We start from the raw sequence: 251,333 nt of genomic DNA on the forward strand, positions 1-251,333 counted from the left end.
CCTCTGACTCTGCTTAGCTTTTTCAAAGGCAGAGGATTTAAATATCGGACCACTGTTGTTGGTGGCATCAAGGGCATATCTCCCTGTTTGTTTTCTTGGCAACATAGGGCTGTTTTCTTTGCATTCTGTAATGATTTTCAGTCTTGATTAAGGCTTCCTCTTAAAATGCTAATGAAGGCCAAACCCTGCTTAGCTTTTTAAGATCATCCAAGTCTGGATGATGTTAAATGAATAATCCTGATAGTGATGGTTAAGTAGGGAAATCAGAGGAGAAACCAAATTGGGAAAATAAATAAAGAAATTAAACCCACAATATACTTAAACATATAATGATTTATGATTTAAACAAAAATTAAAAGTTGGCTTACATTGAATGTTAATTTAAATTTGGATACATTTTAATAACTTATGGACATACCCTCCCTTCCTCAATTTGATTTGAGTAAAGTTATTTTAATGAAATTGTTTTTAACATTAATTCCACTAATGCATTTTTGCCTAATGCCCAACATATAAAGTACACATGGAAATACTGATGATAAGCTTTAAATATATTTTATATTTTAGAATTGTGTAGATTTGATAAATTGTGAATTGAATTAGTTTCTTCCCTGTCCTTAGACAGAAATTAATATGAGGCATTCACATTTAATCCTATAGCTGCTTTTTTAGGATTGTCCTAATGTAACACACAAATACTCATAATCGGCTACCTAATTTTAGGTAGCCTGATCCTAGTTTCAGGTAAAATATGATGACAGATTAACATCACTACACTTTCCTGGCCCTTGTATTGAGGGTAGTACAGGGCCTGAAACCTGGTTGGGCAAATTACTGTGAGGGGAACTTTCCTCCAATTGGGTTTCTGTGACACACCTCAAACAGATGGACATAGTCTTATTATAGACAGATAGGCAGACAGGCATTAACCAGCATTAATTGAGTGCTGGCACCCCAGTGATCTGGACTGGGTCAGAAAAATGAGTCATAACCTATTGGAATCTTCTCTTCCCCTTAGAATAGCCTACTTCCTTGGCTCAATAAAAACAGGATATTACAACCGTGTTCCCCTCCAATCCACTCCTGGACCTAACACCATCTAACATGGGCAGTGGAGACCCAAGTGCCTGCCCCAAGCTTCTGCCTCTAGTCAGCCATGTAGGGGTCACTCATACTCACTCATAGAGTAAAGAAATGTCCACCTCCCTCAAACCAAATCCACCAAAACCAAGCTATTTAAATTACCATATCATGCAGGATGGTATACATTCTCACTACTGGCCAGGCCACTGATGAGATTCAATTTGGTGTGGTGTGGCTTGGTGGGCGTGGCTTGGTGGGCGTGGCAGGAGGATACTGTAAAATCTCCATTCCCGCCCCACTCCAGGGGAAGGATACTACAGAATCTCCATTCCCTTCCCACCCAACTCCAGGGGAAGAATACTATAAAATATCTATTTCCACCCCACTCCAGGGCAAGGTCACTGTAAAATCCCCATTCCCTCCTCACCCCACTAACCTGCTTTCCAGCTCCGTTCTCCTGTGGAGGGCAACAGAAAAAGACCCAGACAATCAGCTGGGATCAACTGGGACTCAGGAGGCAGCAAATAGTTGGGAGGGGAGCCAGCCAGAGGTGGTATTTGCGTGTTCTTTGAACTGCCTAAAATTTCTGCTACCGGTTCACCAGCGTTTCTTCAGCGTTTATGTGGGTTCATCTTCCATAGCTATGTATTATAACTAGATTAATTACAGGATTTACAATACATACCTTTGTTATCAGCATAATATCTCTACATACTAAGATTTTGCCTGGCTTTGTCATAGTATTTAGTCCAAGAAGCATATATTTCTCTATTTCACAGTTTTACTCACATGTCTGGCTTTTTGAGCCCAGGAAGATAAATATCTATTATTACTTCCATTATTTTTTCATCTACTTGTAGCAGGTTGATACAATTGACATAATTTTAGCTTCTTTTAAATATTAAACAACAGACCAATCATCAAGAGGTTCTTTAATGTTCCTTACTTCATTATGGTTTCATTAGCCAATCTGAGATTCATATTTTCCCTGGATTTTTATATTCTGATTTCTGTTTATTTTAGTCCAGCATTTCTCAAGATACGTTCTGCATGTAGACTAAACAGAAAGGGTGACCATATATAACTTTGGCATTCTTCCTATTTTTGGACCAATGAGTTATTCCATATGCTATTCTGACACTTGCTTCCTAGTTATTATGGATTTCTTAGGATGCAGATGAGGGGCCCACAATTTGATTTATTTCTCTCTCACCAATATCCTTAGTATGATCAATAATGCAACAACAAATTTATTTCTGAAATCAGCTTGAACTTGTGCTAGGTTCTCATTGCATTTATTCTTGAAGTCTGGATTGGAAAATCTTAACCACGTTTTTAAGATATGAGGTAAGCATAACCGTTCAGTACTTTGAGCAATGTTTAGTACTGTGATGTATTTTCTATAGCTGCTTACAAACTGAGTAGCATGTCAACAGCATCATGTAGTATGGTTTTCAACAGGTCTGCTGGCATGCTATCAATGCCCACAGCATTGTTATTAGCAAAAATTTAGGGCGCTTTAAATTTCATTTTCCAAGATGCCACGTTCCAGCTTGCTGATTCTATCTCTACATGTAGAAATGATGTGAGGCTCATTTTTGTATAGTTCTCACAGTCATCCATCTCATCTTTATATCTCCTTTATTGACTGGGTCTTGGTCTTTGTCCCATTCGTGGCACGACATAACCGCGAACGTCAAAAGCGCGCCGACAAAACCGCGGCGCTAAAACCGTGATGTCAAAAGCGCGCCGACAGAAGCGCGATTTAAGTTAAGGTAAGGTTTAGGGTTAGGTTTAGAGTTAGGTTTAGGGTTAGGTTTAGGGTTATTTTTAGGGTTATGTTACAGCGCGCTTCTGTCGGCGCGCTGTTGTCGGCGCGCTTCAGCGCTCATTCGTCTCCGCAGTTTTGATGGCGCGGTTTTGTCACCGCGGTTTAGTCACGCGCTTTTGTCATACGCACATTTGTGGTGGAACCTGTCCCATTATCTACAATAAGAAATGCATCCTATCAACATGTATTACATGTCTTACATTTCTAAGACTCACTAAATTAAGTAAATAAAGGTTGTACACACGTTTCAAAGACCACTGCAAAATTTGAAAAAAAGAAATGTTAAAGGAAAACTTGTTTTGGCTCAAATACAGCTTTGAGATATGCAAATGATATTTTTTCTAATTTATTCTAGCAATAAATAAATTCAAGTATTATTTGTCTTTTAACCACTTATTTGAATGACATATGACCTGATAGTTGGAGTAAATATTTGATTAATTGATTGTTTCATTTTAGCACAATTTTTCACTTAAGGTAATGGAAGTTTGTAGCTTGGCTGAGGAGTTTCTGGACCTTTGCTAAAAATATTTGTTTCCACTCTATTTTGCAGCAGTTCTCTTTTCTTCAAAAGTTGCTTTGCTTTTTCCACTGGTAGCTCCTTTGGTAATCGTGTTTATTTGTTTTTGTTGCTATCCTGCAAAAACTTTTCATTTAATTTTAAATTACTTTTTTATCTAGTTCCTAGCTTATCAGCGTGCCTTATCACTTTAGCAACTCATGTAATCCCACTAGGCGGCGCCAAAAGGTTTCAGAAAAATCAGACTACAGCATAAAGATAAAGCCATATGATGAATATAAAGGTAATCCTCAATTTATGATCACAGTTGAGCCCCATAATTCCATTGGGAATAAGACAATTGTTAAATAATTTTGCCCCATTTTATGACCTTTCTTGTCACAGTTGTTAAGAAAACCACTGCAGTTGTTAAGTTAAAAGGTAAAGGTTCCCCTCTCACATATGTGCTAATCGTTCCCAACTCTAGGGGGCGGTGCTCATCTCCGTTTCAAAGTTGAAGAGCCAATGCTGTCTAAAGACGTTCCTGTGGTCATGTGGCCGGCATGACTAAATGCTGAAGGTGCACGGAACGCTGTTACTTTCCCACCAAAGATGGTCCCTAGTTTTCTATTTGCATTTTTATGTGCTTTCAAACTGCTGGGTTGTCAGAAGCTGGAACAAGTAACGGGAGCTCACTCCATTATGCGGCACTAGGGATTTGAACTGCTGAACTGCTAACCTTTCTGATTGACAAGCTCAGACACAGAGCCACCCTGTCCCCTGTTGTTAAGTTAGTAAATGGTTATTAAATGAATCTGGCTTCTCTAGTGACTTCACTTGTCAGAAGATTGCAAAATGTAATCACATGACCTCAGGACACTGCAACCGACATAAATACATGCCAGTTGCCAAGCACCTGAATTTGGCTCAGGTGACGATATTCTGCAATGGTGTGTGAAAAATGCAGTGTGAAAAACATTCATAAGCCACTTTTTTTCAGTACTGTTATAATTTCAAATCATCACTAAACAAATGTTTGTAAGTCAAGGATTATCTGCAATAGTATCTACTGTGACATTATACTGTATTGGAAACAGAATCAGCAACCAAGGGGAAATGATATTGTTGCTCATGAAGTTAATAAATTATGTGATTTCAAATCAAAACTAGCTTAGGGAGACAGGTAAACATGGAAGACTTGATTATGTAGGATGAAATTAAACTTTCTCGCAAAGTTTATGAAGTTTCTGTTTTATTTATATTGTACATTGCCTGTTTAAGAGGTTAGAGGCAGCTCTATTCCCAGCAATAAAAACCATAAAAATATATTAGAATACTGAATATACATGACGTGATCATCTAATCTTTAATTCTCCTTAATTAAATAGTTCAATTAAGATAACAAAATAAGCTAGCAAACAGAAATTTAAGAAATCAGATACAATAGTTTGGTTATAGAAACATTGCTACAATACAGTTTTTGAACAATATAATTAACTTTGACTACAGGAATCATATTGTCCAGTCCTTTTTAACACTGTTCAAGAACCTTCAAAGGCTGAGAGTTGGCACATTTTAAAGCCAATGTTTGGCATCTAGTATGCTAGCCTTTTCCCATGAACTCATGATGACTTTTTGGGAATAGTCTAAGCATATTAAACAGAAAGTTCATAGACAAATTCCAAATTTGTGGAATATAATTTAGCAACATATCAACATCTTTAAATCAGAACTTCCTACCAAGAACCTAATTTACAATAGTAGGAACATTCACTGAAAAGTAACTCTCAAAGGCATATGGAAGTATGCATATTAATGCAAAAATCTGTTGCATCTCCAGCATAAGAGAGTGGACAAACAATGTTTTAACAAACAGTTGAATTCCTTAGAACTGAACATTTTTGATGAATTAAGTTCATTTTAGTGTGATCAGATGTATTTATCATTTTTTGAATCATCAGATCATTGCATTTGTAAAATAAATAATTGCAGTTCAGTGTGCAATTTTTGTTGCATGCAGTATTATTCATATATATTTAATAACATTTTGCAATTGTCTATAAAACAATTATTTAACTGAATGCAGCAATTCCTGGCAAATTATATTCTTTGTGTATCCTTTTGAAAGCACACTCGTGCGCTATCCAGAAGTGCACCACAGGGGGCGAACTAGTTCCACACTCAGAATGGCTAATGGCATTCTGCAGCGTCATCCGGAGCTTTTTTTTCATCCACCAATGTCGTTTTGTGTTTAGGAGTCGCATTCAGGCAGGTCCAACATCGACTAAGTTCATATTTCTGCATGAAGCACCATTATTTTTTCCATCACAGTGGTACCTATTTATCTACTTGCATGCTGCTAAGTTAGCAGAAGTGAAGGCATGTGATGGGAGCTCATCTCATCATGTGGTGCTAGCATTCAAATTGCTGGAGTATAGACCTTCTCCAGTGTCTTTAGGTTACTGAGCCACCACGCCTCTTTTAGCGTTGTTGGAAGAAAGTTTCAAGGGATAACATTCTCCACTCTCTCCTCAAGTTTTGGCTCTGGCTTAAACTTCAACAGAGTATACAGAAATATCCTAAACCCCTCTGAATATTTTTTGTTCAAGGCATAACAAATTCTGAGATGGTAGTGAAGCAATAAGTATATTGACGATGTAGATCAGGGCCAAAGAGAACATTGACCCATGGGCCAAAACCATCCTGCCTTGATTTTGTATATCCTGAAAGCAATGGCAGGCAGATGGCAAATCACAGGCCTGAACCTCATTCAAACAGGGTCAGAAGCAGGGGTGGTAGTGGGGACAAGCAGCTGTGACCGATGATCAACTTTCTTGCTACTGGGGTGATGCTGTCCAATGATTACTCTGCTCTTTGGCCGGCCAGTTGCACCATAGGAAAAGAAAGAGAGCTTTTTGTAGAAAATATTTGCCGACCCCCTGTCTAGATAGGGAGAAAAAAAGGAAATACAGCATTAAGAGAAATTGAAAAAGAAGATAATGGGGCAAATGAAAATTTTGTTTATCGCTCAAGACTAAACAAGATAGGAAGAGCTGATGTCTGCCAAGGTGCTCTGGACCAAATCCAAGTCATGTATGTGAGAGACGAGAAATCACCTTGCCAATTTCCTTTTTTGGAATATAAAGAAGCTTTAACAGATGTCATAGAAAAATGCTGTCAGGGATTGTTTCAATTAAACTGTATACACTAGTCTATGAGATGCTTCAAGATAGAAATCTTTATATAGTTTTCCAAATCTCTTGTTTAATTTTTTTGCAAGTCTGAACATTACACAGCATTGCAAGCAAAGAGGAATGCAATTTTTTTTTTTTTTTGGAGGATGATGTAAAGCACAACCGATTTCCAGATTTGTCGTCAAGGTTATAAAAAGTGCAAAAGTTTCACCAAGCATGCCTCATAACTAGGCAAAATTGAATAGCAATTGTACTTAGACTTATATACTGCTTCACAGTGCTTTACAGCGCTCTCTAAGCGGTTTACAGAGTCAGCGTATTGCCCCCAACAATCTGGGTCCTCATTTTACCGATCTTGGAGGGATAGAAAGCTGAATCAACCTTGAGCCGGTGAGATTCGAATTGCCAAACTGCTGGCAGTCAGCAGAAGTAGCTTGCAGTACTGCAGTCTAACCATTGCGCCACCATGGTGCAGTGTTTAGAATGAAGTATATATATATATAAATATACTGCAGAATAAAAACTTTTGTGATACAACTTGCAATCTTTAGCTTGTCACACCACAGGGCTGGCTCTAGGCTAGGGCCACCAAAATTGCAAAGACTTCAAGTTCAAAAAACAAAATTAAAAAGAGCTAAAAGCAGTAATGGTGCACTCTGTGACCCAGCACTTTTGCTCAAGAGTTAAATATAATTCTGCAAAATTGCTGCCATACAACGAGTGGTGACTTAATTTAAAAAAAATCTGCTATTCACTGATGTCTGAATCTTGGAGATTCCCTGTACAAGTCCCTGCAGTTTTCTTTGCAAGATTTCAGAAATGGTTTGATATTGCCTTCTTCCTAGGGCTGAAAGAAATTGACAGGCCCAAGGTCACCCAAATGGATTTGTGCCTAAGTGAAAGAGGGGAGGAGGGGTGACACAGTATCCTGGTTTTTAGTTAGTTGCCTTAACCACTACACTAAACTGACTGTAATAATTAAAATTACTTACAGGTAAATAGGATGAAAATAGTGCATATCATTGTTTTGGAGTCTACATTCAAAGTCAATTTGATCAAATTTCTGAATCAAATTAACCTGAATCAATTTGGAAGACTATTTACTTTTCTGAATTGAGATAAGGGGTTAAATAGTACTGAATTGATTGCTGATATGGAAGTAATTCTTTGAAATGATATTTTTAAAAATCCCCTACTGTATTTGAATAGGATTGGATCTGATTTCCTTATGATAAACATGTTTTTCTCTGGATGGTTTGAACCGATGTTTCACTGTTCATAAAGTTTGCATTTTTAACAAAGGTAATAATAGATGCGAGGTGAGCTTTGCCAAAAAGGAACATTAAAATTTCAGATCAAGAAATAATTTTGTATTTATAGAATGGTTTTTTGTGATTTCTTTAACTTATACAAATCTTCTTTTAATTTATTTAATGAAATGTGGATTTTATTTATGCCCAAAGCAGTTGAAGAAATTTAACAAGCCACTTCAAAAGTATATTTCTGTGCCGCATTACATCAGATGGCAACTGTGATGTTTCTGATCTAGAAGGACTCAGGACAATTACTCATGTTTGGTTATCTTGTGGATGGACTATTGCAATGCAATCTACTTAGGGCTGTCCTTGAAAACTACATGGAAGCTGCAGCTACTTTGAAATAAACAGCCCACGCAGTTATGGGCAAACCATCATAATATTTGTGTTCTGTTGCTTCTGAATGCAAATCAGAGTGCTGATTATCACTCTAAGATACCTGGTTTCTGAAATACCATGAGGCACTATGAAGAAGGGGATTATAATAAATTTGGTAAATAAATATATATCATGCAGTGACATGGTAATATAACATAATCTCAGTTCTGTTCATAAACAATATTAGTAGATTTTCGCACATCTCTTATATCTCTGTACCTTAACAGATTACAAACTTGTCACATGTAGTATTTATACTTTGATATGTTCTTTTAAAATATTTAAAATATTTTGAGATCAATCCAATACAGTGAGATTTAACAAATTATAGAAATAATCATAATGTATAGCAAATAGAATATAGAAATAAAATATCAGCAAAACATTAGACATAGTGAAATCAGAAGAACAACCTAACTATAAATCATACAATATATTTCTTGTTTTGTCAATAACTACCTTACTATCATTCAGAGTCTTAGAAGCTGGACATGTTTGTAAACAAATACATCATTTAATTACAAAAGCATTGCTGACTATGTAGCAGTTTTGCCCTTGGCAAAATTCAGAAATACAACCCTTATTTCTAAACATAAATTCTGCATATTTTTTCCAATAATATTACATATGTTATAATAATTAATATTTATTAGCACATTATACATCTAAGTGTGTCCAAGTAGCCATATATTATTTTTAAAAGCAGATTTAGAAACAAAACATGTAAAGATTATATTAATATAAAGGAGATGAGAAAGAGGAGCAAGAGGAGGAGGAGCCATTTTCCATATTGATTTGGGCTTGTTTTTGTTCAATACAGCAGTGTGATTTCTTTTCTTGTGTGGTATCCTACAGTCTAAATATGCAGCTGTCATCCTAAGTACACATCTAGAATATCATCTGTAAATGTATAAGTGGGGAAGGTATACAAAATGGTTCTTAAGGAAAAGGAAATTCAACTTTCTTTTGGCCAAGCCCAGCCAATGGATACTCATATGGTAAAAGTTATACCTATTGGTTCATCATGTCATTGAAATATAAGCCATGGAACTAAGTGGAAATGGCAGGAGGATTTTAATGAACAATCAGATTGCTGACATTGCTCATTTAAAATAAATTTCCAGTCAGCCTGTATCCATACTGATCATCTCTAGGAGAAGGATCTGTGGATTTCAGGGCTCTTAAAAAGTCCCCCCCCCCCTTTTCACTCTCCCAAGAAATTATCTAACAGAAACTATAGCTGGTGTTAACAGAACTCTTCGATCAGAATTTCTAGATCCTTGGTCTTTTGAAAATATTTAAAACATAGAACAAAGTTGCTGTTAATTTATCTTTCTTTCAGAGTCTCCAAATATGCCTCTAATAAAAGCCTGTATTTAGCTTGGATCTTTTTCTGAATTCTTTGACTATACTTAGAATGGCAATCATACTTATCATAATAACTATGCTTGAAAAAAGGCAGTCAGATTTAAACAGCTGTTATCTACCAAAGCAGAATACTCAAGTATTTAAAGAAACATAGACAAAAAAAATCTTTGGCAGAAACAATAATTCTTTGAAGTTAAATTGTTACATGCAATAAATAATAAGTATTTGTCTATATTTGGGACTGTTTAACATTGTTTAGATTGGCAGCCATGTCTCTTCAAGAGTATGAACAGCTTTACAGCAAAACCTATACAGCAGACCATTAAATTAAATTAAATTAATTAAATTGTAACTTTTTCCTTCAGTATAAAGCTTTGAGACCTTAAATGCAGCCTTCCATTTTCATTCTCTTTTGTAGATCTTATATATCATTTTACATCTGCCTTGTTTCCTTTTAAACTTTTTCTATTTTGTCAAAATTATTAAGCATGTCTGACTGTATACATGCAGCTGTAAGGAGAAAAATATTGTCTCTCACGTCACACAAACAAGCTCCTAAAATGGTCCCCCCCTGAACAAACTGAATAAAAATATGTAAAAGCTTGCTTTAACTCCAAATACGCATGCTCAACATCAGAAGGAGGAATATGATTGTCTCACCCGTAACAAAACAGTCAAGAATTTATTTACCGCCAAATGTCTTAGTTTCAATAACCAAAATGCCATCGTGACAGAAGAGAGCACTCAGATCTTTCATTTCAACGCCATCTGGCAGTTTATATTGCCGAGTGAAACTTCTTGCTACAAAGCCCTGTTCATCCATCCTGGGTCCATGCTGAGCTTTGATTAGGAGCCATCCTTCAAAGACTTGTATTATGACATCTTCAGGACGAAACTGCACTACATCTAGTAAGGCTTGAAATCTGGGGGTTGCTTCATCTGTGCTTCCCTGCTCTGTTTCAGCCGCTCTCTTGGATGCACCAATGTTCCTTATCTGCACTGGCCATGCTGGACTTGGCAATGCAAACAAGGAGTGGTTTAATTTGCAGGCTTCCAAATCTTGATCAGGAAAATGCTCCTGATACCGTATTGGAGTTTCCACCCGGTGGCGTAGAACAACTTTTTCCATTGAGGAGATAGTGCTGATAATCTCTTTGAACACAACAGGCTCCTGAGATAATGCCGTCTTTTGAGCTGTTTCTCCTCTTGCCTACTAGTTGATCAGCTCAGGCAGCTTCATATTTTTAGCTCTGTCAGAGCTTATCACTTTTCTGGGTGTGACTAAAAACCCTGCCATACACTACATCTTTGGAAATGTTGACAATTGAGTTCTAATTATAGAAGCTGTAGCTGTTGCAGAGATTTTTATTTTCAGCAGATATCATTCAAGTTGTATTACTGTTGTTGTTTCAGAGATACATAATTATACTTATACATGTAATATCCAAATCACAACAGTTCACTTAGTGACTGTTCAAAGTTGTGACATAACCATCTCCCCAAGTACTTACAACATAGTCCCGAGGTTACAAATGTTGCAGCACCATGGCAGTCGTTCATCCTTACGAACGACTGCAGAGACACTGCAACATTTGCACTGACTATTCCGCCCCTCCACTGGGCCTGCCTGTGGAGACTCACCTTGTGAAGATCTAGCAAGCTGTCTCCTCTCCAGCCTCTCTTTGCTTCCTCCCAGCACTCTAAAAGTGGAGCAGTGAGAACAGAGGGAGAGCAGGACGAGTGTGCCCAGCTCTCTCTGACTCACTGAGACTGTCTGCCACTTCTGGAGTGGCGGACAGCCTTGGTGTGTTTCCTCCAAAAGCTTCCAGTCTTGGCGCAGAAAAACATTTGCACTCTGATGGGAGGCTTTGGGGCAGCAAAATTGCATTGCTTCAAGTGTCCCATTGGCATGCAAATACATTTCGCGCAGACTGGAAGCCTCTGAGGGCCTTGATCTCATGGCAGTTAAGGCACCCATTCTCTGCAAAAGTGGATAGGAGCCTGAAGTCATGTGAGATCCCCAGAAGCTTCCAGTCTCCAGGTGAAAAGTGTTTGTTGTCAGCAAGGAATATGGCTGCAGGCCTGACATTTGTATGCAGATGGGGCTCTTTGAAGCAGCACAATTTTGCCACCCCAAAGCACCCCATTGATGTGCAAACGAAGCTTCTAGTCTCTGGGTGAAAAGTTTCTGAGTGATGATGGGGAACTTTGAGGTGATGAATCTTCATTTGTGTTCCAATGGGGTGGCGAAGCTTCATTTGAGCACTAATAGGATGCTTTGAGACCCTAACCCTAACCCAAGACTCTAGGAAGCTGTTACGTTCCTTAGTAGTGTTCATGGTCAGGAAATTATTCATTTTGACTTTGGATCTCTCTGTAAAGCTTCAATCTATTAATTCTTAGACTACCCCAAAGCATTGTGAATAAATCCATACTCTTCTCTCTGTGACAATTCCTCAGGTATTGGAAGACAACTATGGTGTTTCCCTTTGTCTTGTCATCTTTGCAGTGGTATTCAGCAGGTTCTGACCAGTTCTGGAGAACCGATAGTGGAAATTTTGAGTAGTTCAGAGAACCAGCAAATACTACCTCTGACTGGGCCCACCCTCATCTATTATCTGCCTCCCGACTTCCAGCTGATCTGGAGGGAATGGAGATTTTACAGTATCCTTCCCCTGCCACACCCACCAAGCCATGCCACGCCCACCCAGCCACACCCACAGAACTAGTAATAAAAAAAAAATGATCCCACCACTGCTTCTTTGGCTAAACATACACAACGATCCTTTTAACCATTCTTCATAAAATTTAGCTTCTCATCATCTTTGCTGCTTTCTCTGTTCCTGTCTTCCAATTCCTCATGCATCCTTGTGTTTTGTATTATTCACAAGAAGTACTTCAGGCATTGTGCAAATAAAAATGCAACACTTCTCTGCTACTTGTTTAAGTAGTTTCATTTTTTGCTGGCTTGTATGAAAACCTGAAAGAAATATGCTTAGGCTTCACGGAACCTATGCATTAAAGTTAATGCTACTATTAAAGCAATGGTACCATTCTCCCAGATAATTATAGAAGCTTGACAAAAACTAAGTTAATGTATATCTGAGAACTGATGTGCTTATGTGAAGTATGTAGCTTTTCTAAGTCATTTTTGAAATCTCCACAACCACAACAAAGAATGTTTGGGACATTTATTTGAATTTACAGTGTATACATTAGGATATACTGCATATATCAGGTTTTGCAGGAAGCTCAGCTCTTAATCTCAATTCTTCAAACATAATCCTTTATTCAGAAATTGGTTTATTGAGCAGAAGGCTCTCAGACACAACTGGATAAGATTAACTTCTTTATTGCAGACAAGAATGAAGCCATATAGACCTACCTACTGCAGAACATGGAAATAAAAGTGCACACACACACACACACACACACATATACACAGTAATAAATAAATATATATATATATATATATATATATATATATATATATATATATATATATATATATGCATATGCATATTTTGTGTGTGTGTGTGTGTAACCCAGTGGCTCAGTGGCTAAGATGCTGAGTTTGTCGATCAGAAAGGTCAGCAATTTGATGGTTCAAATCCCTAATGCGTAATGGAGTAAGCTCCCATTACTTGTCCAAGCTTCTGCCAACGTAGTAGTTTGAAAGCACATTTAAAATGCAAGTATAAAAATAGGAACCACCTTTGGTGGGAAGGTAACAGTGTTCCATGCACCTTTGGCATTTAGTCATGCCGGCCACAAGACCACGGAGACGTCTTCGGCCAGCACATTTGTGTTACCTTTACCTTTTTATAGACTTATACTCAAGATTTTACAGTCTTGACTTTTTTCTCCCTTTTTTCTGAACAGATTCTTTGCATTTTCTTGAGAATCGTGAAAGCACCTAGTTTTTGTTGATATAAGAGCATAGTTGTCTCTAGCTCTGAAGAGAATTGCCTTGTCAGCTTCATTACTTATAACAGGACTGCTGAGTTGGGCTCCATTCCATGTCTGTTATCCAGCTCTGTTTATACAACATTCTCTAATGTAGAATAACTAATACTTCTACCTTGTTTTAGAGAAAGGGAATTTTAAAATGGCAATATTTTATTGAAGGAATAATAAATGTTACTTATTTAATTCCATTCATACATTTTTGATGTCAACAATTTTTTTTGTTTGAATATTGTATTCAAGAATCATGCTGGATTTTGCAAGTAAGTAAGTTGAAATTTTCTCCATCCTTAATGAAAATACTTGGTTTATAAATATTCTATTCCTTATAAGAAAGTCACATTTATTCCTTCCTATCACTGGAAATACAACATACTGTCCTTGTGCAAAGCTCAGCACACACTAATTATTGCAGTTGAAGTGGTAAAGCTTTTCTGAATATAGAGCAAAATGGAAATGGAGAAGAAATAGCCTCCTAAATATTCATAAAAATATACACATAATTAGTTTTTACTCTCTATATTATGGTACTAGCACTGGGTATACTCCAGGGAATTTTTCTTTTTGGAATTTCAAGGTTGTCAACATTTTATTTTAGTTTGAAAATGCATATGATGTCTCTAATGATACCACTGAGCCCATTTTTCAGAGACCCTAGAGAGCAGTTGACACAGCAGAAAAATTTAGCATGCATATAATGGGAAGTGAGGTACTAAATCCTGAAAAAAAAAGGTCCAGGTGTTAATTTGCTTTTGCTTTCTTTACAATACGCAGGTCATGTTATATTTAATTGTAATCATTTGTGCAAAAGACTGACAATACTAGATGCGAGATACAGGCTAAGTGAGATAAAATGTAAAAGGTCTGTACAAGACCTTTAGAAAGGCATGATAGCATTTCTTCTTCCAGTTTAAAGAACTGGACTATATATTTGGAAGACTCCTATCACACTTTAGAAGGCTGCCCTCAGCTGTCTCTTTTGTATGTGCATACAGTCCCTTCATTTCATTGATGATCCTGGCAGAAGAGTTGTTTGTGCATGCTCATGTATGCACAGACAGCTGTGAAGCAGCTGAGAAAGCATTCTAGAGAATCAGGCTATTTTAACCCTTGGAGGACAGAAGCTTTGCTCATGCTCACCGGCTTTTCAAATAATCCATCTGGAATGCTTTGCACAAACCTGTAAAATAATTACAGTAGTATCTACTTATAGAATAGAATAGAATAGAATAGAATAACAGAGTTGGGGCCCTGGAGGTCTTCTAGTCCAACCCCCTGCGTAGGCAGGAAACCCTGCACCACTTCAGACAAATGGTTATCCAATATCTTCTTAAAAACTTCCAGTGTTGGGGCATTCACAACTTCTGGAGGCAAGTTGTTCCACTGATTAATTGTTCTAACTGTTAGAAAATTTCTCCTCAGTTCTAAGTTGCTTCTCTCCTTGATTAGTTTCCACCCCATTGCTTTTTGTCCTACCCTCAGGTGCTTTGGAGAATAGCTTGACTATTCCCCTGTATCTTTTTGTAATATCTTAGACCAAAGGTGTCAAACTCATGTCGTCATGGTGGCATCACATGACATATTGGGAGTCCCCCCTACCTTTGGTAAACCTGGCATGGGAATGGCCAGTGTGTGATGCATTCCGGCCCATGGGCCAGGAGTTTGACAGCCATGCCTTAGACTATTTAAATGTATTGCATGCATATTTCAGGAATTCTCACATCAGGTCTAGCTAGCTGGGGAATTCTGGGAGTTGAAGTTTTCCCCTTTTAAAATTGTCTAAGTTGAGAGACGCTGACCTAGAGCCATTTGCTTAAGTACACAGTGGTAAGATAGCAGAGTAGTTAACAATTCTCTTAACAGTTATTCTCGTATATGCAAATCCTTAAGGAAATGTATAAAGGCAGTTCAATAAAATCAATGAAGTAGTTTAGTTAGCGTATATAGAGCAGCATGCTCATATTTCCACAGAAGTTCAGACCAGCCCTGAATTTTAGGTTTTAGATATATCAAAGTGAAATATGCTACAGGTATACATCAACATGTAATACATAAAGCTTTTAAAGATGGTTTCAGACAGGCAAACTGTACTGAAAAAAATGTTGGTTTGATTATAAGACATCCAGCAGTTAATGTTTAACAAATTAACTACTTAAACATATTTTCTGTACAAAGTGTCAACGAAAGGTTAGAACAGAGCACGTGTTTCCATCACCATAGAAATGTGGCTGAAAATATCTTCCCCAGTGGATGTGACATTATGAGTTATGTTGTAAGATCTTTTTGCCCAGGTCAGTGACTTGTGATCCAGAGAAATGAAGGCTTTCATAATGATAGTGGTTCATTCAGGAAAGTTCAGTTACATTTGAGACACGAATCATTTAACAGAAAAATGGCTTAATGCATGTGGCATTTGGGGAGCATGCTTCACACATTATCTAATTATAACATAGAAGCAGTATTTCTGAACCTTGGTAAATTGAAGATGTGTGAACCAGAGGTGGTTTTCAGAAGTTCTGACCAGTTCTGGAGAACCGACCAGTAGCGGAAATTTTGAGTAGTTCGGAAAGATTTTGCAGTATCCTTCCCCTGGAGTGGGGGAATGGAGATTTTACAGTATCCTTCCCCTGCCACACCCACCAAGCCATGCCTACCAAGCCATGCCCAAATAACCGGTAATAAAAAAAATTGAATTCCACCACTGGTGTGAACCTTAGTTCCTAGAAGTCCCATGCTAGGGTGTCAGGGTTCAAAACACTGCAACTACAGTTGATTGTACCTTCCATTGAGGTGAAGGAACTGACATACAGAGAAGAGTAAGCTAGCCAAGATCAAAAGGGGGTAAAACTCTTCTGTTGAAATGCCTTTGTCTCTTGTCCAATCCAGTCTGGTAGTCCAAAGGCAATATATATTATAGCACGTAAGGATAGTGATTATAGTCCAGGTAAATATTGATATATTCAATCAGATTTTTTTTATAGATTTTAAAAGACTTGTGTAGCCTCTCTTGAAAAATGAATGTAAACCTTGATGTAAAAAAATCACGTTAAATCAGTTTCTGTGCCCTTTAAGTAAATTCATGGTGTATACGTAGTCCTTGTTTAGTGCACACTCTTTCAGAGACCACTCAAAGTTATGACAGCACTGAATGAAGGGGACTTAGAGTAGGTTCTCATAGTTGCAGCCACTGTAACATCATTGAGATCAAATGCTTGCACTTTGGGCACTTGGCAACAGCAATTAAGACATCACAGCCCTCCTGCAATCATGTGATCATAATTTGTGAATTACACTGTCAGCTTCTGACAAGCAAAAAAAGGAAGAAGCCAGCAGAACGTTGCAGCTGCATGGGGTTTGCTTAAAGAGAGCAACTGGGACTACTGAGACTACTGTTGTAAGTTGGTGTGGTCAGGTGATGTCATAACTGATGGCTGTTTTTCTTAGCGATGGGAGTTCCTGATCATAATTATCATTGGTGAGCGATGAGTATTTGTACATCAATGAAGCTCCTGGGTTCCTCTATTTTAATGCAGAGTGGGTGGAGACAAACTTGTGTCTTCCTCTCTTTTTTCCATTTCAATAGATTGGGAAAAAGAAAAATATGAACAAAATATGAATAAATAATTAATTTCAATGATTAAAACTCCAGAAACCATCTTCCCAATGGACCATCTTCTTCTTCTTTTAGTTTAGTCCTTAACATATTGTGGGAGTCTGGTGCAACTGGCAAACATTGTTCATCTTTCTCCTAAGGCAGGGGTGTCAAACTAGTATCGTCACATTGTCATCACATGATGTATCGCAACTCCCCCCCCCTTTGCTAAACCAGGAGTGGACGTGGTCAGCGCACTTGACACCTAAGTTATGGCAAATACCCAGCTTCCAAATACAGCAATACAAGTCCTAAGATGCTTATTGGGATCATGGAAAATCTATATAAGGAGGGATCCCACCAAATAAAAGGAGAAATGACCTGAAGACAATCATATGATATTATCTTCTTTTTTTTTAAAGTATCTGTATGCAATCTTCTTCTCATCATCTGGAAAAGGAACGGGCTTACATCCAGTTGTACAAGAATATCACGTTTCCCACTGCTTGCCTTGAACTCCCAATATGAGGACCAATTTGTGTTGCTCAAAAGCTGTGCATAACCACTGGATGTATATAAGTTCTTTTCCTACATGGCTTTATGCATCCCTCAGGGATTTGATTCCATTCTGAAGAAAATGTACTCTACTGACATCTTGTGGTCTGAAAAGAAATAATAGAATATATCAAGCAAGCTTGGCTTGGAAATGCTAACTGCATTTTTGTATGAGAGAAGCCTATTTTCCTGTTGAAAGGATAGTAAAAAAAAAAAAGAGCCTATCAGCTTACCCGGTAGAAAATACAACCAGATAAACTAATTCTTCTTTATTGTAAAGCTACATTAATAGAAACTTGCAAGTCTGAAAGTACTCTTTCTTCCCACTCCCCATTCCCTTTTTAGCCTAACCTCTCAGGCCTAGAAGCCATCTTTTGCATTGGGCCTTCAGGCCTGCCACTTTTAATGCTGTGGGAAATTGTGAGGGGGAATTATATGGAATGTGAGAGATATAGTCAAAATAATATTTCTTTCTATAGTAGTTCAAGGAGAAACCCATTATGAAGTAAAACATATTTTAGACTCTAGGCTGCATAGAGGTTGTTTACAGTATTTACTTCATTTGTCTGAAGCTACCTGGGTAAAAAGTTGGAATGTGAAGGTAGATAAGCTAGTCAAACAATTCCATGAGAAATACCCTGATAAACCAAAGGTTCCCCCTGAGGGAATTGGGGTGGGGAGGAAGGAAGAGGTGGTTAGGCTTTTGATTTTAACACCCTGTGTTATTCTCATTATAGGACATGATCTTCTGATGAGGGGAGGCGGCCTGTCAGGCCTGGAAGCCATCTTTTGCATTGGGCCTTCAAGCCTGCCACATTTAATACTGTGGGAAATTGGGAGGGGGGATTATATGGAGTGTGAGAGATATAGTCAAAATAACATTCCTTTCTCAGAGAGTCAAGGACATCTTGCCCTGCAGCTGCAATGGCCTGATTGCACCATGTGACGGACATGTGTGTGCTGAGCAGGGACTTGAACTTTTGTTTGTGTGGGGAAAACCTGGAAGCTTTCAGATTCGGGTTTTCCCAGATGTGCCAATTTGACATTTCTAATAAAATGGAACTTTGAGGAACCTCAAGCCTCAGAGTCTTCTTTCATTAGAGGTGTTACTTGGAACCCTGAAGGAAGAGATCCTTCAGAACTTTTGCTCTGCCCACTATCCATCTACAATATCCACCTCTCACCTATCTGACAGTTCCCTAAGACCATTTCCTTGATCTTCCTCATGTACCATTATAGAGCATAAGTCACCCATAGAACTACGTACATTTCTACTAAGAAATAAGTTTGAAGGATCATACTTAGAGGGCTTTGAAACTTTAATTTGAAATTTGAAATCAGTTCCCACTAACAGAACACTAGCTGGCTTCCGGTGACATCATTGGCTATGGCGGCAGGCTTGGAGATTGCTCCGAAGCCTTGCTGACAATCAGGGGTCTGGCGGCATAGAGAGCTGCTGTTCGCTGTCTTGGAGGGACTCAGCGAAGAATAGAGGTGCTTCTCTGCAGGCCGGGGGAAGTGCAATCTCCTCGGCTAAACAGAGGCTCTGCATTGATCCCAGACTTCTGGAGAGGGACGCGTGAGCTGTCCCAGCCATGATACAGCACTTTTGTCTGGCGTAGGATTTTTGGAGTGAATCTGGACGCCCTAACTTTTTTTGAAGAGTAAGTTGGATTTACTATTTGGTTACTGCATCTCTGGCAATCTTTTTTTCCCCTCTTTGATGGGACTTTTAGCGGCAATTAAGACAAACAGGAGTAAATGAACTAACAATTGAAGACGGATTTACATTATAAAGAGTCGTTGAAGGCGGCTTAGGTTGGTGGAAACAGAGAAGAGGGAAGCTTTTTTCTATCCAGAGGCATAGCTGACAGTACTCAGCGAATCTGCTTTGCTTGCTATCAAGACCTGTGGAAAACTTTTGTGCTGAGTAACCAGCGAACTTGCTCTGCTTGCTATTAAGACCTTTGGAAAACTTTTGTTGCTGAGGCTCCACGTGAGACAGTCAATATTATATCCACCGTGTGCACTGTTTTCTCTTTTCTCCTTTTGGAACTGGCGTTGGATACTTGAAAGGGGAACACTTCGAGTTGAACCTTTCTTCTTTTTTATTCTCTTCTCTTTGAGGTTTGTCTTTTCCTTTTTTCTTTTTGTGTTGATGTATTTGCCTCCCCCTCTTTCCTTTCTTCCTGATATGAGCCCCTTCCTGTACCTTTTTTAGACCTTTCTATGGGACTATATTTATATATATTTTTCTGTATAGATAGCAGCAAAATAAGTTGGAACATTGCACAATCTTGTAGCAGATAGCTTATGAAGCAGTGGGATATTCTTAACTTAATTGATATGAGCTGGGCAAAGGTGGGGAAAAAAACCTCGACATTACCTACTCAGCCGTCCCCATCTTCAACTCCTCCAATAACACACAGAACTTTAGACAATATGGCTGGGGTAGAGAAGGCACCCACACTGCAAAATATACAGACAACTTTGCTATCGATACAAAATAATATTGCTAGGAATCAAGAGATCACCGAAAAATCCCTGGCCGACATCAAAAATGAAATGGGAGACATGAGGGGTGAACTGAAACAGTTGAATTTACAGCAAAAGGAGATTTGGGCAAAAATGGAGAAACAGGAGGGTCAAATTCAAGAGTTAGGAGTAAAAATGAAGGAAAGTGAAGAGAATATGGCGAGGTGGGAAATGAGGCAGCTACATACTAATAGAAGGTTGGAAGATGAGATTGCTATGTTGGAATTAGAAAAGTCAGCCTTCTTTCTCAGATTTCAAAATATCCCAGAGGAAAGAGGGGAGAAACTGAAAGAAATCATGGTGGAGATGATAGCAGGGATCACCCAGAAAGATAAATTGTTGATACAGAGTGACATCGATGACGTATATAGAGTCTATACTTCTTATATTAGGAGACAGATACTGCCACGTGAAGTGCACGTGAGGTTTACCAAGCGATCCCTGAGGGAAGAAATTTACCGGAAGGCACGTGACCAGAATACCATGTATGCGGGGGAAATGGTCATAGTACTAAAACAGATACCAAGAAGAGTGAGGGAAAGGAGGCAGAAATATCAGGACTTAACAACACAACTGAGGAAACTTCAGGTGATGTATAGGTGGCTTTTCCCAGAAGGGTTATCTTTTCTCTGGCAAGGCCAGAGGTTTCGGATTGAATCATTGCAAGATGCACAAGACTTTATCGAAAGCCAGTTGAAGAAGGGAACTCAGAATAACGAGGGAGAACTGGACAATAAGAGCCAAGGAGAGGAGCGAAAGAATAGTGTCCCGGGAGATGAGAAAGGGGGAAATGAGAAACAAAGCAGAGATGAGAGACCGCAAACGAGGCAGACAACAAAAGCTAAAGCCCTTAACAAATAAACATGGCGGATGAACTTCGCTTAATTTCCTTAAATATAAATGGTTTGAATTCACTAAGAAAGAGAAATAAAATACTGAATGCTTTACGGAAAAAGAATTGTGATTTGACATGCTTGCAAGAAGTACATATAGCGAACCACCAGCAAAATGTGTTGTATTACCCCCGGCTGGGTATAATGTATACAAGCTTAGCAGATGAAAAGAAAAGGGGCATTGTGTTGTATGTTAAAGACCATATCGATTCTAAATTGGTGTATACGGATGGGGAGGGTAGAATCTTAATGGTCGAATTGAAATTTGGTCGATATAAAATATTGCTGGTGGCCATATACGCACCGAATGACAACCAAAGTACCTTCTTTAGAAGGTTGCATTTAAAAATTGCAGAGTTAGGCTATGATCATATTTGTGTGGTGGGTGACTATAACGCGGTGGCAGATAGGACAATGGATTACAACCCAGGAAACATCCAAAAGGGGGGGAAATTAAGAGAAAGGAGGAGAGTTCTCCCCAAAACCTTTGAAGACATGAGGGAGGAATATGAATTAAAGGATGTATGGCGTGAACTCCACCCACAGAAACAACAATTTACTTTCTTTTCACATAGACACCAATCCTGTTCTAGGATCGACATGGCCTGGTTGACACCAGAAATTGGGGACTTGATTAAGGAAGCAGCAATTGAGGTCAACACCTGGGCCGATCACAATCCACTCTTATTGGTGTGGAAGGGAGTAAGGCAGGGGAGGAAGAGAAGGTTGATGATGAATACCGAGATAGTGAAAGAACAAGAATTTCAGCAAATGTTTAAAAGGGAAATGAGGTTTTTTTTTTGAAGAAAATAGGAAAGGAGTAACCCCACAAATACTTTGGGATACGGCCAAGGCTTATATGAGAGGCCTAGCTATTAAACATACAATAGGTACCCACAGGAAAAAATTAGAAGAGAGGGCAAAATGGGTAACTAAATTGGAGGTGGTAGAAAAAGCCTTGCAACAGAACCCACTAGACGATAGGAAAAAAGAAGAAATGGCTAGAATTAAGCATGGGATCTCTCTTTTAGACCAGGAGGATGTCGCTCGAAAACTTAGGGGGATTAAGCAAAACTTTTTTGAGCATGCTAACAAACCGGGTCGCTGGCTCTCTTATAGACTTCGAAAAGAAAGAGAGAGCAGACGTATAGCTCAACTGCAGAATAGTAAAGGGGAATTAGTAGAAACCAAGGGGGAGAAACAGGAAATTATCCAAGGCTTTTTTCAGCAACTATATAGTAGGGAAGAAATTTCTGAGGTCCAAATTAAGGAGTTTTTAGATAATGCAAATCTACCCAAGATCTCAAATGAAGCAAAAGGGGTACTGAACCAAAAGATAACATTAGAGGAACTAGAAAAGGCAGTTAAAAAAATGGGAAACAACAAAATTCCTGGCATGGATGGTTTGCCAGTTGAAATCTATAAATCTTTTTTGGAAATTTTAGGACAAGAGATGATAGCAATATTTAATGCTGTCTTGACGGATTCTATTGCACCGAAATCATGGGCCGAAGCTTATATAACCCTTTTGCCTAAAGTTGGAGCTGACCGTACCCAAATTAAAAACTATAGGCCCATTTCACTTTTGAATGTGGATTATAAAATCTTTGCAGCTATATTGGCAGATAGACTCAAATTTTTCCTTAACAAATTTATACACCCTGATCAGAACGGCTTCCTGCCGTCAAGGCATTTGAAAGACAATGTCAGAATTATTTTGGATGCCTTAGAATATTATGAAGCTCGGCCAGATAAACAAGTGGCCTTTATGTTTCTTGACGCACAAAAGGCTTTTGATCGGGTTAATTGGAATTTTATGTTGTCACAACTAGAAAACATGAAGTTTGGAGAAAGCTTCTTAAATGCAATTCGGGCAATTTATGTACGACAAACCGTGACAATATTGGTAAACGGAGAAGAGGCGGGTGACATTGTGATTGGTAAAGGCACAAGACAAGGATGCCCGCTATCCCCCCTACTGTTTATCCTCACATTAGAACCCCTTCTTAGAATAGTGAGAAGCGATACACAAATTAAAGGGTTACGAGCTAAAGCTCAGGAATTTAAGGTCCAGGCTTTCGCCGATGACCTTGTTTTTATCCTGGAGGACCCTATGGCGTCTGGGATACAACTTTTACGTAAAATAGAGGAGTACGGTAGGATAGCGGGGCTACGTATAAACAAAGAGAAGACAAAACTGTTATTTAAAAATATGACTCTGAACCAGAAAAGGGAAGTACAAAGCCTGTTAGGGATCAACATGGCCCACAAAGTACAATATTTGGGAATTTGGCTGACGGAGAGATGTTCCTCTATCAAGGTAGATAACTATATGAAATTGCTACAACAGGTATCCAAAGATATGACTAATTGGAGTAGCAAACAATTGTCTCTGATGGGCAGGATTGCGACAGTCAAGACATATGTATTACCAAAATTTTTGTTTTTGTTTCAAACGGCACCAACTAAATTGGACAAAAAATTTTTTAAATCCTTGGAGACAATAGTGACACAGTTTATATGGCAAGGCAAGAAAGCACGAATCAAAGCCCAAACTTTGCAAAAACGCAGAGAACTGGGAGGCTTCGGAGTACCCAACTGGGAAGCATACTATAACGCAGCAATCATGACATGGGTGAAAGATTGGGTGATGTTGAATAGAAGGCGCCTATTGGCTATAGAGGGACATGACCTCCCCCAGGGATGGCATGCCTCCCTCTGGCAAGAAAGAGACACCCCCCATAGGTACCTCATGGGACATTATATTCGGAAGATTTTGATGGGGGTCTGGGAAAAAATGAGGAAAAAATATTATCTTAGGGTTCCGTGTTGGTTGGCACCATTAGAGGCCTTAACGCATCCGAGTTTATTTAATTGGACAAGAAACATAACATATAAAGATATCATGACAGAAGATGGCAACATGAAAACAAAAATGGAATTAGAGCAACAGGGCAGAAATTTGGAATGGTGGGAATATTTACAGGTTAGAAACAGGTTTAAAAGTGATAAGGCACGTTTCGGGATCTACCCAAACCCTCAGGGGCTAGATAAGATCTTGTTTGGTGGAGACAAGAAAATGTTATCGAAGATCTACCAATTTTTGACCTGCCAAGATACTAATGAAGAGATGGACAAAAGCCTTCTAATAGTATGGGAGAGAAACCTAGGTTATGAAATTGAAATGGGCAAATGGTGGGATCTATGGAGTAAGACCATTAAACTTACAACATCTACTGCATTCAAAGAAAACATATACAAGATGGTTTATAGGTGGCACTTCCCCCCAACGAGGTTAGCCAAGATGTTTCCTGGGTTATCTCCATTGTGTTGGAAATGTGGAAGAAAGGATGGCACATTCTACCATATTTGGTGGTCCTGTACTGAGGCCACGAAATATTGGAAAAGGATTAAAAAATGGTTAAAAGAGGTTACCGGGGCAAACACTGAATGGAGACCTGAGAACCTGTTACTTAGCATCAAACCAGATAACATAAGCAGTTCAATATGGCATTTGAGCCTGCATATAATTGTGGCCGCAAGAATAACCTATGCACAATTTTGGAAATCCACCACTATACCGTCGGAAGATGCTATAATTAAAAAGATCTACGAATGTGCAGAAATGGACAGAATGACGGGTTGGCTGAGGGACAAAGGAGAAACAGAACATTATCTTAGCTGGAACCTATGGTATATGTGGGCGACTAGGAGAACAGCAGGGACTTAAAATGGGGAAAGTTAACATAGGTACCGTAATAGATCCCTGAATCTTGCAATGAGAAGATGTGGCGTAGAGACCTAATAATGAGGAAAGAAAGAAAAAACTGGGCTGTGAATGACTGTCACCGTGGGGGGGAGGGGGAGTTGTATGTTTAAAACGGCATTTGTATCTGTATGTTTTACTTTATGTACGATTTGTCTTGCTTATGTTGTTGTATTTATGTCGCTGTATTTTTCTTCCTGTTTTTTAAAGGTAATAATGTTTAATAAAAATTATATATATATTTTTAAAAAAAAGAACACTAGCTGACTCCAAAAAGCTGGTGTTAAAAATTAAAAAATGGTTTGATATAAATTGTGTGCAACTGAAAAGGATATATAATAAGGAGTACAGAAAAAGTAAAAACGCCCTTTCTGAGGATCATACTCACTACTTAAAGCAGTTGAAGGCACAATATAACATCCTTCTAAAAGAAAAATGCAACTCTGAAGGAGTCTTGGCACAAGATTAATTGCATCAGTGAAGACAAAAAATACATCCCTTTTTTGGTACCTCACCAGAGAATTAGGGAAATCCCCCCTACCACAAACTAATCAGGTACCAATTCATACCTGGGAAGAATATTTTAGAGAACTATATACAGACCCCGACTATGTAACTAAGGAGAGCCAAATTAGTTTGGACCAAACGCCTTACTGGCCAGTGGTGGGTTGCCAATTTTTTTACTACTGGATTGGGCATGCTTGCAACACTTCTGCACATGCACAGAAGAACCTGGGCAGATGCCTCCTGCCGCTGCTACAACCAGTTTGCCCAATCCACTCTGAACTGGGAGGAACCCACCTCTGATGCTGGCCCTGTTACACCAGAAGAGATATCCCAATTGATCGGAGCCCTCAAGGCTAATAAGTTACCAAGTGCTGATAATGTCCTGCCAGAAATAATAAAAAAGAATGCCAGTTGGTGGGCTCCACTTTTAGCCTCTGTGTTTACATTTATAGATAAAACAGGCTGTATGCTAAGAGATTGGGGATTAGCAATTATTATACTGATTTATAAAAGGGGTAATAGAAATGACCCAGGCAATTATAGACCCATTAGTCTTCAGAGTGTTATTAGTAAATTGTATACCAAACACCTAAACTATAAACTTCATAATTGGCTAATTTTAGGGGGGGATAATCAAAGACAAACAATCTGGTTTTAGAGAAGGAAGTCAACAATGGATCATATCTTAGTACTTCATCATCTGGTTCAAAAATATTCATATAAAAATAATCCTCTTTTTGTGGCCTTCCTTGATTTTAAGCAGGCCTTTGATTCAATATCCAGGAACACCCTCTGGGAGAAATTAAAAAGCACTACTATGGATAAACGCCTCCTTTTCCTCATACAAAAATTAAACGCTAATTCTACCTTGAAAGTGAGTGTAATCCTCAATGGACTTTAACCAGCCTAGTAGGGTATAAAAAGGGATACAGCAGGGTTGCATCCTGTCCCCCCTCCCTTTTTAACTTCTATATTAACCCCCTGACTGATCTCTTATAGAATCCAGATCTACATGCTCCTAACCTAGCACAACGCAAAATTCCAATTCTCCTATATGCTGACGATGCTGCTATTATTTCACAAAATCCCATAGGAAGAGACTTGGATATTGTAGACAGAATAAGTTGGTTCTTAACTTTGATAAATCAAAAATTTTAGTTTTTGCTAAAAGACCTAGGCAATACTTCTGGAAAATAGAAGGACATAGTTTAGAATAGGTTAGGACAATTAGATACCTTGGGGTGGTTTTCAACTAACAAGGGACATGGAAGGCATACCTGAATCATATATTGCAAGCAGCCTATAGGTCCTCAAATGCAATTAAGCATTTCTTTTACACAGGCGGAGGTCAATTAGTATCTGCTGCCTTAAAACGTTTCGAGGCCAAAGCATTGGTGCAAATTCTATTTGGGGTACAAACAGGAATCCTTGCAAAGAAAGACTTGCTAGAAACCATACAAACCAAATTTCTGCGAGTCATCTTAGCTGCACCCAAAGGAACTCCAAATGCCCAGTTAAGAATTGCGACAGGCATGCCTCAAATTTAGGTAAGAGCCTGGAAGATGATGATCATTCACTGGCTAAAAATGCATTTCTTTCCAGACGGACTGTCCCCTGGAAACAGGCGATCAGCCATGGGTTCTTACCAGTTTGGACCGGTTTGGTCAAACCAGTAGTTGCTTGGTGGCTTGGGCCGCTGGAACCTGCAGTGACCAAGGACTGCCACGCTCTGAAACCAATTCTCTTGGCGGTGCCATAGGCGCTGCCATCTTGTTTTTTGCTTCTGCGCATGCGCAGAGCAATTTTAGTTGTACTGGACATGCGGGGCTTGTCCTGAGTGAATTGGCAGTAGTGTTTGCCGGAACCCACCACTGCAGGCGATAGACTACAAGCTGAGCTCTTATGTGCTCCACCGATATTCTTAATTTACCTAGGCTTTGACCAAGCAAAGCAAGTAGTAATCAACAGAATGAAGGACATGGAGTCCCAAGAAGAACTAAATAGGTTGTGTCTTCACAGCAGGGACAGAATCAAACAGGTTGTGTGGGAATCGGCAAATGATCTGATCTTCCCAAAACAAAGAACAGCTTTCTTCAGAGCCAGATTTAACACTCTCCCCTCAGCACTCCTCCAGGGCAGATATAAGAGAACACCAATAGCAGCACAGGTATGTATATGTGATAAAGGAGAAGTTGAAGATCATCTCACATGTTTTATTGTACTGTTATACAGAGTTTATAGGTCAGTGTATATTCTCCCCTTATTAGAGAGATTACCAGGGAGGGCAGACAATTTTTATGTAGGCTTTCTCCTCCAGGACTCAAACCCGGCTACCACGTGTGCAGTGGCAAAATTCTGTGTTGCTGCAATATCTACAAGAAAAAATTGGTTACAGAATTATAGGTGTCAACGTGTGCCAATTTTTTGGAGATACGTATTGGTTCTCCACTCACATAAAAGAGGGAGTGCCCTAACTGTTTGAGAACACATATTTTCTTAACAGGGAAGTTATTATCCACTATTAATGTCAGTACTATTTTTTAATATATTGTAAACAGTGATATCTATCGCTTGTCTAGGACTGTACTAAAATTCTATTCTATTCTGTTCTGTTCTACTGTACTCTACTCTACTCCACTCCACTCCACTCCACTGTACTCTACTCTACTGTACTCTACTCTACTTTGCAGTTAGTTTGGCCAGTGGGGAGAAATGATTGCAGACATATATATTACTGTACCAGTAAAATTATCTTCACCATCAGAGGAATATATATAATTTTTCAAGCAGGCAAACTCTGAGATTAAAAATGGAAGACTATAAAACTGGCAGGAATAGTTTATTTCCCTGAAGTTTAATTTGGGTATTCTAATTACTCTCTTTGACAGCAGTGATTTTTATAAAATGGAGATCATTTTGTGCCTGTAGTTGTTTTTATTTAGTTGCTGAGTTTAGTCTTATTTAAAGTCTCTTTTGGAGGAAGATTTAGTTTTAGGTATTGTTCACTTGAGTAGTGTCAATTACTTATTGATTGCTGTAGCTGTTTTTGAAAAATAGTGTATTTTGACAGCTGGCTTAAATCTTTTAACAGAATATGAAACTGTAATCATGAAGGCATGATTTCCATTTTTCTCCATTATATATTCTGGAAAAAAAACGTTGTGAACCTCTCTGTCTTCATTTTTGGGGTATTATCCATTCCCAGTATATCTTTTTCATTTCAGTGTCTCCACCATTGTTTTCGTTTGCTTTTGTGTAGTCAGTTTTAGCTGTCACTGTACAGCTGACTGTAGAGAGATTTTGGGATCTCATCCCTTTTTCTGCTGTGTAAACTACTAAAGAATTCCACTGTCAGCATTTGGTAACAATGTGTGGCTATATTACTTTTAAAAGAAAGTCAGTCCTATCTTTAGAATTAGATCATCTGGTTTATTTTTGTAAATGAAGGAAAAGTAGAGTAAAATTGAAAGCAAAATTGTGAATGTGATAATGATGCACATGTTTGCACTGGGTGAATAGATCAAAACTATGGTCCACTATGAAAGTAGAAAGCTTGTTCAGATGGAATCCAAAGGATCATTGCCATTCTGGGAAATTTGCATTTGTAGCAATTTTAATTTATTCCTATTGCTTGAAATGAACTTCCAGGAATGTATTACTGTATGAACATATTAGGATAACGATATGGAAATAAATCCTTTAACTTATTGAAGACTTTGTGGAAACATTTATCTGCCCCCTCCCCCCACCATCACATATTTAGACTGAAATGTTTGTGCATCTCATTTCTGCCATCGTTTCCCACACTAGCTAGATCTCTATTTTGCTTTACACCATTCTTTCTGATGAAACGGACAAAAGTGGTTTTAAAAGATGTAAGTTAGTTAAAATAAAATACTAAAATAAATTTATATACAAAAATTGTAAACAACGGAAAAATAGAAAAGGGTTTTATTCTCAAAATTCCTTTTTTTTAAAAAAAAAGTGCCTTAGTGTTTGTTTCCCTTTTTTATTTTTACAAATGACTTTAAGGCAGCAAGATGAAGAGAGATTCAGCTACTGAAGATAATTGGCTTATTACAGAATCCAGCTGCCCTGTTCATTAGAGATTTTATTCAGACTCAGTTGGGAAGAAAAGTGTTGGGCCAAACTTCATCAGAATTATAGGCCAAGAGCCATTTGAAAGCAGCAAAATCAGCAACAGAGTAAGAATAATGGTTGTGCCGAAACATCACTTTAGGCTTAAAGTTATGATTGGCAATAGGTAGTTCAATCTATTTAATTCCAAAAGACTCCAAAACTTAAAATCTTAAAAAGCAATAAATATAATGTAGCACTAAAACATAAAAGTATGATGATTAATGGCTTGTTGTCTTGAAAATGCAAGGAAGAAGGGCACTGCACTGCATGTATCCCTGGGGAAAGAATATAATTGTGGGCTTGGATCAGACGGGGATTCCTACCGGTTCGGCCGAGTAGGTAATAACTCGGCTGCCCACGCCCCCGAACCAGTTCTATCGGCAGTGGCGTAGGCACCACCATCTTGTTTTTTGCTTCTGCGCATGCACAGAAGCAATTTTTACTATTGCACATGTGTGTGTAGCGCGCAAGAAGTGCATGCACGTCCAAATCATGTCCATGAGTGAACTTGCAATAATAGAACCCCAGAACCCACGCTTGGCTTGGATCTTGCAAGTAGGATGACTCAGAAAGCCCTCTGTAGATGACTAGATTAGGGGAAGAACAGAATCTATTCTGGCAGGACATTGCTTGATGTAATCCATTATTGCATTGTATAAGCGTCAAACACAGTAAGCATAATTTGGATTGGCTCGAGAAGCCTCCTGGTAACCAATGCAATCAATTTTAAAAAGCTGTTATTCTAGACTGGTGCAATGTTCATGCAGTAACCTTGCTGCTCCATTTTTAAAATCTCTTTTGAAGTATTTTATTATGGGTTTGCAAAGCCAGGTGAAGCACACATGAACATGTTCAGCGACATTCCACAGGCAAGACAGCGATACATGAAAACAGGGTGTATTTATAGGCAAGCAACAAGAAGCTACAGGACTATGTAATTTTATTAAACATTGCAATTAAAAAGAAAAACTAATACAAGCTAAAAAAATTAAAAGAAAAAATAGAAAGTGGATAAAAAATAGACAAATAGAAAAGAATAAAATAAGAACATAGTAACAAAAAGAAAACAAAATCCTGTATATAAAGTAATGACTTATACCTTCATCACCAAGAAGTATAAATAATTGTAGTAAGTAACCACCTTTTTAAAAATTATGACAAATGATCTGTTCTTATGTCCCATTTCTTAGCTACACAAAATTTCTTAACCCCTCATTGTTCAGTCTTGATCAGCAAAATATCTATTTTAATCAAATAAACCCACTTTTATTCCTTCCTTTTACTTTTAATGATCTTGACCTTTAATCCGTTCAAATAAGAATCTAGAACTTGATTTCACTGTTTATTTCTTCTCACAAAATTCTGTAAAACTTTAACATGTCTCTCTTATAAAGCCAATATAATTATCAAGATCCCTTTTTTGTTTTATTATTAATATACTATTCATTATAGGGTATTAAGACATCAGCCAATTTCATTTGCACAACCAGTATAGCATCTTTTTCCATGTCATTCTTGTATTTTTAAATTAATTTTCAGATCAGTCTCATATATGGGAGAATTATTTATGAAAGATGGCATTAAAACACATGAAAGTAAAGACAAAATGATAAATCAGAGTGAGATTCAGAGCATCTTAGAAATGCTAAATTATGTCTCAGAATTCATTCCCAACTTTGCTGTCTGAACTACAACTCTGAAGAAATTTCTGGACTATAGCATATGACAAGGACCTAAATTACATAAATAATACTCTAAACATAGCATATGTTTTTTTAGTTTCAAAATCTTAAAAGAAACAGTTTCTACAAATACTACTGTGCAAATTACCTGGAACAGATGTGTAATCAAGAAGTGAAACAGAACATTCAACACTGTTAGGTATTATATAATTACATTAGTTTATTTAAAAACTAAAATGCAAGCAAATTGATATTTACCAAAGATTGACTCTACCCATGTTATGGAAGTAATGGTAGGTTCCTTATAATATATTAACCTCCTTTCAGTTCCAGGTCAGAGATTAATGTAAACTGACCTAATGAACTGAGTTCACCCATTGTGTTGTTGCATCCTTTTAAATGAACAGCATAAAAACAAAGTTAAATTATGTAAGATCCTTTGGACTTAGTTTTTGCTTAGTTGATTGAAAGATGTCACTTAAACAGAAGATAGAAAATGAAACCATTGTGCTGTTATTACAGTTTTCTTCGAGTAATTTAAGAAAGTCTGAAATAAATCTTTCTTGAGCCCTTCAGCAATTTGATTAATCTGTCCTTGTCTTTTGACCTAAAAAGTCACTTGCTTGTGAAATGGGTGGCTATATAAATATGATTTATATACAAAATAAACAACCTTCACTGGATTACAACAAGAATAAAATGGAATTGTATGCATATGTGAAGAAAACAATACATGTCCTTTTAAAACAAGGAAAGAAGGAAAAATAGAAATGTACAAAATATGTTACTAAATATATTCAAAAATGTTTTAAATCTCTGAAAACAAAAATGTAAACAGACATGTTAAACATTAATAGATAGCTTTCTATTATGAACTGTGAACAAACCTTTGGAAATCTTTTGAAATGGACATATGTGTCTCAAGTCAGGCATACAAAATTCAGAACAGCATATGGATTCAAATATAACTCATGCAACATTAGAAATAAGTATTGAAAATGCACATGACTGTTGGTATGATGAACATGTTATAATTCAGTAATGCTTTAGAGTGCACTTCACATTGTTCTTGAAATTTTTTTTGGAAAATGCTACTACTATATGTAGTTCAAGTTATATTCTAAGCAGGGGAACAAATACTCTCAGTATCCAATTTAAGATACAAAAAAAGTGAACAGTTATTTCTTTGTCAAGTTAAAATCAAAGATAAGATCACGTGAAATATTATTTTTAAAAGTAAGGCATTAAGGAATAACTGCTGATAATCTTGCAGTACTTCTGTAGCATGCACTATGCATTCTAAATTAAAGCACTATTTCTTGGTGCATTCTTTTTTAAAAAAAATATATTACTAAGGCACAAACTAAAATGCAAAGTTGAACAACCTGACTGACAACATTCTTTTCCTCAGATGATTAATTTTATTTTGTACAAGGCTTAAAATGTACACCGTATATACTGTTGATATAGAAACACTTCCCAATACTATCTAATTAAGTAATTTGATTTTCAGGTAAATGGAACACGATTATGAAACTTGCAAATTTTACTTTCTGTCTCATGATGTTACTGCTTCCAGAAAAATCTAACTTTCTATTTTAATCTGGAAGCATTAACTTCTCTTCCTGGATCTTTATTTGACTTTTTTCTTCCACACTAAAAATATTTTGAAATAGATTTTTTTCTGAAATGATCTGTATAGTTGTTTTGTAACTTGTAAAATGGGAATCCTGATAGACCATTTGGCGTCATGGATATGTTAGTGAATATATGTAAAAAACATTAGCTGTGATTATAAATTGTGTTAGGCACATTATGTTTGGTTTTGGTTTCTGGCACCTGCTAATCTTCTCTCAGCTCCAAGAAAAATGATGTTCAGAATGCTTCAGACTTAGATGGAAGTCTATAAGGAAACATCAGGATTATAGGCTATTTTGAAAAACTGAAAAAGCATCTTCAGTATGTGGCTATATCCATGAAATCACCAAGAGTGGCACTTATGTTGAAGACAAACCACTAGAATATAAAATAGGAGCAAATCCCACTCCTTACTGGTACTGATGATGTTACCTAGTTTGGGTAATGAAATGTCTGCAAGAAAATAACCGAGGTCAGGGAACACCAAGGACTCCAGCCATACCAATGAGACAGGGACGTGCACTCACTAGAGGCAGGGGAGGCGGGGCCTCACCAGTCTCCTCAGGAAAAGGAAGGAATTTTAAAGATTTTTTCTAAAATAATTAAGGCCAAGCTAGTTGCTACCAGACTTCAACTCACAGTGATTTGAAGTGTACATAGTGTTTAAGTATAGGAGGAGGCCAGAGAACTCGGGGCCTCCTTTGCATAAGGATTTTTTTGCCTTTTAAGGGTTAACCAAGGGTTAAAAGCAAAAAAATTAGTATGCAAATGAGGCCCATAGTTCTCGGGCCTCTTCCTGCAGAGGGCACGTGGTGGCTCTAGGAGCCACTATCCTAGCCTGCCTGGCCCTGGAACCTAGCTAGACCGAATCTGGAATTTTGGCGTAGCTGGAAGGTATGTTGGTCAGAGGGAGGGGGCAGGAATTCAATTTATTTGTAATTTAAGTAATTGTCATTTGTTTTTATTGTCTCTCTCTCTCTCTCTGTGTGTGTGTGTTTCTTAACTTCACTCAAACAAACTCTCTCTCAATTTGAGAGAGAGTTTGCTTGAGAAGAGAGGGAAGGAGCAGATGCAGGGAGGGGAGCCTTGTTTGTTTGAGAAGAGAGGGGCAGCCCTCTCCCCCCCATCCTGCTCCCCTCTTCCTTTCCTCCTCCTCCTCTCCCCTTTCTTCGCCGGCTGCCATCTCACCCCCCTCCACCCCCCCCGCTGTGTCCGCCAGGCATCTCGCGTTTATGGCGGGCATAAACGCGAGATGCCTGGCAGACACAGACTTGGGGATGGAGGAGGTGGGGGGCGAGGAGGAACTGCGGAGGCGAAAGGCGAAGAGGGGTGGGGAGGGTGTTTGCAGCCCTGGTTCCGTCTCCCAGCCAGCAGCCCCAGGAGGAAAGGGCGAAGAGGGGTGGGGTGGGTGTTCCAAGAAGCCCCCTCCCCTTTTTGGCACTCCGCAAGGCCTGCCAGAGCTCTGGGAGAAAGCGGCGGGAGTGGAATGCTGTCATCTATTGCCGGAAAGTCCGGCGAGGGAAGCGGGGCTCGTGGAGACTCGCTCGCAGCCGGCTTCTCTGGAGCGGGGGGGGTGGGGCGATAGAAGCGGAGCAGATCGCAGCGGCAAGAGGATCTGCTCCGCTTCTATCGCCCCCCTCCGCTCCAGAGAAGCCGGCTGCGAGCGAGTCTCCACGAGCCCCGCTTCCCTCGCCGGACTTTCCGGCAATAGATGACAGCATTCCGCTCCCGCCGCTTTGTCCCAGAGCTCCGGCAGGCCTTGCGGAGTGCCAAAAGGGGAGGGGCCTTCTTGGAACACCCCCCATCCCTCTTTGCTGTTTCCTCCTGGGGCTGCTGGCTGGGAGACCGCGGCTCTCGCTCCAGCCTGCTGTGGGGGGGGGGAGCCGTTTTCTTTCTTTTTGCCTTACCAGCCAAAAGCTTCACCGCACGTCACTGCAATGAGATATGGTTGAAAGTTGACCTGTTCAAGGAGCAGGACTTATCTTTCTTAGACTGTTCAGGCTTGTAAATTTCATTCTCTATAGTGCTAAACAAAATTTGGTTGTTGACAAAGTCATAGTCGCTGGTTCATACATAATACTAAGTCATAAACAATGACTTGATACATATTAGTTCTTGTACTTCTTGGATAGTAAATGAATAATGATAAAATTTCCTGTACCTTATAATTTATTTCATTGTTTTATTTTTTTTTTAAATAAACTATTGTTAATGTAAACATTGAAAAAGCCATGTGAAAATTGTGCATTTATTCTCTTACTGTGATATTCTACTATAAGACAAGCCGTATAGTATTTATAGCTCTTTATTGTCTTTGCATATCCATGAATTTAGTCTTATTTTTTCAACTATTCATGAATTATTTATTTCACATTATAATCACACCTTTCCCTTTGACCAAATGCTGCTTCTCAAGATTAAATTGTGATTGAGCAACAACTTTATTAATAATCCAGATAAGACTGGAAGTTATTAATTTATTTTATTTAAAATTTATAGTCTTGGTTTATGAACCAAAATGTTCATAAAATGCTCATCCAAATGGACTTATGTTAAAATAATCCCAAAGTAAGATTTGTAAACTATAATGTAATGTTGAGAGTGCAGAAACTACTATAAATATCCTTAGTTTCATATACGAGAAAAATAATTATTCAACTCAAATTAGAATCTTATGTGATTATGTGAATATCTGATGCCAGATATTCAAGATGACTTACAAATGGCCAAGGAATTTGAGACATTATTTCTGATAGCCATTGGGCAATTGAAAAAAACTAAGGAATACCAAAAAGAAGTCAATGTGACTTTTCATTGATAGGAAAGACTCTGACTACGTTGATTATGTCAACCTGTGGAAAGTTCTTAAAAAAATGAGAATGCCATTTTTCTCATGGGAACTTATCAGAGGTGGTATTCAGCAGGTTCTGACCAGTTCTAGAGAACCAGTAGCATAAGTTTTGAGTAGTTCAGAGAACCGCAAATATCACCTCTGACTGGCTCTGCCCCCATCTATTTCTGCCTCCTAAATCCCAGTTGATTGGGAGGAAATGGGGATTTTGCAGTAACTTTCCCCTGGAGTGGGGAGGGAATGGAGATTTTACAGTATCCTTCCCCTACCATGCCCACCAAGCCACACCCACAAGCCATGCCATGCCAACCAAGCCACACCCACGGAACCAGTAGTAAAAAAATTTGAATCCCACCACTGTAACTTATATACAGTTAAGAAGCCACAGTATGAGCAGGACAGAGAGAAACATGTCAAATTGGCAAGGGAGAATGACAAGGATGTTTATTCTCCCTGTATTTATTCAATCTGTATACCAAATATAAATTAATGGAAGTTGGATTGGAAAAAGATGAGTGTGGTTTTAAAATCAGAGAAATGAACATCGATAATCTGCACTATCTTTTCAGTCTGTAAGCAAAAGTTGAAGCAGGAGGACAGGAAGAGTATTGATATTTATAATGTTAGACCATTATAAACCACCCTTTTGTATATTTTGATTATTGGAAAATAATTCCATAGTTACACTGGCGAATATAGAGTAAGATCGCATTTCCTTTGGAGCCATATGTTCCTCACCAAGGCTAGTTTAGTCAGCAAGATATTCACTTTATGTAATATATCATGATTTGTTTCTACATGAGGGAAAAACAGCTAATCTATATTTACTGGAGCATAAAAATGAGATGATGACTTATAGTACATATTCCATTCTCTAATTTTTATCAAGAAGACCCAATATAAAATAAATGAGGTTAAAAAAAAACTGCACAGCATAAGAAATAATTCTTATTCCAATAAAAAGCTGTGGGGAATTTATTTCTTACACTTAACAAGGATGTGGAAATCAGAGGCAAATCAAATAACCAGCATCTTTGGGAGTCTCCTAACCTTGAATTTGTAATATTTATTCAGAATATTTTAGGAGTGCTTCATCGATTATTGTAGAAACATTCTGCTAAACATTATGGTTTTCTCTCACAATATACAATGAAGGAAAAGATATAGGAATCAACCATTTCCTCTAAGCTGTATGTTTTTGTGCTATGCAGACAAAGAAAAAAGGGCAATCCACTTAAAATACTGTGCAAATAAAAACAGAAATCTGCTACCTTTTTAATGTGTGTGCTGCTCCTTCCTTCACATGCAAACAAAGAAGGCATTTTAGCAGTTTTGACATATTGTGTCTCCTGTAAGCCAGTTTCAAGCTTCATGCTCTAGAAAAACAAATCCGTAGTTCAAGCTGTACATTTTTTGAGTACAATAAACAGATTAGAAATTATAGGACTTTATTATGTGCATATCTCCAGATACTCGAGGTTTAGTTGATTAATTTAAGTATTATATGTAGGGTATGATTTCTGGTCATCATCTTCTAAACAATGTTCATGTTTAGAAGAACAAAGCAGGTGATATAAAATTTTGGATGAATTTTGTACTTATAAAGGGGGCATTTTGTTTCCAGAAGTGCAAAAATGGAGACAATAAAGACTGGAAGCCGACCATACTCTGTCTTAAGACCAAGGTGAAATTAAGATTCTGCTGTGAGATGGTTCTCCCATGGCACAACGGGTTGCATCCGACTTTCTGTTTACTTGAACTGGGCCCTTGTTACATTTTTGTATCTGCTCATTGAACCCTGTTTTGTTTTTATATTTCCTGCTGTTATCCTGTTGGCAAAGGTCAAACAATCACTTCAGGAAATGGGAACAGGGAGGAGAATGGTTGGAAAATAAAATGTTTTCCAGCTTCCCCTTTTCCACTGTTTTCTATACTTCGACACACCCATCCCTCCCTTTCACCAAAGGATGGTGCAGAAACTCAACCAATCTAACTTTTGGAAGGGGGGGACCTTTAAATTGAGGCAGCATCCATGAAGTATATTTCCCAGGTATGCTATTCAGTTGTAATGCTCAGTACCGGAATCTTCAAGGACATGCTGCTTTGAATTTGTACCCACCATTGAGTCCTGTCTATCTGGGTTAAATATTCCCAAAGCAATTAAAACAATTTCTTTCCAGTCATGACACTGAATTTAGAACAAAGAGCTCCTACTGAAGACCAGTGAGAATTGAAATGACTTGTGGGATAATCTGCTCCCAGTACTTTTATATATTAAAAGATCAGTGTTATTTATTTACATGTATTTCTAATAGATTTCAATTCTTTTAAGTAATAGACGTGTTGTCTATCTGTCAAGTTGCTTCCATGGCTACATTGAAGATTTAAGTACGATATAGTAAGTTTTGTTGATAATGAGACTACTACCATATTTTTACATTTTTTTTCCTTCAAACTCTGACATATTTTAATTGAATGCAGCAAGATATTGCAAATCTAGTAATACCCATATATTATTGGGCCACCCAATTATTTTCTATTTTATACTGTCCTTCAATCAAGTTCTCAAGGCTGCTTACAAAAGCAAAGCATTATTAATGACATTTATGTAACATGTTTGCATATAAGTAGAAACTCAATGATAACAGATAAAAACCTCAACAAAACTGTAGATATTCACCCTATCTACAATGGTTTCCACCAAGGTCCTCTGTTCTGGCAGGAACAGAGGTTTAATCCTATTGGTCGAAGGGTGTGACAGCTCCCTATAAAAGGGCTGCTGTCAGACTCAACCTTCGCTGGATTGTTCTCACTTGTTTTTACTCAACAAAGAGCTGTTGTTACTGTTAAGCCTGTGTGTGTCTATCCATTACCCAATCTAACACTGGCGACGAGGATGAGATTGGAAGGCAACTAGATGAACCAAAAAAGAGCGCAGGAATCCAGCAAATACATCCAGCCCGGAGCTCAGCGCGGCATCGAGCAGCCATTTTTGAGCGGCACACTGTACGCAAAATGGCTATGCATGCCCCACCGACTCTGTATGACCCAGTCACCAAGCACTGGGAATCGTACATGCTACGATTTGGCTGCTTCCTCGAGGCAAACAACCTCATGGGCTTTCCCGAAGGGCGCACGAAGAACATGTTCGTCAGATACTGTGGCCAATAAGTGTTCAAGATGGCAAAAAACCTTTCTGAGCTGACACCGCTTCAAGCAGTTCCCTGGTCCGTGCTGCAGCAGACGCTAAAGACCCACTATGCGCCCAAGCCATCTAAGCATGTTTGCTGGCATGAGTTTAACATCAGAAACCAGAAGGAGGGCGAGTCGATTAACGAGTACGTGGCAGCGCTTCGCAAGGGCACAGTTTACTGTGAATTCAGAGACCTGGATGAGCTGATTCAGGACCGCATAATTTGCGCCGTGCGGGACATTACACTGCAGAGCAGGTTACTCGCTAAATCAAACCTCACTCTGCAGATCGCATTGGACAAGGCCAGGGTATCCGAATCAGCCTCCAAATCGACTGAGACTCTGCAGCACCAAAGCATACCACAAGAAGTGCGAAAAAGTACACACATACATCATGAGACTGCAGAGCCTGAGAGCTCAGAAGGCGAGGAAGATGACAGCTGCTGTATGTGCAGTAACCGCACCCAGCCGGCACGCAAATTCAAAACGCGTCTCCCACCTTGCGCTAGCTGCGGAGGAGACCATGCCAGATCGGGTTGCCGTTTCCGCGATGCAACTTGCCAGCACTGCGAGTGAAAGGGGCACATCGCTAAGGTGTGCCGGAGCGAATTCCCTGCAACCACCTGGCAGCCTAGAAGCGCACCAAGCCGCCAACAGAGGCCCAACCCAGGGGCCTGGCAGAAGCCACCACAGCGCTCAGAGGGTGACAATAGAGTCACCTACCATATGTCAATCAGCCAAGTCCACACCAGGCTGCCAAAAAAGCTGAAGGTCACAGTCCTCATTAAGGCCTCTCCATGTGAGATGGAGATCAACACTGGGTCATCACTGACCATCATACTGTGGTCGACCCTCAAGTAGGCTATCCCTACCCTACAGAAGCAGCACCTATGCACCCTTGACATCCGCCTACATGATTATCAGGGAAACCAGGTCCCCATCGTGGGCCAAGGCACCTTCCAGGTGAACTTCAAGCAATTCAGCAGGAAACTCCCAGTGACAATGGTCAGAGGCAACCTGCAGAGCCTCCTAGGGCTAGATTGGTTCTAAGCCCTGGGCCTAGAAATGACCGGTATCAACGCCCTGAAAGAGGACGACGCTGAGGCCATCTTTAAGGAGTTCGAGGACGTCTTCGGAATTGGTCTGGGTAAGTATGTGGGGACTCCAATTTACTTTAGTTTGCAGCCCAACATAGCCCCAATTAGGCTAGAACCCAGGAAAGTACCTTTTGCTCTCCACCCCAAAATTGACAGGGAAACTGACAAGCTTGTGAGCTAGGGAATCCTAGAACTGGTTGATCATGCATGTTGGGAGACCCCTATAGTGACACCTGTCCAATCTGATGACAGCTGCCGTATGTGCAGTCTGTCCGCATCTGTGCAGACTACAAGTGCACAATAAATAAAGTGCTGCAACAAAGCGCCTACCTTGTATCCATTGTACAGCACCTACTTCATTCACTAGGCCCAGGAAAAATCTTCGCAAAATTGGAAATGTCATGGCATACCAACAATTCCCTATAGATGGCGCTACGGCGGAGGCCCAAACCATTGTGACACATAGGTGTGCATTCAAATGTCACGGCCTGCAATTCGGCATTAGTATTGCCCCTGGACTGTTCCAAAGCGTCATGGAATGGCTTTTGCAGGGGATTCTAGGAGTTGTCCCCTATTTTGACGACATCTTGGTACTGGCTGCAAATGAGGCACAACTTTTAAAATGCATACAAACAGTCTTGGCTCGAAATAGAGACATCTGAAAAAAAAAAAGGGAAATGCCAAATTAATGTGCCAAGGGTTGAATTCCTAGGGTACCTGATTGATGGCTCCGGGATTCATCCAACTACATAAATAATTAAAGCTATTCAGGACGCCCCCACACCTCGCAATCAAACCGAGCTGCAGGCGTTCCTCGGACTCCTTTCTACTCCAATACAGCCAGACCCTGCCATTGGTGCTGACCTACAACACGTCCCCTTTCGGCGTCGGCGCTGTCCTAAGCCACTTCATGCCCAATGGAACTGAAGCCCCTATTGCATTTTACTCCAGAACCTTGTCCACCACTGAGCGGAACTACAGCCAGTTGGACCGTGAGGCTTCGGCTGCAGTGGCCAGAGTAAAGAGGTTCCACGAGTACCTTTACGGCCGGGACTTCGAACTGGTTGCTGACCACAAGCCGTTATTGGGCTTACTGGCTGGGGACCAACCTACTCCAGTGTCATTATCACCTCGCATGACCGGGTGGACCATCTTCCTAGCTGCCTACTCCTACTGCTTAATTCACCGACCTGGATCCACTATGGGGAACGCTGATGCTTTGAGCCACTGCAGAATTGCCAGAATTTCTCGCTGACCCTATCCCCAAGACGCCAGTCCTCCTCATTGACTGCCTTGAGACTGGGCCTGTCTCGTCCAGTGATGTTGCCAGTCACTCTGCAAAGGACTCCACCATCAAGCAAATTTTGAACTGGGTGTGGAGGGGGTGGCCCAAGGGACCTGTTGGGGCTGATTTCAAAATCTTTTTTGCCAAATGCGATGAGTTATCGGTTGTTAATGGCTGTTCACTGTGGGGGGACTGGGTAGTTGTTCCACCCAAACTGCACATTGCAGTATTAGAGGCTTTACATGTAGGACATCCTGGAATTGTCAGGATGAAGTCTTTGGCTAGGAGGTACGTGTGGTGGCCTAACATGGACAGGAGATCGAAGAGTGGGTGGTTACCTGCACATGGTGCCAGGAGTCCAGACCAGCTCCCCCAGAGGCACCCGCTAAGGAGTGGGAGCGACCTCAAGCACCATGGTCTAGGGTGCACATTGACTTTGCTGGCCCAAACATTTCTCGTAGTTGGTGCTATGGAGACTTTTCTCCACGCATGGCCTACCCAACGTCTTGGTCTCTGGCAACAGGCCCCAATTCACAGCCATGCAATTCGAGACCTTCCTAGCAGCTCAGGAATAAGGCATGCCCTGGTTGTGCCATTCCATCCAGCCTCCAATGGTCAGGCGGAGAGAATGGTGAGATCTGCAAAAGAGGCCCTCGCTAGGATGGGCCCGGGAGATTGGCAAACATGGGTTGATCACTATTTGCGAATTCAGCACATCACACCCAGTGCCACTACAGGAAGAAGCCCCTCCAAGCTTCTCATGGGTCGCCGGCTGAGGTCCCACTTAGACCGGCTACACCCCAATTATTCTGCCTTGAGGAGTCCCCAAACTCCTCAAGCAATATTCAGACATTTAGCGTAGGGGACTTGGTATACGCCCACAACTACGCTGGGGGAACTCTGTGGATTCCTGCCACGGTGATGGGCATCACCGACCCTTGCTCTTATCTCTTAGAGTTCGAAGACGGCAGGAATTGGAGAAGGCATATTGACCAATTCTGTGGCCGCCTCTCCAACTCCACTCTTAGACAACCAGAGGTAATTCCTGAACGAGTTAGCCAAAGCCCTACCCAAATGGAGCAAACACTCACTCCTTCCACAGCCAGCTCAAACCCGAGGGTACCGGAAAACCTATCTGGTTTTGTTGCAGGCCCACAGCGAGCTCCAAGCGAACCGGCTCTAGAAACTCCAGCCGCGGCCTGTGAAAGTTTCCAGGAGCTTCCACCAAACGGAGCTGCGGAGCAAACAGGTCCGTCTGACCTGTCCAAGGAAACCCTTCCTACTGAACTGTGCAGGTCAGGCAGAGCGACCCAAAAGCACGCCTACCTGCGTGACTACATTACCAGTAGGATTGTTCCATCCAAGAGGGGAGAGGTGTTAGACATTCACGCTATCTACAGTGGTTTCCACCAAGATCCTCTGTTCCAGCAGGAACAGAGGTTTAATCCTATTGGTCGAAGGGTCTGACAGCTCTCTATAAAAGAGCTGCTGTCAGACTCAACCTTTGCTGGATTGTTCTCACTTGTTGTACTCAATAAAGTGCTGTTGTTACTGTTAAGCCTGTGTGTGCCTATCCATTACCCAATCTAACAAAAACATTAAAACATTTAAGCTGCAATTCCATAATTGAATATGCTAAATCAAAAAGCCAAGAGAAATGTGTATTTATATGGAGAGTATTCTATAAGATTGGTACAAAAGAAAAAAAATTTCCTGCATGCATGGCAAATGCCCCCTTTGATTAGACAGATCCTGTAAAATCACCCCTTTCAGGTTTTAACAATTGCTTAGATTAATTATTAGTAATCTGCCAGAGGAGGAAGCCTAAGTGAAGAAAACATTTTCACATCTGGGCTGTAGATGGGAATTGCTGGATTGAACTGTGGATGCCTAAACTGAGCAGGACAGAACTGAAAGGTTCCAACAAGTAAAAAATTCCAACAAGTAAAAATTGAAGAAATAAACTGCTAGAGGGAGTATTTTAGAGAAATGTATGGGAATGATAGTAGTGTGCTGATGATTGGAACTAAAATGAATTCTATATATGTTAATTACACCACCATCTAGAAGAAAAGATGAAAAAGAAATTATAGAGTGAATGTTGAAAAATTGTAAAGCTGGTAAAGGTGCAGATGGTAGAAATAAAAAAATATATATGAGAACATAGCTGTGATTGCCTACTGAGTCACAATGCAGGAACATTTCTACATTGTATGTGTATCTCTCCTTGAGGGCTGAAATAGTGCTGTTATTATTTCCCTACACAAAGGGGAAATGTTACATTGATGAATACCACACTACAGGGAGATAAATTTGTTAAGTGTATCTGAAAAGGTTTTGGGAACAATTATTATTGAAAGGAGAGAAGAAGTAGGGAAAAATAAAGCATGGGAAGTGTAGTATACCTTTATATGATGCAAAGGGTAGGAACCCCAGATTTTTCATTTCAACAAGTCACAGAGAAATATATTAATATAATAGTTTTTTTTAATTTATGTCAAATTTTATCTATCTACCTATCTAGCTATCCGTTGTGGGCTTCCATACCATTTCTAAGGCATATAGAAAAAGAGGAGAAGGTCAAAGAATATGAGGCAGACATAGAAGAAGATGGAGAGACAACATCAATGAAACAATACAACAAAATCAGACACTTGGTTAGTAGTAGAATTAATATGTCATAATTTTAGTAGTATGCAATTTACATTGTCCTATTTGGTTTGATTGTTGAACCCAGTAAGAGTGATATGTGATGGGCATAAAGCAGATGTGAAAAGAAGGGATATGCTCAGGAAATAATTCAATATTGAGCAGAGAGGAGGACAAGGATGTTTAATGTCTCCTTGATTGCTTCATGAATTTATGGATAATATGTATAAGAAATTGTATGGAGATTTAAGAATATTGTTTAGGAAAATAAAAGTATATGTTCATTCGTATGCAATCAATGCAACCCTATTGGCCAAGAATCAAAATCATTTGAGCCAATGTTAGATTCTATTACATGAATTTCAAAATTAATAAAGATCAAGGTATTTGGAAAATGGAACCAATAAGTTTATCATACATGTAAAAAGAAAAAGTTGATGGATCTGCATGCCTAAAAACAGAAAAATAGTTGAAATATTGTTAAGATGTGCAAATGTTGGTATAAAATATGCTCTGTTGCAAGGAGCATTTGTTGAAATATGAAAAAAACTGTTGTGGAAATGTATGCTTGTTAGATGAAAATAAGATTGGTATTATAGAAGAAACATAAAAGTAGATGGAATGGGAATAGGAATGGGAAATTTAAGATATCTATGTAATAAAGCAAGAAGAAATGGGAAAGATAATAATAATTACCATACTGGGTGTGCTACAAATATATTCTTTTTATCAATGAGAGATTCAATCATGAGATGAAAAGTCTTTGGGCTTATTGAAATTTAAGAACTTAAAACTTAATATTTGTAGTTCAGTTATTTCACCATGAACTCTTTCAATTAACCCATGAATAATTATGTCATTGCAAACCAAGTCCCAGAATATAGTAAGCTATTGTTCACAAATGGTAGGATATATCAAATTACAAAATGAGCCCATACAGGAATTTCTGCAATAGCAGATAACATTCACTGTAATTACGAGTCATTTTTTAAAAAATGAAATCATTTATTTAATCAATTTATCTGGACTTGCCATGATATGTTGCTGAGCCATAAACTGATCATACAATGCTGGGTTCACAAGTAAGCTAGGTTAAACATGCCTGTTTCAGGGCGTTGTTGCTATATCCTGCATATTTGTAATATAATTGTTATGAATAAAAGAAAAAGCTGTTTTAGATTGGGTGTCTGTCTGCAACAACATGTTGATCTACCAGTCAAAGCTTTAGTAAAGGAAATGCCATTGTCCAGGATATATATTTTCCATTTTTTTGTATGATATTTTTCCATGGTGCTTGAAAAATTGTGGAGGATGGGGATGCTGGAGAATTGAAAAAGGGCATACACGTTTCCATTATCAAAAATGTGGGAAGGTGGAATGTGGAAAAAACGAAGGAATAAGATTTCTGTTTGAATGTATGATGTACAAGGATAATAATGAACATAAGCATACCTGATAGTTGATTGGTGGATTTATGCATAATTGAAAATAGTGATATACAAATATAAATGGTTGGTAAAAAAAAGTTTTTTCTATTACCTGGGGATTATATAAAGGTATACTGTTATCAAATAGACAATCAAGAATGTAAGGGAATTATGATTTATTGGAAAAAATAATAATACTAATTGTAATTGTACAATTACTACAATTGTACTAATTGTACAATGAAAGTGAGGTACTTAGTTATACTAGATGAAAAATCTGAGATGGTAAATGTTATTTGAGAATATGGATGTTAAAACACCTGTAACCAAATGACATGCTGTATGTGATGATGTTTTTTTTTGTTTTCTTTGTTTTTTTATTGTTGTGTGTATGTGTTGTTTATGTAATAAAAATAAAAAATTATATTAAAAAAATGTGGGAAGGGAAGGAGAACCTGGGTAACTACATTCTGGTAAACCTCATACAGACACCAGTCAAAGTTCTGGAACGGATTTTTTAAGAAGTTGGTTTGTAAGCATGTAGAAATCAATGCATGGCTTGAATATGTCAGATCAAACCGATCTGATCTTTGAATGGTTATTTTAATCTTGACATAGTATAACTTGATTTCAGCAAAACATTCTTTTGCGAAATTCTATCGGTGCTGGACTACATTACCATTAGAGGGATACAGAACTAATTGAACAGCCATACCAAGTAAGTATATACTTATGTTTAGGCTCTTTCTTCATTTGGGCACTAAAGCAATATAGCCAAATAATCCCAATTTGTATTCATGGGTTCATATTTCAGACCAAAGTCATATACCCCTTTCTGGAGATAGTATTGATATCAACTCAGCATCAATGCTGTGTTCTCTTGATGTTATCCTCTTTAAGTATGCAAATTGATTTTCTTCTGCTTTGGCTACGAAACTGAAATTCTACAACAAGCACCTTCTTCTTCTATCTTGTTTTTTGTTTTTTATTTTGGCGCTCTTTAATCAAGTGCATAGGCAGCCTTACTATGGTTATTGCTGTTGGGAAAAAATGTCTGACTTCAAAACGGGGGTGGGTTTGAAATTATTTATATGATTACTTTTTATGGCTGGCAACCCACCATCAGCATAGACAATACAGAAGACGATCTTGACAGAGTGGTATGTTACCAAATCAACAAGGAGACAAAGGTGGTGGAAACCCAACAAGAATGTTAAGTGTAAACCTAATTCACATAAGGGTGAGAGGAGGAGGAGGTAAAGCACTATCAGACGGTAAGATTCTAATACATAGCTCATCTTAATAAAAGTAGTTCTAATAAACATGGAGTTTATTCCTTGCTCTGGTTTACATTATAGGGGTGACACTGAGATCTTTTGCTTAATGAGCAGCTATAAGTGTTTTGGACACAGTTGCTCAATGCCAAAGATGCTGAGCTTGTCGATCAGAAAGATCGACAGTTTGGCGGTTCGAATCCCTAGTGCTGTGTAATGGAGTGAGCCCCTGTTAGTTGTCCCAGGTTTTGCCTAGCAGTTCGAAAGCATGTAAAAATGCAAGTAGAAAAATAGGGACCACCTGTGGTGAGAAGGTAACTCCATTCCATGTGCTTTTGGCATTTAGGCATGCCAGCCACATGACCACGGAGATGTCTTTGGACAGCGCTGGCTCTTCGGCTTTGAATCAGAGATGTGGACCGTCACCTAGAGTTGGGAATGACTAGCACATATGTGAGAAGGGAACCTTTACCTTTATAAGTATTTTAAATAGTTTTTTTTTAAAAAATGCCACCCTGAAAGCTTTACATGAGTGTTTATATTCAGGAAGATGTCATGATGGCCAGAAAATATTCACTTCATAAAGGCAGATCTTGTAAACACTGAGAGAAGGAAAAGGGCCCTACCGCTTTATTGTCCCCCTCCTTGCATGAGGATGAGGGGCACTGCCATCATTCATGGTTCACTCTACCAATTAGTTGGAAGGAGCCACGATTGGTGCCTTTTCTGCCTGCTCCTCACTTTCTGATTAGAAGAGGCTCTTCCCCCAGTCATTTTCCAAACCCCTTGGAGTACCTAGCACTGCAGGGAAGTGTCCGGAAGGCCCTCGCCCGTGCTTCAGGGATGAGCCTGGGAACCAGAGTCAAGCACAGACCCAAAAAGCTGAGAATTGCGCCAGGCCACGGAGGAGCTCCTGCTTATGGATCGCCTTGCAGTTCTGCTGACTGGAAGGCTACGGTTTTTCAAATGTCTGGTTTGGTTCTGCAACCCAACAAGACACAAGAGGATAATCAGAACTGTTGGAAAAACAATTACTACCAACCTGCCTTCCATGGAGGACCTGTACACTGCACGAGTCAAAAAGAGGGTCGGGAAAATATTTACAGACCCCTCACATCCTGGACATAAATTGTTTCAACTCCTACCCTCAAAACGATGCTATAGAGCACTGCAGACCAAGACAACTAGACACAAGAACAGTCCCCCCACCCCATGCCATCACTCTGCTAAACAAATAATTCCCTCACCACTGGCAAACTATTCACTAAGGTTGTATTACTCTTCGTCTTCTCATCGTCCCTATCACCCATCTCCTCCCACTTATAACTGTGGGGCTGTAACTTTGTTGCTTGTATCTTTGAGATTTATATTGATGTTGTTTCCTGATTGCTTATTTGTACCCTATGACTATCATTATTTGTTGTACCTTATGATTCTTGACAATGTATCTTTTCTTTTATGTACCCTAAGAGCATATGCACCAACGACAAATTCTTTGTGTGTCCAATCGCACTTGGCCAATAAAGGATTCTATTTCTATGTCTCTGCTCCGGTCTCCTTCATTCATTTCTTCTCCTCCCACTGCATCTTGCAAACTCCCCGCCTGCTGGCGCTTCCGTCCGGGCCTCGATTCCCTCCTCTCCGGAGGGTTTTCTCCCTTTAACGTAGCATGCGGGGAAGGGAAAGGGCGCCTGGTCCCTTTAAGAGCCTTCGCTCGCCCCTCTCACGTGGCCGATCAGCTGACGGTGACGCTCCCGGGGAAAAGCTGCCTGTTCCTGAAACCTCGGAGGCGCTGCAGCGGGTGGCGAGCGTCTCTGTCCTGCCGCTTAGCCAGCCGCCTCTTCCGTCTGGCTGCGGGAGGGCGCTTGGCGGCGGCGGAGGCAGCGCGAGGAGCTCCGGCGGGCACAGGCGACAAAGCCCGCTAATCCTTGGCGCGTCCAACCGGCGAGGTGGAGAGACCTGACGCCCGAGAACTAGCCAAGCAACCCAGCAGAGAGCGAGCGGCTGCCTCGTTCGGAAGCGCTGGGGTTTTTGCGATTCCTCCCATCCTTGCAGGCAGTGAGACGGAGGGGCTCGCCAGCACCGGGGGGCTGTGGGTCGGTTCTTTAGACCTGTGCAGCCTGCAGGCTGCTCTTGTCAACCCCTCCCCGGCGCCCACATCTAGTTACCCCAGTTCATGGATTATCTGGTAAGTCCCCCGGTGCAAAGTGAATGCAAAAATCTTCCTCCTGCTCCCAATTTAGGGCGAACCTGTTTTCAACCTGCACGTTCCCAATTCCATTGTTTATACCTGTCTATTTTCTGCTTGCTTATGTGTCTGTCTGTCTGTCTGTCCGTCCAGAGGTCCTCAAGCTCCTCTAGTTAGTATATAGGTTCGTTTGCTTGTCCTTTCTGGAACTTGGCTGTTGATTTTTAGAAGACAGAAATCACCTTTCCTCCCCTCTGTGATGCTGACAAAGGTAGTGGAGAAGAAAGTTTTCCAGTGGTGCTTATGTAAACTCCTGGCTAGAAAATGGAATGCTCCAGGCTCTGAATCTGGTGACTTTCAGAACAATTAAAGCCTTAAATGGACTACTATACTCTCACTCATTGGGTTATTAGGCTTCTAAAGTCCTGAGCCAGGTCACCTAGCTTGGGTTCTAAATGCTTAAATTGAAAGGACGCTTGAATGCATTGCAGTGTGAACAATTCAGTACTTAAATAATTGGGTATTTAGCAGAAAACATTTAGCAGCCTTTAATGAGAGTTGGCTTATTTGTTAAAAGAGAGAGATTGTATCACAGTGGTTTACTTCAAGGTTAGAGGAGTTTAGGGTTTGTGAAAGTCCTGGAAGCTATTAATTGCCTTCCTGGATGGAGCGAAATGTTGACGCTAATCTATGCCTTAATTAACATTTTAAATGCATAATGCAATGCACAATCTACCTGACTATTGTTAAGAGAAGCACTGTGTTTCATGTTAGCTTTTTCCCATGCTTTTAAACGTGACTTCCTTTTTGCCTTTCAAAATGTACACGCCAATGATTGGGAGTTGTTTGCATAGTCATAAATTACATACCATAAAACATAAAAAAGTTACTCTTTTAATGCACAGTATGGGAAGAGATACAGACTAAAGATACTTTCAGATGAGCCTTTCATTGTGCAATTAGCTTGTCTCGTTTTAAAGGGCTCTAGATGTACTGCTTCAGCTATAATCTTTCTGAGGTTTTTTCCCCCTACCTTTTTCTTAATACAGAAAATGGTCAAGCCAGATCTAAATTACACATTGATTTGTGGCATTCTCAAGGGCTATCTCTATTTTTTAAATAAAAATATGAACTGTTTAATATATAAAAACATTATCTTCCAATATGACATACACGTGCAGCCTACATGTATGAAACTCAGTATGGTAATTAGTTAATTTCCTAGCTTATCTGAATTGTATATAAAATGATTTAATGTGAATGAATGTGTCAAATTGCATTTTCCTGCAGTTCTGTTGAGGTGAAATATGCCTTTATTAGCAGGAAGAAAGTGTTTTATTGATCCATCAGTAAAAATGCTTTTTAGAATAAACGTGGTATCTACACTGAGAACAATGTTACCTAAAATATTTATTTCTAACTAAATTACTTTAAAAAGCAAGACTATTTTTTCAAAAAAGCACGAGCCTATTAGAAAAGCATAGCTTATCTTTTTTAATTTTGTTTCAAATGTTTGTGGGGCTAAATTGTATTTGGCCTGTGTGTTGATGGGGAAAAATGTTTGCTGTATTGAGACTATGTGACATTTTTTAAAAAATAGCTTAAAGGACTATTAGTAATTAACTTGACTATTCTGAGAACAGGTATTACTATACCTACATGGGAGCTTGGAGGTTTCTGAAGTAATATTTTCGAAATTTGTATCTGGGTGAAGCTAGCTCTTTATTACTTGGAGCAAATATTAAACCTTTTAACTGCTGCATAATGTAATGGAAAAGTATTCTAGTGTGCAGAATGTGTTTAATTGACTTTGAAATATGTTCTTCTACATGACAAACTTACAAAATGTCCTTTGCTAAGTCTAGCTTGACCTCTTGTCCTTATTTCTGCTTTTTGTTGCATGCAACGTGAAGCAAATTGTGTGCGCTTTTGAATTGCTTGTTTCATGAAAAAGTATTACCTTTGTAGCTGCTTTCATATTACCCTCTACCCCCAACTTTCATTCAATTAACTATTTATTACATAAAGGGGAGATTGGAGTATGAAGTTTCTTTTCTTTGAAGTGCCTGGATATTTAGTTTGGGTAGATGTTTGGTTTGCAAGGCTTAGAAGCAAGCCAAATTATAGAAGAATAAAGTCTAGAACTTCATTATGAATTTTTGGTTGTGTTTCCCCTAGCAAATGGCTTTAGGTTAAGAGAAAGCTGAATTTATGTTCTGAACTCTTGTTGATGTTATTGGCAATGTTTTCTTTAACAGGACCTTTCAGAATTCACTGAATACTTTCTACTTGTATTACTGCATAACAGACAACAGCTAGAGGACAATAAAATTGTTAAGGCAGATGCGGGATATATTATTAATATTCAGCCAAAAACAACACTTGGAAAATAATGTAATTGACATTATGATTTTCAGTGTTTGCACCATTAGGGAGTCAAGTACTCAGTGTAATTTACATGATGCATTGATGATTGTAATTATCTCATGCCCATGCAGAGTTCCGTATGTTTGTGCTTATAAGACCAAAGAACAGAAAAGATTAGAAGTGTTATTTGTTTGTATATCGCCCTTCTAATACATACTCAAGGAAGTTGCTTTTTAAAAAACAAAATAAAAAAAAACATCATTAAATTCCAGTAATATTAAAATCCGGGCAAAAGAACATGTTTATTTTTTACACATTGGGAGAGCCAAATGAGATCCAATGCAGATCTCATGAAAGTTCCTTCCATAGGCCAGGGGTCAGCAACCTGTGGCTCTGGAGCCGCATGTGGCTTTCTCATCCCTCTGCTGTGGCTCCCTGTTGCTGGTCGGTGCCACAATTTTGAGAGACGCTTCCAGTTGGGTGGGGGACTTTATGGCAAGGGGTGGGTTTTCCAGTCAGCTCCACAATTGATAGGGCTTTTGGTTAGGACAGGTAGGCAAAAAAAAAGACGCTGCGCTAGGAGGAGACTCTGATGGGGAACAGGACTTCTGGTTGGCTCCAGAATTGAACAGGGGGCTTCCGGTTCGGGTCTTTGAGTATTAAGGTTGCCAACCCTTGTCATAGGCAGAGAGCAATGTATCTGGTGAACCACGAAGAAGGCCTTGGACTGCAGGAGTGAGTTCCTATGGGCTCCTTTTGCAGATCCTAGCAGCTAGACAAGTTCCTAAAAGGACCTGGGCTACAACTCACACAAATACTGCTATGAGAGTTTATTTTTCGCTATTCCAGTTGTCCATCATTCCTCCCTGCTTCTTGGTATATATGTATACTTGTGGGTAACTATTTACTTATTTCTCAAATTTGGATGCTGCCAATTTAATTTGACTAATGATGACTTTCAGTAGCTAAAACACTCATAGCATGAGTAACAATTTAAACAATGAAATCTATGGCAAAATGTAAACATTAATACATCATTGATAAACAATACCTTAAAATGTGCACATTTGTCTGAAATGGTATAGGGCTGTGATGGCGAACCTATGGCACTCTCAATGGGAAAACAAGCCAGGGCCCTAGTATAGCGCATGCGTGCATGCCTCGTGCCAGCCAGCTGATCATCGGGTCTCTGCCATACATGTATGGGGCACGAGGAATGTTTTGGGGGTGCATACATGCATGGGGGGATGGGGCATGTACGGGAGTTGGGACGCATGTGCGGGGCTGCATGTACATTGCATTTGGGGGGGTTACACGCACGCGTGCTTTGGGCACTTGGTCCGGAAAAGGTTAGCCAACACTGGTATAGGGTTTCCTGTCTAAGCAGGGGTTTGGACTTAAAGACCTCCAAGGTCCCTTCCAATTCTTCTCCTCTCCTCTCCTCCCCTCTCTTCTCTCATCCTGTTCCTTTCTTAAAGTAATGATGTCCCTAAATGTAATAATCCCATGACAAATACATGAATGGCACATAATTACTCTAATACAACTAGTTTATTTTTTCCTTTATAAGGCTCTCTAGGCCAGAAAGTGCAACAATAAAATATAGGACTTGCAATTATTAATAAAACAATGTATTTTATGTAATTGTATTGCATTTTTATTACTATTACAGTTATATAATTATGTAATTGTATTGCATTTTTATTATAGTAACTGTAGGACAGATATCAGTGGCAATAACCCAGATGTGTGCTAAACTTCAACCATAGCTTAGATTGTTGGTTAAAACAAATGATAGCACAAAGTCGGACAACTTGGAAATATATGTAATGGTCCTGATTAGGTAGAAGCAGTCAGTGACAGGCAGACTTGTGTTCACTACCAGGGTAATTCTTTAAAATAGGATAAATATACTGTAGATCTTCCTTGCTTCCCTATAGGGAGAGAAACAAAGAACCTTATGGCTTAGGGATTCCACAGAAGCATCTCAACTGCTAAAAATGGGTATTTTTACACCGTCCCCACAGAACTGCAGAGGGCAATGCATCCAAGCTGCCAAGGTGAAAAGCTGTCGAAATATGAGAATTAGAATTTGAGACAGTTAAGATACTGGCACATACCATTGAGAAGAATCCGTAAAATATAAATGTTACGTTAAATATAAACTGCTTAAACTACTTGAAGTTCAATATCCACCGCCAACACCATAAGTATTAGTATAATCCTTATTGTCATTGTACTTAAATACAACAAAATTAGTTTTAACCTCACTGGTGCAAAATTATAACAGAAACAAAAAAAGAAAGAAAAAGAAAAAAACTAGTGTGTGCATGGAGTGATTGTGGTTGTGTTTAAAAGTCTCACAGCCCAAGGATAGAAACCTGTTTGTTCAGCTGACTATACTTTGATGTCTTCTGCCTGATGGTAGACGTGCAAAGAGACACTGAGACATAGGGTGTGAATCATATCTGAGTATCTTCCTTACTCTGCTAAAGCAGCGAGATCTGGCGATGTCATCCAGTGGTGTCAGAGGGCAACCAATGGTTTCTTGTGCCGAATTGATCACTCTCTGTAGTGCCTTCCTGTCCGCAGCTGTTAAACCAGCATACCATATTGTAATACAATATGTGAGGACACTTTCATCAGCCGTTGTTCCACCTGATTTTTTCGCAGGACTCTAAGGAAATCATCTTCCTAGTGTTATTCCCACAGGTGCAGCTCTGCTCTTTGGATTGACAAACACCATCTTGTGTGATTAGACACAACATATGAATCCAACTGGGTCATTTTCATGTCTGCATTTATTGCGTCTTGTCATCTTTGCTTTGGCCTTCCATGTAGGCACTAGCCATCTGTGTTAAAGTGGAGGGCGATGCAGGGAATGATGATTTATGATACTGATCGAAGATCAATATCCCGGATACTTTGTTTAAAGTGACCCCTGGCATTCTCAAGCCCTTTGTAAAAAAAAAAAAATCTCTTGGGAATCTGAGTCTACTGGTTAGACCATTTTAATTCAACCTGGCTAACAAAAACCTAATGCAGTTTGTCCTTGATACAGTATATGACCACAGCTGCGTCCAAAATTTCTGCTGCTAAGCAAGAGAGTTATTAAGAAAGTTTTTGTCCCACATTACGGCCTTTCTTGCCATAGTTGTTAAATGAATCATTGCAGTTAAAATTAGTAATATGGCTGTTTAGTGAATCTGCCTTCCCATTGAATTTCTTTGTCAGAAAGTCACAAACAATGATCGCATAATCCAGGACACTGCAGCTATTATAAATACATGCCAGTTGCCAAGTATTTGAAATTTGATTGTATGATCACTGGAGCAGAGGTGGTATTCAGCCGGGTTTCTTCGGTTCAGGTGAACCAGTAGCAGTGGCGGCTGGAGGCTCCGCCCCCCCGACATAATGCATGAGAGTACTGCACATGCGCAGAAGCACTGTGCGTGTGTGCTCACATTTGCAAACCAGTAGGGAAGTTAAGTGAATCCCACCGCTGCACTGCTGCAACAGTAGAGTGAAAAACAACCATAAGTCCATTTTTTTTCTTGTAAGTTTGAACAGTCACTGAACAAATGGTTATAAGTCAGGTGCTACTATAGCAAACTGTATTCCTCAGGATTTTTTGGGGGAAAGTCTGTCCACTCTAACACAACAGGATTGCAGGTAAAGAAGCGAAAGCTATCCAAAATAGCTCAGTTTTCACTACCTTTGGAAAGTCTGTTCATTGGGGGCTAGGTTAGTAGAACATGTATCCATCTCTGGAATACTTTGGACAAATCAATATGAAGTGAGGTTTTGCCACACACTTCTACTTTTTCAGGCTTTTTACATAATCTTTTAAAACATGTTTACCATGTTTTTTTTCCAATGTCCTTACAGGTAACTTTCCTTGCCCTTTGCAATCAGTGCAAAGTGCAAGGAAATTTTCTTAATTTTCTTAATGGACTCAGTCAGTTCATTTCTTGTAGCATTTTAATTAATTTGTTTTGCATCAGAGTTCCTTTTTCTTCTATTAAAGAAAATATAGTTTTTTATTCCATTCCACCATTAGCGTTGTGACTTCCATCAGCTCCCTCATGGGGATAGAGCGTAATACAAAATACATTTGTTGTTCCATTTTTCAGCTAAAAACTCGAAAGGTACAAAATTAAAGATGTAATCATGGCTGTTGTACAGTCAGCGATTATGCATCCACAAATCGACATGTTCCATTACTTCTTCCGCAGTAGTTTCAAGATAGTCTTAGCAGGTGGCAGTGCCTGATAACTTTGACTTAGCTTGTCAAACTTTGACTCAGCTTGAGTCAAACTCGAATGGGAGACCTCGAGGGAATACTAAGTTTGTAATATAGACTGAGAATAAAAATCAGAAAAAACCTGGAAGAAGGCAGTGGCAAATCACTTCTATGTTGTTGCCTTGAAAACTACATATCCATAATGTCTTGAAAGTTGAACTCAGTTCAACTCAAAACAGCATTGTAATATAGATAATGATTTGACAATAACTTTCCTGTTTTATCGCTGATTTGGAAACAAATACCACCAAGACCTTTATAGATCCTTGAGTTGGTTTTGATTGAGACTGTATTCATGCAATATATTAAATTATACTTTAAATTAACCATAGTTAATTTAGGTTTAATTTGACAGTTGATCTTTAAACTATCAATGCAAGTATTTTGGCAAGAGCCTCTGGGTCTCTATTCCCCAAAACTATTTACTGGTTGATACTTTAGGTTTTTTATTTAGTTTAGGGCCAAAAAGGAGGATTATATTTATTGGTTTATTTTAACAATACAAGTAGGCCTTAACTTACAACCACAACTGAGACCAAAATTTAAGTTAAGTGAGAAATTTGTTAAGTGAGTTTTGCTCCATTTTATGACTTTGCTTGCCACATTTGTTAAATGAATCATTGCAGTTGTTAAATTAGTAACACAGTTGTTAAATGAATCTGGGTTCTCCATTGACTTTGCTTGTCAGAATGTTGCAAAAGGAGATCACATGACCTTGGGACACTGCAAGCATCATAAATGTGAATCAGTTGTCAAGCATCCGAATGTAAATCATGTGACCATGGGGATGCTTCAACAGTCATAAGTGTGATAAATAGTCATAAGTCACTTTTTCAGTGCTATTGTAACTTGAAACGGTCACTAAATGAACTTTGTAAGTTGAGGATTAGGTTTTTATATAGCCACCCATCTCCCATCTTGACAATGCAACATGTTTAAAACCAAGAAAAGAAACAACATCAAATATAGCGGTCATCCAAACCAATCATTTGCCTGATTGAAATCTGAATCTTCAGGTTTTGTAACATTTGAGAGCCGAGGTGGCACAGTGGTTAGAGTGCAGTACTACAGGCTACTTCAGCTGATTGCTAGCTGCAGTTCGGCTGTTCAAATCTCACCGGCTCAAGGTTGACTCAGCTTTTCATCCTTCAGAGATTGTAAAATGCGGACCCAGATTATTTGGGGCAATATGCTGACTCTGTAAACCGCTTAGAGAGGGCTGCAAAAGCACTATGAAGCAGTATATAAGTCTAAGTGCTATTGCTATTTGCTGTTGCCAAAATAATTATTTATTTAGTGCCAAGTCCACTGGCAATCATAGGTTAACTATGGTTAATGCCAAATATAGTTTGATGCTTCTAATATCCGGTTTATTTCTCAAAAGAAGTCTATGTATATGTGAACACGTGTATGTATAAAAAGAGATGCTGTTGCAGGAGCAACTCCTTTTTGGATCACCCTTGTATATTTCCTCATTTTTCGGGGGTGGGTGGGTGGGTAATGAAACCCAAATTAATTGTGAATTTAGGTTCAGACACACCAAACTGTTCTTAAGGTAGGCTAAACTACAATGAGTAAAGTTTGCAGCTTAACCAATATTTGCAATAACGCTCCAGATTCAGATGATGTGATACATCAAAACATTATTTGAATGCATTCTTATAGACCTCTTTTCTTGCAAAATCAGCTTCTCCATTGCACTAAAAACATTACATCCATCATGATCATTAATACGTTGCATGTTAGTGATGTTCTTTTGCTCCTCTTCTAAGTAGTGGATTTAGGAATAGTGGCCACACAGAATTGAGTTCTTCTCATGTTAATAAAACAGCTAGCAATCAAATACAATGTATTTAAGTGTTGGTTGCCTGGGCTGTGCTTAATTGTCCAAAGGCTGTTTCAAAATCTCTTCGTTGTTACTATCGGTGAAGTCTTCTTAATCTGGAACCTCAATAGTTAAAAGAATTTGTATATGTGCGTCAATGATTCACAGTTCTTGCTATAAGTTTGCCTATGAATGCATCTGTAGCTATGTTATGATCAAGGAGACAAAGCCGCAGTTCCAAATTCACATCTTGGGTTTCCTTAGAAACTTATCAGGTATTCCTCAATTAAAACTAAAGGAGGCCATTGCTGGGAGCCAGGTTTCCCTGAGAGATGCCTTTTGTTTGCTGCTAAGTTTCTCTTGAAAAGCCCAGTTGGAAAACCTTGAATATGTTTTTTATTGCAATTTCAGTTTAAGGTTAAACTATAACTAGGGCCAAGAATTTAAAATAGTTACTCATTTTAGGGTGTGGGAGTGGATTGCTAGGAGGAGAATAGTAGGGGACATGGAAGGCATTGGCTTTGTTCTGCAGGCAGTGATGAACCATTCCTACTGTGCTTGTTGGCAGATACTGTATGGAAAAGCATAGCTCCTTTAATCTGACTTCAGTACTTCTCACAAGAGATGTTGCTCTTGTGAGAAGGGAAGCAGATATAGAGATAGGAAGGCCAGGAATTAATAGGGAGGAGAAAGTAAAAAATAAGAATTTGTAGAGCTCCTAAGGAGCTTTTCGGAGGAGAAACCAGTTTTTTCCCCATCTCAATTTGTTTTCTCTTGGTTTTAAATTATATATATATATATATATATATATATATATATATATATATATATATATATATATATATATATATATATATATATAATTTATAATATATATAATGTGTGTGTTTGTGTGTTTGTGTGTGTGTGTGTGGGGGGGGGGGGCACAGGCTAAGAAGTCTGCCTAGTATGTAATATAGCCCAGGTTCAAATCTCAGTAAGGGTATGGCTAGCTGATGAGAGCTAAATAGCTTGAAATAGATCTATACTAGTCTCCCTTTATTTATTTATCAGCACAAATAAAAAAACACAAATATAACAAAGGCAACAGTAAAAAATATTGGGTTTCTGTCGTGATGGACTCTTGTGACGAGCCGATTGACAGATGATGGAAGCAGTTAGCTTCCTCCCATAATTGGGGCTTACCAGGGGTTGTAAAAATCTAATATATATATGTATGTATGTATGTATGTTTGTGTGTGTGTGTGTGTGTGTGTGTATCTAGTTTTTTCATTAGAAATTAAATGCCTTGAAACAAATCCTATTCCTCTTTATTTTTTAAAAAAATGTATACATTGTTCTTTCTTAAACATCAGTTCTTGTGCAGTACTGAATTCATATTCATGCATTTCACAGTTGAATCACAAGGAGAGAGAGAGAACCAAAACACAAAAAATTACTTGAAACACGTAAAAAGTAGGTATTGGATAACTTGTAAGCTATTGTACATATTTTTTTTCAAGATCAGTATCTATCTTGTAAATAGAAGGGAGGGGAGATTTTTGTCTTAATTTTGAAATTCTGCTGTTTTGAATATGTTAACTAAAGGGAGCTGTATGGTATACCATCACTTTTCTCTGAATTACTCAGGACATTAGAATGATATTGACACCTTCTGGATTTGATTTATTTATTTAATTTCTATAGCCACTCAACTCAACCAAGTGATTCTGAGTGGCTTACAATTCTAAAATAAAGAAACAGTAAAAACATCCATAAAATAAATACAAACAGCATTGCTGTTCTGAGATTTCATAAAGAGGCAGTCTGATTACATAGCTCCCCATAGCAATTATTGTTTTGTCCAGTTGATATCTAGTTCCATTCATTCAGCTAGTTTCCCATGGTTGGATGACTTGAATGATTTGGACTTGAACGATTTTCTGGAACTTTGGTGGGTAATTCTGATGAAGCCTTGCTGACCTCTGAAAAACTCTGAGGTCCTGCAGGTCGACACTTTTGACCTTGAATGTGTAATTTGTATTAGATAAGACAGAAGATAACAAACTGCACTATATGCTTCAAGATCCAGAGAGAAACATTTCATTATTTTTAACAGGGATCAGCCATGAAGACAAGACAGCTGCTTGTTCAGTACAAATGCTTAGTACAGTAAAACAAGAGCATATGTGTTTCTAATTGTTATGAAGTACAGTAGCAGTTACATTTGTAGTATGTAGGATCTATGAAGGTTAGGTGAAACAAATTCTTTATTGCATCTTTCTAAAGGGAGGGTTCATAAAGCATGCCTCTGTGTGTTTTTAAACTTAGGAGCAGTTATCTATTAATTTAATCTTTTAAATAAATCTTTAACTCTCATATAGAAAATGTTCTTACCTGGTTTCTGAAGGAAGGGAAAAAACAGGCTCATGCTCATTCCAAAAAAGACAGAATAGCTGTTAATTCAGAAGCCTATTAATTTCATGACAATATCAATTTTGTCCTCCCAAAGGAAGAGCAGGTTCATAATCTTAAATTCTTCTGGACTCATGACTTCTTCTAGAAAAAATAGGTGGAACTTGGGACCAGGACAAGTTTTACTTGACTAGCTTGAGTACCAATGTGGCTTTACCGTGAACAAGATGGATGGACAGCAATCATATCTGTCATCTCACACTTGGGTTACTGCATTGCACTAAAAGTGTCTGTCCTTGAAGACCATCTGGAAACTAAAGCTAGGTTATAAATACAGCAGTCCATGTGCTTGCTGGCAAGTCTTCAGAAGGAAAGATAGTTGGTACTATGATGTGATCTGTAACAAGCAATTAATGTTTATCAAAAGAAGTACAAATATAAATTAGGATATGAGTGTGCTTTTCCTTCCTTCATTAATGGAAAGTTGGGATGTCGGGAGAAACATAAAAGGCAGTTGAAATGCACTGACAAGATGAACCCTTAAGAAGTATGTGCTCAAAAGCAAATGTTGATTGGATTAAAAATGAATAGGGAGAGGTTCTTTGGTCCTAGAGAGAATGGATAAAAATCAAATTGCTAAACAAAATATATTAAAGAAGTATGAATGGGTTGTAAGGAAGAAGACAAGAAAATTGTGATTGGGTGGAGTTGTGAGAATCCAAATCACAAAGGTACAGACCTTTGAAGAATAAAAAATAAAATTGGTAGAGGGACATGATGAAAACAGGTATGCGAGGAGGAAATGCATGGCCAAGACTTGGTGCTGGTGAAAATTAGATTTAGTTGTATTTCCTTTTTCCCCCTTACATCCAACCTCTTTAATTTGACTATTTCTTATTATTTCTTTTTGTAATTTTCCTAATATTGCTTATCCTGAGAGGATATATAGGTAGTCCTTAATTTATGATAATAACTGGGATTGGAATTTCTGTCATACATTAGTGCAGTCATAAGATAAGATATCATTTGACTATAGTGACTTACAATGGCATTCCTGGCACTCCCTGTTGTATTGTTAATTGGGTATTCACCCCAATCCAAGCCATTCTGGGCTTGGTGCCACCCACCCTGAACCTCAGTGAGATAAGAGACTGCCTCCAACTCCTTCGCCCACCTGTCTCTCCTCACACATATGCCCTTTTTGTTGCCCTGCATTGGGGGGTGTCAAAAATCTCAAAACTGCATGGCTGTCTTTCAAACTGTTATCAAACTGGCGCCCCGTGGGCCAAATGCACATGGCGTCATGTGATACAATTGGGTTTGACACCCGTGGTCTAAGCTGTCCATGACAGTGGCTCTGGGGCAGCTTGCTGTGCCTTGGGAAGCCTCAGTTTGCCCCAGCAAGTGCCAGCAAGCATTCATTCATCCAGTTGCATTCTCTCCCAAGTTTTTCATACTAAATCTTTTGTGTTCAGCTGCTTTGGCTGCGGTAGAAGCACTTTGCTGCTTTTGCATTTCCTTTTCGGACTTCTCCCACAAATACTTCCTACATATGGCTAAAGCTGCGCGATCTTTGGAAAGCTTCCCAAAGATAGTGCAGCTTTAGCTATATGGAGCTAATGTTCGCGGAAGATGCTGGGTCCAAAAATGAAGCAGCAAAAGGTGTCTAAAAAGGAGGCAGCAAAAAGGATCCAAAAGGAGACAGCAAAGGCAATGAAAATGTCCAAAAAGGAGCCAGCAAAGACAATGAGGCACATCTGCTTTGGCCAAGATGGCTGGGCATGGGAAACTGGAAGAGAAGCTGGTTGTTGGCTGATTGCCATCTATAAGGCTGGGTGCAAGGCAGAGATGGGACAGATAGGCAGGTGGGGAAGCTTGAAGTGATCCTAAGTGTGGGCAGCCTGCCAAGGGCCTGAATTTTGATCATATGACTGCAGGACCACTGCAATCACCATAATTTTGAGTATGGACGCTAAGTCCATTTTTTCAATTGAATGAATAGTCATAAGTCAAGGACTATCACTGTAGGGAGATGGATATGTACACTGTAACTCAGCATAACTGAGATAGACATCCTGCTTTCTTGTTGAGCACAATGAGATTTGAAACTTTGGTGTCAAGAACTCTGAGCTTCTTGACAATTCACTGGCATGTAAGAAATGCTTAAGTGGTATATAGAAATATCCATTCATGAATGAGAAATGTTGGTTTTAGAAATTTATTATAAAACAGTTTAGCCACAAATCAGTATTCAATGTGATAATGTTGAAAATCTTGTTCTAAAATGTTACAGCTTGTTGAAGTATGGGGATCATGATGGATGAAGATTAATTGAGAATCAAAGAATATAGATTGGTATGGAGCATATGCAGGGGTGCGCTTCAAAAATTGCAACAACGGGTTCTTGGCCCTGTTGTTGGCTGGGCGTGGCCAGGGTGAGCATAGCCTAGTTGGCCCCTGCACCACAGCAGCGGGCGGGGGGGGGGATTTTTACCCTCCCCAGACTCCGGAGGCTTTCTGGAGGCCATAAATAGGCATGTTTCTGGACTTCTGGAACTGCCAGTAGGCCTGTTTTCTCCCCTACCTGAGCCTCTATGCAGGCCATGCACTTATCTGGCATAATGAATGGGCTGCATGGAGACTCTTGGGAGGGGCAGGGTGGGAGGGGCAGGAGGGGCCAGCTAGAAGTGGGATTTTGGGGTTCACTGAACCGCACAGAATCTTCACTAGAGGATCGCCCAAACTCATGCGAACCCCCAGCAGCCCACCCCTGAGTATACACATGGTGATAATTAACACAGAATTTGGTTATATGCTACAAGGACAAATGTCTAATAAAGTTTTACGAGAAAACTCTTAATAGATTCAAATGCTACATATAAAATCTGCAGCAAAAGTCCTTTATATTTTCATTCATTCATTTTTATTGAAAATACTTGAGCCCTGCCAGGAAAATAGTCACACCAATTTTGCAGTGCTAAAGATGGATTAAACAACATAGAAGAGACATTTCCTGCAGAACAGATAATTAATATACAGTAACAATATTAAATGTAAAGTTACTCAAAATATCCATAATCAGTATTAAAATGATATTTAATGAGATATGGAGGGTGTATGTGTTGCCTTGAGTCTGACTGGCTTCTGTTGACTTTTATAAGATCAAAATGCTTTGTTACTGATTCTAAACCAGTTTTAAAAGTGTGTGAAACACTATTCTACACCACCTGAGGATAGGATGAAAGAATAGGTGTTTTAATTTATGTCTTTGTATTGCATTTTTTCTTCTTGTAATGAAAAGTAGAGATTTTACTTTTCTAAAATTAGAATCTAAAATGTTTTTCTGGATTTTAGATTAATCTGTTTTTACTAAATTAAAAAATAGACAAAACCAGTAATTTTTGTAGAAACCCTTTTTTTCCTGAATATGTCAATGAAGATTGTCAGCCAATCAGTATTAAAATAATATTTAATGCGATATGGAGGGTGTATGTGTTGATTGAAAGTTACGTCATGGCAACTGGACGTAGTTTAAGACATTTCACTGCTTATTCAAGCAGCTTTATCAGTCAGAGCAAGTTAAATAAGCAGAGAGCCGTTGGACTGTTCCAACTCTGGCATTAACGTAAGGAATTTCTTCCCCAAAGTTTCTTCTTCTGAGGTTGGTGCAACAGGAGTTGGTACATTCCAACGACTTTCTGCCCAACTAATTTTCTCTGACTGATGAAGCTGCTTAGATGAGCAGTGAAACTCCTCCAACCAAAAGAAAATAAGTCCAATTGCCACGACTCAACTTTCAGACTTGTTTTTTCTAAATTAAAAAAAGTACTTTTATTTATAATCAGGACCGCTGTATTAGGATTATGATTATTATTTTCAAATCCTTTTCTTGTCCGGGAATGTATATAATAGTATCTCCTCCAGTTTTTCCCCAAACAGCTGCTTTGTAAAGTATTCAGAGATAGTAACTGGCTCAAAATCACCTGTGGATTTTGCAAGGGTGGCTGGAAACTGCTCTGCAGTTTCCCATACTTAGATGAAATAGAAATTATGGTCAGATACTTTGACCCCCATCATATTATTGCCTGTGTCAGTTGCAGAAACCCAATTGAAGAAAATGAAAAGCCAAAATGTCTACCACCAGGTAAGACTATGAAAGAGATTTCTGTCATATGTCAATGTGCAGTATTTCTGCAATACCTTGTCCACCCCCTTATTAGAATATGTTGCAGAAATAATTACCTTTGCTTTAGAAGAATTTGATTAAAGTTTTTTTTTCTCCTGATCCTACATGATGTTAGTAGCTAAATAGTGAAGTTTGGCAATCAGTATCCAATAACAGTTATAGTGTTTACTTAGCAGGCAAGTTCATTATGTAGTTGATCATCTAGAACCTTTTTGTTTAAAGCAGTGGCAATAGGAAAATATGGACTGTCCTTTTGGATTTATTCTGATGTCTCCAATATTCCGATTTACCTATGAAGAAGTGTTTCTGCAAATGAATTAATATGGAGCCCTTGGTGCTCTCTGAGCTTGGTTACTTGAATGCAGGCTACAAATATTCATTACCCACTTAGGTAACAACTTTAGTCCTAAGGAGTGTGGATTTGCTCTCTGTTTAAATGCAATAGCTTGCCCTGGGAGTGTGGTTTTCTCCTTGATAGTTCTTGTTTAGGGTGTTGTTTTGCATCAGGGCTGTGGTTAACCTCGGAAGGTCCAGGAGCGTGTAGCTGACTCTGTGGGTGTGGCTGACTGTGTGGGCTGACTGATGCCAGTCATTGGGTGTGGCCGACTGGGTGGGCATGGTCAACTGGGTGGGCATGGCCAGCTTGACGCCTCTCCCCATACTTCTGTCATGTTTCCTCATCATATTGGGTAGACCTCACCAAAGCGACACTGGCCCAATGTTTCCTCTTCACATTGGGTAGACTGGGCTGAAGCGATATGGGCCGGCTCCTTACATTTTCCAGGACAGCCCCATGGGCTGGGTCTGAACACATCATGGGCCAGATCTGGCTCGCGGCCCTTGTGTTTGACACCCCTGATCTAAAAGATTCCTTACAAATCAAGAAATCTATAGAATACCCTATATATGTTGAATGATGAATGAATAATGCAACGAAATGAATTACAAGGCAACTTATGTAATGGAACTCAGGACTGAGAATTCTTAGAATTGAGACCATTTGATCTTTGCAAGAGCCTGGCACGGGCTACAGATAGTCCTAGACTTACAACCACAATTGAGCCCAAAATTTTTGTTGCTAAGTGAATCATTTGTTAAGGGAATTTTGCGCATTTTACAACCTATCTTGACAATTGTTAAGTGAAACATTGCAGTTGTTAAATTAGTAACCCAGTTGTTAAATGAATCTGGCTTTCCCATTGACTTTGCTTGTCAGAAGATTGCAAAACGTGATCACATGACCTCGGGATTCTGCAACGGTCATAAGTGTGAGTCAGTTACTAAGCATCTGAATTTTGATCATGTGATCATTAGGATGCTGCAACGGTCATAAGTTTGAAAAACAAATCACAAGTCACTTTTTTTCAGTGCCGTTGTAACTTTAAACAGTCACTAAATGAATTGTTATAAGTCGAGGGTTACCTGTAATGTGCAATGGCATGTTCTGAGTTTTCTGAGCATTGATTAATGTTAATTCCAATCTATTACTTAATTTTCAAGTTATTTGATGTGATTTTGGAAGCCTGGTTGTATTTGAAATGACATTTAGAAAGAATCTCAGCTTCAGTTGTAGGTATTCAAATTGACTGAACCTTTTTTTGTGGAAGAAGTGTAATGTCTCAGAGAAACAATATTAAACAGAATGATAATTGCACAATAATTTTGCTTTTATAATAAAAGACCCATTTTTTATTCACAAATAGTTTCAGCCAGTTTCACATGGTCCTGATATTGCACTGCGTGAAGTCAGCAAAATAAACTGCAAATGTTTATTTGTTCAATGTTTAAACAAATGTTTAAACAAAATCAGTTTTGGTTGGCATCTTTTGCCTTGAGATTGGTTTGAACAAACCTAGATGGCTCTGTCCATGGCTTTAATAGAGCTAGTCCTCATCTTACAATTCAGTTGGGACTAAAATTACAGTCATACGTCAAGGAAGGCATCCCTGTGATTGGAGCCTATTTTACGCAAATATTTTTAATGGCGGTCATTAGGGAAATCATGCAGTGGTTAGTCCGAATTACATAATCATTAAATGAATCACACAATTGCAAGTCTGAATCCAGAAAAACCTGCAAACAACATTGTAAATCATGATAATGTGACTGCAGGATATTGCAACCAGTTGTAAATATAAGCCGGTTGCCAAATGCCTGAAATGTGACTATATGACTGCAGAGGAGTGGCGTGGCATTTTGCAATAGCTGAAAGTGCTTTACGGATCGTAAAGCATTTCTTTTTTTTTTAAAGTAATTTTTATTAGTTATACATTTTTTTAAGAGTAAAACATACAAATACAAATACAATTTTAAACATACAACCCCCCACTCCCCCCCCCCCGCGGTGACAGTCATTCACAGCCCAACTTTTTTCTTTCCTTCCTCATTGTTAGGTCTCTAAGCCACATCTTCTCATTACAAAGTTCAGGGATCTATTACAATACCCATGTTCACTTTTAACTTTCCCCATTTTAAGTCCCTGCTGTTCTCCTTGTCGCCCACATATACCATAAGTTCCAGCTAAGGTAATGTTCCGTTTCTCCTTTGTCCCTCAGCCAACCCGTCATTCTGTCCATTTCTGCACATTCATAGATCTTTTTAATTATAGCATCTTCCGACGGTATGGTAGTGGATTTCCAAAATTGTGCATAAGTTATTCTTGCGGCCACAATTATATGTAGGCTCAAATGCCATATTGAACTGCTCATGTTTTCTGGTTTAATGCTTAGTAGAAGGTTCTCGGGTCTCCATTCCATGTTTGCCCCGGTAACCTCTTTTAGCCATTTTTTAATCCTTTTCCAGTATTTCGTGGCCTCAGTACAGGACCACCAAATATGGTAGAATGTGCCATCCTTTCTTCCACATTTCCAACACAATGGAGATAACCCAGGGAACATCTTGGCTAACCTCGTTGGGGGGAAGTGCCACCGATAAACCATCTTGTATATGTTTTCTTTGAATGCTGTAGATATTGTAAGTTTAATGGTCTTACTCCATAGATCCCACCATTTGCCCATTTCAATTTCATAGCCAAAGTTTCTCTCCCATGCTATTAGAAGGCTTTTATCCATCTCTTCATTAGCATCTTGGCAGGTCAAAAATTGGTAAATCTTTGATAACATTTTCTTGTCTCCACCAAACAAAATCTTATCTAGCCCCTGAGGGTTTGGGTAGATCCCAAACCGTACCTTATCGCTTTTAAACCTGTTTCTAACCTGTAAATATTCCCACCATTCCAGATTCCTGCCCAGCTGCTCTAATTCCATCTTTGTTTTCATGTTGCCATCTTCTGTCATGATGTCTTTATATGTTATGTTTCTTGTCCAATTAAATACACTGGGATGCGTTAAGGCCTCTAATGGTGCCAACCAGCACGGAACCCTAAGATAGTATTTTTTCCTCATCTTTTCCCAGACCCCCATCAAAATCTTCCGAATATAATGTCCCATGAAGTACCTATGGGGGGTGTCTCTTTCTTGCCAGAGGGAGGCATGCCATCCCTGAGGGAGGTCATGTCCCTCTATAGCCAATAGGCGCCAATGTGACTGCAGGATATTGCAACCAGTTGTAAATATAAGCCGGTTGCCAAATGCCTGAAATGTGACTATATGACTGCAGAGGGGTGGCATGGCATTTTGCAATAGCTGAAAGTGCTTTACGGATCGTAAAGCATTTCTTTTTTGAGGCCGCTGTAACTCTGAACAGTTATTAAACAACCAGTTGGAATTCAAGGACTGCCTGTATATCTAAATCAGAAGGTCTCATACTTCTTTTCTCACCAGCCAACATGCTGAATTACTGTTTATTTTTAATTTATGTCTCCAAATTGATAGAAAAGAACACATTACTATTCACCATGAACTGCAGGTTTTTCATTCCTGGCTGATAGTGATGTTTGAACATGAGCAATCCTCATATGCCTAAAAGATGTATATACTGTATTTCTCAAATGTCACTTTCTGAAGTGCAAAATTGCCTTAAATAAAAAGCAGCAGGAAGATCAGCTCCGTTCAGTTTAGACTCACAAATAAATACAAGTCTGGGAAGAAGAACAGGATATTTATTTTATACGATTCTTTGATGTTTAATTTGTACTTTCCCTTTAGTTAGCCATATGAAAATTGGGAGATAAAGCTCAGCTGAGGGAGTTTGCAGGTTGCCCTAAAGACATACCCAATTCCTACAACCGGTCTTCATGTTTTAGCCTCCAGTTCCCTAATCATCTTTGTTGCTCTTCTATGCACTCTTTCCAGAGTAGATGTACAACTCTGCAAGATTAACCCTTTTTCAGCATGTGGTTTAATAACACTGCTTTGATTCGTCAATTCATTGGTTAATGCATTCCACATGTAGCTTGGGTGCTCAAGCTTAGAAATATTTAGATATTTCAGGAAATGTGGTGTGAGTATGTATATAGTTTGTATGCATGTACATATAACAATTACATCCTTCCAGCTTGTTTCCTTTCTCACTGCTGCAGAAATAGTCTGTGGTTATGATGGCGAACCTATGGCACGCGTGCCAGAGGTGCAGGGACGTGCAGTCAGGGGAGGCAGGGGCGGCAGAGCCTCATCACTGTCATCATGAAAAGAAAAAAAATGTAAAAGGAGAAAGGCAAGAGCTGAGGTCAGGCTGAGCTAGTTGCTGCCAGAGTCACCATGGATGACACTGCTTAGTGCTTAACTGTTTAAAAAAGCCTCTAAAAAAACACCCTCTACAGGAGGTGGCAGGAGAATGACATGCCTCATCTAGTCTGACTTTTTATGATCACTCGAGCAGAATTAAGCAAGGGTTAAAAACCGAAAAATTCCTGACGTAGATGAGGCACGTCGTTCTCCTGCCTCCTCCTGTAGAGGGTGCTTTTTTAAAGGCTTATTTAAACAGAGTTATCCATGATGACTCTGGCAGCAACTAGCCCAGCCTGACATCAGCTCTTGCCTTTTTCCTTTTACATTTTTTTCTTTTCATGATGGCAGGCGAGAGCATAGTTGAAATCCTCTCTGAAACAGCTGGAAAAGGTATGTGTGGGTCGGAGGCAGGGGAAGGAATTCAAACTTCATCTTCCTGATGCAACTTTGTCTGTGTGTGTGTGTGTGTGTTTGAGAGAGGGAAAGGGAGGGAGAGAGGGAGGAAGGAGAGGAAGGGAGAAGAAAAAGAAAAAGAAAGAAGGAAACTTATTTAGCAAAGGAGAAAAACAAATGCTTTCACTTTAAATCGGAACTGAGCATGCCTGGCTATGGAATTCTGGGAGTTGAAGTCCACAAGTCTAAAAAAATTGCTGCCTCACCAGCCATAAACCTCACCGCACGTCACTGCAGAGGTGGTACAAAGAGTCCTCTCTGTGGGCATGCACTCCATCGTCAGCCGCTCTTCTTATCTGGCACGCATATACGCACTGGCCAGCTGCTCTTCATGGGTGCAGGAGTGCTGGAAAACGGCCTGAAAACAGCCCGAAAAATGGTTCTGAAAACGGCCTGAAAATAGTCCAAAAACAGCCAAAAACCAGTCATGCTTGCACTGGTCAGCTGGTCTTTGGGTTTCTGGCACTCCATCATGTGCACATGCACACGCACACATACACGTGCATGCGCACTGTTCCGGTTTTCCGAGTTTTCTTCCTTGTGAGCTGGGCATGATATCCTTTTTCTCTCAGTATTGACTTTCTTGGCTTGTTCTAAATAGTTCTTGTTCACTTATGGGATAGCAGGCCTCCAATTAAAAAAAAATGCCAAAAATGTATAAGCAACTTATCTATGGCAAATTTGATTGATTTGATTGATTGATATTCTTTTAGTAAGAAAGACAGTAGGCTTTCATCTGTATTTTCAAACTCAATGACATTTGAGGCTTTTGGGGGGGGGTATTCTTTTGATGTAAGATCTCATAAGATTTGGATATTATTTGGAGTTGTGGAATTATGGAATTTTACAATTATGGAATTTTACGGAGGCTTTTTTTTTCAAATTTCCTCCTCCATTTGGAACCTCTGAAAACGTTACGATATTTTTAGAAGAATCTCTTCCCATTATTCAGAAGATATTAACAGGAAATGCTAGAAGGCAAGGGAGTTTGCAAACAGAAAACACACAATTGCTTTTCTTCAGGCATATGTTATGGACTCTTATGCTAAAAGACCTGTGTGAGTTGAATGTCCAATTGGAAATCTGTGCCTCTAATACAGGAAAATTGGTTGTAGATCATTTTTTAAAGAGATCAGCATGCAGTAGAAGTCTTGAAAATGGACCTTGGAATAAAAAATGCTACTCGTTTAATATTGTTGCATGTGTTAGATTGGGTTCTGTAAAGTGTTAATTTCAGTTTTGGACTTGCAGAAACAAATAGTCACATGCTAGCTCCCTGTGTTTATTGCTTATTGACTCTTACTTGTAAACTACAGGATTCCAGAACCTGGAGTGCGTAATGACAATAGAGTATGATTCTCTCCATGCTGCTTGTTTGAAAGTTTTGCTATAGGGGCCTGGTAGTCTTCAATGTTTAACTTGAATCAGTTTGTGAATGCAAATATTTTTTTCTCTTTCATGCTTACCATATAAACACCTTGCAGAAAACTGCAGTAAACTGTAAGTAAATGAAACTTGGAAATGATCCAGCGTTGAAAATCTTAGCTAGTTCTTAACCATTTCCTCTTGCAAAATCTTAGCTAAATCTCTATCTGCAAAACCCTATACTTTAGTCTCATGTGTCAGCACTTTTTAAAGTTTGATGTTTATAATACCTAGGTTTGATATTTATCTATTCTGTGCTGCTTGGCTAGCATAAGGTGACCAGACGTCCCGCTTTTGGCGGGACACACCCGCCTTCCAACGCATTTTCCCGCGTCCCGCCCGCCTTTTTAAAAGGCACGCTTTTTTTGGTGCTCGCAGCTCCCGCCCATCAGCTGCTAGCTTGCTGGGCTGGCTCATCGTTTTGTTCTCTATCCTACCGATGAGCCAGCCCAGCAAGCTAGCAGCTGATGGGCGGGAGCTGCGAGCGCCAAAAAAAGTGTGCTTTTACCTACCTACAAATTTAAGCCAGCCCAGCCTGCCCGCTCACTGATTGGATTGGCCTGGACTCCAGCCAATCAGTGAGCTGGCTGGGATTGGAAATTTTCAGCACGTCTGCGCGAGTCTCCATTTCCTTTCACCAAAAGACGAAAGAGGTTGCAGCTGCGCTGACTGGTGAGTATTAAGAGCCGCGAGCGGATGGTGTGAGATCGCCGCCCGGTAGCCGCCAGAAGCCGCTCCCGGCCGCGGGCCCCTGCCCTGCCGCGTCCAGCCTGTCAGCAAGCGGGTTGCCCGCCCGCCTAGCTGCGTTGCCCACATGCACGTGGATTCAAGAAATCCGGCTGGATACTTTGAATCCCCGCGCGTGTGGGCAATACAGTTTGCGGGGGAGGGGAGCTTCGCTTGAGATGACCATGCTATGCCCTCCATAGCCTGGTCCTCCCAAGCAGAGCCTGCCTAGCTGCCTTGCGCACACACGCGGGGGATTCAAGAAATCCGGCTGGATACTTTGAATCCCCGCGCGTGTGGGCAATGCAGTTTGCGGGGGAGGGGAGCTTCGCTTGAGATGACCATGCTATGCCATCCATAGCCTGGTCCTCCCAAGCAGAGCCTGCCTAGCTGCCTTGCGCACACACGCGGGGGATTCAAGAAATCCGGCTGGATACTTTGAATCCCCGCGCGTGTGGGCAATGCAGTTTGCGGGGGAGGGGAGCTTCGCTTGAGATGACCATGCTATGCCCTCCATAGCCTGGTCCTCCCAAGCAGAGCCTGCCTAGCTGCCTTGCGCACACACGCGGGGATTCAAGAAATCCGGCTGGATACTTTGAATCCCCGCGCGTGTGGGCAATGCAGTTTGCGGGGGAGGGGAGCTTCGCTTGAGATGACCATGCTATGCCCTCCATAGCCTGGTCCTCCCAAGCAGAGCCTGCCTAGCTGCCTTGCGCACACACACGGGGATTCAAGAAATCCGGCTGGATACTTTGAATCCCCGCGCGTGTGGGCAATGCAGTTTGCGGGGGAGGGGAGCTTCGCTTGAGATGACCATGCTATGCCCTCCATAGCCTGGTCCTCCCAAGCAGAGCCTGCCTAGCTGCCTTGCGCACACACGCGGGGGATTCAAGAAATCCGGCTGGATACTTTGAATCCCCGCGCGTGTGGGCAATGCAGTTTGCGGGGGAGGGGAGCTTCGCTTGAGATGACCATGCTATGCCCTCCATAGCCTGGTCCTCCCAAGCAGAGCCTGCTTAGCTGCCTTGCGCACACACGCGGGGATTCAAGAAATCCGGCTGGATACTAGTCTCCGTGGAGAGCTTGGCAGGCAGCTGGCTGGACTTCTAAGAGGTGGGGGGGAGGAGCGGCAGCTCCTTGAAATGGAAAAAGGCTTGCTTCCTCCCCCTCCCCCAAATGAGACCGGGCTCCCAGCAGCGATTTGCCATTTGAGAGAGAGAGAGAGAGAGAGGAAGGGGGAGAACACGAGTGTGTGTATCCCTCCTTCCTTCAGCCCAACACTCTAGCCCGGCTTGGCTCTCGCTTCGTCTGTCCTGCCTCTTCGCTTCTCTGTTTGATTGTTGAAAGTGGGAGCCAAACCGGGTCATTCCTTCCAAGAGGCAAGTTTCCCATTGATTGAATGGCTCGCTGCCCTAGACCCTCTGCAGTCCCTCTCGTCTGGCCAGAATGCCAGCAAGAGTGTTGGGCTGAAGGAAGGAGGGATACACACACTCATGTTCTCCCCCTCCCTCCCTCCCTCCCTCCTTCCCCAGCCAGTCCCATGCCTTCTCCCAACCCCCGCCCCGTTCTCTTAGCTGCCCCATTCTCTTAGCTACGTTCTGCCTTGTGATTGCTGTCTCCAGGCTCTCCTCTCCTATTATCGTGGAAGGTATCTCATTTGGGGGAGGGGGGGGCAGGCCTTTCTCCATTCAACAGATCCAATATACAGAGTTTTATTTTTTGGCCCTAAAAATATTGTCACTGAGGATGAGAGAAATTTCTTCATCATTGCTATTGGCCTCAAGTAGCAAATAATTAAACATGGTTTTTAGTGTACTTAGTTAGTGATCTGCTTTTTAACATTACATGGTATCAGTTTCAAGAATGCATGCAATCCTGAAAATTTGTAACAAACTTGTTGAAGGGCCTATGAAATATTTTCTAGTTTAGTGTAGAATAAGTATTCTTAATAAAAGAAAAAGTCATTTTTATTTAATCAATTGCATTCCTGTTTATAATGGCATTAATTAACTAAACTGGAAATAAATCTATGTTTTGCTAGAGTTTTAAAATTAAAAAACCTTACATTTTGTTGCTATTATTTTAATCAGAGTTTTGCCAAGTGAAATTATATAATGGTTCCTCATGTCTCTGTAATTTTCTAAATCTCATCCAGAAGTACCACAGAATCTGGCATTTTCAGCAGAATGATGCTGATGCTAATAAAACATCCTGATTTTTGGTGAAAGGATGGAAAGAGGAAGGAAGGAGGAAGAGAGATCTAAAGTGCATAAAGACAGAAGGCAGATAGGCAACAGGAAGGAAGGAAGGAGAAAGAATGGAAAGGAAGGAAGGCTAGAAGGAAGAAAGAGGGAGGGAGGGAGGGAGGGAAGGAAGGTGAAAGAAGGAAGGAAGGAAGGGTACGTCCACTTGTAGGCCTGGGACTGAATGCAGGAGGAGTCTCTCCATAGGATCAGCTGCTCCTCTGATCATGGTCTATGAAAATGTTACTGCCTGCCTGATGCAAATTTAGACAGATGGTGCTTTGGGCTGCCCCTCAAATCCCCCCTTTACTCCTCCCCCTGTAGAATTCAGCCCCCTGAGTTTTGCCTTTGAGGGGCATGTGTGGTTATGGCGGATGGCAGAGTCAGCTGGAGGTTGAGAGGGGATTGGGGCTTTTGTCCGCCTGTGGAGTTCTCCCCATGGACAGGATGGGATGTTGGCATGAAAGGGATCCGGGCACAATCTCACCTGTTTCAAGTAAAGTTGCCTTTTGCAATTGGCTACCGGTAATCCTCGACTTACGACCAGGATTGATCCCCCAATTTCTGTTGCTAAGGGAGACGTTTGTTAAATGATTTTTGCCTCATTTTGCGACCTTTTATTGCCACGTTAAGTGAATCATGGTGGTTGTTAAGTCAGGAACATGGCTGTTTAGTGACCAAAATTACAATGGCATTGAAAAAAGTGACTGATGACCATTTTTCACACTTAGCGACCATTTTCACACTTAGCGACCGTTGTGGCATCCTCATGGTTACGCGATCAAAATGTTGATGTTTGGCAACAGATTCGTATTTCTGATGATAGTTTGAAATGGTGACAGTATAAATTATTGCTGGTGTAATACTTAACAATGGTTTTTAAGGATTTCTTTTATTTATAGAATACCTTTTTTATTATTTTGGGGGGATTTTTACTTTTAAATTGTTTATAAAATGTATTTACTACAAGAAATGTTCCTTTTTGCAAATGTGATCTTTGCAAATCTTTGTGATGCAATATGTTCAGACCAGGTTTATGTGTCTCAAAGTGGCTGCTATTCTATGGGCAGGCCAGGTTGGTGCAAGGCAGCTTTGCCAGATTTTGTGTGTTTCACCCTCATTGAATTTTATATCGTATAAAGAATGGAAGGAGGAAGGAAGAGAAAAAAGGAGGAAGGGAGTGAGTGAGGAAAGAAGAGGATGGAAGGAGGGAGGAAGGAAGGAAGAGAGGGAAAGAGCAGAAGACAGATAAGGTGAAGGTAGATAAGCAAGAGGAATGAAGGAAGAAGTGAGGAGTCTCGAGGAGGGGGAAAACATTTAGTGACCAAAGTTACAATGGCATTGAAAAAAGTGACTGATGACCATTTTTCACACTTAGCGACCGTTGCGACCATTTTTCACACTTAGCGACCGTTGCAACCATTTTTCACACTTAGCGACCGTTGCAGCATCCTCATGATCACGTGATCAAAATTTTGTTTGGCAACAGATTCGTATTTATGCTGGTTTCAGTGTCCTGGGGTGACCTTTTGACAAAATTTTTTTTTTTAATCAAGCCCCCCCCCCCCCCGGTCAAGGGTGTCCCTCTTTTCCAATCTGAAAATCTGGTCACCTTAGGCTAGCACCGTGTTTGGTGATTATGGGAATTGCAGTTCAACACATTAAGAGGCATCAGGCTTGGGGGAAAAAAGTTTGCTGTGAAGGATTCTGATATGTATAGGTTTAGGAAAAGCTATAAATGTAAATAGAATGCCCCAAATCATAGATCACATAAAGTATAACTCTATTTTACTATTCAGAAAAGTAAATTGGTCCATTATGGTGCAGATAATTTATTGATGATTTCACTCGTTCTAGTTCATTACTCTAGGGCCATGATGGCAAACCTATGGCACGTGGAGCCATATCTACTGGCACGCAAGCCGTTAACTCCAATGCGCATGTGTGTGCCAGCCAACTGATTTTTGGCTTTCCGGAGGGCCGGGGAGGCCATTTTCACCCTCCCCACGCTTCAGGAAAGCCTCCGGAGCCTGGGGAGGGTGAAAAACGGGTCCAATGGGCCAACCAGAAGTTTGTTCTCCCCAGGCTCCAGAGGCTTTCCTGGGACTTGGGGAGAGTGAACCCCCGCCCCGCAGAAATATCAAGCTCAGTTTGGAGGCGAGTAGTGCAGGGTGTATGTGTGGGGAGCGTGCGCGCATGTGCATGTGGGACGGGACAAAGTGTGGGGACACACTTTGTATTGATTATGAGTACCAGTACACACACGTGTGCCCCCTTGCATTTTTGGCACCCAACAACAGAAAAGTTAGCCATCACTGTTCTAGGGACAGAATCTTCATTTTATTCAGAGAAAAAAAAAGAGAGGAGGGAATTGCCCAAGAAAACAAAGTAGCAAAAGTAGAGCCTGGCTAAATTTCTTTTATCAAGCTACCGATGCTCTACATCAGGGGTGATCAACCTTTTTATACCTACTGCCCACTTTTGTATCTCTGTTAGTAGTAAAATTTTCTAACTGCCCACCAGTTCCACAGTAATGGTGATTTTATGAAAACCTAATGAAAATTTTAAAATAATGGTATGAATTTTTTTTAAAAAGTCAATTAAATTTTAAAAAAGGAAAGTGCTTCAGTATCGGACAAAACCCTTACCGCCCACCATGAAAGCTGGAACACCCACAAGTGGGCGGTAGGGACCAGGTTGACTACCACTGCTCTACATAGAAAATCATCTTCCAATCCAATGTTGCATTCTAAAATGGCCACTGATAATAATCAAAACCATAGTGCCTTAAACAGTTACATGGTTTAATGAAGGAAATACCCATTTTACCAACAGAAGATTAAAGCTCTTACTCAAGGCAAGCTCAATCTTAACACCAGGATTTTCATGATGCCGGATCAGATCTTGTGCCATTTCATTCCTCTAGGCAAGAAGAGGCAATAAGCCTTAATTTCTTGCTCAGATAAAAAGTATTTTGTGCTATTTGGGAGTGAGGGGAGATCCAAACTTGAAATAAAAAGGAAATGTTTGATGTAAGCCTTTTGGACATCTTGCTTCCTGGAGTTGTGGACAGCCATTTGTCTGGGTTTAAACTCAGTCATTTAGAAGAGAAGAGCCTTCAACTGCATTATTAGTGAAAGGAGTAACTTTACGAAAGAGAAGTGGTTACAAGAAAGGTAAAGCCAGGTCTGAGGTTTGTACGTGAAATCTGCCTGTTTACTTTTCCAGTTTCTCTTAATTTATTATCTGTTTAGTGTTCAATGGAATTCAAACAAATTGTTTTGGTAACTGTCCTGTTTCTTGGCGGGCTCGGTGATGTCCACATTCCATTCCCACGCTTGTAGCCTTGAGGTCAGCTGGCAAATGTCTCTGCCAGTATTTGGTATTGTTTTGGTTTCTGACTTTTCTCCCTCCAAGAGTTAGCGCCTCCTTCCCCTGGGGCTTATGGCAGTTTGGCATCATGGAGCAGAGATGAAGAAGAGCAGGATGGCAGCATTGACAAAGTTTTTGTATTCTAGGCAAGAAGTAGAAAATTAAAACACAAAGACCTCAAGGTCCTTTCCATTCATATATTTCTAGGATTCACCCCAGGTCCCCACCTTTTCTTCTCCAACAAAGACAAGCTGGCCAATGCAGGATGGAACAGGGAACTGGCATTCCTCATATCACTCTGGTAAAGGGTAGCAGAATTACGGTTGGCATAGCAAGTGCTCCAGCTGGATTGCCTCATCCCTTTTACCTGATGTCTTCCCTATTGCCTTATGCAGGCTGGACAGACCAGTACTGGTAGGTGCTCCAGCCTTACAGCATTGTGGATTTCTAGTTTCTTCTCTTTCAAATACTGTTGGATAATTCAAAGTAAACTGCTTAGAGGTGCTCCAATTAGAATGCCTGAAAGATTGCTCTTGTTATAGAGGAATGGAGAGTGTGAAGAAATAGAGAGACTTACCTTATTACTGGAGTTGAAGTTTGGCACATCAAGAGTTTTCCAGGTAGAGACATCTGATAAATTGTCCCTTTATTTGAATGTTGAATGTTGGCAATGTACCTTTGATTTTTCAAGATCAGGACCACACAGAATTTCCAATTAAACTGATTTATTACTAATCATACCTATAAACAAGAATCTATTCAACTAACTGTTAGCACTTTCTTGGTGTTAGATAAATGTCAGTGGAATTCAAGAGGGGTTGGACTTAGTCACTTTGTGACTACACAGAGGCTCTAGACTTACTCCTGTTTTGATGCTGCCCCTAGGTTTACGCCTTCTCTTACAGCATCTTTATCTAATATAGCAGAAAGAATGTGTATAATAAAAGTTAAAAAATGCTTAGGAAGTTGAATTTAATTCATAAAAGCTTTAATAATCTTATTTGCAGGGGCACAAAACAAAATGTCTACTTATTTATTTTTTTCCCTTAGAAAACTAGGGAAGTTTGTATGCATTATTATCTTTTTAAAAGTTGTTCAGTAAAAATTATTCCATTAATGAAGTTGCCACCCTTTATCCTGTTTTGTTTGCAGTTGGAAAACACAATTCTTTTGCCAACAGGGTGAATTTTCCCAACAGGGTGAATTAACTTGGGTATTGAATAAGAATTGAAAGTAAAGTTATATAATCTTTTTTGGTTGTTGACTTCTCTGTTAAAATAATAAATGAACTTCTTGTGCTGGATTTTGTTGTACTGAACTTATAAAATGTGGGGAATACTTTAGCATTGTATGCATATTTTTTTTAAAAAAATGTTTCCTAGAGGATTTTCAAATGAGATAACTTGCAAACTACAAATCAAGATTGAATTAAGGAAATGCTTTATGCTTATTAGGTTTTTACTTTTCAAAATTCAGTTTTAAAGCATTGCATATAAAATACATGTCTTTAAACATAAAGAACCAGAACATTGCTGCAGAATTGTTCCCTGGTCAATTTTAATTTATTTGACAATATTAATTAATCAAAGTTAGGCTATTGAAATTTCTGGAGAAATATAGGGTGGTGAACTAAGAGTGGTGATCTAAGAAATATGTCCATAACTTTAAAATAACAAATTCCTTATTTAATTTACTGCATGAAGATAATTCAAACTACATTTCCAATTGTTTCTAACAGACACGGCAATATTTACCATGTAGTAGTACTGTTAACCATCTAAAGTACACCATTATGAAATATAATGCAATGTCATGGAATTAATTTTCAGGCTATAAAAAGGAAGTTTACATTATTGTGAAAATTATTTTTCATCTCCTCTTTTTGAAGTGTTTGGAGATTAGTTCATGTTTCTACTTTTTCAGTATCATTTATATATATCAGCAAAAAGAATTATTTGCAATAAATGCCCTTTCTGTGCTTTGTTAAGTACTTAATCTACCATTAAAACCCTTGGTGTATCTGCACAAACAATATCTGGAATTTGTCCATGGTTTGTTTCCTTGCTTTAAATTTTTAGCTCATTTGGAGACAACTAAGCCAAGGATAATGGTCTAGTAAGAGAGATTGAAAAGATGGCACTAATATTGTTCTTCAAATTTAATAAGCCAAATATGTTAAGAATTCTGTCTTGCAGTTTTATAATAAACATGGTAGATAAATCCATGTTCCTCAGAAGCACTTTTGGTCAAGTACATAAGAATTTTGGAAAAGGATCTACAACAGGTATTGAAAGTGAAACTCTCACTTCATTGCATTGTCTTTTTTTTGCTTCGTATGTGATTGAGGGTATTACCGATATTTGTAGGTAGGGAAGATTAATTAAATATGAAATACATTCACATAACTTACTATTTTGGTTAGAGATTGTTGCTACACAAATATGAGAGACTGCCAAATTGAAAGACTGCCACAACATTTTATAGTTCTTTTTTTGGATAAATTTATTGTGTAAAAAATTATATGGATAATATATTTTAATGAAGTTTACCAGGATAAAGCACTCAGAAGTTTCTTGTAAAAAGTAATATTTTCCTGTGTGCTGCTTGGAAAGTCCAAGCAAGGGTTAAATTCTATCCTGCCCAATGGACTGGATTGAAATCTTGACTATGCCTATTGGTTTCCCGGTATTTTCAGTTTTTCAATTCAGTCCATTGCCCATTAGGACATCCTTTTAGTCTCTCCTGAGACTTTTCTTCTTTTTTCTTCTTTTTTATTACCTGTATCCTTTACAAGCGTTCCTTTCCCTTTTCCTCCTTATTTGTTCCTTGCCTAGATCATTTTTTTCCTTCTAGCAGCATTAAAATTCCTTCGCCTCTCTGCTTTGCGACGGAGAGGCTCGGCTCTCCAGGCATCCCAGGGTAATCCGGACACTGGGAGCTGCTAGCCGGCTGGCTCTCTACTGCCGGGGTTTTGTCCGTCAGGCAACCCGCGCGGTGAGACGCTGAAATCTTTAGTGGTGGTGAGTTTTCGGAGCAGAGCGACAACCAGCTTTTCCCTCCACAGTGGAGGCAATGTGTACTTCCCTGGGCACTGCCATCTTGCGTCACCCCTTCCAGCGGCCATTTTCAAGTGGCAAAGTTTCCCGCTGTTAGCGTGATTGCCATGTTTTCTCAGCGGAGGCTGGAGAGAGGCAGGACGGCGATCGGAGCGCTCCCTTGACATGGCGAGAATTCAGGCTATTTCGGAGGTTTCTCTGGCTGAGGCCACCCTCCACATCTAGCCTTTCGATTTCTGGCACACTCCTCAATACTCTTCCCCCAGCAGCGTTAATTTGTGTTCCGTTGGCACATGGTTGCCCTGCTTCCCAGCGAATTGCCAGTCTCTGGCCACCGCAGAAGCCGACTACCATCATGGCGGATGAGATCTCCGTGGACCCCCTTCTGACAGGCCAGTCTCCCATTCCAACGGGGCCCTATCTCAGGAAAGTGAGCAGGGCTAGGGAAGCCATTGGGGGGGGGGGGTTGACCAAGAACAGCAAGCCTTATTCGAGGCAGCCATCTAAGGTGCAGGAGAAGGATGCTTCTAGGCACCAGAAGGCCCTGGAGAAAGAATTTGAAAAGGCCCAAAGGCAGATAGTGGCACAAATCAGCCAGATCAGCCAGCAAGTCCTATTGGGCAGGATCCAGTTGGGCCCCCCTCTCCTCCTCCAGCTATCTCTGAGTCTGTGGGGTTTTTCAGAGAGGTTTCTCTCTCTGGGGGGTCCAGGTCCCCTTCCCTCTCCCTCAAGGTGTGTGTGTTTGTGTGTGTGCAGACCTATTTGAGTGCGACCTACTTTCTGATAGGGAGGCCTCTCCTCCTGTTCCTCTAGCCAGGGATCCCATTCTCAGGCCTACTGTGGTGGGGACCCGCCCAGTAGAAGACCTGGGACCAGGCCTATCAGCAGAAATGAGACAGGTGATTGCTACAGCAATCTCTCAGGGGATAGCTGAGGGCCTCCAAAGGCACGAGACACTACCACAGGTTCCACAGCCAGCTGCTCCCATTGCTGAGGCCCCTCCAGCGCCTCAGGCCCCTCCAGCTCCACAGCCCCCTCAGGGCCTTAGTGAGCGACAGGGCCTCCTCAGACCTTCATCCCCACCCCCTTTAGTGGCCAGTGGTGAATCGGTTTGGGACGATGGGGATGGGGGGGTCATGACCTATCGGATGATGAGAACCCCATTCCAGATAAACCAGCCTTTCCTGAATTGTTTCAACCATCCCTGTTCAAATCTGACCTGTTCAAGGCCAAGGTGTCCACCCACATGGAGATGGCAGTGCCTCTGGATCAGGCAGCTGCGGATCCTACGGATCACAGTAAGGGCCTGTTCAATGAGAAGGTTCCCGCTCAGGAAATCGTCCCTTCTAAACTCTTTAAAGATGTAGTCCAATGCCAGTGGGTCCAACCAGAGAGCCTGTCCAACCCCGGCGATAATGACAAACGCCTTTACTCAATGGATCATTCAATGGAACAGCTTCTTAAACTCCCTTCCGTTGATCCTCCAGTTTAGACTTTTACTTCCTCTTCAGTGTTCCCTCCGGACCTTCTAGAGGGACTTAAGGCAGAGCACAAAACAGCCAAACAGGCTTGTCACAAAACCCATCAAGCCACAGCTTGGGCCATCAAAGTGGCCACCTCCACCTCATTCTTCAATAGGGCCACTATTGCCTGACTTCACCAGTTACTTACTAGGCTCCCGGCAGGAGACGCCAGACTGCGGCATGACGTAAACAAAATTGTAACTGCCGTGGAATACTCTGCAGATGCCACCCTTAATGCAGCGAAGTTTGCTTCGCGCCCCATGGCCTCTAATGTCACCTCTCATAGGCTCTTATGGCTATGCCACTGGAACGTGGATATGCGTTTGAAGTGGAAGATTGCTTCCGCTCCCTTTAAAGGTGGCAAATTATTTGGGGAGGCCCTTGACTCAGTTTTAGTTGAAAACAAGGATAAGTGGAAGGTGATGCCCACGGTTTCTAGGAAACCTGACCGTCATCCTCTTTCTCCCGCAGGCAGACTTCTCACCCAGCTGACCCTCTGAACAACAACCCCTCCTTTCAGCATTCATACGCTCAAGGAATGGATCGCAATCAGGAGCGACAGCCCTTTCGGGACAGGGCCCATCAGCAGCCCTACTCCCAGCATCCCTTTCAGGGAGGGTTTGGAAACAAGCCCTTCTGTGGGAACAAGTGACCACCCTCCCAATCCTCCCATAGGGGCGCGGCTCCTACTCTTTGCCGCCCGGTGGGAGATTACCTCGGATGCGTGGGTGTTCCAAACTATTCGGATAGGCCTCACTCTGGAATTCCTCCCCCCTCCGCGCCACTTCATTCGTTGCCCAACTACAAGATGCCCCACCAAGGGGGGTCTCATGGAGGCCGAGATCCACCACCTCAAAAAGATCAGGGCCATAGAAACGGTTCCCCCGGGGCAAGAGTGCAGGGGGTTCTATTCCATTCTTTTTCTAGTGCCCAAAAGCTCGGGGGGGTGGGGGTGGGGGTGGAGAGCAATACTAGATTTAAAGGAGCTGAATCATTATGTGGCCTACAAAAAGTTCAAAATGCAGTCCCTCCAATCCATCATGGGCTGCATTCGTCAAGGGGACTTCCTGACATCAATAGGCGTACCTCCAAGTCCCCAAGGGCATTTACAAAGATCCTGTCCGCGGTCGCTACCCACCTAAGGTCGCGACTGATCCACTTACAGTGTTACCTAGACGACATCTTGATTCAGTCATCGTCACTGGGGCAGGCAACACGAGATCTATGCATCACCATGCGGACATTGCGGAGTCACGGTTTTACCATCAACCTCGAAAAGAGTCACTTGACTCCAGTCACCAGGATTTGGCACCTGGGAACCGTGATAGACACTTCATCTTGCCAAGTCTTCCTGTCACCGGACCGCGTCAAAAGTCTCCGAGAACTGGTCCAAAAGGTTCGCCTCTCCCCCAGCACTCACATTGTCATACTGTCACAGTTGCTGGGGAAGATGATCTCATGTCTCTCAATCGTTCCTTGGACGAGACTCCATACAAGAGATCTGCAATAGTTTCTCCTACCAATGCAGAGGGCGAAGACCAGCAATTCACCGGTCAGGGTATGTTTATCCACCAAAGTCATTCGTTCTCTCCGATGGTGGCTCTCACCAGCTCTTCTGAAAGGGACTTACTTCAGGCTGACCGTCACAACTGATGCTAGCCTCTTCACTGGGGAGTTCACTTACACACCCTAGTGACTCAAGGACAGTGGTCAGCTCACAATCTCTCGCACAACGTCAATTGGTTAGAGCTGAGGGCAGTCAGGCTAGCGCTTCGCAAGTTCCAGCACTGCATCCAACATCACCATGTCCTTGTCCTCACCGACAATGTGGCAACAAAGGCGCACATAAATCGCCAAGGGGGTACCAGGTCCCAGTCCCTCATGATGGAGGTGGGGGCAATTGGTTGGTGGGCGGAATGTCACCTACTATCCATTCGGGCCGAGCACATCTCCGGAGTGAACAACGTGGACTGGCTGAGCCGCACCAAACTAGACAACTCGGGAGTGGTGCCTCCATCCATGCCTCTTTCACTAATTGTCTCAGAGATTCGGTCATCCCCTGGTCGACCTGTTCTCCACTCTGGGGAACGCTCAGCTCCCTCAATTCTTCACCAGATTCCAATGTCCCCAGGGGAGGGGGTCGACACCCTTCGATTCCCCTGGCCTCCGGGGCTGCTTTACGCCTTCCCTCTATTGGTGCTCATACCCAGACTGATCAGGAAGATTCTGGAGGAGCAGGCAGAGGTTCTTGTAGTGGCTCCATACTGGCCCAGATGGACTTGGTTTGCCGATTTAACATGCCTGTCCATTGCACATCCCTGGAGGATCCCTCAGGAGTCAGTCTCTCTCAGCCAGGGAGCGGTTATGCATCCGGAATGGCTCAAGCTAATCATATGGCATTTGAGAGGGATCTCCTGAGGAGAGCCAACTATTCTACCAAGGTGATCAACACCATCCAAGCCTCCAGACGATCCTCCTCGTGGATCTATGAGGTCACCTGGACCACCTTTGCTAACTGGTGCACGACACGCCAGCTTCAGCCAACAGCCGCCTCCCCGCCTCAAATCCTAGATTTTCTGCAGGAGGGCCTTGATAGGGGTCTAGTTGCTAACACCTTAAGACACCAAGTAGCAGCCTTGTCCTCGGTGCTCTCCTATGGCAACCATCAGCCACTCTGCAGACAACTGGAAATACACAGCTTCCTACGTGGCGCCTCCAACCTGAGTCCCCAGGTTGTCCATCGTTATCTGACCTGGGACCTTGCCACTGTGCTCAAGGCACTCACTGGCCCTCCCTTTGAGCCATTGCGTCATGTGTCCTTACAACACCTGTCCTTTAAAACTGCCTTCCTTGTTGCAATTACTTCAGCCTGCAGGATTTCGGAAATTGCGGCTCTATCGGTCCAGGACGATTTGTGTACCATCCACCCAGACAGAGTTGTCCTCTGTCTCGATCCATCGTTTGTACTAAAAGTTAATTCATATTTTCACCGTGCCCAGGAGCTCGTCCTCCCAGACTTTTGCCCATGTCCAAATCATCCAGTCGCTGGCACTCTCTCGATGTTTGAAGGGCAGTCAAGAAGTACATCAGACGCACGGCTCCCCTTCATCAGTCGGAGGTCTTATTTGTCACCTTTCAACCGACCTTGTTGGGTCAAAAAGTCACCTAGTCCACCATTGGGAGATGGATCAAAGCGTGCATCTCCCTGGCCTACGAACAGCAGGGCAGGCCCATTCCCCCTTGAGTGACGGCACCTTCCACGTGCAGCGTGGCCATAACGGCAGCCTGGGCCACTCAAGCGTCAGTCGAGAAAATCTGCAAAGCAGCGACCTGGGTGTCCCCATCGTCCCCAGACACTACAAACTGGACAAATTTGCATCCGCAGATGCTGCCTTTGGCAGGAGAGTGCTGCAGGCCGTTGCTTCTGAGACGCATTAGGGTTGGGATGTTACACTTTGTGGTTCCCGCCCTTGGACATTTTTTTGCTTGGGTATGTCCCTTGCTTGGACTCTCCAAGCAGCGCACGGGAAAATGACCATTGGCTTACCTGAAGGGTCCTTTTCTGTGTGCTGCGAGAGAGTCTAATTTCGCCCTGAGGTTATCTCCTTTCCATCAAAGTCGTTCTTGCTTTCGGCTGTGGACGTTTGGAAGGATAGAACACTGACGTTGACTTGACATTAACTTGATATTGACTTACCTTTCGGGACCATGCCTTCATTGAAAAACTGAAAATATCGGGAAACCAGTAGGCGTGGTCAAGATTTCAATCCAATTCATTGGGCAGAGGAATTTAACCCTTGCTTGGACTCTCCCCAGCGCATGGAAAAGGACCCTTCAGGTAAGCCAATGGTCATTCTGGTAAGCGTATGCTTCATTGATTTTTTTAAAAAATGGTTCTTGTTACTTATATTGTCCTGAAGATATACTACTGCAGGAGGGAGAACTAGAACCTCTATTCCAGTTCTGCTGGAGGTGGTTGATAGAACACATCACATATATCTGTGAGCTTTTTTTTGAGGAATCCTTTCCTTTTTTTCAACAATAATAATACTTGGTAATGCATATTTCAATTTTTTTAGAAAATGTCCGAATGTATCCAGCTTTCATTTGCTGTTTGTAGAATTGGCATTTACACGGTAAGCATTATGCTGCATTTTTAATGCAAAGTAGTTCTTGCTTGCGATGTAATTATTAGAATGTTAGTTACTGCTATCCTGTGTTTAATAATGAAAGAAATTTAGCATAGGAAAAGATTTGTAATTTTGCAATTATGGTTTAATCATGTCTACTAAAAGCAGTTCTTAAATATTGAACAAGTTTTAGGGATCCATGCTTGGTTCTTAAAGCAAAAGAAATGTTAAAAGAGAGTATTGAAATAAATGGGTTTTAAGATTTATTTTCAATTATATTAATTCATTGTTTTTCAGCCTTTGCAATTTTAAGATTTCTGGCTTCAGCTGCCAAAATTGGGGCATGTAGTAAAGGGAATTTAGTACATTTTTACTTAAGCATTCGCATTCTTTATGAATTTACATCTATTGCTTCAGTTACTTCAATACCATATCTTTGAATAGATCTTCAACCATCCCTTCATGCTTATTTAATTAGTGGAATTTAATTAATCCAAATGATACGCACAGAAATTCTCTAGAATCTTGAGATCAACTTATGGAATCAACTTTTTATCGTTAACCAATATTTTTTTGCCATTGGACAAGTCCACCACATATGGTAACAGGACCCAGGTATCTGTTTACATTTCCAGCATGCTGGCTATAAGTTTTGGAACATCTTTGCTATTCTTGCTAGTAGCAAATGCCATCTGTAGAGCATTTTGTAAAGGTTTTCTTTGTATGATGTTGACATTGTTAGTTTGTAATTTCTTTCCTAAAGTTTTTGCCAATTGTCTAGTTCTATATTCAAAATTTTTGGCCTATATTATCATGGTTTCTTTTACATGTTCTTCTTCCATTTTAAAGTTCAATAAGGTAAAGGTAAAAGTTCCCATCGCACATATGTGCTAGACATTCCTGGCTCTAGGGGGCGGTGCTCATCTCCTTTTCAAAGCCGAAGAGCCAGCGCTGTCAGAAGACTTCTCTGTGGTCATGTGGCCAGCATGGCTAAATGCCGAAGGTGCATGGAATGCTTTTAATAGTAATCAATCTATAAATAAATAGTAATCAATGGGTAATTATAAATTTCCTTTATTAATTTGTCATCTGTCCCTAGAAATATCTGATCTAATTCTAGGGGTTCCTTGTAAAATCCATATATTTCTGCATCTTTCTTGTGTCTTATTTTAATTTGAATATATGTCCACGAAACCAAAGGAGACTCCAGCATTTCATAGCATCCTGATCCCCTGGGAGTCTCTGGCCCAACTCATACATTAGGTTCTTTTATCACACAGAATCTAGCTTATGATCTGAGGATGGAGGATGTAAGAGTAATGATTTAATAGCTGACCAGCTGCTATGGTGATATAATGCTGGGAAGGTTTTTTGACTGATATCACCTTAAGCGCCTCCAATAAGAAGAGGCCCTGTTTGGGTGTATTTCTCTCCCCATGTGTGCTTCCATGCTGTAAATTGCTAATTGCTGTTTGACAGAGGATGCACTCTGACAGAAGATGTTGTTATTCTCTGCCATGATCAGATCACTTCCTATTTCATGTTGCTTTCTGTAAATTTCCAGAAATTTCATCTTGAATGCCTTATGGATTCAGTTATGATTGGGGTTGATAGCATAATTTGTTCCATTTCTTCCTATATAAACAGAAGAGATGATAGCCTAATGCCGGTTGTGTCATGGTGATGCAAGGCTTGGCTTTCTCTTCCCGCTGTTTAACATTTACACAAAACATCTGAAATCATGTATCCATTTGGGATGAAGTATAAATATATGAAGGATAATCCAAGTATATATTTCCATCTTTGGTTAACCCACAGTTGGGAAAGATCTGATCTAATGCCTAGAGACTAGGTGATTTGATGGGAAAGAAAAACCTGAAATCAAGACCTTTGTCTGGCTTTGCTGGTATACTAGTTGTGACCTTGTTTAAAGTGAAAGACCTTGGTAACAGCACCTCATAAGCCATATTTTGTATTGGGCTTTCAGACCGCCACTTTTACTGCTGTGGGAAATTGGGAGGGGGTTTTATATGGAGTGTGACAGATACAGTGAAAATAACATTCCTTTCTCGGAGAGTCAAGAATGTCTTGCCCTGCACCTAGAGGCATCTCCTGTTGGGACAAAGCCTGATTGGACCATGTGATGGACATGTGGTGCTGGGCAGGGACTTGAACTTTCACTTGGGTGTAGAAAACCTGGAAACTTTCAGATTCAGGTTTTCCCAGATGTACCAATATGCCATCTCTAATAAAATGGAGCTTTGAGGAAATGCAAGCCTCGGAGTCCTCTTTCATTAAGGGTGTTACTTGGAACCCTGACAGTAGTACTTACCACTGGACAACAGGTTTTCTGTTATTTATTTTACATGGGTCTCCCTTAGAAACTGCGATTAGATAAAAAAATAGTTGCCCACCTGCTGAAATGTAAGAGCCATTGCAACCATATAATGCAAATCTTATAGGAACTGTGTTGGGTTCCAAGAGGTTTCCAATTACAGTTTAATGTGCTCTTTTAACCTATAAAACTCATTGTGGCTTACTTCCTGGTATCTTATAGCAATAGCAATAGCAGTTAGACTTATATACCACTTCATAGGGCTTTCAGCCCTCTCTAAGCGGTTTACAGAGTCAGCATATTGCCCCCAACAACAATCCAGGTCCTCATTTTACCCACCTCGGAAGGATTGAAGGCTGAGTCAACCCTGAGCCAGTGAGATTTGAACAGCCGAACTGCAGAACTGCAGTCAGCTGAAGTAGCCTGCAGTGCTGCATTTAACCACTGCGCCACCTCGGCTCCACAACGTCTTCAACTGCAACCATTCTGTCTTGTATGCTTATCATGGGAAGGCCTGCTGAAAGTCCTGCCATTTGAGAAGCTGAGCATTGAGATTCCTATTTGCATTCCTTAGTCTTGGAATAGCTTTCCCTTCACCCAGATTCATTGATGTCATTTGGGAAGACCATGCAAATGGTGCAGGTAGTCCTCGACTTACAACAGTGACTGTTCAAAGTTACAACATCACTGAAAAAAATGATCTACGGCTATTTTTCAGCATTGCAGAACCCCCATGGTCACATGTTCAAAATTCAGATGTTTGGCAATGACTCATATTTATGACATTTGCAGTGCCCTGTGCTCCTGTGATCCCTCGTGGTTGGGCGGCGTAAGTGGGGCAAGCAAGGGCGATAAGAGCCGTGACTCCTTTGTCATTGGGGAAATCAATTTCGCCTAACAACTGTGTTATTAATTTACCAACTGCAGTGATTTATTTAACAACTGTGGCAAGAAAAGTGGGGCAAAACTCACTTAACAAATGTTTCACTTAGCAACAGAAACGGTGGGCTCAGTTCAGGACTACCCGTATTGTCCTTTATAAATCTTTCTTATTCACTCAATCTATGTAGCTGCCTGCTCTAAATGTGACTCGGGTCAGCACACATTAAAAAAAGCAAAAATAAAAAAGAATAACACATGAAAAGCATATTGTGCCAGAAGCAATCCAAGGCAAAGTGCCGGGGTTAAAAAAAAGGCATTCAAAACCTTTTGGGAAGTGGCCAGTTGTCTTTCCCTACTTCACATTTCCCAAATTAAGAAAAAGCTTTTTATATGCTTGGTATAATATTTTTCTCTAGTTACAGGGAATTATTCTAAAATATCATATGAGAAATGCAATTTGCTCATTGGAAACTAAGGAATCCAAACAGTCCAGCATGTGTTGTTTTACTGTGGCACCAATGGAGACATTAGTAATACTGTATCTTTATTTTATCCCTGCTTTTGACATTACTCTGGAAAATGGACAATCTTTATATGATTTGACTTTTTCCATATTTCAAATTCTACAACTTGGATTGTACTAAAATATTGTGCAATAAAAGAGAAAGTGAGGCACTAATGGATGCAAAGCCTGCCTTGGTTATAATTTAGTTATTTGCTGACCAGTGTGATGTTATTCAGTGCCTTCTTTTATTTTATTGCCTTTAGTAGTATTTTCTTTTTCTGGCTTTTAGCTGCTATAAGTATATGTTATATATGTATTTATACATACATATTATTATGTATGTATTTATGTATGTGTACCTAAGGGATGTCAAATACTTTGGCCACCTAATGAGAAGGAAGGAATCACTGGAGAAGAGCCTAATGCTGGGAAAGATGGAGGTCAAAAGAAGAAGAGGATGACAGAGAATGAGGTGGCTGGATGGAGTCAGCAAAGCTGTACGTGTGACCTTAAATGGATTCCAGAGGATGGTAGAGGACAAGAAGGCCTGGAGGAATGTTGTCCATGGGGTTGTGATGGGTCGGACACGACTTCACAACTAATAACAACACATAAGGGAGTGATGAAACATGAATGACCATGAATAGGACCATCCAATCCAGGAATGGATATAATTGATGAACAGTGTGGAGTTCTACAAAGGCCCTCTGAGCCATGGTTGCAACATGCTCTTCAGGCAAGTTCCAGCGTCATCCATGACCAAGGATGGAAAATCTTCCCCAAATCGTTCCTGCTAGAGATGAGCTTGAATCCATTTCCAGATACCAAAGCAGAACTTTGCTCGTTGAGCAAAGCACAGTCATTAAGTGCCCATTGACTTTGCTTGTCAGAAGTCAGCTGGGAAGATCACAAATGGCAATCACATGACCCTGGGACACTGCAACTGTTGTAAATAGATGGTTGGTTGCCAAGTGCCCAATTTTGAACATATGGCTGTGGGAATTGCTGCAACACTGGTAAGTCACTTTTTTCAATGCTGTTGTAATTTTGAATGGCTGCTAAACAAATGGTTATAAGTCCAGGACTATCTATTACACTTATCACATCTGGCAAAAGGAATAAACATTTTTAGCAAACCACTGTTTCTTGAAATAAGCATGGAAGAGTTTGGTTGATATATAAAGGATCACCAGGACATCTCTGTAAATTTGACTGGGGGACTGAAATACCTCATGGAAGAAGGTTATGGAGAACCACTTCATAGATATATTCTTGAAATCACCAGTATTCCAATTTAACTCCAGGGAGTCTTTACTTTTATTCCTGTAGGAACAGGTTTGCTTGTATAGAGCTGTCCAAGGTCCTGCAACTCCCGACTGATTCACTTGTGGAGTTACCAGGAGGTGTCCTTCATATTCCCTGGGCCCTCTTTTAATTAAAAAAAATCAAGTCTATACAGCATTTCAAGAGAGATATTTAGAGTTGAATTAGTGTTCCCATTTTTTCTGTTCATGATTATTTCTGTATAGGTTATTAGAATGTGACCCATGCAGCTAGAGTTGTATCAACTCTTATGTGTTCTTTCACATCTAATGGGGAAGAATATTAAGTAAATGTAAGGACTTTTCTGCTTCTCAAATTAAGATGGTATAAAATGAAGTCACAAAGTCTACTCACTTTCCTTCTATGTCATCTATTTTGCCAATAATTACTGGCTTTTGGGATGGTCAAGCCTTGTTCATGTTCAGTTAAGCAAATATGATTTATTTTGCTTATATTGAGATAGTTTTCCATTGTTTTATATCATAGGAAAAGATATTGCATGGCCAATGTGGCAGACCAGGTAACTTCTTTATTTAATTAACGAGAACATTTTAATAACATCTACTTAGGCACTTGTATCACCTTCACATGCAACATCTTTTGCCAATAAAAATGGTAAATTACTGTGAATAACTATGAGAATAGAACATAGGCACCCATATACTATGCAGGGTACCTTGCTTTTTGCTATACTGTCCTGCAGTATATAGACCAGTGATGGCGAACCTATGACACGCGTGTCAGTGCTGACACGCGTAGCCATTTGGGGTGACATGCACAGGATTTCATGCGATTCATCCTCGGCTCCTGCACGGCCGCCGAGGATGAAAGAATCTGTGCTGGAGGAACGGGGGGGCGGGACGTGTGATCTCCCCCGCCCACACTCACTTACTGTATCGCCGCCGCCCCTTTCTGAGCACAGGGGCTGCTGGTAAGGCGTGCGTGCCGTGCGCACACACGTCATCAGCGCGGCGAGGGAGGACCCACAGGAGAGGAGCGCGGGAACAGTGCGCGCCTCTCTCCAGTCAGGCACAGAGAGTCTACTCCTGGGACTGTCGGTTACGACCGCACCACAGCAGGGAACAGCGGAGTGCCAACGGGAACTGTGAGCGCCATTAGCAGCAACTATTGGGGTGCCATGGACTTGTAATTGCCCACAATAACTGAGATAAGTGAGGGGGAGGTTGTGTTAGCTTGTTAGGCTAGTTAACCCCTAATTGGCTATCTATAATTCTATCTGCTGTCACTGGCCCACTGATGGAGCACCCAAAAAAAAAAAAAGGTTAAGTAAAGGGAGTGGTAGTGGCAGTGGCCGACCCTTTCAAGAGACATGGAGCGAGATGTATGGCATTATAGAAAAAAATGGCAGATCATTTTGCATTCTATGTACTGAAACGGTAGTAAGCAGAACGTGGAATATAAATAGACATTTTGAAACTAATCATTCCCAGCTCTTGGAAAAAAGTGAGGATGAAAGAAGTTACTAAGCAGGTATGTTAAATAATTTGTTTTTGGTTTATTAAATACAATTATATATTGCAATTATAAATTTTTGTAGTTTAAACTATAAATTGCGCAAAATTATGTTTTTGTCGAAGTGACACACAACGCGAGTTATGCTCGATTTTTTGCCGATTTTTGACACACCACGGCAAAAAGGTTGCCCATCACTGATATAGACAATAATGTCCCACCACCAGTTTTTAAATAAGATAGAAACCACAGCTCATGTTCTTACTCCTCTTTTATTTAAATTTCCAGGGCACTCTGATAACTTTTGTTTGTACTACTGTGTTTCCCTGCCAATAAACCCAATCGGGCTTTTCAGAGCATGCACCATAATAAGCCCTCTCCCGAAAATAAGCCCTCCCCAACTATTAAAGCACATGCGTAACCGGTCCCTGCCATTACCACTGTACCACCTACCAGTACAGCTTGCGGGGCAAAAAGAGGGCCCCCACCAAAACAGCGGCAGGTGAAGCAAAGTGCTTCCACCCTCTGTCCTTCCCTCCTGTGCAAAGAGAGCCCACCGCAAAAACAGCGGCAGGTGAAGCAAAGTGCTTCCACCCTTCGACATTCCCTCCTGTGAAAAAGAGCCTGCCGCAGAAAAGCGGCAGGCCAGCAATGCGATCACCCCCTTCTGCCTGTTCCTTCTCTTGCAAAAAAACCCCACCCAACCAACCCCAATGGTAAAGGCAGTCTGCCTGGTTCCCTTCCCTGCCGTCCCTTTAACGAGGGGTGGCAGGTGGGGGGAAGAAGCGAGACATGCATCCTAGCACTACCAGAGGCTGACAGCTCTGCTGTGTTCCTTACCCTTTCATTCAGTGAAGCCCCTTGTAAAAAAAAACCTTGCAAGTTGAACTCATGAGGTTTTTTTACAAGGGGATTCACTGGACAAAAGGGCAAGGAACGCAATGGACCTGGAAAGGTAAGAGAGAGACCGCCTCCTGCCAATTACCTCCTCGAGACCTATAAGATCGCACAGATTAGGCCTCCTCCGAGTGCCATCCGCCAGTCAGTGCCGGCTGGCCACTACGCGGAGGAGAGCCTTTTCAGTAGCAGCTCCGACCCTTTGGAACGATCTCCCCGTGGAGATTCGTACCCTCACCACCCTTCAGACCTTCCGCGCAGCCCTCAAGAGCTGGCTATCCCGTCAGGCCTGGGGGTAAAGATTATAATTCGCCCCCACCCGAATGCTGAATGAATGTTGTTTATTCTTTTAATTACGTGTTATGTTATATGTTATTGTATGTATCCCCCCCCCATATAAGTTGTTAGCCGCCCTGAGTCCCCTCAGGGAAAAGGGCGGCCTATAAATAAACTTATTCTAATTCTAATTCTAAGAGGCGTGCCTGGCTTCTCCCCCCCCCCACCTGCCATCCCTTGCTGAAGGGAACCAGGCAGGGGGTCTTTACCATTGGGGCGATGTGGGCCAGTGTTGGGCCGTGAAGTGCACCTCTTACCTTTCCTGGTCTGTCGTGTTCCTCGCCATTGTGTCCAGGGAAGCCCCTGGTAAACCCCCCTTCTCGCGACTTCAAGAAGTTTGATTGAACTCGTGAGAAGGTTTTTTTAAAATCAGCGGCTTCCCTGGACACAATGGCGAGGAACGCGACGGAGCTGGAAAAGTAAAAGGCACACCTCGCTTCTCACCTGCCCCAGAAAATAATAAGCCCTCCCCCTATAATAAGCCTAAGGCCATATTTCATGGAGCAAAAAAATAAGACCCTGTCTTATTTTAAGACAAAGACACGGTATTTGTTAAAGAATCAAGATAAATTAATTTTGCTACATTATGTCTAAGCTTTCACCAACAAGTGATTGCTGATAACCTGTTTCCCTGAAAATAAGACCTCCCTGGATAATAAGCCCAATCGGGCTTTTGAGCGCATGTGCTAAAATTAGCCCTCCCCTGAAAATAAGCCCTCCCTGAAAATATTGCAACATAGCAGCAGCCATGAGTGACCATGCTCGCTGCCCCCTGCACCTCAAAAATAATAAGACCTCCCCCAAAATAAGGCCAAGTGCTTATTTCGGGGGTCAAAAGAAAACAAGACCCTGTCTTATTTTCGGGGAAACACGGTAGTTCTTATTTTTGGAGGATAGTTTTGTTCATTTTATTGAATGTACTTTTATTGGTCAATGACTGACATAAAGTTTCTGACTGCAATGGCTCTCCAGGGCTTCAGGCTATGGGTTTTCCCATTCCAGCTAGAGGTATGTGGAATTTGACAAAGTATTTGCGTATAAAATATTTTACATTTGAACTGTGGACTACTCCCAAATTTTTCACTGTAAAAAAGATGCGACATATATGCTTTAAGAAAATTTGTATATTTGATATTCAAGTCCAGCCTTTTGTGATGCTTTTGCCCAGTCTGAGAAAAACATAAGGACATTATACTGTGAGATCCTTTCCATAAACACATTCATGATGAATGTATTTATGATGACCATGTTCATGATTTATCACTTATATCTTTTATGTACACTGAGATCTTATGCCCCGAAGACAAATTCCTTATGTGTCCAATCACACTTGGGCAATAAAGAATTGTAATCTATTTTATTCTTCTTCTATTTTATTTGAAACCGAAAGGAGTTACCAGAGTCACCTTAAGTGCTGAGATTGATTTTTCATATATCAAGAATTTGTGATTGAGATAGTTCTTTTGGCTATATATAAGCTTATGTAAACTAGGAAACAAAATTAATGTATTTACTTATACCAGTGTCTATGATGCTTGTAAATTAATAATTACGGAACTGCTGGAATACTGATTCTAAATTATAACTTTGGACTGTACTGGGTGAAATGAGAAAGTGAGTAAAACCTTTATCTAAAGAGCGTCTTGTAAAAAAAGATTTTAAATGTTTAAACAAGAGTTTAGACAATTAATTTAGAGTGATGCATCTTTGCTTACTAATCCGTTGGCAAGAAGTATGACTATTCTGACATGCAAATCACAAATAAAGTTAATTTATTTATCTTATTTAACAACTACCCATCTTCTTCCCAGAGGCAATCCGTTTATCCAACTTTGCTACAGTTTATGAACACTCATTTAGAGAACATAGTATTTCATTAGAAATACTACAAACTTTCCTAACATCTTCTAGAAGTATTAGATTTTAGTTCTTTTACTCATTCCGACAATATTGTGTTTCTTTAAAACTAATGAATGTTTCATAAACTTTTCTAATATATTTTCCAGGAGTATTATATTTTAGTTGCTATAAATTTCAATCAGTATAGCTATTTATTATATTTAGAACTGACATTGGAAAATATATGAAAGAGGCATTAAGAAGGGACTTGGAGAACCTGTAATACAGTCCAGAAAATGAAGTGTGGGAAAGAAACTCACCATGATATTGTCTGATATAAAATGGGCAGCTTTTCAGTATTCTGCTGTTATAATCTCAAACAATAAAGGGACATTTCTGGAATATCATGATGTCTATTCCTTTACCTGACTTATCTTGCAAGACTGAAAAGAATGGTTGATTGGACCCATATTTGTACTGTCCAACTCAGGCATCCAGAGTGCATATTGACAGATCTCCCGCCCTATCCTCAAATGCACTTCTTTCTGTTGAGTTCAGCTTTGGTACATGAGAATTGAGTATGGAAGAACATAATGCAAGACATAAAAGTGACAGAGATTTCAGATTTGTGACCCTTGAGCAACTCTTTAATTTACATTCCCAACTTTTAATTCATACCCTCAATTTGTATGGCATGGAGTAGATACTGTTTTAAAGAAGTAGGCTTCTTCTTCTTCTTCTTCTTCTTCTTCTTCTTCTTCTTCTTCTTCTTCTTCTTCTTCTTCTTCTTCTTCTCCTTCTCCTTCTCCTCTTCCTCCTCCTCCTCCTCCTCCTCCTCCTTCCAATTGCAATATAAAAATAACATTGTTATTTGGCATAAAAGGCTCAAAGGACCCCTTAGAGTGTTTAAAAATGCATAATATACAATTGAATTATTTTTGGGGTCGTGGTGTTATGGTAATATGAATGACAGGAAGCAACGGCTGCCTGGAATCTCTCCTTTAGTAAGAGGTAATTCTTGTAAAAAATTATGTCAACAAAGTGTACACATGTTCAATTCATTCCCTAAACAGGATGCAGATATAAATAATTCAATACAAACAAGAGTCTGAAGGAATTTTCTCACATGTTCTTTGTAAGCTGTTCTTTGTCGTTTCCTTGATATCCCGTTTCAATAGCTTCTTGATGTTATGTGATAAAGAGTGCTTATAATGTACTGATGAACAGAATCTTACAATAAATGTTGGCTGAAATCTGGTTCGCAACTTCTTACAAGTTTTCTTCTGTGAAAGGAGATTCCTTTTTTCTACTTTGTTCTTGTGCTCAAAGAATAAAGAATATACCAAAGGTCCTTTTTTCAAGAAGCAACTGGACTTTCTGTTTATTTCTTTGAAGATGTTTTGCTTCTCATCCAAGAAGCTTCTTTAGCTCTGACTAGATGGTGGGGAACGGAAGGATTTATAAAGAGGCAATTTATGTCAAAATTGAACAGCCCTTTCTCAACATCATCTATCTTCAATCTACAACACAGTCCTTGCAACAATTCCAAGAAGGCTCCACACCAATTTGCATCACTCAGGTGACCCTGTTGACACCTTGATGACACAGACAAACCTCAAGGGGACCTGCTAAAAGAATGCAAATGACCAGCTGTCTGCAAAGAATATAAATCCTTCCATTCTCCACCATCTAGTCAGAAAATTGTAATTTCGAGAAAAGCAAAACAACAAAACCAGTGTGGTTTTGTGAAGATTTTGAAACTAAAAAAAGATATATGTAGGAAATATGCATTTTATGAATTTCTGTTCCATCTTGATGAGCTTGATGCTTCTTGTTGTAGAAGTGTAGGAAGAGAGCTGTATTAATTTGTGGTGGCCAAAATCAGATAACACCTTTTCTAAGTAACAGATTTTATTTATTAGGCTAGGCATGTATTTATGTATTTTGTGAAAACATGGACAACAGGTTACATTTGACTAGAGGAGAGTACACAAAAGATTATAGATCAGAATGCAGAGAGAATGATATGTAAGCACTTTGAAAGCAATGCAGTGATTTCAGAAACTTGTAATAGATTTTTCAAGAATGAGTCTTGCCAGAGTAATCTTTTTGAACCACTGAGTTCTATAATACATTGTGGAAAAGCAGATTTATCATTTTATAGCCAGGATATGCTGAGAAAGTCTATTTCCAGCTCCCAAAATAGTTCTATTGGAATCATGTCCTTCCTGCTGAACTAAGGCAGGAAAAAGTTATAGCTGACCGCTCTTTTTCCTCTTCTCCTCTAGAAATTTTGAAAATGGAAGGGGGGTGAATATTACAGCATGGTGACTTCAAGTGTTACATTTATTGAAAGAGAGAGAATAGCACGATAAAGCAGCAATTTTAAAAGGTTATCACATGTTTAAGAAAAATGAATTGTTTCTCATAAATATGCTCAATTTGTTTCTGAATTATACATGAATTATAGAGCATAGCTAAATCTAACAAAAAAATGGGCCTTCTGCTGGAGAATCATCATTGTTCTGATGTATTCATAAGACTCAAGAAATGGTACATTAAGGACACAAAACCTCTATCATTTAAACTGAGTGAAACAGTGAAATATCACTGAGAGCTCCCAAACAATGATTGGGATAACTGTATGCATTCCAATTTCCATCCTCTGTGGCTGTTGTGTATCCCATCCATCCCTTCTGCATTTCTGTGTCATAGAACCTGTTAGGGTTTTTCTTTTAAATGAGAGTCCTGACTGATCAAAAGGCAAAGTTCTAGTGATAGAAATTGGCTGTATGAACTTTTTGTTGTTGTTGCAATAGAACCCCTATCAAATTATTGTGGAAAATTCTATTCTGAAGACTGAATTTTTTTATTCATTCATTCATTAAATGTATTTGCTGACCACCTCATTTTGAAGCAATATATGAAAAAGCTGGAAATGTGAGTGCATGAAATTTATGCTTTATCTTGCTATTCTCTCTGTAACTTCATGAAACAAAGATGTTAGCCAGTGAATCCAGTGATCCTGTATAAAACAAAATACAGAAAAGAACTTTACAAAGAACTAAAAATATCAAACATCTTTTACAACTGGTTTTAAGTTTAAATCAATCAGATAACCTCATGTGTTTTTATTAGAAATTTGTATTGGTTCAGTGCAACTGTTTATGACTGATTATGTTCAAAAACATATGGTACAATTGTATCATTCCATTCCAGTTCAGTTTTACAATTTGACATCATTTCAATTTTGTTCATCAGCAAAAAACGATACAATATACATATTTAAAACTTTTTAAGCTAGCAAATATATAGCATGGTATCATGTAACCATGTCCCTTAGCAACAGCAAATCCAGCAGTCCCCACTGCCATCAGAAGACTTCTTGCTGGCTTCCAATAACTGAACTCACTGGGGAAACTAGCAGGAAGTTTCAAGTCCCAGTGACTTGCAGGCAGGCCAGCAGGCAGGTAAGTGGCTGCTGCCAAGTGAGAGAAGATGCCTGACCTAGCACAGTGGCATGCACAAGAAACTTTGGGCGTAGGACGGCTACAAAAAGCGAACCCTAAAAAACTGGTTGCTAACAACCAGTTGTAATTTGTTAACACCATTTTGATTCTGTCTTCAGGGCATTAAGTATTTAATCTGATTTATGTCATATGCATGTTTTGAGGAGCATTCTCTTTATTTCTTCATGCCATCTCTAAGTCCCATGGCTTTTCCACTTGATAACTCAAATTTGATAAAGACTCTTTGAATATAATTTTTGAAGCAGATGTGTATCAACAAATATTTCTGTCTCCCATTTCATGCTTAATTTGGTAAGTAAAATGTAATGGGCTACTTTCCTGAAATCAAGATACATTCACCTTCTTTTCAAGAGGGGAATGGGGTAGAACTCCTTAGCATCAGAGCATATTAATTACTGTATAAGAAATACTAATGATCTGATGGTCATTTTGAAAAATCCTTTCTTAGCAAGCACCTAGAAGCCAAAAAGAACATATGTGCCAAATTTTAAGTTTGTAGGCTTTACGGTTCTGGAGATTTTGTGATGAGTGAGTGGTATTTGGCTTTTATATAGAGAGATTGGAAGGGCTTGTGAACTTTTTAGAAAATGTCTGAATTAAATGCAGATGTAAGTACTAGAAGGAGAGGAGGCATTATCTGCCTGCCTGCCTGCCTGCTTACCTACAGTATCTATGTACTTGTCAATTTGCCTATCTACCTATTCTTAGACATTACATATGTAATTATTCTCCAGGATATTCTGAAACCAAATTGCTCCCAGCATCACTGTAATCAAGGCCACCCATAATCTTCTCCTTGCTTCCATGTTTCTCAGAATTATGGACTTCTCAAGGAACCTGGCTTTGATTGTAATAAAAATCTAGTTTCATAGTGAGTATAATGCAAACAAAATAAATAAACAAAACATACAGGAAAGCATTGTGATAGAAGAAAATACTGGTGAAATTGTGGCAGTAAAGCTATTGTTTTTACAACAAAGTGATGCCTGAATTTAATATCCTGCATACTCTTGATGAAATGTTGGATCCAGATTTAGGAAGACTTAAAATAAATTCATTTAAATCAATATGTTATTAATATTTAGCCTCACTGTAAATGAAGTACAGTAGTAAAAGACTTTATATTCAAACCTTACTTCCCAAAAAACTGGAGCACCACTTGAATATCTTTGACAAACTCACTGACAGAGTTCCAAGTAACACCCCCAACTAATCAGTCAGTAGCAAATGCAGCAACAGCTTACATTTTGCAAAGATACCTTTAATATTATTGAACTGGCTATGCAGTTGGACTCAATACATGGATAAAAATGCCAGATCCATCCCAAACATCTGCCTGACTGTCTGACCAATAATAACCAATAGATAATTGACTATTTTCTTAGTGAATTAGGAGCAGGTAAGGTTTGGATATTTGTATATTCTCAGTTGAAGTCTGCCTTTAATAATAATACCTGATTTTGTGAACATCCATACCTTGAGCAGATAAGCTAAAACGGTTAAGCTGCTACTCTCATAATTTCATTTTAATAAAAGCATAGCATGAGAAAATATCTTTTGGATATTTGAGGATAGCAGGAAAGAAAGCCCAATCCCCCCCCCCCCCGGCCCAAGGAAACCTTGAAATGTTTAAAATATCCGCTGGATCAGAAACATTTTGAACAATAAAATGTTCAGGATGCTAAATTTAGAATGTCTCTTCCACCCACTATGTGACCTTTCTGATCTTTTGTTTGTCACTCTCACGGTGTTGCACTTTAAAAACCCTTGACTTTTTCATCCAGCAAGGTCTCAGCAGTTGAAAATGGTACTATTTTAAGCAAAGGACCATTTAACATAGCTTACAAACAGCAGCTACACAGCACCATCTATTGGACCACTAGAGGGTGCAATTTGTTTTTAATTGAGCAAGTACCATGAGCTGGAAGATCTCTAGGGGGGATATGAGTTAATATAATGCAGGCAGTTCAAAATGCTTTAAAATGTTGTGATCTGTGAAAATACAGACACAAACTGTTTACACATTATTGAGTTTGAATATTTTTCCTTCATTACTCATTAAAATTGTTAAAGGGAACACGTGGCAGGTTATAAGATGAAGGCTATTTTTTCCCTTCTGTTTTTGTGTGTGTACAGAGCAGAAAGCTTATTGCAAAGAAAAATGTGAAATCTCCATGCATCCATAGTAGTTCTAAAGGTTTAGGACTTCTTAACCATAAACAATAGGTATATTGAAGATGTCACTTAGTCTGGTAACAAAACATTTGCAAGCAAACATCCAAACTCAAAGAACACCAAGGATTCTATAGTTACTTTATAGACCAAATGTATAGGTTCAGTCAGTGAACTGCTTATTAATATGTATACAGGGTCCAATCTGGTTCAATCACCAGAACCAGAAGTTAATCTTCTGAGCTTTCAAACTTATGCTAGAGCCCATCCTCAGAGAATTATAGATTGACATAGAGGGTTATAATGAAGACACGTTGCTAAACATTTTTAGCTCTATTTTTTTTGTTCTCTACTCTTTCCATAGCATGTGTAATTTGAACTCATGATTGTAAGGTGAACTAATGATTGTGAGCTGTCTAGAGTTGCCTCTAGCTGAGTAGGGTAGACATATAAATGTATCTATTTATGTACGTACGTATGTATGTACGTACGTACCGTATTTTTCGGAGTATAAGACGCTTTTTTTCCTCTAAAAAGAGGCTGAAAATCTGGGTGCGTCTTATTCACCAAATACAGCATTTTTTGCCTCCTGAAGCCCCGCCCCTTCACCAAAATAACTGTGTGTAGCCTTATGGAGGCTTTCAGACAACTCCTGGGGGCTGGAGAGGGTAGAAATGAGCAAATAATGGGTTGTTTCCCCCCCCAGCCCCCAGCAACACTCTATAAGCCTCCATAAAGCTATGCATGCCATTTTTTTGACAAAAAGGGCCGTTTTTGTGAAAAATGGGCCATTTTTGCTCCTTTTTGGTTCCACCCACCCACCTAGGAGGACTTTACAAGCCCCCCAAGGCTATTCATGCCTTTTTTTAAAAATTGGGCCCATGTTCACGAAAAACGGGCTGTTTGGGGGAGATTTTCAGAGTGCAAAAACTCCCCCCCCTTTCGGAAAGCTGTTTAGTTAGAGTGGTTGATGAGAATTACATTGATCAAGTGCTGCCCTAGCAGAAACAAAGTTTTAGGTGCTAGAGGTTGTCAGCTAGTTCCTTCTCCACCACATGGATAAATACATCTGGAAACATCTACCTACTTACCTACCTACCTACTCTGTCTCTCTCCCTACCTACCTACTGTATTTCTCTCTCTCTCCCCTTATATCTACCTATATACCTAGCTACCTACCTATCCTCTCTCTATCTCCCCCTACCTATCTACTGTATTTCTCTCTATTTCTCTCTCTATCCCTCTACCTATCTACCTATCTACACACTCTCTCTTCCTACCTACCTACTGTATTTCTCTCTATATATATATTTCTCTCTCTCTCTCCCTCTCTCCCTTTATCTACCTACCTACCTAATTACTCTCTCTCTCTCTCTCCCTCCCTCCCTACCTATTATATTTCTTTCTCTTTCTCTTCCTCTATCCCTCTATCTACCTACCTACTTTTTTTAAAAAAAAAATTGCCTCTTCAAAACCTGGGTGCATCTTATACTCTGAAAATTACGGTATGTATACCGTATAATACAATTGATTATCCAATTGTATGAAAGCAGATATCTGACTAATAACTGCTTTAAGAGGAAAGAATGAATTTTTGGCAACTGTGTTATAATGTACAGTAGTTATTCTTTATGGATGATAATTTGGAGACTCTTTGATGACAGGATCCTAGACTTTGCACTAAACCCAACCCTTACAAGAATCACTGGCTTTATCTCTGAATGTTTTGGTTTCTTAACATCCATGGAGAATTAAATAACAAAAAGGTAGCTCCTGCATCAGGAAACACAATGCATGTTTCATCATTTTGGCATTATTTTAATTAACTACAGATACTTCTGTAGGCAGGAATTAGCAAATTAGAATGGTGTAAAGCAGCATTTCTCAACCTCAGAAACTTTAAGCTGTGTGGATTCCAGGTCCTTGAATTCTCCAGCCAGCATCCTAATGTTGATAAGGTTGAGAAACACTGTTGTGAAGCATTATAAATGGAATTGTACTTAAAAGACTATTTGGAAACTTGTTATTGCACAATTTAATTGGCAGTTTTGAATGGGGCAACTATAGTTCATGTTGCATCTATTCTCATTATTGGCTGCTTCTACTAAACCGACACCAGTTTGTTGAAGTACTTTTGAACAATAAGCAGATTGGAATCCAACTCCTCCATAAAGCACCTCTTGTCATATGATCCTGCAAGATATGTCAGACTCAGATTATATTTTTTCTTAGCACCAGATCAGGACTTCATGGTGCGCCTGCAGTTTATTTATTTATTTTTAAATGCTCTTTTTGTCTTTTTGTGGTTTTTGTTTGTTTAATCAATTACTTTTCTATTATGTTTATTGCTATAATAATATTTTAATGCTGGTATTATATTAAACTTAAAATTAAGTTATATATTATTATATGTAAAACCTAAAATAATAATATTTTAAGTTAATTTTAATAGCTGTGTTCACAGTGATGTAAATCTCCGAGGAAATTTTTAATTAAGAGCAAGTAAGAAAATACTCTAGTTCAATAAATTAGACGTGGCTTATGTCTATTCAGGTTGCCCGGAAGAAAGCAGCACCTGCTAGATATTGTCCTTCTTCAAGGTTTGTCAGTGAGACTGACCTTTTATCCAGAGACTAAACAAGATTTGAACTTTCCCTAAACAAACAAACTGCTAATAAAGGCTTAGTCTGAAACAGGCATTGAGATGAAAAGACTGCTGGCAAGATGTGCCCCATTTTTTAATTTTTTTTTTTTCATATTTCCTTGCTCGGTTAATTTTTTTCCGAGGGTTATTTTAAAAAAATTGTACCCATTGTTTTAGTATATTTTGGTTGTCTGTGTTATTTATCTGAACTTGCAAGCAGATTCTCACATGACCAATGCTTCCCCCCCCCCCCATTTTTGCATGCTTTTTTCACCCTCTCCAGGCTCAAAAGGCTTTATAGGAGCCTGGGGAAAAGGCCCTCTGGAGGCTTCAGGAGCTTCCCTGAAGTCTCCAGAGCACAAAAAAACTGGCCCTACGGGAAAACTGGAAGTTCAGGTTTGCTCATAGAGCTGGTTTAAGCCCTCCGGAGCCTTTAGGGGCCTTCCAGAGGCTTCCCTGAAGGCTCCGGAGGACGAAAAATGACCCTACGAACAAACCAGAAGTCAGTTCCGGTTTGTTTTTAGGGCCAGTTTAAGGCCTCTGAAGCCTTCAGGGACATTCTGGAGGGCCCCTGAAGGCTCTGCATGCACGCTGGCCAGCTGACAGGCACTGCCTCGTGTGCCCTGACAATGGCTCCGCGTGCCACCTATGGCACGCGTGCCATAGTTTCGCCATCCCGGACCTATGTTATTGAAAAGATAGTAAAAAAGAGGGAGATTGCCAAAAGAGAAGTATAATTCCCAGATTATTCCAGTCTGTTCTTCAACTGCAAGTTTTATATATTGAGTTGACATTTACTTACCACATTCGATAAAGGATTCAGATATACTGGAAAGTTTCAGAACTGAGGGATATTGTAGGAATTGATATATTTAAGAGAAATTAAAGGATTCTTCAATTTAATTAATAATTTAAATAATTAATAAATTAATAATTTAAATAATAGCATTCTTAAATTAGTTTAAAAAATCATGTCATGTTCTTTATCATTCAGCAATACCCAAATATTTGACTTTGTGATACTATATTTTCAGATTTTTTTCATAAATAATTTTTTGTGAAAAAGATTTTAGAAGAGAATTGATTACAAACTGCAATGAAGCAGTAATGTGATGTCGCTGCTGAAATGCAAATGTATTTTTAGGTTCTGTGAATAGAAATAGTTTTCAAATCTTGAGTAACAGTTTCACTTTATTCTCATTTATCAGTACTCCTTGGCTGCCCTATTTGTGAATATTGTATTCTAAAAGTGATTCATATTAACAACCAAGATTCAGAGAAGGGCCAGTTTGGTCTGGTGGTTAAGGTACCAGGCTAGAAACCACATGAGTTCAAATCCTGCCTTAGCCATGAAACCAGCTGGCCAGTCACTCACTCTCTCAGTCCAACCGTCCTCACAGAACTGTTGAGAAAATAGGAAGTGGAAGGAATACTGTGCATGTTCACTGCCTTGAGTTATTTAAAAATAAAATAAAAGTGGGATACAAATAAATACATAAATAAAATAAAATGGATGGTCAAGACAGGGAATCCTACAAAGAGAGAATGGAGAAATTGCCATGTTTAGGCCTGGAGGACAAAATTCAAGAAGTCTATGATCGCATTTTTAAAATTTCCAAAAGAATGTCACACAGAAGGAGGTCAAGACCTGTTCTCTGTCATCCTGAGCACAGGACACAAAATAATGGATTTAAGTTACATGAAGGCAAATTCCAACTGAATGTTAGAAAAACTTCCTAACAGTTTGAACAATTTGACAGTGGAACCAGTGACCCAGAGAGGTCATGGACCTCCGTCAGTGGATGTGTTCAAGTGGAAGCTGGACCACCATCTGCCAGGGATGCTTTAATGTGAATTCCTACACTGAGCAAGGAGCCGAGTTCTATGGCCTAAATGGCTTCTTCTTACTATGATTCTAAAACAGTTTTTTTTAGATGTTCAAAATAATGTAGGTCAGTGTTCCAGTAGTGGAAATACTCACCTGGGATGTTATTAAACTTTCTGTCGCTCAATATATTCATGCTGATGCTGGACAACCACTAGTTATAGATCTTCATTTTTTAAATTTACCTTTCCTATCCTTTTGTTTGTTTTAATAGATATTTGAAAGTACCTATGAGGGGGAAAGGTATGATGAATTAAAAGAGGAAATAGTATGGTAGAAAAGAGATTCAAAGTTGTATAAAACTGAATAATAACTTTAGAAGTAGTATTAGAATAGTACTTTCTTATCCTTCTAATATATGTAAGCCATTCAGGGATGCTGAGATGCTCTTTATTAGAATTCTGCACGGAGCAATAGATTGGCTCATTGGATTGAGTGACTTTTCCAATTCTGCTGTTCTGAATCTGCTGGGACCAATTTACTTTCCATTAGAGTGAAATAAGCTAACTTTTCTAAATCTTCTAGTAAATGCATTTACATGGTGTGGGGGATGTGGAGTCTGATCTTTGTGCAGGATATTGGCTAAAATAAAAAGTGAGTGAAATACCTGCAAATTAGATTACACAAATCTCAGGGCAAGCAAAGTCATCAACTTTTAATTCAATACCTCTTGAGAATACAGACAGAATGCAGGTGCAAGACACATGAAACTCTTCTATGGTGCAATATTCTAAATATATTTTCATTTCTTTAACAGACACAGAATAAACAGGAGGTAGCCAATTAATTTTCCAGAGTGACCACATGGGAAACTGGGACTGTTGTGGAGGGCTGAACCAGTAGGGTTGTGGAGGTCCATAGGCAGGCATGCATGCACATATGTTATTTTTTTTAAAGTTACCTTCAAAATAAAATCAGTGCAGTTGTATTGTGTTTGTGGCATATACTTATTTACATTTGATTTTTAATTTTGGATTGACCGTACATGGGGCAGGCAGAGGGCTGAATTGGCCCAGAGATTGTAAAATGCCCAGGTCCTGGAATAAGGGGAGGAGAAAAGATGAACTGGAATGACTAATACTGACACGAAAATGTGATTTATATTTTTCAGAAATTAAGGAAAAATGTTTTTGGCTTTTATTATCTCTCTTCCCCCCTTTTAATTGCAGGATTTTAAAGCTGGGTGTGGAAGACAATCCTTCCAAAAACTCCTCCCACACGTATCAAAGTTCAATTTGTCTCAGGCAATTGTCTTGAAGCTAAAAATCAGGCTGAGGAAAAACATGTGCACCACCTCAAGTAGAGGATAACTAAATGCTATCCCATCAGTTGAGCTAAAGAAATACCATGATGACAAAAAGAATTGCAAATCTTATCATGGCTAACAGTTATTCAACTATGTGTGCGGTGGAAGAAGAATGTATAATAGAGACCTATTTTCTGAATATCAGGTGAAATTCACCTCTTTTTTCTTTTGGATGTTAAAAAAAGTTTTCTGGCTCATTTGTGCATCATTCATTAAAATGGGGAATTAAAATATATTTTTTAAAAGTACCATGTGAAGCTACTGTAGTTTTGTTGAAAAGTAGCTTAATCACTTGGTAACATATCACCACATGTAGATCTTAGTTTTCCAGAAGGGATAGAATATGCGCCTAGGTATTAGTATGAGATGCTTGATTTTGGCAATTTTGTATAGTAGGAAGGAAGACTTAATGTGTTAATTTCTCAACTATCTTTTGTAATTCTTGTTTTGAAGATGAATCCAAGTGAACAAGTGTTTCTATTCTCACAGATATTCAGTACAGTGGTGGGTTGCAGGCGGTACACCCTGGTATGGGCATGCCGGAGCCTGAGTACTGGGTACCGTCCCTGAGTACTGGGTACCGTTCCAGTACGGTGCTCTGGAGGGCCCACCCGCCCGCCTGAGCTCCTTACTTGTTCTTTAAGCCTTTGGCGCTTCCGTGCACAAGCATGGCATGTACGGCACCTGCGCGACACTCCGCCGAACAGCTGGAGTGTCGTGGAGGCTTGCAGAAGCGTCGCAGGCAAGTACGAAGCATGAGAGCGCCACGCGCATCCATGTGAGTGACACTGGGCCCGTTCCAACTGTACCGGGATACAGAACCCACCACTAATGTGTATTGTAATGTGCATCCATTAAGATTACTATTATCTATGAAAGGTGCACTATTTATTTATTTAATTTATATCCTGCCTGTATTATTTTTATAAATATTCAAGGCAGCGGACCTATTTAATATATTTCACATTCAATTCTTTTTTTTATTATGTTTGTTGTGTGTAGTTGAACATGCAATATATAGGGAATAGCTTTAAAGGTCTTGAATAGTTTAACAGTTTTTCACCTATGACACATGACAGCAATATTAAAGAAAAATATATCATATATTCCAGTCTCTTCCTTATATTTACATTGACACATCCTTGAAGTTTTTTTAGTAGCATACAACTAATTTTAGCAGCTTGTTTTTGAGTGATATGAACGACTTGCTCAAAAAAGGTTACAATGATCTTGAATGATGATTGAAATGTATGTTTCCTTTTAGATTGTCAATGTTTCACCAATTTTGTTATTTGTAGAAATTCTCCCTGATTTAACTTATAGATACTCTTTTAATTCCAAAAAAAGTATCATGATACTGAACAGTAGATGGCAATATTGTTCTGCTTGGTCAAAGTGAATTTGTACACATTCTCTCTCCCTCCTTTCCTCCCTCCTCCTCTTTTAAGTAGTACTTGATTTCATTCATATTGAAATTCTAGTTGTAGAACTGCCTTAACATTAGTTTTTGAAATATACTGTGATTTATCTGCATTGGAGATTTTGATACTATATATTAAACTTAACAGTATAATAAAGTCCAGATGGTTTTCCTTCTGTAGCTGGTATTTCCCATGGGAAAATCTTTATGCTTTATATCGCTTGGTAACAGTGAATGGTATATTTAAAAGAACAGGCCCATTTACAAACTGAATAGTGAATAGTGTTATGTATTTGTGTGTGTATGAAAATATTGAACAATATTTTCAGCACATAGATAAAATTATACAATGTAAAGTCAGCTGAAGTGAATCAGATGTATGTCATTGTGATATCTTCACATTATATCAGCTGGTTCTGAATTATTCAAGAGTCTACTCTAAAACAGCTCATAACATTTGCTTTTCAAAACTACCATGGGAAAACATGCCTATATATTAATTGAATATAAAGTTCATAATTGTATGTAAAAATTGTGGAACTTGTAACTGAAATTATTACCTTCATGTTGATAAATGATTAGTCTAATTAGCCTTGAACTATTATTTGAAAATTAATCTGTCACTTGTCTAAATAACAACAACAACAACAACAACAACAACCACAAACGGACAAAATATTGGCGCATAATACACCAGACATCACACTGTTTGAGAAAAACAAGGTTACAATCATAGACATTGCAATACCAGGTGATAGCAGGGTCGATGAGAAGGAATGTGAAAAAAATCGCAAAATACCAGGACTTAAAAATCGAAATTCAACGACTATGGCACAAACCAGCAGTGGTAATTCCAGTGGTAATCGGCACACTGGGTGCTATTCCAAAAGCACTGGAATTACATTTAAAACAGTTAAAAATTGATAAAATCACCATCAGTCAAATGCAAAAAGCCGCACTGCTTGAAACTGCACGCATATTACGAAAATATGTTACAATGTCCTAGGCCCTTGGGTGGGGCCCGACTAGTAATCAATGCCAAATCCGGCGAAACAACTGGCCGCTGTGATACAATTTTGTTGTTGCAAATAATAATAATAATAATTTTACAAGAATTTTACAAGATGCACCAACAAATTGCAGCTTCCTGCAATAACACCAGCATAACTGCAAAAACCTGCGCTACTTGGAACATCTTATATTTTAAGAAGGTACGTGGTTGATACTTAGGATGCTGGCAGCAAACCATATTAATCATTAGCACCAGTCACTGGTATTTGTAATACATTTTTGAATGTTCAGTTGGCTGAGTTTCAGGTTTAATGAATAAAGATAACAACAACAACAATAATAATAACAGTTCCTAGGTCCTTGGTTAGGATTCGAGCTGTTGAGCTACCAACCAGCCCCAAAGGCTGTGAATCTCACCAAAGATTAATCACATAACAACAACAACAACAACAACAACAACAACAACAATAATGGTAGAATTGGTTTGGCTAGAGACTGAACTTGGAACTGGTTAGTATCAGGAGTACTTAAAAAAGAAACAGAAGGCTTTATTTTGACAGCTCAGGAACAAGCCTTAGCCACAAACTGCATGAAGGCAAAAATTCAACATGTTACCACCAACAGCAAATGTCGCCTCTGTAATGAGAAAGATGAGACAGTTGACCACTTGATCAGCGGGTGCAGCAAAATTTCACAAACTGACTACCTATAATGCCATGACCGCATTGCTGAGATCATTCACTGGAAATTGTGCCAAAAGTTTGGATTTGAGTACAGCAAAAACCACTGGGAACATCAAGTTGAGAAGGTTTTAGAGAATGAAAAAGTCAAGATCTTGTGGGACTTCAGAATCCAGACTGACAGGCACTTGGCCCACAACACACCTGACATAACAATAGTTGAAAAGAAAAAAAGTATGGTTCATTGATATTGCAATACCTGGAGATGCACGAATTGAAGATAAACAGCAAGAAAAAATCACAAAGTGCCGGAACTTGCAAATTGAAGTTGAGTGACTGTGGAAAAATAAATCATGTGTTGTCCCGATTGTAATTGGAGCCCTTGGAGCAATACCCAAAGGGCTACCTCGCTATTTGGAAATTTTAAATTTATCAGACTTGAACATTCTGATTTTACAAAAAGCCACCCTACTTGGAACAGCTTATATCCTTCGACGTTACCTTAACAGTTCCTAGGTCCTTGGTTAGGACTCGAGCTGTTGAGCTACCAGCTAGCCCCAAAGGCTGTGAATCTCACCAAAGATTAACCAAACAACAACAACAACAACAACAGTAGAATTGGTTTGGCTAGAGACTGAACTTCTACCTGTAGTCATAGAGATACATTAATCTACAACACAAAGATTGTGGGTTGTAAAATGGAATATAGGTTTGATACTCGTAGTAATCTAAGCCAGAACCCAAGGAGGTGCAAATTACACAGATGAATCCAATTTTACCTAAAAAGCACATATGGCACTTAAGAAATGGAAAGAACTTTGAAAAGCCCCACCTGATCCAATGAGAGAGAAGGGTCAGATATGTCCACAAAAGCCATAAATTATTCTTGATTATTTAAAAGGTCATTTCTTGAGCTCATTTTGCTTGTCAGATCCTGATCTGACTATTTAAAAACAAAACTGTCCATCTGCAACCACAGGGAAATATCAATATTGCCATTTTTACTAGCATTGAAGGAACATCCTTTTTTCCTCCCTAATGTGTACAAGAATCCCAAGTTGTACTTTATACTCTTTTTTTGCAAGAAAAAGAACAAATTCTACGCAATAGACTGCAAATGTCAAAAATTACCCCTGTAAGCTTACTGCTAATGTGAAACGTTTGAGATAGACGCTATCTAATGGTGTTTGGGAAAGGTTTTTGGCAGTGATGGGGAGGGTATCTTGTACACACACACACACAGAGAGAGAGAGAGGGGGGGGGGAGAAATTTTTCAGATTTAAATCCAAGTTCTATTTGGGAGAGGGAACTAAATTTTCTTGGCAGGCAGACTGCTCTTTACATTTGTAATACTTAACGTGATTCAATGGGGGGCCCTTAATGCTTTGATCTAATGCCACAGTACACTTTTTAATGAGGGAGATTTGGAATATTGTTATAATGCAGAACAGGCTAATAGCTTATTGTAATAAACTGAAGCATTATACCTAGGAGACCCTTCTGTTCTTTTGGGGTTGTCTGTTTGAAACAGGTAATTACCAAGGCCTCGGATCAGTTTTGAAAAGGCGGCACCCTGATGGATGTGCAGACTGAAGTGTGACATGAGCCTTTTCCAATACAATAGGTGGCCTAACATTCCTCTGGAGGGCCAAGCTCATTAAATAGTCTGTGCTTTTCTCCACAGCCCCCTCATCCTCTTCATGCCCTTCGCTGGAGTCGAGCAAAGTTGGAGGTTTCTCCACTGAGGACTTAGCAAAATTGCTTAGAGTTCTCAGATTGAATTTTTTATGTGTATGACTTCATGATGGCATTAGCATGCGCTTTGATCCATGTGTGAATGGCTCTGGGTCGGCTCTTATTGCCAGATCCAGATGGTGTTAGGGGAACAAACAGTTGTGTTTTAGGATTTCTCAATAGACTGTCTAGACTGGCTTTGTAGCAGACAGATACAGCCACCCATCAAATTAGCGTTTGTCAGATTTATGGTAATGGTTCAGCAAAGCCTTCCTATCAGTGACATTAAGATTTACGCTGCCAAGTTATTTTGTTTTCTACAAGATATAGGGAGCCTAATTTATTTACAAAGCTCCCAGTCCTTCTCAATCTCAGATTCAATAGAAACAATTTTCAAATAGATGGTTCAGGTTTGAGAGATGATTTAAAATACGTGACTCGCTGCACGATGGATTGCGGAAACCTTTTATTTCCTCTTTCAGATTATAAGACGTTAGGTGTATTCTTCTGGTGAGTGTGCTCCATATGCTGCTTTTAGAAAGAAAAACATGGATTACTGTGGCTAGAGTTTGAACTTTCATGTTACACTAAAGTAACATGAGCTGCTCCCTGCACACAGTGGGAATAACCTTTTGACAGGCACTATGTCCATTCTCAGTGAAAATGTTTTTCCAAGTCTGGCCAAAGTGCCTTTGATCATACTACCTCAAATGGAAGGGTCAGAGCTTCTATGCAAGGAAAGAACGATTAGCTGTTGACCAGAGCAAAAGATAAATGGGAGGGTTGGGAGCTTTTGGTTTGTGAGGGCATTTTAAAAAAATCAACATTTGTTGGACTTTCATTCTGTTCTGCTAGAAAATTAATAGTGTCTAATTATATTGCTATAGTGCTTGGATTGGGACCTGAAAATATGTTCCCTTGAGACTGAAGATCTGTTGATTTGTCTTTTATATGTGTATAAGTATTTTTAATGTTTTTATGTATGCGCATGCACAGGTATAGTAGCATATGGTATTGTATTGCTTATGAGAGCTACAGCTTCAGTAATGTATTCTAAGTAATGGATTTATTTTTACTTGTTTCTCAAGTTTCAATGGAAAGAAATATTTTGGATTTGAGACTGAGAAAAAAGCAGAGCAACACTCCTTATTTTTCAATGTAATACATCTGAATATTCACATGTATTGCTAATTCATATGTTGCTGCAAACACACACATACTAGCATAAACTGCTGTTGATGGCTGATGATACTGTAGAACTATTGTACATTCATTCATTCATTCATTCATTCATTCATTTTTGAGCACAGTCTAATGGGAAAAATCAGTTGTACAAGAGTGGATATTAATATACACATATTTCAGTATCATCATTGGTTTTATCTAAACTCTCTATGTGCAGCACCATGAATTCAGGATAAGGAGTGGAGGATATAGGAGCAGCTAAATAAATAAATAATTTTTGAAAGTTGAGAAAGGAGGGTTCAAAAGGCTGAATGCTATCCCATGGGATACCTGCTTAAGAGTTGGATATTTGAAAGCTTTGATTTTAACCATATAATGCTTGATTGAACAGGACTCAAAATGTTTTTTAAGAGGAGTAAGAGTATAAAAGAATTCTCCATCTTGTTATTAATATGATAATCCCTGATCATGATTGAAATTAATGGGGATGAATTTATTAATAAAATTTTGCTTTGAGATCTGATGGATCTCTTCCATTTATTTTCCTCAATCTTACAGGACAAATATGATAAAATACCACTATTTCCATCAACATCTGAAGTGCTAAAAATGAAGTAAAGAAGAAGAAGATACCACTATTGCAAAGGCTATGTTCATAAGCATGAGGAGGAATTGAGTGTTTAGAACATGTTATTTACAATATTACTTTATTTACATCTGCATTCTTCTTCATCTTTTATTTTTATTTTGCTTAGCCAAATAGATGATTTTTATACTTGGTTATATTCTTAATGGGCAAAAGCTCTAGAATTACCTATTTAATTGTGAAATTTTGCTTTACTAATTAGGGTGCCCAGCATTAATGTTAATCTTTTTGGAAAAGGAGGAACTAGACCTTTTGGCAGTGACACGTTGGTTAATAAGGATTATTTTGACTAGCACTTGGTAGAGTTGACACAAAGGCCTTGGAAAAGATATTCAAATGCTGTAATATGATTATATCTCCAAAATAGTGCAGGCACTGGTATTCCCTGTAACACTCTATGGAAGCGAAAGTTGGACTTTTGAGAAGCAGAATAGTAAGATAATTGATGCCAGCGCAGAAGCAATTTTTTTACTACTGCGCATGCACACACAGTGCGTCCCTGAGCGAACCAGCAGTAACAGAAGCCGGAAACCACCCCTTAGTGATCTGGTTTTAGACAACAATGGAAATAACTGTGGCCTTTAGAAAATGATAACATCCTCTTTTCATTTGCTTCTCCTAGATATTCTGGAGTTTTACCCTTGGATAGCTCTTACCATTGCAAAGGGCTGTTTTTCAGCAGTCGTTACACAAAACAAGTAATCTGTGTGTTCGGCACTGTTTCTGAACAAGGAAATATTTAAAAAAAACCTAGAAATCAAGACTATGCAAATACTGTGTTTTCTAAAATCCAAAACATTAGAAAGGTCTTAGTGGGGAGTAGCTTTAAAAGATCAGAAAACTGGGGTGTCCTTACCTGCAGTGAGGATTACCTGCAAACCAGAAGACAGTGCTTCTGGTTTGCAGGTAATCTTCACTTACCAGCAGTAATTGGGACCAGTTACTCTGTTGCTAAATGATGCAGCAAAGGTGCAATGTCTTATTTATGACAGTAATCCTGACAATCCTAATTTCCATTGTTCGGTTACCTTTAAAAAACTTCAAATTAATATAAGGGAGTAGTTGGTTCTTAATGAAATAGGCAACAATTTCAGTTCACTCAGACATCCTTAATCAATAGAATCCTTGTGTGCGTCTGCTAATATTTATTGGCAAAACTAAGAAAAAATATGGATGCTATCATGTTTCTAATAACTGAATGTATATTCAGTTTTTAATATTTTTTAAAAATGCACTCCCCTCTCTTGATTTCTGGTTCCAGTCATAACACTTAAGTAGGTATAAAAATGTAGGTATAAAACTAAAAATCCTTAAAAAAATGTTAGAAGTCTAGGGTAAAAGTTATATATAGAAGCATCAACTCCAATAATGTGAAGGTGCAGGCTGACAGAATTAGTGCCAGTTTCATAAAGAATATAGGGAAATTTTAAATGATTTTAAAATTAGAGGTGATACAATATTTGTAATTATTTTGCTATGCTCACATCTCGTGAACACACAAACATCTGGAGTAAATATTGATCATGGCCAATCTTTTTTTGGCATTTCAGCTATTATGAATATAACAAGCACATACCTTGGTTTTTGCAAAATAAGTTTTAAAAAGAGTCTTTTAGTAGGACTTTTTTCTAGTGCAGTTCTTTCTGTGAGATTGTGTTGTCTTGTAATGACCTAAAATGGATATAATTTGTAATGGGTGTCATCTACTGGATATTTTATTTCATTTTTAACTTTAAATTTTTTAACTTGCCTTTGTATTCATGAAACTTCTACACCCGTATCTGAAGAGATGGTTACACTTGTATATAACCTCATTAAAGAACCTTCCAAGCATGAAGGATCCATCTCATGTCAATGTTTCTATTAGTTTCCCTAAAGGTTAGGACTGTCTTTTGCTGATATTTCCTTGGATCTGGCAAAGCCAATATAACATATTACTACGTTTGCAGTATATCATGAGGAAGTCAGAAAAAAGCAGGATAGAAAAGCTTTATTTTCACAGATAGCAATGAATTGAATCTCCAAGTGCAGAAGCCCATCAATCAGGTCTTCTGTAGGCTTTTTCTGAGTTTGTATTCTTACATTGAGTAGCACTCGTTATTGAATGGTTTCCAATAAAATTATTACAAATTCCATCCACTGGTTAATTTGTTAGAAAAGTATCATAATATGGAGCAAAATGCATCAGTGTGTGTATATTGATATCTAACAGAATTATGGTATATTTTTACAAAATGTCCCTGGGTGGAAAACACTTTGTATTAAAAAAATGTGGTTGAAATTGGCTTTGATTTGCTGTTACTTTGTTGTCCAGGTTTTGCAAGTAATAATAGCACAGACAACACAGAATACATTTGCTCATCTGACATCTGTATTGCTGGATTGACAGCAGAGGTGGGTTGCTACCGGTTCGCACCAGTTTGGGTGAATCGGTAGAGGAAATTGAGACTGGGTCACCAAACCACAAGGGATGGCAGGCTCGCCACATCCCCAAACAGGTTCCCGAGTCACCACAGCATGGTTTTTTGACATTTTTAATGTTCTGCGCATGCGCAGACCTATTTACAGGCAACTGCACACATGAGTGAATCAAGTGCACAGTAATGCTGGCAGAAACCCATTCCTGATTGACACATGTAGCATAAACTGTTCCCACTATTCCATTAGCATTAATTGATTCTTTATATTCTGCTGTACTATAAAGCCAAACCTCAAAAAATGCAAAATAACACTAATTAAGTCTAATTAATATTATAGCTTCCATCTATATTTCTCTCTCAGACTAACAGCAAATCATTGATCATGCTATCTACAGCTATAATGTCTATTGGTTGTAAATATGTTAATATTAACAGGTTCTGTTGTTAGAAATGAATAAATCTATTTTTTTCTTCAATTTCTCATTGTTGAGATTTAGGTCTATACTGTTCCATTGTAACATCACCCTGAATTTTTAAGGTGTATATGAAATTGTGCAGACATTTTTATGTGCTTTTACATAATATTGGTCAAATGATTTCTCCAATACATTGCATTTGTATGGATATTTTCCTTCAGTGCATAAATGTATGTTTATACAGTATAACTCAGTTGTATCAAAAATCATCTAACTTTTTTGCATGTCAACTAAATGTGATAAAATATCCTTTCTTGTTCATATTTCCAACATGTTTTTGAAGTGTCTTTAAACATACTACACAATTTTGCTGATGGCATACATAAAATGTACATTTTTTATAAAAAAAATTAAGACTGCAACATAATGTTAATTTCAGTTCTTTCAATCACATGTTTTCCTATTGTTCAATCTGTACATTATAATTAAAATATTTAGCCAACTTTGCCATATATATTTTCACTTGTTCTGTTACAAATTTCATTAGCAACAGATGTACATTTTAGCAGTTATATGTTAATCATTTGTATGTAATTCCATTTCCAATTTAGTATTACAAACTTCAAAACTAAATTCTTTTGTCTTCCGTTAAATCTTTCTAATGATTTTAAATAAAAAATTTTTGGCAACTATGTCCCTCTGACATCAATTTTCTTGATTTTATTTTTATTCCCTTAACAAAATTCTAGTGTTTCACAATAAGTTAGACATTTGTATTTGCCTATTATTTCTTGCTTATAAAATGCTTCTTGTGCAAAAGGAATTGTATCTGTTCCATAAAACTTTACATATCAATGCATTGAATCTGGAAGTTTCCTAAGATACCTTTGAATTTGTTTTCAAATTAAACCATAGTTGTTTCTAACGTAACACAAGGATTATCTCCATTGTCTTAGTCTTCCACATAGGAAAGCATCCATTGAAAAAAATTTAATGCACCTGGCTAGAGTTTTGTCACATTCTATCCTTGTTGTTGGTAACATGGGAAGACATAGGTTAACATAGACACTTGATTAACAATGGAACAAAATGACTTTATTAAATAGCTAAAAAAATAGGCTTTAAAAGAGATTTACCTATTTCTGGAAATTGTCTGGAAATTATTCCTCAACTGTTCTCCGATTTCTCTGATAGGAAGGGTATTCTAAGGCACCTGTCCTTCTTAATACTTTGTTCACTTATTTTCCCTCTTGTGGGATATATTATAATATTGCCATCTTTTGATTGATACATCACAAGCTCATGATTATCAGTTATGACTCTTAACACAGATATTTTCTTTCTATGTCATATGTTTTCATGGCATGATAGCATTTATTTATAATGTTTATAATGCTTGCCTTATATATTTGATTCTCCATTATGCCTCAGAACAATTAATACTTTAAAAAGTTTCAACAATAATTCTAACGCATAAAATATAAGATATATGCTGAAGAAGAGGGCATTTAATAAAGAGAAAATATTTTTAATATGAAAACACCCTTAACGAGACATTCTTTGAGATAAATAATATAAATCTGCTCTGTCCACTTTATTTGTTATTGATGAGCAATCACTTAACTTGTCTAGTTTGCCTGAAATTTCAGGCAATCTGGATAAGTTTAGAAAAATTCAACAAGCTGATTAGGTTTTGCAACTAGAAATGTTTGAGTAAAGTTTTGGAAAATTTTAGGCATGAAAAGGAAAGGCTGAGTTGGGGTACGATAGCACACATAGAAATTGTCATAGAAAAGAGAATTTCCCTTCCTCTTCAAAAGGGGTTTTGGAAGTAACATAAAATCCTCTTCTTGGGGCCATGTAAAATAGACAACTTTCTGTTAGCAGAAGAACATGACATGTTCCTTCTAGGAAGATGGTAGATTGAATGTATTGTATTCAGGCAATGTTCTGGGGATCGATCTCTTGTCACCAATGCTAAAAGATCTGCAGATTGCCTCTGCAGAAAGCTTTTGGCTGACTATATAGGTTAGGGATAATGACAGTGTAAAGTTGTTGCTTGCTACCAAACAAAATGCTTACTTTGAAAATAGATAGAAAAACAGTTAGATTTAAAAACATATATTTAAAAACAGCACTGGTCTGTTTAGATTTGGTTTCTTGGATATGCCGTCAATCCAAGAGGATTGACAGAGCATCTGCAAACAAAATACACAGTATGACAACTCCTGAATTATTAATCCAAATCTCTTTTGTGGATATCACTCAATTTCCTTATTTTGATCAGTCTAGTTCTGATGCAGCAATTTTAAAACTTTTGTAAGACTGAAATTTGACTTTTAAAAGAATGAGGTTTTTTGGCAATTTATTCAATTTAACATTTGTTATTTGGATTATTCTTGATACAATTGTGGCCTCTAAAGTTCCACATCTGGTAGAGGTTTTGGAGGAAACAGTTAAGGCTCCTAAGCCAGTAAAACTGTTTGTAAAAGTTGAAGGAATTTGATGAAATTGATATTAATCATTTAGACAATTTTTGGAATAATAATTTGGAACATGCTTTTTAAAAAAATAAATCAATGGTAGGTTGCTTAAAACAATTTAAACTATCTGTTTTTGATGTTAGGATGAAGTTAGTACTGCATAATTTTTTATTTTGCAAATATTGGATACTGCAGAGTATGTTTAATAAAAGTTAGCTGTAATAGCTTTCCTTTGGAGGTAGATCTCAGAAATTGGAAGCATAAAATGCAAAAAGTAGGTCTGTTCCCTTATTGTCACATTTTGGATTGAAATCCACTTGAGTTTTTAATATGATTTTAGATTGCTTGTTGAATGTCAAGGAGATACACATGTCCTTGTTGGCTCTCGTCCCAGTATTTGGAACCTATTAGTTATCAAGATTGGTGAAATTATTGTGGGGGCTAGCCAAAACAATTATTATATAACACTGGAAGGATAAATTTACAGTGATCTGCAGTAATAAATTATTGATAGTATTATTTTAACGATTTATGTGAATATTTATTTTTCAACAAAATGACATGAAATAGAAATTCCAAGGAATTTGGTCAAACCTTTGGGGAATTATTTTTGGTGTTAATTGGTAGACTCTGTTTATTTAATTCAATATTATCACACTGTTAGCAATTATACACTTCTGTAAGTATATACGTATGTGGCTATATTTTTACGGCTATGCATTTCTATGTATTCTGTGCCTAGGTAAGGAGACACACACACACAGAGAGAAAACATGCAAACCATGGTATATATGGGCTTACTATGTCAAAGACACCCACACACAAAACCACATTTTGCCTTATTACTTAAGTGTTCTCAGGGGTACCTAAGATTGATGACACAGTGATTAAAACCACTTAGAGAGGGTTGCAAAGCACTATGAAGTGGTATATAAGTCTTGCTATTTTTATACACATTTGAAAAGTGCAGATGCATTTGCTTGCCTGACATGAATTACGTACGTCTGTAATAAAAATGTCAAACCAATGATTCTTGCAATGATGTTTGCAATGTTTGGTAATCTATAAACAGATTGAAGTCATGTTGTTTATCACAGGCAATAAGAAGGTTAAAAAACATCAGAAGACAAAAACAAATGACTAAATAAAATATAAAATGCAAAGATTAAAAACATGCAATCAGCGTAAACATATGCATGAGGGGAATAAACAAACCTGAAACAGATTGCAGCTGTTCTGGAATAGAAGTGGTGTCTACAGCCCCTCCTGTCTTTGTCACCTCACAAGATGGACTACTCTTAACACATTCTTCATGGGGGCTGCCTTTAAAATATCTGCAATCTGCAATTAGTGCGAAATACTATTGTTAAGCAGGGCAATCCAGTATTCCATCTAACATGCCTTAGTGACTGGCTTGTTTCAGATTGTAATTCAAGGTACAGGTGATAGCCTTTAAAGTCTGCATTACTTGGGGCCTTTGTGTCTCTAAGGTGTGCCACAAAATAAAGTAGACTGTGGTTACTGATAATGCCACAACCCCGTCCCTACTTTCCGGCAACAAGCCAGTATTCTTTATAGAACTCCTCTCCTATAGAACACCTTCCCATTGAAGATAAGGGTCATGCCCTCACTTTTAATAATCAGATGTATTGAAAAACATGTATAGATATGAATAACTCTCTATGGCAGAGGTCCCCAAACTTGACAATTTAAAGACTTGTGGACTTCAGTTCCCAGAGTTGAAGTTCACAAGTCTTTAAGTTGCCAAGTTTGGGGACCTCTGCTTTATGGGATGAATCTTTGTGTTTCCTGATTCACGGGGTCATGGTTTTTATGTCTTAAGAATATAATAATGGTTGGTGGCATTTATATTTGGTGTGTGTGTGTGTGTGTGTGTGTGTGTGTGTGTGTGTAATTATAGTATAGTATAGTATAGTATAGTAATATATGTTGCTGCTTAGGATCAGTTGCTTAGAAACTAATGACTAAAGTGGCATAAAGGTGTTTCAATTAAATAAAAAATGGGGAGCCTTTAATCAAACAAAATTGCTCCCAAAGCCCTCTAAAGGAGCCAAGGTTTAATGATTTTCCTGCCCAAATTGTAGAAGAATCCCAGTTTTGTTGTAGGCACATTGTTTCGTATTGCATAATATTTTTTTCACAAAGATGATTGATAACCATGAGAGCTGTATGTTAATGAGTGACAATAGCAGACTTGAGATATTCCAAAATTCAGCATGTTGAGTTGTTCCCTTTAAAAGGATTGCTGAAATAGTTCCTTTAAGAGATTTCTGCTAAATATTTCATGCTTTCCCCCAAGCTTTTGGTTATGTAACAGTGGTATAGAGATCTATTATTGATGACTTGGGTTTGAGTCTGAACATATTATAGTGGAAGCTGGCAGATTGTTATTCTCGTGTAGAACTTTGACATGGGAAGATTAAAATAAGGTAGAACTAGGCAATGTAGGCCTGCTGTGTAACCTATAGGAAAAGTGCTTTCCTCATTGATTGAGGACTCATTGGAAAGTCATATGTATCATTCAAGAATTAAAGGAATTGTTTTAGTGCGTGCCACAACTATTGATTGTGAAGGAAATAAATTATTTCATGGTTTAATTAATAGACAGACAGACAGACAGACAGACAGGGCTTTGAGAAACTTTTTGCATTTCCATGAATAGTATCCATTTCTCTTTCAGGACTGTGGTATATTAGGCCTTTTGAAAACAGTAACAAAGCATTCCTAGCTTAGGTAATAATGCATTGGGGATAGAGATTGCAGAACTAAATAACCCTTTCTATGTAATAATGTAGCAAAGCCAGGATAGTCTTCTTATTTATCTATAGGCATTTTGATTCTGGGTGATCAAATATTCTGTCTTGCAAATATTATTTCCTCCTTTTCTTGTTACTTATCAAAAGGTGAACAATCTTTCTTGCTGTTTTCTCAACAGTGTTTTCGAGCCCTTTGCTGCAAAGGACCTCCACCTCCACGACCAGAATATGACTTGGTTTGCATAGGTCTCAGTGGCTCTGGCAAGACGAGCCTGTTGTCTCAGCTCTGCAGTGAAACTAGAGAAAATATAGTGTCAACTACAGGTGAACTGATGTTTTGTTTTGCTTCTTCAATTATAGGCATTTAATGCAAGAGATCATTTAACGACTGCAACCAAGCATGTCAGGATTCTAGCCCTTGAGGAATCAATGACATGACATCTTGATTAGTGACTCAGCAGCTAACATTCCAGTCCCAATTATGGTTGCAAGTCAAAAACTATATATAAACAGGAAGCAAACCCCATACTTGCTAGCACTGATGATGTTACCTGTTTGAGTACTGATATGTCTGCAAGTAACAATCAAGTTCAGAGAATACCAAGGACTTCTGAATTAAAATAATGCAAAATATATTTTCGTACTTTTGTTTTTTTATCTACCCATTATATAACTCATGGTAACAATTAGCACATTTGAATTTACTAACTTAAGCTAACAAGATGCTAATAGATTAAACTGAGGAAAATAATGGTAGAGTGAACAAATGTATTGAAAAAAGTACATTTTTAATTTATTTGTATTTTCAGGTTTTAGCATAAAAGCAGTGCCATTCCAGAATGCAATATTGAATGTAAAAGAACTTGGAGGTAAAGAACAGTATATATAATATGCACAACTGATAGTAGCTTTTGATTCCTTTGTGTCTTGATTTATGACAAGAAGCAATAGTTTACATACTTATCAACTACCTTTTCACCACTAGGTGTAGTCACTGCCTGGTACAATCTAAAGTAGATTTATCAAAGGAAGAAAGTGAGGAAAAATGTTTAAATAGTAAAAGGTTGGATCAAGGAAATTGACTTTTGAAAAAAGAGATGTTAAGAATTGTTATTGAAGGTGGCTAGATATAGCAGTTTGATACATCGTGTTGAGTTTCCAAGAGATGTATTACTATCAAAATAATGTATAATAAATAACAGTTTTAATCAACACCATGTATAAGATTTGGGACAGATGACACTGCAACAGCTTAGTGAAGATTCTGTGTTTCCTTAGTTATAATTTAACTGAACTATATTTCCAGTTAATATAAACCATGAGTAAGTGTAAACAGAAAAAGATGCATTAAAAAGGAGGCTTTATGTTACATATGCTACATGTTGATGACATTTATTTTTTAAAAAATAATTAAATAAGTATCATCTAAGCATGTAAAAATTTCATACAAAAGAAGGTCTATTAGAAGGGCAACTCTTCAGGTGTTCAGAGAACTGCGAGACATTCTACTATCTGATAATTCATTCATAATTATCAGATACATATTTTTTTTCTTAGAGCTGCTACATTGTACTTAGAATAGACATTTCCCATTATTTACATATTATAGCAAGACTGCCATTGATCATGAATCTTGGTATTAGACAGAACTTCTTGAACAAACAGCATCATTGGGAAGTGAAGTCTGATACATATAGAGAACATCAAGTTGGGCAATACTAGTCTGGTATTGCTTTCCGAGCACCGATTTGGCTATGTTAGCTGATCTGTTGTATATATTTAGGCTGTCTCTATAGAATCAGCAATTTTGTCCTCAACACCACATTTTGAGTTTGGTTTCATTCATAAAGTTTTAATTGCTCATCTAAATTACGTATGTGAAAAATAACTTTGGAAATATGACTCTTGCTTGGCATCAAAGAAAATATGAAAACAAAACTATTTTGTGGATATTTTGTTCTACATACAGGTATTTCTCAGCTTATGTTCAAAACTGGGACTGAGGTCTTTGTTGTTGAGCAAAGCAGTAATTAAGTCAGATGCCCATGTAACAGCTTTACTCAACAACCACAATCTCAACTCTCCCAGTTGTGGTTATTAAGTGATCATGCAGTTTGTTATACTGAGTTCTGGGGAGAGGACCCTCTCTTTGCTCCATCATGTCCAGGTTCACTTACCTTTTTCTGCAGCTGCATGCAACTTCAGCTAATATGGGACATAGCCTTCCTATCAAGCCTGCCATGTGCCATCCTGCAAATGGATCCCATTTTCACAATCGTTGAAAGGCTCCTTTCCAAATCATGTGATTTGGAAAAAAAGACCGTTCCTAGCTAGAAAGATAGTGATCACCATCCTGCTGAAGGATAGAAATCTTTTTTCTGGCACCATCATTCAAGATGTGTAGAAGTTCTAGAACACCATCATTCTAGAAGGCTAAAAGAGTATGCCTCAGCCAGGCTATAGAAATGGAACAGGATGTGAGCCCCATTTCTGCAGCTCAGTGGAGGAGCTGTGCCAGAGTGCAGAAACAGCGCTTGGATCTTCAGGATACAAGTCGCATTTTCTGCAGCCTGATGGAGTAGCCAAGCTTCCCTCCATGCATGAAGTAGAACACCTCCACTGTGCTGCAAAAATGAAGCTTATGCCTTCTAGATCCAAGACTCATTTGTCTAGACTAGTGGAGGGACTGAGCTTCACTTAGGAGGCAGCCAGCCCCCAGAGATGAGAGGGAGATTTTAACAGGTGGCAGCAGCTTTCAACTTTCCTTGCTGGTTTCCCCATTGACTTTCTGGGAAGTTAGCAGAGAATATTGCAAATAGTGATCACATGATTGTGGAGCACTTGGGAACTGGTTGTAAGTGTGAACACGTTGCCAAGCACAAAATGTAGCCTTATGACTACAGAGGGTGGCACAAATTTTTAAGGCTGGAAGTGCTCAACAGGGCATACAAAACATAGCAACAGAACTTAGATCCATTTACTTTACAGCCTTCTCTAAGCGGTTTATAGAGTCAGCATATTTTCCCCAATAATCTGGTCCTCATTTTACCAACCTTGGGTTTAAACCAGTGGTGAGTTTCAAATTTTTTTAGAACCTCTTCTGTAGGTGTGGCCTGCTTTGTGGGAGTGGTTTACCAGCCATGTGACCTGGTGGGAGTGGCTCGCCAGCCATGTGACTGGGTAGGCATGGCCTACTTGTAAAATGTGGTGAAACTCACTTAACAACGCTCTTGCTTAGCAACCAAAATGTTGGCTCAGAAACTAGCATTTGAAGCACACAAATCTTAAAGCTGTCAAGTTACAAGACCCTTGCACCCCTAATCCTTTAGAAAAAAAACCCCAGGGGGGTTCAAACTTGACAGCTTTAAGACTTGTGGACTTCAACTCCGAGAATTCCTCCTCTCGCTCTTCATCTTGATGATGTGCGGACGGGCGGGGGGAGGGACCTGGAACCAGTTCTAAACGGCACTGTAGATTTGTGGAACCTCTTCTATAGAAGAGGTTAGAACTGGCAGGAACCCACCCCTGCTGTAACTTGGGTGTAGGACGAGGGTGAAGATTTGTTTTCTGAGCTTGTGGGTTGATTTCCAAACATTTTGTTGTCACAGAGTTCAGAAATCAACCCACAAGCTTGGAGAACAAATCTTAATTATTCAACCATGTTTTATGAAGGCATTGGATAAATACCCAATTTAGTGCTGAGAAGTTCTATAAAAACAAAATTTCTTTGCTGGATAATGCAAATTGATTAAATAAAGCATAGAAGAGAAGTCAGCAAAAGAGTTTCAGAGAGAAGTGAAGGAACATATTTTAAAAAGCAAGAGTGTGAATTTTAATTTTGTTTCTTTTTAAAGATGAAAAAGCTACAGCTGAAAAATATAATCAGTGAAAAAATTGGCAAAAGTAAATATTTTTAGGGATATGGCTAGTGAGAGAGCCATCAGACTAGAAGCTAGGAGCCCATTTCCTATAATGTTGATATGCAATTTTCTAATAGTGCAATAAATTAAAATATGATAAAAAGAAAGCATTGAAACTTAATTTTGATATGCCTAAACAAGATGTATGCAAACCTGTCCTGTATGTCTTCCGATTAATATTTATGCTTATTTTTATTTGATAATTACCAAAGGGGCTGACAATATCAGAAAATACTGGAGTCGTTACTATCAAGGATCTCAAGGAGTAATATTTGTATTAGACAGTGCTTCTTCAGAAGACGATTTAGAAATTGCTAGGAATGAACTGCATTCTGCGCTGCAGCATCCACAATTATGCACTTTGCCATTTTTAATATTGGCCAATCATCAAGACAAGCCAGCCGCTCGTTCAGTACAAGAGGTATGTTTAGTTCTGCAAGAACGTGTGTGTTACTAATTGTTTGAATGCAATGATGGTAAAGTCATGACTGTATGTATATCTGATGTATATGTAGAGTCTGTAAAGTTTGGATGAACATAATTCTTAATGAATGAAGAAAAGATACTTCTAGCTGTCCATGCTGAGGATTGCCTATGTGTATTGTTTTTTTAAAAACAAATATGTGTGAAGTTTGTCAACTTTTATCTTACCACCTTCTTTTCCAACACCCTTAACATTTTCTTTTATATATCCTTAACAATATGTTTCTTAAAATTTATTTAAAAGTATTAGATTTTTACTTGTTAAAGCTTCCACTTTTAAAAATCTAGCATATGTCTACATTGGTTAACTCTTAACTCAAACTGGGCACCACTTTAAGAAGAATTAAAAGCATTTGGAACAAATTCAAAGAAAGGCAAAGAAGATGATAGCCAATATTCACTTCTTGAAAATTCAAACTTCAGTAAACCTGACACTGAATTTTTAATAATATTATTTCATATAAAAAGTTGACAATCACTAGCATTCCAATATAGGACTGGGAAAAATTTGTTTGAATCTATTGAGAATTTCTATAAATCACTGTTGTATATACTGAACAAATATACAAAGTGTACAAATACAAGAGCTAGATAAAGGTGGCAGCTTTTCATATCCAAAGACATTAAAAAAATTAAACCATATATGCAATCTAATTTTACAGCAACATCAAAAATAATTCCACTTACAAGAGGCAAGCAATTATTTGAAGATATGTATTAATTCTTAATTAGTTCTAATATTCTCTGTGATTAATGCACAAAGCAAATGATGCACAGAAAAGAATCCTTTTATTGAAACAGTGGCTTCTATCACACCCTGAGCAAAGATTTTCTAGTCACATTTCTGGGGTTTTTTTCCCCTTAAGGTATGAAAAGCAAAAAGTGAAACAAAATTTAGGATAAAAAAAGTGAAAACTCCTGATCTGTGCTTCTGAGTCTTTGTCTTTTCCCCTGGTAACAGCGACTCTGAACGTGTTTTTCTGAAAAAAGAAAAAAACCCAGGGAGCAACTTGTTTGAATAGCAAACAATGCAGTGAGAGGCCATGTCTTTGCGTGCATCTGAATGTATTTCTTTGGTAGTGCTGATACCAATATTCAGGCTTCATATTAGATGAAGTCATTCTTATCTTGCTGCTAGTAGGTGTAATACTTTAAAATTTGGCCTTATCTACTACTTTTATATAGGCACAATATTAAGTAGTTATTCCTCATCAAGGGATTCAAGGCTTTAGTGTTGGCATAATTGTGATTTATTTCAGAAATAATGATTGCAGAAGCATTTTCAATCTGACAAGGTGTATAAATGTTGAGTAATAGTTACAGATTTTTTTGCCTCAAATGCTGTAGGAGACAAGAAGATTCCACAAACAGCTGTTCGTGATGATCACTTGTGGGAGTTATGGTTTCCAAACTGTGCGGGGCACTGTTAAAATTGTACAATGTAAACTATTTATCCAAACCATTAGGAAAAGAACCACATGTAACTATTTGAAACTTACGCAAAATCGCAATACTGTTTGCTTATATGAAAAAAATTGTCTGATTTATTTTTCAGCTATATAAGTTTATAATTGCTTTATTCAGCTGTTTCCATTTATCTTTTTAAAATCCAACTTTTTATTGTAATAAAATAAGCTAACATTTTGGAAATACATTGATTTGCATTATAGATATCTCACAAGAGAAAAGTGAGATACACAAGAGAAAAGGAGAGATTCTTTCCCTTACTTTGGAAAGAAATTTAACATTTAATTTTTAAATAAACTGATTTGGACATCAAAGAAATGATGATTCAAGAAATATGATTTTCTATATGTGCATATCAAATGTCACTCAAATCTAGGAATTATTTGGTAACCAGTATAACTTATATATAATAAAGTTCTGGAAGTATTGCACTTATCTCCTTGCAATGAGTTCATCTGCTTCAAAGTAAAATTAGACTGCTTCTGAAAAATTATCTTATTTTAGTGTTCTCATTTGCCCCACACAGGTTTTTCATATGTGGGTGTTTTTATTGTTACAAACCAAGTGGGGACAACTTAAATCTACTTTAAGTTTCAAGAAAGCTTTTGTTTGCACAATGCCCTGTTGTTCATCTGTGTATGTTGCCTTATTTCTTTACTACATTAAATTCCAAAATCTCACTTTTGATGTATTATGGAAGAAGATGGATTTTTAGAATAGATTTGGAATGCGAAGTTCCAGTCCTTATTATAAGTGGCTTAGGAGCAATGACTTTTTGGATCAAATCAATTTGGCTTTGGTTTATTAATTTGGGGAAAAAAATCTTTGCAGTCTTACAGCCAAGACCTTAGCTGTTTTCTTGGCATCCAAATAGATCAGTTGATGGGGCTGTATGATGAGCAAAGTGTAGGCTTTTCCCAGTTAATTAAGCATTCCATTTTCTGCTAATTACTATAATGCAGACTTTGTTTTGAATGGCATCCAAGAACCTTTGTCTGAATGGTTCTATAATGCTGTCTAGGAAGCTCTTATAGATACCCATTGAAAATGTACTCCATTGAAAATCCATCTGGGCTGTGTGCTCCCCCCCTTTTAATTGCCTGTTCAGAGGGGTTTTTTTTTCCTTGTCAGTTCACAGATTTGTGTATGTCGCAAACTTGTCCATTCTGGGGAGCTTGATTTTTATGTAGGTATTCATTCTTCCATCAGTACTGATTTTGTATTTAATCATTTTTGTTTTATTTGGAGTTTTTGATTTTTAAAAGTTTTCTTCTTTTGTGTCTGCAGAGTCCCATTGCTCATGATTCACTGGGACATGACTCTGTCATGTCTTTTTGCCTTTTTCATTATCCATTATATAACTTTTGAGATTTTGATAGCATGTTGTGGTTAAAAATAAAAATGATTTCTGTTTTACTATCCTATTAGTTGATTAAGTATAACTGATATTGTGAAAATCATAATCGTACTAATGAACTACATAGAACTAGGTTTCGTAAGATTATCTGGACTGGAACCCATCACTTTTGCAAGGTTTTGAATTCTCTTGGCCAAGATAGCAATCCCCTCCCTTTTATACATCTTACCCGGTCCTAATCATATGCAGTTTCTACCCTCTTTATTATTATCCCTTGATTGATCTATTTACTGAGTCATGTCAGGCTCATGTAAATCAACAGACCACTGATCTAAATAAGCCATTGAGCTTCTATTACAGATATTAGTATCCAGTATGCATTTTGGGCTAGACTACCTTAGATGCTAATGACTTTGTGTGCCTATCTATATTCAGTACAGTATTAATGAAGCTGTCACCTTGAGAATGAATAAGGGGTTGTTTTAAAAACAAAGTAAATGCCAGTTGTCATTTGTCACATCCTTGAGGTTTTTTTTTTTTAAAGACTTTGGATGCATTCAGAAGTGGACATTCTGAATATATTCAGCATCATTTCTTCTGAGAAATAATTTTTCTGAGGAGAATAAATCAAGAGTGATATAAGTTGAACATTTTTGTTGCTTGTATTCATTTTGATTGCATTCCCATCTAAAGGTTGGCATGTTCTGTTTGATAGAATAGAGTCAACCAATAAAATCTGATCTATAGTAGGAATGAGCAGTCTTTTAGAAGCAATTTGGAAAAGGTGCCTCCTAGGGTGTGAGACCATCTGCCCGTCTACAGCTGCCTCGTGATCCTGGGAAAACCCACAGCTTCTTTAGAGTTGCAGACAGGTGCAGGTGCTCCAAAGACCTTTGTAGAGTCTAGTCTGTAGCATGTTACAATCTGACCTGTTCATTTGAACAGCTTAAAGAAGTAGAAGGTGATGGGAAGTTTGCAATAAGCTCCTGTTAAAATGATGATTTTAGGATGCTGAAAAATATCTTGGTTTTTTGTAGATAAGACTTGCAACAATACATGCACGTGAAGCATGTGATAAAAGACACAGAAGGGATATGAGGAAACAGAATGTGATGGAGATGGTGTCTGACCTAAAGTGTAGCAGAAGAAAACTATGGAATTGAAAAAAAAAAAGAACCAATAAAATGGGTGGACAGCATGGTGGTTACATTAAGTGTTTTCAGAAAACATCACTGGACTTAACTGATAGAATATACTTAATATGAGTCTAAGAATAAATAAAGGCAAGATTTTTGGAAATGATGATAGGGGTATGTAGCTAGATAAATGACTCCAGAAAAAGTAGATTAAAGAAAATTAAAAGTGTCCAAACAGGAGCCAATACTGATTTGAAGAAAAAAAACCAGTAACAGTCCATGGAATAAAAGGAGAGAAATGGATATGAATAGCAAGTAGAGGTTTTAAGGGCTGCTTCAGGTTTCACTGAAATTTGGAATCTTTATTTGTATTAAGACTATAAATCAAAGCATGTTAATAGCATCATAGTAACTTGATTCACATAAAGATACATGTAAGAGAGATATAACATGTTAATTTCTGTTTTCTAGAAACTGACCAAAGGATTTTATTTCATTTTGAATCTGAATATTTAAAAACTAAACAGCATTTATGTTAGTGTATCTCTATGTTTAAGCAATGCTCATTGCTCATTGTTCACTACCCACCATAGAGAACCAATAACCAATGGCATTTTTTTTGGCAAAATGTTGTATTTCATTACAATAGACTATTATTTACTTTCAAGATCGATAGTTATAAAATTTAAAGGGATAAACTGCCAGCAGGAGATTAGTACTGTTATAACTGTGGCCACTTTCATAGTTCATGTGTATATAAGAGAAAGCTTAGTAAAGTTATCCAGTTTCTTTATGGCACAAGAGCCTGTTGAATATTATGCATCATGGTAAGTAAGGTCATGATTTTAAAAAACTGTAAGAGTTTGATGATCTATTTGTCAATGTTGATTAACAAGTAACAAAGCTTGATTGTTTTTTGTTGTGTTTTTTAAAAGTATGTCTTATCATGAGGTAATCAACAGCTCAAGAACTCTCTTATTTTGGTTTCTTGAATACCCTTTGACTATCATTGAAAATAACAGAATCAGCATGGTCTCCTGAAATTTTGAGGTGGAGAATACTCAATGGTTATAGTATAAGCCGAAAATAAATGTAAGAGAGTTAAAGGCAGTGGGAAAACACCTCCCAAAAATATCTAAATATTTGAAATAACCATTTGAAATATCTATTTCCCAGGAGGAGGAGAGGGGAAGGAGGAGGCTTAGTTACTAAGACCTTAGCTATTAAAAAATGGGCAGTAAAGGTATAGCTAGTAGTTTGAATACTCTCCATGGACTTCATCTTGTGAGATTTGAATCTGAGTTATTCTACTTTACATTTCAACCAATTACATTTTACTGTAGACAAATAGAACTGTAGAACACATTTGATAATCTACTGTAGCTTGATAACTTAGCTTCAGTTTTGATGCTGAACCTGACCAGACATGTAGAAAGGTGAAGAACTTTTATTTACTGAGGTTGTTTTTGATTAAAATGTTTTAAATCAAAAACAGGGCAGTGAAAACAAAAGTGAAAAAGTAGCACAATCACAGTTTTGTAATATGAGTATTTGGTAGATTCACCTGAAGATCTTCCATGACATTGAGTTATCCAGGAAATGTGCATGAATGCAACTGTGTAAATTCAGCATTGAAAAAGAATATATATTGACCTATAATGTTAGAGAGTACAATATGTGCATGTACTATAACTAATTCATTCTGAAACAGGGAGTTCCAACAATAAAATGAAATACGGCAGAGTTCTGTTCAGATTTGTAAGGCTGCCATCCTATGTTTTTATAAATTCAGAACAGTAGAAGTACATACCGGTACTTATTTGGCTATATTAATCATTTAGGTAGTGCATCCTACTATAAAAATAATTTACTATATTATGCTTACTTAAAAAAAAAACCCTAAAAGATGAACATGTGTTTATTTCCATATTTTAACCTGCAAAATACCCCTCTCAAACTGTATTAATCGGTAAGTGCTTCTGTCAAGTGGGCAGTATTGAATTTTTGAATTAAACATAATGCTAGGGGCAATGTCTGTCCCATTATTCTGAAATGAAGTCTGTCTAGTGTATAATGGCACTTTGTTAAAGGAATAACAAATCACTCTTCTCTCTCAGTGATTCAGTGGCAGACAAACATACACCCTCTGAGAAATGTGATGTACTTCCTATCTGCCATCTGTGAACAATCTTTGTAAGACTACAATGTAGTAATGCATATAATTAAATTCTTGAAATGATTTTGCTAATACTGCATTGAATACTACTTCAGCATTAAATTGGAGATTATTTTATTTTGTACCTAGTTGAAATTTTCAGAAAATCTTGGGCAATGTGGGGCCCTTTCCCTAATTTCAAAAGCTCCATGCAAAGGATTTCTGAGATGGCAGGACTGATCTTTTGGCCTTATTTAGTTTCTTACTGTGTGCAGAGGAATAGAAGAGAAGATGCTGTCAGAAAAGCAAAAAAGGCAAAGAGTTAGAAAAAATAATAAGTTAACCTACCCACTGAAGGTAATGAAGCCTTTAATTGATTAACATAAGAGGGCCTTTATCTGGAAAAACACATCAAAAATACATATTTTTATGTAGAGATATTAGATCAGAAACACTTGAAATCTAGGCAAGCACATGATAAATCAGAAATGTAATATTTAAAAGATCTGGAAAATATTTGATATCTGTTTAACAGTATATTTATCTCTATAATGTGAATAAATAGTATTTGCTAATACAAGCAGCGTTAACATTTACTGGCTCCAATAACCGTTTTTAATCCTCTATGATCTCTTAAATGTAGGAATCCTTTTTGTGTTTGTAGGGAATGACAAAATTTAGTTGAGGGTTGGCAGATTCAGTTAACACTTGTGTTTCCAGTTGTAACTACGCTTTGCCATCCTATGCTGTGTTAAGGCTTTATCAGAATCTTTTGCAAAGCCAAATCAATAAATGAATGGGAGAATTTTTATGCAAACATGAACATCCTTCATTCCAAGATTGGTATTTCTTCCCCAACTTTTTCCCTGCATTCACTTAGGCTTTGAAAGAACTTCCATTTGCACCTAAACTGCAGAGAGTTTGAATTGATGAGATTCTGGAGAGCCATGGCACCTGTTTGGTTGGTGAATCTAATAGAAATCTATTACCATGCCTTGAAATTTTGCAGTTTGTTTTGCATGTATAGTAAAGATAAAGGTTCCCCTCTAGGGGACAGTGCTCATCTCCATTTCAAAGCCGAAGAGATAGCACTTTCAGAAGATGTCCCTGTGGTCATGTGGCCACCATGACTAAAGGCCGAAGGTGCACGGTGTTTCCTTCCCACCAAAGGTGGTCCCTATTTTTCTACTTGTATCTTTACATGCTTTTGAACTGCTAGGTTGGCAGAAGCTCGGACAAGTAACAGGAGCTCACTCTGTTACACGGCGCTAGGGATTCGAACCACCAAACTGCCGACCTTTCTGATTGACAAACTCACCGTCTTAGCCACTGAGCCACCACATCCCTTTTGCATGTATACTCACTGCTAAATCAATATCTCTAAAATTTACAGGAATTAATATTCTATTCAGCTTCAATTTTTAGCCATATTGAGAGATTGTAATACATAATCTGAAATTTTGCTTCTCTAGATGGAAAACCTATTCTTACAAAAGATAGAAAACCTTTTCTTATTCTTCAGTCAACAAATGGATTTTTTAATAGCTAATTTTCAGCAGCCTTTCCCAACCTAGTCCTCAGACATGTTGAGTCACAAATGTCAACATTCCCCATTAGCATGGCTGTTCCTTACTTTTTCCGTAGATATAGGAAGATGAATTTCAGATTGCTGTTTCTGGACAAACATAGGATTCTTTTTTCATTCAGAAATAAATTAATTATTTTGAAAATTAAGCGTTAAGGCAGTAATACCAAAAAATCTATTTAAATTACAGCAGCTGTGAATTTTCTTGCAATAACTGGTTTTAAAAAACTACTGTGGCATGTTTATGGCAGTGAATAAGATGTTTACTGAACATTTAGACTGAAAAATTTGATTCAGAAATGTGTCTTCAGTAGTAGGAAACCTATAGATACTAAAGCAGAAATAAAGCAATAACTGCATAGTTTTTTGCTTTGTGGTTGAAAGGCAGTAAGATAACATAATTGTCATATAGCTTTGTTTTGTTTTTTTGTTAAATGTGTAGATGCCTCATATACAATAAACCCTGATAACTTTGGGCGCATCATAACATCTTGCAAATTATGGAAAGTACATACTTGCTGTCGCTTGTTCCATCTGGGAGGCCCATTAAGTTTTTATAGTACATGTTCTTACCCAACCGGTTGACATCTAGAGTTTTCGGACAATGATTTCCATTTCCTTCCTTCAATCTAGCCAACAGTTGTACTGATTAGTGATTATATGAATCATCATTACACCTGAATGCACCAGGTTGCAAATCTTAATTTAAAAAATAATAATTTAGTTCATTATTGAGAAAAGGCTCCCTCTAATATTCTTGAAACCATCTTAAATGTAGCGGTAGCTCTAAGTACAGTATCTTAGACTCAAGCTCTGGGAACTCCACAGATTTTGTAGAATACTACTTCGTTGCCTATGCTTTTTATTTGCTGAAGTCTTAATTTTGTTATGTATTTTCACAAGATGAGTTTCTTTATTGAAGAAAAACTTTGACTTACTTGAAACCACATGTAACGAATAATTATACACTATAATTTGGACTTAAGAAATGATTGATTACTGAGTTCTGTGACTCTACAATTGAAACAGAATATATCTTAACCAAGGTTTATAAGACCTTGGTTTTTGTGAGACCACCTCTAAGATTCCTGGTGAGTAAAGGGCAGTGCCAGAGGCCAGGATATGTTTTCATTAATAAATAAAAAAGCCTGAAAATGCTAACATGTCATTTTCCATATTTGGAAGAAACCCATCAGTTCTGTATAGTTGCATATTAAACAAGAAAATATGTACTATTATTGGTTTTGGATTCGTGATTTAGAAAATTTTGGAAGAAAAAGATTTTTCCCCCTTTCTTCCTTTTGATCATTGATCTGCATGACCCCATGCTTAGGCCTTCTTTTCCCCTTCATTTGGCATGGGTGTTTTTTTTTTTTGTTTTTTTTTTTAAGTGTAGCTCTCATTTGAGAACCTCAGGCAGTTCCACTTCACTAATCTGTGATCTAATGAGCAATAATGGGGGGGTTACAGTGAACATTTTGTTTGCTTTGATGGGAGGATGGCTAGACAGAGTGGGAGAGAAAATGTGTCTGTGAGGAGGAGAAGAAGAGTGATTGAACAGTGTGAAAAAAGACTTGTTAGATCATGATAGCCTGATTTATTTTACAATGGGTCAGAAAAGGCTGGAACAAACTACAATTTGTTTGCTAGGTTTAAAATCCTGTTGTCCAAAGCATGTTGATTTCTGAGAGTATAAACCTGGCAATTCTACCTGTGGGGAAAAAATCCAAAGCTGTTCTGAGTCTGCCATTCCTTAAAGTCTTACAAGATATTGGGTTTAATGGAAAGTTTTATTTTAATTACAAAAATAGCATTTGCATATTAGGTTCATGCTTGACTGATTTTAAGTCCATTTGAATGAAAAGGAAAACCAAGGATTAAAACGCTATTCTGCTTTCAGGTCAATCACCATGTACTCATGTTACTGATTTTTCAATCTATAAAGAAAGAATACCAATAGTGAGGGAACCATAATGTAGCTGCTTTATTGCTGTCTACTGGCTGCATTGGAAGTAGGCTTGAAAACTTTGTCATGAGGGAGGATGCATGGATGTGTATATATTTAATATATATTTATTGTGCTACACAGATAGTCTTTGATTTGTAACATACTGAGGTCATTATTTCTGAACTGTCATAGAATTGAAAGTGCAGCCCCTTCAGGTACCTTATTGTTGTTCATTGAGCTATAGGTAGCAACACAAATAGGTGTGCCTGAAAAATGAGGTATACTTTGTTTTTGTATCATCCTTAAATGTTGAGATAATTTCTGCAGACCTCAAAGCCGTATCTCCTACTGTGTAAGTATTACCTGCTGTATTGATGAATATTTGTTTATGTAATAATTGGTATGGCTGACTATGTTAGTGCCCAGTTTTGGTTGCTTTACCAGAACAGTAGAATTAGAATTCTTTATTGGTCAAGTGTGATTAGACATGAAGGAAACCACAAAACCAATAAAAATATATAAAACCAATAAAAACAAAGACTAAAACCCAGCACACCACATTTGGATCAAACTTCATATAAATGTGTGTGAATTGGTGTGCTGATTTATATGACAAGTGCGATAGTTTTAAATTGCCTAATTTTTCCCTGTATCCCAGAACACAAGATCAAGGGAGCTAAAGAAATTAACCTTATTGTGGAACAGTAAAAAGGGGTACTTGTACTTAACGGAGAAACCCATTCTTCAGAAATGAACCAGGAAAGGTTCCATGCACGATGCAGAAGATAAAATGAGCAATGCTAGAGTTTCAAACTGATGAGGAACAAACCGTGTGATGGTGAAAGGGATGGAAAGGACTTGAGAAATTTACAGGAGTTGAAAGAAAAGCAGGAGGTGACAAAAGTACCAGGAGATAGGAAGGGTTTTCATTGTGAAAGATCTGGGTTTTGACCCCTGGTGTCTAAAGGTCTGGAAAGGTCCCTGAGATGACAATAGGCTACAGATCTGATGCAAAAGGAGCTTTGCTGATTGTAGTTTTTAGACGGAGAAAGAAGTTTGCTGTTAAATTCCATGCATTCTTATTCCTTTCATAGCCTATGCTTTTATATCCAAGTATTGCAGGTTTAAGAGAGCTTCAGTTCATTTTCCACAGTACAGAATGTTTTTTTACATTTCCAGAGAGAATTTCTACTTCATACTCTCTAATTTTTGTTCCTTCATTTCTTAAAAATCCATTTAAACTATTTTAAAATGCTTTAAAAGATGCAAATTTACATTAACTCCTATCATATTATTTAAGTATTCCTTCTAGGTCAGCGGTCACCAACTGGTGGTCTGTGAGAAAATTTTGGTGGTCGGCAGAAAAATTATTTGCATTTTTTATATTGCACTAAATACTCTTTATCTTTTAAAGTTCATATTAGTGGTCCATGGGATTTAAAATTAAGAATTTAGTGGTCCCTGGAGTCTGAAAGGTTAGTGACCCCTGTTCTAGGTACTTGATACTACAGACATTTTTCATTAATTAGAAAATGTGTTGTTCTTCAAAGCAAATTTTCCCTTCGTAAAATATATATTTTATCTGTTTGCAAATAATTTATGGAAATATTTATTTACACAAAGAGCTATTTGTGCAGGGTTAGATACTACATTCAGAAATAGTCCCATTTGATTACATTTACCACATTACTATAGAATCCTGTAATATTTATTTTTAGGATTGCAACCTTAATTTTAGTGGCAATTTTGCAGTCCTGTTGTAAATATCCTGTTGAAATCTGAATTATTTCCAAGTGACTGAAATTGTTACAAGCGATTACTAAATCTAATTTTAATTGGTTAGTTAGTGCTGTGTCAGAGTCACCCTGTTCTGTTCTGTTCTGTATAACATAGAGATCTTAATTCTGCTTTAACTTTGTCTCTTATTAAATCCAAGTTTCAGAAAGTAATATTTATTTAACCATTTATTCATCAAATGTCTAGGCTTCTGATTTCAGAACAACTTTAAGCTTTATAGTTAAAAACAAATGGGGAAACTCTAATTTAAAAGAGAAGAACAGCTAGAAAAGCGAATAAAAAAAGAACACTTTTTCCATCCTCTGAATTAATGGGACCCAAATCACATTAGCCCAAGAACTGGGGAAGAGTCTTATTTTTAAGGCTCATAGGTGATGGCCATATATTGAATCTCTGTGGGATATGTTCCAAAGAGCAAAAGTTGTTACAGGGAGCTTGCTTCTTTGGTCTTGCTGGATGACATTACTTATTCAACAGATACCAAAGAAACATAACTCCATTGCTTCATATAGGCAAGTGGTCCCACAGATAAATAGTACCTTGAATTGCACCTGGTACCATGAGAAGCTCGTGGAGCAGGAGTGTTACAAGAACATAATGAGGCTTGTCCTTCTTTGATTGTGCCACAGTATTCTGGAACAGCCATAGCCTCTGAGTAATCTTCAAGCGAGACCATGTTGCAGGATAACCAAGACATGGGTAACTCTAAGGAAGGCTGTCCAGTCCAGGAATGGGTGCAACTAGCCGTTGCAATTGATAATCAACAAATGCAGTCCATGCCATCTTGGCAGTTATCCTAAATTCTAATTGAAAAGCTCCTGATATTCTTATTTTTTATGGGATCTTCTCTAACTGCCTGACCACCTTCTCAGGGATCTTTCCCAGAAAGGAAAGTTGGAGACAATACCACTTGAGCTCAGTCACATATACCTAAGCAGCTCTCAATAGCAGGAAAGATAAAATCTAATAAAAGATTCTATCCACTTCCAGAAGAGTAACAGGATCAAATTCTTCCCGGCCACCCACACAAGGTCATGCCTTTGCACTTAAACCAGCCCAATCAGAATCTTAATTCCAAGAGTGTCCAAGCAGATACTTAAAATATTCATAGCAGCCAAGTAGATTCCATTCTCACCAATAAGGAAGCCTTTATATATTTATTTTGTTAAATATTCTTATAGCCACCTACACATGTCGAACTTTGGATAGTTCCCAATCAGCATTTCTAGAAGGAATTTATTTAGAAAGAAGACATTTCCAGCAGGTACAAGTTCCACATTACAGTGTGGTGACGCAGTGGTTAGAATGCAGTATTGCAGCCTAATTCTGCTGATTTCCAGAGTTCGATTCTCCCTGGCACAAGGTTGACTCAGCCTTCTATTCTTCCGAGATCAATAAAACGAAGACCCAGATTGTTGGGGGCAATTTGCTGACTCTGTAAAATCGCTTAAGCAGGGCTGTAAAGCATTGTGAAGCAGTATATAAGTCTAAGTGCTAATGCTGTAGGCACTTCAATGTTAAGTAATAGGGCTTCTGTGGTTGGGTTGCTCCATCCTTTGAAATCTTTTACTAGCAACCTATTTTGGAGCAGCTGTTAACTCAGTTTTTCAACTGATGGTAAATTTTGTCAGCTGGGCTGGCTTACACAAGAGTTTGCCAAAAGGGACAATAAGGGATAATAAGGATAACACTAATTCTCCTAGGCTGGTTGCAGCTGCAACTAAAATACTTGAGGGAAAATGTTAATAAGTTCTTTTCACAAAGAATGTATCTTCCCTGCCCAGCATCCATGGATCTCTTTTGTGTTGACACTCCATGTAAAATACCACATCTGACCAACTTTGTTGACAGTGTCCTATTCTGCCTTCCCTACAGTTTTGTGAGCTTTGAAACTTCACCAACTTGAAGTATTCTTGTTCCTTTGCTTCCTTCTGCTCCTCTGGGACTTTAGCAGTGAGACTTGTTTCTTTCTGGAAAGTATTTTGGAGAGCATACCTGAGGCAAAGCAGTAAACAAACCTAGATTAGGTTTGATTGCCAGGCCCAACCATTCTGGCAACATCTTCTAGTCTTTTCTATGGAAGAAGACAGCTTGCAGGCTGAACTACACCACATCCTGAGAAGTGGCCATTAACTGGCATTTTAAATGCATTCCAAAGCTGAAAATGAATTTTGTGATCAAGTAATGGCCAATCCATTTTGGGCAGCATAATGGTTCAGTGGTTAAAAATGCTGTGCTTGTCAGTTGGCAAGCCAACAGCCTGAGTTTGAGACCTGAGCACCATCTGATGTGATGAGTTCCCATTACTCATCCTAGCTTCTGCCCACCTAGTACTTTGAAAGAATGCAGATAAATATGTACTGCTTCAGCACGAAGGTTACTGTGTTCTGAACTTTCACGCTGGCCACATGATGACAGAAGCATCTCTCAGACAAAGTAGGATCCCTCTGCTGAGAATCGGAGATGAGCACCACCCCCTTGAGTAGGTTACAACTGTATAGGGGAAACCTGTAAATTTTTCAACAAATAATCCAAACAAAATTTTGAGAACAGCTGGATGAGATAATCATCTACTTAAAATTGTTTCAGTATTTGGAAACATTAATTTTGGATAAACTTTGGGTGACTCACAATAGTAGTTTTATTGTGATATTTATAAATCCATTTTTTTCTCTCAAAAACTCAAGGTCATATAGTATATAGCATTTCCCTTTTCAATTTTGTTCCTACAACGGTTCTCTGAAAAAGGTTGGTCAATGGGATTGGCTCAAAATCACTCAATGAAATTTGATGGCTGAGCCCAATGCTTAAATATTGCTTTCTCTATGTCTTACAACAGGCTGCACCATGGACCATCTGGTCCTGTTTTAACCTAATCCATTGTGTTGGGTGGATCCAGGTTAATTCACTGGTTATAAAGAAACTAAGAGACAATACTGAACTTCTTAATTTGTAGTAGTGTACAGCAGCCTATGGATACTTTTCTTTTGATGAAAATTTGCTCTTTCCTAACAGCTTTGGTCAAATGCATTTGGACAACTATTTAATGCCCAGATCTTTAACTGACTGACTGACTATTTCACAAATGTATAAGGCTAGTCAAATCAGTATAACTCTCTTCACTCCTCATGGTAATATGGTGTGTATGTTCCTGCTTTTTGGAGAGCCCTTGGCTGTTTATAATTCTTCATAGTTTTAATCTATTAATTCCTGAATTAATTAAACATAAAATAAAACTTTTGATGTGAGAAAATAAGTTACTCTTTAAAAAAGTATTTATTTATGAGTATTTGCACACTTTAGAGACCTACATACTTTTCCTTATTTATTCGGAAATATTTTCATGCCAGCTCTAAGTAAGAACTGCTATTTTTTTTTTAAAAAAAGGCAAGAACTATAAAATCTGCAGTTTAGATAGAAAGGTTTATATAGTACTATGTACTGAATGTTTTGTTTTGTTTGTTTTCTTTTAAAGTCAATTAATACCGGTACTAGTGGTTCATCCATTTTATTGTACCACGAAAGAGTGCTTAGAAAACAATTAATAGCATGCAGAAATCTAGTATCACACATTTATAATAGATTAATATTGGATTGTAGATATATGTCGAAAAAATAGAATTATACTGCATCACCTTGTCCCATTTGATAGCTTTATTATTAGAATCCTCTATATCTAGATGTAAGATTTACAAGGTGGGCTTTGTATGAGTATTTTTCGTGAAGATTTGTTGGCTCTCTCTAATCAAGTTATGTCAGCTCGGCTGGGCTACAGATTCTCAATATTTTACTTGGTTTTTCTTTCTGGCTTTAACCAGACTATGAATAGGTTGAAGTTTTACCCTTCAAACCTTTCCTGGTTCTGAGCTAATGGGGAAGGCAGAACTTGGTTATAAGAAAATGGTGGTAGCTGCAAAGGAACCTACTTTCCAGGTATTTCAGAATGTATCTTCAGAACCAAAGTATCAAAGGCACTTTTATCTATCACAGCACCTATTGTTTCTTTTTTTTATATATACCTATGGTGATCACAGAGAAAATCAAATCTAGATGGTTACTAAGTGTCAATACTAACTTGATGATACATAACAGCAGTAGCCGTAACATTAGTATTTAGGCTTATATACTGCCCCATAGTACATAACAGCACTCTTTGGGCAATTTATAATGTTTTGTATATTTTATTTATTTATTTATTTATTATTTATTTATTTATTTATTTATTTATTTATTTATTTATTTATTTATTTATTTATTATTTATTTATTTATTTATTTATTTATTTATTTATTTATTAGACTTATATACTGCTTCATAGGGCTTTCAGCCCTCTCTAAGTGGTTTACAGATTTTTTTAGCAAATTGAGTCAGCAACTTGCCCCCACAGTCTGGGTCCTCATTTCACCCACCTCGGAAGGATGAAAGGCTGAGTCGACCTTGAGCCGGTGAGATTTGAACCGCTGAACTGCAGATCACAGTCAGCTGAAGTGGCCCCCCCAACAATCTGGTTTCTCATTTTACCAACCTCAGGAATATGAAAAGCAGAGTCAATCTGGAGCCCTGTCAGGATCGAACACCAGGCTGTAGGGAGAGTTTGCCTACAATATTGAATTGTAACCACCATTGTAACTGCCACCAGAGCTCTTATATGTATTCAATCAATATATCTGTGGAAGCCCTCTCTCTGGTATGAATATTAGATAAATAGCCCTTTTTACTTGTGTTTCCTTTCTTCCATCCTTTTTACTATATATGTTTTTATAGCTTTGGTTGTTTTGTAGTTTGAACATGAGATGCTTTTTCATAGGAAGTGGTACAAAACCATATTCAAAGGATTTTCATTTGGGAGATGGCTTGAATACAAATGAAAAAAAAGTTACTGAATAATTTATATTAAATCAACAAAGTTTTTTCATTCCAAGTCAACAACAATAAAAAGTCCTCCCCAAACTCCAGTTAGACATGTTGTATAAAGATAGGCATTTGGGTAAATAAATAACCCGTTTATCATTTATAATAATTAGTAAGCAGTTGATTTCTTCCCTTAAGTGATAATACATTAGATTGCACTTGATTATATAACATTTTCTGTCCCTTTCCCATGTATCCTAAATCTACTGTTTTGTAGTTACGAGAACTTGAAATGTTGATAAAACAATTCTCGATGTTCAAACAAATCTAAACTTGCTTTCAGTGCTTTAAATTGTTGAAGAAACATTATTATTTTTTAAAATGTGATTTGTTTTTTTGTATTTATTCCATTCTTGAATTTTTCTTGACTTTACAACAAATGCAATTAAATTTAAATTTTAAATAAAACTAAATAAAATACATTATCGATGATTTTACAAATCAGAGTTCAATTATTTAACCAAAATGGTAAGAACATTCTCTCAAGATTTTTCACATGGTTGCATTTATGTTTTTACTTATTTTTAATCTCCGTTTTTGTTGAGGATTTATTTGTAATCAGCCATTTTATATTAGTTTTGAATGATTGGTCTTGGAAGAATGTAGCTGCCTGCTAAGATAGGTTTGTACATGCGCCTGGCAAGAACATTTGTCTAGCAATTGGGCTTCAGATCTTTGTACTGCTTTCAGATTTCAGCAAACATGTTTTATTGAAGCAAAGAATGAGTTTGTTTCATGGGCTGGATCAACTCTGGGATTACCCAAAGGAACACAGTAATACAAACAAAACTTGAAATATCACTTTACATTCTTTTGAAATAATAAAAGGGGTGTTAACAAGATTGATGCAAGCTGTAGCTGACATAAGTTACCCATGGCTATTTTACAATTTGATAGCTGTATTCTCATAGTAAAGGTTATTACTATAGCTCATCAAAATGTTAGTTTATATTATATACTTTTATCTCTCTTCTGTTGAGTCAACTACTAAAGAAAAAACCTAGCTCCAAATTCTTTGGGGAACATTGGAAAGGAAATAAGTATTTAAGGGCATTGATATCTAATTTAGGCTATATACAAGAGGATTGTTAAATAGGAGGATAGCTGTTCCTGATGGGCCAGGAAATCTATATAATACCAGTTTATACTGTATTGGAAGCTGCATATTAGGATAAGTTCAGAATTACAGCTCCTCACTGTCTGAGCAGTTTTTGACTTGTGCTAAGAGTCTGCATTATTGGAGTCACATTACCAGAGACTAAAAATGGAGCCTGAGAATTAAAACTAGAGTGGATAAAAGTTTCCTATTGTTCGAAGGAGAAATGAAAAGGCCTTCATTCGGAAGAATATAGAATCCAAAATACTTCCATGCAAGCAAATACAGCATCAATAAATTATAACCATTCTGCTCCTCTGATTACTATGCTGGATAAGCAGTTATATAAATTGATTCAATAAATAAATACATTTCCAAAAGGAAGGCATCATTACTAAACCACCAGGTCCACCAAATCATAATTTATATACTTTCTTAACTCCAGTAACTTGAATGTCAAAGATCAGATGGCTTAAAGGGATTGCATATTAATCTATATATGCTTTTAAAACAGAGAGGCTGTTCTCTATATCTTAGCCGTCGTTTTGAACAAGAGAAGAGACATACTGGGGTGCATTTCAACTGTGGACCATGTTTTTAGGGGGGTGGGTGGGCTCCTGTGGAATAGCATGTAGCTGAATGTCCAGATACTGCTGTGTTCATGTGTAATTGTTTATCTTTAGCTTCCTTTTAGTGCGAGCAGAACAGTTGCTGGTGCTGTTTTGTAAATCATCAGATAAACTCTTCTTAAAGTTAATCTTTTTATTGTAATATTTGCTGACTATCATATTGTTTTACTAGCAGTGTGCTACTCTAAATTGACCAAACCCTCAGATTCTGTTTGTATTACCAGTTAGTCATAAAAATGTATTTTGATCCTAGGTTTCGGCATACATCAGTGAAGCATTAGAGCTGCTTTTAAATTATGAATGCTGTTGTGTCTGTCGAGAGAGAGTCAAAAATTTTCCTGTTTATATCGCTCTGGGCAATTTGAGCAATATGTTTTGTCACCTGTTTGTTCTTTTAAGGAGATCTGAAAAGCTGATGAATAAATATATTCTAAAAATCACTTTGAGGCCTTAGCATCTTCAAAAATGAATGTACATATTGTTAGTGACAGATTGCTAAATTTGGCTGTAGACTCTTAACTGTATTTCTTGCCAAAAGTGATCCAGATGTCCATAATTCATCTTGCTGCCATATGTGTACTGACATGTTTTTTATAATTAAGTGTCTGTTTTAGTATTGTTATACAGTTAAATGTTTATTTAAAAATGCTTTGGAGAGGTATTTTATTTAATAACATGCAAAAAAGGCAGACATTCTAAATTGAACAGGAAAAAAATGTCTCAGTGAGCAATTTTCAGGAAGCAAAAACACTAAACACTACTAAGCAAGCCAGAACTTTATGTTTTATCTCTTACAAAGCAATTATTTGTTCCTATGTGGTGCATGTTTTATATGTGTTAATTAGTTTTGAACATGCTGTGAGTATAAATGTGCTTATTTCCACTAGATATAAAAATGTTGGCTAACAGATAACTACCTATCTGAACCTGCTATCCTTTCACATTACAGTACTGTTATTTGAAAAGATTTACAAAAAATAGTTTGCATAACTCTGAAATCTGTTCAGAAGAAATTAACCTGTCTTGTTGTGCACTTGATATTAGCTGTCTTGGTTGTTGTTGGTTAATTTTTTTCAATATTCCCTTAAAACCTGGTTGTGTGAACAGGCCTGGAGGTCACAAGGGAAGGGTAATATGATGTGAATCCATTGTTCATAATTTGATCCCTTCTCTTAGCCTTTTCCTAATAATATTAATTGTTGAACTTCTTGAATGTTTTTCAAATTGTCTGTTTGTATACCAGAGTCATATCATACGAGATGGGTGGCCATACTAATATGATCAATAAATAAATAATAAATTCCAAAATGAGAAAGAAATTTAGACAACAAGGCTGTCAGTTTGCAAGAGTTGAACTTTTTCCAAATAGTTGTATGAAGGCATTCATTACCTAAACTTTATAGAATAGATAGAATTAACAACATTATCATTCACCATGTTTCTCACTGATTGTGCAAGTGCTCTGTTGGCACTGAAAACAAGTACTGATTCCAACCCCTACTTTTTTCAGGATTCTAAACTGAACACCTATCACCAATATCTATCTATGATATTTTTTAAACATATGCAGCCAAGGAAAATACTACCTCCAAGGGGTGGTAGACTTCCTTTGGTTGGATATTTTTAGCAACTTCCAATTGATTTCTGCTTGACTTTTAAAACCCTCAATGCTTTGTAAAACTGCTTAGCTAGACCATGTGAACTATCTCAGCGGTTATGACTGGTCTTAGTGTTTGGTTTGTCCTCAAGGTGCGTAAGATCAGCTACTACAAAGAGCAAAAAAGAAAATAGCTTGTTTTGTTCGCAATTTATAAATTGACCCTACTACAGCTGATCTATTTTATTTCACCTTTGAAAAGAGTTGATGTTTTTGATGTTTTCTTTTAAATATGATACTGCAGTGTTTTTCAACCACTGTGCCGCGGCACACTAGTGTGCTGTGACATAGTGTAAGGTGTGCCGTTGGAAAATTACTTTATATATAGTCAATATAGGCACAGAGTTAAAATTTTTTAACATTTTCTAATGGTGGTGTGCCTCGTGATTTTTTTCATGAAAAAAGTGTGCCTTTGCACAAAAAAGGTTGAAAAACACTGTGATACTGCATCTACCATATAAGCAACCTTATGAGGAATGTACCCAGAAGGACAGGATAAAGTATATACAGGTAATCCTCGACTTATAACAATTCATTTAGTGACCATTCAAAGTTACAATGGCATTGAAAAAAGTGACTTATGACCATTTTCACAATTACGACCTTTGCAGCATCCCCATGGATCATGTGATCAAAATTCAGGATGCTTGATAACTGATCTCCAAGCTCATCTAATCACAATTTGCAACCTTCTGGTTAAGCAGAGTATATGGGGAAGCCAGAGTCACTTAACAACCAGCTTATTACTTTAACAACTACAGTGATTCACTTCACAAGTATGGCAAGAAAGGTCATAAAATGGGACAAAACTCACTTAACCATTGTCTCACCTAACAACAGAAATTTGGGGCTAAATTGTGGTTATAAATCGTAGACTACCTGTATTGAACAAATTATGATCTGGGTTCATAGATTGTGTCACATTTATTAAGTACTTTAAACTCAAGAATGTACTCCTATAGTCTAATGTTTCCACAATGCTTTTGAAAATAAATTAGAAACTTGTCAACCAGCTCCAGATAACTAAATCAGTAAATGTAGTATATACAAAGTATTGTGAACTATTATTGGATTGCGGGGAAAGAATTAATAAAGGGAATTGTTATGAAAAAGTGAGGTATTTTGCTAATTGCCATTTGGGGATTACAGAAGTTGAGATCCTAATATGTGTGTATAGTGCTAGTTTAGTTTATTCAACAAATTGTGAGGTAAATTACAGTTCAGGTTGTCTGGTAAAATGCAGCGCCCTTTAAAAAATTATTATTATTGCCCTGTAGATTATTTTCATTTTAATTACTTAATAGACAATTCTGACATTCTGAAATGATGAAGTCAAAATGAGTTTATAGTCTCTGAATGTAAATCTGTATGCTTCTGTATGATTGGTGTTTCCAATAGCACTTTGTCATAGGCATCATGATATCATCACACAAATGAAAGGACCGTGTAATTTGTATGTCATGGCTTCTGATGAAGATACAAAGTTTCATCATTAGTACCATGTTCTGCAAACAGATGTTTGATCAGAAATTTAATGAGTTTAATGGAATTAATTATCTTCCCAGGGGAAAAAAAACAAAAAAAATTTCATTAAAGACTTATATTTAGGCTTCAGCTATAAGAACATGTTACTGTAATGCTGCTTCAGTTGACATGATTCAAAAAATTTAGTTTTAGGTTAGCCTTAACAATCTTCTTTTTAAAGAAACTAGCCTGGGTTTAAATCTTAGGAAGCAACAAGGCTCTAAATATGTTTTTAAAGGAAGATTTGTATCTTAAAAGCATTATGAACAAAAATGAAATGGGCTAAGTATATTTTATCTAGTCTTTAGGAGCCCATAACTCATAATACAGTGTTTAAGTTGTTAAATCCTTATGGTGGGGGATGAGGATGAGCAATGCAAATGAAAATGAAGCACCCTTTATCTCTGGTTAGTCAGAATCCTAGTGCGATAGTTAATATAAAGAATGGTTCACTGTGGGTGCAGTTTTGCTAAAGAGCAGAAGTAAATGTCATAAAATGTGGTCATGTGCCTGTGGGCCAGTGAAAATGGCCATGAATGCGGTCCATTGCTGAGTACCTGAAGTGCAGTAATGTGACTGCCAGAGGGGAACCAACCATTGGAACTTAGAATTCAGGTAAATACATTAGAACTTCAAAAGGTCCATAAATCAAGGATTATCTTTAGATTGAATCTAAATTTAATATTGCTTATATAATATGCACTACATTTTTTCTCTGAGAATTCAGAGCCAACATAACCAAAGGCATTCAACTTTTAAAAATCTCAGATTGCTTTTGTAATTAGGCAATAATTTCTTGATTCCAAAATAGTACCAATAAAAGGAGAAAAATTGTTGCTCAGTTGTGGTTTCCTTAAACTTGGTGATTAAAAAAAATCTAAATAATGTTAATCAGGAGAGATCAGCCCTCAAGAAAGATTTGAAGTGGTCAATTGAAGCTGGCAAAACTGAACATTTTGTTAAGGTCATGGCTTGTCAGTATTGACAGACCAATAACCCCAAAGCAGGAAAGTTTAACAAGGCAATCCTAGAAGAGCTTTGATTATTTATTTTTTAAATTACTCTATCTAAATGATAACTTTCTGCAGGCACATTAAGATAGAGATGCCACCATAATCTATAAACTTCAGTGTAGATTACCGTATTTTTCAGAGTATAAGACGCACCTTTTTTCCTCAAAAAAGAGGCTGAAAACCTGGGCGCGTCTTACACGTTGAATACAGCATGTTTTTGTCTCCTGAAGCCCCACCCCTTCACCAAAATGGCCTTGCATAGCCTTATGGAGGCTTTCAGAGAACTCCTGGGGACTGGGGAGGGCAGAAATTAACAAAAAATGGGCCATTTTTGGCCCCTCAGCCCCTAGCAGCAGTCTATAAGCCTCCATAATGCTATGCATCTAATTCTTTTGATGAAAACCAGGCCCGTTTTTGTGAAAAATGGGCCGGATTTTGCTCTTTTTTGGCCCCCCTCACCCCGCAGGAGCACTCTGCAAGCCCCCCAAGACTATTCATGCCTTTTATTTGAAAACAAAAACGGGCCCGTTTTCACGAAAAACAGGCCATTTTGGGGAGCTCTACAGAGTGCAAAAACTTTTTCCCCCCTTTGGGAAAGCTCTTTAGTTAGAGTGATTGATGAGAATTACATTGATCAAGTGCTGTGCCAGCAGAAACAAGTCTTAGGTGCTGCAGGTTGTCAGTGATTTCCTTCTCCACCACATGGATAAATACACCTGGAAACATCTACCTCCCTACCTACTCTCTCTCCCTCCCTACCTACTGCATTTTTCTCTCTCCCTCTACCTACCTATCCTCTCCCTCCCTCCCTACTTACTGTATTTTATTTATTATTAATTTATTAATTAGACTTATATACCGCTTCATAGAGCTTTCAGCCCTCTCTAAGCGGTTTACAGGTTTTTAGCAAATTGAGTCAGCAAATTGCCCCCACAGTCTGGGTCCTCATTTCACCCACCTCGGAAGGATGGAAGGCTGAATCAACCTTGAGCCGGTGAGATTTGAACTGCTGAACTGCAGATAACAGTCAGCTGAAGTGGCCTGCAGTACTGCACCCTAACCACTGCGCCACGTCGGCTCCTTTTTTCCCTCTCTATCCCTCTACCTACCTACTCTCTCTCTCCCTACCTACAAACTGTATTTCTCTCTCTCGCTATCCCTCTCCCTTCCTACCTACCTACTCTCTATCTCTCCCTACCTACTGTATTTCTCTCTCTCTCCCCCTCTATCTACCTACCTACTCTCCCTCTCTACCTACCTACCTACTGTATTTCCATCTCCCTCTACCTACCTACCTACTCTCTCTCCCTACCTACCTACTGTATTTCTCTCTCTCTAGCCCTCTACCTATCTACTCTTTCTCTCTCTCCCTATCTACCCATTGTATTTCTCTCTCTCCCTCTCTCTCCTTCTATCTACCTACCTACTTTTTTTTTATTTGCCTCTTCAAAACCTTGGTGCGTCTTATACTCTGCTGCGTCTTATACTCTGAAAAATACGGTATATAATCAGGACCATTGATTGCTTGAGATTTAGATATGCTTAACTTTTTCTTAACTTTTGGATATGATTTGTTAATTTGCAAGTTTAGAATTATAAGTTTGAGAAGTGCTTACTTATTTACATGTATAAATATATGAGGCTTGGCTCCTTTGTTTGATCAGTATAAAGCTTTGCCAATTTGCTGCTAAAAAGAGTATTAAATGCTTGATATGAGTAGTAGCAAGATTGATTTGTAAGATAGAGTTCAAGAGGTCATTTTTATGTGACAACAAAAATCCATAAATCACAGTGTAGCATCTGTCTTTAAAATGCTTTAAATCTATCTAATTAGTAACCATAACAAGCTACACCCTTTTGGAGCAATCATGTTTTGAGGAAGCTCACATCAATAGGTAGCTGTTAAAGTGACAGAACAAATGTAGAATCCCATTTTAATTAAGTTGTTTTTCCCTAGCTTAAGTCCGCTTAGTTTCATCCTCATGCCAGCAACAAAAGTTTTAAGACTGAAAACCACAGTTTTTATCTTTTAGCCATTTGATGGATACTAATTAAGTCTCATTGAATAAGGAAGGAACATTTCAGACTGCTACATCAGAAGATGATGTGTCTCATGATGTGTTTCTAGAGCCAAGTTACTTAAAATTATTTGAGTCATATGCAAAAGAAATTCTCCAGTGCACTGCTCAGAGAGCCCAAATGCTGGGTTAACACAGCCTATCTGCCCTTGGACTGAGTGATGTTTTTCTTGACCACGCCTCCCTTTGCCTGCACATGCTCAATTCGAAAACTCAGTCCGCCCGAGTTAGGGCTGTTTTGGGAGAGCTCCAGTCTAAGAGCAGAAAGGCTGGAAAAAGTTTCCCAATTTGGACCACGTTTAAATTCTCAGATAGAGGAAATCACGCTTCTACATCAGGTCTGTCTATTTGCCTCCAGTGAGGCTTCTGTCGCTTTAAGAGAAGGGCTGCCGGGTTTTCCCTGCTGTTGCTAATTGCAAGCACTGCAGGGGGTTGAAAAGGGCTTGCACAGCGGGGGCTGGCTAGCAAGGGAGCAATTAGTGGGATAAACCAAGTTCCCTGTTGGAACAGGGGCGTCCCAGGGGGAGGAAAAGTCCAGCAAGGCTCTGAGAAGGCTCTAAAGCAGGTGAGCCGGATTGCTAGGATTCCCTCGCCTGCTCCATTTTGCCCGGCAACAGCAGCGACGGCTGGAGCCTTCGCGCGCCTTTCAGGGCTGGAAAGAGCGGGAAGCGGCTGCGTGCGCACCCCCCACCATTTTGGATCGCTCCGACTCACTGGGCAGAGCGGCAGAGCTCAGAGCGTGCTAGGAACAAGGCAGCAAGAAGAGCCCAGCCAGCCAACGGAGCCTCAGCGAGCCCTCAACGACTGCAGAACGCCGCGGGGAGGCTGGGGGCTAGTCTGGGAAGCCAGCTAGTCTCTCCCTCCGGAAAATAAGCTAAGTCTCGGGGAACCGAGGGCGGTGGGAGGAAGGAAATCCGACCCCAAGGCGGCCCTTCCCTCCTGGAGATTCTGCCAGCGCTTTTGGACTGCAAAGGCCAGCGCGTGCCCATCCAGGGGGGTGGAGGGCCATCTTGGACCTCAAGAGCCTAAATCAGCATCTGGCTTACAAGAGGTTCAAGATGCAGTCACTCCACTCCATCCTGGGCTGTGTGAGGGAGGGGGACCTATTGACATCAATAGATCTCAAAGAGGCCTACCTGCATGTCCCCATCCATGTGGCCCCCAGGCGGTTCCTGAGGTTCTACGCGGAAGGGAAGCATTTCCAGTACAGGGCTCTTCCCTTCGGGCTATCATCTGCGCCCAGAACATTCACCAAAACTCTGGCAGTGCTAGCGGCTCATCTCCGCAACCATCCGGTTCGTCTGGAATGTTATTTAGACGACATAATCATTCACTCTCTCACCACCAAGCAGGCACACCGCGATGTTTCTCTAACTGTGCAGACCCTGCAGTACCATGGCTTCTCTGTCAACATGGAGAAGAGCCAGTTCCGACCATCCACCTGTATACAGCACCTGGGTGCGGTCATCAACTCCACCTCCTGCCAGGTATTTCTTTCGCCAGACCGGCTGTCGAACCTGAGACGCAGAGTGAAGCACTGAAGCCTTGCCAGGTCGGTACCCATCATTCAGCTGTCCCAGCTCCTAGGGATAATGATCTCGTGCCTGGGGGTGGTTCCCTGGGCTCGCCTTCACGCCAGGGAGCTGCAGTGGTTTCTGCTGCCAGTGCAGAGGGCCAGGAACAGCAACTCACTCAGGCGGGTTCGGCTCCCACGAAAGGTGATCCAGTCTCTGGCATGGTGGAGGTCCAAGGCAGTCAGGAAGGGCTGCCTGTTCAAGGAGCCGGAGAGACTAGTTGTCACCACGGATGCCAGCCTCCTGGGGTGGGGCGCCCACTGTCAGGGCCACCTAGCCCAAGGCCGATGGACTCAGAGGGAGGCCGCCCACAGCATCAATTGGCTGGAACTGAGGGCAGCTCGCCTAGCGCTGAGAAAGTTCGCATCTCTAGTAAGAGGGGCTCATGTACTGTTGATGACAGACAATGTGGCGACAAAAGCGCACATAAACCGGCAAGGGGGCACTCGATCAAAGGCCCTCATGCTCGAGGCAGAAGCGCTGGGCAGGTGGGCGGAACGTCATCTGGCTTCTCTCAGTGCAGATCACATCTCCGGCGTAAGCAACTGGGAAGCAGACTGGCTGAGCCGCCAACGCATTGACCACTCGGAGTGGCGCCTGCACCCGGACCTGTTCCAGCAGATCGTGAGGAGGTTCGGCAAGCCACAGGTAGACCTGTTTGCCACACACAACAACACACAGCTCCCACGCTTCTTCAGTCGCTACCCACTCGCCCCAGGCAGAGGGAACAATGCTCTGAGGTCAGCGTGGCCTCAGGGACTTCTGTATGCCTTCCCTCCACTTCCGCTCATCCTCAAGTGGTGAACAAGCTCCTGACCGAAAAGGCAGACCTCATTCTGGTGGCTCCCTTCTGGCCCAGAAGGCCCTGGTACGCAGACCTGGTCAGCCTCTCAGTTCAAAGACCTTGGAGAATCCCCCGGGACAAGATTGCCCTCAGCCAGGGGGCCATCACCCATCCGGAGCCCCAGTGGCTGCAGCTAGCCGTTTGGCACTTGAAGGGGAGCTCCTGAGGAAAGCAAAATTCTCTGACCAGGTCATTCGAACAATCCAAGCGTCCAGGAAGCCCTCTACGACTAGAATCTACGATGCCACCTGGGCCGCCTTCTCACGGTGGTGCAAGACTAGGAACATAGAGGCCTCCTCAGCCTCGATCCCCCAGACCCTAGACTTTTTGCAAGAGGGTCTGGATAAGGGCCTTGCAGTCAGCACCCTCAGACGCCAGGTTGCAGCGTTGTCTACATCCTGGCAAAGGGCTCCTCTCGCTCTCTGAGTCAGCTCCCCAGATCAAGAGCTTTCTCAAGGGAGCAGCGAACATCAGCCCTCCAACTGTTCACCGGTATCCGTCATGGGATCTTCCATTTGTGCTTAAGGCCCTGACCAAAGCCCCATTTGAGCCTTTAAAAAAGACCAGTCTGCGCTACCTCACCATCAAAACCGCTTTCCCTGGTGGCCCATTACCTCCGTCGCAGGGTAGCCGAGCTTGCTGCGCTCTCTGTCAGGGAGGATTTGTGCGTAGTTCACCCGGACAGAGTAATATTGAGACTTGATCCGTCATTTTGCTCCGAAAATTAACTCCCTGTTTCACAGGACTCAAGAACTTATTTTGCCCAACTTCTGTCCCCATCCTTCTCACCCTAAGGAGCGTGAGTGGCACAAGCTGGACGTGAGACGGGCCGTGCGCATGTATGTAAAGAGAACAAAGGACTACCGCCGGTCAGAGGCTTTCTTTGTCTCCTTCCTCCCTGCGTCCCTGGGCCGCAAGGTCTCCTCTCACACTGTGGGACGTTGGCTTCGTGCTTGCATCAAACTGGCATATGAGCACCAGGGCAAGACGGCTCCGAGACGAATCACCGCTCACTCCACCAGGAGTGCTGCAACGTCTGCAGCCTGGGCAACCCAGGCCTCTATCCTAGACATTTGTAGAGCGGCCACCTGGGCTTCCCCCACGGCCTTTATTAGAAACTATAAGATTGACACCTTTGCCTCAGCCGAAGCCTCCTTTGGCAGAAGAGTATTACAAAGAGTGGCTGAAATGCCAGAGGCTTCGGCGCTTCCCCACCCTGGGACTCAATAGCTTGGGCATGTCCCAGCATTTGGGCTCTCTGAGCAGTGCACTGGAGAAAGACCGTTGGCTTACCTGAACGGTCGTTCTCGGGGCACTGCGAAGAGAGCCCAAACCCACCCGGGTGTTAGTATTGAACGATGTGGCTGTATTGACTGTAATTGATTACAGGACGGTTCCTTCGTTTTCGAATTGAGCATGTGCAGGCAAAGGGAGGCGTGGTCAAGAAAAACATCACTCAGTCCAAGGGCAGATAGGCTGTGTTAACCCAGCATTTGGGCTCTCTTCGCAGTGCCCCGAGAACGACCGTTCAGGTAAGCCAACGGTCTTTTAAGATCCTTTCAAGAAAACTATCTACATCATAAAATATTAGTAAATAGTTTTTTTTCAAATGGGATTCTTAAATTTATGTTTTAAAATATTCCAAGAACATTTGCTTAGTCTTACATTCTAATTGAACAATGACATATTAGTTCTAAGATGTATTTCTAAATTAAATTAATACCTCTACTAGCTAAACTATGTTTGAACTTCTTAATGTCTCTAGTTAAACATCTATTAATAAATAATTTATAACCAGTAGGTCATTTAAGTCATTTAAGAAATTATCCAGGCTTACTAAAGGTGATGGGAATTAAGATGATAGGTCTGAAGAGTATCCATTTGGAGATGGCTGCTAAATGGAAATATTTTTAAACTCATTTAGAATGGACCCCCCACCCCCCCAATACAGCAGATAAAAATGAATCTAGAACATGCTTCTAGGCATGTTAGTCTGGGAAATTACATGGTTTGATGATCAATTTACTATTATTGAGGTAATATTTGATGAATTTATTGGACATTTTAATGTAAATTTGTGCTCAAATTGACTTTTTTTCTTGATCAAAAATAGATTTTTAAGTTATCATGTTTTTCAAAGTGTTCATTTTTATTTTTTAATATAATTATTTAGAAATATTTATCATTTGCTTAATATTTCCAGAAATCTTGGAGAGAGCTAAAATATAGAATTATAATAAAACTTTTTTTTAAAAAAAAATCAGTATCTTTGTGTATATATTCCGTATAATAACCGTATAAATTCATAGTAAAACAGTGGAAAAAATAAACTTTTATGCTTCCTTAAAAAACCCATTAATGGAGAAATGAATACATTCCATAAACTTCCTATACAAGTAGTCCTCAATTTACAACCACAAAAGAAATTAGAAAGTGATGCATCATAAAACTATAGCCAATCTTATGCCTTTTTTTTTTGCTGTGGTTGTTAAACAAAGCATCACGCTCATTAAGGGAGAACTTCATGCGACTGCACCTTGAGAATTTCCCTGCCAGCTTCCTCATTGACTTTGCTTGTCTGAACCCCCTGAGGAGGTCACCAATGTCGCTGTGAGACACTGCAACCATTGTAAATGTGCCAAGTGTCCAAATCACGATTATGTGTCCCTGGAAATGCCACCATAGTCATAAGTGTGAAGACTTATGGCTTCACACTTCTTGTAACTTTGAATGGTCACTAAACAAATAGTCATACGTTGAAGACTACGTGTAGGTTATATCTATCTATTTTCCAACTACATTCTGTAAAGAAAGAATTTTCCAGCTTGGAAGCACTTTGTAGAGGCCAGTAACCTTTTCTGGACTGAGTGCCCAAAGCGCATGTGCCTGAACCCGCAAAAATGCAATGTGTGCCTCCAACATGCCCCATCCCCCGTGCACACATGTATGCCCCCCCTGCACACACACCGCTCCCCATGTATGCGCAGCAGAGCCTCATGACCAGCTGGCCGGTGGGAGGCATGCAGATATGCACAGTGGAGCTGAACTAGGGCAAGGGCTCGCGTGCCCACAGAGAGGGCCCTGTGTGCCACCTGTGGCATGCATGCCATAGGTTCACCATCAAGCCGTCCTTCAGGTTTAAACATACAATCTGAAAAATTTGAGATACTGTTTAAACTGTTTAAAGTTATACTTAAAAAAAAATTAAAATAACTTTATTCTAATGCAATAGTTGTTGTTACTAGCTTCTGTACACTATTTTTATTAGTTATAATTTAGGTTTTCATATGATTAGCAACATGGCAGATTTGTCATGAGGGAAATCATTAAGACTCAAAGAAATAGAGAGACAAATGCTATTTATTAGCCTGACCATTTCTTTCTTTCTTTCTTTCTTCTGCTATCTGTAACAGTAGGATTTGGTTCCGTCATGATAGTAACTTAAGGATTAAGAGTTTGAGCCATACCACCATAGTGGTATAGTCCATAGGGACTATACTTAGAAAATGAAGGAGAGAGTGGACCGGAAGTTCGCCAGCTGGACTGAGTGGGATGTGTGGGCTCTTAAGAGTCTCACATGAACCCTATCTGACAATCCAATTCTGAGATTTTTTTGAATCTGAAAAATCTGCCCTTCTTCATCCCCACTGGAGGTGGGCGCGAAGAAGGGCAGTGTCTCATTAGACCCTGGGGAAAGCAACAGATTCCTCATGGGTTAGAGATTTGCCTATGAATTGGAGTCGGGGTGGCAGTCATCATGGCTAACAAGATGCTGGCTTTTTGTCAAGCAAATGGAGCAGGCAGAGACTGGGAGAGATGATAGGCCTGGTAAGATAATTTATCTAACACACAACTATAAATTAAATCTGGAAAAGGCAAAGAAATCTTGAGAACATAAATAATACTGATGGTCAGAGCGGGACTTTTTTTTTTCCCAAAGAAAGGAAGAAGGAAGGTGGAGGGTTGTACACCCCACCACCACCCCAGAAGTTCTTTGTTTGAAACACTTTTGAACAGAAGAGTAGAAAGCAGAGAAGTAACAACCCCACCCAATTATAAACTCTAAATTTGGCTTTGGATCTTAAACAGAAGCCAATACTTTTACTTTGTTTGAATTCCTTCCAGCTAATATAACCAAGAAAAAAAAGTACGTCCTCTTACTGATAATGGACAACTTAAACTTGACTGTCCGGGAAGTTTTAATTAACCAACTGCCATAAATCAGAATTTGGAAAAGCAGAGGCAGAGAAAAACTTTTGGCTGATCACAAACTTATAAGTAATTTATTTTGAGCAGTGATTTGAAGCAAAGAATAAATATCAGATCTGGGAATTACGAAGGTTTTTTTTATTCTCTTCTCCTCTTTCTCCTTTTTTTTTCTTGCTGCGGAGGATTAAGATTGAAGTAGATTAATCTAAGTTTTCTTTTGGTTTGAATTTAAGGTGGTCCAGAATTTTGAAATAAGATTTGTATAACTAACTGCAATTTTGGGATCTGGACGTTGAGGTTGAGATTAAGATGGCCACCATTATTTTTCTCCACAGCAATTGAAGCAGATAGATTTAAGGTGGAACAGAACTCTGAAATAAGAACTGCATAACTGTATAATTAACTGTAACTTTGGAACTGGACATCTGGAAAACTGGGAATTTGAAGAACTATGTGAATTTTTTAAAAATATATATAAATCAGTAAAATCAAACCTAATTAGAATTTTGAATTCAGATAAGCAGATAGCTATAGAACTCAAAGAAGAAGGGGGTCGAGACATTGAAAGGGTAGAAGCAGAGGGAAATAAAAAGCAGATAAAAAACTCCTTAGGTCCCGGCAATGGTGTAGGAAAATTGTGGAAAGGGGAGGTGTCCCAACAAAACAGAAAAGAAAGCTGGCAAAAGTGGTCTTGGAAGCTGTTAGTCGCATAAAGAAAATTGAAGCAGGAGGTTATGCCCAACAAAGAGGAATATAAATTATTCTTTGGTTACTTGGGGAAGTTTGAAGGGAGTGGATCTGTCAAAATAAAGAAAAGGGAGAAGACAGGAACAGAGAAGTGGGACAAAAGACTCACCAGTAAAAAACCAGATAATTAGAAACTATATGGGAAAATATAAAGTTAAGATAAGGGCTTTATTCTTAAATATGATAATAAAATGGAGTTGCTAACTGGTTGAACAAGATGATGGAAAGATAACTAAATAAAAGTTAAAATATATGGAATATGGATAAAAATGAAACTGATATTGGGAGCTTGTAAAGCAGAGGTTTGTGATTTATCTATTTCACATGATAATTAAATTGAGTTGCGAATTGAGTGAATATGATAATAGAAGGACAACTAAGCATGGGTCAAAATCTATGAATCCTGGACATATATAGAACCTTTAAGATAATGAACAAAGTGAGATGTTTACCGCATGTTACTTTATATAATACATTAAGGGAAGTGTAATGAACACTGAATAGCAAAGATTGTCATATAGAGAAAATTAAGGGTAATCTGATCCAAGGTATAGAAAAATGGAGAGGAAACGTGAAATATACCTACAATGGGAAACTATTGTGATAAAAAGACAGAATCACAAATTGCAGGCATGAAAGGATGTACAACTATATAAAGATAATGATGAGAACAGCTGGGAACTGTAACCAGGTCTACAGCTCAACCAAATTAGGTTTTGGGGGGGGGGGTTTAAAAGCACAATGACTATATATGTATACTTTTTTGTTATACCACTTTTTTCTATTAAAAAGGAGGAAAAAAATTAAAGGACAAATGTGTTAGAGTGAATCAGGATAAAGAAATATGGAATTTCTATTTTAAAATTCTTACAAATGGGACTACAAAATGACACATTTGTTGGTAAGTTAAGATTCCTGGTGACCATGTGTGTGGAGTTTGGGTTGGCAAGGTTGCAACAATATGTAAATTGCCTTCTTCCAGGGTATGTTTTGATTTTCCAGTCTAAATACAGCCCTGGAATTCCCTTGTGCCTCCCAATCAAGTCTTAACTAGGTCTGAACCTGTTTATCTTCAGATATCTGATAAAGGCAAATTAGTCTAAAGGAAGATGGCAAGACTGTAATGAAAGCCTTTACAAATAGGATTACAGAATGACAGAATCATTTATAGACAAAGGATAAATTGCCAGAAACCAACTCTACTAGAAAGTGAGGTACAGCAGTCAAAATATGAGGAAAGCATTAGGTACAGGTGAAATACTCACTGAACTCTTTAAAGCTGCAGAAGAAGAAACATTTAAAATTAACGGGAAATAGGGGGAATATAAGCAGGTTAACCTTGGCTTCATTTATTATAAGGCCCTTGATAGTGTAGACTGTGTCAGAATGTGGAATATAAGAAAGTTAAAAAGAAGGTCAGAAGGTATTTTTGAGGAACCTCACAGTGAACCAAAAAATGCTCACAGAAACTGTTGAGTATTGGAAAAACAGTATTACTCAGAAGCAGGAAAGGAGTGAGACAAGGATGAATACTCTCCCATCTTTGTTTCTCATATATAGCGAATATAAGAATGGCAGAACTGGAAAATATCACAGTTGTGATTAAATTTGGTCAAAATGTTAACAAGCTGAGATATGAATATGGGCATTGCTGGGTAAAAGTGTCAGCTCAGAAGAGGTCATTATAAATTAAGAAGAAAAGTTTAAGAAGGATCAGTGAGATTATTTAAATATAGGATTAGAGGAAAGTCAATGGGTGGGGGACACAATATTGATTCATATAATTATCAGAACTGGGAGTTAGATCTGAGCTAATGGTGCATAACTAGGAAAAACAAAGCAATACATTTCTCTCTAATTTATTTATTAGATTTATAAGGCACTCACTGCACCATACATAGTGCTCCTGCCTATTTCTCCCACAAAGCAACCTTGTGATATAGGTTAGGCTGAGAGACTAACCAGCCCTAAGTCATTTGTCTGACTTTTTCTCTAAAGTTATTCTCTTCTCTAGGTTGTTATATAGTTTTAACTCTGTGTTTATTTTTGAAGTTGTAGCAATTCATTTCTGAAAATAAGAAGGCCTAGCAAGCTCGTCAAGACGTATAAACATATGTTTTCTCCTCAGATTTGTTTCTTGTTTTCATAACATGTCTTTAATACCTAGTATAACTAATATTATGAATCACTTTAATATATATCAGTAGTATGAAGAGCCTTTGTACAAGCAAATGTGCATGCTATCCATTACTTGCTAATTGTTTAGTAAAATTTATAAAAGTGAAAAAAGATGCTGTCTGTACATTTATAAGGATTTTTTCTGTTTTTTCTTATATAATGACATAATTTATATGCTCTTCTTTCATTGAAAAAAATTTATAGGATCACTTTCCAGAATAAACTGATCAAATCATAAAATGTAGGTTAAAACTTACAGATAACATTTTATTATGTAGAAGGAAAAAGTGTGTAAACTGAAAGTTGCTGATGTTGATAACAATAAGTTATAGGAAAGATAAAGCTAAAGTTCAGTACTAAAACATTTCATGGCTGAGTAAGATGGGAATTGTAATCAAACATTTGGGCAATACTAGGAAGTTGAGTGGTATCTAGAATTACTGTGTCTGTTACTGAAAGTGGAAAGTACTGTTTCTGAAAATTGAACAGAAAGATAAAAAGATATAAGATGGGGAAAGGAGTATTTTGATGAGCTTCTTTGAACATATTTGACCTAGGAATAAGGATGATAAAAATTAATAGTTCTGTAAAGATTAAATTGGTGGAAAATTTGCAATAGCAGAAAGATGAGGAGGACAGAAATAAAATCTTACTTTACATCATCCTCATTGATAATAAGAACTGAAATATCTGTTATTATCTCCTACATTGTAAATGTACTGGCAAGAGTTACTGCATTGGCTTTTTTTAATCCGGACATAGTGTTCAAGTTTATAAGTCTTTCTTCAGACATATATCAGGAAGAGTTAAATCTTTTTGATATCAACGGCAGCATCAGTTGGAAGTAAACAGACAATGATTTTAGTGCTAGACAGTGCCTTAAGGCAAAAGAAATTACACTGTCAGGAGGAGGATATGTAGCTGCTGCTATTTTGGTGTTTCATGTCTTTGTAGTCACATAGTTGAAACTGATCCAGATGAGGAAGAAGAGAAAACTAACAAAAGATGATTACCTACATGTGAGTGGTTACTTCCAGTCCCTGCTTCCTTCCATATATGTATCATTTTGAGTTTAATGCTTAACAGAATCTGTTTTTTGAAAGATTATAATTCAATATTATATCAAATGCCCATTTTATTAGGGTGTATTTATTTGCTTTTTACTCAATAGAGTAGACCAGGTGAAAAAGAAAATATGTGAAATACAGGAAAATTTGTAAGAAGTTTCCTACATACAGAGTAACCCATGAATATTTATTTATTATATTGGTAATGATCACTATTTGCTATAAAATAATATTTTCCTGCTTCATTTGAGGAAATAAGCAAAGGTATAAAATCCAGACTACCAGCACTTAAAGCACATTCAAATCAAATAGAAGATTTTTCTGAAGCAAGTTTCTTATTCTGAATATTCCTGTTCTCAACACATACTATCAATCTTTTGTTCTTTAATTCTGGCTTTGTTAAACATATTAAATCTTCTTATGTATAAAGTAGTATACATTAAATATTGTAACCCTAAATAAGAGATAAATAAATATAGCATGATTTGGCTATTTAAAATTTCTTTATAAGTAAAATTAATTATTTCTGCCAATTTATTATATGTGTTGCATTTCTATATGTCGTGTATTGCTCTATAGAGGATTTTATGCTCTACTAAAGGAAGAAAAATTATGCACATGGTAATCAAATGCCAGATCTAAAAATATGATTATTCCAGGGCTCCTAGAATGAGTCTAGGACAACTAACCATGGGAACATGGCTGCGCTCACTCCAACAAGGCTGACCCATCATAGGTATTTATTGTTGGCTGGCCCTCTGCCAGTGCTCTTTCCCTGCCAATGGTCCACCGATGCTCTTCCAACCCAACCTCTTCCTGGGTGATTTGCTGATGGATGCTTGTCCACAATCCATAGTGAAGGACAAGTAACCAGGCATCCCGGGTTTGCATAACAATTCCTACAAAGAAGAGGCATTATAAGCGTTAGGAAGGACCCCTCCCAGAAAAAGAACTGTCAAGCACGAACCAAAAGCTTCTCTGAGCATATTCTCTGTAATTGTAGTTAGCCAAAGTAAAACAAAAAACAAGAAAATGAGAGAGAGAGAGAGAGAGAGAGAGAGAGAGAGAGAGAGAGAGAGAGAGAATGAAAAAAAATCTCCACCCCACCCTGCACAGGTAGAACTAGATGAAATGACATTATTCATATGAAAATGACCAGAAAGATGTTTGCGACAAATGTTGCAATCCTAAAAATGGAATCCATCGGCTTCTTTAAATAAAGACAGGGTGTGATTGACAGTTCTTTTTGATTCAGATCTTCAGGTGTTTACAAGATGCCAAACATTGTCTGTGTCTGTGACTCTGTCTGTCTGTCCATCTATCCATCCGTCCGCCCGTCCGTCCGTCCATCCATCCATCCATCCATCCATCCATTTATGTAACTGTCCATATCACCAAAATGATTCTGATCCCTTACAACAAAACTAAAAAAACCGGAATAAATACTACAAATCACTAATTGATTATAAAAACATTTTAAAAACTATAAAAACAAACAAGGAAAGAACAAATGAAATTTATAATAATGGAGGCATCTCACAAGTTTATGATTAATTATCTGGGAAAATCAGGAACGGTAATGTCATGAAAGGATACATGGATGTAGAAAATTACTTTTAGAGACATTTTAGAGCTATTCCACATGTAGGATGATCACTGTGACAGGAGTGTCTTTTTTCATATTACCTCTTCTCACGTAGAAAATACAATTTTAAATGCCTGAGGTTGGCTAGGTAGATATTATATTAAAGGTAACTAACTAATTATAAATATTAACATCACAAGAAGGTATTCAGGGATTAAATTAAATTGAAATATATTTCATTATTAAGATACATTTAGACCTATGTATTGCCAAGAATTGGTATCATTGTTACTAACAGACTTTTTTTTAATAGAAAACTGACTGTTTTCCTGTGCACTGCTTGAAGAGTCCAAGCCTAGAGTATATTAAGATGGAGCTCATTGAAATAGTCCCTGAACGGGCAGACTGAGTAAAAAATCTAGCGTTAACGCGCCCCAGGAGGCGTGGTCAAGGAAAAGATTCCTCAGTCCCAGGGCAACCAGACTGATTTAACTGCTTGAACTCTCCCACAGTGCACAGAAAAGGACCCTTCAGGTAAGCCAATGGTCAATTTAGATTCTGTCTCATATATTTCTTCCCTTTTGTTTGGCTGTTGACTCTTTAAAAATTCTTCTAGCAGATGTTTTTAATTGGCCCGCTGCTGTAGAAAACTTACATGTTTTTTGTAATTTAACAAGTAAAGACATAATGTCTCTATATATTTGTATTATCATAGGATCAAGCCCAAGGTCACACCCTTGTTAATTTTCGATCCTTTGTAATTGGTTTGAATATTCCAACATCAACAGGAGTCCACTCATGAACATCTCATTTGAAATATTTGTATGTGATGGTGAAGAGAATGAAGAATGTGCTCAGTAATATAGAAATCATTCAAAGATTGACAGATCTGATGTTAGATATATTAACTTGTAAAATCATTTTTAGATTATGACTTTCTGACCAAAGATTTTACTAAGCAGTCAAATCTGTCACTAGATTAAGCATAATCCATAATTATTATAATCAATAATTTATGTTTGTGACAGCTTAGGAACAGCAACTTAAGAAAGGTTACTGCAGTTGCTCCTAAGATGGGAGAAAATATTAATAACATCCTATGATTTGAATGAAGCTGACCTTTATGCCTAGATTTGATCCATTATTTATAAGAACACCTGTATTTAAATAATGTTTTATTTACCTTTCATATCTGTGATTATTTAAACAGGAAATAAAAGGGGAGACCCAAAAGCTTTTGGTATGGCCCCTAGAGATCTCCAAACAAATTGTTAACAGATTACAAACTTTCAGTGTATCAGAAGCGGGAGCATCATTGAATATGTGATTGGAAGGTGGGGTAATTGTATTGATTGTAATTGTAATTCTATTTAAGTATAATTAAACTTAGTTTTGATTTTTGTATTGATCCTTCATACATTATAGGTGGTCCTCAACTTGTAACCATTTGCTTAGTGACCATTCAAAGTTACAACGGCTCTGAAAAAAGTGACTTAGAATTGGTCCTCATATTTACCATTGCAGCATCCCCATATTTGGTCAAAATTCAGTTGTTTGGCATCCAGCATGCATTTATGATGGTTGCAGCATCCCAAGGTCATGTGATCTTTCTTTGATGACCTTCCCAGTTGGCTTCCAACAAGCAGAGTCAATGGGGGAAGCTAGATTCACTTAACATTTGCGTGAGTCATTTAACAACTGCTGTGGTTTTCTTAACAATTGTGGGTTGTTAAGGTTGCAAAACTGGGTGTGACTCAGTTAACTGTCTTGCTAAGCAGTGGGAATTCTGGTCCCAGTTGTGGTCATAAGTAGAGGACTACCTGAACTTATATGTCAAAATGTAACATTTACCCAGGAAGTTGTGATATCATGGCCTAAGCTAAATATTGCTACATGTTTAAAGTAGAAATCTCAGTAGACATATCCTACTTTTCCAGTTTGAACCATTCAAGGAGAGTCTGCAGAATAAAAGAGATCTGTCTGCTGGCAGCTACCATACAAAGAAAGAAGGAGAACTAGTACATTCTACTCTGTTTTTCCTCTTTGCGAGTGGAATTTATAAGTAATCCTCAATTTATAACCACAGTTGAGCCCAAAATTTCTGTTGCTAAATGACACAATTGTTAAGTAAATTTTGTCTCCTTTTATGAACTTTGCCACAGTGAATCACTGCAGTGATTAAATTGCCAACACCATTGTAAAGTGATCTAATTTGCAAGAGCGAATCTGGGTCTGTCACTGGGACCAGAGGCTTTGTCTTCCGAGCTTTCGGACTCATGCTGGAGCCCATCCTAAGGGAGCTTTTCTGCGTTCTGGGCTGTTCTTCGTGTGATATAAATATGGTGAAATTTATATGATATTTTTATGTGTGTATCATTTTAGATGTAGATTGGGGTGTTAATAGCGGGTTTAGAGAAGTTTCCTGATGGACTCCAGCATGAGTCCAAATGCTCAGAAGACAAAATCTATGGTCGGTGACAGATCCTGCAACATTATCCCAGGAGACTTATATTCACCTTGATTCATGACTTTTGCTTGTCAGAAGGTCGCAAAATATGATCACAAGACCCCAGGATACTGCAATGGTCATAAAGATGGGCCAGTTGTCAAACGTCTGAATTTTGATCATGTGACCACAGGGATGCTGCAACGGTCGGAAGTAAGAAAACTGGTAAAAAGTCACTTTTTTCAGTGCTGTTGTAACCTTGAACGGTCACTAAATGAACTGTTGTAAGTTGAGTATTACATATATAAGCGAGAAGACTGTATAACTGAATAGAGCAGTATTGACATTGCTAACGCAGATATAAAGGGCTTACTTTATTTGGCAATTGGTCCTGAATATTCTGGGCAGCTGTTGTAATTAGCCCTCCCCACACTTCCCACATTGGGAAGGTAAATCCCAATGATCGTCCTCCATGTGTCTGTCAGTGACAGGCATTGCTATTTACAAGCAAATGAAAAAAAAAAAACTATGGAAGTTCTAGTGACTACTGGATGGTGTGTTTTATTATGTCCAAACTAATTTGCCCTTGAGTAGCTCTACAAGGACAAGGCACACACTTTCCATTTCTCTCTCTCTTTCTCTCTTCATGCCTAAACTCAAAATATTTCTTAAATATTGCCTACACTTAATATAGTTTTGTTCTCTTGTTCTGTGTTATTGCAGACACTTGACTCTTACACTTTGAACATCTGTGTTTCAAAACCGAAGAGGGGAAGAAATAGCGCCAAGGCTATTTTGAATTATAAAGGTAGAAGAAGATACAAATAGGCTAGGTATTTGATTGATGTCATAGTACCAGGGTGCTTTTGCTACATCCAGCTAGTTAGCTTCTTTTGAAGTGTTGTGATGCCACTCAAGAATCAATATGATAGTATTTCAGTTGTTGTTCTGATGTATATTTATAGGCCTCCAACTATTTTTTATATGTTGGCAGAAGAATTTTAGTATGCTTTAAAGTTATGTTATTAAAATGCCGTGAAATATTATGAAAGCATAACCAGATTTGGCTTATCAGAATTTACGAGAAAATTATTGTTCCTTCAACTTTTTATATATTTATTTTTACTTGGCTTCAATAATAAGGGTGGAGTATCTTGAAATCAGTCATTATAATCAGCTATTGTCTTAGGAATTTCAAAATTCTGAAACAGTACTGATTTCTTACAGTGCTTAATTTGGAGATTAAATATAGAATATATATAAAATGAATTAAATACTCAGAATGAATTGAGAAATAAATATTAATAGTGATTATATTGATTTTGTAGTAATACATTATCAAGCACTACTTATACATCTTTGGTATATTTTTATGCCATACTTTGCCCGGAAGTAATGTCACCTTGTCATTTTTTTAAAACTATATTTTATGTTTGTCATCTGAAAATGTTTACTTGAAAAGGCTTTTATAAGGATTAATAATAAACATAGTTAAAGCCAGAGAATGTTTGTGCTTAAATATTTGCTGAAGGTGAAATGCATACTCTAACACATTGTATATATGTGATATGCATATATAAATTAGAGTTCTTGGCCTGTGAACATTTCAAAATATAAATTGCTTAGCAGCATAAATCCATTTGCTTGTGTTTATCAGGAATAAATAATTCCAAACCGATCTGACCTCCCTTTTTTGATATAACATCCAGTTTAGTTGACAAGGATAGTGAAGGAACATAGTATGTCTTAGAAAAGATATTATGAAGGACATTGCACAGTTTTTCATGATATTTTAGTAGAAAACTTTACTTGCAAGGCTAATTAGCAAGGTTAATTTCTTCTCATCTATGCTGACAAGGCATTTTTATATTTCCTCAAGGTCTATAGTTGAGTCAATTGCCCACTTTACTCCATTGACCTCTCTATGATAATTAGCATGTATAAGTAGTCCTTGACTTACAACCCCATTTGGGACCAGAACTGTCACTAAGCAATGCTGCCATTAAGTGAACTGCATCTGATTTTATGACTTTTGTTGTTGTACTCATGAAATGAACTATCATAGTCGTTAAGTGAATTCCCTTAGGGGATTGTATAAAGATTCAGGAGACTGGTGGAATAGGAAGAATTCATATGGGTAGAAAAAAAGATATGAATGTAGAAAAATTATACTGGTTAGCAGAACATTAAGTGTGCAAAAGGATCTGGTTTTCTTTGTATGTGTATTTGCAAAGATGTAACTAGGGATTTTTTCCTGCTAAAATATAAGTCAAGAGCTCCCAAATTGTTTATTGAAAGCTGAGTGGTTAAAGCTTACATCTTCTTCTCTGTAAATCCTTTGATTTCATATACATTTCAACAGCAACTGTAATAACTCTAGCATAGTACAGTTAGTAAGTCTTTAGTAGATAATTTAAAAAAATCAAACATTTCTCAGAACAGATTTCAAGAATAATGAGTAAAATTACCTTTGTTTGCAAATATAAATTGAATAAAACAGTTCCAAAATAAATACCTTTGTATGCAATACATGTTAAAAGGAGGTAGAGCTTCAGTCATAGGGGATAAGGTGATGATTGTGCAACTAGTAAATAGATTTCCTTGGAAAATGGCTTGATGATTGACTTGACCTGACCTGACATGTCATAGTCATATTGTATTTACAAACCAATTTATGCTATTTTTTAAAATTAAATTTCCCATAAATAGAACATCATTATCACTGCTGGGGGAAAAAATCACATTCTTTGAAATGCAGTATCATAGGCTCTAGCAAATGGAAGGTATTCACAATTCCAGTACATCTCCGCAAATGTGAGTTGTTAAAATCATACATTTCTAGCATAAAGGCTTTTGCTAGAGTATTTTCCCTTTAATCAAAGCATAGATAGTTTAAGAACGAGTCAGAAAAGTATTCATTTTCCTTCCTTCCTTCCTTCCTTCCTTCCTTCCTTCCTTCCTTCCTTCCTTCCTTCCTTCTTTCCTTCCCCATCCATCCATCCATCCATCCATCTATTATTATATTTTACATTTATTTATGTAATTTAGAGTGATTACTGTTAAAGTACTCCAGTTGTATTACTTAAATGTGAACACCACTAATATATGCAACGTGTGTATCAACTTCGATCTTTACTTTATTACGAATTTAGCAATGTAGTTACCCTATACAAATGTATACACTAATGACCATTAGACATTGATGTAAACATCAGTGTAAAATATACAACACTGCATTTATATAATGCATTAATGAAAACTATGTAGGTGAAAATTGGTTTGTTGAGGATTTTTTTCAGAAATACACAATATGCCCGTGATGACAAACGTATGGCATGCGTGCCAGAGGTGGCATGTAGAGCCCTCTCTGCTGGCATGTACACCTGTCACCCCAGGTCAGAGCTCCGTAGCGTTTCTTTTGTAAATTTCTATTTCCCTGAATACAATGAAACAGAAGCTCACGAAAGAAAATCTTACTTCTTGGTGTGCTGCCGGTGTTGGGATGCCCTGCTGGCCAGCTGGTGTTTGGGTCTCTGCTGCGCATATCTGTGTTCATGCACACGCTCACCTTTCAGCTTGAGCATATGGGTGTGCGCAATTTGAGTACTCGGTGCCTAAACTGTTCGCCATCACTGCAATATGCCAAATGGATGAAATGCACATGTCGGGAAAAATGAAAAACTGATACAACCAAAATAAAATAATTCCTTAGGAGCTAAAATGTTTGCTATATCTGTCCATAAAGTGTTATAGTCAATATTCATTTCTGTCTCACTTCCGTATTTAAACATATACATTGAGAGAGAGAGAGAGAGAGAGAGAGAGAGGGAGGGAGGGAGGGAGGGAGAGAGGGAGAGAGGGGGAGAGAGAGAGAGAGAGAGAGAGAGAGAGAGAGAGAGATAAGGTAAAGGTAATGGTTCCTCTCACACATATGTGCTAGTTGTTCCCAACTCTAGGGGCGGTGCTCATCTCCGTTTCAAAGCCAAAGAGCTAACGCTATCTGAAGATGTCTCCATGGTATTGTGGCCAGCATGACTAAATGCCAAAGGCACATGGAACACTGTTACTTTCTCACCAAAGGTGGTTTCTATTTTTCTATTTGCATTTTTACATGCTTTCGAACTGCTAGGTTGGCGGAACCTGGGTAGTCCTCAGTTATGATCATTTGACTTTTCAAAGTTATTATGGTGCTGAATAAAGGGATTTACAACCAGTCCTCACAGAACCATAACAGCCTGCAATCATGATCAAAATTTGGGCGCTTGGCAACCAATAGGTGTTTATGATACAACATCCAAGGCTCAAATGATTACCATCTGGACCTTCTTAGGGAGTTTCAAGCAAAGTCAATGGAAGCCAGATTCATTTAATGACCATGGCAAAAAAGTCATAAAATCAGATGGAACTCACATAATAACTGCATCACTTAACAATGAAAGTTCTCATCTTTATTCAGGTTATAAGTCAATGTATAGTTAAAAACCTCTGTGGATTGCTTTGGGGATTTGAAATATTTTGAAGTAATGTATTAGAATTTAATAGAGTAAATATCTAGCAATAATCAAAATAGGTAATAACTGGATAGTAGGTGTAAATTATGCTTTCTGGTAGGGGATTGGTTATTCATTGAAACTGTGATATAATTCCAGAAATACTTTGTTTTTTTCTACAGGAGTTGAGAAGGCATTTCTAAATAATACACCTTCTATGGTTTTGCAATATGCTTCATGTTCAAAGCCATGAATATGGGTCATTGTAAAAAGGACCAAAATGAAACTATGTAAAAAGCTCTATCTTGTCCTGAGCTTAACCCATTGGGTATGACGGGTGTGTTGGAATAAAGTGAATTTCCCCGATTAGTTATAATATGAATTCATGCCAATTAACACTGATGAAAATCAGCCAGAAGAAGCTGAGATAGATTGTCCAACACGTCAACACATTCCTTCAAAGGTTCCTCAGAAAAAGAACATTTTCTATTCATTCTTTGGTAATTGCCGACAAAGTCTTCCTGCTTTCCAATATATCAGAAAGACGGAGAGAATTACTCCTGTAAATTATATAATAAGATTTTACTTATATCTTGTGGGTGACTGCCTGGAGTATTACAGTGTACTTGATGGATTTTCATTAAATACAGAATTTAACACATTAATATAATAAATGATTTTAATATTATTATCTTGGGATCTTGCAAAAGCAGACAGTTGTTAAGCAATAATTATAATTTCTGCTATTTGTTCATAGCATTTCTGATCCACTGACTACAATAGAAACATGAGAATAAGCATTTAAAAAAAACACTATAAAGGTGTCTATTAATGATGTGACGTTAACTGTCTCATATTGACAGGGGACAAGTACAACTGTACATAGTTGACATGGTGAATCTATAGAATGTCAGTTTGTACATATTTGTGTGGGTGGGTGTTTATGTGCGTGCATGTGTTACCCTCAAACAGATGCCAAATATTTGCTTTAATAGAGTGAATGCCAAGTTGCATTTCATGATACACTTGCATGAATTTTTAAAAGCTTTAATACAGAGGTAGTCATGATCATAATCTGGGTGCTTGTCAACTGGCTTGCATCTAGGTCAATTACAGTGTCATGTGATCATGGTTATGATCTTCCCTGGCAGCTTCCCATAGCAAAGTCATTGGGGGAACTAGAGGAAAGGTTGGAAGTTGCCTGAGGTAAGTGTCTTCATCTGAGGTACCCTTCTCCAACCCCTCTGTGGTCACTCCACATATCCGATATCCTCATATACCTTTCCCAAGCTGAGCCTCCCAGTCCTACCTGGCAGCAGCCACCCACGTCCCACCATACTCACACTGCACCCCCTTGTGAAACCACTGAAACTCATAATTTCCTGCTGGCTTCCCCACTGACTTTGGTTGGTAGAAGCCATCAGGAAGTTACAATGAGATGCTCACTTAATGACTCACAATTCTGGCTTAACAACAGCAATGGGGCTGCAGGGATTTCCATTGCTAAACAATGTAGTCACATAGCATCACACTTTATGAACACAACAGAAATTTAACAGCAACATTCAAGTCCCAGTTCTTGTAACTTAGAACTACCTGTATTTGGATTTCTGGTGGACTTACTCTACTCTGCCAATGTGGAGCTAATGACTATGGCAAATACATCTGGACAAGAAGTGGACGAGAGATTGCAGTCTTCTGCAATTTGAGTGCCTGGGAAATGAAGGGATTAGCCATCAGTTAAAAACATTCCTGAGTGAAATTTAGCTTGATGAAACAAGAGAAAAATTACCATAAGTTTAGAAGCTTAAAGCTTAGAATTTTGAAATAACAGTAAGAGCTAATAGATTCTGTTACATGAAATGTATAAATGAATTAAGGGTTCAGTAAATTTGGTTTATTAGAATAAATAAAATAAATATTGGCTCTTATACTATAAAAAATGGATTTGGGTGCAAAAAAAATAAGCCAGATTTATTTGGCTATTCTGGGTTATTGTAAATCAGAAAAAAACAAGTGACATTATGATTTTAGAAACTAAACAAAAGAGGGGACTAAAGATTCCAAGTAGAAAGGGGTGGGGGAATACAAGTCTGCTTTTCGTGTCACTTAAACCTGAGACTTAAAAAATGACACAAAACATCATGACATTGAAATATTAATGCATAATAATGTTACTGAGGGAATGACAGATGTGGGTGGAATTTTGGTCTGAACAAGACAGGAGAAGTACTGAAAGTGGAACTATAAATGACAAGCCAAGGGAATCATTTGAAATAAGATTCTTATTGGATATATAAAAGAAAATGGATGAAGTTTAAAATTAAATGGGAAATGCAAGTGACTAACCAAGAGAATAACCTAGACAGAATTTAGTGCATGTGGAGATTTGGGGATGCTTCCTAATAGATGATCAGGAAAAAAATATTCATTAATATGTCATTAACAATTGTGTGGTTAAGAATATTCAGTTGCTTTTAAGAAAAATCAAGCTTTAGATAGGGTGTGCCATACCATGGTGCCAAGCTGACACAAGGCAACGCCTTGCGTGCCTACAGATATGGGTTCCACAGGTTGGCACATGTGCCATAGGTTCGCCATCATGGGTCTGTATACTAATGCGCAAAGTATAGGAATAAACAGGGTGAACTAGAATCCAAGTACATGAGGGCACATATGATATTATTGCCATTATGGAAACTTGGTGAAATCCATGAATGGAATACATAATTAAAGGGATGTAAGTTGTTGAAAAGAAAAAGACCAAATACAAAAGGGGTGGAATAGCACTATATATTAGAAATAACCATATCTATACATAAATATAGCAGAACAATAGTGAAAACCATCTGGAAATGCATTTGGGTCAATACAAAAGATTGGGGAAAAAGAATGGCATTGCCATAGGTGTATACTACAGGCTCCCTAACCAATCGAAATAGATGAACTTTTCCAAGTCAGTAACTAAGGTATGTAGGAAAGACACCACAATATTAATGGAAGACTCTTAACTACCTTGATATCGCTCTTCACCTTGTGGAAACATTGCTGACAAATCTAGCAGACAACTTTGTCTCCCAAAAGGTAAAGGAGGCAACTAGAGGGTCAGCCATATTGGACTTAATTCTCACTAACAGAGATGAAATGATAGAAAGGTGTTGAAGTTACAGGAGCTCTGGGGGATGGGGGATGGGGGATGATCATACAGTATTGGAATTTAACATTATGCAAGCACAAGCAATAGAACCAAACCCGAGTCGTGGATTTTAAGAGAGCTGATTTTAATAAAGAGAGCGTGGAAAGAATTCCATGGATGAGAATCCTCAAGGGGAAAACAACCCAAGAAGTTTGGGCTAGATTGTTTGGGCCTCCTAAGAGAAGATCAATGGCAATTACTTCTATATTGTCACCAAATTAATTTCATGGATGGTGCAATGTAATCAGCTAGAGGGTGTTTTTAGAGCATCTTTACCTTTTTTTGTATGGTACACCATAATAACACAGTGCTGCTAATGAAATTAAAATCTTCAAAAATGTAATTGGTTTATAAAAGTTTATTAATTAGTTGTACATGTCCAAAACCTTTTCAGGTTTAATTCTTTGTCTAGCATATTGTGCTACAGCAATTGAAGACTGAATGGTATTTATAATCAACCTAGCTAAATATAATTAAGTACTCCTTGACAATGTTCTATAGTTGAGCTAAGTGCATTTTGTTTATAAAGCCTTAGGGATTACACCTGAATTTCAAGAGAGAAGTTTAAGTAATAACTAAACAAATCTGGTTTTTAGAATAGCTTTAAATATATAGTGAGATGCATTTCCCCCCGTAAAGTCACTCTGTATTACTATTTTTCTTCTAAGTATTATTAAGCAGTGGTAATAATACTTTGAATAAAGAAAAAAGAAAATGCTAAAGTTTTTCCCCCTTAATAAACCACATGGAGGAAAATTTTATTTAAAAGGAAAATTAAAACTGAAGAAGTCAGTTGTTCAGATTTTAGTATTAGTGCTTTTGAATGTTTTTTGTTGTCTCATAGGATTCTGTATCTACATACATCCAGTACCTATATGGATTGGAGAATGTGGTTTGTATTTCCTTCTGACAAGTTCTGTACACTCATCCTGGATAGATTTCTATATATATCTGCAGTTGCAGGGACATGCAGTCAGGGGATGGCAGGGGACACAGAGCCTCACCACTGTCATCATGAAAAGAAAAAAAATGTAAAAGGAAAAAGGCAAGAGCTGAGGTCAGGCTGAGCTAGTTGCTGCCAGAGTCACCATGGATGACTCTGCTTAGTGCTTAACTGTTTAAAAAAGCCTCTTAAAAGGACCCTCTACAGGAGGTGGCAGGAGAACAACGTGCCTCATCTAGTGTGACTTTTTATGATCACTCGAGCAGAGTTAAGCAAAGGTTAAAAGCCGAAAAATTCCTCACGTAGATGAGGCATGTCGTTCTCCTGCCTCCTCCTGTAGAGGGTGCTTTTTAAAGGCTTTTTAAAACAGTTAAGCAGAGTCATCCATGGGTGACTCTGGCAGCAACTAGCCTAGCCTGACCACAGCTCTTGCCTTTTTCCTTTACATTTTTTTCTTTCATGATTGCAGGCAAGAGCAGAGTTGAAATCCTCTCTGAAACAGCTGGAAAAGGTACGTGTGGGTCGGAGGGAGGGGGAGGAATTCAAACTTCATCCTCCTGGTGCAACTTTGTGTGTGTGTGTGTGTGTGTGTTTGAGAGAGGGGGAAGGAGGGAGTAAGGGGAAGGGAGAAGAAAAAGAAAGAGGGAAACTTATTTAGCAAAGGAGAAAAACAAATGCTGTCGCTTTAAATTGGAACTGAGCATGCCTGGCTGTGGAATTCTGGGAGTTGAAGTTCACAAGTCTAAAAAAATTGCTGCCTCACCAGCCATAAACCTCACCACACGTCACTGCTGCAGTGCATTCAGAAAGTATTCAGACTCCTTTCACTTTTATCGATTTTGTTATGCTATAGATTAGTTTGTTTATTTGAAATTTGTTGAAATTCATTTTTTTCTTATTAAGCTACATATCCCATAATGACAAAGTGAAAACAGAATTTTAAAAATGCATGTATATTTATTAAAAAGAAAAAAAAAGTGAAATATCACATTGGAAATGTACATCTATCTATATCTATACATCTCTATATCCCTATATCTATATAATTTATATCTATATCGTGTATGTGAAAGACAGTATTTTTCTATGATGTTCCATTTCTTACTGAACAGCCTCCCTTAATTCTCTCTTGATATTTACCATTCGGATAGCTTGAAAAATGAAATTTTTGTAGGGCCTTTGAATGTTAATTATCACCATATTAAAATAGTAGTTGTTCTTTATTAAGTTGTTATAATTTTATTATTGTACATTATTTGTAGACAAACTACCTTGTATATCGTAAATGTTCTAAACTGCTATATCCTAAAAATGTCCCATCGCCCCTTTATCCTAAAAATCCTAATTTCTTCTTTACTCTTCCCTGTCTTTTTATTTTTATAATTTTAACTTTTAAATTTGTTTTAATGATTGAATTAGGTGATTGTAGCTTGTGTTTTGGTTGTGTACACTGACCAACGTAAGATGCACATAAAATGGACAGCTATATAAATTCAATAAATAAAATAAACAATGAAAACCACTGTTGCAAATATTTTAACTTAAAAATTTGCAATCAAATTTTCAATGCAATCTGTTTTAGTTAGACAAAATACAGGGGCTATGTTTTCAAGAGCATAGTTATTCTATTAATAATCTTCCTATCATTATATGCTGCAAAATTTATTCATATACTGTATCTAGTTCAAATAGGATTCGGTATAATTAGCCTTATTCTTATCAAATGACAAAGAATTACAAAGACATATTATTGCAAAAATATAAAGCACATTTGGTTGTTTAATTCAGTGCATCATTATTTTTAAGTGGAAATGTTTAGCATGCAGACTTTACTACGGAAAATGTGGGCTGTTTCTAAACATTTTTCCCCACTTCTCTGCTAGGCATTGAAAATAGATATTTCCTCTTCCTTTCCGTCAGAACAACTACTGAGAAACCATCTTCCTTTTTCTAGAATTGTCTTCAAAATTTCTGCAATCATTGTCACCATAAAGGAGACCATTTTTTGCTTTCGTTCTTCTTTCCCAGCCAGTCTATTAAGATAGTTGACTTCCCACTGATTTAAATTGGGTAGGAATTAAAAAAAAACTGGAGAAAATCTCTTAGATTTTCTTAGAGCTAAGGCTCACCAGTGAGGTCAACCTTTTGAGCTCTGTATGTCAAATATGTGACATATTATATGTCTAACTTACTCTGCTGCTTTGTACTCTCGTCCCCAAACAAAAGAAAAAACAATTCTTTACATATTCATTTCTTTAAAACAATGCGGTCCAATCATGTGGGATGCTATACATTATATAAAGAAATGTCAAATAATTACAAAAAATGAAATATGAGTAAATCAAACTCATGTTCTATGTTCTCTACTTCCTCTGAAAATCACATGAGAACAGAGCATGCTTTTGAGAATAGCTGTTGTGAATGTTAGTGAATGCTGGCATGTCACCCAAAACATCATGGATTGGGGGGAAGAGGAGTGTATCGTAGGTGTGCAATCACTGGCCTAGGCATTGCTACCCCGTTTCCCCCAAAATAAGACCTCCCTGGATAATTAGCCCAATCAAGCTTTTGAGCGCATGTACTAAATAAGCCCTCCCCTGAAAATAAGGCCAAGAGCTTATTTCAGGGGGCAAAAGAAAATAAGACCCTGTCCTTATTTTTGGGGAAACCCAGTATGCCTACTGGTATACTAGGTAACTTTATAAAGAACTCACACTCTTTATGATTGAAGAGGTGGATTGTTCATACACTACATTAATAAAAAACTTGGAAATGTGGGTGCTACAGAAGTATTAAAGGGAAATTGGCAGGGAGAGATGTAAGTTAGTCTACAGTGTAGAGCAGATTTCTACTGAGTTTTCTAGGAAGGCAATGGAAACTTATATTGGGTTTTGGGACTGTATATGAATCTCTCATTGCTTAGTAGGAACAAGTTAACATAATCTGCTTTGACATAATACAGAAAAAATCATTTTTAATTGATCATATCTAGACATTGTAGGAGGAGAGTTTTTTTAGTCTACTATGGCAAAAATCTAGAGGAATCTGGGGAATAAAAGGAATAAAAGACCCCTTTTATTTATTTATTAGATTTTTATTCCACCTTCCAGGTAACAAAGTTTATGCAATTTTAATTAGAAAAAAAATTGCTGGACTCCCAATTTTCAGATCACATCCAATGCATAGGTGCAAATTCCTATAAGCTGGAAATGTTGTATTAGTAAGTGTAAAGGTGTCCTCAAACAGGCAGAATATCAGGTAGTTGTACAGAATTGCATTTAAAAAATCTATTCAATTTTTAAAAAAATATTATTTTACCTACCTTTACAGTAAGAGACCTGAAAATATAATATGCCGTAAAATATAACACGCCATGGATATAGATACAGTTATTTATATCATTTCTAAGTAGCTTTTGGTGCACCACTGTAACATTTCTGGCTTACATTTTGGATTCATATATAATTCCTTTGGAACGTTACCTAGAGAGTCCCATTGTATTTTGATAACTTTCAATCTCATTCTGGAGAATGTGATCCAATATAAATTGAAAATCAATGTTTTCAAAGAGGCGAGGCAGGGATGTCTCCCTTGGCTTAAATTAGTTTATGTGTTCTACTGGGTCAGTGCTGTAAGTAATAACAACCAAAGGGTTTTCTCCCCCCCGCCCCTTAACCTTTTTTGAGGAACATTTTGCTTAAGTTAGTTACACATTGCTCCACAAACACCAGGTTAGACTTTACGGTTTGTTTAGCTCTGAAGTGATGAGAGGGTTGGAGGATTGGAGGGAGGTTTAGTAAAGGGAACTTTGGAATGTAAATACATGTAGGACTTGTCTGCTTTTGTTTAGCACCTCCTTAAACTAAGACAGAAAAATCGAATCAATAGCACTGTGGTGAAATACCTACATGTTTGAGTTAAAATTTGTGGATGTTTGAAATCCTATTTGGATCCTTTTCCCAGATCTCGGGGCATTCATATTCACTCAGCAGGAAACTTCATGGAGATACACTTTTGAGTAGAAAGTCTTTGGCGGTGCCTTTTTCTTAACTTGTGCCTTTTCTTCTTTTGAAGAAAGTAATGGCTTAAGTCTGACTGAAGAACAATCTCTCTCTTTCTCTCTCTCTCTTTTTCTTTTTTGTATGTTCCTATAAGACTTTACTTATGGTTCATGGGTTTTTACCCACCATCTATGTTGAGAGTACTTTAGATTTTAAACAGTATATCCTACTGCAGATACAGAGAATTAAAGACATAATGACATATTGCTCAAAGAACACAAAAGCTGACAAATTATAAAGCAAAAAGTTAAAATGTACCATAAGGGGGGTTTTTTAATAGAAAAAATACATTTTTGCAACTTAAATTGATCTGAAATACATAGAAAAAGAAGTAATTATCATTGAGTCTAAATAGTAATATCAACCTTATTATTTATCATTAAGAGATATTGGGTAACAGCATTATGCCCTTCAAGGTCTGTATAAGTTAAAAACGAAGAACTGGATATATAAATTTAATGTGCAATAATGATCCTGAATAAGTGTCCAGTAACTGGCATCTCCTTTTGTCCCTGAGCAACCCATATGATGGGAAGACATTAGCCTTTACAAATGATTAGGCCTAAAATAAATTGGGTCTAAAGCAAATGCAAGCCTCTTAACTTCTTTCTGCTCATTTGTTTTAGTTGGACATTTTGATTCAATTCAATTCAATTCAATTTATTACATTTATATCCGCCCTTTCCCCCCGAAGGGGACTCAGGACGGCTCACAACTCAAACCAGGGAAGGGGAATACAGACAAAAATTTAAAGAACAACAAGGCATAACAATACATAATTTAAAAACACACAACAGTCATACCATTCGAGATGGGGGCAACAGCTCTTTAGCCCCAGGCCTGTCGGAACAGCCAGGTTTTAAGAGCTTTGCGGAAGGCCTGGAGGGTGGTGAGGGTCCGAATCTCCACGGGGAGTTCGTTCCAGAGGGTCGGAGCAGCCACAGAGAAGGCTCTCCTCCGAGTGGTCGCCAGTCAACACTGGCCGGCGGATGGAATTCGGAGGAGGCCTAATCTGTGGGATCTAATCAGTCTAGTGGAGGTAATTGGCATTGATTTGCCATTTGATTTGCCTAATTTTAATTTACAAAGGAAAAGCTGATTTTCTTTCACTGTGTTACTTTCATACCAGAGATAGGACAGAACAGATATTTATTTGCAGGACTTCAGGTTTATCTGATATATCATGCCACTGATATAAAATTTAAGAATATTTGTCAAAACAGTTGAATAATATGATAAAAAGACCCTCTATAGTCTGCCTTTCAAACTTCTTATCGTACTCTTTTAGATACCTTTTAGTGAAAAAAAAACCCTTTGGTATAAATATTCATGATATACAGAATGAGAATATTGTATTTAAAATAGTCTTGTTTGATAATGTTTCTTGGGTATATAAAAGTATAATTTTAGAGACACATCTTTTTTGTGTTTTTGATTTACAGTAAATTATAAAATTAACTGCTAGTTGGATATAGTGAATTAGTGAAAAAGGCAATCGTGAAGATTTGTCTTCAATTTTATGTATAAATGAAAACGTCTTCTTATTGTTCTGATATCTCTTCACCATAAGTCATATTAAAAATAAAATTTCCATTAAAAATTGATGATAAAACATTTTATTTCACTGTTACTAGAGAACAAAATAAACCATTTGGTTTGAAGCAGCAGCAAAACAACTGTTATTTATGTCCTGAACTGAAGTATCTGATCTGTGATTTTAGGGATAAACCCATGTAGTATTGACTTTTACTATCATAGATGAGAAATATTTTTTAACTAATAGCAAAGTTTTTGTAGCATCCCAAAATTAATGCGCTGATCAGGAATGACTATATACCGTGTTTTTATGCTTTGCAATCTAGTTTTATGCATGTTAGCAAGTTATTGATACAAGGAAGCTTTGACACAAATCAGGACTCTAGAGAATCTCCAGAGATAGAAGATTCTCATCTTCTACTTGTGAATTTTAAAAAAATGAGAGTACTAATTTGGCTGAATAAGAGCCATTAAACTCATTACACAGTAGCCGTGCATATATTGGCATTTTCAGGCTAGCACAAAGTTCTTTTTTCAGGTTCTTCAACCTTGCAGATAAGCTGCAACTTCTTTAAGAATTGGGGTAGTCAACTCCGTAAGGCAGAGGCAGACTGATAACTTTACTAACCTCTTTTGTAGCTTCCAGAGAAAGTAACTTGTACTTTAATTTTTCAGCAATACTAATAACAGTTGATGACAGATTCAGTTTGTCAAGCATGCACAAAATTATTACCCCTGTTTGATAGTGAAATAATCTTTACCATGCATTTTCCATCCTGTAAATCCATAGTGGATTTAGATGAACATAAGCACTTCTCAAGGAATTGGAGCATTTTCAACATAAAGAAAATGGGATTTTCTCATGGGCTAGAAGTGGCTCAGGAATGAGCTTAGTTTGATAGCATTTTAACTGTATTTATAAAATAAAGAATACAGAACAAATAATGCAGTTTCATTGGTAATCAGTTTTTCATAGAGTCTTAATTAACAATAAGTATTGGCAATGACATTTCAAGCAAAAAATCAAATAGTTTAGAGTTGAATTATTCACACTTGTACTTTAGAAATAGAATCAGCAAGAAAATGCATTGTCCTGTATTCAAGCTATACTAGCTGATTACAGGGGTCAGGTTTTAGAGGCTGATCAGCAAGTATAATATATGCATCAGCAAAAATCAATTATCTAGAAAGGCAGTTACCAAAACAAATTATAGTTCAAAGTATAAGGAAAGTTAGTGTTGACACTGATTCTCCAGAGTAGATCTGCATCTTGATTTTGACTTGGGCATGGACCATGCCCATGTTTTTGTATGAAAAGCTCTGAATAGATTTGAGTCAGAACTTTTCATTCAGAAAACATCATGGTCCATACTCAAGTCAAAATCAGGATGCAGTTCAACTCTGGAGGATCTCCTGGCTCCTGATTAGATGAGTATCATTTGGCACCATCATGGCACCATTTCTCCAAGGCTTTCTCTGCCTTACCATTATTTGACTTTCAACCTGCCATTGTTTTCATAAACTTGAGGGCATACAACTTTACCAGGTCGTTAAGAACAAAGAATTGGGTGGGAATTGGTTCTGCCAGGAGTTCTGCAATGGGATTTCACTGAGCAAGAATCTCATCCCACTGCTTCTCTTATATAAATGCATAGATGAGGATTGTTCCAGGCAGTTCATGACATATGCAAACTGTTTGTATAGCCTGTATTATTATGAAATTTACAACTGCTGACAATGATAAACATTATACAGTTTTATTCTAAGCTGCTTGAAGAATATTTCGCAATTTTTGTCTACTCAATAAAGAATTTTTGAGACAGCAGAGCAAATGCAGAATGCTTTCCAACAATTATATTTACTTTTTGTGACATCCAACTTATAAGGAAATATGAACTCTTAACAAGATTACCACAGTTTGCCAAAATGAAAAAGAATCTTTTTAAATTTAAGAATGAATATTGTTTTCGACAACCATAAGTGCTAGCTGAAGTTAACCTTTATGTATCCATGAAAGTAGACTTTTGCCCGCTAAATCTTACAGTAGGAGTTTTTTTTAAAAAAAGATGGCTACATTAACATTTCAACACTTTTTGGAGGGAGGTATTTTACCATTGGTCTTGATTTTTATTTGATAATTTGATTTAATTTAGAGAATGTATAGGTAGCATAGAGTCAAGTTTAGCAAAATACTCTACTTGTGTTATGCATTACATTTTCCAGCTTTCTAATCACCATTATTATTTGGATTCACTACCCTACAATTATAAATACATTTGTACAATAAGCATAACATTTGTCAGGATCCCTAAGACTTAATTAGTAATTTAACGTACTCTCTTAAAACACGTTTGATAATAAAATCTTTCTTACAATTGTGACGTAACTTGTGTTGATTGGCACTTTTTGATAAAATTGCGTAGGTATCCATTTTGTTGGAAAATGTTGTAGAGGCAGTCTATTTTCCTATTCTGGTGTGCTGGGTTGCTGCAGTACATTTTTTCTCATCTAAATAATATTCTTACACATCTCCTTTTGTGGGAAGTTGTGTTATTAACTGTGGTAATAGAGCACTTGGTTGTTTTTTGGGTTGTTTTTTGATAGACTTGCATTTCCAATTTGTCCTTGTTTCCCCTGGTGAGGCACTTATCCAGAAAAGCTAGTTTGGTGTTGTTTTCTTCTTCCCTTATGAATTTATATCTTTGAAGATGTTGATTGTTTCAAGTGTCTTCTCTGAAGTTGTTCCTTTTTTATTATGACAAAAATGTCATCTACATTCTGGATGGCATCTACATTCCAGATCCATACATTTGTATGTGTGGGAGTACTGTCTCTATTCTGAGTCTTGAGAATAGTGATCTCATGGGTGGTTCCTCTATCTGGGTTTTTTTTTTGTTTATTTATGATAATTTAGAAAAAAATACATATTTTGAAATATGTAATATTTCAAAATATGTAATAATTAAAGCTGTCTTTCTATATTATTGGAGCTATCAATACATATTACTTGAAATATTCTACAAGCAAGGAAAATATTCTACCAATAAGAACAATGTAGTCATGTATCTCATTCTTTCATGTGTTTTTGCAAATGCTTAGAACAGATTAATTATTCATGACGCTTTTCTGCATTCTAAACCTTCTACCTCTTGTTTGCCATTCTCTATTAATGACTGGCAGAATGGAGAAAAGCTGAACTCCTTAGGGCATAAAGTAATAGCTTTGAACCTTACATAAGGCTGCTGTATTAGTCGGCACTCAGGTTTTTCAGAAAACATCTAGTTCCTGCTTGAGTTTCAGAATAACTTAATAAAAAGCACTCAAAATTGTTTTTTTGCATTAATACACCTGCTTGTATTTAATTTCAATGATGTGATAACTCTATTTTTTGTTTTATTCTTTCTTAAGTTGTGTCACTTTCCCAGGTATTGCTCAGTTGTTTTCAAATGTTGTATAATTAGAAATATATTCTATGGCATTGGTTAAATACAAAATTGTATCTTCTTAATATAATGCAATTTCAAGAAATAAAACTTAAAAATAAAGCTTTCAATCAGCTAAAATATTACTGATGTGAATAACAATTTTAATAAGTTTTTATCTTTCCTTGAGGGAGTTTTCTATTGTTTGGGCATCATACAAAAAGATCCCTATTGACAGTTTGGTACTCCTACATAAATAAGAGTCCATAATGTTTAAGAACTCATCCAGAATCTGCCCCTAATACTACTGATACTAGTATATTATTCTTCTCAGTTAGTTTGAATTATACTTATAATGCTGTTATGTTCCTGCCATTGGAAATACACTATATTGCCAAAAGTATTTGCTCGCTGCCTTTACCCGCATATGAACTTACTGTAAGTGACATCCCATTCCTAATCATAGGGTTCAATATGACATTGATCCATCCTTTGCAGCTATAACAGCTCCAAGTCTTCTGGGAAGGCTGTCCACAAGGTTTAGGAGTGTGTTTATGGGAATTTTTGACCATTCTTCCAGAAGCGCATTTTTGAGGTCACACACTGATGTTGGATGAGTTTACATGGCCTACCACTTCATAGCTAAGTTGCTGTCATTCCCAAACACTTCCACGTTCTTATAATACAGCTGACAGTTGACTGTGGAATATTTAGGAGCGAGGAAATTTCATGACTGGATTTGTTGCACAGGTGGCATCCTATCACAGTTCCATGCTAAAATTCACGGAGCTCCTGCGAGGACCCATTCTTTCACAAATGTTTGTAAAAACAGTCTGCATGACTTGATTTTATACACCTGTGGCCATGGAAGTGATTGGAACACCTGATTCTGATTATTTTGATGGGTGAGTGAATACTTTTGGCAATATAGTGTAGCTTCCAAAGTAAATTCTACCAGAAAATGTCATTAAAGGTGTAGTAGAAAATTAACTCTGTATAGTCCATCTCTCTTTCTTTCTCTTTCTCTCTCTCTTTTAGCCTTTCTTCCTGTTTAAACAGATTTTCCATCTACAAATCCTGCTTGAACATTGAAGAAGATTCAGATCTTCATAAAAGGTCGGTGGGCAGGAAATTACGACTTTCTCCTATTGGCTAGATTCTTTGTCAGTTGTTCTCCGTTTATAATTTTCCTTCAAGGCATATTTAGCATGACACAATTTATCTGCCTTTATAAATGGTGCATGAGTTACCATAAATACTGTTTTCATATGATAAACCACACAGATTCAAAAAATGTTTTAAAGGGAATCCATAACGTCCACTAATTTTCTCTATTCAGGTTGGCCTACTCTGCACAGTTAATAAATTAACTAACTTAAGGTGCTAGAATAGCTTTAATCCCTTGTGATAATTTCAGACCTGAAAACACTCTGAAGAAGAGAAAAATCCATCTAGGAATCACTTATTGACATGTTCATGCCTTTAAGCATAGTTGAAATGTTTGCAAGTGGTTTGCACATGCCTGCTTCCATCCCAGTTAAGATTTCTGTCTTGGAATCATTGGCAATTCAATACAATTAAATGTATATCACCTGATGTTGCAGCCCTATTAGTTTGATCTCTAGGCTAGAGTGATCACTGTAGTGAGGAGTCATTATATAAAAAAGCAATATTTCCAGATTGGAATGAATGACTAATAAAGTGACAAGTAAAGAAAATGACTGGGTAAGCTGAAAGAGCAGCTGTCTCATGACAACAGGTAATATCATTGATTGAGTCATTGACACAAAGTTTTGTAAATAAAGGTGTCATGCTCCCGCTAGGTTGGTAAAAAGAGATGAGAATACCTAGCAGTTTACCCATCTTCTCTTTGCTTCAAAGAAATTACTGATAAAAACTGAGTTCAAGCAGGTAATTTATCCTTAGCTTTAAATTGTGCTGCACGAAGGGCACAGTGTCCCCTGGATATTTTAGGAAAATAATTCTCAGAATTTCTACCCAGCATAACAATTTAGAAAGTTGAAGTCCTAAAACATCTGGAAGAGATGTTGGAAAAAGTGATGTACTATAATAATTATACAACATGATAATTTATCTCAGTATCTCATTTTATTTCCAGACATAGGAATCCTTTCTGACTTTTTTCCTGTTTTTGCAATAGACATTCAGTCCAACCTTTTAAGTGATAGTCTTCATGAATCAATATTGTTGCGCCCCCTATTTAAATGGAGAAAATACACACACACACACAGAGAGAGAGAGAGAGAGAGAGAGAGAGAGAGAGAGACTATTAATTCAATGCCTAATGGAATGTCTTAGTACTTGGACAATCATTAATTTAAAACATTGTTATTACTTTGCCCATTGTGTAACTCTTTGCTCAGTGGCCTTCCCATGAAAAAGTTTGTCTTGTTACGAAATATTAAGTTTTCCACAAATATTTTAAAATATTTTTTTAAATAGGTTTATCTGAGGATATTGCATCCGTATGGTCAGAAAGCAACATTCCTACATGACAACCAATGTTAATATGTACACTATCTGCATTATACTATCATTTTCCAAAGTCAACAGTAAACTGTATGAATTAAATAACTATCTACCATTGCCACTTGGAGGATTTCATATTTCTGTCAAGGTGGTTTAATGTTTCAAGCTATTTTCCCTTTCCACTAGAAAGCATGAAATTCCATGAAATTGTTGTAAGAAACCATATTTTTAAACTTGAAATAAAAGTTTTTGATACTTGTTTTTATGAAGCCTTGGAGAATAGTGTGCAGAGATGGAACGGTTATTTTGAAATATGTATTATTTCTCCAAAGTTTGCAGACCTTTTCCTGGAAATTAAAAAACAGAATGTTAAAAAGAAAGAAGCACCTTTTTAATGATTTGAGTACAAGAAAACTTGTACAAAAACTAATACAACTCAGTTTCTAAAATGTTTGAAAGTGTAATGTTGTGTGAATGACTTCCCATACACATGTATTCACATGTATTCACGATGTAGATGTGAACTGGGATGTCTTCACCAATTTTTGAATGTTACTAGGCATATGGCATGACACAAAGTATAACTAAATATGTCAGTAATAGATTATAAATTAATTTGTTTGTTGATATTACCTCTATAGTGGTACTGTGATATTTGACAATTGGTTCTGGGAGGTGCGACCAGTACCAAAAATGATTAGTACCAAATATTTTTCCCCCATAGGGAATAATTTAAATAAAATCAATGCACTCCCAAACTAAACATAATCCACATTTAAAGCAATATGTAAAAAGCTAGGGTTACTTTACATGTGAAATAAAGCTAAAAATCAATAAATATTTAGATTAAATTAAATAAAAACTTTACTTTATCTGTACTTGTGAGAACAAAAGTGCAAAAATAGACAAAATGATAAGACTGTAAAGGGTTGTGCACAGGGCAAGAACTACCCTGTTACTAATGTGTGACCCTTTGTTTCGGCTAGAAAGGGTAGCGAATCACGAGGCAACCGACACCAACAAGTTGTACCTTGTGCATCGAGTACCAAACAAACAATGAGTACTAGGACAAATTTTCTCGTCAAAATGCATCAAGTACCAAATTCGATGAATTTCAAAAGCAGTCTAATACTGAGATGTTTTCATCCATCTTGTACAGCAAGATTTGGCAGTATTTCAAGCATCAACCTGCAAATAGATTCTGATGTTGGGAACAGCATATTCAATTCATTGGATGAAAAATGACTTTTTCCCAAATGTTTTTATTAATGTCACAAGGCTTCTCACCGTCATGTAAATCTTTCTGTAATAGTTAATGTGAACTTTCCAACTTAGGACAATATTTTTGTCACTTTATATTGTGAAATATCTGGAGGCATAAAGACTTATGAACTGGATATGAGACAGAATTTTCAATACTACCCGGGCAGGGGTTAATATGTACAACAATTGTACATGTAATTGTAGAGAAGGATAGGAAGTGGGAGAATGGAAACTTGTAAACAATTCAAGTTGATGGCGACTTGGATTACTTATGTATGCAGAATAATGCCTAGTAGAGATCTATGTTAAGCAGTAGAGACATTCTTCTGTTATTATGGGCTTATTATCCACATTAGTTTAATTTCTTGTTCCAAGATATCAGATTTCCCGTTGCTTCAGTTTCTATAGTTCCGCCAACTGGACTTTGGTATTACTTATATGCTTGTGCCAAATCTTTGCAGACACGAACGTAGAAAAACAAACACTTTCACAGATAATTAGAATATCTATAATTGGGTAAATGTTTATCTTTTCTGTATCCTTAAAGTAACTACTATATTTGCAAAACTTATATAAGTCTGCAATGAAAATACTGACGCAGCAGAACTAATTATATGATGCCTTGTGGCTTCGGATTATGTTCAAAGAAAAAAATGCGCTCATGCTTAGGAATTAATGATATTTTATTTTCCACATATTTTTTGTAAAATTGGTCAATACATGTGTATACGGATCCCAGTTTGGAAAACAGCCTGCTTCACATTGGATTGATTCAGAGATCTCCTGATTCAAATTCTGGACCCAAATTTCAATCTCAGACTTGAAATCTGATTCATTGTTATTCCTGAAAATAAACAAATTGCTCTAGCTATTTTTTTTTTCTGCTTCAGATATTTGGATGAAAATAGTAGGAGTCAAAGACAAAAGTTAGCAGCTGAAACCTTCTAAATGTTAGATAAGTAGATATAGTACTTTCTTTTTGGCTGGTTTAAATTTTGATTGTTTAAAATATAGAAATTATCATGATGGAATTGAATGAAATGTGTAGATAACATTGCTCATTGTGGAAGGATTAGGACGTCAGGAGTCTGTATACATTTATAATTCTAAGGATATGTATATTATAATGATCTTGCTGTAGATTTCTGAGGCAATTTTTATGAAAATTAAATATAGCAGAAACGTGGCTGTGATTATAAAAATTTGTAGAATTTCAAAGGATTAACTAAAGAATTGCTTTTCTTCTGATTACTTCAATTTGATAATCATTATTAGTTTCCTCTTTTGTGGGAGGGGAGAATAGGGGAGACAAATTGTTAACAGAATACTATTTTTATCTCCTAAAATTGGAATATTGAGTTTCTTGCTTGCCAAGATAAAGTTGCTATACACTTGAGAAGGGTTTATGTACATAGTACACATAGCATAATAGAATGCTTCCTTGCTTTTAGTTTCTCTGTCAATTTTTCAACATTACCTGACTTTTTTCTAAATTGAGCTCAATTTATGGCACAGTAATTCTAATGAGTATGTTTGTGTTTTTCTGGTTTATGATTAATTAAATGCTGGATTTAGTGCTTAAATTCTTTGGACTGATTAGGAATTCCCTTTAGATTTATTTTTGGCTTTTGTTTCTTGACTCTGGGCAGGAGTTATCTGGTTAATTGTTATCTGCTAAACAATGATAGCTTCATTTTTATTAGCCTTTCAAAAGTATAGGTGAAATGGCTCATTGGAATTTTTTATTTGTAGATAATAAGTATTTAGCGTAATGTTTGCAAAGTCTAAGGCTATTGTAATATTTATGTAAAGCTTTATCTCATCATAGGAAGTTGATTTAGTCATAATTATCGACTGTATCTACCGCTGGGTCTCCACTGGCCCTTGGATGGGTGTGATAGTATATTGTTCTGAATTCCATGTATTTGCACTGTCAATGAACGGTCTCTTTACTTTTTCATGAGCAGAGCACCACTATTTAAGGAAATCTTGCTATTTCTTTGGATCTAAAAACTAAAATGATTCTAATTTATTTATTGCATTACTGAACATTCGTATATACTGTCATGCGGGGCTTCTTGAATCAACAGATATATATTACTGTTCTATCTTCTCTGGCTTGTAGCAATGTGAAAGCAAATTGTGGCTCTGTTTTCGTAAAGAAAGGAGGTCTGTCAAGGATCCTGGTTCTGAGTTATGAGAGTCTTAAATATCAAAAAATAGTATTGCACCTTATTCAACTGAGGTGTAACGTGTGATACTTCAAATATTCTCCTCAACAATTTCCAGACCAAGGGCAACAGTAACCCAATATAGAATACATTCCTGTAATCTAGAAATAGTATATACTTGTAGATCTAACCTATTGAATTCAATGCTTTTAATGTGGTAGTGTAGTTTAAAAAGTGATGTGATATTTTATTTTTTAAAAAATATATCCTAAATCTATGAAATCTTGGGCATGGTAACATAACAAACTCATAACTTTAAAAAATTAAATCAATAATTTATTTGTCTCTTGTATTTAAAATATTATCTTTCTTCAATTGTGTTTTAATTAGGGTCAACTCAAAAAGCTCCACTTTCCAGATAAGTTGGTAATTTTTTGGCACTTTCTCTTTCTCTCTTTCTGTAATTACACAAAAACATGAGTCAAATGTATTATAAATTTCCCTCAGAGAACAACATTTTTTCCAGCTGTTTGGATGGTTTGTCTAAAACCTTAACAGATATCTCTTCTCTAAATTTTCTTTGGGGCTCAAACTTGGATTTGCACAGTGTTTCTTAATGTCTTTTTTATTTTTCCTTACAGTTCCTCACTCTTATAGAACATAAAAATGAACCGCAGAAAGATTTTACGATTTGTATTCATTAACAAATAAACCTTTCATCTGTCTTTCATTTTAAACAGTCTTTTTAGAACAAACATCTTTTAAACTCGTCCCAAGCCAATTCTGAATGTTATTTATGTAATAACAACTTTGAAATATGATTGTGAATAGATTTAAACTTGTTTTGATCAGTTTTAGCTTTACCAAACAACATAAAAGGTTTTTTAAAAACCCTTGAGTTTCTATTTTGAATCTAGTTTTGGCCAGCAAAGAGGTTATAATTTATGAGGAAGAATGCATTTGCAATAATTCCAATTAATACTTCTATTTTCTCTGGCACTTGCCTGAGCACCTAGTTGTAACAGCTTTAAACATTGGCAAGCAGCGTAGTATGTAGTCTAAAGTTTCCTAGAAACATTTGTATACACTCTTTATTAAATCTTAATTGACTCTGTAGAAGCAATCTTCAGTCATTAGATTCATTTTGAGCTAGTCATTCATTATTCCTGGAAAAATACCTAATGTTGTTTTGAGTTTGTACATCAGAGGAAAGGGGGGGGGGGAATCTAATATATTTATAAAGCTGTCAGACTTGGAAGATATTCTCTTTACATGAAAGAAAATTCCTCTTTACAACTAATTGTGCTTATATAGTTGGATAATATACTGACAATTGTTCTGGAAAACATACATAACAAATGGATGAAGCAAGAACATTGGTAGCAGTAAGAAAGAACTCATTTTCAAGGTTTGGAGCTGGATGCTTTTTTTTTTCCTCAAGAAGGTAGAAGCTCCCCAGGTTTACCTTCACGTGGTGAAAGAAAGTTTTTGGAGTATAATGTGAACAAACGGAAATAAGCAACAATAGGACTGGCACTAATGTAGATTTAAGGGTTCACCGACAAAACCGCGAAGCCCTTTTCCGCGCCGACATAACCGCGGAGGGCAAATCCGCGCCTTCCGAAGCGTTCAGCAAAATGCTTTTACAAGCATTCAAAAGCTAACCCTAACCCTAACCCTAAACATAACGCTAACCCTGAACCTAACCCTAACCCTAACCCTTACCTTAACTTAAATCAGCTTTCTGTCGCCGTGCTGTTGTAAAGCGCCCTTTTGTTGCCACACTGTTGTCGCCGCGCTGTTGTCAGTGCGGTGATGACATCACGGTTTTAGCAACGCGGTGTTGTCGGCGCGCTTTTGTCATGCGTGCTTTTGTCGGGTCACAGATTTAAGGACAATTGACAACTTGTCTTGCCATTCAAGTAGCTACTAAGGGATTTGACCCTCCAACTTTACCTGCAACAAATGCTGGGGAAACATCAGTTCCTTGGAGTGAAGCTTGTCATGGTATAAAGAGGATTATAAATCAGCAGTAGCAGCATGTTGTGTTCATTTTCTAAACCTGGATGTTGATAAATTTTGAAACTTAGAACAGAAACACTAAATAAATTGTATTTTTTTTTTACATATGTGCTAACTATGAATCTTGATTTGCCATAGATAAACCAATGAAATTGGTTTAACTGAGGCCTCAGTTTACCAACTCAAGTTCTTTTTCTGGCAGCTGAATAATGTGTAGAGCTGGAACTAAAATAAATTGACTTACTTCAGTGGGCCTCTTTATTTGTGACAGTGTGCAAGAGTTAGAACTTGAGCCAGAAAGCTCTGTCCAGTGATGAATTGTTGCCTGTATGTCTACATAAGCTTCAGTCATACAGAGTTATTTTAATTCTTCTTTTATCCCCTTGAGATTCCTCTTCTATTTTGCTCCTAACCTCATTGTTTAATTGAGACGGGTTTCACTTTTCTCCCATCCTGCTCTTCAGAACCAATGCTTCAGAGATAGAAGACATTTCATGTTTTTGAGTACCAGGAGTTTCAAAATTAAAATATAGTGCTTTCCCAAAGTAGGGCAGAAAAGTCTTCTGCAGGAGACAGAGCACAAAAAATGTTCTTCAAGGTTTGGATGGGAATAATTTGCAGCTGTCTTGCCTTTCTGCATAGGGAATTTCCTCTTTAATGTGGGGTGAAATTATTATTATTTTTTCTCCTCTCATTCTCACAGGTGTTCTGATCTTTGCCTGAAGATCTGGCTCCTTTGTGGAGTATATTATGTATTATTACTATTCCACGTTTGCCTCTATGAAATACTTGCCAAGGTGTTAACAAGTGAAGAGATTGCCAAGGTGTTAACTCTTCTTTTGCTAACTTAGTGCAGGAGTGAGACTATAGCAGTTCTGTAAGTTTATATATAATAAATTAATACATAAAAATTGAGCAAGTTTACCCCTCTTTAAACCTGTCTGCTGCTTTGTTAGTGACATAAAATCTATTATTTCACAAGTATATAAGTAAGACCGAAAATAGTTTGGCCATCTAATGAGAAGGAAGGACTCACTGAAGAAGAGCCTAATGCTGGGAAAGATTGAGGGCAAAAGAAGGAGGGGATGACAGAGAATGAGGTAGCTGGATGGAGTCACTGAAGCAGTAGGACAGGAAGGCCTGGAGAAGCATTGTCCATGGGGTTGCGGTGGGTCGGACACGACTTCGCAAGTAACACCAAGAAAGACTGAAAAGTGCTTTTCCAAAAGGCAACTGGACTTTCTTGGTTTTTATTATTTTGCTTCTCCTTTAAGAAGCTTCTTCAATTGGCTTTTGGAAAAAGCACATTTGGAACAACCATGATTTGCATGATTGATAATCTCCATAGACATATATACCATATTTTGTATAAGACGCGCCTTTTTCCTCAAAAAAGAGGCTGAAAATCTTATACACCGAATGCAGCATTTTTTTGCCTCCTGAAGTCCTGCCCCCTTCACCAAAATGGCCATGAATACCCTTATGGAGGCTTTTAGAGAGCTCCTAGGGGCTGGGGAGGGCAGAAATGAGTGAAAAATGGGCCATTCCCCCCCCAGCAGCAGTCTATAAGCTTCCATAAGGCTATGCATACATTTTTTTTTGAGAAAAAACGGGCCCGTATTTGCTCGTCCCCCCCCCCCGACGGGAGCACTCTGCAAATTATTCCCCCAAGGCTATTCATGCCCTTTGGGGGGGGGGCTTTTTGGGAGGTTTGCAGAGTCCAAAAACCTTTTTTCCCCTTTCCGAAAGTTCTTTAACTGATTGATGAGAATTACATTGATCAAGTGCTGTGCCAGCAGAAACACCTACTATCTACTGTATTTCTCTCTATCTCTATTTCGCTCTCTCTATCCCTCTCCCTACCTACCTACCTACCTACCTACCTACCTACACATACTCTCCCTCTCACTACCTACCTACTGTATTTCTCTCTCTCTCTCTCTCTCTCTCACTACTATCTACTCTGTCTCTCTCCCTCCCTACCTACTATATTTCTTTCTTTCTCTATCCCTTTATCTACCTACCTACCTACCTAAATTCTCTCTCTCTCCCTACTGTATTTCTCTCTCTCTCTATTTCTGTATCCCTCTACCTACCTACCTACCTACCTCTCTCTCTCCCTACCTACCTCCTGTATTTCTCTCACTCTCTATCCCTTTATCTACCTATCTACCTAACTGCTCTCTCTCTCTCCCTACCTATCTACTGTATTTCTCTTTATTTCTCTCTCTATCCCTCTGTCTACCAACCTACCTATTCTCTCTCTTCCTACCTATCTGCTGTATTTCTCTCTCTCTCTATTTCTCTCTCTCTATCCCTCTACCTACCTACCGACTCTCTTTGTCTCTCTCTCCCTTTATCTACCTGTCTCTCTCTCCCTACCAATCTACTGTATTTCTCTCTCTCTTTCTCTCTCTCTCTCTCTCTCTCTCCTCTACCTACCAACTTACCTGCTCCCTCCCTCCCTGCCTCCCTATCTACAGTAATTTATCTCTCTCTCTCTCTTTCTATTTCTCTCTCCCTCTCTCTCTATCCCTCTATCTACCTACATATTTTTTTTAAAAAAATTGCCTCTTCAAAACCTTGGTGCGTCTTATACTCCGGTGCATCTTATACTCCAAAAAGTACGATAAGTAAGAATTAAATTCTACCTCTAACTGCTTTTCTAGCATCAGTTATAAGCACTGTTTTAGAATTTCTTGCTATATCTTTTTTTAAAAAATCAGGACAGGGCTTTTCGGTCTTTGGGCTAATTTCATACAGAGTTTGACCTTTATGATAGATGTTACCACTATTTTCAAGTTTGGGACCTTTTCTCCTTGAGTTCTTCCAGCACACAGCTCCCATAGAAATTGTAGAAATGGGCAGAAGAAGAAAAAAAGAATGCTTAACTATCCATATGTTATTTTCTCTCATTATTCTAAAGTGCAGGCCAGTGGCTTAGCAGTGAAAGATAGGGATGGTTTCACATATTATACTGTTACATTACAACATCTATGGTTCATGGGACAAAGTATTTTAAACATGGGGTTGCCTAAATCAGTTGCAGTTGTAGATAATGTTTTTTTTTCCGATTTTAATTTCTTTCTTAGAAGAAAAGTATAAACGTTCTCAAGTTCAAATAGGATATCAGTTGTGATAAAGTAGCATTTGAAAGTTTGTTTCATAGCAATAGCAATAGCAGTTAGACTTATATACCGCTTCATAGGGCTTTCAGCCCTCTCTAAGCGGTTTACAGTCAGCATATTGCCCCCAACAACAGTCCGGGTCCTCATTTTACCCACCTCGGAAGGATGGAAGGCTGAGTCAACCCTGAGCCGGTGAGATTTGAACAGCCGAACTGCAGAACTGCAGTCAGCTGAAGTGGCCTGCAGTGCTGCATTTAACCACTGCGCCACCTCGGCTCATAGCATTCAGTGTTCAGTGATATCTACAGCATTAGCAGAGATGAAAAACAACTTTTGTTTGGGCATTTTCTTACATTTCTGTTCTTACTTTTCCCATAATTCAATGTAATTCCAAATTCCAGAACCGCACTTTAATAGGGCTTTGTTTTTGGAAAAATAAATTAGAACATATCTCCTCCAATGCTATAATGAATGACATTAATATATCTCAGTTTAGAACATGGTTTTGTAAATATAATAGGATTAAAATTATAATGTGAAAGTCAACAATTTACCTGTTCACAGAATCTGTCTGGCATGAACACCTTTAGCCAAGCCAGTATCTGTTGGTCCTCTTTTTCCTTCTTCAATCATAGTGTATGCAGTCAACTTATAATGTATAACAATACATACATACATACATACATACATACATACATACATACATACATACATATATATATATGTTAAGATGGTCGAATATTATTTATGAAGTTTAAAAGGTTATTCTAAAAGCCCTCAAAAACTCCACAGTATTTGATGTAGCAGTGTCTGTTGTCATGGTAACACCAAGATGCTTATTTCAAATTGTAAAATCAATGCTTTTTTTAAACAGAACTTATATCTTGAAATGATCTTTCCTATCTCGCCATTGTTCCTAACATTTTGCAATTGGTGTTAATATATTCTGTGCAGAAATCAAATATCAGAGTTGGAAGGGACCTTGAAGGTCTTCTAGTCCAACCTCTTGCTCAATCAGGACACCCTATACCATTCCAGACAAGTGGCTGTCTAGTCTTCTCTTAAAAGCCTCCAGCGATGGAGCATCCACAACTTATTAAGAATAGAATCATGCTCAGATATAAGAATAGAATCATGCTCCCACATAAACTGATTAAATACACTGTATGTCACTTTTAAAATGCCCAACAAGGGTTGAAAACATGTTAAATAAAGAAGAAAGAAATCTTAAAAATACAAATAATAAAAAGTAAGTTGATACTAGCTTCCATCAAAACATAACAACAACAAATCCTTAAAAAACATTCTGAATGTAAATGGCAGGGTGTATTTACAATTGAGAGTGTCAAAGAAAGAGAGCCAGGTTTTTTGGTGTGTTTTGCACATATTGTAAAAAAAAAATGAGGAATTCCTTTTACTTTGAGAGTTAGATTTTATTCTAAGGTTTTTGGGGAATTTTGTATTATTTGCCCTCTCATTTTCTTTCAGCATTTGAAGAATAAAATATCACAACTATAAAAGAGAATGCTTACTTAGCTCACATTCATTGCAGTTGTTTACTATTGCAGTTGTTTACTGTTCCTGAGCTATTTCTAGGAAATTGTATTGAAGTGCGAAATGGATAATGCATTGTGTAATGAGTTTTTATTTTAATGAATAATTGTCTGACAATTTTTTTTAAAAAAGTAATTGTGCTTAAATATTCTGTCTGAACCAATATAAATTGCAGTTAGTTTAACTGTAATTGTGTTATGAATTTAGCATGTATTAAGTAACTGGACTTAATACTATGAAATGTAGGATGCCAAAGAGAAATGCCCAAACTCCAGATTCATGACCACAGTAAAAAGTATGTTGTTTGTTTATCATGTGTATGGCTACCCATCTTAAAACACAACGCTGGCATGTTATTTATTATTACCTTTGATAAGAACAACGATGACTAAAAACTTAAGATCCCATTGCATTTTTAAAATTAAGAAAACTTAGCTTTATTGAGTATCACTCCATGAGTGCCTGCAAGGTTGTCCCATCAGGCGACTAATTGCAAATTACATTGTTTGTGTGGTCTTATCAGGCACAAAGGCCATGTCTCTTTCATTATGATGTCATGCTGCAAGCACCATTATCAGAACTTGTGCTGGAGGCCAGAGTGCCCCTTCTTTTTGAGCCATATTCTCTGAGCTATAGGTACTGAAATTATGCCACTAGAGGCATGATAGCTTTGAAACAAATGTTCCCAGCCTGATAAAAGGGATATAGGCAGGACAGTAGAGGAAATTATTTATGTTATTAATAGGTGCCTTAAGCCTGTTAGGTAACCATTTGCCACACCTCCTTCCTTTCACTTTCAATGGGCAATTGTACTAAATAAAATATTTTGATGTTGGGTTTTAGTGATGCAGTTTTGGATGATTGTGGACAATTGCAGCTTTATGAGGTTTTGTAATTGTCTTGATGATGTAATGCAGCCATATTTCATTCAAACTTTTGAATTTGTAAAATAGTATTTGTGAATACAAAACTCCCTAGATTTTCATCTTTTATAGAAACGTAAATTAAAGAAATACGTATGTAATACAAGTAATCCTTGACTTACAATAGTTCATTTAGTGACCATTCAAAGTTATGGCATCACTGAAAAAAGTGACTTACGACCATTTTTCACATTTACAACTGTTGCAGTATCCCTATGGTCACATGATTAAAATTCGGACGCTTGGCAACTGGTTCATATTTATGACTGTTGCAGTGTCCTGGGGTCATGTGATCCCCTTTTGAAATCTTCTGACAAGCAAAGTCAGGGGAAACCAGACTTAACAAGTGTGTTGCTAACTTAACAGCTGTGGTGATTCACTTAATAACTGTGGCAAGAAAGGTCATAAAATGGAGCAAAATTCACTTAAAAACTATCTCATTTCGCAACATAAATTTTGAGTTCAGTTGAGATCATAAGTCATGGGCTATCTGTACTGCAGAGTTTACTGTGGATAAAGCAGAAATCCATTAAAATTTATAACTGCTTTTTCAAGACATAGTTGTACAATACCATTCTACTTTCCTTAACAGGAGAAAGAGAAGTTCCACAAACCTGTCCATACTGAATTTCCCTTTGTATTAAACATTTGTTGCGTGGGGTTTCAAATCAATCTCATCCCACCAAATGCTTTCAATACCCATGCTTGAAAGAGATTGTACAATTTAATTAGATATTCATTATGTAGGTGAATTTTTGAAGGTACTGCATGTAAAAAAAAAGCTGAAGTTGTGCTCATGTTCTATCTTGCGGGCATAGTCTTGTTTTTATGGTGACAGATGAATAAAATGCTTCTGACTCTTGTGATAAGTGGTTTAAATCAACCTGTTACTCCTTACAATGTTTTTGAGAAGATATCTTAGTGACAAGTAGACAATGTTCCAGGCAAGAGTGAGAAGATGAATAATAATTCCCTTTTTCATTATGTATGAATCCAAAAAGAGATTTAAGATTCTCATGCATTATTTTGAATAGAGATTATATATAAGAAATGAGGCCTGTGCCTAATGCTTTACTTGACCAAGAATATGATTGGTGGCCTATGGCAGTATACTTCTGTCCATTCTTCTATGTAAAATGTTGTGCTGGCGTGTCAAAATTCTTTGTTATGAAGATCTTCAGGTATAAATGAAACTAGTTCTCTTAATTAAAAATAGATTTTAAACTTACTACTATGTTTCTGGATTTCTGTTTGTCTCATGGAAGAAAGTAAAGAGCTGCTTAGTTTTAAGGATAAATCAATGAGAGACACTAATTTGGGAGTGTGGGGGGAAATAAAAATTGTGATTCAATTGTTTGGACCAACCACTCAATAAAGATTTTCTTTGCAAAGAAGCTTTAACAATAGAAAAATGTTAGATTCAGAGTAAATCACTTTTAAATATGGTTAAATATCAGTTTTGAAGTATACACAGAAAATCAAAACAGATCCAGTTGCCTTTCTTCATGTTTATTTTCATTATCTCATAGTTCCTGTACAATTCGCTGCTGATATATAATGTATATTATGAGTCCAATCTTGATTCTATTATAATATTGTAATTGTTGGAATGAAATCCTATTTCTGTTATTTATATATCTTTTTAGCACATTTTTAGTAAAAACAACACTGAGGCAAGAATACATTTGCCTTGCCTGAGGTAGATAAAATCAGTGGTTACGAGAAGGATTTTCCCCCTATAGTAGTAATCACAGGGCATTAGAGCGAGGTTCCTGAGTCCACTTTTAAACCTAATGTTTGTAGAATAAAATCCTTTCTGATGCCTGTTTTGAAATGGCTTCCTTATGATTGATGAGTTGTTAATTGTTTAATTAAGAAGATATTGAAATTTCAGCTTTGTGGTGAAATGACTCAAGGTGGATTTTTTAAAAAAAGTCAAGGCAGTATTGAGCCTAAGGCATTATCATCAACCAAAGAGCAGTAAGTAAATAAAGTTGTTCTCAGAACAGAAGTTCTCAGAATGGAAGTAAGCAATAGTAGTATGTACAACTGAGTACAACTCAGTTCAAAGGAGTTGTTGAAGAACTGGGATTTATTATTATTATTGGAAACAGGGCACTTGGGGAAATAATCTTTTTCTATATAACATGAGCATGAGACAGGAACAGAGAGAAAAAAGTATACAGTTTAATGTTCTGCTCCTCTGCTATTCTGACATCAAGGTGCTCTTGATTTTGAAGTGAAAAAAGACATCAACAATCCTACATCAAATTGGTTTTTGCCTTCATTTGTTCTGCTACGGTGTTTAAACTTCTGAATATATATTTTTCTTCATCATGCCAGGGAACAGTTATCATATAATGAATGGTATGAATGAATCTTTCTACAAGTTTTGTTTCTTTCATTATGAAGGATGTTGCTTGCTTGATCTATTTTTGGGGGGGGGGGGTTATGGTCTGTTTTGCAGAAATTAGATGAGTGTAAAGACTTCCATAGGGTTGCTGATTCAATAGGATATAAAACCTTTAGAAAATCAGAAAGAATGTTGGCGCATACTTGTTATTAGCTATACATTAATCTCCAGTTGCAATGTATGGCCGTGAAGATTGGACCATAAGAAAGGCTGAGCGCCAAAGAATTGAGGCCTTTGAACTGTGGTGCTGGAGAAGACTCCTGCGAGTCCCTTGGACTGCAAGACGATCAAACCAGTCAGTCCTAGAGGAAATCAACCCTGACTGCTCTTTAGAAGGCCAGATCCTGAAGATGAAACTCAAATACTTTGGCCACCTAATGAGAAGGAAGGACTCACTGCAGAAGAGCCTAATGCTGGGAAAGATTGAGGGCAAAAGAAGAAGGGGACGACAGAGAATAAGTAGCTGGATGGACTCATCAAAGCAGTAGGTGTGAGCTTAAATGGACTCTGGGGGATGGTAGAGGACAGGAAGGCCTGGAGGAACGTTGTCCATGGGGTCGTGATGGGTTGGACACAATTTTGCAACTAACAACAACAACAAATACATTAATCTTTATGGGGGAAAATTAAGATGACATGTTAGAAAGAAAAGAAATATTTAATAAATAATATGGAAAGATTTGCTGAAAAGGAAGAAAGGCAATAGAGAAAAAGTTCTAAATTCTACTTCTATTCAGAAATGCAAGTGAATCAGTTTGGCAATTCTGCAAAAGAACATTTGAAATGAAGCAAATAATAAAAGCAGTGGTGTTTACAATGAGTTGCCCAACCAAGGAAGAGATATGAATTATGCTTTCCAGAAGCTATTATAGCCATTTGTAAGAGAAATAAACTTGAAAGGTAACTGGTGGGGTATTGAACTTGATGACTTTCTAACTGAGCATGTCCTTGATAGTACATATAATGAAATATTAGAGTGTTGATCTAAGAACAGGGACACTTGAGTTCATGCCTTCCTCTCATTCACATATTCATGGGATACTTAGGGTCAGTCACTTGCTCCTCAGCTTAATCTACATAATGATGCTATGAAGCTCATATAAGCAGGAGAAAAAGAACCTTAAGCAACTTGGAAGCAGAGCAATATGTTAATACAACAGAAATCATCAGTAATTGTCAGTCAATCAATTTCAGGGCCCGCATAAAATACAATTGTTTACTCAAACTTTAGTTTGTTACAATGTATTTGACACTGATATAGAAGGCTATATTGTCCTGCTTTATTATTCTATTGGCAGCATTTTATTGTTACTGCTATAAATATAGCAAATGATAACTTTCACGATCTGGATCTTTGTGTAATGAAGCAGAAACCTTCATAAGGAAAATGCTTTTGCAATTTTTTTTTGTTTTTTTGCTATGAATTTGGATTGGAATCAGCTTTTTTATTCCGATACCCTCCATATATTTGGAGACTTCATTTTTCCAAAGTTTTAGATCATATGATTCTTTCAAACTATTCTGTCTAGATTAGTTGCTTGCTATTCTTTGTAAGCTTAAAAGTTATTTAATGGTCTGTATGTTAGTATAGTTTGTGATTGTGTTATCAAACTGTCCATTCTATGTGACAAGATATGAATTCAATCCTGGCAGAGTAAAATATATTTCATCCTTAATAGACATTGCTCTTTCAGGATTGGCCATTAAATAAATTGGAGTGGCTGCTTTAGGCTGAAAATGCTGGAAGGTGGGGAGTGAAGTCAAAGCATTAGAAGACAGAAATATGAGTGGTATAAGATATATTCGCAACATTAAATTACTTCACTGTCTTTAGACATGATGCAATATCGTATCCCCATCATCAGTGTTTCAAGTATGTTCATTCTTGGAATATTTAATAAGCGATGCAAACAAAAAATAATATCTTTGTAAAGTGCACCTTTATTTTTACTATCAGGTCAAATGTTCAAGGAAAAAAACTGCATAATACATGCAATATTACCCATATAGGTCTTCTACCATAAATGCTCATTTTACTTCAAAGAAAAACCTCAGATCAGATTTTATCAGTTTTTGCTGAACACAAAAGTCTTAAACATTGAAATCTCACTTTAATTCCAGATAGTGTTTACATGTTAATAATGCATTTCTGCGTACAGATTTCAAAGGTGTCAAAGAATCTTTTGACTGAAAAATCAGAGGCCATGGGTGTAAAGAGATTGTTTATATTGCAAAAATAATTATTAGTTCATTTTTCAGAAAATCCACATTGGTTTTCATGCTATTTCCTTGTGTAATATTAGCCCTCATTCATTGTTTCTAGTTTAGCACTGTCAGGAGCAGTCTGCTAAATAAATGATTCACAGCCTACAAAGTATTATTTAATTCTTTAGATTACCAAAGAGGTCAACATTTTGCATTCACCTACTAAAACATTCCATTTATATTAAAAGCAAAAGTAAGTGTCTATTTTCATAAAGGTGCTTAGGTCTGAATCTCAAGGTTTTTAAAAATGTACTGTATATATTTTATAGCCACTACAGCAGCCTCTGTGTATGTATGTATACATATATACTTATACACACCTAGACAATATGTTTGAGGATCGTAATCCCCCAAAATCAAACAACATTGAATTGACTCTCCTAACACATTTGGAAAGCACCAGCACAGAAAGGGCTCTATTAGAAAGTTGGTTTATGGTAGAAAAGTTAAGGGCATGGCAATCTTCCAACTTCCCAGAAAGAGGTGAACCCAGATGTTACCTGTCAAGATGCTCATAGCTTTAACAGATCTGTCACAAGGTCAGACAAATACCACTTCCCTGTTACTTGGCTTGGCTCTGTTTCTTAAATCTTCAATTAAGAACAGTGGAAGAGTTCACTCACAGTCATTGACCTCATGTATTTAATTCTGCTGCTTAACTCTGATGTTTTTTAAAATTCTGACATATATTGGGCATTAAAACACAAAAGTAGTATAACATAAGTCATATTGTGGGTAGGTTTCAGTCTATTGTTCCAGTTGGTTTGTCATTAGGACTAGTGCATTTTAATAATTTCTAGGTTGTACGTTTCATTTATTATTCAAGTTGCACATAACTGATAATTTCCAAATCATTTGTTTAAAAATGAAAGGACCTAGGATCTCTCTTGCTGGATCTAGGGATGAATAGGCACCACTGCAGAGAGACAATTCCATAACTAGCCTGGCCCCAAGATATGAAGCTTGTGACACCTGGAAGCATCCTGATAGCCAATGCAGCTTACAGAACAGAAATATCACATGTATTCAATGACCGATGCCCATAATTGCTTACACCACTGCATTTTGCCCCAGCTGTAGCTTTGAAAGAGCAGATAGCATGTTTCCAGAACTAAACCAAAGCCACTCAGAATTACTAGGGTTGACTTGAAGTCTGTTGTTTCCATCCAGCCCCTCGCCCCAGCCTCTAGATACTAAGACAGAATGTACAGTGTTGTGACATTTTTTTCAAGATCTGTGCGTAAGTTCCTATGGAGATCTCAGGATTGTTTGCATTTTCTATATTCTTTCCTCCTATTGGCTCTTAATAGATATACCTATCTGAAGTAGTGTTGCCTGCCACACTAAAAATGATATAGAATCAAAGAAATCATCTTTTTGAACAAGGAAAGATGGTGGTAACTTGACTGAAAGTTCTTTATAAAAAGCAACAACCCACTTCAGTTGGGTTTAAATTTAAATGAATAGACAGCATGAAATGAATCTTTTAAAAAAGGGAGAATAGCAATCTTTCTATTTCTCAGTGGCCTTTCATACAAAGTGTTTTATTGAAGAGATTGGCCCCAATAATACTCTGGTGGCACCCGTAGTGGGATTCAATTTTTTTTTACTACCGGTTCTATGGTGGGCTTGGTGGGCGTGACATGGCTTGGTGGGGCATGGCAACAGAAGGATACTGTAAAATCTCCATTCCCTATGGATCAACTGGGACTTGGGAGGCAGAGAATAGATGGGGGCGGGATCAGCCAGAGATGGTATTTACCAGTTCTCCAAACTACTCAAACTTTCCACTGCCAGTTCCCCAGAACTGGTCAGAACCTGCTGAATATCACCTCTTGGTGGTACTGACCAATACTCTGTTAATTTCCCAAATTGCTGAAAGTTTAGAACTATACAACAACAAAGAAGTTATTAAGTTAGTGCAGAATGAAGCTGCAGATTTATAATTAGTACATTTCACTGTAAGTATATTATATCAATTCTAAAGGAGTAGCAGTGGCTGCTTATTTTTAAGATCAAACTTTTTTTTTAAAAAAAAAATCTGTTTTAATCCCAAATCAAAACAGGAATTATTTGTCCAGACATTTCAGGTACAATTATGCTTATCAGATTGTTCTTTTATTTTCCCTTTCAGCTACTTCATTATGAAAATTTTGCTATTTTTGATGTTTTCTCCTTATCCATGCTTTGTTTTCATGCCTGCACAAAAGACGGCAATTGAAAAAGATTTCAAATAATAAATAAATGCACACGTAATAGAAAAATCTAGTCAGGTTCATTTGTGTTTGGCATAAATATTGAGCTGTCTGCAATTGCAATGGAAAAATTTGTATATCATTCTTCAAATTTAAATATTCTATTACTAGTCTGCTGTGAGACAGTAATAAAAGCATATTAACTTTATGATCAAATTTTATGATCTTTCTCATTTCCTCTCTAGACAGTTTATTGGTCCATATTATTCTTTAATTTCTCCGTTGTTAATCAGTTTCGTCTCACATTGATTCTCTGCCAAGCACAGTCCCCTGCTATCTTTTTTGAACATCTGTTCCAGGCTATTAATAGCCTTACTATTAATTAACTATAAACTATTTTTAGACAGTTGTGAATATGAAGCAATATTCATATAATTTTAAATCCTTAATATTAAGAAGGTAGATCTCATAGAGAAAACACTTGTTAAGATCAAATCTGACTCAAATCTGACTGCCTTGGAAGAAACAGTCCATAGATGATTCTACATGTTATCCAAGGGTGGTTTTCACTTACCTTTCCTACCGGTTCGTAAATATGTTCCCATGTGCCTGACCTTGCTAAAAAAACATCCCTAAATAGGACGGCATAGAGCCAGGGCAGGTGGATGCCCCACCCGCGATTTCTGCTACCTGTTCAGGCGAACTGGTCTGAACCGGTTGAATACCACCATTGATCATCTGTATTTTCCTGCACCCTTCCTTATGCCTTCTATTATCATCTTGGTCCTAGATTCATTTCAGTATTAATAGCAACAATATCTACCTACTGTCATAAACCTGTTTGAGGTTATCTATTTAGGAAAGCAAGAAGATTCACTCTATGATTGTAGTGCAGAAAATAAGTTCTTTTCTAGGGTAGCCTATTATTAATTCTGTTCCCTTCCAATTGACATGTAAAATCAGTGTCTTTTTTAATCTTTAATCTTTTTTTTTTTTTTGGCTTGTATTTATGTTCCTTTTATCCTGATTCTGATAATAGATTATTGTTGTGGCACTTTTTTAAAAAAATCAAATACTTATTAGACAAATTCTGATTTGGAAAGCCACTGCTTTTTTGCTGTTCCACTTTTCTGTGCTGTTTAAGAAACTTTGAGTGGCTTTTGGAGACAGGATATAACTGAAAAATATGTAAGTCTACATTTCCCTGACTAAGCTTAGCAATCACCATTTTGTCTCTCTTAGCTAATTCTCCTTTCACATTGTGTACTGATATACTACCACCATCAGGTTTGAGACCAATCTCTGTAATGCAGATTATAAACCAAAACAACAAAAATTAGTAGTTTTATTCTTTAGTTGTAAACTCAGATCAAACTTCAGATCTTGAATGGATTTGCAATTGGTGTAGTGGTGTTGCTTCCTCCTTTGATCTGCAATCTCCTATCAGAAAACGATCATATGTGTATGATATATGATATCATATGTATATAAGTATATGTGTTTATATATGTTTATAAAACTGACATCATGCATTGCTAAAAATTGTTGATTCAACTTAATTTAATAATGAACATTTCCACTTCTTCCTATATATTTAAAGTTCCTACTCTTTGAAGATTCTGAAAATATATCTAAGAATTCAGTTACTATCTGTTCACTTCAGTGGTGGGTTGCAGGCGGTATGCCACGATACGGGCATACCGCCTGCCTGGAGCACCGAGTACCATTCTGGTACGGTGCTCCAGAGGGTCCACCCCCCCTCCCAAGCTCCTTACCTGTATTTGGGCTCTTATGCGCAAGGAGCACACTGTGCCTGCGTGACGCTCCGCCAAGCAGCTGGAGCATCACAGAGGTGTTCCAAGAGATAAGTACGCATGCGCGTACTGTGCGTGTTCATGTGGTGCATGCCGGAACCCACCACTTCAACAAGATTCTATCTCTCTCTCTCTTTCTCTCTAACTCTGTCTGTGTCTATGTGTAACTATGTGTCTATGTTTCTTTGTTTTTGAACTGGATAACTGTTTTATCCTAAAACCTTGGCACCCTATAAAAACACCTACTTTCTTGTTTGTTGTTATTTGGTGGTGGTCTTTTCAAACTCCTGAGTGTCCACAGTGAACCAAGGGATATCCTCAAATTATTGTGGAATAGAAGTTAGAGCTTTCCCTCAATATCACCCTCAGATGTATAAAATTATTGGTAGATTAGTTTTCCTATTCCCCAACAGTCTGTATGTAACTGATAGGAGGGAAACAGCAATACAGATCCTATCAGTTACATACAGATTGCTGGGAACAGCAACCGGGGCACAGAGGTATATTGGAAACAAGGGTGGAGCCGCCAGAATGTCATCAAGAGAGCAACAGATTGGCCTGTCTTAGATCAAAGAGATCCTTTGAGAGGGTCTCTGTGCTCTTCAAATAGTTCTTATGATTGAGATCCTTTAGCTTTATTGCAAAAGTATTTCCTGGCTTCAGACTCTGTCATATTCTGCCTTGTAATTGAATACATTTCCCCTCCTTTTAACCTTATGAAAACTTAATTTAGATGCATCCCAGGACTAACACACATTAAAATGAATTTGTTTTCTCCTTCAACAAGTGTTTACAGCTGTAACACTAAAATAGGTTGGTTCTGTCCTTTACCCGGCCTGATTTGCTCAAATTCTGCATTGCTTATATATGTGAATTGTATCTCCCACTAAAAAAACCTCTGCAAAATTAGGATGGGGGTACATCTTCATTGTTCAAAACCCCAATACTTATGGTTGCGATTTGTAAGGACTTATACTGCTCTTTTATTTAACTAAGATGATAGAAAATAGGCGAGTAAGGATTCTTATACTTCAATTGTAAAATAAGTTTTAGATACAATAATACTTAAATGTACCATTGAGGCATTTCTAGGATAGGAGTGGGAAGAATGGTAGATATAAGTAGAAGTCTGTTTTCTAAAATGATACATATGAACATAGGTATACCTGAGAATACATGTAAATATACTATGATGAGAATTGGCAACAGCTTTATGCTGAATGTGTTGAGTGGCAAACTTGAGTGGTTGCCTATGTAACAAGTACTATCATTAATGCAAAGGCAATCAATGTCTAGTTATGAAGGCAGTAAGTTATGTTTTTCAACACCAGTTGTTGGGAAAAAATGATCAGGATGATGCTGTCATGATTTCTCAGCCCCTTTGGGGTTCTCATTGGCATCTTATTAATTACTGTAAAAATAGAATAGCAGACTAGGCATTCTAATCCAAAAGAGCTCTTCTTATGGCATATGCGCATGGATAGAGGTCTTTTATTCAAATGCTGCATTAGCTACAAGCAGAAGTTTAAACAACAAAATGCCAATCATACAGTTACCAGTAGTGTTTTTATTGAAGAATGAAACATAAATATTCTTACACGGTGCTTCTACACAAATATGATAAGGGATTCGTGTAACTTCCTCTTGCCACATAATTTCAGTGCATGCTTTTATGAAGGTTTAGAAAGGACCTTATTGTCCTTGACATGGAATTAGTAGCATAACATAATTGTATGCAGCCTCCGTAGTTCCTGTATAGGGCATGACCACAGTTGATGAGTTTCTCATTCAAGTAACCCTCGACCTCATAAAATTGGGCTCATACCTAAGCCCACCCTTTATAATGCCAGATTTTTTTCTCATTTTCTGTCCATGCAGTTAACGTAAACGTGGTTTTAAAATACTGTTTTAACAGAATCAATTTCATGGTGAATGCATCTAGTCAAACAAGCCATTTAAACAACATCTTACTCGTGTGTAGCAGACCATTTTACAATTACTTGATAGTTTTACAAGTCTGTGTTTCAGACAGGGTAATTGGTTGTCTCTGATATGTGAGTTTGGGAATTAAACTCATTAACTTCATTCAGTGATCAGAATATTTCTTAGCAAACTTTGTTGTTCTGCAGTGGTGCCATTTTTAATGGCAGTTATATTTTAATATATTGTAGTTAGAATGCAAGAAAATAAAATAAATTAAAGAGCAAATTACATATCAAGTCACGGGGTATATCTTTCTAATACCTATTATAATTTTAGTACTGCTTAATAAAATTGGAATTTTCTATGATATTGCAACGTAGCAGTATAACCACTTGGTAACTTCATCATAATCATTTTTTGGACTTCTGTGCATTCTATGAATAAAAGGAACAAAATAATTGTAAATAAATTTTCTTAGACACAGGGTTGCATTGACGTATGTAGACTAAGCTCTTTGAAGCAACTTTCATTGGACATAGTATCTTGTAATTTAGCAATGACATTTCAAGGCCATAATAATTGCTTCTAAAATTTTGGCAACCTTTGACCATGTTCCCTCTGCCATCCATTCTCTGCATTTTCCGTTTTGAATGTTCCATAATCCTTCTATATTGCAACTGAGAAAACTGAAAAATAGCATCTTTGAGTCAAAAATAAGTTGAGTTTGATAAGAAAATAGCCATCTAAACTAAACAAATGTACCAATTTCTATTATTATATTTCCAATCTTAGCTTTAAATTCATACTTGGCCATACTTTGCCAGTTGATTTTATTTTTAACTCCATTTAAGTGGTCAGAGTTATTGCTTTTCTCTTATTTCAGCAACTACAAATACTTAGCTATTTAATGGAAACCATATTTACAGTGATATATGATCTTAAATAATAAGAAAGCTTAAAGCTTGACTAAGTTTTGTGTTGCAGAAATGCAAATTTTATATTTTTAATTGTGTGTTTTGTAGTATAGACAGTTGTTGATTTAATATTCTAAAATCAGTTTCTATATTTTGTGTGGTTAACTGCAAGATTGATTGTCTGTCTGTCTGTCTGTCTGTCTGTCTGTCTGTCTGTCTGTCTGTCTGTCTACCTATTCAGTTTCTATAGCTGCCCACCTCAATCCCATTGATTGAACAATGGTTGGGTTAACTTACCTAACAACCATCTTGCTTAGCTTTGGAAATTCTGGTTCCAATTGTGCTTGTTTAGCACTGTGGTTAAGATATGGTGTCTGAAGTTGTTGATCCTAGTATTGTTGCTGTTGTTTTAACCATTCGGCAGTATCCAACTCTTGGCAACTTTATAGGGAAGTGCTCTCCATGCTTCCCTGTGAAACACAGCTCCTTTCAGTTGTTGGATGTTCATCTTTGTATCAGTTTTGATGGCATCAAGCCAGCATGTTCTTTGCTTGCCCTCTCTTCTTCTTCCACTAACCATTCCTAGCATCATTGACTTTTCCAATGCATTTGTATTAGTATTAGTTTTTGAATACTTAATTTAATTAGTATTAAATAGTTAACACTAAGTATTTTAATCAAGCATTGGTTAAATACTATTAAATATTTAATACAAATACTTTAGTATTAGCTATTAGTATTTGTTTCTCTTTAATATATTTCTACAATTTATTGACAACCAAAAAAAGAAGTTAAAGGGGGCATATCTCTATTATATAATGAAATGTACAATATTTTTAGATGGTATAATATACATTGAATCACTTTCTTCACAATTGGTCCATGTGCTACCTTTATCTAAACATTTAGGGAAAAATAAAGCCTCAGGATCTGTTGTCCCATTAAATAAAATTAATGGGACAACTTAGACTGCAAATGCTGAGAAGGGAAATTAATAAAAATCCCTTAAATCATTTGCTGTACTCAGATGTGGTGGATATTCTTTTATTATTGGATTTTGAAATAAGACTAATTTAAACCTGTTTATATGTGAATGAAAGACTTTCACAAAATGCCAGGGCTATAGACTTTACTAAAAAGTTGAGAAAACATCCCCGACAAAGGCAATCCACTTCTGCATTATGGCCAAGAATACAGGTCTGAAAGTCTGTAGGAAGTCACCAGAATTCAAGCTTAACTTGAAGAAAGCTTCTGTAGTTTGTGAGTGGAATGGAGGAAGAAGATTATTTTAGACGTTGTATTGGGCTGCAAAATTTTTGGTCTCCTTCTTTACTTTTCATATTTCATATTTGGGCGTACAATCAGCTTCAGGCATACCAGCACCTGTTCTGAAATCTCCATGATTCTTATTTTATGACGCCTTTGTTAGTCTGGTATTCTCAAGATTAAATTCATATCCATAATTTGCATAAATGCTCGCCAGTCAATTCAGTTAAATTCAGAGTAATCCTTGCCCCATTGCATACTACCGTATATACTCGAGTATAGGCCGACCCGAATATAAGCCGAGGCACCTAATTTTACCACAAAAAACTGGAAAAGTTATTGACTCGAGTATAAGCCTAGGGTGGGAAATGCAGCAGCTACCGGTAAATTTCAAAAATAAAAATAGATACCAATAATGTTTTTGAATATTTATTTCAAAGAAAAACAGTAAACTAGCGGTGTATTCAATGAAATACTTCACTCACCTCATGATGCTGATGTCCCGCTGTGATGATGATGTCCCGTGCAGCCGCGGGAGCGATGTCCCGCCTCCTATGACACACGGCACAGTGATTCCTATCATTGGATCACTGTACCAGAGGAGGTGGGACATCGCTATGTGGCTGCTTGCCATAACAAGGAGGAGGTGGGACATCGTTGCAGAGCGGCAGGAGGGGGAGGAAGGGAAATCGTAAGACAGCCCTGCATTACATTAGAACGTGAGGAGGGGGGATGGTGCGGTGCGCGCTGCGCGGCAAACTGACACAGAGGGAGGGGAAACTCACAGGGGCACTGGGCCATTCACGAGTGTCACCCAGCGGCATGGCCCCGCCCTTTTTTCTCCTCCATTTCGGGCAAATTTTTCACTGACTCGAGTATAAGCCGAGGCGGCTTTTTTCAGCCCAAAAAGTGGGCTGAAAAACTAGGCTTATACTCGAGTATATACAGTATATACATATGCTTTCAAAAAACACATCTTAAATTGGTTTTGACAGCTGTTTATACTTGATTTGTAACTTTTAGGATGTGTGAAATCCAGTGAATTAAATAACTTTCAATCTGCTGTCTGAAGGATGTTGATCTGAAACAAAATTATCGTGGTTACTAATAATCATTCTGAATATTTCAGTCATATAACTTTAAATGGAATTTGATGTTTGTCTATTTCATTAAAATTAGTTTTGGGTTTGTAAATATGTCTTTATATTATCTTCTCTTGGGGAATTTCAACATACTTATTCACCCAAATATCTCTAATATCTCTAATTTAGAAAGTTATTGTATAATGTATTGTATAATGGAAAAATAGCATTTAGACAAACTAGTTATCCATAACATAAACATATGCAGTGCACAAGATCAACTTGGTGTAAAGAACAGCAAGAAATAATTTCAAAAATGAGCATTCAGCCATTTCTATTTTGAAAAGAATATATGGTAAACCGGCAAATAAACAGAACTAATTTTTTAAAATGCTGCTTTTTCTCTTTTTTTAAATAGATCAAAAAGTATTTGGAACTTGAACCACTTGCACGAGGGAAACGTTGGATACTTAAACCCTGTTCCTTGGATGACATGGCGTCAGTAAAAGACAGCTTTGGCTTTCTGATAAATTTACTAGAAGACAGAGATCTTGAGCCTTTAAGGATGTGAAGAAAACAAGGATGGTTCTCAGATAACATTGTACCTGTTTGTCTCTCTTTCAGCTGAATTATGGTTTGGCATACAGAAGGATGTGTTAGAGCTTGCAATAAATATATTTTTGCATTAATCCCAGAAAGTCTGTTTATAAATTCTGTGAATCAGATTTATGATTCATTTCAGTAATGGCGCCTGTACTACTGAATCGTGAATTCTTGTTATTTATCAACAAATCAATTCGCTGTATCAGAGTTTCCTGGATTGTAATAGCCATAATGCCGAATTTTGCTGGTATGGGCAAAGTTTAAATCCAGCTGTAAAGGGAGGCCCAAAGTTTTGTGGAAATTACAGTCATTGAGAACCAGAGTAAGTTTCGAAACCAAGGAATTTATTTTGATGCAATGAAAAGAAGATTTTTCAAAGAATGTATCCCACCCCTACTTTTTAACACTTACCAATTGATTTTTTTGAAAGAAAATAATAATAATAATAATGCAAACCATTAATTTAATAGGAAGGGTGAGAAAAACCTCATTCGTCAAACAATGAAAATATTAGTATTTTGTTAGGATTTGGAAGTCTCAAGTGCAAATTGCATTTGTAAATTAAAATTAAGTTGATGATTGTATAAAAATGATGATGAAATGGAGTTGTAGTTAAAAACAAGAAATAAGAACAATAAGTAAGTTTAAACAATCATTGGATGTATTATTCATGACTAGTGTTATGCTGGAATTCCTAGCCCTTGGAATTATTGAAAAAATAATTCATTGTCTCTGAATTATATTTGAAAGTCTACTGTCTATATTTTTAAATACCCCTATTTTCAGGGGATTAGATTTCTTTTAAATTTTATTCCAGACTGAATATTGTAAAAAAGAAAAAAAAAAGCTTCCTGGTAATAGAAATTTTTGTTGTTTGTTATGCATGACAACACTCCATTGAGTTCCAAGAATGTATCCATCTTCTAGTTTTGCTTATTTTGGAAGATTGCTTCAAAATTAAAAACTGCCTTGTTCATAATGCAGCACTGAATTGCTCTTAAGTTGAATTTGTATATTAAATATTAGAATCCTTGATCAAAACTAGAGTGGAACTGCACTCTAGTTGAGATACTGCAGCATTTGGTTTTATTTCTTCATTTTCTGCTTGATTTTTCTTTAATTTTAAAACAACTGAAGAAAGAAATCCCTTGCAAAGAATGCCATATTTTACATAATTTATACCTGTACATAATTGAGAGATAAAAGTGATTTCTTCTATAAATCTCTGTGTTAAAAACATTTACCCCCTCCCCTGGGAAACAGCCAGTTTTACTTTTGTTTATTTCTGATGCCACATGTATATAATTATTTGTATATAATAGTAGTGGTGAGATTACCAAATGTAGAAATTATAGTGAACCAAAACCTAAACATTGTAATGCTAATTGATTTTTTGACATCACCACTTTTTCCATCCTGCAATGCCATTTCTATAGTGATAGGCATTTTGAATTATACAGAGTAATCCTTGTTTAGAAAGCATGTGGCAGTATATAAATTAAATAAATAGGTTCTTTCAATTCATGTTTTATAACTCTCTAGCTCCATCACAAGAAACTATCATATAAGAATATGATAATTTTCATAGACTCAAATCATTCTTCATTTACATTGGGGGGGGAGAATCCCATTTATATAAATATGATTAAAATCATTTAAGAGGAAACAATGGAGCTAACTCTGTAACCATAATTGGGTCCTATTGGTCTCTTTAAAGGAATACCATGACCAGCAGGTAAGAGTCAAACAATTTTGCCACCTCTAGTTTACCCCAAATCTAGATTTACCTCTAGATTTACCCCAAATCTAGTTAAAAACTGATTTAAAAAAGTTATTTAGGAGTAAAAAAAAATAGTCCCTTTATAATACAAATTATAGACTAGGATTCTATTCCTAACTATAATAAGGAGTAAGCAATGTATTCTGTGGAGTTTTCCTTTGATTAACATACATACAGTCCACCTGCAGAACTTTTATGAAAATAAAAAATGTTATTATTTCTCTAAGAATTTCCATCAGAAATGTTTGACTTTTGTTCTACTTGATAAAAAAAGATACTTGATCTGCTAAATGACTTCAAATCATCCCTTTCATTTTTAATGTCTGTTGGATTCCATTTTGGAGTTGTGGTTAATATCAAAAATACTTTTGTATTCCTGAACACCTCACTTTTCTTAAAAATTATATTAAAAAGCATGACCTACTTAAAGTGTTCTTGAATGTATATTAATCAGTAAGCAGTTTTTAACCCTGCTCTATTCCTTCCTCCCCACCCACCCGATCTGGCATTCCATTTTAAACGACATAAAATTCCCTTTCCATTTTCTAGCTGACACTGCTGAGAAAAAAAATCACCACTACTGAATATTCCTGCTTTGTTTTAATTGGGGAAGTTGTGGTGCTACACTTCCAGGCATCTGTTAAATTACTTTCTGGGTGCGTTTGTGAGGGTGCTGGTGCCCGTGTTGGGCTTTTTCTGAGACTGATGACTGTCTGCAGCACTTGAGCAGTAAGAATAAAAACACAATCAATCAGTATCCCACTGCAGCTGTTTGGACAGGTTTCTGCCAGGTTCGAATGCTTTACAACTGTCAGTGGCTCCTTTTGTCTGCTCAGAGTGTTGCTTGATGTTTATATCGTGTGCTCATATCCCCCCAAAGTGCTCACATTTTTAAACTTTTAATGTGTTCAGTGTTTTTGCCTGTCCCATATAATGTGCCTGTGCCACATGTCTGCAATTACATATTCAAATACTGTAACCCGATGTATGTGTTGTATTATTGAGCTTCTTGCATTTCATTATTTATAGAGGTTAACAGATTTTTGTACTTAACTAGCTAACCCAGATGCCCTTTTTTGTAACAAGTAATTTATATTATAAAGATTTGTATCTCACTGTACTTAAAAACAATGATTGATAGCTAACTCTCCATATATCCCTGACTTTATACTAAAATGCAGCATTGTTAACAAATTTCAGGCAGAAAACTGCCATGCAGAAAGAATTGTTTTGTGATTTATATAGTTTACGCTAACCACAATAAATGCTGTGTAGAACATTTAAGTATGTTATGTTTTAAATTGGGTTTCATATTCAATAATGTGTTTGGGATGGTTATTCATATCCACAAATACTTTGAAAGCACCCAACCATTCCATGAAATACAGAATACAGAAGCAAGTCATACAATAATTAGTTAGAATAATTTATATAATCAAATTAAGGCAATACTTAACACTAGCAAGAAAAGGAAATGCTTTACCTTAAGTCTTTCCCAAACCAGTGCTTTCTAGATGTCCAGTTCATCCATTATCTGTAACTACAGAAAAATGTTTACACTGGAATACAGCAGCCAATAAATCTTATAGAATGATAGATAGAATCTCAAGCAGAAATTGTATTTGATCCTGCAGAATTCACATGGATTGTCAGTGTTCATGTTTGGCTGTTTATATTTCCCCAATAAATAAAATGGTTTCTTCTCCCAGGGAAAATAAATAGCCATCAGAACATGCATCAGTGCTTAAGTTGCCTGATTGAAAAGTTTGTAGACTTTTTTCCCCTCAAAATGTACCAGTATGTTTTCTCAAAATTCTTTTGAAATACAAAAGATGCCAAATTGCAAATGTCAGTCACCTGAGGAACATCAACAAGTTATCAATGGCCAGAATCTAAAGAGCTTTTTTCCTCCTTCTGAAATATCCCTGTAGGAATATTGGATGCATTTTAAAGAGGTCCATTCAGGAAGTCTTTTTCAAATTTCCCTACATAGAAAAAGCAGTTTACTCTGCAGCATAGGGAGCTACTCTATAAGGCAGGGATGTCAAATTCAAGGCCCATGGGTCGGATTCAGCCTGCAGAGTACTTAGATCTTGCCCGCAGGCCACCCTGGAAACAGCAAGGGACCGGTCCATGATGCCTCTATCAGCAAAAACAAGCTCAGGAGGGCTGTGGTCTCTCGAGCTCTGTTGTCAGCTGCAATGGCCTCTTGCAACCCTCTGCCAGGGAAAATGGAGCCCAGGAGGGCCGCCTGTGGCCCCCCTGAGCTCTGTTTTTACTGGCAGAGTGCTTAGGCTACCACAGGGGCCCCTGAAATGAGTAACATCCAGCCGACCACACCCACCCTGGCCACCCCCCAGGTCAAACACAACCCTGATGCAGCCCTCAGTGAAATTGGATTTTTGAACCCCTGCTATAAGGAAAACTCTATAAGGAAAACATTGCTACTACTTATGAGTTTATGGAGGCTATGAAGACTGGCTGATGATATATTCAAAATCAATCACTATCTCCATATGCTAATATTTGTTTTATACAGTAAATATATGAACTTAAAAGGAGGAATATAGTGAAAGCGAAAAATAAATGAAAGACACATTTCATTAGTGTTTCCAAAGAAGTGAAGTGAGAGACATTTGTCATACTATCGTAATTCTAAATTATACAGTTGTGGTGTGAGAAAGTATTTCATGTTGATTCAGTTTTGTAGGATTTTTTTGTTCTGAATGAGGAGTCTGAAACTAGAATCTTAATATATTCTCTAATGTTAAATATTCCAGTAATGTGTAGAGGGAGTAAATGTTCTATACATGAAATAGCAATCTGTATATATGTTGATCCCAAGCACTCTAAATGAATCCTTATTTGCAACCCAGATGCACTTACTCTAGAAAAGTACACACACACATAAAATTGTGTGCATCTAGATTTTTATATTCTATTTCCAATAATGACTTACATTTTGAACCTCATTTGGCAAATATAAGATGTAATTTTCTCACACTGAAAATTGCTTTCTCCTCAATAAAATGTCCAGCCACAGTCTACATGCATCCAAATATTGATCAGCTGATAATTTACTCTATCTGCAAATAAATATATTAAGAATTTATAGATGCTTCTTTTAAAAACCCATTTCATATAATGCTGAAGGTGTGAACCACAAATACTCAGTAATGGTGGATGGTCCCCACCAGACTATTTTAAACCTGATGAATTTGTTCACTTGGAATGCTTCACTGACTTGCTTCCCTACCTTTAAAGTAATGAGTATGACCTTAGTGTGACAGTAAATAAGGTAATACACGGCTGCTAAAATAATGACATGCATTAATGGTATAAGGAATGTTTACTCTGCATTCCTATCTTTTAGTGTCCACAATTAACCTGCTCCACAGCTGCAAAAATAATTCTGGCCAACAGTGATAAATTGACAACACTTCTCTCCATGGATGTGGCAACAATATTTATAGAAGTTACTACAAACAAATGTGTACCAAGACATAGTGACATGTTTTGCTAATTTTAAGAGCAAGGATGTGCCATGAATACAAGGTATCTATGCTACGTTAATTAAAAACAAATGTATTCCTGTTTTATTAAAATTGGAAGATTCAGTAAGTTTGTGGGTTTTTTTCTCCTGTAATGTGTGTTTGTGGTACTTGCCACTGACTTATCCAAATGTCTAATATGCATAGGAAGTATTCATATGCATAGGTCAGAGACAGGAATAAAATCAGACTCACCCGATACTCATTCTTGATCCATAATAAGATTTACCCCTTCCTCTTGCCGTATAGATTGTAAAAGCAGGATTATGAACTCACTACTTATGTTTTCCCTTTCCAACCCTCCCAATATTTCATGACTAGGATCTGCACTCACTATTAAGACGGCCCCAGTGGTTTCCAGTGAAAAGTGACCAATTTAACAGCAGTTGGTATAATAGATGATGAATAAACTTTTTCCATTTACTTTCTACACAATTTATCTCAGAATGAATGTCACAGATTCTTTTGGTATATGGATGCATACTTTGACTATTAACTCTGAAATATATGTAGCTTGAAAACCAAAACTTCCTTCTCATTTTTACCATTTTTTTAATAAAGATTAAAATCAAACAAAAACTTCACCAAGAACTATCTTAGGACACAGCTGGACATCTGATCTTATTTTTTTGTAGCTGCCATCTTGAATATTCAAAATTCTGAATGAAAACAAGAGAGAAAGAGATTCGTTCAAATACAGTAGAACCTCTGGTCACAACCATAATTTGTTTCATAATTTTGGTCGCAAACCTATTTGGTCGTGACCTGAACCTAATTTCGGAAATTTGGCGCTTACAAAAAAAATGGTGTGGAAGGGGAAATTGGCCATGGAGGGAAAAATGTGAATGTTTTGGTCGGAACCCAATTTGGTCATGGTCAGAAGTGTTTGTGACTAGAGGTTCTACTGTATGAATGGACATATCCTATGAAGCTCAACTGCCAAATACATCAATGGACTCCACACTTATTTTCTGCTTGATACTGAAAAAATAGAGTTATAATAGAGTTATAAACCATTTTGGGGGGGAGGGGTGTTAAGTACATCTATAATTGGAAAATTGTATGGTTATAGGATTTGTTAGCCTTGTCAATTAAAAGTAATGAAACAATAACACAAAAAGCCAGCAATAATATTTTACTTTGCTCTGAAAGTGCCAACATATAATTTTCTTCACAAGTAACAATTTAAATCAAAATTAATAGAGAGCCAGTTTGGTGTAGTGGTTAAAGTGCTGGTCTAGAAATCAGGAGACTGAGTTCTAGATCCACCATGCAAAGCCATCTAGATAACTTTGGGCCAGGTCCTCTCGGGAAAATAGGAAGAAGTAGTTCTATATCAATTTCATATATATGCATCATATTTCATATATATTGCACCATAACAATTTGGCACTCAATTATTTTAATATAGTTGGATTATATAGACATGTAAATATCTTCAGAGAGGTCCTAGATTAGTCTTATGTAATGGAAATAAGCCATCCTAAATTCATTATGATTGGTACTTTTGATTATGAGTAATATGTTCACAGAAGCCTAGGCAAATAATAAACACACTATTTTGACATTTTAACTGGAATAATCAACTTCTGTAGTGAAATCTGAAATTGACAACAAGGTTTCAGATTTTTGAAGTCATTTTGTTTTTATCATAATTTGTGTATTATTTTTCATGTTAGAGTGCAAAGTAGGTTATTGATCAGATTGTGTCCATATAATAATTTATGCAGAGTAACTAATTCCTATCTTGCATTACCTCTGTACCACTGTAACAGTTTTTTTGTCATAAAATTATAAAGTTTGAAGTATCTATAGGTCTATTTCACCCATTATTATGTTCATCTTGCCTGAACATATGAAGGGAGGTGAGGTTACCACTTCTCTACATAATTGGTTGAATTGCGCTTGAATTGGAGAGTTTTAGCATTAAAACATTTAATCTAACTTTTAATCAAATCTGCCTTCCTATAATTTGACTTTCAAGGTAAAGTCAGGTTTCTGAAAAATGCTGTTTTATTCTGCAATCCCACCATCCATGTTAATTTTTTCCCTCAAGGTTAAACATCAGATCTTTCAATTTCTGTATACAAAACTTAGTTTCTCTGAGGATCCAGTTCTTGTTTATGGCAAATATATAATAAAATGGAAGAACTATTTTTGATACTTAGAAACTATATCTCTGTTGATGTTCATTTCGGCCCACAAGTTGGGAACATTTGTTGGTGGAATAGATTAATGATATTCTTTTAGTACAGAACATTGACAATGGAAGATCAGGATCCATGCTGTCTGCAAACATTTTCTCTAGAGAACCATGCCGCTTGGATTTAAGTAATGGGAAAAAATATACTATATATCTTCAGAGGGAAAGCTACTGTATAGCAACATTTCAATTTGATTTTTTTTCTTTTCCAGCAAAGAATAATTAGCTCTGTAGTATCATCCTTTCTGAGTTATTGTACATAACTTGATTTATATCTGCTTCCAAATTGTTGACTTGCAATTTTCACTCAGCAAATTAGAATCTTTCATTTCCTATTAAATCAGGCACTGCTTCTGATGCAACTAGCTCATAGGATCTTCAAAATATCATGGCCGGGAAGATGGAAGTAGCTGGTTTTGGGGAAATTTGCTGGGTTCAAGAAAAGGACAGAAGATGAAGAGCCCTAACTAACTAAGAAGTAACTTGATGGGCACCTGACTCTTTCAGCATTCATCATCTTCCATTACATCTGAAGTAACCTTAGGGGATGAGTGCTCTATCCAACAGCACTTTCTAACAGTATATCCCAACTCAGGGGAGATGCCTCAACCTCTAACTGAAAAAGCAGTAACATTATGAAGAAGGGTTGGGGAATCAACTATTTCATCCCACTGCTTCATGTCACAGGAATGTATATTAGTGAAAATAATGTGAATTGTTCTCGGAAAGCAGAAGCCCATCACAATTTATGACCACACAAATCATCCATAGAGGTGTGATCTTTGAGTCATGGCATTTCCTCCATAGCCAGCAGAGGGCAGTTGGAATGCACATCTGATTTAGTAGTGGTGTCCTTGCTACAACAGCTTGTGGACCCACCTCTGCTACCTAGCTATGGCCAGTTGAAAGCACTTTGGAAGTACCTAATCTCAAGGCCTAATGATGAGGGTGTCTGTTTATAAAAAAATGTGGAGCATCCCAACTTCTTGTATATCAAGGCAACTAAAATGCAGCAACATATGAAATTTTTAAGGATTTATTCTTATATATATTTCCAGGATTATTCTTATTATTTCCGACATGAAATAGCAACGCTAGGTAAGAATTATCCTACTCTGAAACAAAAATGAACACTTTCCTACAAAGAACCTTGTAGCCTTTAGTTTTCCCAGCAATATTTCTGCTCCACCAGGAACAGAAATATCCAAGCTGTCTTTGATTTTCCTTGTCTATCCTGTCATGGAAGGTGATAAATAACCACTGTTAAAAGAAACCACATCTTGGATCATGTTCTCTTTGGTTTTATTTGTTTTGTGATGTCTGAGACTCATGTAACTGTTCAAAGAATATTGAATTATGCCTTTTATATTGAATCACCACCCTTGCTGTGCCACTTAACTTTAAGAACATCTCCCCCCAACTACTTGTTGTGGTGACTAAATTTCTACTTAGTAAACCAGTTTTGACTATTGAAAATAAATAGAACTGAATGAATGAATCCAATTCATTCCAGAGGAAAACATAACATAAAGCGATGAATACTGCGAACAATTTCAATATGTTGGTGTTTATTTTTAGAGAATCACCAACAATGGCTATTACACCATATGAGACTTTTTCTCAAAGAAATAATAACATATACCATAATGAATAAGCCCATTATTGTGGGAGCTAGGCAGTTTGTAGTATTAATGTATATGCAAAAGAAATTTTATAGCATTCGCGTGACAGATATACATAATCAGATAGTTCATCCACAAATACAGTAATGTTTTAAATTTTGGAAAATGTTGCATGTTTTTTTTTAAAAAAAACTCACATTAAAACAATGTAAAATTGCTTTTGACACAGGTTTTCTTAAGCTGCTTTTTAAAAAGATATTGAAATGTATTCAGTCTGTTATGGCTTTGTGGATTTAATCAGACACTCAAAAGAGTTTATACATTCTAATTATAATAAGCAAACATTTGAGCACTGGAATACTTGTTCTTTGAGTAAGAAGGTGAAATGAATATAATATGCATGCCCATACCTTATAGTACTGAATTTTGGAACTTATTTGTCATTTTATTCTTAAAGAGATAACACAAAAACTCAAAATTCTTTTTGAGAGTCAAACATAATAATGTCCAAAAGAAAGCCATTAAGAATGAAATGCAGTGGATTTCACTGAGACCTGCTAAATAACAGCATGGAACCAATCTTGCTGATCTCAAAAAAACCTTACAGCATGAACCTAATTAGTACTTGAATGGGAGATCAAAACTAAATAGGGTGTTTTTGAACTATACTGAGAAGTTGAAAAAACATTTCAGACATTTGCAATGGCAGAGCATGTCCTCACAGTCCCAAGAAAACTATGTGGTCATGAAGTGATTATGAAGCTGATGAGCGGAAACTGAGTTGAGTTTGACTTGAAGGAGGATTTATCTTTACTCTAAATAGAACCAAATCTGAATTTCATTCTATTTATAAATAATGATTCATATAAATATGATATTTAAGTATTTTATTCCCTACAGATCAAACAAATGAGTACCTGTAATGGGATTTGGTTAGACAAATATTTGCATTGTTTGATTTCTCCTTTAATAGTTTAATAAAAATATTTTCCATTATTTAATTCAGTCAGCTGCCAATAATTACTGCAAATTATAAGAGCAAAACATTATAGCATACCTACTAAAACAGCAAAGTTTTAGACAAGCATCAGATTAATAAAATCATAGAAATGTGAATTTGAAAGACATAAATCTTCTAGTTCAACCCTCTAAAAGATACTGGAATACCAATTAAAGCACTTCAAGAATACAAATTAAATTATCCTCAAACATGCCCAGATTTTTCTTTAAAATCTCCAGAGATAGAGAAACCACATTCTTTGTGAGAAGACTTTTTCATTGTTGCACAGATCTTACTGCCAACAAAGTTTTCCTTAGTTTTTCAGCTGTGGAAAATCATTCTTCACCACCTTCACAATGGCATCCTTCAGCCTACTTAAATACGTCTCCTTCAGTCTTCTTTTCTCCAGACTGAATATTGCAAGTTCAGCAGCCTGAATATTGCATTGAATATTTCATCAAAACCTGGGGATCTGAAAGCATTTAAATTAACTAGAAATTCCTTTATAATGGTTTTTAGACCTGCAGCCCCTCCTGTTGCTTTAACTTCCCAATGTGTGCTACCTATCAAGTTCTTTACTTAAACATTGTAAGCCAGTTTACAATATGATTTTTTAAAATTCATGTTCTTTGCTTTCTGGGCCATGCTGTAAAAATGTTTCTTGAAAAAATAAAAAACCCTTTGTCTTTTTCTCTGATACTTGTGCATGGTTTTCTTTAAAAAAATCATTTTCATCTCCTTTGGTGGAAAATACTTGCCACATCATTTTTCTTTCAGCTAACAACTTTTGGGTACATTTGGACAATGCACATTCTCTGCAGACATTTAAATCACAGACTTCCAGAATAACACACCTTTGAGAGTGACTTTGCAACTTTGCATATGGAGAACAGTAACCCTCTGTTTTTCCATTACACCTGTGGTATATTCAAAGTGAGTGAATGATGCCAAGATGAATGGAGTCCTTTTGTTCTGGGAGACTTAACTGATCAACAATGCAAGAGACGAAGTCCTTGGACAAAATGGTACAGGGTCTGGCTGAAGATACAACACACTTAGTGTGCTTATATATACATAAGTCTTCCAGTTCCTAGTCTCATGTCTTAACTAATATACCATACTGGGTCTAATTTACTTATATGGTTGAAGTTATAACATTGTCATTGGGACAGGGTGACCTTGAATAAGATGTGATAGACTCCAATCATTACATTTTTGTTACATTGATCAGTACTAATGTTACAAATTCATTTAGGGGAAGTCAATCTTTACCTGACATCTTTTTCTCACCCTTAATGTATATATCTGAATTATATATTTTCAGACTCAGTTACAGCAACAGTGAGAATATCATTGGAAGGCCTGATAGACCAGGTTAGGGAGATACTATGGAGAAAATAGGGACATGGTGGCTCATTAGCTAAGACATTGAGCTTGTCAATCAGAAAGGTCAGCAGTTCAGCGGTTCAAATCCCTAGCGCCGTGTAATGGAGCGAGCTCCTGTTACTTGTCCGAGCTTCTGCCAACCTAGCAGTTCGAAAGCATGTAAAAATGCAAGTAGAAAAATAGGGACTACTTTGATGGGAAGGTAACAGTGTTCCATGTGCCTTTGGCATTTAGTCATGCTGGCTACATGACCACAGAGATGTCTTCGGACAGCACTGGCTCTTCAGCTTTGTAACGGAGATGAGCACTGCCTGCTAGAGTCAGGAACGACTAGCACATATGTGCGAGGGGAACTTTTACCTTTACCTTTATGGAGAAAATCTATGTGGCTGCTAGGAGTCAAAAAATATTTGATGGCACATAATCAATTCAATCAATGTTTGGAACAAATTTGGTGTTGCAGTTCATTATGAACACATAAAATTCAGCATTATGGATACAAATGAGTGAGCGATTGAGTCACAACATATATAATTTGCTGGCTATTTTACTGATTGGGATAACAATGATCTTCTGTGGAAGGAACGAGAGACGTGAAGGAAGGTTGGACTCACCATATCCCATCCTACCGACCTTTGACAGAGTAAGCTCTTGCTCAACCAGCTCTTTGATGGGATGGTAACATGAGGTTTCTTTTCTTGGAATGGAATACAGAATGGGACTAATCCTACAAGGCATCTTATATGTGAGTTATACAGAGATCACGCTTGTTGGACAGAGATAACAGATTTTCAAAACGTCCTTAGTAAAATAATAAGCATCACATCAGTTTTCTTCTTCAGTCACATACTCTTCTTATTCTAATCCTTCCAGAGTATTGAATTTACTTGTGGAATTTTTCTGGAGATGCTTGCATGTGTGGGTATGTTGTGTGTGTGAGTATGCATTTGAGAAAGCTGAACAACATTTAGAAGGGCAAATTGAGAAACAGATTGAGAAACCGCCCCCAATATACAAACTTCCATTTAGGAAATTGTTATGCAAACCACTAAGCGGTAAAGGCTTCCTGATTCTGGCTTTTAAACAACCCCAAATATTGAGTATGAAGGGAAAATGTGTAGACAGGCTGTTCTTGGTTTTCCATTAGTTATTAACAAGAGAGTCTAGATCTCATGCCAAAAATTCCAAAATTCTACTTGAAGGAATCGTAGGTTCTGAGCCAAGAAATTTCAGTTTCAGCATTCAGAATAAATTAGGCATCAATATACATGTCATTGGTTTTTGGCTTACGTGCCAAATTTTGCATACTTTACTGTAATCTGAAATAATAGTTTTATATGCTTTTTTCTCCAATACAGAATTGTGCTTTTGTTGTGCAAATTGAGAAGTAAATCTGTATGTACAGATGACTGGCAGGAGGATTTTATTAATAGAATAATCTGGAAGATTAAGGGGAGAAGTTTTTGAAGATTAGCCATAACTAAAATTGATTTTAAGTTAGTAGTAATTTGTAAGCAAAGTTCACACAGCCCAAAATGGCCACAAAGAAAATCAGAAATAACAGTTTTTCCTTTGTGTAAACTATTTATTTACTTATTTTATTATATCAACTTTAGTGTGTTTACTGTGTTGTTAAAACCCTAAGTTAAACTTTCCTATAATTTATTGAAATAACTGCTTTATAAATAATAGTTTGGAGTTGACTTGTACATTAGCCACAGTTAAAATTATTTATAGTTCAGATAACATAATCAGTTCATATAATCTACATTTGCTGAGTCCAGCAGCAAATTGCTTCCACAACTGATTTTTTTTTCAATAAAAATACTATCATAAATGTTTTATCTTTTAACACTACCAATGTTTACCAATGTTTACCATTGAATGAAGGCATTGTAACATTTGTTTGTTTCTAATTAGCTTGTTGTCTGAGCTATCCATTGTGGTTTGTAAAGCCTGATTTACATTTTTGTCCACAGTATGGTTTGCCAACTATTGTTTGCTAACCAAACCATAGCTTTGCAAGATATATGAGCCTAGACAAAATCCTACAGGATTTCCATTTCATTGATCAGAAGTTACATTCCTCAATCTGATAATAAAATGAAATTCAATGGTGAAAAGAGTAAGGTTCTACATTTAGGCAAGAAAAACGATATGCACAGATACAGTATAGGTGGTACCTTGCTCAATAGTAGTAACTGTGAGAGGGATCTTGGAGTCCTAGTGGACAACCATTTAAATATGAGCCAGCAGTGTGCAGCAGCTGCCAAAAAAAGCAGTTCTAGGCTACATAGATAGAGGGATAGAATCAGTGGTGGGTTTCTGCCAGTTCGCACTGGCTCGGGAGAACCGGTTGATGAAATTTACCAATCTGGCGAGAGGAGATTCGATCAGTGGACCAGGAAGTAACTTCCGGAATGCCTGCTCCGGCCCTGTCGCTCGCTCGCTCACCCCTGCCTGTCCGGAAGACGCTCCATCGCTCGCTTCCCCCGCCTGTCCGCACTATCCTAGCCCCGTCCACTGCTCACAGATTGGCTGGCTCACCAATCGCCCGGCCCGCCTCTAAGAATCCTATCTAAACCCACTTACCTTTTTTCCTGCTTGGATCTCTATTGCTGCCTGCCGAATCTGAGGAGGTAAGTAAGCTGCAACTAAGCGCAGGGTAGGGGGGGGGGCGCAGCAGGCCATTTGGAGCGGCCTGCCGCCGCCCTGCACTATAAGCGAGTCCGGTGGCCTTTTGTGGCCTTGCAAGGATCCCAGGCTCGCTTATAGCGCAGGGCCACCAGAAAGCACAGGCGTGGGGATAGGGATGGTGGCAGCAGCTTACGCGGCATGGCCAGCATTTTTGATAAGTTCGGGGACCTCGCAAGGCCTTTGCAAGGTCCCCGGACTTGCCTAAGATGCCTCGCTGCCAGAAATCATGGGCGGAGGGGTGGGAATGGCAGTGGGAGCTTATGCAGCGCGGCTGGCATCTTTGACAAGTTTGGGGACCTCACAAGGCCTTTGCAAGGTCCCCGTACTTGCCTAAGATGCCTGGCCACCAGAAAGCACAGGGGTGAGGACGGCAGCGGGAGCTTATGCGGTGCAGCCAGCATCTTTGACAAGTTCAGGGACCTCACAAGGTCTTTGCAAGGTCCCCAGACTTGCCTAAGATGCCTAGCTGCCAGAAAGCACGGGCATGGGGGTGGGGACAGCAGCAGGAGCTTATGCGGCACGGCCGGCGTCTTTGAAAAGTTCGAGGACCTCGCGTTCTTCGTCTTCCCAGATGGGCTCCGGACCAGTGGAGCCTTATCCTTCTTTTTAATCAGGCAGCTGTCAAGAGAAAAGAGAGCAGTGCATGCCATCAGGGCTTGTGCAGCCGCCGAAGAACAGGAGGCGAGGATTCGGCTCTGCACAAGCCCAAGGGCACACACTGTCCTCTTCTCTCTGACAGCCTCCTGATTAAAAAGAAGGACGAGGCTCCACTGGTCCAGAGCCATCCATGGGGGGAGGGGTTCCCCTTGTGTTCCTCATCTTCTGGGATGGGGAAGGAAAAGCAGTGAGCGGGCAGGCACGGCCTGGCTTACAAGTAGGAAAACAAGCATCTAAACCCGGCAACACTATAGGAGAGAGGCTGCTGAAAACAGCCAAAAAATTTTGGTCCGTTTTTGTGCCTTCAGGTGGAGCAGAGCGCAGAGCCAGGATGCTGTTCAGGGCCCACTTCCCTCCGCCCAAAGGCACAAAAAATGGAATGCAAAAGGAGGAACCCAGGGTGGGGTGGAGGCACTATGCGTGACTGCAGGACACAAACACACATTACACGTGCAATTCGGTGTCAAGTCCCATACCTGAGAGTGGAGGTGGTGAACGGAGAAGCATGGAGAGGTCCAGCAGCACAATCCACCAGATAGCAGCGGCACGTTCAGGAATTTTCTTCTGGATTCCCCTCTGTCCTGCCTCCTCCAATCTCCTCCAGTTGTCTATTTTTGGGAAGTTTTCCCCTCTCTTCCCCCCCCTTCATAGGAGTCCCAAAAAAATTTCCCACATGGCTTGGAGGGTGGTGGTCATGTGACCTAGAAAAATAGGAACCATCTTTGGTGGGAAGATAACAGTGTTCCATGCACCTTCAGTGTTTAGTCATGCCAGCCACATGACCACGGAGACATCTTCGGACAGCGCTGGCTCTTCGGCTTTGAAACAGAGATGAGCACCGCCCCCTAAAGTCAGGAACAACTAGTACATATGTGCAAGGGGAACCAGGTCTCTGACCTATGGTATCCTTGAGAGATTTATTTTATTTCCCCATGCTATTCAATATACATGTGAGATCCCTAGAAAACATCATTTGGAGATTTTGAGTGGAGTGCCAGCATCTAATGTTGGTTGGGGCTATTTTGTAACTCTTTCTATGCACAGATAGTCCAGGAAAAGTGACCAGAGGCAAAATTCCAAAGACTTTGGGTATTTCTTTCATGTTTTCTTCTACTGGGTAAGGATTTCCATGCAGTGCCAAGCTGCTTGAGTGTTTTGCTTTTTAGTGGCTGCCTTGAAACAATGATTTATCTAGTCTAGGATGTGATGAGGCAAGAGCCTTCCCCCTCCACCAGTGGGAGAAAATAATTTAATGATTCATTTTGCAAAACATTCAAGGCAACCCTCAAAAAGCAAACTTTAGAAAGCAGCCCTCTTCAAAGGATTAAGACTGAGTCTTCTAAAGGGTTATACATGGCTCCTATGATATGCTAGCATATCCTTGAATAGAATGGAATAGGATAGGATAGGATAGGATAGGATATAATAGAATAGAATAGAATTCTTTATTGGCCAAGTGTGATCGGACTCACAAGGAATTTCTTTATACACAATGATAAACTATTACACATAGTGAAACAAAATTATTCTTCATGCAGACTTGCATGAAGACCACTGACAAAGCCATCAAGAGCTACACTGAGCCCTTCAAAGACTGCTTAATAGAGGTCCCTACTAGTTGAATTATATACTACTGTTCTGCATCACTCATTCCTTTGCCTGATGAGGTATATTCCATCAGAATTTATGGAAGAAGGTCTTTAATGGATATGATGTTTTGCATCAGTGTACTGTATGCAAGTTCTTAGGACAGAAGTCTATACCTGCTGAAGAAGATTTCACTGCATTTTTTCACAATGTGCCTGGTTAGAGACAAGAAATAGAAATCCCATAATATTTTTCTCTGTTTCTTGAAATCTGAGCACAGATAATGTTATGCCTATTCTTTCTTGAGACACTAAAAAAATATGTGTTATAATATCCCTATTCTTTATTTATAACAATGTTTTCCTAATGTTATTCATCTGTTTCCAGTCAACATTTTAGTTACAAAAAAAAAAAAAATGCCACGAGGCAGGTTAATGTGAGTACAGTGCTCCAAGTTGGAGTGTAAATTTGAAACAGGGATTATCCATCATTGATTCATCAAAAGGCTTCCCTGTACTGTTAGGTCTTATTTTGTATCATTTGGTCTGAAGAAAAATGTATTTTAATTAGTAAATGTCAATTTATCAAGATAATATCTGGATGCATAATACATATTTATACCACAAATTCAAGCTCCTATACAATTAAATGGATTTTGCTGTGACTGATCACTGACTGACCAAAACTCCAGTGCAAATGGTATTCATCTCATTGCTCACTAGATCTTTCAAGCTGTTTAACTATGCATTTAACGCATTGAATGTTGGGAATTTTATAGCTACGCATTGCAGAAGAGTGAGTTATGATTTTAAAGCTGTTTAAGATCATCACTTGGCTGAAGCAATACTTCATGTCTAGAACATGGCCTTTTTAATCACCTCAAGTTTAATTCCCCGTGTCTCTCCAGTTGTAGGGAAAAGACTTCAATTCACAAGATGGAGGAAAAAAGGGAAAGTACCTTGTCCCCCTGCAGGCTCTTCAGGAGTTGCACACATGGTAGAGCTGGTGGTGGGAGTAACTTTCTTCCTTCTACCCATACACACGAACACAGTCAACTCAAATGCCTCATTGGTGGAGGAGTTGAATACCTTCTTTGCCTGCTATGAGGTCAAGAGACCCAACTCTAGCCCCAACCCGCTGGCCGTCCAACTCCCAGCCACTCACCCTGCATGAACAACAAGTGAGAGTGGTATTTAAGGCTGTGAATTCCAATAAAGTGGCAGGTCCAGATAGGGTATGGGGATAGTGGTAAAACCCTGTGCTGACCAACTTTCAGAGGTCCTAACAAGGATTTTTAGCATCTCCCTGCAAAAAGCCAGTGTTCCATCATATCTGAAAGCAGCCACTATCATTCCAGTCCCTAAGAAAACAGCAATAAACAGCCTGAAAGACTACAGACCCATTGCACTGATGCAGTGGTGAAATTCATTTTTTTTTTACTACCGGTTCTGTGGGCATGGCTTGGTGGGCATGGCAGGGGAAGGATACTTCAAAATCTCCATTCCCACCCCACTCCTGGGGCCAGCCAGCGATGGTATTTGCTGGTTCTCCGAACTACTCAATTTTTCTGCTACTGGTTCTCCAGAACCTGTGAGAACCTGCTGAATTTCATCCCTGCACTGACGTCTATAGTGATGAAGTGCTTCGAGAGACTGGTTCTTCAACACCTCAGGCCATGCCTTCTATAAAACTTTGACCAACATCAGTTCACCTACAGAGGAAATAGTTCAACAGGTGATGCCATTGCTAGTACCCTACATTCTGTAGTGAGTCATGTAGAGAAACCTGGGAACTATGTCACAATGCTTTTCATAGACTACAGCTCAGCTTTCAACACCATTTTATTGGGCATCTTCCCTGAAAAGTTGACTGACTTAAATTTGCCCTCTCTCACCTGTGATTGGATTAAAGACTTTCTGCTTGACCAGCCACAAACAGTGAGGGCTGGGTCTTTCACATGCTCCTCCCTGAGCTCAGCACTGGCTCTCCTCAGGGCTGTGTGCTCAGTCCCTACCTGTACTCATTGTACACACACAACTGCATATCTTCTGATACATCTAATATGATAATGAAGTTTGCAGATGATACCACCATACTGGGCCTTATTACAGGAGGAGATGAATTAGCATACAGGGAAGAAGTCCAGAAGTTATCTACATGATGCTTAGAAAAAAACTTGCATCTAAATACCAGCAAGACAAAGGAAATGGTGCTAGACAGAAGCAGAGAAAGAGGAACTCGCCACACTCCACATCAAGGGGGGGCTGTGTGGGGAGGGTCTCCTCTTTCAAATACCTGAGAATCCACCTTAGCAAGATCTCACATGAAAAAATAACATGTTCCAGGTGGTCAGGAAGGTTCAACAGACTCCATTTCTTAGGGTCTTGCAGAAAAATCAGGTAGAACAATGACTGATGACTTCCTTTTACCAGTCTACGCAGCGATGGGATCCTACTTGTTTAACAACTGGTTTGCCCCGTGCACATGCCTGATGTGTGTAGTTTACCAAAGTTCACACAACAAATGTTGTTGTTAACATTGGGAAATACTATAACACAAGTATGTTTGTTTGGTATATGAATGCAAAATATAAGTTGATGGTACCCTGTTTATCCCTGGATAATAAGCCCAATTGGGCATTTGAGCGCATGTGCTAAAATAAGCCCTTCCCTGAAAATAAACCCTCCCTGAAAATATTGCAATACAGCAGCAGCCATGAGGTGACCATGCTCGCCGCCTCCTGCACCTCAAAAATAATAAGACCTCCCCAAAATAAGGCCAAGCGCTTATTTCGGGGTCAAAAGAAAATAAGACCCTATCTTATTTTTGGGGAAACGCTGTATATATGGACTATAGTCTATCCTCCTGCCTTGTATCAAGCCAATAGCTTTATATCTTTCTATAAGCATCATATATTAATATTCCTATATGTTTCAGATCCAGATAAATGTATTTAGGAGTACATTAAACACAGTAAAGATTTGCCTTAGGAATTGGATTATTTTGTAACAGTGCAGAAAAATGATATACTCGGAATAATTTCGTCCTAATGTAAAGTGGTTGTAAAAGAGGTATACTTTTTGATGTAACCGCTGCTTGCAGCTATTTTTTTTTCAAACCTGTGGCTGTAAAAGAGACCTGATGTGATCCATGGCTGCAGAGGTAGACAGAGATTATATAGGCCAACAGAAAAGACAGAGGGAGGGAGGAAGGGAAGAGAAGCTATGTAATTTGAGGAGTTTGGAAAAAATCTTAAGCTGTAAAATAAACATAATAAATTAGGAGAGCTTCTGCAGAACTTCAGCTATCTCTTGATTATAAGAAGAAAACTGATCATTTATCATTTTGGGAGAACATCACGAAGAACTACTGAACTGCTTGTGAGAAACCTACCCGTGTGTCTGGATGATTTGGCATCTGCAGTTAGCAGCACCAGTTTAAACTTCCAGATGTGCTAAGTGTCCCTGAAACCACATAGTTTATTATGTCAAGACCTAATGTCAGGAGCTTCAATCAAACTTTTCAAATAAACATTTCCTTCAACAGAAGTTTCTGGAGAAAACTTTGCTTTAGGATTATTATGATGCCACTAAATGCTTGTTTTTCTGTAAGGAAAACCAAACATTTGCCTTTAAAACAGGAAACAATATTAATGGAGGGGAAGATGATCGGAGCCGAAAAAAAGTCTCAGCCTGGCTCTAGAAAGAGGGGGAAAAAAAATGTGAGGATGGAATCCAGAGGTAAAATTTGGAAGGAAGATTATAGTTAAACAGGACTGGAACTTTTATTTGACTTATTAATTGAACCAACATTTTCATTATTCATAGATTTCTTTAAAAGGTGCCTCATATTCATTGGCCAGTAGAGTTTTAGAAAACAAATAAAATACTCCATAGATCTTTATACAGCAAGCATTATATTATATTTCCTCTTCTTTTGCTATCAGGAAAAATTATTTGTATATCATCTACAAAAAATAATGTATGTTCCTTGTTTTGCAGTTATTCTTATTAAGATGTTCATTTGATCAGCTAAAACTCATGATCTTGAATTAAAATTACTTTGGTAAGAAGTCTTACAAATTAAAAAAAATTATGAATGTTTCACATCAATCCTGTAAGAAACATAGGAATTAAGGTGTTGGGGTGTTGAGTCCATGAAAAGATCTAAGGATTAAGAGCTGAGGCTGAAATCTTAACAAAGCAGCATTCATTTTGAGACTATTCGTAAGCAGAGTTGTAAAACATTTAACGTTTGTTTATTGCATATTGTAATATTCCTTGACATTGTTTTATAAATGTACCAGTGACAAACAAAACAGATTGTTTATATAGCACAGGGTAATTTATACCGCTTGCAATCTCTTTGTTTTGTTATAGTGCAAGAAGTTAGATTGCCCTAAAATGGCAATTTTCTTCCAAGCTGTGTTGATATTCATGAATGAAAGCGAATATATGTGTCCCAGGATAATGTTGCTGGATCCAATCTGGGTCGGTGACCAGGATCAGAGTCTTCCAAGCTTTCAGATTCATGCTGGAGGCATCCTCAGGGAACTTCTCTGTGCTCTGAACTGTTCTGTGTGTGATACCACACACTGTTATGTACCACACACCAAACAGCCCAGACCACACAGAGAAAGTTCCCTGAAGATGGGCTCCAGCCTGAGCCCAAAAGCTTGGAAGACAAAACCTCTGGTCCCAGTGATCGACTCACAGATTGGATCCTGTGTTGATATTAATAAACCTATTGTCAGATTCACATTACTAGTTTTGTAATATGTTCAATGAGCACATGTGAATCCAGCTAGCTAGAATACTCACTTGTTAGTGATAGTAGGCAGGTTTGTTTGCCATGAATGTTATAAAGGAGCTGGGCTATTTTCCCCAAATGCTCTGCTATTCTGTTGTCTGTATTTAAAAAGACATAGAATAGATGTGAAATATCTTTCCTTCGTCTCTTTGAACTGGAACAGCTCACTATGTATTTTGACAAAATGGTACAATATCTACAAAATCACCACAAGTCTTGGGGGGGGGGGCTGTCACTAGAATGGAGTCTCTGCACAGAATAAAATTAATATTTGCCATGGCCCAAGTATTTGGTTTAAAAAGGAAAGTTCCAAGGGCATGGGGTAACAGAACAGGATTTCATCCAGTATGTTTGTATTCATTCAGGTTTCTTCAGTTCTGACTGGTGGAGGATGGAAGGATTTGTATTCTTTGCAGCCTTCTGGTTGTCAGGACTCTGAGGGTAAGTTGTTAGCCCTCACAAAAACTGCTGAGGGTCCTTGGGGATTTATCTGTATCCTCAGAGTCGCCTGAATCAGAGTATAAATGGGTATGGAACCTTCTTGGGACTGCTGCTGTCATAAACAGAAGATAGGTGATACCGTATCCCCCCCCCCCACTGCTAAGGGAGGGCTGTTCAGTTTTAACACAGATGGCTTCTTTGACTCCTCTTTCAAACCAGTGGTTTTCTCTTGTCCAGAATGTGAACTTTGCTGTCTTCAAAAGAGTGACCTTTTTTCTTTCAAATGCAGATGGACTGCTGAATCCTGAGTTTGTTCTCCTGTGTTGTGCCATGCATTTGTGAAGTGTTTGTTTTGTTTCTCCAACGAACAAGTCTGCACATGTTTCACTGCTTCACACTGCATATACCACATCACTCTGTTTGTGTCTGACTGTTTTGTCCTTTGTTTTTATACAGATAAACACCCAAGTGGTCTCGACAACACCTAGAGAGCTAAAAACCAACCCTCAGCGTGCCAATGACCAGATGCCTGCAAAGAACGTAAATCCTTCCATTCCCCAACTAAAGAAGCTTCTTGGATGAGAAGTGAAAAATGTTCAAAGAAAAGTCCAGTTGCCTTTGGAAAAAGCACCTTTGGGACCGTGACCTGATGTTGAGACTCTAGAAAGAGTGCAGAGAAGAGCAACCAAGATGATTAGGGGACTGGAGGCTAAAACATATGATGAACAGTAGCAGGAAATAGGCATGGCTAGTCTAGTGAAGAGAAGGACAAGGGGAGACATGATAGCAGTGTTCCAATATTTGAGGGGCTGCCACAGACAGGAAGGGGTCAAGCTATTTTCCAAGGCACCTGAAGGCCAGACAAGGAATAATGGATGGAAACTGAACAAGAAGAAATTCAACCTGGAAATGAGGAGAAATTTTCTAACAGAGCAATCAACCAATGGAACTGTTTGCCTTTTGAAGTTGTGGGAGCTTCATCACTTGGAAGCTTTCAAGAAGAGACAGAACTGTCATTTGCCAAAAATGGTATATGGTCTGCTTGAGTGGGGGTGGTGGATTGGACTAGATGACCTACAAGGTCCCTTCCAACTCTGTTAATCTGTATCTGTATTTACCTAGATGATTGAAAATCTCCACAGACTTTTTTTTTTTGTATTTGTAAAGCTGCCCATCTCATGGAAAGCAACTCTGGGCAGGCACAACAATCTATTAAAAGAATAAAAATCTAAAATATTCATTACCTAAAACAACTATAATTATTAAAAAGCATTAAAAACTGTAAAAGCAAAATTAAAATTAAAAGGAACATAAATGGAGGAATATTAATAATATGGAAACCGCCTCATCAGTTCACTTGTCCCCCCCCCCCCCCAAGACCTGCTGACAAAAATAAGCCTTGAGGGACTTTCAAAAGATCAGGAATGCTGAGGCTGACCTCATCTCTGGGAGAGGAGATTCCATGATGGGGGCATGTAAAAAACGGCCTACCACATAAGGCCCGCTATCCAATTTTTTTTAAAAGAAAGAAATCCAAGATACTCAAAAAAAACTAGGCAACGTTTGATAGTAAGACTATGCCTGCCAGAGAATGAAAAGCAGGTTCTCCTTTTGTCAGAGATGTGGAAATCCTACTGATTGTATTTAATTTCTGAGGTGATGTATAGCAATAGCAATAGCAGTTAGACTGGCTTGGTCTGAAATTTTGGAACTTTCTTTTACTTTCTGGCTTGAGTTTTTTGTTCTGCTTGTCTTAAACTTAGTTCAGCAGGAGGCATGCAAAAATTGTAACTTGTTTCCACAAATATTGGGTCCTGGAAAAATCATCCATGGAAGATGACAATAGTCCAGTCTACTCTCCGTTAGCATAGTGAAGTGAGAGATTTCATTTTCCCTTGCTGATGGCCTCAGTGAAGAGCCACACCTTCACAGTTCTTTCAAACAACAGCAGAGCGGCAGCCATTTTCTGCCCATTGACAACATCCTGTCTACCATTGGCTGAAACTACATCTCTGCCACTTGCAACACCAAAAACAAGATGGTTACTGTTTTGTTTTTTGTTTTGCTTTGAAAGGACCCCATGCTTCTTCTGTCATCTTCTAACTCCACAGAAGGAAGGATTCAAATAACCAGTTTTCTAAGGAAAAATGTACTGTGCTATGCAAATAACAATTTGATAATCAGTTTATTATCTTATTCTACCAAACAGCCCAGGTAATAGTTATTGTTCTGCCTCATTAGCAAAATTCTACAGGTGTCAACCAGAAGTGGTATTCTATCAGTTCAGACCGGATCACCCAGATCGGCAGCAGAAATTGCAGGAGGCTCCACCCACCCATGCCCGGCTCTGTGGGTTCCATTTAGGCCCTTTTTTTTTTGACAAAAGTGCATGTGTGGAAGGATCTGTGCATGCGCCTGTTCTTCCATTTGCGAACCGGTATGGAAGGTAAGTGTAAGCCACCTCTGGTTGCCACCTTATCAAATGAGGTATGTATTTCATGGCAAGGCTACAGCTTATAGTTATATAGTTGTTTGTATCCATTCTAATTAATCAAATTAAAAATGTAATTATGTGGTGTCTGCAATGGTGCATTAATTTACATGCCTACTTAACGTGTACATTCACAAATGTTTCTTTTCAGGGATTATACTTTTAAACAAAAGAGGTGCCCAAATTCCAGAGTCTTTGAAGTTGCCCACCCAAAATGTATTCAAAACATCAGGGGTTGGCTGCAGCTTTACTGAAAGAGACACAACTAGCTAGAAGAACAGCTGGTTGGCTAAAAATAGGAAGATGTCTAGAAATACCTCTTGCAGAAGACAAAAAAAGAAAGAACAGGTCTGTGATGCTAACATTGAGGTGATCTATCATTCAATTGACAGCTGTTGTCTCTCTACTCATGATACCTTTACTATAAGAAAACATAGTAAACGTATCTATATCTATCAAACACACACACACACACACACACACACACACACACACACACACACCTATTGTTAAAGTATTGGACTTGGAATGAAGACGTACAGGCTCAAATCCCCCATCAATAGCATTTAGCCTATTGCCTCAACAATTTGAGTCCTCATTTTACCAACCTTGGAAGGTTGGAAGGCTGAGTCAACCTTGAGCCTCATCAGGATCGAACTCCAGGCTGTGGGCAGAATTTCCCTGTACACTGCACTTTAACCACTGCTCCATCATTAGCCATGGAAACCTTTAGCATGTTTTTTGACCACTCCCTTTCACTTTAATCAGCAAGGTTGCTATTACTGGAAATAAAATAACTGGGTTGTCCATGGAAGTTGCCTTAAGCTATTGATGGTACTGCATGACAGAACTTTAATCAATCTGAACTGCAAGCCACTCAACAGTGCAACAATGCAACGACAATGCACACCATGTCTAAATACATTCTTATCTCTTAGGGAGAATTAACAGTCAACCAAAAGTACAAGAAATCCTAGATAAATGTTTTCCTCTTGCTTGGCAAGTTTAAGATATGTGGAGTTCAACTCCCAGAATTTCCAACAAGTTGGGAAATTCTGTGAACTGAAGTCTACACATCTTAAACTTGCCAAGTTTTAAAAACACTGCTCTAAACTTATAGGCAAGCATCTCAAAATACCAACTGTAAAACCAGGTTAAAGCAACAAATTTGGCAAGATGAGTTATAAACCTAATAATGGATACATAAAAATAGATATTTATGTAATTCCCATTATAGATGAACTCTGTGTTTATGGTGGTCCACTTTTCAAGCTGTGCATATGCTACTATGTGTTTGCAGGAACAACTATTGTATGTGATTTAGAAGGCAAATACAAGTGATTGTGACATGAACATCGTTGTAAAACGGTTACGAGAGGGAAGCTTAAATATGGCACCTAATTGAAAGCCCCTAAAGTTTATAGCAATTGCAACAGAAAAAAAGTAACTTAAAAGGTGAAATGTAATTATTAGAGCACCAGTCCCCAATTTCTTGTGTGTGTGTGTGTGTGTGTGTGTGTGTGTGTGTGTGTGAGAGAGAGAGAGAGAGAGAGAGAGAGAGAGAGAGAGCATTTGTTTCATCCAAATTTTAACGGTTTTTATTTAGATAATACTATGTTCATAGATTTAGAAATTCTATTTCTTTAGAAAAAGAAAGGAACAAAGATGGACTGCTGAATCCTCCATGTAGTAACACTGAATGCTGATTTGGTAGATTTTTCTCCAGGGAAAGGCACAAGCCATTTCTGCCTAAGAGCTTTAGAGACAAAATTCAGTAATTTAAAGGTTAAATCTTCTGATTGTATCCAAATAATTGAAAGAGAAAGAAAAGTAGCTGTGATGCTGGTTCAGACATGTTTGTGTGAAAGTTCACAGTGTGTGATATTGTCAGTTAAGTAAAGTTCATGGATTTCTGCTGGTAGAAAAGAAATTGTGCAAGTTATTGCACAAATGAAACAACCACATTAGATTTAAAGTCCCTTGATTTGTAAATTTTCTAAACAAATTCTGACTCACAGTATCACAAATTATAAAGTTTAACTTTGGTACATCTTGCATAAGTTTCCTACAGAGAGAAAGGGTCCCCCCCCTCCTGCCCTAGGGAGACTTTTGATCCCCCCCAAAATGTTTTCTACTGGTTAAATAAGGGGAAAGGCAAGGTTTACAATTTTCATTTTTTTTCAGTGACTCTGAGAAACCAGTTGTAGGAGTGGGAGTGGTAGAGCTAAGGTCTGCAAAGGGAGGGAGAATTAGAAAAAGAAAAGAAAGATAAAATGGATTTTGCATCCCTGACTGCCAATGGGGAATTTTGCTTGAGCAGTTTTTAACTGTGGGGAACAAACATTGTCTTTTTAACTCATTGTCTTTTGCCCTGTTTCATCATAAAGTTTTAGGGTTCATCTGTCAGCTTTAATTTGAGAAAAACAGTTCATATATGAGTAAATAACCAGTTAAACAGGGTTGTATGTTTGAGAAATGCTTTTAAGAAAAGATTAGCGAGATGGAATATTCACCCAGATGTTGTCATGTGATGTCTCTTTTTCTAATAACATGCCACCAAAAAGCAAAAAAAAAACAAAAAAAAAACCCTTCACAGTATCTGCCAGAAAGGCCACATCTATTTTTATAAATAGAGACTAATCAATGATTAAACAATCTGAGTTACCATAATTTGCTAATCTCTTCATTTACAATCATGATAAAGTTCATTCATCAGAGTTTTGCAGATATTCAGGCACATATGAAATAATGCTCATGCTATGCAAGAAAAGGTTAGAACTTTCTGGATCCAGGCTAACTTTAGGAAAGCTGGGAAGGGGACGGCAAACATGCCACGGCCTCTTACTATTTAAGGGGGCACATTCTAGGTGTGATAGTTTCTTTAGTAGGAGCTACTAATTATTTTGTTGTTAGAAATTGCTCTATAAAAGGCATCCGAGAGCAATTCAGAGCTGTTTCCTTTTATCTGCTTTACCAATTGATGTCTATACAGAGCAAGTGAGGCTCCCTAAACAAATCAGTCTGCCTCAAATACACAAGATTAAGTAGCAAGTGACATTCAGGACCAACCAGCCCACCCAGGAGAAGAGAAACCAGCGGAAAAGCTGTCAGATTCCCCCTTTTCTCCATTAACGTTGAAGCTTTTCAGTGCTGCCGAGTTGCATCTCCGTCAAAGAAGCTAGAAAGAGAGTCGGAGTGTTTTCTTTCTGCTCCCTCTCTCTTCTTATCATACTCTTCCAGTAACCCCTTTTATGCTGGCCTTTGTTGTTAGACAGCTCCCAGGCTTCCAAATTACCTTTATTAATGAAGGACAGATCATCATCAACGTGGACATCAAGGCTTTAGAAAGTCAGCCCAGAAGAGATTCTAGGGGGTTGTTTCTTCGTTACATACCTATTAGACTATCATTAAGTGTTGCACCTTATGATTTTGTATATATTTCTTTATGTACACTGAGAGCTTATGCACCAAAGACCAAATTCCTTGTGTGCCCAATCACACTTGACCAATAAATAATTCTATCTATCTGTCTGTCTGTCTGTCTGTCTGTGAAACAAATTGGGAGTCTCTACACACCAAGTTTTTCAGAAAGTTTAGTTTTCATTTCTGGTTGTACAATCCTATTCAGCTATGTTTTAAACCCCAAAGTCTTATTAGGATAAAAACTCAGTTCCACAGTTTGTTTCTCAGCATGAAAGAGAAAGTAAAGATTGTAGTTTATTTAAATAATGATTTAAATAGTAGTTTTCCCTTTTTTTAAAAACAACAACAACAAGGAAATGCTTCATTTGCGCTAACATTTTAATCTTTTGAAAGAGATTGTTTATATCAGTGGTTTATATTGCAAAGTAATGATTGTGAAGGGGATATTATAGATATGTGGAAATAGTAGTTGTAGATGTTGTTTATGGAAACTGAGATTCCAGTAAGATAAACACCTCCCTTCGCGATCCCATTACGAGTGCAAACTGTCCCTAATTGGCTCTCATTAGATTTTATGTTCCACAGGCAATGAATGATGTGTGACTGAGGAGGTTGACATTGTGTTGCACAGAAAGGGAAAGGACTGCTGTGTATTCGACATGCATGGAAGCTAGGCTGTCACTGTGGTTATTTTACCCAGCAATAAACAACAAAACATCAGGTTATAGTTCAGATCAAAGAATCCAACCCTACCCCTAACCCTAAACTAGTACAGAAGTCCTGGAAAATCCCAAGTTAAACAAGTCCTCTTACTCCATAGACATCTTCAGTGCTTTCATTAGGCAAAGAAGCTCATATGGAAAGCAATAAGATTAGTTTCTAAGAAAGACAGCTGGTCATTACAAGCAAGGGATGAGATTAATGCCTTTCTTTCCAGGACCATTTATGACTGCTACTATTGCATATAAGATAAGGTAAGATAAAGGTTTCCCTCGCACATATGTGCTAGTTGTTCCTGACTCTAGGAGGCAGTGCTCATCACCGTTTCAAAGCCAAAGAACCAGCGCTGTCCGAAGACGTCTCCACGATCATGTGGCCAGCATGACTAAATGTCAAAGGTGCACGGAACGTTGTTACCTTCCCACCAAAGGTGTTTCCTATTTTTCTACTTGCATTTTTTACATGCTTTCAAACTTCTAGGTTGGCAGAAGCTGGGACAAGTAACGGGAGCTCACTCCATTATGCGGCACTAGGGATTTGAACCACCAAACTGCTGACCTTTCTGATCGACAAGCTCAGTGTCTTAGCCACTGAGTCACCATATCTTATATCTATATACAAGATAGTGAACATGAAACATAAAAATTTCAAACTACAGGAAAAGAAAATGCATGACTGCAAAGATAATTGACCTGGAAGCTCCGTGTCCTATAGAGTTCAATAATATGTAGAGGCATGGCAATATTCTGAACTGGAAATATGACAGATGCTTGGAAAGCTAGCACAGTGTTTCTCAGTCTTGGCAACTTTAAGATAAATTGAATTTGACTCCCAGAATTACTTAGTCAGTCTGGGGAATTTGGAAAGTTGAAGTATATCCATCTTAAAGTTGCCAAGGTTGAGAAATTCTGAGTTAGTAAATAGACCACTGTTCTTCTGAAAGAGCCACCAACACAACTTAAATTGACAGATATGAAGGTAGATGGATTATGGGGTTAGGTGACAATGTGACATCTCAGTCATAATAGGAAATGCTATAAGAACCTGGATGGAATTGGTCCTGATAACATCAAGAGTTTCCAAAAGCATTCTAGATCAGGAGCCCACAACCACTACCAGGCCATGGCTTGTTGGCCATCAGGCTTGTGAGTAGCTGGCAAGTGTGCACTAGCATTCCCGTGAGTTGTTACCATTGCTGTGAATGCCACATGACTGCTATGGTCACCCAGAGTATCATGCATATGCTCATGGCTCAGTTTGCAGGCACCTGGCCCCCCTCCAGACTATATAGTGAGAGCCAGTTTGGTGTAGTAGTTAAGTTGCCAGACTGACAAGTCGGACACTGGGAGTTCTAGTCCCATTTTAGTTAAACTCTCTCAATCCAACTCATGTCACAGGGCTGTTGTTATGGGGAAAATAGGATGGAGAAATTGCAATGGATATGCTCCCCACCTTGAATTATTTCTTAAAAATAATAAAGCCAGGATATAAATAAACAAACAAATATCGACAGTTCCCTAGATACAAAAACTGAAAGCAAACATAGATTGTACTAGGAAATGTGCTACGACTCATGGACTATGGCTCGTTGCCAAGGCTTTCTGTATTCAGAGGAACTCAAGATATCTAGACAGTCCTGAAGCACTGTCTGCTAAATAGAACTCAAGGTATCAAGGCTGAAATTTTATGTCAACACTTACCTGAAGTTACTCAATGCCAATCTTGATATCATTGCAAGAACTAAACTTTCATTAACTTCATGGCTCACAAGAATCGTCTTGTTTGAACCTCTTACAAGGGGAACAGAGGACAGAGATTCAAGCCTGCCAATGCTCCATAGTGTCTGCTCAGACACCCACAGTTCATAGCACCTGTTTATAATGTTCATGTGCCCATGCTCCATAGCACCCACCTACCCACCCATCTATATTCCATAGTGCCTGTCCATAGTACCCACCCACCCTCGCTCTTATCCAGAGGCCTGGTTGCCTGAAATTCCTGCTTCTTCCCATGTTGTGGACATGTGAAATCCTTGGTTAGTGGTGTTTTAGGTTTATAACAGCAATCAGATCTGCCTGGGTTGCTGTCACTCAGTGATGTGGTCACATGATATCATGCATTATGACCGCATCAAGTAAGAACAGAAATTTTAGCCCCAATTGCTGTTACAACCAAAGAACTGCCTGAAAGGCAATTGTTAAAACATAGAATGAATGGGATGCTTTTTTCAGAGCATTGAAATTAGAGGTGGTATTCAGCAGATTCTGACCAGTTCCGGAGAACCGGTAGCAAAAACTTTGAGTAGTTTGGGGAACTGGCAAATACCACTTCAGACTTACCACACCCCCATCTATTCTCTGCCTCCTGAGTCCCAGTTGATCAGGAGGAAATGGATTGCCCTGGAGTGGGATGGGAATGGAGATTTTACACTATCCTTCCCCTGCCACACCCACCACGTCATGCCCACTAAGCCATGCCACACCCACCAAGTCACATCCACAGAACTGGTAGTAAAATTGTTTGAGTCCCATCACTGATTGAAATGGTTGGCAGGGAAAGTTGCTTTGCAGCCATTTTTAACAAGCATTCACAAAACTGCTCCAAAAGAAAATGTCTGTGTGAAGTCTCCTCTATCTGAAAGAGAATTACTAGATTTACATGATTGCATTTCATGAGTAACTGTTGCATTTTTAGTACTTTGCAAATTCAATCTGTGAATTTCATGGTTCTGTAATTTAGAAAAATTGGAGGTGATGGGGATTGAAGAACAGACATCCCACAAAGTTGGTGAGGCTAATATTACTCTCAAGCCCGTGATCTGATAGGTTGGGTGACCAAAGGTAACATTAATTTCTGATAGTGAATTGTAATTTGGAATTGAAAATTGGAAAAGCTTGACATGTTAATACCCTAATCCAGGGGCGTCAAACTCGATTTCATTGAGGACCGCATCAGGGTTGTGTTTGATCTTGGGGAGACAGGATGGGTGTGGCCAGGGTGGGTGTGACCAGTTTGACTTCACCCGCATCAGGGGCGCCTGTGGCGGCCCAAGGTCTACCAGTGAAAACAGGCTCCCGAGCTCCGTTTTCAGTTGTGACGTCTTTTTGCAACCCTGTGCCAGTGAGAGTGGAGCTCAGGAGGGCCGCCCCAAACCCTCCCAAGCTCCATTTTCATTGGCAGAGGCACCGCAGGCCAATCCTTTGCAGTTTCCAGGGCAGCCCCGTGGGCCACATCTAAGCACCCTGCAGGTCGGATTCGGGCCCTGGGACTTGAGTTTGACACCGTTGCCCTAGTTGATGTTTCCTGAAATCATGTCCAACATTTGAAAGTGTACGTTCATTCAAATCACATGATGTTTTACATTCCATTCATATTAAGGGTTAACTGTAAAGACAACATTTTGCAACAATCATTTTGTCCCCTGAGCTCTTTTAGTTGCTGTTTTCAACTCAACAGAACAAGGCTCAACAAAGGAAGTTTTGTAGCTACCATACCCTCCTCATTTTATTATGGCCTTTGTTTCAAATGTGACAATTCAAATTGCCTACAGGCCTTACAAGAGTACATGTGTGGAGCAGAACAGCGAGTTTATTCATCTTGAAGGGAATGTTTAACAATGGTGGGAGACTTCATTACCAAACAAAACAGATCTGCAAGAATCCTCCACCTTCATTAATTTTAATGTATTTTATTTCATTCAAATAATTCCTGATGCTACCAAATGGATTCAAATGATTGCTCCACAATTATAATGAATTTTAGAAAATTCTGAAGCAGTACTTCTTTTCTCTAGAAAGAGAGTGTAGCTTATATCAGACTTGGAAGCCATGTTTTACATTTGGGCCTTCAGGCCTGCCACATTTTCTACTGTGGGAAAATGGGAGGGGAGATTATATGGAGTACGGGTTATATATAGTCAAAATAACATTCTTTTCTCAAAAAGTTAAGGACACCTTGCCCTGCAGCTGTGATGAGGTGACTAGGAGGCATCTCCAGTTTTGGATGGCGCCTGTTTGGATCATGTGATGGACATGTGGGTGCTGGGCAGAGACTTGAACATACTTTTGGGTGGGGAAAACTTGGAAACTTTCAGATTAAGGTTTTCCCAGCTGTGCTAATATGACATTGCTAATAAAATGGAACTTTGAGGAAACGCAAGCAACGGAGTCTTCTTTCATTGGCGGTGTTACTTGGAACCCTGACATTAACCTGAATCTGAAAGTTTCCAGGGTTTAGATGTTTCTCAGTTCCAGCAGCACTTTCCTCGAGGATACTTTCAAACATTATAAAAAAAAACCAGGAATTATCCCAATACAGGAATGTCTGCATTGGGGGTGGGTGATGATGGTGGGAAGAGGTAAAAAAAAATCAAAATGGCAGCCATGATCACATGACCAAAGCTCCACCTCTTTTTTGCAAGTGTTCAGAAATATATTGGATATGGCCGATAAAGATTTAAGAGAGTTTTGTGTAGGCAACCAGCTTCTTCATTGTCAGTGATTCTACCTGCTAACCAGACCACAGGATGCTCATGAAAAAGAAAAGAAGGAAATCTCCATTGTAATGCCTGTAAGGATACAATATGTTGGTCCTAAACAGTCAATAGTTTAGTAGCTGGAATTTTGTAATACCATTCCTTTCTTCTCCATAAAACTGTTTGAAAAGATGTAAATTGTCTGGAAGAATCAAGGAGTTTGAAAACAAGTAACAGGCCTTTGCCAACTTTTGAGATTCCCGCCCCCCTCCAAGATTTTCTCTGTTCTATAAATTTAAAGATGGCTAAACAGGATGAACAAACAATTTCTGGGTGGTGAGTTATTCCAAAATATAGAAATCATTTTTGGTACCAGATGATGAGTGATAGCATATCTTCAGCTGTTTTTGGTAGCCCATAGGATGTATTAAGTGCATCCTCCTATCCCTTTGCATTGACTGGCACTTTTCTTTATCCTTGATTTCCTGAACATGGACTAGTTTCAGGAAATCTCCAGCAATATAGTTATATGCTGAGAAATGCTGATTCAAAAAAAGAAAAGAAAAGCTGTTGCTATCTTTGTCTTGTGCATCTTGTGTACGGTGACTTGTTAACAGCATGAAGCCTAAATAGGGTATGATTTTGTGCCTATAATCTGTCAAATATATCCAAATTGTATTGTTCCTGTATATAGCTTGAATATATATCTGATCAGAAAAATCCCTTATAATGTGTGATTTACACATACAGGTCTTGCATATCCAGAGGCCTCTCTGTTCAGAAAAACTTGATATGGTAGGGCAAACAGATGACAGACACACCCCACAATATTTTTGACTTGTGTATATATTTATGAGGGATGCGGTGGCTCAGTAGCTAAGACTCTAAATTTGTTGATCAGAAGGTCGGCAGTTCAGTAGTTCAAATTCCTAGCGTTAGTAATAGGGTGAGCTCCTGTTACTTGTACCAGCTTCTGCAAACCTAGCAGTTCAAAAGCATGTAAAAATGCAAATAGAAAAAATAGGGGTCACTTTGGTGGGAAGGTAATAGTGCTCTGTGTGCCTTCGGTGTTTAGTCATGCTGATCACATGATCATGGGGATGTCTTTGGACAGCGCTGGCTCTTTGGCTTTGAAACGGAGATGAGCACCTCCTCCTAGAGTTAGGAATGACTAGCACATATGTGCAAGGGGAACCTTTACCTTTATATATTTATATAAAATACAGCCCTAACAGGTTTAGTTAAATATCAGCTCCACTTGTAGATACTCCTTGGAAATGGATGATTCAACGAACTCCCCACATCCCCCAAAATTGAAAATTTCAAATTCTGTTGTCTGATTTACAATGAGTTTTCCATGTAGGAAACTTGGCTGAAATGACAAAAATAATTTAGATGTACTAAAGGTGCAGATTTTATTTTATATCTAGAATTATATGTATTGTATGTCTGGATGTTAAGTATATAGATTCACACGTATATTATTATGCTGAGATCATACATCCTGTTTCCCTGAAAATAAGACCTCCCTGCATAATAAGCCCAATCGGGCTTTTGAGCGCATGCTCTAAAATAAGCCCTCCCCCCAAAATAAACCCTCCCTGAAAATATTGCAGCACAGCAGCAGCCATGAGGTGACCACACTCGCTGCCTCCTGCACCTCAAAAATAAGACCAAGTATTTTGGGGGTCAAAAGAAAATAAGACCCTGACTTATTTTTGGGAAAACACAGTATTAGGTAATTCTTAGAGGCTTGGCAATAAATGTTTTTTGTGTGTGTGATTGAATTTTTTTTATTTTTTATTTTCTTACATACCATTTTAAGTATACATTCACATAATGGTTATTCTTCTTTACATTTATCATTCTTATACATTTATTATTTTATTTAATAGGTTATAATATACAGTTCAGGTTGCTTTGTTTACCATCCCTTCCTCCTGTTGTAACATCACCTTATTTTCCTTTTCTTTTCTCCCTCCCTTCGCTACTTTCTTTCTTCCTCCTCTCCTTTCCCTTCCCTCTTTCCTTATCTTTTTCCTACTCCTACTCTTCCTCTCCCCTTCCTACCCTCTCTCCTTCTCTTCCTCTCCCTTCCATCCTCCTCTCCTTACCTCTTTCTTCTTTCCCCCGTCTTCCTTTCATTCTCTCCTCTTCTCTCTCTTTCTTTTCTATTATTGTAGGTGTCTCTTTCAGGTCTCAGTTTATGTTTCCTTGGGATGGTATTTCCGCAACCCCAAATATAATTTAGTATCATTTCTTATTCCCTTACCTTTGTTAATCTATCCTAACTATATCCCCCCCTTGTGTCTCGCTATTGTACATATACTTATATATTTAATATTTTCTTTTCTGTTTTTCCCTTCCTCCCCACCTCCTTTTCCAATAATTGTTAAGGAGCTCTGAAAGAGTCCTGTTGAAGTATGAAATCTGAAGTAATTTCTTTCTTGAAAGTCCTCACATGTGCTGAATAATGGGAGTAACTTTTCAATAAGCCTTTTAAAGAAGGTGTCGCTAGCAAAGGCAGGGTAAGAAGCCACTATTCTTCCTCGTGGGTCAGCTGTTAAAATGATAGGAGCTCAATGGAGCCCCCTCTTGCTGAGTGAGACCCTATTTGCATACACAAGGCTTCTTCAAGCTGGCAAAGCAGAGACAATCCGTTTGTGTTTCCTTTGTTTGTACAGTTGCAAATGATAGATATTCCTGCCACCTCTGGCCTGCACTTTTGACAGATTGCTTCCCTTTCTCTTTCATCCATTGGGTTGGTAATTACACACAAATAATGGTCAGATTAGCAAGCTGTATTGAAATGCTTGGCACCATCTTTCAGCTGGATGGAATGTAAACAATGCTGGCATCAGTCTCCCCAGGAGGACTTCTCATTTCTCAGAAGATGGGGCGGAGAAGGGGGGAAAAGCAGGATCTGCTGTTACCTTGACCATTTGCTGCAATCTCTGTTTCCCTGGAAACGTACAAGGATTCAAAAAAATATCTTCAAGGCTTTTCCTTGGTTCATGAGACTGCTTGGCTCAAGCAAAGATAGATGTTCATTTTTGGGTGATTATAGCAAATCTATCGCAACTTTGACCTGTTACTGAAATTTGTATTTCCTTAGAAATGTGCAAGGATTCAAAGAAATACCATCAAGGCTTTTCCTTGGTTAGTAAAGCTGCTTGGCTCAGGAGCACAGATATACACATATTTTTTGTGCGATATAACAAATATATCACTAAGACTGGAAGACTGAAATGTAAAAAGAGGCCACTTAGTGAAACTGGGTAAAATTAGAACATAAAGATTTAAACCCTTCTAGATTGGAACGTGGTGGCTCAGTGGCTAAGACGCTGAGCTTGTCAATCAGGAAGGTCAGCAGTTTGGCGGTTCGAATCCCTAGTGCCGCCTAACGGAATGAGCTCCCGTTACTTGTCCCAGTTTCTGTCAAACTAGCAGTTTGAAAGCATGTAAAAAATGTAAGTAGAAAAATAGGAACCACCTTTGGTGGGAAGGTAACAGCGTTCCATGTGCCTTCGGCATTTAGTAATGCCGGCCACATGACCACGGAGATGTCTTCGGTCAGTGCTGGCTCTTCAGCTTTGAAACAGAGATGAATACTTCCACCTAGAGTCAGGAACAATTAGGGGAACCTTTACCTTAGATTGGGACAAGGGTTAGGGTTAGGCAGGGGTGAAATTCAGCAGGTTCTGACAGGTTCCGGAGAACACATAGTGGAAATTTTGAGTAGTTCGGAGAACTGGCAAATGCCACCTCTGCCTGGCTCCAGGAGTGGGGAGGGAATGAAGATTTTGCAGTATTCTTCCCCTTCCACGCCCCCCCAATCCACGCTCACAGAATCGGTAGTAAATAAAATTGAATTTCACCACTGGGGTTAGAGCAGCAGAATATAAATAACCCTTTTGCACAATTTTCTCCAGCATCTGATAATTGAAGGCATATTGCTGCACAAAAACTAAAGGTAAAACTGATTTTTCAAGACCAGGAGTTCTTTCCTCTATGAACCTATCCTCTCTTTTTAAAGCCATCAGGCTAATGGCCACCGTCATGTCTTCGGCTAATGAATTTCACAGGTTAACATGCAATGTGGGAAGACCTGCCACTTTCCATCTGTTTTAAATTTTCTTCCAATCAACTTCGCTGGGTGGCCTCAACCCAAATGTTTTGAGAGAGGGAAAGAAAAACTTGTGTACTTTTTTCATGGCACGTCTCACCTCATTCACCATTTCCCAAGAAAAAGTTAATACTAGTGGGATGTAAATATCACCTTAAACCCATTTATTTATTTCAGTAAAATATCTGACACAGGTAAGCCGCATCTCAACTCCAAATCAACCTGACTAAAAAGATGAACTGTAGATTTGTGACCAAAATTAAACTCTGCCTTAACAGGAAAGGTGAATGATCCTCATTCTTACATTTTTTTTGGCTACTATTTATATGTATAGCATCTTTGTATTTGCTGTTGTTATTCCCACATAATTGTATTGCTTTTCATCAAATGATACCCATGCTTTGTTGTGTGAAATAATTAAAATGGCAAAACAGCTACTCTTTCTTTAGTAAGCAAATATGGTCTCAGGAAAAAAAAATGTTGATTTGCTACTCATAGCAGTCATGCTACCCCAGCATACACAGTGGAAATAGATTTTGATTGTTCAGGGAAGTTGCCAGTCACATTTCCACATTGGAAATATATACCCTCTATATACATATCTCTCTCTCTCTCTCTCTCTCTCTCTCTCCCTCCCTCCCTCCCTCCCTCTCTCTCTCCCTCTCTCTCTCTCTCACACACACACCAGTCACTATCATTTCATGAATACAACATTTATTTGAAACAATTTGGAAGTGGTCAGCAATTGCCTTTGGGGATTTAAAAAACAAATCTAATCTGAGCACATGTCTATGTCTATGCCTAAGCAGAAGGTTGGACTAGAAGACCTCCAAGGTCCTTTCCAACTCTGTTATTCTGTTTTCTATGTCAATGTGTGCCAGCCCATTTTAAGATGAATTAGGTCTGACTCTGCTTGGCTGTTGGACATCAGTGAAGGTCATGTAGGTGCTGTCGCCTAGCTGGATTTGGACAGATACCCATTTGCTTTTTAACTATTCTCCACAATATTTAAGAACAATAAATGAAATTTTGGTTCTGCAATTGCAAAAGAACTGTAAAAGATAATTTAGCAGTTACTTCTGCATTTGTACTATTGGAGTGTCCATACTTTCTGATAGACAGCACCCCCAGAGGTCTCCTATGCTTAACTTTATTCAATCCAACAAAAATAAATCCAAAAATGTGTCTTTGATGACACCTCCATGGCACCGAATGGCCTTTCACGGCACTTCACAAGAGCACAGGACTGAACTTTGGATCCTTAGGCACATTCCAGGTGAACTGGACCAAAGTTTTTCAAACTCTGCTCCAGCATGGAATGCTAGTGGAACTCTAGCATTCCATGGGAACTGGATGAGAGTTTGGTGAATAAGTAAAAGAGCTCACTTGAATCCAATCATTTTCTATCACTAGAGCTTTGTCTCTTGATCAGAGGTTTTCAGAGCTGTTTTAAAAACAATTTCTGGGTCTAGAAAAGATTGGAAAGCCCCAGGGGTGGCTTCTGGCAGTCACTGCTGCTGGTTTGCTTGTGGGCGCGCTACGCGCGTGTGTGCACAGTGCAATAAAAATTGCTCTGCACATGCACAGACACAAAAGACAAGATGGTGGCGCCTACAGCACCGCCTGGAGAACCGGTTCAGGGGCGTGGCAGTCCGGGGTTGCTGCCAGTTCTAGCTACCCAGGCCACCAAACCAGTACCGGTTCGCCCTAACTGGTCTGAACTGGTAGGAACCCACCACTGGAAAGCCCTTTTTGTAGACTACAATTCCTAGATTGCTCACATTGACTGAACTTTTAACACCCAGAAAACACAAGGAGAAAGACTTGTGGGTTCATTGGGGCTATTTAAAGAGCATCAAATTCATTTTTTTCATAGCAAAAGTAACATAAGAGAAAGTGTGTTTGTTACTTCATCACTATTACCACAGTGTGGCCAGTGTCCTAAATGAATTATCTTTTTAGTTTCTTACTGATTAACCAGTTACCTGGGCCTTTTAACCTTTTTTTTTTTAGTATTCAAAATAATAGCTGATCATAAGAGCTCTGCTGAAGTTGAGTAGTAAGCTTGCATCAGATCCTGAGTAATGGCCAGTCAGAAGCCCCGGAGAAGCTTCTGCATCCGGGAATCAGCTATGGTGTTTGTGTTTCTCTCCCTATTGCTCCTTTAGCAGATGTTCTGCAACAGAATGGTAACTTGGGGCCTGGAGGTTGCACATATTTATTGTGGCTAACCTCTGTTGATGGCTTTATCCTTCATAAATTTGAGTGATCCCTCTAAATCTATCAAAATTGGTAACCATTACCATGTCTTCTGACTGCAAATGTTGAAGTATAGTGTTATAGCCTGACCGCAAAGTGATTTAAGGTTCCGCCTCAAAGGGAAAGCTTCCCCCTGCTCTCAATATTGAAGTGGTTGTGTTGTTTTGCTTCTGGTCTCATCTAACAATTCCAGTAGGAACGCAGTGGCTCAGCTGAGCTTGAAGATTAGAAAAGTAGGCAGTTCGGTGGTTCGAATCCCTAGCGCCATGTAACGGAATGAGCTCCCGTTATTTGTCCCAGCTAATGCCAACCTAGCAGTTTGAAAGCATGTAAAAAATGCAAATGGAAAAATAGGGACCACCTTTGGTGGGAAGGTAACAGCGTTCCGGGCACCTTTGGTGTTGAGTCATGCCGGCCACATGATGATGGAGATGTCTTCGGACAGCACTGGCTCTTCGGCTTTGAAACAGAAATGAGCACCGCACCCTAGAGTCGGGAACAATTATCACATATGTGCGAGGGGAACCTTTATCTTTAATAATTCCAGTAGCCAAAAAGGCTTTTGTGTCTGCTTCCAGATGGGCTTGAACAGATTGCAAGGTAGCCCAAAGCATCCCAGCTGTGAGTATTGCAATGCCTCCTCTTGTTGGCAAGTAGAATTTCTTATCTTTCTGGCATGCAACCTCTTGTTGATTTGGCCTTAAGATATACTATCTCCTTAGGAACTGGATCTAAAACTCAAAAGACCTCTAGAATTTAAGTTTGTATGATGTTGTGCAATTTGTAACAAAAGGATCTAAATAATACTATTTCTTATTGCAGTATGTTACCAAATGCTTAGGTAATCTCTTAATATCTATTTTTAAAGTGAAGAAATACAACTGATGCGAACAATTGACCAGTCTGGGAATTTTAGAAATAGACACCTGATTGCAATAATTTATAAATTCTTGTAGTGAAACATGGATTTATTGCTTTTTATTTTACTTCACAATGCAACAGATAATTGAAAGAAGTAGTAATGATTCACTTGTACCAAATTATATCATTTCAGTGGGATGTATTCAGCCTTAACAGGTAAAAATATTATATAGGAAATGAGGCATGTGCAGCCTTAAGGGTATCAACAATGATGCAACTTTATGTAACTCTGGATTACTAAAATATTTTATTTGTAAATTTAAAAGCACCACATCCAACACTTTATTTCTTCTTGAAATAATAGAAATTTATTCTAGGGGATACCTAGAAACTAAATTTTTGCAAATTTGTCAATGTCACCTATAGATGAATGTGCTATATCTTCAACATTCCTCCAGGGCTGGGCTTCAAAAATTTCAGCAACGGGTTCTCTGCCCAGTTGCTGGGTGGGCGTGGCCATGGTGGGTGTGGCCTAATCAGCCTCCTGCATCACAGTGGTGGTGGGTCTTTTTACCTTCCCCAGGCTCATGCGGCTTTCTTTGACCCTCTGGGAGGGTGAAAATTCACAGTTCCATTAGGCTTGCAAGTAAGTTGGCTGCCTTTGCATTACAAAAGGCTTTATTACAGATATGATTGGATTTTAGGGATTACAAGAGTCACTGCTTTCTTC

At 38.1% G+C, this 251,333-nt stretch overlaps 2 protein-coding genes and 1 long non-coding RNA gene across 5 annotated transcripts; 2 read left to right on the plus strand and 1 right to left on the minus strand.

The window, feature by feature from the left end:
• Positions 1-10,102: 10,102 nt before the first annotated feature.
• On the minus strand, positions 10,103-10,860 carry HSPB3 (heat shock protein family B (small) member 3). The gene has a single exon (XM_032214763.1). It carries the CDS (start codon positions 10,796-10,798, stop codon positions 10,352-10,354), a length of 447 nt encoding a protein of 148 aa, XP_032070654.1. The 5' UTR covers positions 10,799-10,860; the 3' UTR covers positions 10,103-10,351.
• Positions 10,861-48,477: 37,617 nt separating this feature from the next.
• Positions 48,478-212,488, plus strand: ARL15 (ADP ribosylation factor like GTPase 15). 2 transcript variants are annotated; one of them, XM_032214134.1, is made up of 6 exons: positions 48,478-48,906; positions 121,616-121,760; positions 122,246-122,305; positions 125,569-125,777; positions 183,529-183,606; positions 210,332-210,412. In XM_032214134.1, exons 1-5 carry the CDS (start codon positions 48,895-48,897, stop codon positions 183,580-183,582), a joined length of 480 nt encoding a protein of 159 aa, XP_032070025.1. In that variant the 5' UTR covers positions 48,478-48,894; the 3' UTR covers positions 183,583-183,606; positions 210,332-210,412. The 2 variants fall into 2 exon arrangements, with proteins under 2 accessions (XP_032070025.1, XP_032070024.1); XM_032214133.1 differs by lacking the exon at positions 183,529-183,606 and having other exon boundaries at positions 210,332-212,488.
• On the plus strand, positions 161,987-170,364 carry LOC116506402. 2 transcript variants are annotated; one of them, XR_004255019.1, is made up of 3 exons: positions 161,987-162,930; positions 163,607-163,730; positions 169,515-170,364. It is a non-coding gene; the product is annotated as an uncharacterized LOC116506402 (long non-coding RNA). The 2 variants fall into 2 exon arrangements; XR_004255020.1 differs by lacking the exon at positions 169,515-170,364 and adding an exon at positions 165,566-166,152.
• Positions 212,489-251,333: the final 38,845 nt, after the last annotated feature.

Source organism: Thamnophis elegans, chromosome 3 (genome assembly GCF_009769535.1).
Source record: "Thamnophis elegans isolate rThaEle1 chromosome 3, rThaEle1.pri, whole genome shotgun sequence".
In the NCBI taxonomy this organism is placed as follows: Eukaryota; Metazoa; Chordata; class Lepidosauria; order Squamata; family Colubridae; genus Thamnophis; species Thamnophis elegans.

Bases quoted from the DNA above. Each gene is read 5' to 3' on its own strand.
- ARL15 (XM_032214133.1), top strand. The intron at 121,761-122,245 runs GTGAACTGATGT...TTGTATTTTCAG, and splicing joins AAATATAGTGTCAACTACAG to GTTTTAGCATAAAAGCAGTG. The intron at 125,778-210,331 runs GTATGTTTAGTT...TTTTTTAAATAG, and splicing joins CCGCTCGTTCAGTACAAGAG to ATCAAAAAGTATTTGGAACT.
- HSPB3 (XM_032214763.1), bottom strand. From the start codon at position 10,798: ATGGAAAAAGTTGTTCTACGCCACCGGGTGGAAACTCCAATACGGTAT.